Here is a 252,522-nt window from a genome sequence, read left to right as displayed (position 1 = left end):
GTCTGTGTCATGAGTAGGGAAGGGATAGGGAATGAACCGGGCGAAGTGCACGCTTTAAGCAGTGGCACGCTTCGGCAGGGGAGAGAGAAAAAGAGAGAAAGAGAAAGAGATAAAGGATGAAATGTACGGGGGTGAGCGCGCGGCCGGACGTCGCGACGCCTGCGTCAATCTGCGATTCATTGCCCTGGCAACGGCCGACGCTTACAGCTATTCTCCCTACAGGGTGTCCAAATCCTAATATACGAACCCTTTAAACAGTGATATTAAAAGAATGATGATTATTTCAAAATCAAAACAATAATAGTTTATAAATTATAAAAAGTTAAAACTTTTATATATGTATATATATATATATATATGTGCATGTATAATTATCAAAATTGTTTATAACTTTATATGTACACAATGATTTAAACAATTTAAACTTTAAAAATATAAATAAATAAATAAGATCTTATTTTAATTGTACTTAAAGAAATAATTTTGTAACAGAAGTGATTTACAATATTTTATTTAATATTGAAATTTAAAAATTATAAATAATTATAGTTAATTTAATTTTTATTTAAAAAAATGGTGTAAATTTTACTTTCGAGAAAAACAATTCTGATATTTGATGCGATCGTTCCGTACATATAATATACACCTTATATATCTCGCCTACTCGCTCGTTCTCAATCACTGCTTCGTTTATTTCTTTCGCCACTCGGAAATCTCCTTTTCCTTTTCACTAATATCTCTTTTCCCTTTCTTCCTTCCTTCCTTCCTGCTTGCCCTTTTTTTCTCTAATATGGTTACATTACAGAAATAACTTCAAGCAAATCAACAATGTAACAAGTGGATTTTGTCATTTTCCTTATAACATGTCTCTTTTAATTCAAACAATTGTCATAACTATTTTATAATCAGAATGATTTTTTGTTTGATTTATTATACATGAAACAAAAATAATTATCTAAATTATGAAGAATTACTTACTATTTACTGAATATCATTTTGGATTCTACTTTAATGTAACTATTTTAATAAATACTCACTATTAATATAACACAATAAATTAAGTTTTAAAGAATTTTCTCTTATTATTATATACGTATATACATCTTTTCTTACTATTGTATACGTAGATATGGTGCATTCCATTTAACCAATTACAAAAGTCCATGCCTCTGTCAGTTTGACCTATCCAAACGACATGCTATCGCTTAATCAAATCACTAAGTTTATAGATCACCAAGTTTAACTTCTAAAAGCATTGACCTAATACCCTAGTCCTACTAGTAAAATGTAACAACGTACTAAAATTGATTTTGTAAGAAGTGAAAGAAAATTTTCCTTTAAAAAAGAAATCTTCTTCTAAATAAAACTTAAAAAATGTATTAGTGATTTTTCTTGAATTAAAATTGTTATGAAATAACTTTCTTTCTCCCTCTCTTCTATCATTTTTAAATATTAATATTTACGTAATTATTATTTTTTAATAAATAGTCAATAAAATCTTGATTATTATACATGGACATTACTGTTACTAAATTCTCATTAATTGTAGAAGATATTAATATTTGCCATACAATACTAATTATTGATTAAAAAATTGTTCAAAATACTGATCTAATAAAGATAAATCACGTTTTACGTTTTAACGTTACCTCCATATTTTTATATCACATTTAATATATCTCTTTGATAAAAAGACAATAAGTATAAATGTTTGTCATATTATTTGTAAAAGTGCTTTCGTTTTGATTTCCTTCAGGCTACATCCGGTCTCATCATCCCGTTATCGATAAAGGAAGCTGGTTCTCTTTAGTCGTAGATAAAGTTCTCAGTGTCATAATAAAGTTTTGACCCCCCCCCCCCCAAAATGGCACGTATATATCCGTAATAAATTGTTCTTGCAAAGTTTCTGAAAGGCGAGCTACATAAATAGTCACGCGGACGGATTTTACCCTGCGCCCGCGCGTAAGACCCCCATCTTTCGCCGACGTCCACATTCACCCTCTATTATAGACTCTGCTATACTACTCTTAAAGATGCCTTTCATTGCGCTTCCACGTCGCACAGAATTCGATCGATGCGACTATCTTGCTCGCACGGCCACCGAAAAGTCAACCTCCCTCCATCGCATTTTCTCCTTCACAAACGGGACCTTCCAGTGGACCATAGTCATTCTCCCATCACTCGCCCTTCCCGCTACCCAGATCTTTTTATCCTGCTCTTTCTTAACTTCTTATTCTCGTTCTACGATAACGCCAACACCTTCACATTCTACACGAGCGACGTCGTTTCGAACTTTGTCTCACTTTCTTTCCGTCACGAAGAAACTCACAAAGCTATAACCTTTCCTTTATGAAAAACCAAACCATTCTTTTTCTTTCTGTATAACATATACGTAGCCACCTCTTTTGGAACACAATCCACATGTCTCAGCGCTTTTATCTCGATCCATTTAGTTTTGATCAAGATTTCTTTTAAAAACAATTTACTATTATTAATCTATGTTAAATTACATGATTAATTTTTTATGTACTAAAATTTGTTAATTGTTCTACATGCATCTTTTTAAAACTTGCATTTTAATTTTAAAATTTTTATGTAACTGACTATTGATTAACACTTCCGATATTTTCGATACTAAGTTTTAAATTCGTCAAAAATTTTACTACTGACGACAGAAATGAGTTATTCTGTTAAGTGAGTAATTCTCCATTATTCCAATAACCAGATCGAGCTATATACGAAGAAATAATGCATTCTATCTTTGATTTGCAAATTGTTTAGTTAAAGCTGCGATCGATACTAATAAATCTAGCGAAACACCTGGTACGCGAAGAGACAGATACACTTTCGTGCACCAAGTTCATGAGAGCTGCTTATTCATTTCCGGCTCGAGAGGCTTTATACCTCTTTTATCAAGGAAAGTTTTGCATGCAAACCGAACTTTCCGCCGGCAATTACTCGAGTATTTGAACCGAACAAATAGTTATAAGGCTTCTCACATTTACGTTCCACCCAGCGTGCGTGCGAACTTATAAAAAGAAGGAAACAATCCTCATGCCACAATTCGTGTTGACGCAAAATTACATCGCAGCTACGTTAAAAATTACTCGAAAAAATAATACGATTAATTCTAATTAAATTTTCCTACTCGACATACTAAAAAAGTTTTTTTCACTAAAAAAATTTTTTCACTAAATCTTTTAACAATATTTATTATACTTTATAGTATTGTTATATCATGTATCTCTCTCTTAGAATTATTAACATATGTACATATATAATAAAGAATATAATTCTCTCCCCTTTTTTAATTAGTATTGCATTATTATAATGTAATATCAATTAATTTATTATATTAGAAATTTATTACATTTTATTAAATTATTAATTAATTCGGACTTACATCTCTCTTTGATACATATATCAAAATTTATGTGTTATTAAAGAAAAAAATAATTTGCCAATAAAGTTTGTATTATAATTAATATATTTATATATTACAAATGAGAGAATGAAAAAAAATAAAAGATTACTTTGTATTACTAAAATTTTATATATCTATATGTGTGTGTGTGTGTGTGTGTGTGTGTGTGTGTGTGTGTGTGTGTGTGTGTGTGTAATACACCATACACACACATACACACATACACACACACATACATACATTATTTTTAACAGAAAATGTTAAGATTAGGTTTATATATTTTATGCACGTGATATATTATATGCTTTTAACTTTTTTGTATTATATACCGTTAATAATTCATATTTATTACGAGATATTTCATTTTAAATAATCCATAAAAATATCCATCAAAATTATTAATGACATTAAAAAATGCTTGAATCTTTTAACTTGTACCTAAAATTTTTTTATATTAATTATTACAAGAACAATTCATTAACATATTCATAATTTTATTTATCTCTTCAACTGCGTTCAATCCAATGTAACATCACTTATTCATATACGACTTTCATATCTGAAGAACACTCAATCGTGAGACTAAACATGTAATATATATATATATATATATATATATATATATATATATATATAGGTATCTGGAAATAATCGCCAAATATTTCATGGGCAGGTAGAGAGGACTAAACTGAGTCGAAAAATCCTCTACCATTTCGCAATAGTTAACAAGATATTAATTACTAAAAATTGCCAAATATATCTTGAATAATTTTTTACTCAAATACTATCAACTTTATAGAAAAGCTGCAAGAGACAAAAATAATTTATTTTCTTCTCATAAAATTCTAAGAATTTTTTCAGAGGTTTTTATCAACTTTTTAGTACTGCATTTTCTTTTTTTTTTTTTTATCAACATGAGAAAATACGGTACAAAGGACATCACATAGTGGGAATAATTATTTTATGGACTGATACGCTGAGGACATTTCAAGGTGAACTTCAATTTTTTTAATGGAACATCCTACTTTTGATTCCAGAATTTAATAGTCGATGTCGAGAGCTTTTTAAAACACTATAATAAAGTTATTTTTCATTGAGTACTTTTCGAGTTATAAGGCTAATATTATAAGGCTTGAAAGTTATAATACCGCAGGCATTATCATTACACAAGATGTCCGATCGACTACTAAAACCTCTTGAATGTTGTTCAGGACCATGTCTTAGATAGATATATTTGTCAAAATCAAAGTATAAAAAAATATTAGAGGTTGCATCTCTTATTTTCATTTTTACGTAAAAATGAATTTTTAGTGCAAAAATGAAAATAAGAGGAATAATCTTCAATGGCCTTGATCTTGACAAATGTTATTCAGGACATAATCCTCAACAACATTCAAGAGGTTTTAGCCGTCGATCGGACATCTTGCGTAATGCTAATGTCTGCAGTATTGTAACTTTTGAGCCCTATAACTCGAAAAGCACTCAATAAAAAATAACTTTATTATAATGTTTTAAAAAACTCTCGACATCGGCTATTAAATTCTGAAATTAAAAGTAGGGTGTTCCATTTAAATAAATGAAGTTCTCCTTGAAATGTTCCCAACGCATCCGTCCATAAAATAATTACTTCCACTGTGATGTTTCTCTTTATACTGAAAATATTGGTATAAACCATTTTTGCAATGTCTTCAAATTTCGCTAATAATTAAATCGATCACTTTATACGAATCACCCTATATACAAGGTGATTTTAACATATTTCGTCATCCATCATGAGCAGGTAGAATGAATCGAACTGAATCAAAAAGTCTCCTCTATCATTTTACAATTTTCGCAATAAGATATTAATTACTAAAAATTGCCAAATATTGGTCTTGAATAATTTTTTATTCAAATACTCTCAACTTTATAGAAAAGCTGCAAGAGACAAAAATCATTAATCAATTTATTTTTTTCTCGTAAAGTTCTGAGAATTTTTTCAGAATTTTTTAATACCGTATATTCTCATGTTAGTAAAAATAAGAAAATACAGTAATAAAAAGTTGATAAAAAATTCTGAAAAAATTTTTAGAATTCTATGAAAAGAAAATAAGTGATTTTTGTCTCTTGTAATTTTTCTATAAAGTTGATAGTATTTGAGTAAAAAAATTAAAGATCCATATTTGGCAATTTTTAGTAATTAATATCTCGTTAACTATTGCATAAACTGCAAAATGGTAGATGACTTTTCGACTCAGTTCGATTCATTCTACCTGCTTATGATGAATGACGAAATATGTTAAAATCACCTTGTATATATATATATATATATATATATATAAAACTTTTAATTAATTATAGAATATTATACATCTCTATTATACATCCTCTCGTTTAAGTTTTTATGTTTTAAAAAATTTTTTGTTATATTTGACTCTTAAGTGCCCTGTATACTCTTGATATTGTTTTTTATATTACTAATAATTCTGTTCAAAATTTGAATTCATTAAATTAAAGTAACGTACAAAATTTTTGAAATATTGACAATTTTAAAATTATTTAAAATTACTTTTAGACTTCAACTAAATATCCGAATCTAATAAAAATGCAGGAAACAATTTCGCAACAAAAGAAATTAAAATAATTTCTGTAAGTAATTTATTCTATATTCATTCTCTAGGAGCCTATAAATCGAGATAGTTGCGTGATTGTCTGTTTAAAACTCATGAAAGCAGCCGCTCACGAATCAGAAGAGCATAAACATTGCGGGCAATCGACGTTCGAGTTACCTCGCTAGATTTATCCCTACACTCTTACTCACCCCTTCTTTCTCCGCAGTCCTCTTCATCCCTTTCATTCCTCCCCACTTCGTACGGATTTGATTCTCTCCCGCGGCGTCAACCCGGGATTACCTCGACTCTGTCGGAGAAATTCGAGATGCTGTAGAAGGGAGATGGCAATATCGATAAGAATGACTCGTTTCACAATATTCACCGTGTAAACGCACGCTTCTCGACACGAAGTTGCGCGGTAAAATCTTTAATCACTTAAATATTCTCTCTCTTAAATATACTTATTCTCTTTAATCACTTAAAACTTTAATCATTCGATATGTTAAATTGTTAAATGTGGAGCACAGACTCTTGCATCAGGCATAAGAAAATCAATCAATTGGAGTCCTTTATTTTAATGAAAGGAAGAAAATGGAGGACTTTAATTCATTTTCTTATATATTATATGTATGTATTATGCGTTATATAAAAGTTTGTATCGCGACCTTCATCGTTGTGCGTTACCGGTAACGCGATGAAAAGTTTAAAATATAATTGAAATAGCGGCTAAGCTTTGTGTAATTAATACAGCTAATTATACAAAGAATATTGATATGATCTGAAAATTATCATACGTCAATTACACTTCTTGCGACATTTCGGCAAAAAAAAAATATATAATAGCGTGTTATATTGATTTCGATCAATTCCAAATACAGATTAGCAGACGTCGAAATCATCGTGATATTGCATAATATAACGAATTTATGTATACACGATGTTAAGACGAACATTATTACGATAATATTGAGACACTTACAATAATTTTGTTTGCCACGCGGGATTTATTCTGTAATAAGCGCGAAAAATACGAACGATTCGAATTTGACTCCATCTGTCACAGCACGTTTAGTTTCTTTCGCGATGCGACCTATGAAGTTATCGACAATTGACAAAACGCAGTGCATGACGCAGTGTTTGAAACATTGGCTGCATTCAGCAGAAAAAGCAGCTTTGCAACTATTGAAAATTTCTTTAATATAATTGGTCTTGCCCTTAGTAGTCCTGCTCTTAGTTCATTGGATCTAAATATATAAACCAATCATATTAGAGAATTTTACAACAGTTGCACTTTGCTAATCTCGCTTTCTCTGCTAATAAATAAAAAATAAAAAATAAAATATATAAAATTTATGAGAGTTAGTAATCAAAAATACTTCACCCTTATAAAAATCTATTACTAGCCAATTTATTACTATTAAAAGACAATAATTAATTGCTTAAAGTATTAAAATTTAAAGTGTGAAAATTAAAAGACAGTAATCAATTACTCATTTTAAGTTTTAAGTTTTAAAAGCTATTGTTCAGTACTTTTAGAACAACAGCTTTTAATACTTAAAACTTAAAATGAGCTATTGATTACTTGGCTAGTATCTATATTAGATTTTTGTAAGAGTCGTTAAATATAAAATAATCTGATACTTTATCTGTTTAATTGCACACACATGAAACACAAGTATATTACACACACGCACGTACGCACACTGGCTGCTGAACATGAATCCGTTAATAAAATTTGATATTAGCACGTCACAATTTTAAAGAAAATAATGATTTTGAAAGTTTTTGTAACATTGTAATACCGCTATTAAATTTTTTTCTCATTAATGCCATACGGAAGTATCAATACATTTTAGTTTTGCTATAAAATGCACGCTTTGTCAATTATTCCAAACTTTTTGAACAAAACACACTGCTTGTGGATAGTAGATCCGACTAAATTGAGTCAAAAAGTTTTTTACCATTTTGTAATTTTTTGCAATAGTTAACAAGATATTAATTTCGAAAGATTGCTGAATGAGCCGGTAAAATCGATATATAAGACAACTTTAAGATATCTTTCAAAGTTCTTTATGAAATATCTTAAAAATGTTTCTTAAAAAGCTCTTAAAGAAACTTAAAATTCTTAAAATATCTTAAAGTTATTTTATACATCAATTTTAGATATTTTGCTTATTAAATAAATAAAAAAGATTGCGAAAATTGTAAAATGCAGAGAAGTTTTCGAATTCAGTTTAATTTGCTCTACCTGCCCACAAGCAATGTGTCAAAAAGTTTAGGATTCTCATATCGTTTAGGAAAACTCGTATTGAAACAAACTAAAATGCATTTTAAAGCTAAAAGTTGATACTTTCATATGGCATTAATAAAACATGAAAAAAAATATAATATCGGTACTATATCATAAAAACCTTCAAAGTCGCTATTTTGTACTCTTTGACATCGTGTTTCTCAAAATTGTGATATAGTCGAATTTTGTCAATTGATTCATGTTCAGCACACAAAAATACGTTGAAAATGACTATTCTCATTCGTGTTATAAAATGGTATTAGATAGTATAATTATTATATACAGATACAGGATGTCTCGCAATTTTTTGTCAAGCGCTTTTGTGTAAATATAGAGGATTTTTAAATTAATAAGTTTAAAAATCCTCTATCATTTTACAATTTTCATCATAGTTAACAAGATATTAATTACGAAAAATTGCTAAATATTGAATTCCAATAAATTTTTTGCTCAAACATTATTAATTTTAGAAAAACAGCAAGAGACAAAAATTGCTTATTTTTTTCTCATAAAGTTCTGAGAATTTTTTCAGAATTTTTTAATATCGTATTTTCTCATGTTGGTAAAAATAATTGCCAATACGAAAATACTAAAAAGTTAATAAAAAATTCTGAAAAAATTCTTAGAGCTTTATGGAAAGAAAATAAACAATTTTTGTCTCTTACTGTTTTTCTGTAAAGTTGATAGTATTTGAGTAAATAATTATTGAAGATCAATATTTAACAATTTTTAGTAATTAATATTTCATTAACCATTGCGAAAATTAAAATTAAAATGGTAGAGGACTTTCCGATGCAATTTAATATGCTCTACCTACATAAAAACGCTTGGCCAAAAATTGCGGGACACCCTTAATTTCGACAAACATTTAATAATTGTGAGGCACTCGCAATAATTCTGTTCACCATGCAAGATTTACTTTTAGATTATAATAATCGCGAAAAATTTAAAATCATTTGAATTCTACTCCGAATTGGATTACAAGCCTCGCGGCGCGTTCTGTAACTGACTACGATCCAAAGTTATCAGAATAAGTATATATAGTGCAGTAGATGCGTTCTCGAAATGTCAAAATAGCTGCGTTCAGTGCAAAAATCAGCTTTGTAACTATTGTAAAATTCTTGAATATGATTAGTTTATACATTTAGATCCAGTGAGGAACTAAAGGCAAGACCAATCATATTAAAGAATTTTACAACAGTAGCAAAGCTGCTTTTTTTGCTGAACGCAGCCATTGGCATACCAACCAGGCTCGCTAAATACAAAGTAACATTAATGACATAATTTATAATTTTCTACTCAATAATGTCACATATAGCATGTGTTATATATTACAATTACATTTATTGTTATTAAGTTATTATGTTATTAAGTGGAAAATTAATAATATTGATATAATGTGTTACTGTTTTACTTTGTATTTAACGGAAAATCAACGGGATTTTTAATTTCATTTAATATGAAATATAAATATAATTTTAAGTTTTATAACTTAGAAAAAGTAGGAGGAGATAAGAGGGAATAGTAAGAGATAATAGTAATAGTAGATAAGTGAAAGAGATAAAAATACAGAAAGTACGTTGTACAACATTGAAACAAATGAAAAATTGTTGATTAATGTAGAAATAATTTAAAATTTGAAATGTTTCGATATAGATATTAGAATTAGTCAAAGCTGGTGAATCATTTAATTAAAATATATTATATATACATATATTGTATATATAATATATATACACTGTTCAAAAAAATTATGGCATAGTAAAAATTGGCCAATTTTAATTGACGATAACTTTGCAAAAAATTATTGTAGGATGTTTTTTTTAAATTAAAGTTTAAAATCTCTATTTTCAGACGCTATGGCCAGATTTTAAGATTAATGCATCCGTACCACTGTAACTCTCAAAATATGAGGATGTCATATGTGTAAAAATTGTAAAATTTGACAGAATGCACGGACTTTATAAATTTTTTGGGAGGAATACTGTTTGCAGCGGCATAACTTTTCCCTTTAATTAAAAAAAAAATCAGTTGCTGCGATTTTTTTCACAAAGTTACAACATTTTAAAAAAGCCCTCGCTTTTTTGACATATACTATCTACCGACTATCGACATTACCTGCATTATCGGATATGCACCACGGCGGGATTGCATATCGAATGTCAATTCAAATAACAAATAATTAAATAATTGAAATATAATCATCAGAAGTACTATTACGTACACGTCTAATGATTATTGTGCAGCATTTTTGTTGTATTTAAAAAAAAAGTTTTATAAAATATGCAAAAAAATTTCGATCAAATTTATGATGAACGACTCGGTCTGGCGTATAACAACGATTACATACGACGCTTTAATATCTTTTTCACATTCGCAGTAATCTTTCACGCGCAAGAATCACTTAACCAATAACAATAGATAAATGACGGAGCAACTTGAACGCGACTTTGCGATTTACCACGACATGCCACGTAATTGACTACGACGTGAAGTTTATACAGGATCAACATGAAAGAGTATATCGAAACTGTTGACACAAACTATAAATCGCAAATATTTTATATTATACAAACAACATGCCAGATGTTTTATGATTAAATATTAATAAAAAACATTCTGGAAACTGACAGAAAAATGTTTGATATTTGTGACTATAATTACATAATAAAATAATTATATAATTAAGAGCTGCATTTTTTACTGCTAATTAATGTTAATAATAATCATATTTACAATTCTATTAAATATTTATATATTATACATATGTATATATTTGGTTTAAAAATGATTATAAATTATAGTTAAATTATATGATTAAATTGTAATCATTTTTTTTTTCAATGTACTTACTACGCAGATATTCAAAACAGTAAAATGACGGCAATAATTTATGTAAAATATGTGAATTTTTTTATGTAAATATGTACGTATATTTATTCTATAAACATGCATATTATTATACATATTACACAGAATTTATCCCGATATAGAGCCGGTTGTTCTACCTTTCGGTAAATTTTACCAGTGAAATAAATCTAGTAATTCGCGCGTGTGATTGAGTAATGTTGCTACTTACCCAACAGGTAAAATTTAAAAAATGGAACAACCAGTCCATAGAGACTGAAACTTAAATTCAAAATTATATAAATATGTAAAGTGTAAGTGTAGATGCGAAAACAATGTCGAAAAACACTTATATATTATAATATATAATATATATTCTCTTATTAGACGTCGCGTGATTTATTTGCGTACGGTCGCTTCAACTACAAGACAAATTCCAACATAATGATTTAGGGCATTTAGGCCGTGCGCTGCCAGTTGCGCAGGTTGCGCTGCGCGCTGCATGCGCTCGTTTCTGAAAGTAGAGGCTGGAGGCTGCAGAGCGCGGACACGCCGACATGACACGACAGTGTTGCATCGAATGTCGTTGATTGTGATGTGCTGAGATAAATTGTCGTTTGTTGATGATACACGTTTAACGATTCGAAGTTATTACTTTCCACGAGACATTTCAGACAATATGTCTTATCAATTGTATAGAAACACAACGTTAGGAAACACACTGCAAGAGAGCCTTGACGAGCTGATACAGGTGAATACATATCGATGTAAAACATAGGTTAGATTTAGCATTTTAGGCGGTATAGAAAGAAAAAATAATTTGTTTCAAGTAAATGATAACATAACTAGCTAAGTTTATCATTTATATATGAGATGCAGACTTTCGAAATGCGTTTTATTCAAAATTTGTAATTTTCAGAAAATGAGAAAGAAATAAGCCACGAGGAAAACCATGCGTTTTATAGAAAATAACAATTTGCCAATCAGTAATATGTAAAATGTTAAACAAAATTGCTAAACTATTTTTAATAATGTTAAGCAAACGCATTTTGTTTGTCTCTAATTAAAGGACATAGGTAATACACTTTGAATGTTTAGACTTTTCAACACATAAATTGATGATGAAAAAAATACTTCCAGAACATTATAGAGTAGTTTAAAATATGAGTCTTTCAATACTAAACACTATACTATCTCTAACTTACAAAATGAAATTTTGGACAAAATGTATTTTAGAAGTCTGTTTCTCGTATAATAAATTTCATTTATATTATAGATCAAAAAGGTAATAAATAACTCTTGCAATAGATTCTGATGCATATATTCTTTATACAACTGAAATAACATCTGTATTATGTTTAATACTGAGGTGATATATATATATTCTAGTATGGACAAATAACGCCACAGCTTGCAATAAAAGTATTGTTACAATTTGACAAAGCTATTAATCAAGCTCTTGCAACGAGAGTTAAGTCAAGACTTACATTTAAGGTAAATTTCTTCAGTATTTGTATAATTTTCTTTATTTGACTTTATTATTACATTCAAAAATCTGATTTAAATGAATTAACTTATTACAGGCTGGCAAATTGAACACATATAGATTTTGTGATAATGTATGGACTTTTATGCTAAATGATGTTGAATTCCGTGAAGTTCAGGAAGTAGCAATAGTAGATAAAGTAAAAATTGTTGCTTGCGATGGAAAAAGTAAGTATTGATGCTAAAATATAACCTAATATATTATGTATCTTTGCCTGCACTTTAACTTTGTGAGTGCTTCAAGTAATTCAAATTAATTATTAAACAGACAATAATTTATAGTTTTCTATCACATTGTTTACTAATTTTTATTACTGTTCAGAATAAATTTTATAATATAAATATTTTTTTTTTAGCATTGGATGCAGATGGAGCAGCAAAACGATAACAAATTTAACATCTTATAAATGCATGGGAAATCTTTTTTTATATTATCAAAACAAACTTTTTCATGATAAATAACAAGGCAAATAAGTCAAAATAATATATACTTTTAAAAATAGATACATATTTTTTCCCAGTAAACATTTAACTATCGGCAGCTATATAGTAATCTTAAAAATATAATTTTTGTAACTGGATAAAACCAATACTTAACTTGCATAATAACAATACTTTTACTTATCTATTTTCGATTTATGTATACAAAAGAATTTAATATCAAAATATTTTAATTAATATTAAAATATAAAAGATATGTCTTGTTAGAAGTTTCTGTATAAATTTGAACATAAATTTAAAAAGGGCATTATTATTATTATTATTATTATTATTATTATTATTATTAATATGGACAGGTGTTAAGTAAGATTATTTCATAATTAAATGATTTCATGAAAAATGAGGGAGAAGAATGTATGATTAACTTACAATAATTTATTAATAAGCAAATACATTAAGTTTGTTATAAAAAGTAATGTACCTATACTTGTTATAGTAAGTACTGTGCTTTCTCTGATATTTCTATTATGTGGCATGGAGTTCAATAAATAAAGTACAATTATATTCAGAATATATTGACCATCTAGAAAGAAGCAAGGCACAATATTAATGATTGCTAACCCTGCTGAAAATACTGTAATATATTTGCAAAGTAGCGCAAAAGACTCGGGTAATTCAGGATACAGGAAAGAATATTTTGGCACCCAATCCGATACATCAACAGTTCTGTAAATGTCTGCTGGATGACCAAAGAATAAAACATCCTTGCCCATTTTTCTTTTTATTTGTATAATCTGCAGTTTTTAAATTGTTTTAGAAAAAAATTTGTAACGATTTTGAAGATTTATTTAATATAGAGAATAAGTTATATTTTCTGTTTCTACTCACCTTTGTAACATTGTCTAAAGAAGGTTTCATACAATGAGTATCGTGAGATAAACACTCGTGACTAGCTTGACAGAAATTCTGTGACTGGTTAAGCATCGTCCTTACTGGAAGGCAAGAATGCGGAGGTAAGTGAAGAGGAGCAGTTTGCGGTCCTTCAATATATTCAAAACACAGATTGCCATTTATTTCACTGTCAGTTGTACAACAATTTACAGCACCATTTGTTTTCTGCTTAGCTGGTACTGACTCGTCATAATCCTAAAAAATGACACAGATGTAACAAAGTTGTAAGAATTGAAACTGACAATAATACAAATACTAGTAGACGCTAAACAATGAAATCATAAACATATGTGAATAAGGAAATTACCTGAACAAATGATTGCTTAACACAATAGCCAGGAGCAGAATGCTGTACTGCTTGCAACATACAATCGTACCAATCCTCGCTATGCTTTACAGGACAATTATTTAATTTGTATATTACATCATATTCCAAAAGGCCAGTTGGTCCTAATATGGGTGAATTCTACAACGAAAAAATATATAATAAAATAGAAATATATTTTAATAAAATATTTCTTCGTCACTTACAGGTAAAATAGTTTTTACATAAACTCCAGAGCTAATATTATAAAGTGGTGCCCATAGCCATGTAGAAAAAACAAGAATTGCTGCAGCTATTGTAGCAAGAATAATATTATGCCAAATTCCTGCGCACGCAATACGTAGCTGATTTCTTAATGGCAATGCAACTAATTGTTCATTGCTTATATGTACGTAAGCTATTGGAATGGTGAAAACAATCACAATTCCCAAACCAAACAACTGTACATCCTCTCTCGCTGCAGCAAGAGCATGCCCTAGTTCATGAAATATACTACATATTGCTAATGTTGTTACATAATAGCCAATTTCATTGAAAGGAATATCCACGCCTGGTAACTAAAACATAAAATTATGAAATTAAATTGCACAAAAAGTAGAGAAATTAATAAAAGATTTTAAAAATCTATATTATACTAGAATTAAGTAATTGTATTAATACCATATTCTAATGTATTATTGTAATAAAATGTATGAAGCGTGTAAACTAGTTCTTAGTTAAATATCAGTTATTTTACATCTATCAAATCTCTTATATAATAAAGATTATTTAAAAATATCTGATCTCCTTAAATATTATTTCTATAATCCTACCATGGGTTCTAATATAGCTCCTGAGCTGGTATCGCTCGAGGATCCAGCTAGCCACATGTTAAATGTCATCTTCAAAATAATGATAACAGCTATCGGCAAGAGTATAATGCTTATAATGACACCAGCATTGAACCAAGCGATCCAGAATCTGGAGCAATCCAATCCCAATTTTATTATTTTGCGATTGAAAGCAGTTGTAAACCATTTCACTCTCAATATCTGTATCTCCAGACCAGTATTTTCTAGGAAGTAGAGGTATGGAAAATGTGAACAGGACTGAAAAACATATCACAAGTTATCCTTACTGTGATAAACTTACAATTTATATTATAAAATTGAGATTAATGACAAGAATTTTTCTAACAAAACATAATATATATTAATGACAATTAATAATTTCTTGAATTCAAAGAAATTTTGCTGATGTATTAAAACGTTATTTCATTCTAAAGGGTCTTTTGCATCCAGCATGAAGTAAGAGTCAAAACGTCATAAAATAATTATATGATTTACCTTAAAAAGCGTATCAAAAAAAAATAATGAGCAATGTATCAGGGCTATCGCAATTAACACGCTCAAGGCATCCATTTTTCAGTTTATTTCAGTTTGGATCTCGGATGCCGGCCTCTCATAATTACATCGCTGCGTTTCGCTAATATGTTGTTGAAAGTCACGCACACAAGCACCGATTTTCATACAAACATTCTTTCTTTCACATTCCCCTAGATGCTAATGCGTGGTCTACTGGTCTACAATGTACAAAGTAATGGATGAGCCTGCAAGAGCAAGAAATTGGCCAATCATAGTCCAATATGAGAAGAATAATCGTCTGTGATTGGTCAATTTCTTACTTTAGAGCTCATCTGTACTGTTACTGCTATTGTAGACTACGCATTTTATGCATGGTCTACAATGGACAGTAATAGTAGTTGATTAAGGAGTAGGCGTAGGAATCGACCAATTATAATTGATTATTTTTCTCACATTCAACTATATATTGATCGATTTCTACGGCTACTCCTTAATCCACTACTGCTATTGCCCATTGTAGACCATGCATTACATATTCGATAATTACATCCCTAGATACTACGTTATGGGATCTGACGCTTTTCTCAAAATAATAAACAATTAGATCCCCATCGAATAGCGTTTATCGGTCATTGCAAATTCTGTGCCTATTTTTAGCAAACCTTATGTTAACAAAATTTGTTAATTGGCTAATTTAGCCAAAACACGTTTACAAAGTGGCATCCGCAAAGGAGATTGATTAATTATCATTTCTGCGCCTTTTGAAGTTGGAGTTCAAAATTGCGAAGAACTTCACAATTTTATATATATATTCCATTTTACATATAGATTTAGATTCCTCGCATACAGAAATAAGCAGCCTGTCAAATTATAGAGTAAATTAAAACTGCGTAAATGTCAACTACAATGCCAGATCAATATTACGATTAATTACAACTTATAACCCATAAATACAATATATGATCAACATGAGATATATTATATTAATTTTGCTATTTATGCTTGCAAAATGCTCTTAATATCTTTTATCTTTTATTATGTAATCAAAAATACTTCTGGATCTTTTTTTATTCATTTTTTTCCTCCGCACACATGATTTATTTCTGCGTCCAGAGCATCTCGCCATCTCTACAACATAATGATGGCGCATGTAAGAATATAACGCCCGTATTGTAGATTGCTGACATAGCTCATGCTATGTCACACATGAATACTTTTTGAGAATGTTAATGACATTCTTTAGCTTTGATAGCTCTGATGATGAGCAACCGGTCGAATAGAGTGATATCTTTAAAATACCAAAATAAATGTTTTTTGCAGAAGTTTGAGGATTTAAAAGAGTATTTTAATTTTTAATACTTTTATTATTATCTACAAAATGAAATACAATTGATAAATGTAAGTGAGAACTTTGCCAAAATGGGCAAAGTTCTTTTTCAAATTTTGCATTTTTGCAACAACTCATAATCAAACATAGGGAATTTGGTACATGAATGTATACCCAGCTCCAGACGTTCCAGTGCCTCCAGTGCCTTCAGTAATAGATACGGCACTGAACCGAACATTGACATATCTTGATGCGTCTTTCCATGCGTTTACTGGTGGCTGATAGCTATCACTTTTACACTAATTGTGTTAAATTGCAACTTAACATATATTTGCAATTAAATATTGTTCTGTACGCGACGTGACACTATTTTCAGTGTATGTGTATATACATATACATATTTTATATATATATATATAAAACATGTCAGATCTTGTAGAAAATAAAGTTCAATTGTTGCTTGCCGGACAAGCATTAGAAAATGACATATGCAATGTACATACTCTCGCAAGTGACACAACAGGTATGTCTGACACTTTCGCATTGCAATCGCTTTTATAATGTTTTTGTAAGATGTCGTAACTTTTTCTTTCTTTCTTTCGGAAAGAGAAAATTTTGATATAACTAATGTACATTGCAGGTACAAAATCAGGTCAACTAACAGCACATATTCCCATTTGCTCGAAAACAGTAACATACATAGTTGCCGCCGTTGTCATAAATGACCAAGGCGAAGTGTTAATGATACAAGAAGCAAAAGCTTCTTGTACTGGAAAATGGTACTTACCAGCCGGTAGAGTGGAAAAGAATGAAAATCTTATAAGTGCTGTGAAGAGAGAAGTCTTGGAAGAGACAGGTCTGGTGATAGCGCCAACAACTCTGATACTAGTAGAATGCGCGAATGGTACATGGTTTCGTTTTGTTTTTACCGGGGATATAGTCGGCGGTACTCTAAAGACACCCGATCAGGCAAATGAGGAATCGCTACAAGCATGCTGGACACGAAACATAAATGACTTACCATTAAGGTCTAATGATATAATATATCTCTTAGACCGGGGTAAAAGTTATGTTTCAAATAAAACTATTCCCCAACATCCTCATTTAATGCCTATGATCAAATCACATACAAAATTATTGTTAAGATTAATAATTACGTCTAAAAAGAGAGCAACGTAAGCATTATACGTTTGTATTAATATTTAACAGAACAATTATATTGTTAAACTATATATAGTATATCTATAATGTAATTATTTTTATATTAATATTTATATAAATTTTGTTAATAGGAACAGATTACATATGCTATTTGATACTGAACAATACAATCCACCAATTTGTGAACTTAATCCAAATCGTAGTTTATTGTCTATTCTGCATAGCTTTATGACTGTGAGTATATTAGGAAAGCATTAAATATTTTATGAAATACATAAATATTAATGAACTATTATTAAGTATCAAATATATATATATATTGCAAATATATTGCATATATTTTGCAATGAAATTTGTTTTTAAAACCAAAAAAAAATCTAATCTTGTTGAAAAAAAATTTTTTTTACATTAATAACAATAAATTGCATATAAATTATTATTCACAATATACAATATATATATGTATATATATATATATATATATATATATATATACTATTTACTGTATATTTGAGAAAAACATAATTGAAAGATTTCATTACGAATGTATATATTCAGGTATTTTTTTTTTTAGGAAATATTTGGAAACGATGTACCACAGCATAAACCACATGGTTTATTGTCTGTAGAATTTAGCGGTGAACAAGAAGGTGATGGTCTGTGCTTAATACTATTGGTATCCTTCAAGTTACCATTGGAAGATTTGCCTGTAATTGAAAAATATATTTGGTACGAACTTTCTGAAAATGTAGCAGAATCTCTTGCAGCCCGTCTACCACGGAACATGACTGTCCCTTTGAAGGTCGTACGTTAATATACAAATGTTTTATTAAGTAATTATTTTGTTTGATGAAAATGAATGCTACAAGATACAAAGGAGAATATAATATACATAATTTTTTTACTAAAATCAAGTTTATAATGTTAACATCCTAGTCTACACCAATGACTTTATAACAGATATTAATACAGATAACATTCTATATTCTTAACTAATATAAATAAGCTATATATAATGTTATTATATTTAGCTTTTATATATATATTTTATGAAAAGAAACTAAAGTATTAACCATAAAATAATATAATAACACATTAGAATCAAATTTTTTTTCTTAAAAGTTTAATTTATTCCCAGTATAAATTATAAATTGTAATGTATTAAGCAATATAATAATAGTATAAAAATTTCACATAGTATATTCATTATATGTATATTTGAAATTTAAATTTGATAATTTAAATTGTAGATCATTGTGTATATATGTATAATTGTAACTATAAAAAGAAATTATTAAAAATCAAGTTTATAAGTTTGTTTAAAAATTTATTATTGAACATTGCATAAAAATAATTAGAATCATTAAATAGATTTGAAATTTTATATATTTGCCTATATGCGATTAAAAGTTACAGTCTTTTACATATCTTCTTTGCATATCTTTTATGCAAATTATACTACTCAATCAATATCTGCTACAAACAATGTAAAAAATTGAAAGTAAAGATAATTTATTGAAATAAAGTTTAGTAAGAATTAAATATAAAAATAAGGCTAATAAAGATTTTAACGAACAATTTATCACTTATTAAATATCTCAAATTGCACATTATGAGCTCAAAATAAGATAGAAATTATATTTTTATTATTTTTATACATGTTATGCTTTGCATACTCAGAATATATAATAATAATTATAATAACTTATTTAATTCAAGGATTATTTAAGTCTGATATTATTGATTATAACATACTTGTATAAACACAAATAATTAAACAAGAAATATAGAACATGTTATTTACATAAATAAATGGTAGACATTTTTTTAAATAAAAGTATTGTTTCTACTGTCCTCATATCCTATTTTAGTAACTCAAAACATCACAGATCATGATAATCATATACCACTTAAATAAATCTACATAAAACACGCAAGTTTATAATTTTATATACATATAATAATGATATTTAGGAAGATCATATAATTACACAAAAAAAATGAAAGCTATTGCTGCCTTTGTCAGTAAAAAATTGCTTGTTTGCAAGTAGAGCATTGAATGAAAAAATACCAGGGAAAAAAAAATCCTTAATGTGCAGGTATTATATGTAATTTATTACAAATCAATATCATCAAATCAGAAAATTTTTTGATAACAATTCAAAAAGATCTCTTAAAATCGAAAAAATTAATTTTATATTTTGGAAAAGTTATGTAACAGATACATACTTTTTTATCATTAAGGCATCAAGAATTTGTTTTCAATTTTTTATCTAATTATTGAGAGTATCAATTTGTAACAAATTATATATTTTCATCCTGCATAATAATAATAGTGTATACCTTCAACTAGAAGTAGATGTTAATCTTCCCATCGTATTTAATACAGTGTCTTCTGTACTTTCATTCTTTATAGGAACCACATTACTAGTATTATGCATTAATTTAATGTCATCATTGAGCGTTAAAGATACATTATTTAAATAATTTGAAGAAGCGGTAATATTAACATCTGCAGTACTAGTATGCAATACATGCTTTTGATTGTTTTCACAATCAGTTGGATTTGTGTCTGTATTTACAGGATGTTTTTTCATATGAGTTGTTAAATTACCACTGTGATGGAACTCCTTCCCACAAATTTTACATTGAAATGGTTTAATTCCGGAATGTATCCTCTCGTGTATCGACAAGTTACCACTGTGCCTAAATTCTTTACCACACACATTACATTTGTAAGGCTTTACACCTGAATGAGTTCTTAAGTGAGTGGAAAGATTTCCACTATGGCTAAACATTTTTCCACATATCTGACAACCATATGGACGTTCACCAGAATGCGTTCTCATGTGTATAGCCAAGTTTCCACTGTGTGTAAAACACTTTTCACATTGGCTGCATTTATATGGCCTGTCTCCATTATGCGTTCTCATATGAATAAATAAATTGCTTTTGTGTCCAAATTCCTTGAAGCAAATCTCACATTGACATTTTAATTTTTTTCCTGTACTAGATTCCGTGGAACTTTTGGATGGTCTTCCAAGACGATTGTTTCTTACAGTCAGCGATTGTGCTGTTAATGTTTGACTAATATTTCCTATATTCTGCAAATCCTGCACAGCTTGTGACTGTTTGTTTTCTTGAACTACGACAACATTACTCGTATTCAGAGAATCACACTGATTATTTGTCTGTATCTGATTGTTGCCATCTTCTTGATCAACTGAAAGGAATATGCCATTTTGCATATATGATAAACTACCAGCTTCCTAGAACAAAAATGTATAAAACTGAATATAAAAAAACTGAGTAAAATTACTTGCTCAGTTGTTAAATGCAAGTTGTTCACAATACTGTAAATATTTACTTCTGCTCGGAACATAGCCTGTTGATCATGAATTTCATTTTTCGCAGGTACCTCGTTTGACAACTGCGTTTGTTCCCAAAATTGAGACAACTGACGGTGCTTATACCCAATATCTTGATTGATAAAAGGATACAAAGAACTATCTGAGCTGTTAATTCTATTACTTGCGTTTACATCCTCTATGGTTGTACATTCGTGCTTTATTTGTATAGGACTAAACATCTGTAAAATACAGAAAATGAACAGAATGTTATACATTCATATCAGCGCACTACAGAAATGCCATATAAGTATCTCCATTTGTCCCTATACAATTACAAGTGATATTCAAAACATTAAAGTCATAATTGTCATTCACTAACACTTTCATTTGAAGAATTGTCAATAAGGGCCTCGGCCTGGAAAATATCAGTTGCTAAATTTCGTAATTCTAATAAATTTGCGTGTCATAATTATTACACATTTCTTACTTAATAAACGGGATAGTATATACATACAACGAGACTTTTTGTAAGCTCACATTGCTAACAAGAATCCTTAATCCCTTTGTCCCAAAGCCATTTTTTTATTAGATATCTAAACGCCATCTACATGATTCAAATGGAAGGCAAAGCCTCAGACACAAGGTTCCGAGTTAAGGGCTGCGCACAATGAAAGGAATAGGGAACAAGAGAATAAGAATTTCAACTTATCAGAAATATCATGTATTGTGAAATACACAGTAGCATTGTTTGTTTTGTCTCTCGGGATCTACTCGGGGTCGCTCCGAATGAACCCAGCGTAGAGTAGGTATAAAGAAAGTAAAGACTTAAACACAATAGGCACAGGCAACAGGCACATGGAACAAGGAATAACGATTATCGCCAAAACATATGTATATAAGAAATATTCACCTGGAAGATAAAATATTAAACAGATTTGCAGTATTATGTGAGGTATTCTATTTATTATAATAATTTCCATATTTAATTTTATATTTTACTTTTAAATATTTGCAAAACTTATATATGAGTCATCTAAAAAGTATCCGCGGTACTTTGTCACTAGATATATGACCATCAACACACATCTAGTGACAAAAAACCGCGGATACTTTTTAGATGACCCAATATTTTACATTTACAAACTTATATATTTTAATTTTAAATGTGCACAATTTTACATTTATTATATTTTTAATTTATTATATTTTTGTGTTACATTATTATTACATTTTTTCTTGAAGTAGTAAAATCCCAGCAAACAAGAATGGATTAAAATGGATTAAAATTTGTTTAATGTGTACTTTAAATTCATGAAAATGGATTGAAATGGATTGGATCCGAACTGACACTAATTTAATATTCGAAAAAAAAGAACATTCATCTTCAAAGGTTACAAATTTTACTCCTAAGACATTTATGATAATTATACTGAAATTAACTACTTCAAATTGGTATTAAAAACGCATCTTAATGGGATTCGAACTTCCCAGCAAACAAGAATGGATTGAAATGAATTGAAATGAATTCAGATTTTCAGAAATATTGATTCGTGAATGTTAAAATGAATGCTTTTCAATCCTGAATACATTTTTATTCATTTATAAGAATTGCATGGAGCACTCTATGCCTTTCAATCTAAAAATAATATTAGCTTTTTCTGTACACACACAAAACACATTGTGAATACTGTTCAAGTCAAAATTTTGAATAGGAAACGCAGTTTTTCAATTCAATTGAATCCAATTAAATAAAAAAAGTTCATTCACTATTTAAAATACGCATTCGGAAAAAATTTTTAATCCATTCTCGTTTGCTAAGATGATAATTAAAGAGAAAAAAATTGTAATTTTTCTGCTATAGGATATTACAGCTTTACAAGTATGCATATTTATTTGTGGAACATTTATATAATAAAAAATCATGAATTTAATAAAGTATGAGCCAAATATTTATGTTAATAATAAAAAATTTATATCAATTGTTAATAATGTCGTTCTTCAATTATCTACGGATCTTTGAGATCTTTTTATCCAAACGCCGAAAATTTTCCCAAGATTGACGATCTTTAATAGTATTTCGTCGGTGATTGTTCTTCCTGATAAAAATAAAACGTAAAGTGAGTGTCAATAAAGCGTTAATTAGAGTGTAAAAGAAGTGTAAGAAGGAAATAACAGAAACATAAATGAAACCCGTAAGAAGTGAAAATTGGTGCATGGAACATAAAAAAAGCGTCAAAACGTTAAAGAAACATAAATAAAAGTATAGATAAGTTCTTCGGCAAGCACGAGCAGAATGTTCGTTGAATGTAAACGAAGCGATTAAGCAGTTTAGAGAACGTAAACGAAATATCGTCGAGTTCTTAGACGTGAATGAAATGTAATCGAGGTCCTTGGTAAGCAAATGATATTTTAAAATATATTTCATTTATTCGGTAAATATCTAAAAAAAAGCAGGACTGTTGGACTACTCGGTCCGCGATAACTCTCCAACAGCTTAGTCGATTAAGCAGATAGGCCTGCAGCCGGACGGGTTATTGTCCGGTTTGCCTTTCTTTCTCAAGAGAATAAGTTTTACTCTCTTCCATCTAACAGGAAATACTCCTCGCTTCAGACATTCAATAAAGATCCGAATCAGACGGACCTTTATTGAATCCCTCGTTCTGCTATGGACCAAGCTCCGCTGGAGACTCCGCTAGGGCCTCTCCGAGGCGGCTTTTCGATCCGTCATTCTTTTAACGGCACGTGCTAGCTCTTCCTCCGTCGCTAGGAGTTCCTCCTTTCAAAAAGCCTAGCCCTCCTGTGGCAGTGGGAGCTCCTCCCAATGATATTACCTTCATCCCTGGCTCGGGAAAGAGAATTCCAAGGATCTCGCTTAAGAACCGCGGATCTAGGACTCCGTGAGTGGAGGCATTGCCTTAATTTGTTTAAAGATGGGCGCCCGCACGGATCCTTGTTCAATGAGAGAACCAATTCATCCCAACACTTAGCCTTGGCCCTACTTATAGCCGCTCGGAGACTCGCTTTTGCCTCCCTGTACTCGGTGAGTAGGGGCTCCAACTCCTCCGGATCCTGTGCGATCTTCGGGACCATTTGATAGCCCTTTTGGCCCTTAGCGAAAATTTCCTAAGCTCCGCGATTTTATCGCTTCACCAATATGCAGTCTTCCTAGGCCGCCTTGGGCATAGCCGCGTCACAGGCCCATGAGTACCTGCATAGAGTCGACTTCTACCGCCGAATCAACCGGCTCCTCGCCGATGGTTCACGCCAGCGAATATCACCACCTCTAGTGCATCCGCGCTCATCCATTCGCTCCAGCACCCACCTCTGCGAGCGCGTCATACCTCGTCTCTTGATCTGTGATTAAATGTCCCTTAGTTCTATGTAGAGGTCATCCAATAGCGTCTCATCAGTTCTATATAGAGGTGATCGAATAGCGACTCATCAGCGAGGACTCTCCATTCATCTACCTTAGAGACAATCGAGGGGATAGTCCACGTTAGGTCCACCGTGAATTCCCCTCACGTCCTGACATGCGTGTTGGAGACTCCGATGTTTAGACAGCAGAATCCCAGGGACATCGCCCATCCCTCTAGATGCCTGCCCGTGACAACGGATCTCCAGAGACTTCGCGTTGAAGTCGCCGACGAGAATAACCGGCCTCGACGCCAACAGCCTCGCGAGGCATTCCTTGATCAGTTCCAATCTCCTCTCGAATTGAGCGAAATCGATGTTAAAGGATATATATGTCTCTATCATCGCGATGCCCCCCCCCCCCTCTCCCTCCAATTCACGGCGACATAGCTCTCCATGGCCTCGAGGGGCGTACAGAGAAGTAGCTCCTTGGATCTTCTTCAAACTATCGCCGCGGTGCCAGTTCGGTCTGAAAACAAGTGCGAGTACTCTGGAGGGATCCTAAATAGTTCCGAGATCACTGCTGAGATCGTGTCGCGCTTCGCTATTGTCTGGAAGAGGAGATTCTGTGCATGGCGAGCGTGATTGAGATTTGTCTGTATAAGTCTATTAGGCATTATTCAATGTCCAGGCTCCTCTTCCGAAGATCTCGCCCCATGGGGAATAGTTCTCCGTTTCCTGTGCCACTTGTGATGTCCTCGCGGCCTCGATAGTATCCTTGGGCGGAGCAGTGGGACCACCTCACCCATCTCCATTGCCAATTCCACGTTGGTACTTGCTGGCTCCGGTAGTATTGAAATTGTCGAAACGTTGGCCCTCGCCTCCTCCTTTCCTTGGGCTTCTAGTGTTCTAGACACTAGATCCCCTAGAGATATTTTTTTTTTACCTTTCCCTTTGAAGGAGAGACGCTTCTAACTCAATTTCCATCGACTCCTCTCCCCGTCTATTTTGGGGGATCGTCTTGGTGGAGCTCTTCCCTCTCTTCTTAAGGGATTGCAAGATTTGCTCCCTGCTCCGAAGGTCTACACGCTGCAGCACATAAGGCGCATCTCACAGAGCAGTCTACCCTGTGTCCGCTATAATCACAGCGAAAACAACACGTGCTCCTGTCATTTTCATTGCGGCACTCCGCTCGTACGTATCCTTTTTCCAGACAACGATAACCCATTGAAGGAATCTGTCAGGCAGGATGTTTATCCTGGCAGACACCCAGCCCAACCTTATTTACCGAGTCCTTGTAATGTCTTATTGATAATACTGAATTTTATGTCGGCCGAGTCGCAGCCCCCTACTCGGGCAATAATAGAAGTTATTCTCTAATGAAGAGAAAGAGTTTACGTCTCTAATGTGGATTTCCGTCTTGATGGGTCTTGTAATTCTGACCCCTTCCTTGTCCGCCAGCGCCACTTGGAGTTTGTTCGCCAGTGAGTCTGTCAGCGCCATTCCCGCCGATCCCGGGATTTCCAATAGGAACGTCCTGGTGCGTGCTCTTCTTAGGCGTATCTCCTTAATACCTCGTCGACGATGATGCGCTCTCGTGCGATTCTTAACATTTCGGCAAAACTCAACTCGCCAGTATTTATAATTTAAACTGCATCGTGCGTGAAGGTCTTCTTAGTTTTGGGCCTCCGACTTCTGTGGTCTGACGGAAGTTTTCCCTTTGTTGCATGTCGGAGGCGGGTTTACCTGGAAAGCGGGCGCTTTTTTTTCTTCTTCTCAGCACTTTCGACCAAGTTTCCTGGATCTTCAGTGCGAACATCGTTGTCTCCGCGTTTTGAGAAACAGGGGTTTCTCTCGATTTTTCTCGGAGAGAGAGACAATGGGCTTCTTCGTTTCGTCTTTCCTGTCTATAGCACTCGGGAGATATCCCATAAATTTCTTCTTGCTGTGTACGAGCCTCGCGATATTCGTAGTTTTCTTGCGTAATCGAGGGGGAAGGCTTGTCTTTCCCTGTTAGTTCACCAGCTCTTTGATGACTTTTACCACTGTTTCTCTGACAACAATGTTCGTCAGATATCCTGGCGCCAAGGTTTCGGGTCCGTCCTTCATAGATGCGGCTTGGTTCTTTTTTCTCTTCAATTGCGCATTTGACTGAATGATTGACTTGTTTATTTTGGAAACTAGGTTGATCTCCTAGCTCATCTTCTCCTCCAATATGCGCGCCTTCTTCTGAATTGCCAAGGGTCTTATGGCAGGAGGTCATTCTCTTAGAGAGAGAACGACCTTTTCCCTCGCTTTGCCGTCATTGTTCGCCATAACAATCTCCATAGGAGCCATGTTGGATTCCATATTCTTGCTATTGGATCTGAGGTTTATCCTTTCTATCCGATTCTTCCTCTTATCTTTCTTCATCTGAGGATCGATCTGGTGGAAGTCTTCCGAGATTTCCCTCTTCTTATTCCCTGTTTTTTTTTTAGGTCTTTAATCTCTTGGAAATATCTCTCCGCTTTTTCAGAGGTTTCCCTCAGTTTTATGAGGTCCTCTTCTCTTTTGATTCTCGATCTCTCTCACCCTCTTTGAGAGATCGTCGTTTGGTTAGTCTTCTATCTCCTCCTTAAACTTGTCTAAATCATTTGTCTAAATCAGTTTTCTTAAGTAGAGCACTGCCAGATAAGTTTTTGATCATCTCTTCTCTAGCGGTTTGCAGTCTTTTTCTTTCTCCTCGTTAGCCAACCTGATGGCTTCTCTTTGGCTTATATAAAAGTCAGTCACGCTAGGTGGTTTCTTCAACTGGGTCCGTGTACGGTCCACTTTCTTATTTCTTCTATTCACGGCGTCGTCATCGATCGAGGCGATTTTGTCCGGCGGCTGCCCGGATTCTTCACCGGTCTCCCTCGTATCTTCTTCTGTGCCCGACATATCGTCCTCGGAGGATGAGATTATTGCTGACCTCGTATTCCTCTTCTTATCTCCTTTGCCGACTGGGGGATTCGAATCGAGTTTCCTGAAAAAGAATGTCGATGTGTGTGTGTGTGTGTGTGTGTGTGTGTGTGTGTGTGTGTGTATGTCCTTTGTATGTCGAGTAACACTCCTCCTCTTTTCTGTTCCCCGCCTCCGTTTCTCTGATGAATTCCGTCTCGGTGTTTTGGTTTTGTTTCGTTAGATTGTATTCATTCATCACTGGTCTCATCCCTCTCCCCGCGGCAGCTCCGTCAGCCAGGATGTATCTTCATCTACCCGAAAACATACCAGACGGCATCCTGAGTTTCCCGGAGAACTAACTTATGGCGCAGGCATCCGGAAAGGATCATCGAGTGCATAGGTCTCCAAGCCTCCTACTTTCCGCGGGCGGGGTAAGCCCCGGACTCCCACGATTCTTGAAATTCCCTCATCTCCAACTTCGAGAGCACCGCCACGGGTGACGCCACCACGGACGGATTAGGTCATCGAAATGACCCCTTCCGGATTCTAGCCGCCGTGGCACGTCCACCGTGGAGGTTTCATGTCCCACGATAAACAACTCCTGCCAAGCGCTTCGGAAGGGATGCCGCGAGAACGCCAGGTTGCTATCTATCAACGCTCCCAGCCTCGGCCTCGGAATACGTCCGAGCGGTCCCTCCCCTACGGACAGTGTCCGCACCTAACCAGAGAGTCTCAGGTGTACTGAGAGTAACTTCTCATGAAGACCCTTCCTATTGATGGCATGAACCAGTCCATAGCCAGGAGCATCCAGCATACGAGCTGATTCCAGCTTGCGGAGCACCGCTCGACACTTCCAGGTGTGAGATTCCGAGGGAACCTTCCCCTCCTCCGAAGAAGGCGGGAAGAGCCTCACAGGAGCCCATCACCCAGTGAACTAGTAATTTTCTGAGATAACAAATGGAAAAATGTGAACATTAAAGCGTTAATCAATTCCAAGAATAAAAAAGTTGCAAAGTAATCGATTAACACGTCAGAAAGATTCATTACTGCGTACGAACGACACTGACTTTTATTCACAGTTTTTATATATGTTAGTTTGAGAGACAACATGTTTATGTTGTCTCTCCGGAAGGTTCAAAAGTGTGCCGAAACATGTAAGCGTGTTTTAGTGAATAAAGAAGTTTCACACTTCATAAGTATATTATTTGCGCGATGTCTTCTGTGCTTGACTTCTACTGTCCATATCCTTTCCAATAACGCAGTGTCACATCCCAGGGAGGTTCGGCCGGTTCCCCGGTTTCAAATTAATCCGGGACGCTAGGTTTAAAATTGTTTCGCGGTTCGCGCCTCGAGAAGGGTCTCGGCCATATTTGTCCGATCAATTGATTGGCTAGATACGCCGACTATGATGGATTCCTATTCTTGAGTACATATGAATAATTTTCGCATATGAAAATGACAGTTTCTCGATTGTGATTGGTCGATAGTATACGAAATTGCCATTTTTGTATGCGATATTTGTTCAAGAATAGGGCTTCAGATCGCTCCACGACTGCTTTCCCTAAATATGTTTGCGACGAATCTTTCGAGGATTTCAGGGCACTTAAAGCATTCGCTATCTCAGAGCATGCAGAGTGACTGTTAATATTGAACACGTTACAAAATTCAAAGCGGGACAATCCAAGTGGATGTAATGCTGCAAGATCCCTTGATAATTTCTCTTTTCGGTTCCTGATGCGGAGGTATAATATTCGGGACATATAATCATATCGCTTTCTCTATGTTGGAAAAATAGCGGTGATATGCAGCATGCACTGTTTAACCAGGAAATACGCGGGCTAATCGTCAAAATTCGAGCATCGATGGAAGGACGCGAAGATGGATGTGTGAGGCACATACTATCTGTAAATAGGTAACAGTTGATTAACGACGTGTTTAAAGGTTCACTTACCTGGCGCTCGATTGTATTTGATGATGCCCTCAAATATCGACGGGAATAAATGATCAGCGTCCCAAGCTTCTGCAACTTGGAGTGGATTAGGCTGTTGGTCCTATAGGTCTCACAGAAAAGCTCTTTCTCTCTCTCTCTCTCTCTCTCTCTCTCTCTCTCTCTCTCTCTCTCTCTCTCTCTTTTCCTAGTGTGGATGATTATATCGTGCGGAGTTATCGAAGAGATGGGGCATCCACAAAACATTGACTCGAGTTAACTTATTTAAATGTATATTTATAATTCACATCGATACATTACTTACTAATAGTTTATTTATTGCTAGATTTCTAAATTTAAACATTTGAATTGACGCTAATTAGAAGAAAAAAAATGAAGGCTAATATTTTTAGATCTTGGAATTAGAAGATTAAGATTTAGAAATTAAATTCTTCTAGATTTAGAAATTAGGCTTTGCACGCGGCACTTAAATTAAAACGACGTCGATTGGTCGATCAACGGGAGAAACCAACGATTCACGCGTCGACGTTCACGAACCACTCGGATCGATGCGCGTTGTTATGTTATTCTCCACTCTCTTAAGAGCTCCGCACAATTAAAGGACCAGGGTACAGAGAACAAAAATTTCAACCTATCAGAAACTATGTATTTCATAATACAATGATTTCTGATAGGTTGAAATTTTTATTCTTTGTTCTCTGTTCCTTGTGGAATTCCTAACTCCCCCTTCCGTTGATCGCACTGGGCAGAAGCGTCAAGTACGTCTCTAAAGGTTTACTGTCTACGCTACTCCAAGTCTGTTCAAAATTAGTACTGGACAAAATGAGATTGTTACGGACGTGACAGCAGAATAACGCTGATTGGTTGTTTCTATAACGCATTCTCTATTCCTCAGTCGTTTTCCACACCATGTGATTTCACCCTTAGGATAGCCTCTAGGCATGGCCTCTCTCAGGTTTCCCCATGATTTTTTTAATTGCACCAGCAGGCAGGAACCTAGTTCAACCACAGAAAACAGACCTATAAATAGACATAAACAGATACAAATCACTTTCAACAAGCATCTAACTTACAAAAAGGAAAGACGAAAGAAGTTGGTCTACATTTAATTAAATGCTAAAAGTGGCATGTTCTTGTATCGTGTTGCGTCCTCTTCGTGTCATTTGGTATTTTTATTTAGAATGACATAATCGATATGTGGAAAAAATAGCATTTGAAAAAAAGGTTGTATTTAATATAAAATATTGATATTTGCATCTCAAGAAGATACATAAAAATTGTCTGCGACGTGTGTTTGTTATGCTACGTGGAATATATCGTTGATTTGTTCAGCAATTTATTATTATGTCACAAAAATTATTGAGATAAGGAAACTTTATCTCTCGTATGAATTGGTATGAATGTATAAAACATGCCTGGAGGCAGACGAAACGCTGTCAGTCGAACTGGATCAACTGCCAGATCCGGTAATGGTAATATTAGTTCAGTCAATACTAATGGAAGAAGCAATAGCGGAGAAAGAGCAAGTGCCAATGGTGCAGATGACAAAAGGTTTGACGAAATTTATGGTGGAAGATCTCTAGCACCAAAGCACATTCCTATACCTGCAGTACCAGTCGATGGACAGTTAAGCTTTGAAGCATTATCCTTGGTCGTCTCGATTATTGCAGCTTGTCTGCAATTGCTTAATCTATATAGAACTGTATGGTGGCTACCAAATTCCTATAATGGTTATACTATGGTATGTTACATTTGTATTTATTACACATGGAAACTAGAAAGCTTATGCTATTATGTATGATTAAAAGAGAATAGTTATAATATATTTAGGAAACAGAAGAATTATACTCCTACTTGTATTCTTTGGTATGTTTCAGAATTTTTATTTGATAGATCCTTACCTACTTATATTTATTTTTACTATGGTGGCACATAGATTCCTATATATATTATTACGTCAGATCATTGATGTTTCATTGCCAGTTCAATCAGTACCCGCAAAATTAGCAATCCGAAATATTATAAGGTATTATTGTATGTGATTTATTAATAATTTGTCAGATTTAATAGTAATATTAGGATATATATTTTAGTATTTATGTAACTTAATTTCAGATCATCTCTGTCAGTTGCTGTAAAGAGTGTGTTGGGCTGGTGCCTGTATCATATGATTGAGAAGCACAATTCTATGAAAATTTTTTATTTATGTTATCCGTGAGTATCTATAAGAATGAATATAATATATAAATAATATTGTTGTATCGCTGAATTGATAGAAAAGTAACACTCTCACACAAAATTGGATCTTCTCAACAATTTTTTAAATTTTAAATTGAAACATTTCAATTGGGAATATGCAATTTTTATAACTTTACTTCTTTCCATATATTTCATTTCGATTATAATATATTCTTTAAAATTTGTCATGAATTATTTAAATTCAAACATTGTGTTTTTAAATTCAAATACTATACTCTAAAAAGATACAAGACAAAAACATTAACATTTTTGAGATAATAAAAGAAAATTGATCTTGAAGATTAATATATTTTTATGGAAATACAGATACACTGTACAGATACACTCTGTGTTTCATTTTTTGTTACAGACTTGTAACACTTTCATATAAGTAAATAAACCACAAATCTGTGTTTCCATAAAAATATATTAATCTTTAAGATAAATTTTCTTTTATTATCTCAAAAATGTTAATTTTGGTTTTGTATTTTTTTTTTCTATCAATATAGCGATATGTATGCATTATATTTATATTATGTAATTCAAAATTAAAAGTAAGTATGAATACCTTATGACATCTATTTGTTCCAGAAGTTTGTCAGTATATTTTGTTATGTTTGGAATACGAACAGCACCATTTTTTGATATGTCGTTCTCGAGTGGAAAAGAAGAACGAAAAACAAAGTATATATTAGGTATGTATCATCAAATGTATGTATTTTGATTGTATCCTATCTATTTATATTATTAATTTTTTAAGTGTTCTCTAGTATTGTAACATGACTTTTCATATACAGATAAACCTTTGCACAATTGCTCACTAAACGCATCGGCCATTAGAGCAGAAGTATCCACTTTGAGATCCGATTTTAATAGACGATTAAAACGAGCTTTATTTTCGTCTTCCGGTAGCGCATATGTTTGTGTAGTTGCGCCTATTATTTTTGTACCTCCACATTTACATTTTAATGTATTGTGGGTAGTACAGCATGTAATCTTGTTCTGGCTCGGAAGGATATGTGCTTATTTCGCTCAAGCTTATCCTTTCAGGTAAGTATACTTCGTAGTAAGAATTGTTTTATCACAACATAATAGTTAAAGTAATTAATTTTTAGATATTGTGATGAGTTACATAGGGCAGCGATGCACTTGGGCCGATGGATTAAAATAGAAAATCGCAATAATCACATATATGCCGAACCATGGAATGAAACAGTATTGTGGCCTCACGGGTCAATTGTAAGGCACAATCGAGAAATTTATCGTTCTGAAGGTTTGTGCACAGCAGCAGAACCGGGTAATCTAAGTCACTCTAGATTTTATGTATGTAATCTTATTCTATCAATGAGTAACAAAAAATATTAAATTCGATATTAATTATATATTGTTGTTTTGCAGGGTTTATTTAATAACAGAGTAACGCTTCTGAGTCCAATACTGGCATTGCAATTATTATTGGTGAACATTCAATTATTTATTTTATTAGGCGTAACCGAATGGTATCAAATACTATCGACGATATTATTATTAGTTATACATTATTATACTTTGTTCAAAATGGCTAGGGATTTTCTAGTATCTTGGAAAGTGTACCGTGCTGAACAAATAATTCAAGAAAAGTCTCAAACGGTTGTGAACCCAGTTGCTCAATAAAATACAAGTGTCACTTCTGCAACATTTTTTATATTATTTTTTATATATATTTTCTTGCGAAATAAAATGAAAAAAAATTAATTATTCACACAAGAAAATTTACGTCTATAATTTACACAAGTATTTAAAAATACGCATACATGTTTTATAAATTTTTATTGAATAAAATAATATAATATATTAAATGCACATTTATTTTAAAGAACAATGTGAAAGGATTTCAGAATTAGCTGATACGAAATCGAATATTTTAAAGATAATTAAGAATCGAGGATTGAATAATGTAATATTCGAAAATATATGTAAAGAATGTACTTGTTAGGAAAAACATTGCTTCTAACATAGAAATATATTCTTGATATATATTTTTTTTTCTATCAACTAATTAGCTTAGAAAATCTCAATTTTTATAAATGCTCTAAATGATGACTGTTATTAGAAATATTATAGATAATCAAGCACAGTATTTGAAGATCAAACATATAGTAGCCTTTATGCAATTATAATTTAATAAGCTTGAAAAAATATGCACATACGAATGCATAATTAATTCTGGAAAAGAGTGTGCGTAAATTCTATATAATCCAACGCAGCTGTTATCGGTCGTTCTGATTTGGGATCTACATAAGGTTTCATACGAGCAACGCAATAATCAGCCATCTCCTTCGTGAGGTTCTGAAAAAGAAGATTAATAAATATAAATTGTATTTTGATTACAAGAACATTGTAACATATTTTTTAACTAGATCTTAAGTGCTTATATAATTCTATGTGAATTTATATACTACATATGTAATCCTTTAAACTGCAAGTCAAAATGATTTTTCGGTTTGAAACGTAAACTCTATTAAATTATCGTAGTAATTTCACGAGTTAAATTGATTAGCATTTAACAATTTTTCATTCTAAGATGTGAAAAAACATCAAATTGTTAAATGTTAATCAATTTAACTCGTAAAATTATTATGATAATTTAATAGAGTTTATGTTTCAAATCGAAAAATCATTTTGGCTTGCAGTTCAAAGAACTATATACGTAGTATATAAATTCACACAGAATTATACAAGCACTTAAGATCCAATTAGACCGTTAAAAGGCATTCATTTCTATTGATTGTGTTCTCACATGTATAGTCAGATGAGATTTAATATTTAATATTATATTTTTTAATATTTTACAATATTTGCAATACTTACAGCATATAATTCCTCCTTTGTGACATATGGCCGATCTGCTGCTGTAATTGCTCGGAAAGCGTTCTCTATTTCCTCTGAACTCTGCACATTTTCCGTTTCCTTGCTGATCATAAACGCCATGTATTCTTGTAGGGATACGTAGCCGTCTCTATTAGGATCCACAATATCTGCAAATAATAACACGGTGTTAAAATGGGTGTTCAAAATGTACCACACTAAGAGCCACACTATGAATTGAAATCGACAATACCTAATATGTTCTCAAATTCTGGATCAGGTTGTCCTTCTTCTATCATAGGAAGATCGTAGCCCAAAGCTCTCAGGCACGATTTGAATTCTTGGTGATTCAGGCGGCCGCTCTTGTCCTTATCGAAGTGCTTGAACATCATAGAGAATTCTTTGAGTGCATCTTCAGATACACCTGACTGATTTCGCGCTTGAATCTGTTGTTCCAAATTGTGTTGCATACGCATTCCTAACTGATCCAATTGATCCCATTGCTGTGCCAATCCTACGGTACTGTGTTCTGTATAACGATTATCCAGAATTAGATGTTCCTCTAAAATAGCTCCTAGATCTTCGATTTTCTTCAGATCTTGACGACGTGCACGTACTTCTTGAGTTTTTCGCTATAAATTTGAATATAAATAATAATTACATAATGAATATATAAATCTTACAAATAAATTATCTTTTTGATAAATGTGTCTGTTTCAATTGAACAAACCTTGGTAGCTTCCAGTTGCTGTTCCAAAGATCCGGATCCTTCCATCATAGATGTTCTATAAAATAAAATAAATTATTTACATTTCTATTTCTAATTAAATAACTAAGTAAATAAATTTCTTTAAAATGCGAACCTTGTTTCTGCAAGCCATTGATGGAAGGCATTGGCATGCTTGGCGAATTCCTTACGTAATTTATCATTTTCCTCCTGTCGCTGTGCTTCTTTCGCAAGCTCAACATCGCGTTCCTTAATTATCTTCTGTAAGTTCCGCCAAGTATCTTCCAAGGCTTCCATCGTGAACCACGTGTATGGATTCGGTCCGACATTGAAGCTCTTAATTTGTCTATCAAGAGCAGCCAGGGCTTGGAAATCAGCTTCAGCCGAGGATAAGCTTGCTTGAAATTGTGCGTGTGCCTCGCGAAGAGCTCGAATCTCCTCGATACTATTACAACGTACAGGATCCGTTAAATCTTCCTCGGCATTCTCAAACCAAGAGTTGAAAGCGGATGCCTTCTTTGCAAATGTCAGATAGAGTTCTTCGATCTGCCTGAACTGATCCTGCATTCTTAATAAACGTTGTTTTCTCGAGTCAGAATCGGCCAAAAGTTTTTGCCAACGAGCAATGACATCAGCATGACGTTTTTGAATGCTGGGTGTTTGATCGTGACCAGAATCAACAAGCATTTCCTTCAATGAGGTGATATTCTGGATACCTTCGTGTTCGAAGGCATGAAGACCAGCATCAAAGGTCTCCTGTTTCGTGAGTAGAGTTTGCACGGTAGACAGATCCCGACCAAACTCCTCGGAACGCACATGAGTTTCCTTATCAGCGATCCATGACTCGACTACATCAGCCTTCCACATAAATTGCAAGTACGCGGAGTTGTCATTCAGCCGTGTCTTTCTACGGGCCGCAAGAGCTCCAAGTTGCTCCAATTTGTTGCGCAATTGTGCGCATCTTTGACTGATAGCATCTGCTCGATGATTGCCAGCTTTGATCAACGCTTCGCCGGCTTCGCAAATGTCCTTGCAGCGTTCACCGTGAGCTGCGAAGTCAGTTTCAAATGCATCGTGCTTCTTCAAAAGACCTTGTACGGCAGCCATTGTATCACCATAATCTTCAACGGAAAGTAATTGCTGTTTCTCTGTGATCCAGGCTTCTTCTTCTTCGACTTTGGCAAGGAACTGCTGGTACGTCAAAGATTCATCCAACTTCTGTCCTCTAGTGGCAGCTAATTGTTTCAGTTCAGCCCATGCCTGATTAAGAAGTTTCAAACGTTGCTCGATTTCGGGTACTCCCAGATTTGAAACGTCCATCAATTTTTCTCCTGCTTCCTGAACAGCTTGGATAGCAGGTTCATGACTACCAAGTTCAGCCTCCAATCTCTTGTGCTTCTTTTTCAAGTTCTGTACGCCCGTAAGGTCGCGACCATAGTCATCCGATCCGACAAGAAGTTTCTTCTCTTTGATCCAAGACTCTTCGTCAGCAATATCGCGGAAAAATTGATGCAAAGTGTTAGCTTCGTTGAGTCTCGCCTGTCTATGTGCTGCCAAGTTCCTGATTCGCTCATAACGTTCATTTATGCTCTGGCGTTTTTCTTGAATACCGGCAGCATCAAACTGACCGCTCTCGATCAATGAATCGGCTTGTGCGTTCATATCCTTAATTCTTTCCTCATGTGCCTGTATGTCTGCTTCAACAAGTTGATGTTTTTTCATGAGATTTTGCACGGAGGCTAAATCCTTGCCGGCGTCTTCGGATGTGAGCAAACTTTCGACTTCTCCAAGCCAAAAATCAAGATCCTTTACGGCAGCGATATAAGTACGCTGCTTATTGGCTTCCTTCAGCTTCATGGACTTCTCCGTGGTCTTTTGCGTAAGATATTCCCACTGATCAGCAATGGATGCCAGTCTTTTTTGAACCGCATCCTCCGACCCGGCACACTGATGCTTTTCGATTAAATTGCCTCCCATAGCAAGTACCGATTGAATTCGATCTGCATTGGCTGCCAATTCGGCTTCGAATGCCTGATGTTTCTGGTGCTTTGATTGTATGTTGGCGGGATCTTTGTAATTCTCCTCGGTCGCTAACTGAAGTTTCTCAGCAATCCAATTTTCCATCTCGTCAGCATCTCGAGAGAACTGTTGTAGAGTCTGAGATTCGCCTAGCTTCGAACGCTTTTCGATAAGAGCGTCCTTCAAATGTCGCCAGCGATCTAACACTTGGCATCGTCTTTCATCGATGGGTTTAGCGGCGTAATGCTCGGCAGCGATCAACTGATCGGCCAAAGTTTGTAAGGTAGCAATTTTCTCTTCGTGAGCGTTGATTGCCTTGTCAAAATCTTCATGTTTCTTGATGAGAGCTTCAACATTGTCACTACTGTCTACTGCGTCCGCACTGCTGAGGAAAGCCTCTCTCGCGCTCATCCAATTCTCCGCTTGCTCGCAATCTCTGCAGAACAATTGCAATTCGAGATTCTGATCGAGCTGCATACGTCGTTGAATCCAAGCTTTTTCTAATTCTTGTCTGGCTTCTGCCATAGATTCAAGTTTCTCTAGTATTTCCACGCTAGCATAATGGCTAGATTGCAATAGCTGTTGGCCGAACAATTCGAACGCCTGGAAAGTACCTGCTCTAGCATCTATCTCCATTCGGTGCTCCTATAAAAAAAAATATATATACATATACAAATAAAATTTACAAAGTGGTTTGTCATTCGGTTTTCGAGTGTTACACAACTTTGTTTGTTATGTGATATGATCAAATTCATTCGGCAATAGGCAATAATATTACAAGCAGAAAGGTAGTAATTACGCGATATATATACACTACTCAAAAAGAAAAAAAAAGGGAACATTTTCAAATACGCTCAAAATTGCGCAATATTTAGAACACCGATGAAAAATCATCGCAGGCAAAAAATCAAAAAAGCATTTAAAAACTTGAAATCTCTACTTTTGAAATCGGTAATTGATATTTTAATTTGACTCCTTTACGAAGCTATACGGACAAAAATGGATATCCGTCAAATCTGAAAATTTTTTACAAACTTTGTAAAGGTCTATGGCATGAAAAATTATACAAAAATGCAGTTTACAGCAGTCGAAAGAGTGAATTTTTACTTTTAATTTGTTTTTTTATTGATCATTGTATAATTTTTTTCACCGAGTTATTCGACATTGAAGCAAAAGTGATCATTTTTGCTTCAACGTTCAATAACTCGATGAAATAAAATCATACAACACTCAATAAAAAAGCAAATTTAAGGTAAAGATTCACTCTTTCAACTGCTGCAAATCACATTTTTGTATGATTTTTACTTTACGCCATAAATCCATTCTACAATTGTGTAAACGCAGTTGTAAGTGGTTGTAGTTGTGTAAGAATTGATTAATCACAATCAAATACTTTCTTCGAATTTTGACTGTGATTGGTTTATTCTTATAATTACAACCACTTATAACTACGCTTTTGCAACTATAGAATGGGCTTTATAGATCTTTGTAAAATTTGCACAAAATTTTCAGATTTAACGGGTATTCATTTATGTCCGTATAGCTCCATAAAGGATCAATCGGATTGAAACATCAATTACCGACTTTAAAAGTAGAGATTTCAACCGTTAAAATGCTTTTTTAAAAATCTCGTTACGACCATTTTTAAAAATTTTTTTTTATTTTTTGACGAAATTTTTTTATTCTACCTTGAAGTTAAAGGATCATTTAGAATTAGCGTTAAAAAAGCTAAAATCAAGATTTATTTTTGTGAAAAATGATTACAAATGATATTTGAAATAAACATTTTAAAGCTTAAAACTTTCGAATGCTTCAAATCATTTTGTATGTAAAAACTTTATTACAAGCAAAAATGATCATTTTTGCTTTAACATTCAATAACTCGGTGAAAAAAATACAATAAAAAAAGCTCAATAAAAAAGCAAATTGAAAGGAAAGATTCACTCTTTCGACTGCTGTAAATCATATTTTTGTGTGACTTTTACTTCACGCCATAAATCTTTATAAAGTTCATAAAAAATTTTCAGATTTGATGGGTATCCATTTGTGTTCATATAGCTCGGTAAAGGATCAGTCAGATTGGAATATCAATTATCGATTTCAAAAGTAAGATTTCAAGCTTTCGAATGTTTTAATTTTTTGTTTACGATAATTTTTCACCGAATTATGGTGTTTTGAATATGCGCAATTTTGAGCATATTCGAAAGTTTCCTATTTTTTGTTGAATAATGTATATATATATAAAAGCATTGAAAATACTCAAACTGTTAATAAGCAGTATTTTCATTGCAAAACATCGGCACAAGATGAATTAGCTTCTTTTCGTAATAAAAAAAAAAGTCATCAACGAGACGGATAACGCGAAATTAATTTTAGGCATTCGCGACTTCCTTGCATGCTCAAACGTTCTTATACCTCTGGAAGTAAGCCGTATCGCGCATCTATCTCTGCTCTGTGATTCTATAATTTAAATGATTTGATGAAGAATTTGTCAAAAAATGATTGTGATAATGACTGTGTTTGATCATACTACAATGGAGAATATTTTTACCTGATGACGTTCGAGCAATGCTTCGGCACCTGTGACGTCCGATGCAAGTTCTTCGGAAGCAACCAAGCCCATCATTGAGTTGATCCAAGCCATCAAGTCACGATAATCACTCAGAAAACGTTGCAAATCATATGAATCCAGAAGTTTCTCCTTTCTGCTATTAGCTTTGGCCGTCAATTGAGTCCATTCTTCATTGATCTCTTTCTGTTTAGCGTATGTTTGCTCGGCAGTTTCTGGATGTGACTGCATTAGGCGATTAGCTGTCTCATCAAGTTGCTTGATTTTGTCTCCCAAAGCCGCCAGATCTCTCTCCAGTCCTTCGTGTTTGCGCTGCAAAGCCTGAACGCTGCGCAAATCTTTGCCAAGGTCATCATTGTTTAATGCCGCGTCTTTCTCGCGAATCCAATCCTTCGTTTCGTCAACGTCGCGATGGAATCGTTGCACCTCGTGAGCAGAACCAAGCTGATTAGCTCGTTCTGCTGTGAGCGTTTGCAAGCTGGTCCATTTCTCGTTCAGATCCTGGATTTGCGTCTGAATCTTCAATGCCGCTTCAGTCTGCCCAAGACTCATCAGCTGCACGGCGATTTCATTCATCTCAGCCAAACGTACTTCGTTCGCCTTGAGATCAGCCTGAAAGTCATCAAACTTCTTCTGCATAACTTCCACTTGTTCCAAATCTTCGCCCACATCCTGTACTTGAGCGTGATTCTCCTTGTCCTTGATCCAAGTTGCTAATTCCGCGGCTTCTCTCACCAATACATAAGCCTTGGCTGTTTCGTTAAGCTTATTTTGACGTTCGCGTGCTAAACGCAAGAGATCATCGTATTGCGCCTCGATCTGCGCTTGTCGCGCGGCGATTGAGCTCTGCTCTCTAGCCAAGTTCTGTTGAGATGCACTAAGACCTGCCTCGGGTTCCACGCGCTTTACATATGCCGCTGGTACAAAACCTTGACGATCATTTACCTCAACTTTCCACCAATCCTTGTTGTTGGAGTTGAGCAGAGTCAGAGTATCTCCCTTTTTCATGGATACTTCTCTGGGAGATTTCTCAGTGTAGTCGTAGAGGGCTACGACACATTCCTTGCCGGTGATGTCGACCGTGGGTGTCTCTTGCTGTCTGCACGCCGCAGCTTGATCTCTCAGCGCTGCGATAGTGCTTGCAAATGCTTCCAGATCGCTGACTAAGGCCTCATGTTTCTTCAGAAGAGCCTCTGAACTATCCTCATCCTTGCCGTAATCACCATTCATCACTATAGGACGTTTCTCCTTCATCCATGATTCAGCTTCATTCGCGTCAGCGAAATATTGATGCGCCTGCAAAGAGTCGTCCAAGTCATTCTTACGTTGTCGAGCTTTATCTTTCAGCTGTCCCCAGTGTTCATCTAAAGCTGCCAGTCGCTGATTGATCTCCTCGGCTGCAAAATGTCCCTCTTGCAACATCGTCGAGCCTGCTTGGCAAACAGCGGCCACTCTTGGCTCATGGTTGTTGATTTCGGCTAGAACAGCTTGATGCTTCTTCTGAAGATTCTGCACGCCAATCAAATCACGACCGCGATTCGTGGACGCCGCAACTGGTTCTTTCTCGCGAATCCATGCTTCCTCATCCTCGATATCTCGGAACAGTTGCTGCACTTGGAGCGAGTCGAGGAGTCGTTGCTTTCTCACACTCATAGGACGTTGCAGGGCGGCATATCTAGTTTGTAATTGATCCTGCTTAGTTTTGATATTATCAGCATCAAAATGGCCCGACTTAACGAACTGTTCAGCCGCTTGAGCAATACTATCGATCCTATCCGCGTGAGAGCCCACGTCAGCCTCCAGAAGCGCGTGTTTCTTTTGCAAGTTCTGAACGCTGGTCAGATCTTTACCATAATCTTCCGACATGAGCTGTCCTTCCACCTCTGAGAGCCATAGTTCGATGTCCTCTACTGTTCGATTGAATTGTTGCTGCTGGGAGGCTTCCTGTAATTTCGCACCTTTCTTTTCTGTAGCTCGCGTTAAGCTGTCCCATAGTGTCACGATCTCATCCGAGCGGGTGCGTATGCGATCGCTAGCATAGTGATCATACTCAATTAACTCTTGGCCAGTAGCTACCATCTCCTCCATGCGCGTTTTATTCGCGTTTAGTTCCTGCTCGAAATTCTGATGTTTTTGGACTTTGCCGTTCAAATTAGTGGGATCCAAGTAACTGTCATCAGTAGCGAACTTAAGCTTTTCGTTAACCCAACCTTTTGTTTCGTCACAATCTCTTTCGAATTGTTGTAGTTTGTATGCATCTTCAAGACGACGACGTCTTTGAGCTGATTTCTCGAGGAGAATAGCTCGTCTTTCCAATAACAGTTGCCGTCGTTGCGCCACGTCATCTGCAGCATAATGCTCGCCCTCGATCAACTTTCCAGCAAAGTCATCAAGCACCTTAATCTTCTCTTCCTGAGCTGCCAGAGATTTATCGAAGTCTTCATGTTTCTTGATAAGTGCCTCCACACTATCAAGGGAATCTCCCAAGTCTTCATTAGCCAAAAAAGCTTCTTGTTTAGCCATCCACGCGTCTGCCTGCTCCGTGTCCCGATAGAATAGCTGCAAATCTACACATTGCTCATACAAGATACGCCTCTTCTCCCACAAACTTAAAAGAGATGACTTATCATCGGCGAGAGAATTTAATTTTCGTGCCACTTCTTCAGCAGCGTAATGCTTCTTTTCTAGCAGTTTATTACCAGCCAATGTGGTTGCATCAAAGCTATCGGCTCTGGCATCTATTTCTCCCTTATGTTCCTGATGTCGATCGACCAAGGCTTCAGCGCCGGCCACATCTTTAGCTAGCTCGTCTGCGGAAATGATAGCACGCATATCGTTCATCCAGGATACTAAGTCACGATAATCTGCCAAGAACCGATGCAAATAATAGGATTCATCAAGTTTGAGGCGTCGCTCTTTTGCTTTTGCAGTAAGACTCTCCCACGACTGCAAAATCTCGGCCCGTTTAGCTTGAATCTGTTTAGAATGATCAGCTTCGTGAATCGCAGCAAGACGATCGGCTTCCGCACCCAATGTATATACTTTGTCTTCCAAAGCAGCCAAGTCGCGCTCGATACCTTCGTGTTTTCGTTGCAACGTTTGCACACTGGCAAGATCACGTCCGAAATCATCGGACGATAAGACAACGTCCTTCTCTGCGATCCAAGCCATGGTCTCATCAGCATCACGATTGAATCTCTGGATCTCATGCGCTCCAAAGAGCTTCTCCTGTCGCAATGTGGCTAATTGTTTTAATCTCTGCCAGGACTCGTTAAGCTCTTCCTTTCTACGTAAAATGGTATCGCGTTCGGGATGTCCGTCTAATAACAATTTATCCGCCAGCTCGTTCACCTCTGTAACTCTGTATTCTTGACTTGCCATGTCTTTCTGGAATTCGTCAAATTTCCTTTGGAGCACCTCTACATGCTCCAAGTCGTGTCCAAATTCATCGGTCGTTACAAATGCTTCTTTGTCGTGAATCCAAAACATCACTTCATCACAGTGACGAATAAATTGTACAAGAACTAAAGCCTGTTGTAGCTTCAAGCCCTTGTCAGCTAATCGGGATAACAACAACTCCCACAGGCGGTGTAGCTCCTCTTTAAATAATTAAATATGTTTTATTAAAAGACAATGTTTGCTGTATACATATACAGTATGTTTTACAATTACATTCATACTTAATATAGTTGAAGCAAAATGAATTTAAAACTACATATTCTAAATTTATCTTACATAAGTAGTTTGATAAAAGAATACTTGAAATTATTGTTTATGAACATTAAAACATTCTATACATTCCAAATTACTTTATGTAGTTTAAGAAAATAATTCAAGTCACTATATTCATGAAACATTAAAACATTCTATATATATATATATATATATATATATATATATATATATATACTAAATTTATTTTATAAAATTTAAATAAGAGAATTCAAATCATGAAATCATTACTTATTTGTGAAATATGTTTTTAATTTTCGACTTGCTTAGAAAAAACTATTAATATTTTATGTAATATACTTTACACATATATAAAAGTTAATAGTATACTTTGACAATACTTTAACGATCTTGAAAATAAATAGTTATCTCTAGTGCTTGAATATACCTAGTCTCTTGCGAATTACATCGCTGGCAAAATGATGTTGCGCTATCATCTCAGAACCAGTATTATCGAGTAGCACGATGGCATTTGAATGAGCGGCGACTTCTGCTTCAAAAGCCTGGTGCTTCTGGATCTTTGCCTGTAGATTGGTTGGATCTTTATAACTCTCATCGGAGGCCGCTTGGAGCTTTTCGTAAATCCAACCTTCGAGTTCGTCCGCATCTCGCTTAAAGTACTGAAAGACATACGCAAGGTAAGTAACAAATTACATAATAACACTTGAGGAGAAAAGAAAAAATCACTCAGATACGTACTTGAAAGCGACGGGAGTCCTCGAGCTTGTCCCGCTTGTTGCGCGCCTCCGCCTTGAAGTTGGCATAGCGTCCCAATACCTGTTCTCGCCTCTCTTGAATGTCCTCCGGATTTTCGAGGATCTTCACCTCCTTAGGCGTAATTTGATCCATGGCTAGCCACGATCTTTAAAATAGCTCTCACTGACTATCGTCCAAAATGGCCTCGGTGGGGTGTGGCAGTATCACTTTATTGCCGGAATCGATAAATGACGTTTTCTTTAACGGACAGACACTGGCAAAATTGTCGAATGCGTGCGCAACAATATATCGTTGTGTCGTCGATAACGCGGAAACAATTGCCGGGAGATTCTCGAATTCGCTTACAAACTCGCAAGCTGTCGCAAGCTCGCTCAATTTCGTCTGCCACAATTGACGTTCCGATAATTTGACCTCACCATCGGATTCTTTCTGTTCTTGTTCTGCACTCGACCACACTCCGGCATAATCCTAAGGGACTGCGCACAATAAAAGGAACAGGAAATACAGAAAACAGAGAATAAGAATTTTAACCTATCAGAAACTGTGTATTCCACAGTACATGATTTCTGATAGGTCAAATTGTTATTCTCTGTTCTCTGTTCCTTTTATTGTGTGGAGCCCCTAATATTCCCACTATTCTCACTTCTGCACCGGTCAACGTTCCGATAGCACCTCTTGTTAACTGGACGCTTGCTCAAACATTAAACCAATCATAGCAAAGATCCAATCGACTAGCTTTATCGGTCAGGTTATATATAACCGTTACATCATTAAGGTACAATTTCAAGCAACGAAGCTTCGCTAGCGAAGACTCCCCACTCGATTCGTGCGAAAATGTAGCTAGCGAAGCTTCGCTCAGGGTGCTTACATGAGGATGATGTCCCACGCAGCGGATCGTGCGTAAACGGATTCGCGTATCGCCAATCTCAGAATCATTCTCTTATGGCTCCGGCATATCAGCGCGATGTTAATCGCGCGCGACACGTGATATCCAATGATGATGAGTACACCTTTAGAATGAGAATATCGGTAAAGCTATACATTCATTGGATATCGCGCGCGACGAACATCACGCTGGTGTGCCGGAGGCATTAGATCTTGCGAAATTTACAAACAGATCTAAGAGAATAATTCTGTGATTGACGATACGTGAATCAGTTTACGCACGATCCTCTGCATGAGACATTACCCTGAAGCGTAATCTGCGTAAGGCTCTACGCACAATGAAGGAAATATTAGAAACAGGAATAGATGTTAAGATTTTAACCTATTAGATATCAGTTACGTCGGAATACATGCTTTAAGCAGGGAGCACAGACTCTTGCATAACGCATAACACATAAAGCATAAGAAATTCAACCAATTAGAGTTCTTTATTTCATAGAAAGAAAGGAAAACTTTAAGGGTATGTCCACACAACTTGCATAATTGCATAAAGAAAATTATCCAATCATATTTTACGTGCGTCTTTATAGAAGAAATGCGATTGGATAACTTTCTTTATGCGACTATGCAAGTTTATGTAGATGTAGCCTAATTGGTTTATTTTCTTATGTGTTATGCATTATGCAAGAATCTGTGCTCCTCGCTTTATAAATGGAGAGCACAGATTTTTGCATAACTCATAACACATAAAGCATAAGAAATTCAACCAATCAACAATTTGTACTTATTGTTGCGTAAAAATTATAATAAAATGTTTTTTGAAAATTATAAGAATTCAAGATACCATTGCGAATCGCTAAAAGTTTCTTAGCGAAGTTATTTTATCGATTACGTAAATTTTACAAATAGAAATTTACTTATCGACAATGATAATTTCTTTGTTGACTACGATTATCGACAGAGATAATTGCAATCAACACCGACGACTCAATAATCAAGTGCGATATCCTACGATACCCGCACAAAATACTATTACTGTTACTGTAAGTCGGGCCGTAACATATGCATAAAGAAAATTATCCAATCGTATTTCTTCTATAAAGACACACGTAAAATGTGATTGGATAATTTTCTTTATGCATACGTTTATGTGATTATGCAAGTTTATGTGGATATACTCTTAAAGTTTTTCGTTTCCTTTCTTTCCATGAAATAAAGAACTCTGATTGGTTGAATTTCTTATGCTTTATGTGTTATGCGTTAACAATGACCTAGCGAATTGATACATTGCATATACGTGACAGATACGGTATCGGCACACATAGTATGCCTTACGCTCAGCATATCAATATCGTGGAAGTATTTTGCTATCTGGAGAGATATTATTAAAGATCGTCAACCCTGGGCAAATTTTCGGCGGTATAAAAAGGGCCCCAACGGTCCGGAGGTAATTGAAGAACACTGACATTATCGACAATTGATATAAATTTATTTTGCTATTATTAACATAAATATTTGGTTCATACATTATTAAATTTATGATTTTTTATTATATAAATATTCCATAAATAAATGTATACTTATAAAGCTCAACAAAATTCTACATATTGCAGAAAAATTACAATTTTTTCTCTGCAGTTATCATCTCTGTTGATAATCAAACTTTGACGATAATATTAAAATCACAATTTTAAGAAAAATTGAGTATTATTGAATCTAAATACGTCTATTAAACTAATAAATCATAAAAGTACAATATTCCAGTGAAAAAGCCCATCCAGAACCTACATCAGTTGTTCGGATGTACAGAAAATTCTTTTTATTTTGTGTGAATGTAACAAAACGAATAAAATATACGTTTCAACTCTTCAATTCGGATCCTTATCAATATAAAATATAGATCAAAATTATATAAATAACGCAAATTCAAAATTGATGATTCCCGACAATTTAGTTCGTTCTTCTTTATTCAAATTAGCTATGTAATGACTATGTAATAACTAGCCCCTATTTACCATCAAGAGAATTTCGAATTAATAATTAAAATTCTTTTAAACAATGATATCCACTGAAACTTTCATATTCTCTGAAATCAAAAATAAATTGTCAAAAAAATTTACAATGGAATGACACACCAAAACAGGATAACATATACCTACAGATAAGACAACGGACAATAATGAAGATAAAATTAATCACAAGTTTTTGAACAATCCCTTTTATACCACTTTTATCAGAAAAGATAAAAAAATTTTTTAAAAAAGACTCCTTAGTACACGTGGAATATAAAGGGATTAATAATCTTAAGGGGTTTATAAAGACATTCGTTCTAAGCTATCTCACACAGACGTTATATATAAAATTGATTGTCGAGATTATGAAGCATCATATGTGGGCCAAACAGGTAGATATTTGAAGACACGCAAATGAACATAGAAATCACATAAATTGGAACATTACGTACACAGCATTCCGTAATAATAGAATACAGAATTAGTCGTCAACATGATTTTGAGATTGGGAAAATGTCAAGATATTAGACGAGGAAAAGATACTTAATAAAAGACTGATTTCGAAAGCGATCCATATAAAGCAACAGAAATAGAGTTTGAATTTACAGAATGATACGTATTCTTTAGACACACCCACTATATATGAATTTGTTTACGGAATTGTGACGTTGGTTTTATCCTCTTTTGTTCTTATTTTTATTTTTATTTCAATACTAAACTACATAACTTTATTATTTTGACTCTCATTGTATTTCTGACCACAAGATCTTTACGTCGAATCGCGAGAAAACGCTTACATGAAAGTTGATATAATTAAAATTCAGACGAATGATTTTAATTCTCTAATTTTTAGTTTTCGTGTTTCTTTTGAATGAGAGAGAGAGAGAGAGAGAGAGAGAGAGAGACTACACAGCAAATCAGACAATCTGATGAGCGATGTGATTCTACTTAGTGACGCAATGTATATGACTTCAGTTTTATTTTATGTAAGTTTTTACATTATTATTATATAAGTTAATATTTTTGATAATCATTGAGCTATTCATTACATAACTAATTTAGCATTTGGATAAAGAAGAACGAACTAAATTATCGAGAATCATCAATTTGGAATTTACGTTATTTATGTAATTTCGATTTATATTTTATATTGATAAGGATCCGAATTGAAGGGTCGTATATTTTATTCGTTTTGTTACATTCACACGAAAATAAAGAATTTTCTGTGCATCCGGACAGCTGATGTAGGCTCTGATGGGCTTTTTCACTGATAGATTCTTTCGAGCCTCATTTTATATATTTGTAGTACAATATTATCAGTTTTTAACTCTTAATCACTTTTCAATTTTTAAAGGACTCAAACTTCCGTAAGAATGTCGGTCTTTAATAGTATTTAACGTAGTCAGTGGCCACGATTTCTTACCCCATCCAAAAAAAAAAAAAAAAATAAACAAAATTAAATAAAAATAAAGAAAAAAAGTGATATATAAAAATATAGCATTCTACATACAAAAAAAAGAAAAAAGTATACAAAAATAACAGCCATAATAACTAGCAACATATATTTTGTACTCATTTATGATCGCAAATCCTTAAGGGCAGGATAGTGCGTAGATTTTAAGATTACGTTTACACGAATTATTTACGTGAAATTTATGTAACATGGTCTTTTGTCACGTAAAGAATATAGACTATGTCCCTATAGATACATAATATTATTTAATATTAAGTAATACATTTAAGCATATTCTTAGAATATTAAATATAACATTTCAAATATTTTAAAAAATTATATAATATAAAATTATATAATATTTAAATAATTCCACAAAATATTACAAGATTATTATATGTCCATTCCTGATAATATTATTTATATTATTATTAAAAATAACATTATTTAATGTTACTGTAATAATGTTTAAACATTAAAAAGTATTATAATAGCATTTACTTTAATTTGTAAAACTGCTACATCTGTTCAAAATAAGTATTACACGTTTAAAGACTGAAAATGATTTTGGCGCGCAGTTGTAGTTCTGGATATGTATTTAAATATATTACCAGCGTAATGAAACATTTTTTTTAACACAAGATGCATCATAGACTGACAAAAATTTTTTGTTATTGAATTTAAATTGCACTAAATTAAAAATAGTACTTATAAATATTTTAATATGTCAAGGATAATGAAGGGATATTATATAAAAAAATACTATATCAAGCATATTATGTAAGTGGACATATAACCTCTATAGAATATTCTCGTAATATTAAAAATTATTATATAATATTCTCAAAATATTGTAATAACTTATTTTAATTTTTTTAATAATATCCATATAACATTCTGGGAATATTTTGCGCTTATAGGAATAAAAGAATTAAAAATTAAATTACAAAACAGTCTTTACGCACAGAATAGAATTGTCCAAAATACATTTAAGGATCCAATAGATTATTATGGTGGTCTCAACACTAGACTTACCATCCCTACTTTAAAGATCCCTACTTTATCATCACACATTCTCATACTTTTCTTTCATACACATGATAAATTCACTTTCTTAATTCACATGTTTTATTCGCAAATTTCCTGTAAAAATCGATCTTTGGATACCATTTCTTAGCAACACAGATTTTTATTTACATAATACATTTGTTCACTTCTTGTCTGTAACTCGTGCAGTCATCTTGTACAAAATCCTTGAATAAAGTTTCATATCTAAAAGCTGAATAGACCAGTCATTGATCTCTGTTACATGACACTTAATCGAGTTTAATAACATCCGTTATGAAATTGGCCAATCATAGCTGTTCCTCGGAAGGATAGAACAACTGTGATTGGCTAGTTTCAGAACTACGGAGATATATTAAACCCGATTGGGTGTCGTGTAAATGTAGTCATTGTGTAGCAAGTATCCACAAATTGGTGATTCTGACGTGATTTGGACGTTGATATTCGACGGAGATAAATATCACGACGTGATTTCTTCGGATTGAGAGCTTAATTTTCACGCTGAGGAAATTCAATGTTCACGGAATGCTATCAAAAGAAATAATAAAAAGAGATAAATCTTCTGCCATTTAGACAGTCGATTTCAGAAGTCACTAAAACTGACGCTGTGACGTCTAATTTAACAGACCTAGAACAAAGAATTTCAGCTCTTGAATTTAAATGTTCGCGAAGCAAATCATGGTCTAACTTTCACCGGAAAAAGAATTTTAAATATAAGTCAAGAGATAAAGCCGACGCATCTAACTCTGAAATTTGTTATTATCATAGAAAATTCGGTACAAAAGCTATTAAATGTACTGTACCTCGTTTTATGTCCGAAACTTTGACCATCACTGATAAACAGGAAAACTAACTTCGCCGTTGGATGTCGAGATATCAGACAATGGAATGGATGGGCTTGTTAATAATCGCCTCATTTTTACTAGCAAGTCTTCTGGATTACGCTTTTTCGTGGACACAGGAGCTGATATCTCTCTTATTCCAAGAAAGTTTTGCCCAAAGTTGTCGCCAGCCTCTATTAAACTTTTTGCTGCTAACGGCTCTGTAATAAATACTTACAGTTACAAGTTGTTAACTTTAAATCTTGATCTGCGAAGAGTTTTTAAATGGAAATTTTATATCGCAGATGTTTCGCATTCTATTTTAGGTGCAGATTTTCTTAGTCACTTCGGCTTACTTATTGATGTAAAAAATAAACATTTTATCGACAACATTATTGGTTTATCGTGTTATGAAAGAATTTCGGTGGTTAATCATTTTACTATTTGCATTACCGAATTCTACTTACCAAAGACTTTTAGCTGAATTTCTGAATCTTACAAGATTCACGGCGGTTTCTACCGTGTAACGATGGAGTTGAACATCATATTTTAACAGAGGGTCAATCGATATTTTTTACTTCTGTCTCCTGAAAAATTAAAATTTGCTAAAGCCGAATTTATGTTTATGATGGAGCAAGGCATTTGTCGACCTTCCAGCATCACTTACATCTTGCGCAGCCCCACTTCATATGATATCTAAACCGAACAAATCATGAAGATTATGCGGTGATTACTGTGCTTTGAATGCAGCTACTATCCCGAATAGATATCCCGGATAGATATCCTCTACCGCACATTCAGGATTTTATAGCTGGTCTTCATGATAAGAAGTTTTCCAAAATTCTCGTTAAGGCGTATTATCAAGTTCTGGTGGCAAAGGAAGATATTCATAAAACAGCCGTTATAACTCTATTTGGCCTATTTGAATTTTTGGTGATGCCTTTTGGTTTACAATGCTTAGACTTTCCAACGTCTAATGAATAACGTATTAAATGATTTAGATTTTTGTTTTTGCTACTTGGATGATATTCTAATTGCATCTTCTACTGAAGAAGAACATCTTAAACACTTACGCACTATCTTTGAGCGACTTCAACATTTTGGTCTACATTTTCAACATTTTTTTCGGATATCTAGTTCCTAGTCAGAGAATCAAACCGACTTCTGAAAAAGTTAAAATAATTATCAATTATAAAAAACCTACTACTCTTCTTGATTTGAAACGACTTTTAGGCATTATTAATTATTACAGAAGATGTTTTCAAAATGCAGCTAAAAATCAGGCAATACTTACAGAATTTCTCAAAGATAGCAGGATGATTAGAAGAGGTGAAGAGGTGATTAGAAGATTAGAAGATTCCATGGACTCCTAAAGCACGCGGAAAAAGCTTTCAAGAATTGTAAAAACTAATGCAGGTTACAACTTTAACTCATCCAGCATCAGTTCTTCTAATTTTAACTTGTGATGCTTTTGATTTGGCAGTTGGTGCATCACTTGAACAGATAATTGATGGAGTTATTAAGCTTGTTGCTTTCTTTTCAAGAAAATTAAATTCCTTTCAACGTTCTTATAATACCTATGATCGAGAACTTTTAGGAATTTATTTAACAATTAAACATTTTAAATACATTCTGGAACGACGCAGAACTATTATCAGAACGGATAAACAATTAATTTATACTATCCGCCAGAAACCAGATAAAGCCTCATCTCGATAGATGTATTGTATAATAGAGAATATTGTATAATATTTTTTAATGTTATGAAAGTTTTCTATATCCATTTATATAAATATCTTTGGTATATTTCCTTTAACATCCCTAAAATATTATTAATATTAATTATTTTTATATTAGTGCAGTTTAAATTCACAATCCAGTAACGAAAATGTCTTATCAGTCTATGCTGCGTCTTGTGCTTAAATAATGTTTCGATGTGATTTTACGTACATCCATTAATAATCATGTAATATTGTATTATCGGGAGAGGACATATAACCATCTATTAATATTTCAATAATATTATTTAATATATAATTTCAATAAAATATTCTTTAAGTGTTACGTTTAATATTCTGGAAGTATACCTAAAATATTATTTAATATTAAATAATATTATGCACCTATAGAGATGCTGCTTGCTTATATGTATACTCAGGCAGAATAGTATATAGCGTAATATCGCCGCGAGATGGACTCGTTTACCGTAAGGAGAAAATTACGCGAATCTCTATAAAGAGATGAATGAAGTTCGTCACTTACTCTTAACTTGATCAGAGTGTGCTCATAGAGCCTCTAAAAGTGCTTTTTTAAAATAGACTTATTCATAATTAGTTTAATTAGTAAAATAAAAAATTTTCATTAAAACAGTACTTATAATCGATAGAACCGATTTTATAAAATATATCAAAGACTCTTTTTGCTTTCTCAATTAATGAATAACGATATACTTATTTAAAAATAAATTATGTAAAACAAAGTAAGCTATAGCTGGAAATTACTATATCTGTCTGCAATTACTAACTGTCAAATTAATAACATATAAAAGTAAATATAATTAAATAATTTTTCTTGAAACAAAGGATAGTTTTCAGTATGTTTGTGTAGGATATTTATGTAAACATTAAAAAAATTAACAAAAAATTAAATTGCAAAGATATGTTGAAAAATACAATTTATCAATATAGCGATCAAAATTCTATCGGATTGAAATAGGACATCCTAGAGACTTTTTATATTACAAGTTTTATAGTACAATAATAATTACAAATGTCCTGAGATAATCATATGGACGATTTAATGTTTTAGATCAGAATAAGATCAATCTGATCAAATTAGGATATTCTAAGGAAATTGCTATGTGGATTAAAACATTATTTAAGACGGTTTTAAAATAAGAACAGACTATAAATACCGCCCCATGTTTCGCGTTTCACAATTGGTAACTCATGCACACTATAGATGACGCGGAGCAAAAGTAGGCGTGGTTTGGCGAACTGCACACACCATGTATGGGAGTGTTTATATTGGCCGTAACTGTATGCCGTATGCCGTAATCTGTAAAAATTGACCAATCACCTTCGAGTATTCCCTTCTTATCGAATGAGAAGGGAATACTCGACTGTGAGTCAATTCTTACAGATTACAACATACGGCATAAGGCCAATATAAACGCTCCCTAATATTTCCAACATGATCTAGACACGAGCAATTTTGGCAAAATCCTACAAGAGAGAAAGATATACATATATTTATATGTATATGTATATTTTTTTATTCAAGGGCAGCGCAGTTGGCAGCGTTAAAATATTAATATTAAGAATAAAATCATATTAATTAAATATTTATAATAAAAATGAGTAGTTACGCTCCATATTGTAATAATTCAACAGCTAAAGGATATATATTATATAATGAAAAGATTTTCTAAAAATCCTGAACGACAAGTTGTATGGGTAAAAAAACTGAGAAGATTGAATACCAACAAATAATTCACTTCTTTGCGAAGTTAGTATGTCTGAATTTTATACCATAAAATGAATGAAATATTTAATATAATTAAAATAAATATTTTTATTATGAATATCATTAATATTATTAGTATTTACAGACAGTATGTAATTGTTATCATCAATATTTATAGATTTTCAAATATTTCAGTTATTCTAATAAATTTGTAATAAGAAATATTCTAAAAAGTTTATGTATTCATTTCTCCTATTTGAATTTATAAGGTTATCTAAGTTTGAATTGAAGCGGGAATTGCCACAAACGACGGACCAATCAAAAGTTATCTCTCTCGTGTCCAGACTCTGGTATAGGGTTTCTACAATGAACATATTAGGAGCTGTAAGCTTATTGGTTACTATATCACATTTTGCCGCGCGACAAGTGTTTCCGCGTCCAGTGTGTGCTAAGCCATAAGATAAACTTATTAGGGCTTCACAGACAAGCGACTTTGTAGCGCCACAGCGAGTTTGTAGCGCCTACGAAAAAGTGAACGTATTCGCGACACTTTTCTGTAACGCCACAGAATAATTCCTTATGAACAGGTGTTTTCGATTTTGGCGCTACAAAGTTGCTCATCTTAGAGTTCTTCTAGTAAGAGTTAAGACATAAGACCGGAAGAATGCGAAAGATGCGGTTGGGTGCCCGGAAACGACACAATTCCACCATGGTTGATAGTTGATAGTCCGATTTCGCGTTCGCGCCTTCTACACCATAAAATAGTTGCTCATACCAATTCGCAGATTCACTACCCATTGAAAGTATCTGCAAATAGCGGCGTTTAAAGGGACTCGAAATCTGACCAATCAGAGATCGATACTCCTTGTGACTTGACTCCTTACTAGAGGGACTCTAGCTCGTCTGGGAGGAATATATATTCTACCTTATATATCCTACATGTAATCATATTAATTATATTGTTAAAATTTCGTGTTTTATTCTGTATTTTATCTTATATGTTTTTATTCTTTAATTTTTTAATTTTTTATATAAAAATTTATATTAAAATTAAAATCCAAAAGAATTTAAGAAAATTATTATAACTGTAGGAATAAAAAATAAAATCGCATGAATGTATATATTATGATACAATAATCTTTTATTAAATTTCACCTACAAACAACGAATCACAGAACGTTACATTAGAGTTCCTTACGTCAATCCATCGTGTTTTCATATATTTTACAGGTAAATAATTATGTATTTATCTCTATTATAATAAAGTCTTATTTGTTAAAATATCTCGTAGTGTAGTGGATTGTTATGTATATGTAAATTTAATTTACCTAAAAATAGGATTTCTGTTGTAGTGTCCATTCATTGTTTATAAGTGTCCGTTATCATGTATAGAAGTGGTATACTATAGGTACTTTTGTCCATTGTACTCTGATATATTTTCTTTTTTTATCATTATTAATATTATCATTAATAATATTATTACTATTTCCCGCCGATACATTGTATTCGAAGTACGATAAAAGTCACCACGTACCAAAGAACTTTTCGCTGATAAAATTACAAAATTCAATTCGTCACAAAAACGATGTTAGGACTTTATATATATGTAAAGGGTTTTTAAGTACCTGGACAAAGTGACGGCATTTACGATTACAAATCGCTAGAACTTTTATATGCATCTTTTTTTTTTGTTAGAAGGCAACACGTCTTTGTTAATACGAGAAGGCAATTTGCTTTGTATCATCGGTATATCTGGTGTCCCAAAAACATCGGATTGATCTGACAGCACCATGGCGTGGCTCGATTCGAGCGACAAGTGCAAAGGGACCATTTACAGGCATTATTGGCAGCACTGGATCACTGTTCAAATATACTGTTATATTTCGTTTCTCCGATATATCCCGAGGCTGTAATGCGACAAATCGGCCTGTGTACGCGCGATCAGCCATATTAGTCGTCGCGCGTGATCTAGATAGACGCTCCTCATCCGCTCTTTTTTTTTTCCACCGTCATTTCATTTTCTCCCATGGATAATTATCACGGGGATAACCAGCGTTACATTCATCCGAAACGTAAATAATATTTTTGACGATTTCCTCTTTATGTACAAAACTTAGAGCTATATAGGATACACTTGCACTCGCGCGCGTCACGCGTCCCGGGGCGCCAATAAGTTAAATTTTACTCTAGAGTTATGCATTTTTATTATTACGTTTCCCGTGCGTCGGGCGGGACTTCTCTCTGTATTGTATGCGCGACGTCTCTGATCAGTCTGAGCATGCGAGACCAGCAATATACGTGTGTATATGTATGTGCGTTATGACTGCGACTTTAGAAGGCTCGAGCGCGAAATCGGCGCTCCTCCGAAGGTATAAAATTCGTTCCCGATATAATGTATATAAGAACAAACTAGATAAGTATACAAAGTTTCAAAAGAGAGACGTCGCGCGAGATGGTTAAAAGCGCCCAACGCATGTCGCCGTGACGCCAAAATCTCATAGAGATACATCAAATCGCTCCATTTTTACTATATAACATACAATAGATATATTTATATAATATATATAATATTCAATAATATATATATATTTTTATTAAAGGTATTCTTTATATTTATATACAGAGATATATAATTGTCCGCATCGATAATCTTTACGAATTAATAACACTAGGTTGCTAAATAATAATTTTCTTGGACCTCGGTGTGCGTGTGTGTGTGTGTGTGTGTGTGTGTGCGCGTGTGCGTGTGTGTGTATACGTGTATGCATGTTTATTAGCCAGCACCTTGCGTTGTTGAACCTTCAGCTCACGAATCGGAAGGGTCAAACCCTTCCGCTTATACTTAAAAAAATATAATGTGTACCCTCCCTGAGCTCGCTCCGTGAAACTTTAAGAGACGCTTCTCATCCTTTCCCGTTCCACTACACATCTCATCTCATCTCATCTCGTCTCGTCTCGTCTCGTCTCGTCTCGTCTCGTCTCGTCTCATCTCGTCTCGTCTCCTCTCCTCTTTTCTTCTCTTCTCTCCTCTCCGTATCGTAATCCTTTTCACAGCCCTCATTTCGTTTCATTTTTTTTTATAACTTTCATCCGTTTCCATACATTTTCCATTTGCGCAGATCACGCGCGTAACAATTTTCTTAGGTAACATATATAAATGTCTAATATACAATAAATAATTTGTCGCTCTTTCGAATATACAATTTTTCGCTTTCCGGTGCTTCGCGGCTTAAGTAATTTGTCCATAGTGTCCCTCCCGCAAGGTACACCAGATAAAATCTTTAGTTTTTCCCATTCTCGACACGTTAAGAACTAAATTTTGTACAAATTTCAACGAGTCGGGCACCGTCCTGTCCCGATCCTATACGGTATTCGGATACGCGAGAAAGAAACGGGCCGCAGGAGAAGGACGAAGTACTGGGTCGGGATCACCTCTGACGACATCGTCAGAGTCTTAATATACATTTACATAGGTATAATACAAGGAACAAACGAAGCCAAAGAGAAAGATGGAAATAGAGAGAGATAGAAAAGGACAGAGAAGCGGGTAGGGAGAGACAGACAGCGAAAGAGAGGGGAAAAAAAAAAGAAAAGGAGAAAAAGAGGACGCGCTTTACAACATCTGAGGGATGTGCCAGGTCGGCGCGTCTCGATAAAGAGAACCGCTGAACGGCGACCTTTCGCGCGGATAGGACCCCACGACGGGTCCGCGACGTCGCATCAGCGACAGCGACAGCGACAGCGACGACAATGACAACGATAACGACAACGGCGGTGGTCGACGTTCGCGCGAGGCCCGCGCCGAGACGCTGTGCTGCTCTACTTCCTTCTTTTCTCTCTTCTCCCTCTCATGCCCCGCGGGACGGGCCGACTCCCTGTCTCATGCGCCCGTACAATCGATCTCAACGATGTCCTTCGGCACATCGACGAACTGGTAGACTAACCGTTGACCGTCCACCTTCGCCAAGATGCCGCGCTGATAGTAATAGCGCAGTGCTCTGCCCATCGTCTCGTAATTCATGTCCGGCTTGTTCTTGTGTATGCCCCAAAGTCGCGAGACCGCCTTGCTGTCGACCAGCTTGAAGATGCCCCGTTCGCGATTCGTCCATTTAATGTAGCGTGGACAATATTCGTGATCCTGCAGCAGCTTGAGCAGAAATTCCCACAGGTACGTGGTCGAACCCTCGCGCGACTTCCGCTTCACTGCGGCTCCACCCTCGCCACCCTGTCGTGGTTTCTTCAGCTTGTTCTTCTTCGAGCGCGACGGGAAGCCGAGCTCGAGAAGGTAGAGATCGTCCGAGACCGAACTGGTAGCCGCCTGGATCACGCTGGTGGGTACACCGCCGGGTCCCCGCGGCGGGCTCGGGGTACAGGGGGTTGCAAACTGTCCACCTCCGCCATACATGTTTATATAACTGTTGTAGCTGTCGGACACTGAAAAAAGAGGTGCGATTAAAAAAAGTCTTGCAAATCATTTCTGCATTATTATTTACTATATACATACGAATCTTTATCTATATATAATATACAGCTATATCTATATATAATATACAGAAAGTACAGTTTTTTTAATGTCTAAAAATTTAGCTAGATATAAATCTGAAAATGATTTTGTTGAATTATTCAAATAATTGTTGTAAAACACTCAAACTGACTAGAACACCAAAACTTTTTGTAGCGTTATCATTAATATTTAAGCGTTCCGTTTATCTACATAATATTGTTATTATGACAATTATTTTGATGATATTATTTTGACAATTCAACAAAATTATTCATACGCTAAAAGAACGATTTTTTATAATATCTAAAAATTTAATTAAATACAGATCTGAAAATAAATTTATTGGACCATCCAAATAATTATGTAGAACGCTCAAATTGTTAGAATATCAAAACTTTTTACAGCATTATCATCAATATTTAAGCGTTTTATATAATTATTATTAAAACTTAAAATTATGATAATATTATTCTGACAATTCAACAAAATTATTCAGATCTATTATTAAGCTGAATTTTTAAATACTTTAGCAAAACTATTCTTTTCGCGATAATGATTTATGACTTTTTCTAGCAGGTTCTTGTATAATTATATATAATAAGTTAAACATAATGGTCATATAATAATGTGCATCTTGATCTGCCTTTTTTTGCTCATTACGCAACAAGCGTATATTTTCTCGAAGCATGAAGGACAATAACATATGGAAGCCACTTTATCATAAGAGAATCAATATCGTTACAGAAACAATATCGTACAGAAACAACTTGGCCATTTTGCGATAAAAGAAGGAGCCTGTCCTTGGAAAGGCACGTTCTAATCGCATCCCAAAAGAATCCTAGACAAAGAGTAGCGTTATTATCTCGATTCGCGGCGGAGGGTCGGTAGTCGGTGTCAGCGTTTATCGCGTTAGTTTTCGCACCGAGTGGCTTAAAGGTATATGTCGCAGTTGATCGGTGCAATCAAGTATTAATAGCCGTCGTTCGCGAAGCGGCAAAGAGGGAAAACGTCGTTATCGCCTATCATCATTGTCGCGTCGTTATCGATGCCTTTGTCATTTCCATCACTTGATTCATCGAACAAGAGAGTAGCTGTTTTCAATATTCTATCACTCGCTTCCTTCATCCACGTCTCGTTTCATCATCTATCTATCGTTCATATTTGTGCTAGATATTTCTCTGGTCTTATACGAAAAAAAAACAGAAGAAACAGCCCGGACAACAAAAGTTCAAAATTAGGATACAAAATGTCTCATAAGATGTCTTAACTCTACATAACTCGCGTGGTTTTTTTTAACGTAATCACTCGTGTAGTATAATTTCTGGTACTCCACTACCTCCTTGTTTTCATTGTTTAATGATTTACAATTCAATAATATCTATAATATTTTTAACACCTTTAGATAAAGATAAATGTAAAAATCTTATTTAAATCGTAAAACAATTTGTGCTATAATAAATATAATATGTACAAACAACATTCAGCAAATTTAGATTTAGAAGCAGATGTCCTGGACACCCAAACAAGTAAAAAAGGGTTAAAGACTTTGCGAGAACCATCAAAAAGACGTATCATATGCCCATTTCTACCAATGTAACTTTCATTTCAATTTAACTTACTTTTTATCTTTTTCTCTAGTTCTAAGAATTAGAAAAGAATAAAAAGAAAAACGAGATTAAGGTTAATTTACATTAGAAATGGGCATTAATAAGATGTCCCAATTTTGAACTTTGTATTGACTGAAAGGAATTTGAGATCTACCGAAACGTTGAGGTCTACGCGATATGTGATTTAGCCAGGAATGGATGCCACGCAATATCGATTGTGTCGGTACGATCGTACAAACACGAGTGGCGAATGCACACGATGACGATCCGAGTTTGTGCCGCGAGCATAGGACTGATCACGGTCCATGGGCGTAGGAAAACATGCAGGACGTACGCGAGAATCGCCACACAGTTCTCCCTTCCTAAACGGAGGATTCTTTTCTCGCGAATTTCACATTGAAACGCAGCCCGCTGCCGGCGATCTCTCAGGGAATCGTCAAGTTTCAACACTTTTGTGGAAATTCAATAAGAAACCGCCTTTAAAACATCGAATTCGGCCCAGAAAGTTTTACAACTTTAACGCCATTGTCTATTTCGATCTTGACAAAATTCGTTGGGAATCGTGTCGGCTGTGTGAAACAAAAACATAAGTTTAATATTTGGAGGCATTTATCGCGAAGAGATATTGGAAGGAAATTGAAGTTTCGAAATTCGGTAAACATTATCTCGGCAGAGAATCATTTTCTCTCGTGAGAGAATCATTTTGAGAGGAAACAAACATTTGAATATACCCGAGAAAAGATTCCGCGTTCGCCACAGCAAAAAGCAAGATTTTCGAAACTATAAAACCTCTTTCACATCACAGGTAAATGAGCGACAGTCAAGTGCGGCTTTTATATGAAAAGAAAAACAAATTTTCAGCCGTGACACACGTACGCGCAAACATGCGCTGCGTTATGTCGAAAGAAAGCGAAAGTTTCAAAGTTGCCTCGAGATCAATCTCGCGTTCTTTATACCGGAGATGAGTAACCAATGTCGCCATGCGGCTCCTATATAGGAAAAAGAAAAAAAGAAGAAATTCTCAGCATTTCGCACCTACGTGCACGCGACGATGGACGCGAGAATGATGAGAGAAAGCAAAAGTTTCGAAGCATTGCAACGAGGCGGTGAGAAGCTCTTTTCCCCTTTACGCCACTGGATCGAGAGGAAGAGGAGACGGACCGAGATAAAGAGACGAGAAGAGGGAGCGAGAGAGAGGGAGAGAGGGTTAAAGCGGAGAGTCGAGCGCGCGGCGAGCGGAGTGCTTAGAGTGAGCGAGAGGGAGATGAGACCAGGGGGGGGGAGGGAATCGGGGAACTCTGCCTGCAGTATGATAGAGGACTGACCCGAGCCAAGGTTGCACGGGTGACGCCATCAAGCTACTAGTGCATAATAGCGCCGCTCGTTCTGAGGCCGCCGCGACTGCGCTAAAATCGGAACTCGTTCTCCAGCCCCTCGCGCTCCCTCCCGCCCCCTACCCTCCCCTCTCCCCTCCCCCCTCCCTTCGCCGCCTCTCGTGCTTAGCCTTCCTCGTTGTCGCGTCAACCTCCCCCCCTGCTCCCTTCTCTCTCTCTCTCTCTCTCTCTCTCTCTCTCTCTCTCTCTCTCTCTCTCTCTCTCTCTCTCTCACCATCTTCCTTTCCCGTCCTCTGTCGCTCTCTCCTCGTTCTTCCTCTGACGCCTGCATCCTTCTAGCGCGTCGCGCGTTGCAGTTTCGTGGAGTCCCGCGTGGTTGAACGATTCTTCGGGCGATTATTCGAGATTTTCTGGTTTGCGAACCGAGATGGGACGAGAGGAAGCCGGAGCGAGCGAGGGAAAATATTTATTTGGCAGTATTATTTCCTCCTCAGAATGATGGAGTAGCAAAATGCAAATCATTCGAAATAACGGCGTTTATGTACAACACGTTTATATGTCAAAACAGTTTAATGCGAAGCTATTAACAAATTATGCAAAATTATCTCGAGCCAAGAAGGAAGAAGTAAATAGATAGAAATCCGCTTTATTATGCCACGAGCGAAAGCCTCTAATAAGATTACAAGATTGAACTACTAATGTAGAAAATAATTGTAAATCAGTTCAAGTCAAGAACACCAAGCGAAAGTAGCGAGTAGATACTAAATTCACGATATTTACATAATAAAAGATAAAAACAGAGAGGAATTTATTCTCGATTTCTCGATAACATGCGATAACACGTAAATCCACTGAAACATTTCTGACTGGTGGTGATAAACCGACGTAATGCGACAAGGTTTCAATAACTGTAAAGGCTGCGGTATAAATAGCGCGAGAGAAATGAAGCAATATTTGAGGATGAAGAGAGAAAGAGAGGAATGGAGAAGGAGAGAAAAGGGGAAAAAGATGGGAACGAAAAACAGGAGAACGGTAGGGGAGCAGAAGATTTTCGAGGTGGCTCTAAAAATACGGAGAACACGCCGTTGTTCTCGAGCAGTACGCTATATGTGTTCGGATAGAACACGCGGGAACGCACGAGGAAACGTGGAGCGCACTCAAGAGGCGAGAGGGGGAGAGAGAGAGGGAGGGAGAGAGAGAGAGAGAGAGCAAGAAAGTGAGAGGAAGGCGGTGTGTAGTAGCTGAGTAGCAAGAGGCCCCGAGAGCGCGCGAGAACAGCTGGAGCGGATCGTGTTTACGCGCGGTATGACTGGCTAGATGAGTCAATCGTAGACCCGTTGTCTAGGAGCTGGCGCGGTGGGGGAACTGCTCCTACTTCACTGACCTATACCACGAGCGTTGTATAGCGCAGGAAAGCACCGCTAGAGACGACGCACCACCAGCCGATGAGTCTGGTGCGCCGACCGCGCCGCGCCGTGCCTTCCTAGAAGTCTCGGAAGTCTAGGATCGATCAGGAAGCATGAATGGAATAAGTTCGATGGTCTCAAAATCGATTTTCAGCTTTCTTTTTTCCAAAGCGGATTCAAGCTCGAGCGTAAGAAATCTAGGATACTGAATTTGCCGTGTCGGAAAATGCACCTAGAAATTCATTGGGGTTTGAAAGATTATGATTATTGCTTTGTATTTGGTGACACAAGTCGATACGAGCATCATTCTATCTTTCTTGATACGAACGAATAATAAAGTTAGAACGATACCTCTGTCGACTTGTGTCACTAAATGGAAAGCATCATATGATACCAACGATAGAAAACGATGGAATACAAGGAAACGATGCACTAATGATGAGTTTTGAATATCCTAGAATCAATAAAATTGGAAAATCTGTAGAGAAATTTAAATATTCTACAACCTCTAGAAAATCTTGATAAATGGGCGATTCAACATTTAAGGATTTAATAGCAATGGCATTTATTCGCGACTGTAAAATCCATATGAGTTACGAGTAGAATTATCATACTTTTTTTTTTGAGATCGTAAAATGTCTGATTATTAATTAAAATTTTGCTTTTATAAAAATTATATTATTAAGGATCGTTGTATTATATATTAATTAAAAAATTATTTTTTTTTGTTGTAGAAATTTTATTTTATTAAATACTTATATTTAATGGATGACAAAATTATATCACCTTCTTTCGGCTCCAAAATCATCATTGTTTTTTTAAAAGTGTATACATATGTACCTCATTTCTTTTGATTCAGATATGGCAACTTTAATTGCGAAAGATTCTCGAACAAATATAACATATATTTACAATTTTATAGCAAGAACAGTCGCAATTCAATTGCAAATGCGATTCTAGTTGCTTCTACATGTAGTCATAATAATTAATAAATGTTTAATTGTTTTTCAGAATTAAAAATATTGACGAATAGATAAAAAATCAAGAAATTAAATTCATTATTATTTTTCTCTTTCTTTCTCCACGTATCTTATAGAATTACCATTACTACTACATCGATGGCATCACAAAACGTAGCCGGAGGTCGACCTAAGACGATCATTGGTCGAATTTAAATTCAAGTTTCGCTCGACGAGATCATGTTCTGCGACAATGAAACGACAGTCTAATGCGTCCCCGAGGCCGTATTAATCTTCTACTTAAGCGACATTCTTCGGCTGTTGTAACTAACTCGCAAACAAGGTAAAGGACGAAAGAGTGATTACAGGTTTAAAGAATTTTTACAAAATCTTATTATACTTAATAGAATTCTCGCAACGTTTGAATAAAATATTAAAAAGCTACCTAACTTGTAACATAAAAAAAGGATCTTTATGCATACACCTTTCTTGAGATTTCTCTCTCTTTTTCTTTAGTATTATCCGCATTTGTTTTATCTGCGCATTTTCTGCGCATATATGCGCGTACTTTACTACGTTTCTTTTACGAGTTATAAAAGAGACTTGCTATTCTCACAAATCGATTTATATACAAATCTCTGCAGAATCAGTTACATCCATAAGCAATAATATTTGCAAATTAAATTAAAGCGTTGTACGTCATATGAAGTTTGAAAGGAAGTTTTAAAAGAAGATCACATTTAATTCTAAATAATATATCTATCTCACACATACATATATATTTCTGGAAAATGATCGCAAAGCAGTTGATCATCGTTTCATATCCAAGTGCTCGTCTGAGCTCTGAGCGGTGAAAATTACGCTTGGTCGACTCTGTTGGACGATTACGCGTCAGAGTACGTTGTTAATTTCTATATTTAACGAGGGTTTCGCAACCCCTTGCGCGCGCGCGACGAAGATCGAGAAAAAGGAAGCGGATCCGGGGGGATTCTCGAGCCGCGTTTCCTCGTGCACTCTCAAGCCGCGTTCCTTCCTGACAGTACCGGCAGGAAGTTTAGTCGAGGGACTCGGTAACGAGTCGATAGTTAAAAATACACGGAAGGGTAAGCGCTGCGGCGCGACGCGGCGCGGCGCGGCGCTCGTTTATTTTGCGGAGGATTTCGCGCTAGCCGCGCTCTCTTTCTCTCTTTCTCTCGCGGGCCGGAAGTACAAGTATAGCGAGAAGGGTAGGAGATAGGGGGAGAGAGAGAGAGAGAGAGAAGGAAGAGAGAAAAAGAGAAAAAAGCGCGATGAGCCGAGAAGCAGCGGAAGGCAGCGGCCGACGTAACGAACAGTGGGGATATCCAGGGACGTACGATTCGACGGAACAAGCGGTAAAAAAAGCAGTTGCGCTAAAAGCGAGCTCGGGAGAAGAGTGATGCTGCAGGGGAGAGAAGGAGAGAGAGAGAGGGAGAGGAAGAGATCTAGACAGAGCGCGCATTCTCACGTAGTGACGGTCCCGGATAATTGGCTGGGAAGTCGCGAGCGCGCGCGCGCGCGCGCGCGATGTTCCCTTGCTTTCGTTTTCGATGACTTGTGGATACTTGTCTAGAGATGTTATCTTAAGGAGCATCGATACCGAGTGTTTTCGGTGATGCCTATCTTCATTTCTCATAATTTACAATTAGTCTACATACAAAGACCACCGAGACTAGTACTATAATTCTGCGACTCTTAATGCGACAGTTTATCGTTCGTTATGTTGTTTCGTGCGAAGCTTTGTTATCGTACATATAATATCTGCGCAACGTAACGATGTCGAACTGTCGTTAAGAGTTAGAGAATTGGGACACTGGAGAGGAGCGAACACCAATTAGCAGTTTCGATCTCGTTTTATTTTGTTTGTTGACAATTATTGTTATATCGACAAAATGTTTCGGCAAACTTGAAATATCACACATCACACATCACATATCGCTAAAATATCCGTAGACATAATTAAGTTAACTAGATACCGGCAGCTGTTCCTTGGAATCGGAGAAACTATCGCATACAATGACGACACCATTCCGATTATCCGAAGAAAGAAATCTACAATCGAACAGAATCCTTTGAAATGCAAACTCTTATCTTCGCTAATTTATATTTTACAGGTTGCTTTACGTACACAAAACGTCCTACATGTAAGATTTCAATTGATTATTTAATTAAAGTATAATTATAAAATTCCCAGTCACGGTAATAATACAAGTAATAGAATTACAGTTTATCTCATTGTTAGCAAAAATATAAAATGTTCCTTCGGTACCTCCGCGAAGTTCGAGATCTCGGCGAGATACGCTCGCGTGACGCGTGTTCTCACGTACCAGGATTTCGAGAGGCGGAATTCCGCGTGCATCAAAGTGCTGAAGTGCATGAGTTACACCCTTAGCGGGGGACTTCGAAGCGGGAAAGGGGGGGGGGGAGGATCGTCGGGAGTCCGGGAGTCGGCCGCACTCGGGGCCACCGAAAGTACTCGTCCGGCATAAACAAAGCGATCGTGGATTATGGTTCCGACATAGCTCCGGAGCTCTGGCGCGCGGAAGAGGGAGAGTCGGGAGAGACGGGAAGGGGGTCAGAGGGATGGCGGAAGGGTAGGGTGAAGATGGGTCGGGCAGTGTCGGTGATAGCGAAGCGACGCCGATGATAGTGGTGGTCGTCGATGTCGGTGGAATGGGTAGGAGGAAGAAGAAGGCAAACGCGGAGGAGGAAGAGGCGGAGAAGGATGATGAGATCGAGAGAAGGGGAGAGTTGACCTTCAGCTGCGCCGGGAAAGTCAGGCAGTCACTGACCGACAGACTAACTTAACCGCTCTATCCTTCTCCTCCTTCTCTCTCCTCCGCCTCCATTCGCGACCGGCTAGTCCGATGCACCGCATTGCACACATATACGTCGGGCCGGGCCGGGCTGGGCCGAGCCGGGCGTCCCCTGGCCTCTACCCGTCCTGCGAACCTCCCTTTCACTCTCTATCCCGTCCATCTCTTTCTCCCTCTCTTTTTCTCCTCCTCTCGCGCTCCTTCCTATCCTTGCGCTTCCTTCAGCATCTCCCTGCTCGACGAACGCCAACGTTTCTTGACGTCGTGACGTTCTTCCCTCGCTCCCTCCCTCAGTCCCTCCCCCCGGAGTCTTTCTCTCTTTCCTCTCGTTAGACCAAGTCCCTGCCTATTATGTTACCCTACTGCCTCGGGCTACTTTATCTTTAACCCCGAAACCCGTTCAAATTGCAATCTCTCGGCGTACACGTGTATGTACGTGTGTATGTACGTGCAAACGTGCACCATCCATGTTCCTTTTGCCTCCTTTTCGCCTTACTCTCTGTCTTCCTGTCTTTCTCGGCACTCGGAAAAGGATAAAGAACGATCGGAAAGGATGCAGGGAGATTGATAACTCAGGAAACATTCCGCTTTTTTAACTCCTCGACGATGTACTATGAAAGACGTGTCTCCTGTCGTTCGCAGTCTACATTTGCCGTCTGACAATTAACGTCAAAAATTATTTAATAGGATACACGGATGGAACTTTTATTTTAGAACACATTCTTTTAAATTACATACTCGTGACAATTACTTTTTATTCGTAAGTAACACACTTGAAAAAATTATGTTAAAGACATTTCAAAATTTTGAAATTATCACTTGAGAAAATTTCGAGAAGTGCGATCTCTATATTATTCATCAGTAATAGAGTTTAAATACAATTTTTCTCATACTTTTATTGAAAAATGCGAGGCAATTGTTTTGATCGATGTTTGACCAAGTATTTTTTAAAATCTGTCATTTACCTTTTAAGGTGAATCAATTATAATACTTAGTTATTTCATTCCGTTTCAAGGTGATTTAACGAGCGTACGAGATTTTTCGTCGCGGACGAAGACGTTCTTCCTGGTCTAACGTTACGTAAATGCATTTCGACGTCGAGGAACGGAACTTGGATCTGAGGATTAGGTTTGCATGGCGATGAGCAACGCTGTTTTCATCGTTGAGGGCGTGGGCGGTACCTCTCGCGCGGTTTCTGTGTTTTCCACGAAGTGTTGGCCGCCTCTCTTCCCAGCTTGCACTCAGAGCGAAAGACAACCAGTGGAACAGACACGCGAGAGAGAGAGAGAGAGAAGGAAGAGATTTACGTCCCGGACGCCTTTTTCCTCACGACCACCTTGACTGCCTATAAAATGTTGACGAAACATTTATATGTGCGTGTTTCGCGAACTCGCCGACCGCGTCGATTTCTCGACAAGCAATAACATGATCCGCTCGACGCGAGAGATGACGTTAACGAGGAAAAAGACGCGACGATGACGAGAGCGAAATCCCGAGGAAATATCAGCGATTCCCGCTAATCGTTTTAACGGAGATATCAATGGTCGTGATATTGGAGAAATGTTCATTTTCCTATCCTTCGCATCGTCAATTTTTTACATCTATTTTTACGAGCAAATTTTTTGCCCGCGCGACAGAAAGTTCCGAGACACTGGCTGTGTTCAGCAGACAAAGCTAAACAGCTTTGCAACTGTTGTAAACTTCTTTAATATGATCGGTCTTGCTTTTAGTTTCTCTTATTGAATTTAAATGTATATAAACCAATCGATCATATTGAAAAATTTTACAACAGTTGCAAAGCTTCTTTCTCTGTTGAATGCAGCCGCTGGTTCATAAAAGCGTACACTATTCGATATTTCGCTATTCCTTCGCAACGAGAGCAAGATTTTTTTTGAGATCATTGCCAAATTTAATGTGTATCTAATAATCTTGACCTTTGCGACATTTGTGAGTGTTGCTATCGGGAACATTTCGATAAAAGCTGAACATTGCAGAACTAAAACATCTGCCAAGAATTACAAGAAGTAGCGTTGTTGTCGACCAGATAAGGAAGCAAGTCGATTAAAATTATCGGCGAGAGTACATAATTCTGAGAGTAAATCTTTTTATGAAAAATTCGGCACGTCGATTGCAGGAAAAAATCTCGCTTTCGTAAAAATTGACAAATATAAAGGCTCTTAGCAACAGAGTTACTCTGCACTGAAAAAACTTTACTAAATCTTAATTGAATAGTGCTAAGTACACATTTACTTACAGTAAATAAATATTTGCTCAATAAAAAAGTGATAAATAAAATTAATGATTCTTATAATGATTCTTATATCAAATAAAATATGTTTACATTTAGTAATATTTACTCATGTTAGAACTATTCAAACATATATTTATTAAAATTCAATATTTCTTTCACTCTGTTCATTCCATAATGACAATATTGCTTTTTCACCTGTCTTATTTATCTTCACTTGTTTATATTTTCAGGAAACTGTCGGTAATTACTTTCACTATTCTAAATAAAGAACGGCAATTCCCATACCGATGTGTGTTACGTAGAGCGGAATTACTCACTCCAAGCACGCAAGTATACAGGATGCCTAAATTAAAGTACGAAACCCGCGTCACAATGTTTCTCGGAAATTTAAAAAATTTCTGAGAAAATTTTGAATCGACACGGTGACTCGGAAACAATTTCGCGTTGGACAATTAAAGTACGTTTTCAAAACGTTAGAAACGAGGGAAGATTCATGATTCTGGATGTTCTCGGATATTCTCAAGCGCAGATCAAGAGAGGAGAAGCGAAATCGTCGTCGATCGCTATTAAAAATACACGCGTTTCGTTTTCGTTCGCGCGCTAGCGAAATAAATGTTTCACGCGATTTATAACCCGTACCGAAGCGGAGCGGAGCGCGGCATATCGCCGGCGTGCATCGTTTGCGGAATACGTTTCCTCGGCGCGGCGGCCGGCGCAGCGCGGCGGGTTCGTCGATCGTTCGATGGGATTCTTATTGTCGGTTTCCTGCCGCACGCGTATCACGCCGGGCAGCTCTTTGTGAGCACTCTCTCCCTCTCGTCCTCTCGGTATCCGGAAGTCTCGACGCCGCGCTCGAAGATCAACTTGCGCGCGCGATACCGGCTGAAACGCTCTCTGTAAACGTGAAAATTAATTCGCACCACGCCTTTTTTTCTCACTCAGGGGGGCTTGTCGTTTATGGAAAATTCGGTCGTTATATGCGTAAATCGCATATTCAATTAGTTGAAGTCTCTTTTATAAATGCAATGGCACAATCAAAGCTTTGACAATAAAATATAACATATATATTATATATATATATATAGTGTCAAAAATGTAACAGCACAATTATTGCAGAGTATTTCATTATTTAAAATATTTGTATGCTTTTATGTTTAATCAAGTAAGAAAAGCGCCAATTACAGTCAAAGTGTTAGACGTTGGAATAATATTTCTCTGCATGTATTTTAAACATATTTATCTCAGATATATACAAGATTTTACTTCAAGTGTGGAGTAACGGGCTGAGATGAACTTCAATAGCACAGGAGCAACCAAAAAAAAATTCATTAGTCGGATCCGAAAGTTAGATGTGTATACACAACATGATTACGTTTAAATATTACTTTCATTTTTGCGACACTTTAATTACACACACATTCTGATATATACATGTATGTGTATATATATATATATATATGTATATAATATATTAGACTTCATATATGCATGTCACTGAATACTGTTGTAAACAAAAATGTTTAAGAGTAGCTAAAAGAAATTAATGAATATATGTATATATTCATTATCATCTACGAACTGAAAAAGATTTTTCCGCAGTACAGGATGTTATCGGAATTGTATTCTGACACAATTTTTCTCACGGTTACATCTTCTTTAAGAAAATTAACGGCATCTTCCAAATTACAGATCTCTATTTTCCTGGCCTCCACTGAATTAAAAAACATCGTTCGATATAGTTTTACTTTGCTCCTGTCAAAATCGGTTTGATATATAATAATAATGCGATCAATGTCACTTTCGTTTCAAAGCGCTACATTTGAGTGATCACTAGTGAAATACCGGTCGATAGTCGTGAAAAAGATAACCGCCAATCGAATTATAAACGCGCAACTTTTCATATATAATTTAAACAAATTTTATTTTAAAATATTAAATAATAAGCTATTATTTCATCAAAAAATAATTTATATATTCTTCGAATTTCCAAGTGTGGAAAACTTCACACATGGAAAAATTTCAAGTATGGAATACTCCACATCAACCACACTATAGTCGATCCCCTGGATAAAAATGTATGAAGCGGCATAATATATACATTTGCATGTCAACTTATAAGTGGTCCTGTTCTAAAATTGTTAATATTGCTTTTACATTTAACTGCAAATTTCATGTATATAATATTATAGTTAATATTCAATTTAATGTAGTGCAAGTAATCGAATTAGCTAATAGATGAATATAATTTTGGAAATTATAGTAATCCATATAACACAAATCATTCCAGTAATATTACAATAACATTGGAAACATTGCAACAATATTGCTGCAAATTCTCTACTACAATATATAGGAAAATAACTAGAAATTGCACACATTTCTCTCATGCACTCTGTTTAGAAATGGAAATTTATGCGCATCGAAATTTGTTTCAAGCTCTGCGATATTACCTTACTTTTGTATCCTCTATATCCTATTATCTTATATCTTACCTTGTATCGACGAATGCATGAAATAATGTGTAACGTGAAAATATTCCCGCCCGCAAAATGTACAGTTTTACTGTTTTACGCTCGCTAGAGTCGCGAAGTTGCAACGCTATCCACGTCGGAGCCATCGTTCCTTTTGGAAGGCGATGAGGGAGCCCGAGACGACAACGACGATGCGAATGGAAAGAACGACAGGTGTAGGCATAATGCGTCGGCACTGCCTACACCTTGATGACTTATGCACAAACGATGCGTGTCCTCGGTGATGTCCTCGCAAAATGCGAGACGCGGCGAACCGACGCGACGTTGCGGAAGTGCGAGTCCTTTACCGGATCCCTCTAAAGTCTAAATTAAGGCGCGTTACGAAGCAGTTCCTAGAAATTCGCGCTGTCAGAAATCGGAGGTAGTGAAACGCGAAAAATATCCGGAAGAAAAATTATCGGATAGACTTGATTCAATCAAGCGAGAGTTACTGTCAAGTAATAAAGCGGTACCTATATGATTGATAGTTAAAGGGACGGACGTATCTTAAAAAAGTACGATGATTAGTAAACTACTGGGATGCTTTTTTACTTCAAAAGTGACGTAACTAAAAAAATTAAACGATATTGAGTGAAAATGCATTAAGAAATGTTTAATAAAAACAAATGGGTTATTAGTGGGTTAAGGCAGATCTTATTGTTAGTGCCTAATGTTTTTGTGTGAATTTTTATGCTTTTCACTTTAACTGGAAATTAGAAAAATTCACACAAAAATATTATTAGGTTAAAAATATTAAGATCCGCCTTGGCTCATTTCTGTTCAAAAAAATTCAATTTCAGAGAAAACCTATTTTTCAACTCTTTCTTGACAGAAAATTATTGACTAATCAATTAATATCGGCAAAAAGAATATGTATTTTTAACAGGATCAAATATCATGTTGTAATTTTTGTTTTACAATAAAAAAAATCATCTTTTTTTTAATTGTGATGATTTTCAACTCTCCGTCTGCAATTTATATTTTTATTTCTTCCGTCCAGCTCAAGTTTTTTTTTTACTGTTCTAATTCTATCAAAAAATGTGGAAAAACTTATGCAGGATTACTTTCAACATCTCTCTTACATTACCAAATAATTTTTTAAGAAGATATTTTAGGAGATATTTTGAATCAGACTCTATCCTTCCTTATTTCGGAGAAATTTGAGAGTGACACTTCGCTTATGCCAAAAATGACTCAAATTGCAGAGATGCAGGATAAAGATGGTTCAATTTTGATGATTGATAGGATGTTTAATTCATTTATGGCAATATACCTCGAAAATAAGTTTTTGTTGTGTCACTTTTGAAGTAAGAGAGTGATATCCAAAGTAGTAAAGAACGTGCAGTTGCATTTTCCAGAATTACCTTATCGCTCCCACTTCCCTTATCGCCGATCCGATTCGCTATATGTTAGTATAGCGACAGTCACAAGAGGACAGGAATAAGGAAAGAAGGAAGAGAGAGGAGTACACATCGGAAGACGAGAAGAGCAAATGGTAAGAATGCACATCTCTTCTCTCTTCCGTCGTCGCGTAGACGACGCGCAATGTGTGCGAGGTCAGTGACCATGGCGCAGCACTCTCGTCGTTGCTCGCACTTCTTGCAACCGTAGAAGCGGAGGATGAAGAGGAGGAAGAAGAGCAAGCGAGCGGCAATGCAAGGGGACAGCGTAGTTTCGCGCGGTGCAAAATACGGCGCGGTGCGCCGACCAGTGTTTAACGGTCGAATGATACTGAATTTAGAGGCCGGAGGTGCAGGCATCTCCTTCACCGCCAAAGAGCAGCGGATCCACTATTAATTGACGGGGAAAGAACAAGAGAAAGAGAGAGAGAGAGAGAGAGAGAGGGGGGGCGACATTTGAGAATTCGCGGCTGGTTGAAATACGACCTTGAGGGGATCCGCGGAGAAGCGATCCTCCGCAACTATATTTACGAAACCGTTCATTTCTGGCCAATAAGAGAGCGAATTATTCGTCGGATCTCTCCTCGGGCAAATATTTCTTGCGCAACTCGCATATAATTTTGCCGGTAAGACAAAGTGGGGGCGATAGTGGGATTTATGTTGCACGACTAACAGGAAGAACCCGATGACGGTCGCGTCGAGGTGGTTACTTAAATATTCGCCGCTTACGAAGAGGGAGATATTTCCCACGTTGCTTGCGTGGGCGCAACACCTGCGCGAAACTCTCGAGCTGATCCTACGCTTGTTGTATATAAAATTATTTAAAAAAAACGTAGCAGCAAGTTCTCGCAGCTTTCGAGCTTGTTTCTTAACGTATTATCTCGCGTGATGACGCGGAAGGTTTCCAACTAAAGTTAATATAAATATATGATGAAATCTACGATCTTTCGGGTTTTATTACTAAATTACAAGTTCAAACTTTTAATCGATTTGCTTTTTTTCTCTTCTTTCTACGAAATTTTTAAAAATAAAGTTTCGTTTCTATCGCACAATTTCTTTAACCTGGGTATAGTTACGTGGAATATTTTTATATTTAATATGAATTGTTGCAAAATACTATTTTGTATAAATATTGTTTACAAAAATTCTCTTTCTTTTTTAATATTTTATGAATCTTTAAATACGCAATTCCATTGAAAACTCACAATAAAAAAGTGTTACATTAAAATCTTAATTTTTTTAGAAATAATATCATGATAAATTACTTTACCATTGTATATATTTCATTTAATATTTATTTGGTTTTTAATTACTTTTTTCAAAAAGTTGTGATTAAATTCAAATCACATGATGTTCTCAAATACTATAATAAATCGGAAAACAATCAATAATATATTGTTAATAATAGTCACTTTAATTGGAGCATAAAAACAATTCATGTGATCGTTTACATAAAAAAAAATTACATACATATGTAATTATATACTACTCTCGGGTTATTTGTTCTATAATTATCGATTAATAATTTGGATAAGTCTGATTATCGAAAAAAAAGAAACAATTCCATCGAAACAATTCTAAAAAATTTTCAAAACTTAACTACAGAACGTATAGAGCGCCTTTCGCCCCTCTCTCTCTCTCTCTCTCTCTCTCTCTCTCTCTCTCTCTCTCTCTCTCTCTCGAAATAATTCCGTCGAAGGAAGATCAGGATCATTACATGCATCCGCGAGAGAGAGAGAGAGAGAGAGAGAGAGAGAGAGCATGTCGTCAGCCGTATTACACACAAAAAATTTGTATGATAAGCTGTTCTGGTAAGTAGGCGACGATCGTCGAATCAAGCGAAATTCTTGTGCATTCATGATACTCGCTAGAGACCCGACCGCGGCTATCGCGGCGATAACCTCCTCCGGCAATTGCCATTATTGCCAAAAACGTAGGTCTTAGTTGAGATAAGGGGTCAACGCGAACCGATTTGGGTCAGCGTCAGTCGGCTGATCGTCCCGCAGAACAGGAAAGAGTGGAGGGGTGGGGGGGGGGGGAGAAGGCGTTCTTATCTTGCTCCACAATCCGCTACCGACGATTATAATAATAAGATATTGCAATGAATGTAAATAAGTCATTAATCCCTTGCTATGGGGATCTGGCCCGGAGAATCGATACTCGCGGACCACTCGCGTCTATCGCGCCGTTACGTAACACGAGAACCGAGTCGGCTGAAACGAAAATCATTTCTGACGGCTAGCGATAAGAGCGAGCCTTCCGTCTTTTCGCGGGGCAATCACGTTATTACTTTCTACAACGAGCGATAAACGTATGCGCCATCGAGGAGTCTTTGAAGGAAAAAGAGTACATATACATGTACAAAATTTAAAAATAATTAATAAAAGGTTTCACAGAGCGAAAGTAGGCCACGTTCGTATCGAATAATTTTACAGAAAAATGCCAATAAAATCTGTGGAAATTTGCTTCTTCGCAATAATAATATCATTTTATCAGTTTTAAATTAAGAGCGAATATAATGGAGAATGATAATTAGTATTTATTTCTACCGATATAGATTAACATTATCTTTGTTTAACTTATTTTTTATCCTTTTCTAGTTTTAAGAATCAGAAAAAGATAAAGAGTGAATTAAGCCGAGATTAAAATTAAATTACATTGATAGAAATGGACATGAGTCATACTTTTGCAATATAAAATACTTCAATCACAGAAAGTTTTTATGATGCGATCAAATCAAATAATATTTACAGCATTTGTTCTGCGATTACTTGGAAAATATCTCTAACTATATAGGACATAGACTTCCAAGAACTTCTCGTAACTTCTTCCGGCAGAAATTACATGGAAATGTACTTCTGGGAAGTGCTGCCGAAGGGTTGCGACGATCAGAGAGATGGGATTATCCGAGGGATGCATTCGTTTGACAGGGATAACACGTCGGGCTCGCAAGGTCGTGCGATCCTCGTCGCAATAATGCTGTGACGAGAAACGGCGCAGCGATACTCTGGCCAGCGAGCTGTCCAACGTCGGTTTATGCATACCGAGGGCCGAGAGAATCGCGTTCACGTGTACCTACGAATGTGGGTCGAGAGTTTAATACGGTAACTTTGAATATAAAAAGGTTGCGGCATCGAGAGCTGTGTGCAAGAGTGTGGCTTTGTCACACATACAGATGATGTAACGCATTATTGAACGGTGTCGGTGAGTATGCTAAATTCGATTGTGCGGATGTCGTATGCGATGTAAATTTAACATTACGAAAATACGCTCGTGTATATAATTTGCATGTAAAATAAATAGGAAGAATAAATACTTTGGTTCTTATAAATGGTTAATGTTTAATCTTATTTCGTTAGAAACTTTAAAGGAAAGACTGAGCGAGCGAGCGAGCAAGAGAGAGAGAGAGAGAGAAAGAGAGAGAGAGAGAGAGAGAACAAAATTACTCTGTGAAAAATTGTTCGGCCAATCCAAGTATATATTATACATATAAAATTCAAAAGTATACATTCAAAATTCAATTAGGGTAACTATTACGTGTTCCTATTACGTGTCTGTCTCTATTAGTGTACTTTGATATTTAAATAATCCATAAAGAAAACACGCTAGTAATGTATAAAATGTTGCTCCAAGCGTACCCAAATTGGGAGATCAAAAAATCCACAAAAATCATCAAAAAACCCACAAAAATCATCAAAAAACCCACAAAAATCATTAAAAAACTCATAAAAGGACTAGAAAAAATGAATTCTTATTCAATTTTCAAGACTTTTTTAAACGAATTTCAAATCTCCCACAATACTCAAACCATCATGAAAGTTTCCAAGCGCCAATTCTTGTGGAGAGACACCATTTTTGCAGAAAAAAAAAGTAAAAATTAGATAAAAACCTTTAAATTCTCTTCATTTAAGGCAAAAAACATATTTTTTATTTGTATCAAAAACATTATAAAGTATTAACATTTTTTAGATTAAAGAAATATCATAAAAGAAATAGTTGAAAAATCGATATTAATTTCAAGCAAATAAAATTAAAGCTATAATATTTAATAATTAATTCAGTGATAAGCAAATTGGCTTAAATGCACACTAATAAGAACAATTACCCTATTCCGAACTTCTAATGCGTACAAATATAAATAATTAAATAAAAAAATATTTAAACATAAGAATATATTTAAATATAAGAAAAAAAACAAATGAACCAAGTTAAGTGTAAATGTAAATGTAAAGTTAAGATTAAATATATTTTACTCATATAAAAAGAATAAAAATCGACTTTAAACGTTTCGACGTTTAAAGTCGAGTCTCACATTAAGTCATCCTCAGTGAACCACTAACGCAATACAATAGCCCGGAAATTAAAAATTACAGTAAGTCGCTTTCAACATGTAAAATGGAATGTTAATCGCTCGGAACTTCTTGAATGCATTAATGTGGAACTTAGCCTGTGTAGTCGTTGCGCGTGTTATGATAAAATTTATTTTATACTGTTCGTAACGTGCTCTTGAATATCAATCGGAAACGGTTGATAAGTGTGTCGAAATAAATAAAATAAAACAAAAAAAAATATATATATATAATATATATATGTATGTATAAAATATACACTTTTTTTATGAGTATATATATATATATATATATATATATGCATATATTTGTACATGGTACGATAGCACAAAGCACACAAACTTGGTTAAAAAACTTTTTATTATCCAAAGGTTAGCGGATAGCGATAACTTTTTTTGCGTAACAGCTCGCTCGCGGTAGAGACAGAAGGGGAATCATTTATTCATTATATTAGGGTGAACGACGGCTGGGAACTCGTACGTCGGCGCGTCAATACGCGTATACGCACACGCATACACACATATGTACATAGTACGCGCAATGTATGGAGCGTGTCAAGTAGATAATATAATAGAAATCGAACACGAAGGAAAGGAAGGTCCGTATCGTGCACGTCAGGAAGAGTTTTGCGTGTGGAGCCACCACTGCCGCCGCCACCGCCACCGCCACCGCCACCGCCACCGCCGCGCGCCGTCGCCACGCCCGTTCACTTTCTCCGATAGTACTAGAAACAGCTCAGTCCGTCCGTACTTCGTCCCCGGTCTCCCTTCCTCGTCTCCGAGTCCGTCCTGTCCCAGCTCTCCCTCCGCATCCCACTCGCGGGCGCATATGCCCGCGTATCTAGGCTAGCTCAGTGGGTCTAGGTCTAGGCTGGTCGCGACGTCGTGCGCGCGTGTAGTATGCACTATGCACCGGCGCGGCGCGGCCGTTCGGCGATGCAGCCGCGTGCGCACGTCTCAGGAGCACGTCACAGTGCACGGACGCAAAGTGCGTACGTGTAGCGAGTCGCGTTATATTTAGATCGTGATGCGCGAATGCAAGCGTGAATTCGCATTTGGGCGAACCTCTTCGTCCTTCTTTCTCTCTCTCTCTCTCTCTCTCTCTTTTTCCTTCTCTCTTGTCACGATGATAATAATGAAGTAAAGATACAGATTAGGAAGGGAATCGCTTCCCGGAGACGAGCACGCGGAAATGAATCATTTGAGTTGTCAACTTTCGACTTTGTGCGTGCAACTCCCAAGTAATATCACAGAGAGAAATATTGAGGAAATTGTCCGTCGCATTCTGTAGATTTCTGCAGATCGCCTTCAGATCGATTTCAGAGATGGTCCAGATTATGTAACAAATCATTGCCTTAACGCCCTGTCTTAACGCAAGTTTGCGTTAAAAGTTACAGGCCTGCAGGTTTATGCACGTCCGGAATGTAAAGTTGAACGATTACATGCACACAAAAATATCAACTTCCGCGCAATTAAATTAATTAAAACTTAATTAAATTAATCAAAACTTAAGAAATGATGGAGATGTGTACAATGACAAATGATTTTCGAAAATTCCTTTTTTTTGCTATACGAATCAGTTTCGAAAGTTTTGCTCTTTGAAAGGGATTCTTTTTATAATATAATAATCGTGGGCTGATCTCGACTTCGAAGTTTAGCAGACATATGATCGAATACGAACGGATATGTGGGACAGTAGTATATAATTTACGAAACAGGAAGTACAAACAGACATACATAGTAGATAATGAATATCGGTGAAAGAGAGAGAGAGAGAGAGAGAGAAAGAGAGAGAGAGAGAGGACGAAAGGAAGCATCGAAGCAACGTACATGCATATGTCTCCCAATAAATTTAATTCCGTTTTTTTCTTAACGGAAAAATTAATTATAATTTCAATTATTTCAATAATTTTAACAATAAGTGTCCCATAAATCGTAAATTAAATTAGTATCAATGGGTAAATCCGATTTACATTAAGTCGAGAAAAAAATAAAATTGTGGGAATTTTTAAACCTGAATATCCCATACTTTTAGTGACTTCGATCGTTTTTATTTGAACTTTTAAGTATGAGAATAAGCTGTATGTAACTACTTTATTTTCAAAAGATAATTTTTACAAATTTCTCTCCTCACACAAAAGATTATAGAAAAGAATTAATAAAAAAAAATAGAAGAACATATTTACGTACACTTCGAAACAAAAATGTCGCAAAATATTATAAAGACATATTGTGAAATGATTATAAGGATTGTCATTTTTTATTATTCATTCGTTATCCACGGTATCCATGTTGTATACATATATGTATATATGGGATATTCTCTGTCAAATCGGACATCCCTTCTGTCCAAAATTTAGTTCATCCAAAAAATTTCTTATATATATATATAGAAGTAAGTACTAGTAAACATGTGAAACAAGAGATGCTCCAATCATTGTGAAGCTGACTGTACGCGAACGAAAGTGAACGAGCAGATAGGAAGAAACCTACGCACGCTCTCTTCCTCTTTCCGCGATCTTTCTATCCTCGCAATGAACGAGCAGAAAATGTACATCTTAGCAAAAAGGAGGGATCTTTAACTCTGACGAACGGGAGCAAGTTGAAACGATAAAGAACAGGTATTTTCGCAAATGTGCCGTTATCGCAAATATACAATATTCGCTGCACCAAAAAAAAAGATGAGATTCGAACAATTTATTTCTATTTTTTTCTTTTCTTCCACTCGGAATTAAAAAATCCATATTTTCCAATGTGTAAAAATTATATCCTTGGGACTTGTCAAAAGTAACAGCTCGAAATAATTACTGCCTGGTTTATTAATTTTATTTAAATTACGGATTTCATTTCATCATGACTATTTTTAACATCTTGACTACTCAAATCTAATATCAATGGACTTAACGTCGATTCTCGTCGTTTATCGAATATTTTGTTACACAAGATTTTGTACATCTTGGCTATGGTTATTATAGACACGATGTATTTTTGCGGATGATCCAGAGTTGTTAATCATATTTTTACACGCCAGAATGAAAGATTTAATTTTTACGATTAGTATATTGATGAATACTGTGAGTCGAATTATATTATATTTTCAATATACATATTAAATAATTTATAATTCAAATTGTGCTCGTTTATTAGTCATTACTAATATATATTGTTTTGCAATGCAAATATTCGAGCGATATTATATTTATTTATTTAGTAAAAATTACAAACTCGTCATAGTTTCTATATATCTATTCTTTGAAAATATAGCAGTTTAGAAGAATAGCCATCGTGCGACTGCAAGTACAAGTAGAAAAAGAAATGTGATTTCTGAGACTGGACCACAAGAAAGAAAGAGAAAGAGAGAAAAGGAGGAAACCAGAGATAATTGGGAGACGCAGGTTATATATCTAGTAGTGTCCTCCATGATCTTCCATCCTCCACACAAAGACAAAGAGGCGCAAGACAAGAGTTAGTTAGGCTTTCGTCATAAAGGAAACGGAGCGAAGGGCACAACGCGGACGCACTTTCGAGCAACAGAAGAAGAAAGAAGTGCGAGATAGGTGAGGAAGAGAGACAGGGAGAATGTGAGACGTGAGTCTAGGGCAAGTGAAAGATAGAGAGGGAATGAAGTTCGCGCGCGAAGTGCACGCGATATACAAGCGAAGCGCGAAAACGAAGAAAGAGAGAAACAGGGAAGGAAGACAAAGCGAGCGAGCGAGAGTGGAAGTTTGAGAGAGACGTGGTTACGTCTCTTTCGACGAGTGCGACGAGAACGGAAAACGTTGGACGTGTCGGTTCACGCGCGTTCAGAGGGGACGGGAGAGGGTGTAGTAGTTGTTGGGCAGGGTGGTGTAGGGAACGATCACACCACCACCCTGGAGGAACTGACGGAAGAGCGGAGAAGGGAAGGACACGACGATGCGCGATGTTGGAAGGTGACGAGGAAGAGTGGGACAGAGAATCGAGTACCGACGAAGAGGCGAACGAAGAGGAGGTGAAGGAGGAGAAGGAAAAGAAGAAGGAAAGGGTACCGCGCCGTCAGGATGGAGGGGAGGAGAAAGAGAGGGGGGTCAGACGGGGTGAATTGCCGACGACAAGGTCATCGTCTATACCTCGCTGGAACCGCCGATACATGCCTTCGACGTTATACCCGCACGGTATACTCTAGCTGCATCGTTTCTCTCTCTCTCTCTCTCTCTCTCTCCCATTTGGCTGCCCTCTCTCTTCCGCACTCACGGCGAGTTGCGTGTATGAACGTGCAACAACCACGATGCGCGCGTGCACACACGCGCGTATGTGAGACTATACGTGAGCTAGCATAATAGGAATAAAGAAAGTGACGCTCATCACGTAGGCGAGTCGGGCTCGTTGGTCAGAATTTCGAGACTAAAGAATGGGCAAATATTAATGAAAGAGGAAACGTATGTCTATGTATATACTGCAGACGATCTAATTAATCCAAGAATGATCACCTGATTTTTTTTTTTTTTTTTTTACTAAACGATCACTTGGATTATTTTACATTCCAATTAAAATCATACATTATTAATATTTTATATTGATTGTTTTCCAATTTATTTGTATTCAAGAACTTTACGATATATGCATGGAAAGAATGCTTCTGCTGAAGTATCTAAAAAATTTAGGTAGATACGGATTTGAAAATAATTTTGTTTGACCATCAAAATAATTTTGTTAAGAGAAAAACTGATTATAAAAACGTTAAAACTTTTTGCAACATAGTTCATATTTGAAATTCCTATTATTTTGATGATTCAACAAAATTATGTTTAAATTTTATATTTAGCTAAATTTTTATAGGATACATATTTCAGCAAAACTGTTCCGTTCATGGATTGAATTACAATCTTCTAAAAAAAAAAGTAAGTAAAAACCAAATAAATGGAATAAGCAAATAAATGGAATAAATAGCTTATATTATGACAGTATTTCTTGAAAAAAAAAAAATAATAAAGTTTATAATTATACAATGCTTTTATCGTGATGATGAAATTGCGTACTTAAAGATTTGTCAAGAATAATTATTAAAAAAGAGAAGAAAAAAATTTGTTAAACAATATTCAAAACAATATTTTACAATTCATATTTTTTCACCGCTGGGATATAAAACAGATGATTATTTCCGGATTAAACGCGTTCTTCTACGGAATGTCATTTCGTTGCTTCCGGCAATGCAGTATGTAGAAATTGTTATTAAATTCTACCAGCGTAAAATTAAAAAATCGTTTTATAAAACCGTCTAAATGCGTTCAAAACAATTAACTAGTTCCCATTTTATATTTAGATGTAGTTGTACATTAATCTCTTAGTCCTTAAAGTAACGTTAATTGTTCTATTTACAAGGCATCGAATGCAATGCCACGTCCACCTTCCTCGATGTTATTTCACGTAGAATTTAGCGTTTAAATTCTGTTTATTTAGCGTCAGTTTCGGAGAACGTTGTCGGTGCACCGCGCAGAGAAACCGCCGCGTCGGCCGGTCGAAATTGAAAGTCGAAAGCGCGAAGAAATTTATTTCGGGCTCATGCGCTTCCTCCTCCGCCACCGAAAGCCACGTTTAAATGTCCGAAGGAATCTATTTTCAGCGGCAGGAAACGCACCGTGAGATACGGACACGGAGTGTCAACATATCGTATCAAAACGTAGTGATTGTTCGAATTTTTTTATCAACCAACCCCCAACGATAAAAAGAAAAAAGAATTTCGGACAGAGTACAATGGGAAGAATCGACGATTTTGACGACGATCTCACTGGAAAAATTGCGTGACGCAAATATGTCGTTTACGTTGATTATGCGATAATTAACTTTCCTCGGTAAATTGTTTACTTTAATAGCCGCAGGATATGTGATGGTTCATAAATCGATGCAATAAAGAGACACGTTTACACAACTGTACGTGTTTACATAATCAACGGAGTGATTACAACAGTGCGGTAAACGTCATGTGGCAGTAACTCTCAATATGATAACGTTGTTATATAGTTATTACTAAAATAAATAATCGCAACTTTCTTTAATAACTTTATTGCGTCTAATCACATCATTAGATATTGCGGTATCATATTTATTACGCGTAATTATTTCTAATCGACTTTGAACTATAGGAAACGCAAATAGATTTGTAGGTTCTCAGAACTAATTAAATTCTGAATACATTTGAGAAACACTTGAGAAACATTTAAGGGTATATCAGATGTATAGATTCTGCAAAAAGTAACTGAAATTTATATGTTTCCATTTAAACATTCCGTATAAAAAAATGAATAAATTTCTATTTATTTTAACGATACAGAATTTTATAGTTTACATGAAAATTTTCTCATTTTATCTAAATTACTTTTTCAAAACATGTCTATTTCTTATAATAATTTTTAGATGTCTCGTGAAATAATTTTTTATCTAGAGTCTAAACTGCGATCGATCCGCCGTTTTATATTACTTTCAAAGATAAAATAGAAAAAAATCTGTAACTTTCCCATTTTGTTAAAAAATACGTGTAATACATCTATAAAGAAAGATACAACCGCAAAAGCGTATATCTATTATTGATGTTATTATTAGTTTCATACATATATCAAAATAAAGATAGAACTTTGGTATGCGATAATTTCGAAATATCTTGCTTTTCGGGAATTCCTGCGACATTTGGAATAGTGTGGCCTCGTCTGGTTCTTGCACCCGAGTTCCGATTATTGTCATCGTATACGATGACGTCGATAAATTTCGAAAATATCCGCAATCACCACGAGCCAAGTCGCAGCACGCGATCCGACGTGTTCCAATAGCTGTCGGCAAATGGAGGGAAACCTTGAAGAAGGCATTTACTCGGCTTACGAACACTCTCTCCCACTTCCTCTCTCGGCACTATCCTTCAGTTGCCGATTATCTCTATCGCCGTTGAACTGAATCTATCGAACGTCGCCACATATCTCTGCTCCAAGAATAATTCCGTGCGAAAACGAGACTCTTCTTATTTAAGCGAATTCACAATTCGTAGTGTACAGAGTTGGAACTTTATTCTCTATAATCATCGATATTTTCGCCAAATATAATAAGCTTGTTCGCGCGTTATTTGAAATTTCTATACTTAAAACGAGATAAACATATATTTGGATGTTGAAAAGAGAGAAAGCAAAGATTCTAAGTGCGAAAAGTGCAGGTGAATAGAATGTGAATAGACCTAATGTAATTTTTAAACAATTGAACTACATAAATATATATTCAAGATATATATTATTGTAAATTTTGTTCATGTTCAATGTTTAAATGATCGCACGATGTACAGATTTGAATTACATGTATGCAAAAAAAAGTAGCTGCATTAATTATAATTCTAGTGAAAATGCGGACAAATTGGAATTTTATAGTAATAAACGTATTAGGTGTTGGAATTAATTCGTAGCGTTTTTTAATGAAAGAATGTTATTTATTTCACATGAGCATTAAAAAATACATTAATGAAAGTACTTCCCATCACTTGTAAAACGCTACGAATTAATTCCAACACCTAATATTATAAATTCTAATCGAGGTAACCAGATGTCCAATCATGATGACCAAAATTCTGGTTAATACAATCACAGAGTCTACTGATTCGCCATTTTCAATCCCAGAAATTTTTTTCAACGTATATTCACAGTTATAGACGCTAATCATTCATAGAAAGTTCGATTCGTATTCTCAGTGTGCCGAATATTTCGAAATAGCAAAAGAATTTTCACAGAATATTAATGAAATAAAACATTGTATAAACATTTCTTGTATATATTACGAAATCATTCATTCAAGCAGTACGTATCTCCGTCGACAGAGGGCCGCGGTGGAGATATATTAACTCGTAAATAAAAATCATCTGGAAAAGAATAGGAGCGCAGCATTTTGCTCGTGAAGTGAGTTTTCAAAATTGGGGAATTCTGAATTTTACTGTTAAAGACATTTCTTTTACTTTCATCGGCCAAGGTGGTTTTGACAGTACAATTTTATTTAAAATGTATTCAGGAATCTGGAATTTCTGCGAAAATTATAATTTTGCGGTACATTCATATATATGGAACATTCTCAAAAATATATAACGATATATATATATATTAAATGGAACAGTTAACGATTATTTGAATATTGCTCTTACATTTTGAAGACATTCCGCGGAATACCCTTGGAATATTATTTTGAGATTTTGAGAACATTTTTATGAATATTTTAGGAACATATAGGATTACAATTGGGATAATCTCGTGTGTGCCTCAAACAAACGAACGCAACGGATAAACATTATTATCGGGAAGACTAGAGATGCGATTTCTGCGGCGCTCTTTTTTTTTTTTTTTGAAAGAAGGAAATAAGTGCGCCTCGTTACGCGATGGATTGGTCGTAAACAAAAGCTGTGTGAACGGAGGACCGTGCTAAATACGTCGCGCGAGTGGTTGAGAACCATCTGGTGCAACAGTGCTATGCATTTTTGCTGGCGGCGGTGGCGGCGGCGGCGGTGGCAGCGCGTGTGCGTATATACGCGTATGTACGTACATGGGCACACGCACGCACACACGGACGCGAGACGCGGACGCGGCAGGCACGGCAAGTGCGCGCACACAGAGAAGCACGCTCTGATAATATGTACACTGGAAATATACAATACTACAATATACACGTCGGTGCAGGGGCAGAGACCCAGGAAGGACGCGCTTCTCTGTCAGCCAGCTCAGAGCCTGCCAGCCTATGCGCGCCTATCTGTAAAACCGTCCTCCTTCTTTCCTCCTCCCGTCTACAGGGTGATCCGAAAGACGGTGCGCGTGCACGGAAGACGCCACGCACGCGAATTTTATCCTTTACGGTTCTTCGCACGTGCGAATCAACGGATTCTATTCTCCTCCTTTTTTTTTTCTGTCACGATTTTCACGCGAATTCGACGTCCCGCAATTTCGACGTTCCAATTAGGCTCCTCTTAATGTTTTAGGTTGACTTAATGTAACGCAATCCGGAACTGGAAGACGGCCGGTATAAAGTGCGATTTTACTTTGCGTCTTTCGTATTGCATGCGTATTAATGGTTTCTTGGTAATTGTTTCGCAGATAAATGCGGTGCTCTAATTAAAATTTCTGCTTCGTGTACTGGATGATCCTAAGAACGATGCGCGAATGATGTAGCCTTGAATTAAGTCTTTTAATGGGGTTTTTGTAAATAATAGACTCTTGAGTAAGTGAACGCAACGTTCTAATTAAAATTTCCCTCCTACAAGGTTATTTTTCACATATTTTGCTCGCTTATATTAATAAATTCTTATCAGATAAGTGTTTTCTCCCTAAGTAAGCGCAATATCCTAATTAACATTTTTTTCTTTATCTACGAGACTGAATAGACTCTGGAGCAAAAAATGCAATCTAACATTACTTACAATTATAAGTTAGCATGCAATAATCCATTATTCTATACTGATCACTGTAAAAAAAATTAAATTTTACCTTTATTTTAATTTGCTTAACAAAATTTATTGTAAACATGTCAACGTAATAATAATTGATACAATATATGCTGAATGTATAATAGACATCCGCATAAATTTCATTTCACGCGATGCAGAAATAATTTTTGCAAATGATAGTCTCAATTTATACGAGCGGCGCAAATGCAAAGCGAATTCACGCCGAACTATTTAATTCCGTAACCTTCCTTGCACGGTATCGTAACGAATTCCACACGGAGGTTTAACTTTCTTATGAATATTCAACGGACGCTAGCGGCGCTATTTAAAGGAACTTTGCACTTATTATTGGATCGCGCGATATCAGTGCGAAATGGTCGTAGCGTCGCGCGAAACTTCGCCAACGAGAAGTGGAGATTCGGCGAGTCGTAAACTCTGAAATTCTAAACTTTGGCGAAATAAAGAAATTGAATTTGAAACGAAGATAACTTGAATAAAAAGGGTTAACGAGCCGACGAAATATCGAAATTATGATTACGTTACAAAACAAATACACACACTGAGTAATTATAATAAGAAATTAGAGAAAACAATTCAATCGTAAATAAGAGATTATGAATGTAAGTAACGAAGAGTAGGAGAATCTGTCTTGCAAAATGGATTATTAAATTCAAGTTTAAGTGTAACATCACGCGGTATCTGCTTGGTCAGGAAAAAAAAAGGAGAACAAGAGCTCACACGCGCGCGAATCGAGAAGCTCGCCCGCCACGAAATCGACGTAGCGTTTATGGCGACCCGTTATTTTCTGCCTCGCGTGCAATTTGCGAAACGTGCCGTGGCCTACAATAAAAAATCCGATACCGCTTGTACTTCCGGAGTCCGTGAACGCCATTAATCAGCAAGTCACGAGAAATGTCACGTGTTGCCGGTGTGAATGCACCGGACAACTTTCGATTTTCATGCTAAAATCACGACCGGCTCGGCTTAACGATGATTTTTACGAGCCAAGTATACTCAGCTTTTATCGACAAAACGTTACAGACAAAAAGAGAAGATATACTGTATCGAAGATGTATCTCGGAATTAATTTTATTATCAATCAAATTATGTAATAAACTTGAAAAATACTGAAACGAAAGTACGAAATATAAATCAATTGTAAATCATTACCGATTACCTAAGACAAGCAAAATTCTCATCGAAACATATTACTTGTGAGAAATTTTTCACAACGCACTTTTCCTTCGACGAATCAAATAATCAAGTAACCGAAATAATAATGGAAACTAGCGCACTAACACGGTTCTATTGTTCTGCAGCGCGCGTTTCGCCCGAATGATCGACGTTCCTTTCGCGCGCGAGTATTTCCGAGAGAAAAGCCGGATTGTCGTCCTCGGGTAGGAAGTAGACCGCCGCGCCCCTTCCTAGTCGACCTAGACCTACACCTAGACCTAGACTCGGCCGCGAAACGTCTCGTTTCTCGCCTGCGCTTTTCCTCTCCTCGCGCGGTGAAACCGTGCACCTGTTTCGGGAAACGCGAATTCGCCTGCACTTTCACGAGCACTTTTACGAGCGAATATATACAGTAGCGTAGTAATTCGTACAGTACACTAGCATCAGAATCGAAAAAGAAACTGCGAAGAAATAGTCTACAAATATCATTTTGCTATTAAAAGGAACACATTTTTCTTTTTACATATAATAAAATAATGCAATTTTACAGGAAGTTTTAAGTAAGCATAAAATCTTTCTTTCTTGTTGCGCTCGAGACACGAATTTGATTAACCTTTAATTTCCGACTTTCTTTTTCCAATAAAGTATAATACATACAGTACTGAGTGCAAAAAGTATTCGTACAGAGAAAATATTAAAAAAAAACCTTATTTTTGAAAAATAAATATTATCCAGCGAGAAACGAATCATCGAATTGATGTCGAAACGAAATCGATACAATTATTTCGACACCAATTCGATATCGATTCAACTAATCTAATAAGAGATCATTTCTTGCTGAATAATTAACAATTTATTCATAAAAAATAAAATAGATTGTATGTTTCTCATAATTATCTATGCTAAAAAGATTTTAAAAATAAGCGAAAATTAAAAATTGTATTGTTTGAACGCTCAAAAAGTATTCATACAATCGAGAAATTTAACTCCTAAAATCAGGAATACACGCAAAGTTCGTTTATTTATGTTAAAACAAAATGTGTTCGTTAAAATAAAATTGCCAATTAATGTTTATTTTCTACAAATAAAGCTTTTTAGTAAAAAATTTCCTTATACAAATACTTTTTGCACTCACTGTACTGTTTGTTTGGCCGTTACATGTTCCTTAATAACTAATAAAGTACTGTCTAATATTTTGAAAATAAAAAAATTGTTTACATTATTTTTATTTTTATAAAATACGAAAGGAACAGTTTTGCTGAAATATATAAAAATTTAAGTTTTTTATGATCCAACAAAATTAATTTCAGATCTGTATCTGTACTGAAAAAAAAATATATTAAATTTTAATAGATATTTATTTGAATAAATAATGCCTACTAAACATAATTTACTTATAGTAAATAAAGATTAGCCAATAAAAAGAAATGATAGTCAAATCAAATTAAAAATGATTCTTATATCAAATAAATATATCTTTATATTTATTAAAGTAAATATTTAGTTGGCACTATTTAAACAAATAATTTATTAACTAAAATTTAATATACTTTTTTTTAGTGTAGTTAAATTTTAAGTACTTTAATAAAATCGTTCTTTCCGTGAAGTTATAAGTAACCGAATTGGATATGCCAAGGATGTTGTTCTCGTAATGTGATATTTATGGATGGATTAAACATCAAACAAAAAGTCGATCAGAATCAAACGCGTTTGATGTACATCAGATGTTTTCAAGGAAGTCTGCGCTATCTCTCAATCAGGAAGTGGACTCTATCGAGGTAACAACACGTACAATAAGCCGCGTACAGTAAGCCGCGCCTAGTCGACCTAGACCTAGACCCGCTCTAGCCTTAGAATCCACTTTGCATCACTCGTTTCGTTCCTTTATTTTTACTTGCCGCGGCCTCGCGAGTGCGTGTTACATAACACTATGACGCTCGACCCTTCCACGGTGCTGTTAACGCGTTTTCGCATAGCTTCATGAAGTTCTTTCCTCTTCATTCGGACTGACAATTTTTCTAAACATTGAAAAAATAATATGCTCTTGCGCGTTTATTTCTCGAGATAAAAAGGGTTGAATCATAAACATTTCAACTCGAACCAAGTGATCTGAATTCATCGTCATCGATATATACTTACGTTCTGTGTAAAGAACATAAAAAAATATGTATATATATATATTTTTGTTCTTTACACAGAACGTAATATATATATAACATATATGTAACATATATATAAAATTTTCAATTATTTTTGCGCCTTATTCCACGTTTATTTTTTCGCTCTGAGATATAAATCATTAAATTAAATGTAAAAGAGGAAAAGAGAATAGAAAACGTTGCTATGAAACAGTGATATGAAACAGTGATGATAAGAATCTCTATTTCCTTCAGAAAATTTAATGCATCACTAGAAGTACTGAAGTACAAAAGCGCTAAAAATAAAACGAGAAACGTTCTAAATAATAAAAGGATCGGTATACATATATTGACTAACACTTTATGTGAACTCGCGTTGCGTCTCAGATTCACTTTCGTCGCTTAAAAAGACACTTGTTCTCAGATATCGGAGTTGTAAAAGTAATCGATCTCACTCGTGGTAACGGCAATGTGCTTTTCCTGGTATTATCTTATTATCGGCCATCGATTGCACGTACCAAACAAGATTTTAATCGTGAAGGTAAACCGCGGCAGAAAAATACTTTGGTGTAAGCTATTGCATCTCACGGTGACTGATAAGTTGTATCAATGATTCTCTCTCTCTCTCTCTCTCTCTCTCTCTCTCTCTCTCTCTCTCTCTCTCTCTCTCTTCCTTTTCCCTTCTTTTGATTTACATTGAATAATTGTGAAAATTATTTCCGTATGACAATTTTACACGATGAGGAATGTAACATCCGATACAAGTAATATACTTTTTAGAATTTAATTACTTCCCTTTTAGTTAACTAAGATAAACTTAAGCCTATCATATGATTGTATATCACATGACGGACGCGTCACGTGAATCTCCATGTGATACTAATATCTGATATAACACGCTTTTCTAAACGTAAACATCGCAATACGGAAGATAATTTCGCGAAGATTACGTAAATCATGTTATTAAATCACCATTTGATAAGCATACGCGTAAATAGGAAGATAGAGTTGTATTTAGCGTATCAATATTATCGTAAACTTTTGATAACTTTGTTATCAAAGATATTAATATACACGGTTAGCAATTATTGGAAAGTATCAGTGCGATAAATTATGCACATTTTAAACAGAAATTCTGTCAGAAACGCAGAAATTACATACTTTATACTGATCGATCGAAACAAGTATTAGCAAAACATACATAAACATATTGCTTTCAAACAAATATTTTAATATTTCGACAAAGTAATCTCAGGAGAGCTACAAACTTGGTGTTTGGATAAATATCAAATTATTTAAGCAGAAAAACATGCAAAATATAAAATAATCGATATATCTCTGCAATGTATCTCGTAGGTGCTTTTTACTTTGTGATTTCTCGTGTGGTGGCGAAGAACTGCAGGCGGAAATTTTTTTTACGAGCTCTTTGCCCGACACCCGGCTCTTTCGTAAGCTGTTATTCGTCGGCAAATTCGCGCCGTTCTATTTTTTCCGTCGATTTCCCGCAGCAAAAAGCCAGTTCCCCTTTTTTCCTTGTCCCCTCCAAAACCGTCCCCTTCCCACGCCTTTGAAATTACGTTGGTGCGTCTGGCGATCTTTTAAAAATATCTCAGGAGTACTTGATCTAGGACAACCAGGACATTCCTGATTCCCCTCGATGATGCGATTCCCAAATAAACTCATTTTCGTCCCCTTTCTCGGATTCGGTCGCGAAAAAAAATTCACGTTCAAAGTCGAATTTCTTCATGTGTTAATACTCGTATTATTACTTGTAGTCTCTTCTAATACTAAGATTTAGGACTTGACATTATTATTCTTTTTTGATATAATACTATAAGATTTTGAATTAGACTTACTTATATTGATACTAAAACTGCTTTAAGCGACATTATATTTTCAGTAACAGTTACGAAGTTGTCGAATGTATGACGGAATAAAAAAAAAAAGTCTCGCGTGCCTGAATAATTTGTCATTGTTCCCAAAAAAGACTAAAATATTTTGATGGAATCTATTTCTTCAGATAATCAAGATAGTATCCTTGTATTGCGCAGGTTACTTTGACGTCAATCGTTAACTTTCAAAATGTAATTGATATTCGCATGAAAATCAGGTTTACCCTTGACACATATGATGAATGATGAATCAAAGGAAGAAAGAAAATAAAGCGATATTGTAATAAACCTTTTAAATATTTATATATATAATTTATTACGTAACTTATATTTTTTTCTGATTAAATAGAAGATAAAATAGAAATTGTATTATTCTTCCGACTATTTTTAATTCGTATTTTTTCAGCAGCTGTATGTGTATATAATTTATACATAAAAAATTAGTAAAATCCATATACATCCTCTCACGAGGATTTTAACAAATTTGGAAATTTATATTTTTCGCAATAAAATTTGAATGGGCACGAAGGAAGTTGGGCAACTTAACATGGAAAATCAAATCGGTTTCGAATTCAACATTGTACGTATCGCTATTCGGAACCTTGTAACACTTTCGCCTTGACAAGCCGTCAGCGTCAAAATTTGTGCCACGCTGGTTTGCCAACCCGCACCACCTCGCGCGCATCACTTTCGTTCCCGGCATGCCTAAAGGGTCTTTCACACGTTCCTCGAGGCGCTAATGGACGACGAATCGCGGCTCGATGATGATCCGGCCGAAAATAGCGGCGTGCTATTCTATTCTTTCCCCGAGTCGCTATTCCGGTAGTGTACATACCTGGCGCCCGGCGTGTAAAAGGTCTATAATATCCGCGGTCGACCGCGGATAGGCAAACAGTTCACTCGATAAACACATCCCTGATTATTTTCTACTTTGCGAACGAAGCGTTTATCGATCAGCTAGCCGAATAATCCGACTTTAACAAGCACGCCATCGATTTAACGGATCAATAATTTGCGAATAATTACAGAAAGCAATTTGCTTTTTCCTTGACAGGCGCAAAAATCTGAAACTGAACAAAAAAGAGAGGAAGCTGAAAGTGGCTCCGTGTACGACACCCTATAGACAAAGTTATGTATATGCGGTCACTCTTACTGCGAGTTGCGCAATGTTTGCGCGGTACAGTGATCTAGATAAAAGAGGCCGATGGCCAATTGGCTCCGGCGAAATCGCGGAAAATCGCTCGTTGTAGTTTTGGCAGCGAATTCTCGCAGATGTACTCGCAACAAAGTTGCATAAATCGAGAGAGATTCAATAGTCTAACCAGAATTTCATGAAACTACAGTTTATTGAACCACAATATCGCTAGTTATACAATATTGAATATATAGATATTTCATCTCGAGAATAAAATGTATAAACTTTTCAAAGTACCTATTATTGTATTTCTGCACAGATGCAACTCGGTGAGTAACGATCATAACATTATAATTGATTAAATATCAATCAATTTGCTAGAACGTAAATTAAGTCAAACTAAGTCTAACTAGAAATTAAAAGATAAATCTACATCTCTTAATATCTTTTAAAAAATTCCTCATCAAATATTTCGATAATTATCAAACTGAAAAATTAACTTGCCAGTCAGAGAGTCGTTTCAGCTTGTACGAGGAGACAATTGACAAAATTCTCTTATAGGAAATACCGCTTTACTGTTGTTACCGGATGTAATTCGGTATACGTATATCCGGTATCGAAATGTCGCATGACCCTTAACAGGTTGAATTTTTTCTCGTCCGCAACTACCTATGCCCGCGCAGATCGTTGTGCCTACCGCAATGAGAACACGGCCGTGCCTTTCGGACGAGGTAAGAGGAAGGGGGGCCCGACGACGTTACCAAATCGCTATGGCGTAACATTTTGCTTATTCACGTTCGATTATACAATCTGGCACACTTTTACTCGGAGCGCGCCGCGACAGCTCGTCGAGCGCGCCTCGATATAACGCAGTGTCGTCACACCATTTTTATCCCTTGCTCTCCAAATTTTTCACACATAATAGCGTTCACTTTTTATTTAAAAAAAAAAAAAAATAAAAACAAAAAAAGAGAAAAAAAAACATTTTCATGCGCTTGCGTATCTATTTTTTTTATTTATCTTAAATAAGTATTTAATGTTTTATCTAACAAGCCGTTCGGTTTTGCTAAAGTATCTAAAAATTTAGCTACAATATTAGAAATTTAAAATGCCCATTACGGTCGAAGCTGGATCTTCATCGCTTTAAATAATTTAATCTTGTATTACTAATATACATTATATATGTATTTGCATAAAACTACTCTATTAATCGTGAATTAAATTGACAAGGAATTTTAATAATTTGATGCTATCATCAAGTGTCATATTAAGATGTTAATATGTTAAAAAATGTTAATAAATTTATTGCGAAAAATTTAACTAGATAATTCATATCTAGCAAAAGATAGAATTGATAATAATTTTGTTGAACCATAAAAATAATTGTTGAATATTTAAGCGAATATTTAGTAGAATATTTAAGCGTTACTGCGAAAAATTTTAACATTCTAGTAATCAGCAAATCTATAATATGTAGTTTAAGCATCCTGCGTAATTATTTTGGTGGTACAAACAAAATTGTTTTCAGATCTGTAGCTAGATTTTTAAATATTTCAATGAAATTGTTCTTTCTGTGATGAAGTTAAATTTTTTATTTTCGGAAATATTTGATTTTCATCTCAATATATACCTAATAATTCAATCGAGAAAGCAAAATAACGCTAAATTTCACTATTATAATCTTAGAATAAAATTATGACCAACTGCTTTGCTCGCGTTTTCGCGACACTCCTCGCAAAATTCTACGGGCTAACCATAAAGTTATTATCGACGACATACGCAAATGGCAGGCTCATTCCGAGCCACGGAAATTTTCATTAAGGCGTTGTCTTATTAGCATATTTCGAGTGGCCGCAATTTACGGTCCGGTAAACGGCGATCATTCGTACCTCCACGAACGACGCTTTAAATGCGTTAAAGATACACACACACACACGCAGCAATTTTTCCCTCCGAGAAAATGATCGGGCACGTTGTAAAAATGAGGTTAAAGAAATGTAGTTTCGCTCGCAGGATATATTCAATTAAGGAAAGTTCGATCTCATTGTCGACAATGTCGCGGTGGGAATTGCGGCCTGCGATAATAATAAAACGCAACGAGCGTTGCAGCTTCCGCTATATACCTTGCGTTAGCCTTTCTTCTGTTTTCTTTTCGCTGCGATAATTGATACTCTATGCTCGCACGCAGAGAATTTCACCGCGATTGTATACGCGCTTTTCACCTCGAACTGTGGCTCGTCAAGAAATGAACCTTGGCGCGGGCTGTTTTCGCGACGCCAGGTGCGCTCGTTGATAATCAGCTGCCGATCCCGCTTAGTACTCGCTTTTTAATGGCTTTTAATGGCTTTTAATAAAGAGAATATCCATGCCGCAAGATCGCAGTCGAGAAATTACCTAACTTGTCGATCGCGCCCTGATTAATTTATACTTTGCGCGCACCGATCCAAACCAACGCGACTGACCCACATCGTCTACGTTTAATTAATTCCTGCGATACTTGGATTCGCCCTGCGGGCGAAGATGGCCGCGCAAAATACACCTGACGTAGGTGAATCAGTAAAAATCTAACGCCACAAGTGTCCGCAATGTTCGCGAAATGTTTATTCCGCGACGTCCTCAATTTGAGGATCGCTGACATGCTTAATCTTAGCGCGCAACCTCCTTCAGAACCTCATTACAGTGCTAAATTTTTATGTTTAGAATTGAGTCTCGAGGATTACGCTTACTTTTTACGTTGAAAATTTACTTTTACATTGCGAAAGCAATTATGCAGACGTATGTATGTGATTTTTGTACTTTTTGCCTCAGACTTGTCGAATTTGAATGAGCTAAATTTGAAAGCTTTAATCCCTATACCAGGAAAAAAATATTCGGTATTTATAAGTATAATTACATGATAAAATATAAAATATTTTTATTACAGTAAAAAACTCGATTTTTATAATTACTATAATGTTAGTGATAATAACTGATAATACTAATTATATACTTACATTTCTATTTATTAGACAATTATATTTATAGTTTCACTAAAAAAAGTATATATCATATTTTATACAATATATTATGTAGTTGGCACAAAAATAACTATAAGTTACAGTTAAATTATGGGAAGTGTTGCTTTTGCTAAAATGACTAAAATTTAGCTAGATACAGATCTAAAAATAATTTTATTGGCCCAAAATAATTATGCAGAACGCTTAAACGTTGATGAAACATTGCCATGAATAGTTTAACACATTTTAACATTCTAACAACTAGTTTAAGCGTCCTATACATATAATTATTATAATGATCCAAAATTATTTTTAGATCTGTATCTAGCTAAATTTTTAGATACTTTGTAGCAAAATCGTTCTTCTGTGTATTCATTGGAACCATTTTTTTTAGTTTAATGTATAAGTAAATATAAACCATTAGAGACCTTAGCCAATTTTGAGTTGGCTTTTGGCTTTACCTTGATAAAATTTTAATTAGAAAAGTTCAGAAATAGTCGATAACTAACAAGAGAATGTTTACATCATCTAGAAGTTTATGAAAAAAAAATCTGTTATTTCTCAACGGAGATTGTAAGTATCGAAGGAGAAAACTGCGTGTCTGTCTGTCTGTGGAGATGCGAGAGCGTAGACGGAAATGCTTCGGTGGCAGGAAACGAATCTGGGCCGTCGAATCAGAGAACGGCAAGTAGGTCACGAGAACGGGACGAATCGCGCTCCGGAGATGTCGACGTCGACGTCGTCGTCGTTGACAGCGACAGCGACAGCGACGACGACGACGACGACGCTCATGAGATCGCTCCACCGCGACGACAAGGCGAATCCTTTCACTTGGCATCTTGGCCGCGGAGGAAGTCCTTCTCTAGTATTAGACGAACTAGACACTTCCTGCCTTCACACGCTCAACGCTCGACGAGAAATTCGACCCAACTTCTTCTATCCCGCAACAGCATCGTCTTTGAAATCGCGGATTTACGTTCTAATTCCTTTATCACTTTCTCTACTAGATCAACATTGTAAAGTATTTATATTAGTCGTATTTATGTGTATTTAAAACGTTGTATTTAAACGTTACATTTAATAAATACAACGTTTATTGTTGTCATTTCATATATACGATTATTATGCTATACAATGTGAAAAAACAATATAAAATCTCTCTTTATTATTCTATTATGGCGGAAAGTGAAATAAAAATGTCAGCGATTTAATATCTCCTAAATAGCGCCATTGGTACGTGGAAATTTATCCACTTGTTTTAAAAATAAGAAATAAAAATATTTAAGTCATCTCAGCGAAGTAAACGTATTGTCAATATTTATCTATATCATACTCGTGATAATTTTATTTCGAATTACAGCATTCTATGAGGTCACAGATGTAAAAAGCGATAAAAATGTCGCTCATTTCATCTACATCTTTAGATTTCACAACTTGCTTCATTATATTTATCAAAGATACATATACATGCATATTTCTCATCAATTTTGGCAATGTAAAAAAAATAGCGATTATGAATCTATCTTACTAGTCGAAAAGTGATAAGAAAACACGATAATTATAATGTGTGTGTATATATATAGATATAGGTATCATTAAATCATAAAGTCTATCGGTATTATTTGCCACTTCTTACACTCAGAATCTTAACTTTCTCTCTTTCCAATACTTGAATATATAATATATTTATCTCGTTAAAAATGCAAAAACTTTAAGCAATTTTAAGCAGCACGAATAAATCTATAGACTCGTAGAGGATCGATCGCGTGCGTGGTTATTTGTCGGTTCAAAGGCGAAAATATTCCGCGTTTGGTTGGTCGACAGCAATCGAATCGATATCTACGAAGGCGAAATAAACTCTACGGGTTACCGCGTCGTTACGTCACGACGATCCAGTCTTCAGATACGACCGCGAGATATCGAAATCACTGTTTCGTCGAGTATTCATCTTCCTCCATTCCCCGCACTTTCCTATCTCTTCCTCCTTCTGATCGTCACGCCAATCGATCGTGATGAGAACGGAGATACATCTACTATCGTCGAAATTGCCGATAAGTAAACGAGGTCAAAGAAAAGGCCCTCATTGCAAGTCTAGCATGAAATCCGAGTCGGTAGATTGCTATCCAATGCCTCTGAAGTAAAGGGTAAAATTTCGAAATCTCAGTTTGCTACTCTCTCGGTCAATTTTTTTCTTTAATTTTCACGTCGTCATTGACATCGAAATTTTAATCAGGCACCACGTCCAACACATCGATCTTGCATGATCTGTTATTACCTATTATCGCTTATTGTTCGAATTCATCGAGGATTCTCGGGGAGTTTCCCAGCGGGGTTCGCTAATTCCGCCAATTACGTCGTTGTAATAAATTAGAGTTTGAGAACTTACGTGAGGATGGCTGACGGTAATGCAAGTGATGCTGGAGACCCTGCGCTTGATGATGATGGTGGTGGTGGGGCGGTCCCATCGTCGGGCCCATAGTATGGTTGCTGTGCTGATGGTGTGGCGAACTCCCTCGATGTGGATGATACTGGGAGGTGATAGGATGCTGATGAGGATGATAGGTGGGCGACAGGAAGCTTGCCGTTGATCCCGGATACACACCGGGGCTGTGGCAGGCCGATCTGCCGAGTGCTGCTGTCAAGCAATCAATAAGATGCGTTCAATAAGAAAGTATATTTTGAAAATATATCTTTTCAAGATATATCTTCTTTTTGGAACTTCCGTTTAACGAAGTTTACGTTAAAAATCCCAAACCATCAATCTTACTCTTAAAACAACCATATTCTATCGTACAAAAGTATTTTAATGATAAATAATCTTAACTCTTTAAAATATTTAATAATTACATTGAGAAATATAAAAATTATAAGTAAAAAGTGCAATTAAAAGTGAAAATTTATAAATCTATATAAGTATTATTAAGTTACTTCGACCAAGATCCTTCGATCGAAAATTCTTTGTCTTTTATACGATTCGGAATTTAGATTACAATTACGTTTAAGTTTTCCGTATAGATAAATAAAGATGTCGAAATGAAAATATTAAAAAATTAAAATTTTTTTGCAATTAAATTTATAACGGATTATCTTGAAAAATAATTAAGATTTATACGGCGTTAGAAAAATTATACAAATTTAATATTCCTTATTATTAAAGCTGGGAATTATATGCACGTAAGAACAAGAATATATGCACATATTATATGCAAAATTTGGTAAAAATATGCAAAAATATTAGGAAATAATGTGAAAATATGCAAAAATATGCAATATATACGTTAAATGAAAAGCGTAAAAAGAAATATTTGTAAAAATGTAGTAAAATAAACAAATAACAAATTTAACTTGAAGCAAAAATACAACATTGTATTGACACAAACGAAATTATTATTTGAATACAAAACTAAATCAAGAATATTTAATTTCTTACAGAACACTGTAAATACTTACAATGAGATATTTGCATAAGATGCAAAATATGCAATATATTTATTAAATAAAAAGTACAGAAAAAAATAATTGTAAAAATATAATAAAATAAACAAATTAACTTTGAGCAAAAAATATATGAAACAGTATTAACACAAAATGACATAATTTGAATACAAAATTAGGTCTTTAAAAAAATATTTAATTTCTCAAAGAATTGTAAATATTAATGAGCAAATTTGCAACTTTACAAGAAATATGCTCAAAAAGATACGTATGCAAAATAAAAGCAACGCTTTGCTTTTACGTAATTCGTGTAGATATACAAGCCGGTTCAAATTCATACGTATTAATAATATAAAATATGCACTTTCATATAATCCCAGCTTTACTTATTATAATCTAAATTTCTTAAAAAAGAATTGCTCAATTAACATAATTGATTTGCAAGAATCAAAAGTGAGTATTAATTCTTTAATTCTCAGATTGATAAATTTCTTAATAACGATTCCTATTATCAATCTCTCAAATTTGTAAATTTTTTGCAAAAGAAAATAAATAAAGAATTACTCTAATTCGAAAGAATTATTATTAATTGTTATTAAAATATTTTTTGTTCAACATTTAAGACTTAAAAAAAAATTTTTTGTCCACATATTATGTTAAACGCGTCAATGATGCGCAAAATGTATAAAGATCGAGCTCACCCGACGACAGATGGGAGTGATGAGATGCCAGACTCGGCTGGAGGGACGAATTAGGATTGAGCCTTGCTTTCAGTAAGAGATTCGCGTCCTCGTTGCCGCCGGAGGACGTGCTGGACTCGACGTCGCTGACTCCGCTGTCCGCTGGGCTCGCTGGCAGTGATCCGCTTCCTGCTTCCAGCCATGAAACAAAGGGAGGAGACGCGTCCTCTGTGATAAATAGCCGGCGGAGTTTACGGCTAGCGATAAGACGCGACACCGTCAATTAATCTCGCGCGATTCCGTTTCGCACGGAGAACAGCGCGATAAATAAAATAGAAGGCACTCGAGAGGATTGTACAGAGAAAGAATTGCGTCAGCCTCTGCGAAAATTATTATTTCGTTGAAAAAGAAGCTACACGCCAAGAACAATAACTTTACGTAGAGTTACAAGAGTCAAACGTGAATGACGTGTCCTTTTCACATTTTATTTCAAATATAATAATATAAAAAATATTTAAATAACCGCTAAACACTTTTATTTTTATCATTCTTATATAAAATGACGGTATTTCTTGATATATTTGAAATAATATCTTTTTATTATCTATTTTTGTTAACCTAACTTCTTCAACAAAACGGGAAAGTCAGCGATGCTGAAACATTATCAACCGTATCACATTTTGAGGTGAAAAGAATACAATGAAATAATGAATTATAATAAATTTTACTTAAAGAAAAATTATAAGACTAAAAGTGGACTTCGTTCTCTAAAGGTTAATGAAATAAAATTATGAATAAAATTACAATAATTATAATTTCATTTTTACGATGTTTTCTATCGACCACAGTCATTCGGCATTTCATTATGTGACTTGTATATTAAAGTTGTTCTCCATTACCTTGTATATTCTTGAACCACAAGTTTTATTTTTAATCTCTCTTTCAAAAAGTCATGTCTTTTAAGAGAGCATAATTTGTGACCGATATAATTCCTCGCTTCTGACGTCACCGGCATATACATATAGCCAAAGCAACCACCGTATCGCATTGGTTTAAACATCCGATGAATACTTTATACCAAGTATACGTCGCAATTATCGAATCGCCGCGCCGTTTTGCTTTCCACTACATATTACGCGGACGTGATAAATTAGCCATCGACCGATTCGGCTCTTTGCCAGGCCCTAAATTAAAGCCACGTACACGTCGCTTTCGTCTACCGCTTTAAACAAATTAGGTGTCCCATCGAGGTGGTCCAGCGGCTCTCGTTCTTCCGTTCATTCGGCTTTATCGAGCGTCGCCGAGCCATGCCGTGCCGAACGTGTTTTCGCGCGCGCCGTCAATTAAAGGCATCTTTATGCAACGAGCGAAGGTCATCCGGTCATTGGGTATGCATATCGCTCGCTCTTCCCACGGTACCTCTCCCCTTCTCTCTCTCTCTCTCTCTCTCTCTCTCTCTCTCTTTCTCTCTCATAACGCGACTGTCTCAAACGAATCCCAAAGGGTTCTGCACGAGTCATTGCTCTCTTTCTCTCCTGTCCTATCTCCCCTTTTCTCTCTTTCTTTTTATCGTCATCGTCATCATCGTCATCATCGTCCACCTCGTCGTCATATTACGCAAGGCAATCATGCAAAACTGTCGCAAGCTGCCGCGAATCTCACCGATCGACCGGCGCTGCTTTATGCAACGATCGAGTCCAAGTATTTTAAGAACCGTCTTACGCCCGAATTCCTATCGAATATGCAACGCAACGATTGGTTCGTTACCGGCGCGATTTTTACCGTTGCGTAATGCAACTTTGTGAAATCGACATTGATCCACAATTGCAACTTACGGATTGCGAACGCGGAAATTTGGTTTACGTCGTTATTATTACGCGATTCCTGCGTCATATTACACTGTAGATCATTCTTGAGAAATCGACCGGAAAAAATTTTTTTACTTTCTCTTCTTATTATAATTGCTATAGCGATTGATTATTGTTCAATTAGCAGTAGTAACACCGCGATGCAATTATACTCGACAAAAGTCCAAGTGCATCAAACTGCAGTTGTCATTGTCACTTCGATAACGAACAATGTATACTATAAAAGCCACTGTGATCCAATTAACGGAAATTGATATCTTATTTTATCCGGCAAATGTCAACCCGCAAAATGTCAATCTCATTCGTGGACAAGACGTCTTTGTTGATATCTCATAATACAACATAACTATGAAATTTTTAGAATATCACGTATTTTCGAAAGAGAATCTCTAATAAAAGTCTACAAACGATTGAATTAATGGAGTCAGATAAAGAAACATAAATTTGATTTTGACGTATGTAGTCCTCGTAGTTATTATAAAAGTTAATTTTTTAAAATAACTCATTCTAATCGAAGAAACAGTATCGATATACGATACATTCTAAATAATGAAAAAATGTCAAGAAACTTTCTAAAACTTTTTTACGTTATATTAATTTTATTTTCTTTCGTTTTATTGTACTTTAATATTTCATATTTTAATATTATTATTTTAATGTTATATTTTTCTAACATATATTTTTATTATTGTATTTTATCATTTTATATATACATATATATATTAAAAATTCCTATTGACATCAAATATTTATTTATCCTTCTACTTTATTTGTATTTGATTTTACTTCTTTCTTCATTATACGTGGATATTAAATTCCACTAAAAATATATTAATACATTTTTTTTTCAAGTTTCCTCATTTTTCTTTATACTATCTACTGTATATACCTGTACATCATCATATTGTTCTCTTACTTCAAAATTGACATAACTACAAAAAATTAAGTTTTTCAAAAAAGGAAAAAAATATTTTGTAATTACATTATATTGATTAATCAAATAATATTGGTAAAAAGAATATATTCTTAGAAACATGATCGAATATCATTTTTATTTTCGTTTCGCAACCCTTTTAAGTTGTGACAATTTTGATATCTTATAAAATTATATCAAATATTAAATAATTCATTAAAAGTGATATAACTGGAAATATCGCAACAGTTTATACTTACTTTAATCAGTTAAACTGACTAAATTCTCGAAATAAATCAATTTCTTCTTAAAACTTTGATTAATAAAACTAACTCTAAATAGCGTTTTCGAGTGCAAGAGGTTTGAATTCCCAACTCAGATCGATTAACATAAAAGTACCACGATCTCAACGAATCAAAAACCAAGTAAAGTATGTGACATTATTATTAAAGTAAAATATGTGACATTATTAATCCGACTGAAGAAAAAATATGCTATAAATGTTTTTTGTAAAAGACTCTTTTTTATTTACAAAAATAACAGCACGCAAAATGTGTCATTTTTATATAAGAGATATTATGATTTCTTTGAAAATCTCCAGTACGAGTACAAGTATCCGTCTAGTCAATAAATTGAAGTTAAAGTTATTGCTTCATACTTTTAATGACTGATAGAGGAATCGTTGCCTAACTCATTCAAGGTAAAATAACTCAAAAACATTTTTTTTAGTTATTTAGTTAGTTGTGTTATTTTTCAAGTAAAAGAACAATATGTTATTCTAAATCTCATATTGCAAAATTTAAAAAAAAATCAATCAAAATTCTTATCGAAATGTTACGCTGGCTAATCTATTATCGAAAGCGATCATTGGTGAAAATTATAAAAGACTATGACCCTCAACAATGAAGTCTCAACAGCAGCTTATAAGCAGTATTCTAAAGCCTCGTTGATATGTCTTCGGGGTCTTACCTGGCGTATTTGTCGTGGCGATAGCGGCAGTGGTATAAGGCGGTTGACCCATCTGTGCGTGACCGGCTAAGTGTCGGCCGTATCCGTTTTGCAGTCCCAGGCCATGCTGCTGGGGATGCTGGGAGAGGATACCGTGGAGCAGACGAGTCCCTGTGCTACTGGTAGTCGTCGCGCTGGTGGATCCTGGCTCCACTTTTACACTTGCGAGGCCTAGCTGTTCTTTCTCGCTCGGGTCGTGCGGTTGGACTTCCCTGGTATCCACTGTAACAGAGATAACAGGAAGCGTCGTTTAGATAAATAGATATTAATCCTGCTTGATATTGTACATTAAAACATTAGAATTATTGTGAGTAAACGATAAAATAAATGAAATGTCGAAAATTGTAACAGAATAGATAGAAATAAAATATATAAATATATAAAGGAAAATTATATGTGTGTGTGTGTTTGTATGTGTGTGTTTATTGTATTAGAAAATAAAAAAAAAAATAGAATATTAGAAATTAGAACAAATATAAGAACAAAGTTTCCATGTGTATTTTAAAATTGAAAATTGTTTTTTAAATTTACACTAAAATTGCAAATGAATTTATTAAATAAAGCTTTTGTTTTTAGATTTTTAAATTTTCTACTCGTCCTATAGTTTACTCTGTTTATAAAATATCGTTTTACGTTACAGAGAATTCCACACTGAAAATGTTTGGTATTTGTAACTATAATTATATATTACTGCTATAATAATAATAACAGTAACTATGCGTACAGTTTTAACAACAAATGTATACAGTTGGCAATCTAAAATGACTAAAATTAGTTATTACAATCATAAAATAGTTGAAATTACCATAAAAATGATTCAAGCGACTATAATTTTACATTTTATATTTTGGGACAACCATATTTTTTTTTATAGTGAAACATGTCATATTAATCCCGTAAACACACATAAAAAAATAATGCTAACAACAAATGGTTATTTTAGAAATTAAAGTACAGCATAGTTTTCATTCGCTATGTCACCAGAGTATTCGTGCAAGCGTGAATTGTGCAGACTCTGTCATAGAGTGAAACACCGATTTCTCATTAATGAAAAATAACGTTCCGCGAGAGAAATAAGTTACTTGTTGTAATTCGTATTGCACCGCGCGTTGCTCAATCCAGATTAATTGCTGAATACAGTTCATCTGTTGGAAGACAAACATATCTTCTCCACGGTATAATTAAGTATAGTCATAGACGGATAAACATTCTCACGGGGAGAAGAACGACAGAAGGAGAAGGGAAAAAAAGTCGTGGCTCGGGAGGCGTTCTCGAGGAACTCGCGCTGGCTGCCGAGAGGAAGTGAAAGCCGGCGTCTCTCCTTGACCCACTGCAACGTTTCTACCTTCCTTTCAGGCAGTGCCGAGCCGCGGCGGCTTCATTAAGCAATTTCTCGCGGCAGCGGGCCCGAAAAATCCGCCATGGAAAAATGACGAGCGACCAATGCGATTCGACTGACAATGAGACACTCCTCTTGCGAATTCTCTCGATCTTCCGATCGCGAGGAGAGCGCGAGAATTCTTTCTTCTCCTCACTTTCGAAAGATCGATGAAAATTGGGCAACATAAATCTCTCAAGTGGTGCACGTATCTCGCATCGGAGTTACTATGAAGAAATATTACGGAGATATTCGTCCACTGAAACTTGACCAATCCAAATAAACCCGTTTTTGTATAACCAATATTTATGGAAAGCATCCAATCGATACCGTTTCTACATCGTTGTGATTAAATATTTGTATGAATTTATGAGTCCTCGCAAATCTAATTAGTATTCTCTAATAATTCGACAAAAATCATTTATTTTCTTCTCATAAAGTTCTAAGAATTTTTTCAGAATTTTTTATCAACTTTTTAGTACTTTATTTTCTTTTTTTTTACCAACATGAGAAAATACAGTATTAAAAAATTCTGAAAAAATTCTCAGAACTTTATGAGAAGAAAATTAATGATTTTTGTCTCTTGCAGTTTTTTTGTAAAGTTGATAGTGTTTGAGTTAAAAATTATTCAAGACCAATATTTGGCAATTTTTAGTAATTAATATCTTGTTAACTCTATTGCAAAATGGTAGAGGACTTTTCGACTCAGTTTAGTCTTCTCTACCCATGAAATATTTGGCGATTATTTCCAAACACTCTGTTTATATATATAAAACTGCGTAACATTTCATTTTTATTATTGCTTATCATAATAATACTTCTTGCTAAAACGGATCAAATTTGCAAGATAAAAATTTTCACAATGATTGGAAATATTCATCAAAATAGGTAATAATATGATGCATAAATCGAAGTGATCGCTTGAAGATCAACAAAATCGATACTTGATACGCCATGGCAGCACAGTTAATTACAAGTTAGCATTTCTATGAATAATTTTCGCCTCCGCTATTGAAATTGCGTATCTCCGTAACTTCGTAAGAGTCGCAACATCGTAATAATTACGGATGCGTTACTAGCCACGGAAACAAAGAATGCAACATTCTCGCATAGATCCTTCCAATTGTTACTATACAGTTATTACTATATTCACAATGAAAAAAAAAACTATTTTGTGTAATAAAGAACAAATGAATAATTGTATAATAATTAAAATTGTATAATAATTAAAAAAAATTATAATTGTCAATTTTATTACTTAACTCGGAAGTAGTCATTTTATTTTTCTTACGTAAACGATCACCCGCAGCACTTTACACGCTTTACTAATTAAAATCACTATTAACATATTGTATATTATATTGATTATTTTCCGATTTAATAGTATTTGACATTACGGATTTATTTATAATTTTTTGAAAAAAGTAAATAAAAACCAAATAAATATTACAAATAAGCATGTTAAGCTTATTATGATAATATTTCTAGAAAATAAAAATGTTAATAAATAAAACATTTTTTTATTGATTTTCGATGGAATTGCGTATTTAAAGATTTGTTAGAAATAGTTATTTAAAAAAGAAAGAAAATATTGTATATTAAACAATATTTATTTTATATTCAAACAATTCACATTTTTTTACCTATGGTATAAAAACATCACACTGAGAGAAATAAATTTGTTATTTATATAGAAATAAAAAAAGAGATAACAAATATAATGGTTTGGTAGAAAAATGAATCAATTACTATTACGAATAATTTCTCATTATTTGTTAATGTACATACAACAAATGATACACGATTTAAAATACAAATTAAAATAATCAATATTGCTAATAAATAAAAGTCTATGAAAAAATAGGTTACATTTTACATAAATTCCTTTAATTACTAAAAATTGATTGAAATAGGAGACTAATATCAATCACAATAAATTGTCACTATAGAATAAATCATTTATTAAAGATATTGGTGGTTTGTTAAATTAACAAAATCCTTTCTCTCAATACACTCTTCTGGAAACTATTCTTTGTTTAAACATTGGGTTATATTATGTTTGGTCAATTACTATAATTTTATTATAGATAAAATAAAAATTGCATTGATCATAATGCATTTATACGTATAAAACTCAGGCGCATATTTATATTGAATATGAAACTACAGCGCAAATCAATTATTATATTGACGTCATTGCGGAACATCGATTCGTGTATTGACTCGGTAATTACACGATCGTGCACATAAAAAAAAATTAAATTTAACGCCAGGCAACAAATTAATTAGAAATTATGTCTCTTATGTGACGTTTGTGTAAGTTTACCATTACTAAATTATGTTTCCTCTCATTTTAAATCCCTTTTTTTCCTTTCCCAATAAAATAGCGTGCCATCGATTGATACTAAACGCGAGTTACATTCTTTTCAATTGAAAAGTATATTCGTAATATTTATTTTTAGAGATCCGCAAACAAATAGGATGTACGTCTTCCAAACACTTCAAGGCTCCCGGAAATAAACGATGCTTCAGCATTGTTTAAAACTATCGTCGCTCACCTCTCGCACACCTTTGCAGGCACAATCAGGCCCGACCCAAGAGTGTCGTTTAGCATTTTTATTACGCTCGTAATCCACCATGAAGATTTAATCGACTCTTGAGATTTAACGAACGTACATCTTCATTGCTCGCTGTCTATTCCGGGAAAACAAGGAAGGGATTGAGAACAAAAATACCTGTCTATCATCGCGTATCAAAATTAGTCGTTATTTCTCTTTAATACAAAAAAGACCCGAGATAAACAGTTTCGAAAATAATTTTGTTGGATTATCAAAATAATTTATGTGAAACGCTGATTGCTAAAATGTCAAAACTTTTTGCAGTCTTGCTTATCATGCTTGAAATTTCTACGTAATTATTATTTTGGTAGTCAAATGAAATTATTTCGAATTTAACAACCTGTTAGTAATTCAACTTTTAGTAAATTCGATTGGACGCATTAGTGCATATTAAAGCTATTGTATACTGATTTAATCTGTATAAAAATAAAATGCAATTTCGAATTATAAAATATTTTACTTAACAACACAATAAAATGTATTGCACAATAAATGCATTTCATGGCTTAATCCGTTTTTATATTTATATTAAATACACATTTTTTACGTCAATTTGTATATAATGGATTTAATGTGTCAGTGCGCACTGCGTGTATCCAATCGAATTCGTTATTTGACGGATTTAAGGATGAATTTTTGAAAGTTTTTAATTGATTGCTGAAACGTTCTGACATCATGATTTTTCAACAAATCGGTAAAGAAATTTTTTTTAACTGCACCATACTCTCGTTTGCCTTAATTGATTCTTATCGTTCTTTGTAATTTTGACAGTCCATCAAATTTACATTTTTGAGGAGATAAAATTGTTTTCAAATCTACCTGTATCTTGCTAAATTTTTAAAACTGTTATTTAAAATCATACTTAAAAATCGTTCTTTTTCTCTCTGTTCAGTTTTAATCGCCGTGTTTCTCAAAATCAAGAATATTATTTCCAGAGACGTAACGAGGGGGGTTGGCGAAACTGGCCTAATGTACTAATGTTTAAATGTATAGATTAGAAGAGAATTTTTTTATCTTGCATCTCTGTACGACACTGCAGTAAAGTTATGATTATTGCAGAAAAGATTTTTCTCGGGGAGGGGGGCGCCAATATATTGTACTTCCTTGCCAAGGGCACAACAAACCCTCGCTACGCCTCTGATTATTTCCATAGATCTTGTATGAAAATACCATTCCATTTCTTCAATATTCAGCTTTATCTTGATATATATAGATAACCGAGATGAAGCAAAATGTTTGCGATATTCTCGGCACAATTGCGAGTGGGAGATAAATCTCGCTCGCCTACCGGAAATTTGTAAGGGTGGTGCGACCTTGTTTAGCCTTGACTCGCCCTCGAATGCCACGAAGGCAGGATGATCGTCTAGCCGCATCGACCGCGCGCGTTTCGAATCGTCGCGCCGCGTCGCAGCTCGAGTTTTCACAGCGTTTTCACCTTCTGCGCGATGTTTCCTGCCCGTTTCTCCCGTACCAGAAGCCAACTTCCGGTGTATCGACATGTCGGCAAGGTTTCACCATAATCACCATTACCACGTCCTGGTTTTCATAGTTTCTAAAAGGCCAAGACTCGTTTCGCTCGCCCGTCAAGTATCATTCTGATCTGATGGTTAAATTATATGTATCGCGCGCAACTTTAATTATCATAACGAGACTATCAAAATTAAACATGAAATTATCATTAAAACGAAGGTAGAAAGTGTTGCACAGAAAAATCTAACGCATCGATTTAAATACGTGCATACAATCTATAGAGGTGACCTTTTTTTATATTTATATATCGAAATAAAATATATATAATTGGTTATCATTAATAAACCATTTATTCTAAGAATAAAATTAATTACTCATATATTTATATGTATTTCCCACAGATTTTTATAATATTGTATATTACATACGATTAGGTACTATTCTGTAAGACCATAAAATATTTATTTCGTAATATTTGTTATATATTTATATAATTATTTCATTATACCATTTGTTATTAATATGGAAAATAGAAAAAAAGCCTTCCAGGTATATACACGGAAAGAATTTTTTCTTAGAATTTACCCCGAAAATGTGACAGTCGTGGGACAACATTTTATTTCGAAGTATCTCAATGTAAATCTCTCTCATTTATTAATAAAACTACAATAAAGAAAAAAAGTAAGTTTGATCAATTTTACTCAAATGCATGGTCGAAATCTTTAAAATATTATATTATATTATAACTATCATATTTTCAAAGTAAATTTTAAAAGAAAATTCTCTCGTGTATTTGCGAGTTATTTTATTTGAAAAGCTAAAAAAAAAATGTTACAATCAAGAGCAATCAAAAATAAAAAATTTATTGCTAATAATAATTTCCTAACATCAACAAAAATTTGTTAAGCCTACATCGAATAATGACGAAACGGGTTTATATCGGGCACGCATGCACATATGACTGTATACGTTTCTTAAGTGCGTGTATGCATACGCACATGTTTGGAGCGTAAGCAGCAAGCAGTACGTAAGGTAAGGTCAGCGTTTGGCCGGGCCACGCAACTTTCTCGCGCACGCACACGCGCACGCACATGCACACGCACACGCACGTCCCGGTGCGGCGTGGCCGGCATTGCGTAACGGTAACCACTCTCTCTTTCTAAGTGACATCACGTGCGTCCGACACGCGGCAGAAGTGATGGCTCTTTTACATGTGAGAAGCACGTAGGTGCGTATGAACGTGTATTGTACCTACACACGCGACGCGAGCGAGGAGTGAAGATATACACGTCCACATTGCGTCCACGTTGCGTCGCGTCGAAAAAGGAGATAAGCCACGTTATCTCGCGCGTCCTCTTGAAATCCGGATTCGCCAGTCTTTCGCCATCGGCAATCACGCAAAAAGATCTGAAGACGACGGACCCCGAAGTACGATATAGTATGATCGATTCTTTCGATCTCAGTCTTTCGAGCGACACGCGATTATTAATTAGACCACCGGGACGGAAAACGCATGTGTTTTCGCTCACGTTTAACCCGGAAAGAGTTACCTGACTATTTTTTACGTTATCTGGGCTATTTTTACAAATTAAAAGTTATTCTATTAAATATCATATTATTAATTACATATTATTGATTGTTCTATAACGAGTTCAAATATTAGTATTTAAAATCGTTATGTATACATCTAGATTTATTTGATATTTCCTTAAAAAAAGATTAAAGAGACGTAAAAAAGTGTGGATATGGATTCCTGCCAATAACTGGTCAATAAAGAAAAATACTACGACTGATAACGTTTTCAATCTCAGCGAATTTGCATCGATCTAGATTTGATTAATGATGTATGTTCTACTATTAATAATCCAACCTAGGTCAGTGTAAATTCGCTCGGGCAAAAAAACGCCAAGTCATTTTCTTGTTTTTGTGTATTGAAGTGTATTAAATTAAATATTAAAAATCACTATTCCTAAATTAAACGATGTTCCGTAGATGGATATGTTTAAAAAACAACAATTGTATCAAAAGCTACATATAAAATCATCTGTAAATATAGTTGATAATATCGATTCTTTGCCGGAAACAACTATCATTGGTGTTAACAGAGCATAACCGTCATAGTTTCGCAGTGCGTGTGAAACGCATACAACGACACGCAGGAGCACAGCAGGTGCTTATATGGTATCATGCTCACCTGTGGTGTTTTCTTTTGCAAGAAAATGAAAAATATATTGAGCCTAAAAATTATAATTTCCCTTTTACGTAGAATCTTAGAGAAAGATCATTCATCTTTCTTTCTATAAAACTTTCTTTCTAAAAAATCGTAAATCATATCGTTCGAGTTACATCGACTTCTATAACATATTCTTATTTATTTCGTCACGTGTGTGTTTATCTTTTTAAAAAATTTACTAAAACGTTGTTAAAATTTACTTCTCAAAAAATACGATTTTAATTCAATTCCAGATTATAATAAAATATTCTGCATCGTGAAATCAGTATGACCCATTGAAAATTATATTATATATTTATTAGCATTGAATGCTGTCTAGCATTATTAATTCCATGCTATTTTTATTATCTTTTTTTTTTACTTATTTCGTGTCTCTTATCAGTTTTATAAAAATATAATTAATAGTATGTCTGCCTCTCAGTCTTTTATTAATAATGTAGCATTTCATAAAGCAATGATACAAAACATTATTTCCCTCACCGATTATGCGTATCTATGATTAAAATGTGCATGTAAATGCATGTAGTGCAAACCGCAATTAAAGCGGGATCGATCATCTCACGTTTCCGCATGCTATCGTCGGCGCGCATTTAATCACATAATTATCGGACGACGGCATATATCATTACGTAATTTAGCGATCGTTTATCGCTTTGTATATTGATGAAGCAACTTCTTTATTATATCCGGAAGATTCGCTCAATTCTTTTCGTGCGTAATCGAATGAATCATTCTACAAGAGTGTATAAGATAAATCTCTCGTTTTAAGAAATGAATTTTTTTTGAAAATACTCAACACAAAATTTAGCTTCTTTACATATTATAGTATTTTTGTACGCATTATAAAAAAAAAGAATTAGTATATGGATGGGGGGGGGGAAAGGGGGGGGGAGATGTAATATTTAGAATATGGAAGCTTAAATCCCTAGCAAAAATATATACAATTTTTCTAAACACCTATCCAGTTTCTGCCTAATATTACGGCATTCTCATTGGTTGTAACAATACTATGAAATGAATAACTTGACAGAGTTGTTTAATGATTCTGAAGCAGTTTTTTTGGGAAAAAATATGTGCTATTTGAGTAAATACCTGCTCAATTATTGACTAGTAATTAATAGATTATTATTAGTCAAAATACTGCATAATCCATTTATTGCAAATGTCTTTTTTGTTCAATAAATGAGTTTTTGCACACATATTTTGTGCGCAGTAACTGCAGGCAAAGCGTTACAACTTGTATGAGGTTCTAAATAGTTTTACTTTTCAGTTATTAAGAAAAATTAATATAACTGTCGAGTAATTGTTTAAAAAAATACATGATTTCTATCAGGGATTTAGAATTATTAAATATTTATTTAAACTCTTTATTTTCCTACTCAAATTTCACTTATTTATTCATCGGAAGAACATAAGAGTTGATACGCGATGAAGTTATCTATCGAAAATTAAATAACGTGACATTACAGAGTTGAAAGAATTTAAATCGATCGTGTGACTTCTACGAACGTATTTCGATAAAAGCAGATAAGGAAAAAACGTAAATGCGTTAAGTGATATTATAATGGCCGGAAAGAAGCGCGATCGTTATGACGATGGCGCAAGAACAAAAGTGAGCCATTCCATTGCAACGGCTCGCGATCGATATCGACGAATACAATCCGACACTAATCGAGGTCATTAAAGCATTACAAGCGTGTTGATTTACAAGCAGTGTCAATTTAATGTTTACCAGAATTTTGTTAGAGTTGGAAAGAGATATTACATTAAATTGAGAGATAGATAGAGAGAGAGAGAGAGAGAGAGAGAGAGAGAGAGAGAGAGGAGTGTCACGTAATAAAACAAATATTCAATTTCACGAATAAAATCGATAAACATAAAATAATACATACAAAAAATCTCGTACGTCGCTTATGACGAACATGTAAATTCTTTAATTTAATCACGTGTGATAATAAAATCCTTCATTAGTATACAAATTGTAAATAAATTGTAAACAAATTTTTTATTACTAATCGTAAAATACGAATATTTTTCTAATTGGTATTTTATGATTAGTAATAAAAAATTTGGATTAATTGTAAAAAGTATTAAAAATAAAAATTGGAAATTTTAATTTATATTCCTTTAGTTACATTACATATCAAAGTTTCCACTTTCAATTTATATAAATTCAATTATACAATATGATATAATTTATATGTGTAAATACATCATATAGTAAATATAAAAAAAAAAGCAGAATGCCGGTAAATATTTTTCCTCTTGTCTTAATTAATGTTAAAGTGCAAGTGATGAATAAAATTAAAGAAAGAAAGCTCTGAAAAAAAAACAGGAAATAAAAATAGCGACACAATAGCAGTAATCGAATGATGGCATTTTGATACATCGAAACAATGGCAAATTGGCTGATCGATAAATCCGACGTCAATTAACGATATTAATTCATCTGACACGCTGGCACAATTTACCGATGTGAAGGAGCCATTATAGTGGCGCTAGTTCAACGTCTCTCACATTAACGGATTGCCAAAGCCGGAAGTTTCGATAGCGGAAACGGCAACCGGCGCGTGGCTGTGTGAGCGACCCACTTCGTCCACCTCCGACGAAACCGAGAGTGCCTCGGGAACATGCGTGTGTTTTACGTATATACGTATATACGTGTATACGTGTGATTGCATACAATATGTGTAAGTGAGCGTTTCGCACGAAAGAAGCTCGGTTATCGCGCACGAAGAGCTATCGAGTTGTGTCGGTACTCTTCTCTCTCTTTCTCCCTATAATTCTACCCTCGCTTCACGCTTAGTCTGCTAAGTACATTTAAATTTTCAATTAACTTCCTGGCGTCGTTTAATTCATAGTAATTAACTCATAGTAATTAACTCATTTTATCTCCAGTAACATTCAATTTACTTTGTTCTGTGCCTCTGTTACGCATTTACTTGAGAGAAGTAGAGGAGACGTGCAATTACATTTGTGTTAAATTTCACTGAGAATCTGTTATCGATGTATGAACAAGATATTAACAAAATAAAATTATCAATATCAATATAAAAATTAGAAATTCTTTCCCCGTGTGAAAAATTCTTTATATATTTTGCATAGATATTTCCGTATTATTATATTACTTTGACACTTTGACAATTCTTGAAAAATTTATTAATGGATGAGTTACATTTTACTTTTGAATTGTTATCGTTCCGTGAAACTTTCTTTCTACATTCAAGGAGGAAATGACGGTGTGCCGGCAATGACCCATTTTCACAACTGAATAGCTGCTCTTGTCAAAGAGTAAGCATTCTCCATTGTCCTGAAGAACCGTCTACATGTATATTCGAACATATATTCGAACAAAGTGCGTATACGACCATTTCCCCCTCGTTGGGTGAAAAAGGAAACTGACACACAAACAAACCAGGCAATAAATAAATGATGGTACAATAAACAGTTTTTCCGCAACGGAAAAACGGAATGATACAAAAAAAATGCAAAGTGAAACCAGAAGTAGACACTTTTACCTTTTGCATCGATCTAACTTTCAATGTAAAATCATGTTACTCTCTCGGCAGCAATCTCATACAAATTTATTTGAAATTTAATTCCAGAGAAATATCGATAAATATCAACTTCATTTATATAGAAAATAAAACATTTTTTCAAATAATTAACTCTCCCGAGCTGAAAATCAGTAACACAGTTTGACTAAAGAGCATTAATTAATTTCAAATTGACAAAACTCTTATAAAAAAGAAATGTGTGTGTGTGTGTGTGTGTGACTATAAATACAAAATTTATTTTAATAACAGTAATTTAACATTTGCAAATGTAACAAAGAATATAATTAAATGAGTTCAACAGACGTATCGTTAATTCCGGAGAATTGATAAAAAAATATAATAAATATAAATTTGCATACCTGGCTCACTTCTATAACATTAAAAATAATAGCTCACATTTTTTAACTCTAGTAGAATAGAAAAATATAAATTAAAAATGGGGAGAAACTGTCAATCCCTGAGGTGTGTCTTTTAGAATTGACATCGTTGAACATTAAATATTCAAAAAAAGATCCAACCATCCATTTCGACGAAACCCATATTACCGCAACGTGTCTTGCGTAAAGGAAATAAAAGGTGAAAGGATCGAAGAAGAATGCGAGGGTGTAGGGATGAGGGCCAGGCGGCGAAAGCGAGGGAAAAGACGAGAGGGAAGATCTCGCAGTAGGTATATATTTTAAAGGGATTCACGATGGTCGGGTGAATTCTTTCTCACGGGGGTGGGCAACCCTTCCCCTCTCATTAGGGCGTAAAATCGGGATCCTGCACGCCGAGATGTACCGTTAAACGAACACATTGGATTGCAAGAAACTGGGTTATCCATTCCTACAAGATCGTGATGGCCCATTCTAACGGTACCGACTAGTAGAATTTCAAGCAGGTAAAAGGACGAAAGGAGCACGTAGTGCAATCCTTGAATCTGATCTCATTCTGTTTTTTTTCTTTTTTTTTTTAAGTAACGTTTTCTGACATTTATTTCTTTGAAAAAAGAGCTTTTCCCAATGGAAAACCCTTTTCTAAAACTTTCTCTGTAACGGAAGATAGTTTATGGCAAACTGCTGTTATTCAGCAATTAAAGATACATAAAACTTTTACTATAACTTTTTCACATTGTTTTTTTAGAAGCTTAAGCAAAAATGCTTAATTTAAGACATGTATTTATATTTACACTTATATTTTAGCGATAAAAGTTGCTCTTCATTAAGTGTAAATAGATAAGATATCTATAACTATCGAATCTATAATAATTACTTTTTCTCAAAGAAATATATTTTCACACGCATAATCTTTTCTCAATAAAAGGATGAATCATTAAAAAAATGATACATATCATCTCGTTTTCGAATTAAATAAATTTATGCAATTATATCCAATGTTTATAATAATATCAATATTTACTTGTTGAAAAGCAGAATAATTTTAATGAAAAGCAATCGCGTTGCTTATGCAAGACAAAATGATATCTGTTCGGAAAGGGTTAAATGTTACGTGCAATCATCGTTATCAGCATTGTTTCTCTTCCTGCGAGAAGTCGTTACTCTCTCAGGCACAAAAGAAATGTATCTTCGTTCGCTCGGACGGAAAATTTCGATTGATCGGCAAATTTAATTAATCGAGTAACACAACGTCTCCGAAGTCGTTGTTTCTCACAAAGGACTCGTGACGTAAAATAACGTAAGCGTAGGAATCTAACTTCTCAATTGCGTAACCTCGACCATGTGCGTTGCTCGGCGATATTTGATGAACTTTCTTTTTTCTCCGCCTCTCGCTTCTCCTCTCCCGTTTAACCGAGCTCCTATTTTTCTATCTCTGGGCATTCCGCGATCCCTGGTCAGTCTTGCGCCGTCCATTGGCGAACGAGAATTGCGACAATTCGCTGTAAAGGTCACTGGCCAGTTCACAAATTACCGGTCCGTTAATTCGCGCACAAACGAGGATTACCGGAGGAGGGAGTTAGAAGGATGTCAAGGACAGACATCGGGAACATGACGATCACGACGATAATCATGACAATCACGACGGCGACGGCGACGACGACGCAGCGTCTTTTTCTTGGTGAACACGGGAGAGTCTGAATGCTGGGATTTGTTGTCGTTTCCATTGGAAAATAGTATTCTCATTGCTATCGCAGACCAGAGAACCGTGCTACATTGTGCAACACGAGCCGCGCGTAACGGCCGCCCAGTATATAAAACGCGTGTATTACATAATGTTAATCGTGTCGCGGCACCGTAGTCGGCCTCCGCGCGATGATATAATAACGCGGGCACGAGCTCATCGTGGTATCATCAGCCGTTAGATTCTTTTTGCTCATCAAGCCATCCATCGTGCGTGCGTACGAATACGAAATGAGCAGGTCAGTCGTGACGTAGGAAGCAATTATGACAGTAGGCCATGGTTAAACATAATATTTTTCTGTGATAAAAATAATAGTCGTCACACACACACACACACACACACACACACACACACACACACACACACACACACACACACACACACACACACACACACACACACACAGAAATCGAGTATGAAACAGTAACCGAGTTAATGCCAGTTGTCATTTTTCGTAAACGCAAATAATCCTTCGAAATATTTTTGTACATGGTATTATTATTATTATCATTATTATTATTATTATTACTATTATTATTATTATACACGTTCTAGACATATTATAGACGTCAATAAAGTTATTACTGAAGAACCTGACCAAAACTGATCGATAAAGTTATTATTGAAGAACCTGACAAAATTGATCGTAAAAGCTCACAGAAATCTCTAAAATTTGAAAACGTTAATTATCCATTTATTCCTCCAAGCGCATTGAGGTTGCACGAAGAAAAGATATTTCACCACGGAAGAATATTTTAACGTCGCATTCACGCGATAATTACATTATTTAACAATGCCTTCATAATTAATACACGTTTTTATTCTTCCCATCTCTCCTTTTATAACGCGTCCCAAAAACTCGTCCCAAGTCATATCAGGCCGTAACGTGCGCAGCGCATCCGGTACCGGAATGCATCCGACGCGACGACCCTTTACACCCTCTCGTCATTCTCCCCCTCCCCCCTTCCTTCCTTCTCCCCCCCCCCCTCCCCCCTCTCATCGTACATCGCATCGGATCCTTCAGAAACCGAACAAAAAGGGAGAGCGCGATTACACGGTTTGCCCGTCACGCGCCTCTCCGAGAGGAAGGGGAGGACTACACCCTACGCCTCGTTGCTATAATAGTCTAGGCGGCTCTAGCGTAGGCTCGCCTAGCCCACAACACGCTCTACTATGTAGGTCAGGGCTGCTGCATTCAGCGACGCGCGCTGCTCAGTGCTCTTCCTCTATGCACCGTACTATGTCGCGTACCTACGACACACACACACACACAGACACACATACATACATACACACACAAGGCTCTCGTCTATCCGCGTTCTGTCTAACGGGTGTCGAAAGAATCAACCGATCGTTGTTATCGATTGCCGTTCCCCCTCCTCCCCCCCCCTCTCCCTTTTTTTTCAAGATCTCTCAATGTCGATTCACAATTCGTAAAATTATAATACTGTTAAACTTATGAGTCAAATTATAATTAATATCCAATTTGAGTTATTTTTAATCATTTATATTGTATATGCCGACACTGCTTCTATTCAATATGTCGTTAATTTAATTAAAACAATAAAGTTAAACGTTTAAATATATCAAGAAATAAAATAGGCTAATGGAAAGCAGCGATGTAATATGTGCGCATATATTGTAAAAAATAAATTTGGTCGTATTTAAAAACGATTACATTATAAAAATATATCAAATATAACCAAAAGTAGTCGTTTAAATGTGATAAAGTTTTTATAATATATGTTTTTTTTTATAATATATATACTTTTTATAATATATGCGCACATCAGATTACAATACTGATTCTCATTAGCCTGTCTATATTTATAATATTATATTTATTTCTCGGGAATTTGTTCTCTTTGTTATTATCGTTTAAATATTTAATTCAAGAAAATGTATTAAATTTGACTTTTTACTTTATTATTTATGGCACTAAGTACATATGTTGAAGTAAACTTTGAAACTAACCACAGAAATGGGCCGATTTACATTTTGACACATACGAAAGTTAAAATTAACATACGTATGATAGTAATGGCGCGCAATCATATTTCTGAAATAAATTCATTTGAAAAATATTAGATACGCAACTAAGTTCTCGCTGTTATTTTCATGGCATTTGCATCAAAATAACAGCGAGAACTTAGTTGCGCACCTAATACATATTAGTTCAACATCTAATTTTGACTGTCAAGTGGCGCTTCTCATATTTAGGTAATGCACTCTGTACATAAACGATCTTATTTCCAATCTTATTATTAAAAATAACAAAATGCTATAATTAAAAAGGGATTGATTTACCATTGTTCTTTTGACATCTAATAGTGTTGGTAAAATACCGCGAATTCTGATAAATACGGATTGAACGCGAGTCCTGATAAATACGGCATTCTTATACTGTTGTAGTGAGACCTTTCGGAGCGTTGTTAATTCTTGCTAATTTTCATACAAGCTTTCTCTCAGATAATTGCGGGACTACGTACAATTTGCGAGACTACGCGCGTTGCATTCCGTTTCTTGCGAATTACAAACGAAAGTTGAAACAATATTTGAATAAAATTGAGAGAGCAAGTCATAAATTTACAAATCATAAATTTACGATTTTACGTGCTATAAACATCGAGAAAAAAAAGCAATATGCTGACAATCTCAAAATCTACAATACTAAGTGTTCGAGAGAATTTTTAATTTATAATTTAATTAATAAAAAAATTTTTCTAAATATATACAACATATATAGATATGTTGTATATAATTAGAAAAAATTTTTTTATATGTATATATATATATATATATATATATATATATACATATACATAAAATATAAATGGTTGCGAAAAATATGACGATAGAAATTGGATTTTTCACGCAACACGAATCTCTTGTTAGCGAGGAAAATTTTCCAACATTTTGTATTTTCTGTCGATTCATCGGCACGTGAAATCTTATTTTGCAAAACGCTCGCAAAATCATGAGTATGCGTCCAATGAATTGCCACTTGTAATTTTCCAACAGTTGATTCACTAAAAAAATCCTTTCGTAACGAATTTGTGCCCCGCGGCATGTATCGAAACATTTGTGAAAAACAAAAGCGCGAATTCGTACAACTTGCTCGGAAACGGTTTGTTTCGTTCGTTTTATTCCGATGCATTATTACTTCTCTATCGATCACTCGACATATAAAATTTGATGCGCGTTGGAAATTAATTGCGCGTCCGTCGGCTGATTATTTTCCACTCGTGATTGCAGCCACTAGTTGGTAATTAATGCTTGTGGGAGATATCGATCGCTCTACAGGGTGTCCTTTCAAACGCAGATAGTACTGACTAGGGACTGTTAATTAGCCGCTCTGAGTACATGGCAAGAACAATCGATCTATCGGGGTGTTCGATCGTCGAGAACGATCCACAGTCGATATGAGAAAGATGTCTTACAGGCCCGCAATATCGATCGATGTAATCATTGAACGTTCACCTCGTGATTTGAGTGACCGAGTGGAATATTGCACGTTAATAAGAAAACCGTGAAGATATATTTCTTGTCTTTACGGCTATCGTCACCACGTACGTCACATGACAGTGATACATTCCTAAATACATTATACGGTCTCGTGCGTGATGAAAATCGCACGCATTTTGTGTCAAAATGAGCATAATAAAGCTTGTGCAGAGAGTACATTTGTCTCTTGCATTAAAAGATTTGTGAAAGAACCACATCCTTGGTTCTATTCTTTTGAACTTAAAACTGAAGAGGTCAAGTACACTTTGTATTCAGTGACGTCGCGAGATTTACAACTACTGACAATTTTTCTTTAGATTAGGAAAAGTGCTCAGACTTATTTTAAGAATGCAATAATCATATTATATATCTACATTCTTAAGAAAAGATTATATTCTCGCGGAAATTTAATTTGAGACCTCGACCTTTCGCGTCGATGATTCAGCTTCGGAAGATTTTAATTTGAATTAATGCGGATTAATGAAGAACAAGGTGCCGCTGCTTGGAATATTCTTAATAAAGTTTATATATGTATACATACAGCATATTTTGAATATCCCTACCCAAAAACATTCGTTTTTACAGTTTTCTCACTACATGATTCGAGAGGCGTAAATAAGAGAGTTCCGCTCGGTCGAAATGTAGGCGCACATCTCGCATCTCGAGGTACAAACATAAAGTTTACGTTTCAACGTTTCCCTTGTTTCTTTCAGAGGATTTTTTTTTTTTTTTACAGAAAGGGTGGAAACCAAAAGCTGCGAGACTTAAACTTAACCATAAATCTCTCCGACGCTAAACTGTGAATCTTAATCCTTAAATACGCGAATTTATTTCGATATTTATTTGGAGGTAAAATTGTTACAAACTCGGGGCAAGTACATAGAGAGAAACGACGAAAATTTAGTTATTGCCGGGAAATTAGCGCATACATTACTTTTGCACTGATACTGGAGATCCATTCGAGAATTAAAAATTCAAAACTTAGCTGTCACTTTAAAACTGCGTCTATGATATTATTTTTCGATCGAATAGTGTTTAGTCCCGAGGGATGCGACGGAAATCGCGTTGTCATCGGTAATTATCTAGTTTATTCCCCCGTGGAACTGCACATCGCGTTCTCATGGCTGATGGTGCGTGCCAAGATCGTAACCGGCTCATATATAAGCGGGACACCCGGTAGACGAAGGTAAGCGTCGTCGTGCCAACGTTCCAATAACCACCCGAGAGCGCAAGGACAGTCTACCCCAGTTTTCCTATTGCGACCGCCTACGGCAGGTCGTCCTTCAGCCCCTCTGGCCCCTCTGCGCCCTCTGCCCCTCTCTGTCCCCCGACTCCCCCCCGGCGCGACTCCCTCCATCTCGGTACCCGTTCCTATTCTCGTGGACGTGGACACACTCTCTTCCGGGCCGATCGGCGTGGAAAATGCCGCGGGAAATCGATCCATCCCGAGCGGACGGAGCGGAAATTCGTGAGGCGTGAGACCGTTACCCGTTACGGGGTAAAAGGGTGGACCGAGAAAAGGGCGAGCGAGGGTGATCATCGTCCCTCTTCTTGGTCAAAGACGCAGGAAGAAGTTCTTGGTTTCAAGGAGGAGAGAAAAAGAGCCAAGAGGCGTCGGAGCGCTCGACATTGCCTTTCCCTTGGAGATTATAAAAAAAGGAATCTTCGCGGAGGTTGTAAAGACAACGGTCGGTGGCGCTGCTTAGTGAAGTAAGAAGAGTGGAACAGAGGCGCAGCCAGGAGTTAGACTACGTATAGGTACGTATTGAGAAAAAGCAGCCGTGGAGAATCATGGGAGTCGACGAGCTTTTTTTTCGGTGAGCAGAGGAAAGAGATGACGCCCGGAAAAAGAGAGAAAGAGAGAGAGAGAGAGAGAGAGAGATCAAGTTCGAAGAGGGTAAGCTCCTCCTTCTCTTCGGCGCGACCGAGGGACGAGGGCGGCACGAGGGAAATTAAGCGTGCAGCGAAGAACGGCCGCGGGAGGGTCCGGATGTAGGTCAGTTTCGCGAACGCATTCGGGGATAATTTTAAATCGGTCGCGCACACCTGAGACCCGCGCGGCCTCCGATATTGACACCCTCTTGATCGCGTCTCTCACTTTCTCGTGACTCGAGAGCTGTATATTATTTTTTATAAATTGTGCGACGGTTATTGTAAATTACTTAATTACACTGCTATCTAGATTAAGATACTACTGACATAGATAAACACCAATGGATGATCGAATATAAATATCTACGCGAATTTTAACCTCTAGGTTTATTGTAGGCTGGGTCAATGTAATGGCGCTGAAACAGTGTCGTGTTTTGAGGGGCAAGAAATACAATAAATTATTGTATAATAAATTTCACTCAACTGTAAAATTTTTTAAATAGGGCTCCGTCCTCTTAAAAAATTAATTAACAGATAAAATAATATATTCAATGTTGCAAATTTGTGAATGAAACTTCCTACATATGCACCACCAATTATAAATCACCAACTTTCAATTTTCAACTTTCCACATTCGCCTCCATGCAGCTCTTAGTTTTACGCTGCCAACTTTCATCTCGCAAGTCACAACCAATTGACTTTCAAATCTCAATCTCGTTGTTTGTATCTTCCATTATCATTAAAAACAATCTAGAAACGAGTGTATCGCGGGGAAACATCTTGGATCACTCTTTTATATTTAATTATTTGTAAGGGAACATTGTGAATTAAGTGTCAAATTTTGATTTTAATGAAATAAATCGGCCATAATATTAAATATATATAGGTTACGTAAATAGATATATTACATATACTCATATATTACACATATATATATGTAAATAAATGAATTTAGAAAATATCAGTTGCGGCCCAAAAACGGTTTTAAAAAATAAAGTCTCCTCATATATATGTAAAGCAGTTTTCAGCTTTTTTTTCGTTATATCTAAAAACCTATTCAAAATATTTAAAAACATTTTATACACACACAAGATTTTCCAATAAAATTACCTGTATTGATTCACGTCAATAAAATAATTATTAAAAAAAATTTTTGTACAAATAATAATTTTATTGTAAAACTTTTCTATAAAGCCCACTTTAGACAATTTATTATATAATTCGCAACTAAATTCAAGATAAAATTCTACTTATCATATCTACATAATTTTGTCACATATCTTAAATGTGTATTCTGATATATATTTTGTATAGGTGTAAATTTTATTTTTCCGAATGTTTTCTGTTACACGACACGCAAAATTATAAACAGAATTCTGTTCCAAATTTAGTCGCGAATTATATATCGTCTAAAGTGGATTTAAGACATTTTTTGATAGCTTGAAATTTTTGAAATATAAAACAAAACTGAAAAAACTTTACACATGAGAGATGATTTCAACCTTTAAAACTAAATTCAGCTATTTAATAACCTATATATACACACAAAATTCATTAAAATAAAAGAATTTGACACTTTGCGATATTCCTTATTAATATATGTAAAGAATACTTAGTGTATGTGATATCAAGTATTAAAAAAAATTGTTAATATTATTAAATAACAAAATGCTAAATAAGTAGTAAATATAATTCGCCGTGTGTCAAACTAGTATTAATTTCTTAATACTAGTTCTCTTCAGGAAGTGAATTTAATACCGGCGAGAGTACGTCATTTGCGGCACGAACGGAGGAAAGTTTCGCAATGCTCGAATATAGGACACATTTATCCTTTCTAGAAACGGCAAAGCGACGCGACGCGTTGTTTTGTAGAGGCAGCGATACTTGAATCGCACCGAAACTGACAGTCGATTCGCCGAAGGAGACCGAAGAGAAATCGCGTATTCTTCTTGGCGATACGAGTGATACGACGCGCGGTACACCATCATCGCGTCTGGAATTCGTAGACGCGAGTAGACAAAAAGGAGAAGGAGAGAGCGAGCAAGCTGCGGTATACGCAGGAGGGTGCATACAGACAGGAAGCGAGTCCTTCCTTCCTTCCTTGGCGGGCCAATATCCTGAATCACAATGAGCTCGCGCGCTTCCTCGAACCATTAGCTATTTAAATACAAACGCCGACGGCCATTCCGTCAGGTCTTCGCCGTAGTTGTCGGTAGCGAACAGTGCGGATGTTCTCCAATAATAATATTCCCGATATGGTCGTAACGAGTATTGGATATTGTTTCAGTATTACGTTTGGTTTGGGTAATGTTCTATAAATGATTATTATAGCGCAGAAGCATCAATTTTATCATATTAATCTTCTCAAGATGATGATAAACTCACTCGATGGTCAATAAATTTCTTTGTCAAAAATGTCAAACGATTCAATTTTTTTTATGTTATAATGAAAATTAAACTGACATTTTTAACTAAGATTTATAATTGAGTAGGTCCATATGTAGAACAAATTTGGAAAATCTTATTAAAACTTAGTCCTTCCTTTTTTTTTATACGAGACATACCGTTTTGGTTCCTTCAAATTAACTAGTATCTTTTAATTAACATAAATTAATGGATCTTACAGATACCCAACGACGACGGAGTAACTCTATTACAAACTTTAGCTCCGAAGACTTAAATAAATGATATTCATGTATCACCCGCAAAATGTTACACGATGTAATCATTTTTTTTAATACAAACTCTGTCTAGAATGAATGGATCACAGTAGTGAAGGGATTATATTAAAGAAGCAAAAAAAATGTCGATTATCAGAAAGGCTGCGTTAATTATGTAAAAAAGAGAGAGACAATATATCCTCATCACGTTTTACAAAATGAGGCGACAAACGAACGGCGTCTATCATCAGAGCATTCTCGAGACTATATCAGGTTAACGACATCATCCGGCGATCTTCAGGGCGTGTCCGGACTCGTTTTCTTTTTTTTTTCTCCTGCCATAGACTGCTAAGAGAAAAAGGGGATGAGGGAGAGAGAGAGATAGAGCTAAATCCCGTGCAGTCGCTGATTAACCCTACGGTCGACAGACGCTGCTTTTCCCCTGGGAGGCGATCGAAGCGTCTTCATTTCCTGATTAACTCGCCGAGCCGCTCTCGCAGCTTGTACGTTCCGAGAGAGGAGCGCAGCCGGAAGTAATCCGTCTTTCTCTCCGTGCACTCTCGCGATCGAGAGGAAGAGAGAAAAGCGCGACGGGAGGGGAAGAGACGCGCCGAAAGATGGAGAGGGGGAGAGAGAGAGAGAGAGAGAGAGAGAGAGAGAGAGAGAGAATGACTGACTCGAATTCACTTCGAGTGATTTAAAAGCTAGAATTGTCTTTTCCTCTTGTTCTATTCCTTACCTTTCCCGCTTCCTCGTTTGCCATTACGCGTCCTCATCCTCTTTTATCTTCTATATCGAATTCCTCGCGTCGCAGGGACTTACTGTCCGTGATTTCAATCATATCTTAACAGTATGACAATCGATTCTACCAGATTTCTGGCAATATTAGTAAAGATATATAAAGATATAAACACAAAGTCAATCAGTATATTAAGATAATCTCTTAAGAACTTTGCAAGTTGATATTAACGTGCATCCATATCCGATAAGTTGATATTAAAATGCAAAAAATAGTAACAAGCAAAAGTTATTACGCCTGTATCTTGAAAAAAATTTAAAGATTTATTTTAAAAAGGTAATTTTCAAGAAAAATTTGTTAAACCGATACAATTCTTAATAATCTTCCCAATTATTAATGTCACGTGACATTATTCGCAATACTGTTAATCCTATAAATTAATCATAATATATTATCCATTTTAAAATTGCATATGACATCTTTAAAAGTCCAATAATAAGTAACGACGATTAATTACGTTATTGAAATAATTTTTTAGAAATATTCATAAAATAGATTAAATAGAAGCTATAATAAAGTAACCATAGACATACTGGAATTAAAATATAAGCAACACCTTAACCGTTCGAAATCGAAGCAGTCATACCAATGTTATGCCGAGCACTTTCGTAACTCGCACCGGGTGGTAATCCGTAATTTCACTTTATCTGATTACGTGGCCGACTTATCGCTCGAGTACCCCGCGCTGAAGCGCGATAAAATAATTTCTACAACCGTTCTTCTCCCCTTGTGCGTTTTCTTCCTCTACGCACACTTTTTACGCGCGCGATAACGATTTTATCTGATAACACCATTACATTTCGGCGAATCGAGGGGACGCTCGTTCACCCGGATTCGTTAACCGGAGCAGGAAGTACATGATGACTTTCGCGGAAACTGTCGAGACGACCTCGACTAACGTGCGATTAATTTGCATTCTCTGTGAAGGTCAAATTCTCTTGCAAAAAAAAACTGTTGAATGTATCATCATCCAATTAGATATGATTTCAAATAGCGCTCCCTGAGAAATTAATTTTATTTTTCTTGCTTCCACTTTTTGTTATTGTTGGGAGCGTTGTAACATGATCAGAAGTCAATGTGAGCATCGATAATGTAATGCCAATGATTTTAGTAAAAAATATGTAACATAGATTAATAGAAGCTGATATGTACAAAGAATAGTATAAACAAGTAATCTGCCATTTATTTCGTTTGACGCGCGTTACACGAAACAGTACTTTGGTTGCGTGATTCAAAGATACATATATTTTGGACGTGCAAAATGCGTCGATGCTTTAATTACAATAATCGAAGGATATATCTTCGAGAGGCAAGACTATACTTGAGCGAGACGCATTTAAAGATAACCATAACTTTGTATCATAATAACGATCGAATATGCAACTGATTATTCGAACGACGCGGCGCGAAGAGTATTTTAAGTCCGATTTTTTTTTTCAAATATTCCGGGCCGCTAGAAATGTCGAGTGATGGTATTATTTCAAAATAATAGGGAGCATACGGCCATAACACTAGATGTTTTAAGGGAAAGTCACACATTTCATTTGTGCATTTTTGTCCACGTACAAAAAGTGCGAACAGGACTCCTATTCTTGAAAAGTACAGTAAGTCATGTAAGAGCGTGGTCGACTAGCGTGATGTTGCACCATTTCATGTTATTAGCCTTAAGATAGGTTTGAATAGTTTCGTACGATATGTCTAAACCTTTCTGCTTCAATTTTGCTTGTCCTTAACGCAGTGTTAAGTCAGGATTCTGCGAAAACAGACTCACTATTTTTCAGACTATTTTTTTATCGTCTTTTTTGTCCACTTTGCATATCGAGCCATGTTCCGGTATATCATCGACATTTTTTGTCACATTATATCGCTATATCCACTTCTGTATGAATAATTTCGACTTTTTTATATATTTAGCAGCCGCTAATTGTGACATTTTTGGTTGAGTGCAGAGGAACACAGCTTCATAGCGTGATGCGTATTTGATACTCATGGCGCTTAATGTGATTCTCTTAAGAAAGTTCAACGACAACTGAATCTTCCTTGATAGTGCATCAAGGACAAAGGTATCCTCTATGGATTTATGATAGATTTAGGACGATATCTTTTATTAGCTTTGATTAAGACCGATCACGATCTTACTTGACTTACTGTATATCGTATACGAAAATCTAGGGAAATCCTATAGTATGCGTTACATATACTGTAGCATTTCTCTAATTTTTCGTATACTTTTCAAGAAATAGAATAGGGCCCCAAGGCAGAGAAAACTTTTTATCCTATAACTTTATAGCCAATCAACAAGTTTGAAAAATGTGTTGTACGATAAAAACGAACAAAAATGAAATAATGGTCTAACAGCAACAAAATCGAGTTTTGCTATTATATTTACAAATAACAAACGAGAAATGTCGTACATTTTAACTATTATTTCCTTTGCTCTTCGTGTTTACAAAATATGTTTTCAAAACTAAGAAAGACACTACAGTATAAAAATTATCGCAAATTCGAAATACATTATAACGATAGAAATGGAAAATGTGTATATGTGTATTTAATTATGATTTCAAACAAATATGTTAGATATGTTTAAAATATTAAAACTTAATTAAGATTCGAAATTACGTGTAAAAAATTTCTGTAGAAATAAAGCATTTTAGGGAAAAAAGTTAATATAAAAAGTGTGCGATATATAAAAAGATATGGATAAAAACATCCGTTAAATAGAAATGCAATGAATTGTATCGAAGAGCACATTAAATTACGGCATACGATAGCAATTGTGTGCTGAGTATTATCGGATTAATTAAATACAAAAATTTATTTAAATCAAGATTACCTGATTTATGAAAGTTCCGAAATATTCAGTGTTTATTGGTATGTGTGTGTTTGTTTGGGAAGGAAACGAAAGTCTAAAACTAGCGGAAAACTAGCGGAAAACTAGCGGAAAATTGAATTGTTAAACGACTTCATGCCGTTATTTTCATTGAATTTAACCCTTTCTCAGGAAAAGGATTAAAAAAGGTCTAGAAAAGGTAAAGAACACAGTATTTATTCTATAAAACTTTCATTTTTATACAAAAGAGCAAAACTGTACCTGAAATATTTTATAAATTTAAATAATTGCTTTTTCTCTTTTTACGTGCTGAGCAATATATTAGCATGTTAAGACTTCTTTTTCATTATTCTTGAAAACTCGATTATCGCTATTGTAAAATACAAATAAAGCGTTAGAATCTTAATGATTAATGATTAAAAACAAGCTGTATTCTTCTTTTTATTTTCTTCCTTTTCCTCAAAGAATATGTAACATTTTTGGGCTTCCCAAAATAACAAATCCCATTGAGAGAACATTCACCATTTAAATTAGAGATGTAGACAGGACTTTGAAAAATAAACTTAAAAAGTATATATCCTCTTAGATATTTTTATTTTAAAAACATCTACGACAAAACTATTATTTTATGTGTATTATCTTCCAAAAATTAATAATGAATCGAGATGAAATAAGAATATAATACGAGGTAGAAAAAAATAAAACATAACATTAATATTATAGCATAATATAACAATTTCAAAATGTAAGCAATCAGAAATTAGATTGAAAAATCTCTCAATATGGCATACTCAAACTTTCTTTTACTTTAAATGCCATCTCACTTTTTTATCAATAAAGATATATACATTTGCTCGTTACTGTTACATTCCTTACTATCTGACATTTCGAAACATGATGAAACGTGACGAAAAGCGCGGGATTTATTGTTATAAAAAACCTAAAGAAAGTCTTAAAAAATTCAGAAACAACAGATTGAGGTTTTTCCGAAATTGCTTATACAGCTATATCCGGTGGAGCCGAAAAGTAATAAATCTCAAAGGAAGAACTCATCAAATGTGAGTCGAGATGTGTTATAACATAAGCGATACGTGAGGCTTCAATTTCGTTGGGGTTGGGGCAGGTCATAAGGTATTATCTAGGCGCGGGAGAATGAGAGAGAGAGAGAGAGAGAGAGAGAGAATTAGAGGAAAAATGAAAAGAGAGGGAAAGAGCAGCCTCGCGGAATGATAACGATTGCGGAGCAGATTACGCGAAACGGGTCGACGATATCTCGTCGCTGCTACAGTCGTCGTCGCCGCTTCACGGAACGACCTTCGGCTTGTGTAATATTTTTATCGGCCGAAATTACGCACTGGCCCGACGAATGCGTGCGCACCTCGAATCATACGCTCGCATGAGCACGTCGATCGAAAAGCCGCCAATAAAATACGCGAGCGACACAATAATTCTTTTCACATTGATCAAATTCGCTATTGGAGATACGATAAGAGGAAGAGAGAGAAAGAGAGGCAACTATTTCATAGGATACAGAACGCGTTTAATAAGCAAATAGCCATTTTTATTGGAAACAGCTTCGCTTTTTGTTTAATTTAAAGTGAACAAATAAAAAATACGTCAAGTTGCCATCATTAGTTACCTTATCGCGGAAATGACACATTGTAATAATCACGAGTTGCGAATGAGTTGCTCTTATATGATAACGTGAGAAAATTGTTTCCGTTAGATAGGTGTCGAAATAGTCTCTCTGGTTAATGCATAATGAAAAATGTCCAATCTAAAAATGTAAAAGTATCATTGTAGGTAATAATTGCACAATAGTCTTGACTATTAAATCAATTCGCTGAGTAAGCCAAAGCAGCTGATTTGCCTAAGTATATTACACTTTGCGGAAAATTAGAAGGAGGAAAGCTAGAAACTGTTTTAGATTTCGAGAACAATAGTCCTACTCTCATTCTTTCTCCCTTTTCCTTCTCCGGAAAAAATAAACAATATATTATATATTTGGTCCAAATCCTAAAATAACACGCTTAGCATCGAGACACATGAGAAAAACTTTTATTGGATAAATGATAAGAGAGAGAGAGGGAAAAGTCTATCGACCAAGTCTAGATCGATCGAGATCATCATAACTGACTCACGGTATCGTCTCATGAGGTTCTTCTTGTAGGGTTTGGTGCCGGGCGGCCTGGACCGCGACCTCGTGCCGCCGCTACCGCCGTCCTTTGTTTGTTGATTGTTATCGGAGCAAGAGTCGTCGGAGTCTTCGGAGCAAGTCCGATCCTCTCGCTCCTGGCTGTACTCGGACGCGGTGGCGAAGCATCCCCGCAGCCTAAGTGCGGCCGCCTCGTTCCCATAGTCGTCGACGGGCAAATCCTTACGCTCGCGCTCCCGCTGTTCCTGCTCGTCCTTGTCCTCCCTGCTGAGCTCCGCGTAATCACCGACGCGTACGCTCAAATCCAACGGTTGATCCTCGAGCATGGTTACCCTGGCTCTCTTTCAGTCTCGCTCGGCGCGAACAAGCGCGTTCTCTCTCTCTCTCTCTCTCTCTTCTCTCACCCTCTTCTTCTCGCTTTCCGAGAGATCCCTTCGGCGATCGACGGATCCTCCACCACCTCCACCCTTCGCACTACCAGGACACTCGATGCGGCATTCCTTATCCTTGCTCGGTAATCCCGAACGGCGCACTTGTCTCGAATTTTATAAAAAATTCGACATTGCACTTGGCGGGAGTTCCCCGCCCGCCCGCCCGCCCGCCCGCTTGCCAGCGCAGGCGCGCACAACAAATGTCCTTCGAAACGGGCCTCGAACCTTCTCCTTTCTCAGGAGGTGTTTGTCCTCTACTCCTCTCACTCCCGGAAAATCGGAAAATCGGAAAACCGGAAAACCGGAAAACGGGCGTGATAATGACCGGCGCGGGGCGCGTTTACTTTTCGCGCGTTACACTTCCGCTTACCGTTCGGATTATCTTGATCGCGTCGCGGTGGTGACGGCGAAACCAGAAGCTCCGAGCCGGGGAACGGAGAACCGAGATAGAGACGGACGACAGAGATAAACGGACGTGGAAACGAATCTAGGATCTTAATCGGTTTAATATCTGACACAAAAGTTTTTGCTTCACAAAAATGCCCAAAGTGCCAATCAATAAAGCGGCCTGGTGCTAGTGATTCTTGAAAGAAGAATGTGAACTTGAAGATCGCGCGAAGGAAATAGGACGGAGATCTAGATGTTCGCGGTGGGAAAGAGATCCGAATTCCACGGTCTTTTCCGTGTATCAAAATATCAAGAGAGGCACGTTTCCAACGGGCTCAACCCGTTCGCTGTCAAAGCACTCTCACCTCTCTCGCGGAACGTTCAGCGTGAGCCGACGGAGCTGATGCCAGCTCGACGGTCGACTGGCTGGAGGAGGAAAAAAAAAAAAAGAAAGATTGTTTCACGGTCGCGCGCGAAAGAGGAGATCGTTCACTCTCGTTCACTCGGCGATAATTCGTCGGCTTGATCCACGTATTTCACTACTATCCGCAAACGATACTTGTGCTACTACTATCACGCGGTATCAGCATCGGTATCACTCTGTCTCCGACTCTGTCGTTGACGTATCCGTTATCGTTGCTCTCCCCCTCCCCCGAAAAAGGGGAGAAGATGATACGAAGAAAGAAGAAAGGGAAAGAGATTGACCTGCCGTGGAACGTAACCGCGTTCGCCTGCACCGTGGCTGGCTACGGTCGCCGGTGGCACACTGACTGACTCGGAACCGGGGTAGCCCGCTAGTCCAGAGTCTCGTTCACTCTCCAGACTCTCACACTCCGACAGCCGACTCCACTCCACTCTACCGCCGAACTCGGGCTCTCGGCCTCTCGGCCTCTCGCTAGTCTCGCTCGCGTACCGCGCACGTCACTCGCGCCTAAACGTACCGCCGTTCGGTCGTCTTCGCCGTTTAGCTTCGGAGCCGCTCGGTTCGTCCGTTCGACGCTCACGAAGAAGAGGCACCAGTCGGCTGCAGTCGGCGATGAGGCGCGACGACGTTCGCATGTATATACGCCGGCGCGATGGTATATTATACCATTATACGTCTGACGTCTGCCGCGCGCGACACATTGCGCGGGATATGCGTGGATGCGTAGCCTACCGCAATGTCAGATCCCGTGACGCCCTCCCTGCGCAACGCCCGCGTTGTCCGTTGTCGACGCCGACGCCGACGCTGACGCCGACGTCGACGCCGACAGCGCGGTTCGACCTCTAATAATAAATGCCTCTCTCTCTCTCTGTCTCCCCCTCCCCTTTTTTCCTCGTTTACTCTTTCGGTTCTCTATCGTCATCGCAAGGGAAAGCTATTTTTCCGTCTATTGGGATAGGACGCACAAACTCGGCTGGGTGCTGACGCACCCGTGCCTTGCGTGACATTAACCTTCGATCGTCGACGTCGGAAAATACGAGTAGTTTTGTATCTCGAAATAAGCTCGAATAAAACAAGTGAGACTAATAACGGAGACGCTTATGTTCTACGAGGTAAAACATCTGGCGCGTAAAATATTAGAATAAAATAAGAGATTGTAATGACATGTACAAATGTAATCATATGGAAAAATATATCTATATTATTTTGTATTGAAATATGTACATGTTACAAATTTTGAAAACTTTCTTTTTGTATTAGAATATAATTGATAACAATTAGCAGTAAAAATTAAGTATTGTATCAACAATTTTAAAAGGTTCATAAAAGTCTATTTATCATGAAAAGTTATATTCCTACAATAAAATGCTCTAAATAATATTATTATATCGTTTATAAGCTAATAATTCCATTTGGAGCAATATTGTAGGAGTATGAATTCATTATAGATATATTATATAATTCTGATCGGAAAATAAATCATAAAATAAATATCTAGTTAGTTAATTTCTACTAGTAAGCGCGTACATCTACTTTATTAAAAATATTACGCACCCTACGCATAAATTATCTTAAAAACCTGGAAAAGAAATACAAAAAATATTATTCAAAAGTCTTAAAGTTCATTATTTATATTTTCCTTTATAATAAAGGCATAAATGTAAATTTAAATATATATATATGTAACATACATACACTATTAAAAATTACAACTATAAAGACGAAGAATTTGAGAAATTCTGTACATTTTCTACTCCTATCTATACTTAAAGGTTAATTACTAAAGTCCTAGTTTAAGTTACTAAGATTTTTTAAATTAAAAAATTGTAAAGATGTAGTCCGATTAAATTCGCCGACTTCAAGTTGGTCGAGAAACTCTGCAAGGAGCTCTGTACGTCACGAGTGTCACGCTTTATACAAAAAAATTGATCTTGGCGCATAAATCCTCCAAAATGTGATCGAGCGCAGTCTATTTTCGCGCAAAGCATCTCCATGGAGGCAGCGCGTAGCCCGCGAACGATACGTTGCGTTGCATTGCGTTGCGTAGTCGCCGTAGTCGTTCGCAGAGGCAGAAAGTCCGCAACAGTCCGGCTCGCACTTCGAAGTTCGCAGTCGCGCGCGAGCCCCTGACATTGTTTCCGCCTATCGCGGAGAGTGAGAGCGCGAGCGCGGCCCGTCGCAGCTCGCAGTTCGCAGCTCGCAGCTCGTAGCGTCGCGGCTACTCCTCGGCAGGAAGAGGAGAGCACGGGAATGCGAGTGCGAGCGCTGCGAGCGCGGTATGGGTGAACGTGCGTGGCGAGGTCGCCGCGCCGCGCCGGGAGAAGGAACTCTTCCAATCCGACCGGCCGCGGCCGCAATAAACACAGGTGCTGCGCTGTAACTGCGCCGCGTGTAAACTGCACGGCGCGGTGCAACGGAGATATGCCAGTCGAATTTCGACGCGGTGACGTTTCGTAATGCCGCGCCCCGGTCGATCGGTCGATCGGACTCCCGTAGTCCCGTCCATGTCACGGCGACTCGCTTTCGTTCGCCGGAAAAAAGCGGCCGAGCGTAGGCGCGAAGCATTGCAGAAAATAATCCTTTCCCCGTTGACAGACGCGTGCGCCTCGAATTGAGTTTAATTAGGTCCGATGTCGGGGTATCGATAGCTTCCGCGAATGCCTTTGTCACGTCATTGTACATCACTCTGTTTCAGCGTTTTCAAATCCTTTTCAATTTGCCGCACATTAAATAGGCGAAATTTGTCGAGATATATCATTAGGTGATTACGCTTCCGTATATATCTTTTATCAGGTATACTACTAACACGACATTCAAAAGTCATGCAGTCGAGGCACAAGCAATTCTAAAGGTTTTATTTTATTGCTTTAAAAGTGATTTTTAATTACTATAATATCACTGTGTAGCTAAAATGAGAATAAACACAACAAATTAATATAATATTAATTTTCACATTTTTAAAAATATCTTTTACTATCACTTACTTACGTTTTTATTTATTTTTAAATTTTTTCTTTATCGCTTCTTTAAAATTTCTTGCGACTCACCATTGTACATCGTCATAGTACATCGATTGAAAATTCTGCTCTGTAATATTCACGTTTCATGTGAATTCGCAATGTCAATAAATTCTTCGAATATTAAACAAATACATATTGAGATGAAACCCTAATATGAATATACAACAAGTAGGAAATAAAGGCTCTAAACGGTGAAGCTGCAAATTACGCCCCGAATTTAATTTTCAATCTTAAAATGCAATCTTAACGAAACTCGAGTAGTAATATCAAGTAGTAAAACAAATTAACAAGCAATAATAATATTGACCCATAGATATCTTGGAATGATCTTAACAATCTACTGATGCTGACAAGCATCTTGAAACCTGTAAGTAATTTTACTGCGAAAAATATCGCCTCGGCGAAGATTCTTGGAATAATTTTTACGTGCAATATAATTGTACTTGGAAAGATATAAATCTTGAAATTTATACTTTTCATAAGAAAATATTTCTTGGAGTAAACATTTGATCAATAAAATTATAAGAACGTTCTGTAGAGTAGTAGTCTATCGAATGCACGTATAAATCAGCTGCGTGGTTTCTCGCGGGGCGAACTTTTGCGCATCGCCGATAGTGTAATATAAATCGCTCGGATTATCGGCGGTCGCTTATCAGTCGATCATCTCTCGCTCTCCAGCGACACCAAGGTCTCGTATATTTACGTGCGTGCGCAGGTTCCTATCCAGGGAAGACAGCGGGCCTAGATCCTGCAGTGCAGTGCGCGAGGAAGAGCGCACGGCGGTGTTCGATAGATCGCGATAGACCGCGAATTATTGGCCTGACGGAGCCAGCGAGGCTCCATTGCCGGAGGCGCAGCCAGAGGACAACGAAGCTAGCGCCCGATTCTCAGAACGCGTCGCGTCATTCTCAAAAGGATTTCCTTGACGAGAACGCTGCTCTTTGTCACGATGCCGTCTATGACGTCGCACGGCATCTAAACGAGTTCTTGTCAGAGTGGCAATCTAGCTCTTGTGAAAGAACAAAAAGAAAAAAGGATAACAGACAAGACGAATGAATGACATTAAAATTTAGATGCCTCGGTCGAAGACTGAATATTAAAGAAATCGCACTCAGCGATTAAATGAAAGTAAGTGAATTCAAAATAGAAAGAATAGATAATAATACAATCAATGTGTCGGAACTTAAGATGGAGAATAGAAAATCGATATAATTCTGTAACAGATTCAGATTTGAATATTGCGGAAATAATTGAGATATTTAATTGTGTGTGCAATGAAAATGCAGCAAGGATCATATTTTTCCATATATGTAATTTAATTTTTTTCAATTATACTTAATTTGATTTTACTTTTAAGTAATTTTTCGATATAATTTTATAATATATCTCATCTTTTCTGTAACATTATAATTCGTTCAGAATTTAAGAAAAATTTTGTATCCTGGGAAAAATTTAGCGATTGATAAGAGTAAGTGTCCGTAGCAACAAAAAGCAGAACGATCAATTTTTTTTCTGAAATAAAAATTTTTAATTGCATATACTAAAATAAATTTAAAAAAGAAAAGTTGATTTTAAAATATTATAATGGATATACGATTGTTATATTAATTTAACATTGAAGTATAAAACAAAAAAGTTTGTTAATCCAATCAACTGCATGTTGAAATATAGGAATTCCTTTTTTTTTATAAAAGTTTTTAGAAAAAATTTAATTTAATACTTGAAACTGTGATTGGCATTTTCACAGAGGGACTGCAGCTTTTGTGCGTCAGGCTCTATATTGTAACATGTTAAAAATAGCTAAAAATATAGCCAAAACGTCTACAAAATTATACATCTTATTAAATTATATACTTATTGCCATAATAATTCTTACTGTAATTGTTTTTTCATTTCAAGTTTCGGAAGTTTTATTTCATTATTAATTTTTATTTGATCGAATAATACTTAATTCAAAATAAATACATATTGTAATAAATCTTTTTTAAATAAATATTTATGCACCGATTCCAAATCTTATATCGCGGTATATAAACACATCTACTTACATATAAATACGTATTACTTTCTCTGAATGTTTAATATCAATTGACGTAAGAAAGTTAGATGTGTTTGATTATGTTCAACCTGAAACACTGTATCGTACCGAGAAGTAGAAATTCTGTTCCACAATGGAGAGAAAGAGAGGGAGAAAGAGCAAGTGATATTTTCCGATATGCGTGTTGACGATCGTGCCGTCACGGCGTTTTCCTTAGAGGATGAACTCATCGATCGAGCCATGTCGTACCGGACACGACAAATAGCCTGAAAGTTTTATCGCGGCTTGCACAACGTGGCGCGATGTAGCGAGTGTGTTAAATGCCATATTTATGCGAAAGCCTGTGACGAATCGCTTTTAAGGATCGATCGATCGAATGCTAGTTCCAAGTGCGTTGTCGAAATCCTTTCGACGTTTTTGATTCGCTACGATTGTAAATATCTTATAATTCGTGATATGTCATCTTTCTATTAGCCGTATAACATTTACAATTTTTACAACATTTTAAAAGTAAGTAAATTATAAAACTTTATAAATTTCATTTTGCGCAATCATTGACAACGGAGATTCAAAATAGTAAAATATTTGCGACGACTTATCGTGATGCAAAGCAAAAGATGGAGATCTCGCACTAAGATGGAGACATCTGCATTAAAAGGTTCCATATGCATGTAGAAACTATCCTCCTGATGTTACTATCCTCGATTTGTCGTTCCATCGCAAGGGGGCAGCCGGCAGAGCCACACCACGTCGACGGGGGACCGGCACCGAGTTATTTTAGCGCAAAAACGGCCTACGTTGTCGACCCGGGAGAGAAAATCTCGTAACTCTCGCCGATCTCGAAACAACGTCCGATCCAGGAAAACCGCGATTTCTAATCCGTCATTAGATCCGTTACGACGTATTCATCAAATGCGACTCATTTAATAATAAATCATGATTCTCTTATTTATAGTTTCAACTAACTTTTTATACTCTGTAATTGTATTTTGTGTGTGTGTGTGTGTGTGTGTGTGTGTGTGTGAAAATAATTAAAAAAATACAAGATAAAAATGGAAAAGGTGAATAATTTAAAATAATAAATAAAAGCTATATATTATTTTGCTATTTATATGTTTGCAATTTTATATTTCTTTCATTTTTTATTGTATAAACAGTTGTATATACAGTTTATTGTTCCACAAATAATAAAAATGACTAATCGAAAGAAAGTGTTCGATTAGATATGTATTTGATTAGAAGAAAAGAGGATATATAATTTTTTATAAAAAAAAGAAATATTAAAAATATTTTATTAACATTTATCTCCACATTTCCATGAATATATGTATATAAGTAATTATTTCAAATCCTCCAAAAATATCTGATGCTATTAAATTTTGAAGATTATTTTGAAAAGTAATATACAAGATGTAATGTAATGATAATTTGAAACAATTTTTTTTAATAGTAGGTCAATTATAATATAACTTTTTCTGTTTACGACGTTTACAATAAGAAGATTTCCATTTGTCCAATAGACATATCGAAACAGAATTACATAATGTTGCTTAAAAATATTGATAATAAAATTTAAAACTATTTCTCCGAATGATATTTCTCTTCGCTATGAAACATCTGTCATACATTCGCCGATAGTAAGCTCGGCTTTAATAAAACGCCACGGAAGAATGGTCACATTTATTTTTCGCCAGCTAATTCGGTAATATATGACCGAGTGACCTAAAAACTTTACGACGGTATCTTCATCAGTCTCAAAAAGCGTCCAACGAGAAGCGATAACGCCATACCATAATTACGACAAAGGATATGACGGTCTGCGTGTTAAAAGGCTTTGTGGCGTGCTGGTCCAACTGGTTTAATTCTTTCCGGTCAATTGGCACATAAGAGAATATCTCTCCACGAAGTTAACTAGTGCAACAGGTGTACTATCTGTTCGTAAATGTGTTTCTGTCTGGAATCTCTTCACGAACGAACTAACGTATAATTACGTATAATTCGCGCTGCTCATTTATCTAAATTAATAAACATTTTTATATATAAATTACAAGATCTAATAGAATTAACAATATGTAATTGCTTCTCAAAATATAACTCGCACGCATCGACTTTTCTATTCATTTTTTTTTTTCAAAGATGGAAAAGTCATAACCATTAAATAGATGTAAATTCAGATTCCACTTCACTTTTAATTTCTTCATTTATATCTTTATTATCTTCATGCTCTCTTCTATACTATGACTTTAATTTATTTATTCATTTATTTATTTAATTATTTATATTATATAATTAGTGATCTATTTGCTTATCAATAATCTCTTGGCGATCAACTAAGGATAATTATATATGGATTACATACGGAGACGCATATACATACATGGTAACGCATCCACTAATTATTTATCGCAATCGTGGTAGTAAATGGTAATCACTTGCCGTTCAATTTTCTGCATGTAAGCGTCACGTTCTCTTTCTTCGACTTTCTACGTCGAGCGCCGTCAACCTTTCCAATTGTCATCTCAATCTTCTTGTCTCGCTTGCCGATATCGAAGATGAGCTTCCTCATAATATAATACTGTTTTCGAATCGCAGAAAACTTTCGTTTATTTACTATTTATCCTCGTATCGTAATAGTATCGTATCGATTGAGTGACGTATTAATGATGACGTAAAATAGAAAAAAAAATATAATTAATAGTTCAAAGTTCTCTTAAAATTAAAATTTCTTCCTTGTATTTTTTCGTAACTTTAACTTCTCTACATTTCGTTAAAGTCCTCTTTTATTTCACATGTAAAAAATTGTTAGTTATAGAATATTGATATACAAAAATGTTAAAATTCCGCAAGACGTCGCGCGAAATTTTTCAGAAAATCTGTACAGACTTTCATGGACATGAGATGGTAAATTGCACATGGCGATGGAGAAAGATACTTTGTTACATTATAGTTAACGATGCCGCGAAATAGTGCGCGTGCACCGCCGAAGAAAGTGCATCCCGTCTCGTTCTTTTCTCGTCCGTCAACCCGCACCTCCTCCGCAGCCCCGTTAATTAATATCTGGCGTGGCGATTCGATTAAACGGCTTATTACCAGAAAGAATTAACACAAAACGTGCACGCGCCTCTCGATAATTGCAGCTACTCTCGCCACACACGAGAGGATGTAATTTGAAAAAAAAAAAAAAAAAAATCTCACTACTGCGATACAAATTGGTTGCGTACCTTTCAAAACGAATCTCGCAATATTAACCATCGATTACGCAAAATAATCAGTGAATTATTCATCGATAAATATTAGGAAAATTGAAAAAAATAATTGCAATTTCCACAACTTAAATTACTTTAAAACAACAATTTACTTGTAGTTTCTCATTGTTATTAAGTATATTTAGAAAAGTTTAAAATGTTTTTTTTTTTAATTTTAAATTCTAAATAAAATCTAATTATTCATTCGAGCATTAATCATTGCAATAATATGAATTAAAAATTCAAATGTCACAATTTCGATTAGATTAGGTTAGATACACAAACAATAATGCAATTTCATTGATTATTGATTATTTAATTAATACTAGAGACACAAAAAAATATTAATATTAACTAAAAGTGTTTATATTGGATAAATCGGTTAGGACAATCGTTATCTCTGAGATTAAAAACTAACAGGCGTCGAAAACGACGCACTGAGAGTTTAGTTTCTCTAAATATTGCGTGATTCGTTAGCCTCGTCGGCATGGAAGCGCCTTTAATTTTTCGCCATTCTTGCGGGAAGGTGAAAAGAGAGGAGGAAGAGATATTAACTGGTGATTCAGGCCGAGACTAACGCGCACTTTTCCTCGACACGTTTCTCCCCGACGCGGATGATTTCCTCTTCTACAAGTCCTTTTTCTGCCTCTCGTCATTTGATGATGCAGAGCAAAAGGGTAAGTTAAAGATTTCTCTATAGATCATTAAAGATTTGAAGCACTTCCATGACTATTTCATCCGTGAGTGATATCGGCACCGAGAAAACACTATTGAAAGATCAATTTATAATTTTCTCTACAACGATTTTATACTAATTTATACCATCCACACAGATTTTCATATGCACATTAATTGCTTTAACCTTGTTTAAAAACTTTTTTCTTATATTTGACTTTGTCTCATTGTTAACATAAAGTCTTCTTTCCGTGATGATCTTTTTATTTTTTATCGCTCAAAGCTTTTTAATATTGATCCAAACAATAGTAACTATAGTAATTGTATAATAAATTTGAACAGACTAACGGGTTAAACATTTCGATTTGTATTAATCGTCGTAAAAATCTTTCTACCTTGACTACTAACTAGAATTTATTTATTATGAATCGATTTAAAAGAAATATCGACGCCTTGTTAAGTTTAAACATCCCGAGATTAACATCGGAAGTAGTAGTGAGAGTGAGCCCGGAGGTGCCAGAAACTTGCGAAGAAATCTCCTCTCGCGATCGAGACTTGTCAAGGACACGAGGGTGCGCACATCCAAGGCGCGCACTTGCGCGCGTCGCTCGTCTTCCTTTTCGCTGCGAAAATTGCCCGGAGTACCCCGAGCGAGAAAAAGAAAAGTTATGGCGAAATCGCTCACTGTGTTCTACATACCAATAACCAGAAAATTTTCCTACCGCAGCTATCTTTTTATATAAAGAAAAAACATCGTAGGGTTGCAAGTGTCATTTATGACAACAGTTATCTCTTCCCTTTCTTCGTAAACATAAAGATTATTCATTTTCTTCTCAGATTTTTGTGCAAACGGATTTTGTCAAGTTATTTTGAGACACTTTAATCGAATACGCGAAAAGGACGGGGTTGCTCAAGTATCTAAAAATTTAGCTAAATATAGAAATAATCTGAAAATAATTTTATTGTACCGTCAAAATAGCTATGCGAGACACTCGACTGATTATTACAATAGAAACGCTAAAACTTTTCACAGCATCTCATCATGCTTGAGTTTCTTTTAAACACTTTGATGATCCAACAAACTTCTTTTCAGATCTCTAGCTAAATTTTCTAGCTAAATTACTTGAGCAATCTCGTTCTTTCCGTGTCATATCAATACGTGATCACAGTCACATAGTAATCCTAAAGCTAGATACATTGCAAAATCTAGTTTTCGCTGACAAGAGCGTACTCTCTTTATAAGTGAATTGTCACAATTTAGATGTAATTGAAGCAGTCACGTCCATCATCATCGTCCTTGGTCAACGCGCGATGATTGTCACAGGAATCCGTGAATTCTCGGTGGTGGTTGCATGGATAAGACTTGCGAAGCGTGGCGCGTGTTCGACGAACAGTCACGAGGAGGTGCCAGAAACCGTGAAGTAGTCCCAATGAATGCGACTTTCCAAGGACATACGTCGAAGAAGGAGAAGAAGAAGAAGAAGAAGAAGGAGAAGAAGAAGAAGAGGAAGAAGAGGAAGAAGAAGAAGTAGAAGAGGGAGAAGCGACAATGGAGGAGGAAGAGGGACGATTCAGAAGAAGGAGGAAGGGTAGAAGAGCGAAGTAAGAGTTAGTAAGAGAAGAAGAAGAAGAAGAAGAATCCCCTCGCGCAGCTCACGTCCGCGAGAACCGGAAAGATTCTCTCGATCCGCTACGAACGGCTTCCAAGGTCCGCGATCCGTATTCTAGCGAGACCAACACATACGAGAGAGAGCATTCACGCAGGCAGGCAGGCAGGCAGGCAGGCAGGCAAGCAGGCAGGCACGCACGCCTCGGACGCACGTCCGGCCGCGAGGTTATTGTTTAAAACGTTCCCCTTTATTGTGTCTACAATGTGCTCGGTCGCACGCGGCCGGAACGACCGGAGGGCCTCCTCCTCCTTCACCTTCTTGGTGCATGTTGCTAAATATGCCTTTTGCAATTCTTTCGCTCGGTTACGCTGTACTCTTGCATTCTCGTCTTCGGTCGGTTGATTAGCGGTCGGGATTGACCGTGTCATCGCGCGAGATCCATCTCGGTTAGAAAGCCCCCTAGGGATACCTCAGAGAAGGATACCTTGAAGACACATGTTATTTTAACAGTGAATTTTCTGAAATCAAACTAAACTCGAAGCTTTTCTTGTCGACCAAAGCTGCAAATTTTAATATTACTTTTGATTTCGATCGAAATAATCTTGCAGAAATCGATATTGTTGCGTTATCATCGTTATCTCGTATTCAATTTGTATCGAATTGTTATATGTAATAGTTATGCAATATTATATACCATCTATGCTATTTCATAGTTTAATAATTTCTTTAATGTCTAAAAGAAACATATATATGCTTTAAAAGAGAGAGAATTTTTAATACCGATACCGAACAATTATTTATACTTTATTTAAAATCGATCATTATACTAAATGCAAGTAAAACGATAAATCGATCGCATCGAAAGTTAAAGCGTTCCAAAATATATATTCCAAATGGGAGCTATTATCCGAAAATATCCTTCAATTAAATTAATTTGTTCAAAGATTAATTAGAGTCTAATAGATTTTTCCTTAAATTATAATTCCATTTCAAGAATTTAATTTCCAACATTCACAATGAAATCCTAAAACTTACATTCCATTTTTCATATAATGACTTCTCTATGAAATATAATTATATACGTATCCCTCCATTTATAAGTTACACATATATAAAATTACATTTTCATTTGCTTTCTATTCATGTGATTTTAATTTATTAATAAAGACGGGAAATTTCGGCCACTTTCATTTCCTTCCCAAATATAATTCTTAATCGACATTAATTGGCGTAGAAGCGAAGAGGGTATTTCCCGATTGAATTTTTATTGCGCGTGTCGACGCGTTCACGTATCGAAGTCATCGATCTCGCTCGACTAGTTCACTTTGCCGAATTACTCTTTTTCGGCGTCCGCTCTGTTTCTATCGAATGCGGGATCGATCGGGTCGGTATCGATCGCAAGCGCGAAACGCAACGTGGATACCGTCGAAACACGTTTATTGTGTCTACCGGAGAGAGTTAGCCGCGTTGACTTGACTGTACACCCCCGGCTTGGCTTGGCACAGAGCTCCATCGACATGCACAGCCGCAACGCAACCCGGTACGCAGTGCAACATGGTTGCACTTTAGTTCTCCCTATTCGTCGAATCTCGCCTTTCGATTCGAGGTTACTACCTACTGGAGGATTATCGAATCGCACGGATAAGCAAACAGTGAAGCAAAACGGCTCTTCGCTTCGAAAACATCGACGCGAAGACTCGCACTGGCAATTTAGAATATTTAGATGCCAGTGGAAAGTTGTCAGCATTCTTTCGTCTTCGAGGAGGTTGCACGATATTTAATTGTTCAAATCTGTTTCAGCGGTTCTGTCTCTCAATCCCGCGTTTCTTATTCTCCCCCTGAATTTCATATAAACGATCGCGCATTATTTTTCACCACAAAGTTTCGTGTCTAAAAGTTAAATCTTACATGCGCGCTTGTCCTTGAACGCGACCGCGCGTATCATCGATGTAGGTCCAGTCATTGCTTTATTATAGTTACAAATTGTAACAAAACCGCAGCAACGTACGATTCGAGATTTCCAAAGGAAGCTGCCAGCCAACGCCAGTAACGATTACGCTAATTCTACATTCCCGACAAGGAATTCATCGTCTCTTCGAGAGTCGCACTGCCCAAAGATCGTGTCGTATCTCCTTTTTCTCCAAGAGGGACAGGAGGAGACGCGCGAGGCGAGGAGACACGGACGTGCACACACAGTTTCGCGTGCGGCACTCATACACGGATATGCACATACTCGCGGCCACGTGTGTCGGTGTGTCTATGTGCTAAGTTAGCAGCGGCTTGCATGTAGCGCGTCTCGGTTGGCGACTTGGAAAGGGGAAGTAGTCGTCGTCGACGAGCGCGAGGATGAGGAGAAAGGAAGGAGGTGGAGGAGGAGGAGGAGGAGGAGAGGGAGGAGGGGGAGGAGGAAGAAAGAAGGTGGACAGAGACGGGAGAAGGGAAGAGGCAGGACGCGGACAGAACAGACGGACGGACGGGAGGTGCAGCGAACTCTCCCAAGGCCTGCGTACCCCCACCGAGCGTGCAACTGCAACTGCAACTCTCGCGAACGCGCCGCGCCGCGCCGCGCCGCGCCGCGAGTCAAGCCGGGAGAGATAGCTCTAGACCTGGTGCAACACGCGAGTAAGGATACACGGCAAAAGCGGACAAAGAAAGGCGAGCCCGGAAAGGATTGGCGCGGCAAAGAGGAAACCGACTGGAGCAGAGTAGAGCAGGGCGAAGTTTATTAGCACGCTCTGTGCGCTGGCGCTTTAGCTTTAGCTACGAAAAGGAAAGTATAAAGAGAAGAGAGGCGAAAATTCATCGCGCCGCGCCGGAGAGATCTCACTGGAGATTTCTCGTCTTCTCGAATTGCAAAATAAAATAATACACGCGGATAATACATGGCGAGAAGTTTATTTTACTCTCCAGTATCGCATCGTGACGTGAAAAATATTGTAATCCTTATTATCCTTTGCTGGTACACCATAGGAGGATGAGGAACGCCCACAGGCAACGTGATCATTGCAGCTTTAGCTGTGTACGACGATTTCTATCGATTTTTAAAAACAAAGGAAACGCAAGAATGTTAATACTTATGGGGTTTACAATAGAAATCGTAGAAATCAATTGGGTCGTACGATCTTAAGTCGTAGAAAATTGACCAATCGTAGTAGATTAGTCTTCTCATATTGGACTGTCATTGGTTAATTTTCTACGATTTATAACTAACGATCTACGATCTATCGTAGACCCTGCGTAAGAAGAAATTGCTTCACGAAACTTTGCCGCGTAACTGTATAATCTTTAGAATGGCCGAAAAAGCAGTATAATTTTATTCTAAAAAGTCTATCTCGCATACTTTTGTGACTTATGCGAATCAATTGCAAACTTACGTATGATCGAAAGAAAATTGTATCGTCGCGTTGTTCGTTCGTGTTATTCGAACGATACGAAGCTGATTTCGAAGTATTTGCGTTTTTGTTCAAAATTCGTACGTCGCTGACCTACCGCACTTGTGTTCGCCACCGCCATTATTTCTGTCTGAGATTGTCTTTTAACTTACATTTGCGTCATTCGCGTTCAAAGTCCAAGGCGTCCGAAAACAGGCGCTCGTCAGGAAAACGCAAGCGCTGACGCGATTCAACAGACTTAAGATGAATGACATTTTCCGTCGCGAGCGAGAATGAGAACAGAGAGTAAAGATAAAATTTATTACACCGTCTTACTTTCATCCATCTGATAAGATAGATTCTTTCGGAATAACGATTGCGAAGCAATTGATAATATTCGATAAAATAAAGTTAAATATAATTGGAAATAAAAACGAAGAATATAATTTATCTACACGGAGTCACAATGATGCAACGCGGAAAGAACGATTTTGTTCAAGTAAAGATCTATCTAAAGATTTAGCTAGATACAAATCTAAATAAATAATTATTTTGTTGGATCATCAAAGTAATTACATGGAAATCTAATTAAATGCAAGTATGCAGATGAGCAATAATGCAAAAAGCATTATTTTTAACACTCTAGCAATCAATTTGTCCGTTCTACATAATTATTTTAATGGTCCAACAAAATCATTTTCAGATCTGTATCTAGTTAAACTTTTAAATAAGTACTTGAACAAAACTGTTCTTTGTAAGTAAAGTTAAGCTATGGGAAATTTGAAATTTTTCACTCGTCGCAAAGAAGAAAAAGCAAAGAGGGACGCTCGAGAGGAAAAAACACTAAACAGAAAACAAAAGTAAGAAAAGAAGGTTCTCAAACCTTCTCCTCTGCTCGTTTAAAAGCTAAGGTACGCTTCATTTATGTCACACCGGTCATACCCACGAGCACACGGGGGCGATTAAAAGTGAATCAGGTTTTATTTCCTGCTCCGAGCTCCCATTACCTCGGCTCGGCGACCGATCGACTCGCGATTATTATTATTTATATTTACTTGAGGAGAGGTGTAGGTACGGTCATACGGCGCGGCGACAGGAGAGGCTTGCCGCGCCGCCTCGTCCGTAAGCGAAACCGATTATCTGCACCGTGTTCTGGCTTGATTGTTGATTGAACCGCGAATACGAGTCGCGCGCGCAAGCGATACCACGTACTTGTCACGCGATATTAGCAAGTTCTCTTGCAATATGTCGTTCAGCCACGAGAGATTTGCTAAATAACTAATTTGTTTTTACATGCATACAGGGCTTGTATGCATTGTCGTTTATTATACGCGAATTAATCAATTATCCAAAACGATACTGTACGTCCCTTGTCTCTCAAGAAGTCTCTTTGTGTCTTCCCCTTTTTCTTCTTCGAAACCGTTAAATTTGTACAGTTGTCTCCTAATAATAAAATTTTCAAAATTTTCGTTGAAAGGCTCTCATGATTTTTTTTTGACCTTGTGGATCATCATTTTAATCATCAGTTTAACTTTTTCCTTTTGCAGAACAGGTTGAAGTTATACGAGTAAACGCAAAAATTATTCGTCGGACGTAATTTTGCTAAAAGGAAAAAATTGTTTGTTTTAGCATAAAGCTCTGTACTCCGAATGCGCGAATTTCGGGACACCCAGTATATACATACACATGTACATTGTACACACGTCATTTAATGATATTCTCAATAAATCTTAATTAATTATCCAAAGCTAAATGTAACGAGTGAATTTTCACATTTCTCATCGTTCCTCGGCTACGTAAAGTAGCGCATCGGCTATCGCGAGGTGGCGGCGCGGCGGATCTGTACGATCGCGCGGATCGAAAGTGAGATCGAAATCGCGCTCGTCGCGTGCGTGTATCGGTCCGCGCCGATTCTCGCGTGCGTCGCGCCGCGTGCACGCGTGTGCGTTTCCTCCGTTTAAGGAGATAGTGCCAAGTAGATATCGGTCCAGTCGCGCGAGACTAACCTCCTTCGTCGCACCTCAGTCAACGTTTCGGAGTTTGCGAGTCGCGGTACACCGCAGTTACACGCATACATACGCAGCAGTTGCTGCTGCAACTGCATACGTGCAGGCGCGCGCTTCGCGCACGAGCGAGCGAGCGAGCGAGCTCGTTTGCCACGCTAGCCCTGGCCTAGATAGGCCGACGCGAGTCGGGTTTGCATCGTTGCATCGCCTTAAGCCCGTCTCACGCACCGATCTATCGTCGTCTACCTTCGTTCCCTCTCCTCCCAACGTTTCCGCACGTACTCGGTTATTGATCGGCGCGCTCGAGCGTAAAAATCTTTTACGGGCGGAATCAATTTTCTAATTCCAATGAAATCTTAAGCTACCGAATGCTTCGTTTATTTAATTGCTCACACGAACCCTTTTATTCGTAAATGCTCGTGAGGACAGATCTCTCTCTGTCGATGATCTTTCTTGTCGATGATCGCCTTATACATATGTATGTTATTCAACTATAAAAGGTTCGTCTTTTGCAACTTTTCTTACAACGTTTCTTCTCATCTCTTGGCGTATATTTTGCGTTACAGTAGCACATGTTTAGAGCAAATGCACTTCCCTTAGGGAAAAACTCTTATTTCTTACTTTGGTAATGTCAGGCAATCGGATTTGCATTCTATCACTGTTTTCAATTCACGCACCGACCTATCATCGAGACGTCATCTTCTTGCTGGATTCGAAAAGACACGAAGATAATCGCCCATGATTGATATTTTCAGCGAAAGGTGCAATTTCAAGTGTTCGGTCGGTGATGCTCGAAACGTGTAAAAGACGCAATTCGAAGGGCGGAAATCCTGAACAAGAATACAGCGACGAAGGCATTATTTCGGTTTAGTGGGAACACAGTTTACAATTTTGCTGCGATCGTTTCTTTTTAGTTCCATTTTTTCCCCCCTCTCCTTCGATAACGAACACGAATGTCTGTCTTCTTTCGCGATTCGCAGCGTCTGCTTTTATACGACGAAATCCGTGAAGAATAAACATTCCAGTAAAACGACTTGATGTCACTAATTAGCAAGTTGGATAATCTTTTCGATACGGAAGATTTTTTAAATAAATCTGAAAGCAATTTTATCAGAACCTTTAGAAGATATTTATCGTTATATTTATTATAATGAAGTTACAAAAAAGTTAAAATTTATGTTTTGAAAACAGCTTTTATAATTAATCGAAGAGAAGATTTTATTATCTAGCTATATTTTGAAATCTGCGTTGGCAAGTTCATTTATATCAAGTTTGCAAATATCAAATTCGCAGCTATATATATCTCAATTTGGGACGCTTTTATAAATAAGTTTTATAAAATTCTTTCATTTCTTCTAATCTATCTTATATTGGTAGTATTATTATTACAGATAAAAAAAAACGATATGAATTATTATATGCATGTAATTATAATTCCATTGTTGCATATGTCAGATTGCTCTTTCACTTATCTGCCGGAATCATCTGATATTCAGAATACAACTATATACATGTACATACATGTACATACATGTATACCTATGTTGCAGTGTGAGCGATCAGTCTTGAAGTAATAAAACAACGAATACGGCATTCCTTTCATTTCACTCCGTCAGCTTTTTAAGATTGTTGGATATGTAAATGTGGAAAATGAGCCTGAAAGATGATAACAGTTTTACACCACGGGCAGAAACAATTACATTTGTAATCTTAGAGTACGGCAAATTTCTGGCACACACGCCAACTTCCTTCCCTAAGGCGCTCCGCGCTGGATATATACATATATACATATATTATATACAGCAACGTATAATATCCGTCAACGTATGTCGAACAAACAAGAAGACGGATAGGTCGGGACAGAGCGATACACGCTTCAGGTGTGCGTTATGCCGTAACCCCGATTCTCCAACGCTGGTTCAACAAGGTGACGTTACGCCATTTTACCGCAGAATCATCACGGGTCCATTTTCCCGTACGTACATTTTTTATCGTCACGAGCCGCACGACATTACGGCCGAAAGTGCAGTGGCCGAATTTATGACGTTACGTCGCATAATGGCATCGCCGGCGCGATGTAACATTTATCTGCGAGCGAACGTCGGACGTATTTCGACGTTATTTTAAACTGCGAGCGCGAATTGGGTCGCACGGCGCGGTCATCGAATCGTAATCGCCATTTTCCTCGCAATATCCCGCATATTTTACGAAGGAATCACGATTTACCTGCAGTTCGTGCAGCTTCGAGATAGACTCTATCATGTCTCGGTAAAAAGAACAACACGCAGACACCGCGCGACTTTCGCCATTGCACGCACCGGGAATTTAATTAATGAGATTTATTATTAAATCACACACACACACACACACACACATCGTGACGTATTGCTTCTAATTACCCCGGCAAAAGCAAAGCGCAATCAATTGTATGAATAAAAAATATTCTCGGTTTATAGCCGTTCTAAAAATATATATATATATTTTTCATTTTTATAAGAAACCTTTATGGAAGTGTGCTGAAACGTACAGTGACGTTTCTTTTTATAAAAAGATATATCGACGTCGATATATTCGCCATCGAAAGTATTCGGTCGAATAATTCTTTTTTCTATATAACTATTTCAAAACGATATAAAACATTATTTTTGTTCTATTTTTATGAGACTTACTTGCCACATTTTCCTTAATACAAACGTGTAATGATGCTACTTTTATATAAGAGAGTGATAAATTAGAAATTTTAGTTACGAAATCCGATAATCTCCGGTTCCTTTTATAAATATGACGAAATAGAAATTCGATAATTTCCATCATTTTATATATAAATATGATAAAATGCAAATTTTAGTTGCGAAAATTCCGATAATTCCTAACTAACCTAATTAATCGATTAAAAGGTTACGTAACGTGATTATACTGTGACATGTTTTTTTTCTGCGCATTTCCACGGAACATTTTAACGAAAATCGGAATCGAGGATGAACAATCTGAAATCTCGCGGCAAGTGGAAGTTTCGGACATAGTCACGGGGGGGGGGGGGGGTATGCGATTTCGGCGATTTCGCGCCAAGCAATCGTTCTCGGGACGTCACGGTGCGATGACGGGTGACGGGTGACGGGTGACGGGTGTGAGGCGGTGAGGCGGTGAGAAGAGCGCAGTGCAGGCAGCCACGAGAAGAGAACGGTGCATCGCGCATCGCGCATCGGCGCTCCAGCCCGGCTCGGCCCGGCCCGGCCCGGCGCGACGCAACGCATGCGCCGCTCGGCCGATGCACGTGGTTAAGTGCAAGTATGTCAAGGCGCGACCTGAATTTTCCTACTCTCAGTGCCCTCCCCCCCGCGCACCCCTTTCCCTCTTCTGTCCATTGCATCGCGTTTACTCGGTGCGGTGCAACTACTTCCCTCTCCGCGCTTCTCTTCTCTCTCCCGCATCTTTCTCCCTACCCTACCCGCGTCTACCAGCTGCGTTGCGTGTGCGTGTGCGTCTACCTGCGCCCTCGAGAGCGGCACTGGCACGCGCACACGCATATACATATGCATGCGGACGGACAGGTACACGCGTGAGAGTAGTCAGTGTGTGTGACACGTTCTCTCTAGGAACGCAAAAATAGCGAGAGCTCGTATCGAAAGCGATTCCTTATCCTCGTCAAGACGCATCGAGAGGATTTTTCTCCGTCGCTCGGCTTTTATAGCGCGCGGAAAAGAAAAACGTGCGCCCCATCGATCGATTTCGACTGATCGGCGCGGACGCGTGGAAAAGGCAACGAAATCGAGAAAGCTGTTTCCCTTCTCGAGAAATGGAAGGAATGTCACACTTCTTTTCCTGACACATCGACCGAAGCCTTCCTCAATTTTTATTTTCCTTTATTTCTCGTCAACGTTGTTTCTTTGACGTCTCAAGTAAATGAAGGTCTAGAATCGACCAAGAACCAATTGTATTCGGTTATCCGTTAGTCGTTACCTACATTATTGTTATCGGAGTTGACCAGCGCAACACTTTAATGAGATCAATTTGCCAATATCTATGTGAATTTAATCATGAGTCTTATATTTTATGGATTCACAATGACAGTATCAAACAAATTTGTACAAATATCACGAGATTTATGCTAAATTTAGAAAATGCTATCGCTCCGTTGATTGATACAATATTTCTATCGATACATAAATTTTATTATATATATGAGAAAATAAGTCACTTTTCGTTAATCGCAAGTTTTTCATACATTTCATTCTTTTTTATGATAAAATATTTATAATTTAGACTTTTATTAATGCAAATAACTAATTGTTAATTATTAAATCTCGTCGGACCGTACATGCGAAAACACAATCGATAGAAATAAATGCCTTTAATAGTCTTGATTGGATCTTAAGTGCTTATATAAATCTGTGTGAATTTATATACTACACATTTAGTCCTTTAAATGGCGCGCCGAAATAATTTTTTAGTCTTGAAACGCAAACTTTACTGAAATATCACGAGTTAAATTGACTAGCAATTTCGACGCATCTTAGAACAATCTTAATAATGTTGAATGACATATTAAAATCTGTAAATAATTAACAATTCTTACGAATTTATCTTGCAAAAAATATTATCTCGGCCGGGAGTTGAACCCGGATCTCTAGCATTCCATACGAGCGTCCTAAGCTTTCCTTTAGACCAGGTTGTGAGTGACGCTTATCAACATTTTACTCACTGAAATGTTACTCACATTGAATTTTTTGCGTCGATAGCTTTGCGTTTTAGCTCTGGAGCTCAAATTAGATAGTCCTTTAGACTAATATTAAATATTAAATCTCATCGGACCGTATATGTGAGAAAACAACTCAATTATTAAGTTGGGAAAAAAGAAAAGAAAGAATAAACACAAACGTATTATCAAATTCAGATGATATGGAGTACGTAGTCCAATTTTATATGTGTCTTCTCATGATGCTTAAATAATATCTATACACATATAATAACATAAAATTTAAAAAGTAACTTGAACTTATTACATTCTCTACTGTAATACCGATTACCTTACCAGGAGATCTAAACTGATATAAAAAGAATTTTTAAAAGTTTATCTTTGCTTATCTTAGCTTTTAGCATGGCAGAGTGGACTTCCTAATGACCATTGAAGGTCATAGCTTAGCGCTCAATGACCTCGCTCACTTGTACTATGTAAAATTTACATATCGATAGCATTCAATTATATTCATGATAATTTTTGTCCCTGAAACCAGACATTAAAAACTATTATAACTGTTATAACCTCCTCTATTATCGTGTACTCACATAGATTTTTACACACTTTTGTAACGAGACTAAAATTTATCTCAGGAGCTTGATAATGTTAAGGAGGCCGCGCGAAAAAAGTATCCAGAGATAGTATCTGCGCGCGATACGCGGATATAAAAATAGTCGAGATTACATCATTCTTCTATATATTATTTTTACATACTTCCTGATTGTCCGTAATACCTCGGGTACCATATTTAAAACGCGCGACGTCACTCCGTCCTCTTGATTGATGCACCTCGAGGCGACTCCTATGCTTCCGCGCACGTGCACATGTGTACGTGAATGACTTCAAGTGCGTGTGCGCGTCGCCATGCATTGCATGTGGGTGGCCCTTACGTATGTATACGAAAGTGTTTCTTACGTGCGTGTACTTGTTTTGCGTACGCGGCTGACGCCTTTACGAGCGCGGCTGACGCTTTTACGACCGTACCGTCGCGGTGCAACGTACGATTAGGAGTTAATTGAACGACGCCTCGTGTGATTCCGCCCCCCCTCCCCCCCCCTCCCCTCTCCTTCCCACTACCCTAAGTCGTTTACTCTCTCCCTCGTCCGACCGAGTCCGTCGTGGATTTCGACATAGTTGAAAGAAAACGAGAAATACATCACACCTGGAGATAAGACGTTATCATCCATCCAGTGTATCGATGCGCTCGTATTATATATAAAGCATCCAGGCGCGAATATTATGTCAACATTTGCCACGTCGCGCGTACAACTGTCGAAATGTGGGCGCAAATTATTATCGCGAGATGGAGATCGAGATGGAGTTCAACAGCGCACACCTCAAATTAAGTTAACTTATAACAAAATGCTTATAAGTGAAATTGCACTGTTCTTTCTTCATCATTTTGCATACTTCAGTTATCAGCGATTTATAGGATGCGTCGCAGTGCTGCATTTACACACGCCGTATATTTCTATATGTTATTAAAAACGAATAAGTTGATTGCGCTATTCATAATTTACAAACAGATAGACAGAAGCTACAGAGAGATATAAAAAGAAAAGAAAAGAAAAGAAAAGAAAAGAAGCTTTTTCTTCAATTTGTAATAAAACTTGCAAGATAATTATATCCGTTCATGTATCGTTATTCGACACCGATTTAAGCTACGACGATTTAAGCTATGACAAGTGTGTCTCTTTATATTGTTGATTTCACGATTATTGGTTTGCTAGTGATACGAACAATTGCGTTTTCCCGGTCGCGTAATTACATAATACGTGGCATGGTCACTAAATTACGCCATCATACAATTCATACATTGGATACATACAGAATTACGACTACTGAAAACAAATTAATGAGATGAATTGTATATATGTGACGGCTATCACTTGTCTCGCTTTCTTCAATTCGGCTATGTTCCTTCTAGCGGAATTTCTAGGGGAATTTCTCGAGGATTACAGTATCTTTTCTTAGGCAAATTTAAAGCTTAACTTTGAATATTTTTTCTGATCAGATTTGTGATCTGAAAAATATAATGTCTAACAAAGAAATTCATGAAAGTGTCCTTATCTGAGCTTTTAATGAGCTTCGAATATATTATTTTCTAGACAAAAATAAAAAACCTATTCATAAGGATATTTTTTTTTGTAAGGGCCCAGTTGCACTTTTAGAGAGTGCAACACTCCTTTCAAGAAAATCAGTTATTGTCTTTCGAAACGAAAATTGTTGAAACTGTAAGGAATAGAAAAAATATTTAAAATAAAAGTTGAATAGTTTTAAGAGGAGATACTTAATAATTATAATTTAAAAAATATTTAGAATAAGAATCTTAAAAAAATATTATATTTTCTTAATTTTTATTTTTTGTAAATAAACATTTTTTTTATTTAAACAAAATTTTTTAAATTATTATTATTAAGTATTTTTCAAACCATTCAATTTTTTTTTATTCAAAACATTTCTTTCTATCTCTTACAGTTTTGATAATATTCGTTTTGAAAGAAAAAAAAAACGATTTTCTTCAAAGGAGTGTTATACTGTGAAATACATGAAAAAAATATATGTCCCTTATTGTAGAGAAAAAAATACGTGTCCTTTATTTTTTTATAGAAAACAACATATTCAAAGCTCATCAAAATCGGAAGAGAACACTCCCATAGGTTTCCTTAGCATAATCAGATAAAAAAGGAACTCATACGATGAATATAAATCAATTTAATTTTAAAAAGATAATATTATAATGTTACAAAAATATAATTTTGATATAATTTTGTAATGTTACAAAAATATGTTAAAATTAAATAAAAATTAAAAAATAAATTGTAAAAATTAAATATGTTAAATAATATTTTTATACAATTAATTTATGTATTACTATTATCTATACTAAGCAGTTTTGTATTAAAGTATTTAATATATACAAAAATATTATCGCGTACTCAATTAGATGCAAATAAAAGAAATTTACTATTCGATTTCCTCGGTCCTCTTTCGAATCTAGCCTTGCATTTCGTATTTCCAGCCAATGAGCAACCATTTATAATAAAATTTAGGAAGGTGATGACGTTTTTCCCACGTCATCTCTCTGTTGCAAACAGCCAAGGTTTTTCACTTGTCAACTCCCGAGTCACTCTTGCATTCTATCGAACGATGAGACTAAGCCTTCGAGTTTTGTCCAGGAAAAGTGCGTGATACTTTTTTTCTCCATTACGCGTGGTTACAAGTTCGACAGGCGCAGGAAGCTTTCGTTCCAGAATAATGTTGCCGAAGATTGAAGAATATATCGATTTAGAGATGCGTAGGTGGGCGCTGACCTACCCCTACCCCTATCTCCCATCTTCATCCCCAGGACATCCTTCCAAGCGTGTCCTACCTCAACCCAGATATCCGTCAACCGACAAGCAGCCTCCTCCTCCTCCTCCTCGACATGGAGCGACTCGAGAGTCCTCACAAGGATCTCATTCTCTCTTTCTCTCAGTCTTTCTTTTTCTTTCCACTCCGTCTCTCCTCGCTCTTCGTGGACGGCCCGAAGTGTATCCTTTTGCCAGAGCAACACGCGAACCCTCGTCAGGAGCAGTGTCCTATCGAGGCCAACCCTACAAAAAATGGAAGCCGACACATCGTCCTCCTTGCCTTTTTCTGTCCGCTCTTCCGCCACTATCAGCCTCCTTACTCACCCCTGTTTCTAAAACTTAGAGGCGATGGAAAAAGACAAAGTGGAAGAGACGCGATCCGGACAAGAGTCCGACCCGACACCTGCAGCTAAGAGAAGTCCTTGCACGTTTCTCATGTCGTAATCCTTCCATCTCCATCATCACTACTAATATCACTAATCGATGGAGGGACAGTGAAAAGTGCATTATCTATAAGAAGTCGTATAAGACTCGCGTATCGTGAATAAATCAAGCTTTTTTTACTTCATTAAGTAAAGTTTCTAAATATTGTTTACTTTCGATTAGTTTTAATAGTATCTGCGTTCTGTACACATTTATGTTTATACGTTCTACTTCATTTAAAAATTCATCAAATCATGTATTATGTTAAAATGTGGAAGAATTGATGATAAATATAACTTTAAGCATTATAATTATATTTAGATTCGATTACGTTAGATTCAATTATTGTTCTAAGCTAAATGTAGCGCAATAGGTAATTTTGTTGAAATCTACTTTTATGAAATCAAAATTTTGAAAAGAAAATTTATCCGAGTTGTGCATAAAATGTTGATCCATTATAGAAAATTATCTCAAAATTAAAAAAAATTTCGATTGAAGTTATACCTGATTTCGCAACACAATAAATTAATTTTCCAACCTTTTCCTCTCGCGGAGAATGGAAGAACAAAGTATTCCAAGAATCGGAGATTTATTTTCATTAAAACGAAATGCGCCTCACGCGACCAAGATCTCAACTGTCGAGCATTCGGAAACATTTTATCGATCGTTCCGGGAAGCACACCTACATTGATTCGTCGGAGATACTGTTGCACAAGTTAATTAATGAATGAAGCGCGGCAAAAAGCGTGATCTTCCGGAAAAAGCATTTCGCGAGAATCAATTTGTCGAAGGCCGATGGGGTAACAATAGGACGAGTGTGACGTCGCAATAGTTTCCAATAATAAAATCAACAGGCGTCCATCTTTTAAAAATTTTAATTCTAATTCATTAATTTAATCTGACGCAACTTGCCGGTTCGCGTAAAGAAGGCACGTCCGTGTTTCGTGCCATAGCTTAACGTCGAGACACTATCAGATATTAACTTTTTTTACAAAAAAAAAATGACGTTTGAAAAGTTAATAAATGATAAATGAAATGCATCAACACGCATTTAATTAAACTGTGAGTATTTCATTACAATTATCAATAAACATATATTAACAGACAGGCAATTGAGAGCAAAAATTAAGACGCAGTAATTAAAGCGTTATACGTTAACAATGTATTTCAAAGAAATCGATTTCATCATATTTGTTATAAGGCCGGAATCAGACTATGCATTGAAGATTGAAATTGAAGATTAAAGATTGAAATTTCACCAATGAGGACAAAGAAATTTTGGCCCCTTTTGTCCTGATTGATCAAACTTCAATCTTTCAATCTTCAATCTCATTTTTCAATGCGTAGTCTGATTCCGACTTAAGATCTTTGAAATACATTGTTAACGTACAACACTTTAATTACTGCGTCTTAATTTTTGCTCTCAATTGCCTGTCCGTTAATGTTTATTGTTTAATCTCGAGAGCTCAATCTTATTCCGAAACTTATTTAATTATCAATAACATTGTTAACTAATATTTGGTCGAAGAAAAAGCATAGTGATCTATATCTACATGTTTTATATGTAGAATTTATATGCATAGTTGAATAAAGTGTTCTATAATTATTATTACACTACAAAACAATAATTCATTCAATTGTGCGCGCGCGCTTTTGTGTGTGTGTGTGTGTGTGTGTGCGTGTGTGCGAATTCTATATATAAATTGTATAATTTATTCACTTTTATGCTTGTCACTACGTTTTTCTATGAGTGGGAGGTAAGTCAAAGTAAGTAATAGTCATCCATGATGTTGTAAACTCATGCCCTTTTTGCTGAAAAAAAGGTCTACCTCGATGGTGCCCATAACTCGCCCGGTCCACCATTATGACACGCACCCCTTGAAGTTTTCCGAGATTTCTCTAGCGCATCAGTGAACCCTCTCGATGCACGAGGGCCGTGTTCGACTAATTGGCACGGAGCTCTGACGCAATTCCATGGAAGAGGGGCCGAGGACGGACGCGTAGGGGCGGATTGTCGAGGGTCAGGGTCCCGGCCCCGCGCCCTCTCTCACTCTCTCGCCGTACGGGAACCGGACGGAGCCTCCTTCTCTCTTCCTCTCTCTTCAGTTCTCGCTCATTCTCTTCCATTTTCTCCTCCTCTCTCCTTCGTCGCCGTTTAGCGCTGCGCGCATATATACTCGCGAATGTGCAAGACTCCTATCTATGTATAGGTATGCCTACATCGCGAGCTTCGCAAGCAGGCGCTGTGCCACTGTAATTTCGCCGGAGGATTCACGAAGATCCGGATCGACGCCGTAGACCGACCTATTCCGAGTTATCCTTCTACCGAGTGCACGCAGCCAGTTAAACAACACTTGGCGGAACCAACAAGTTTGCCGGCGTGAGACCAGCTACTCGTTGCATCTCTGTCGTCACATATCGAATACTTGCGAATCTCCTAGGTTTCATTTTAACATTTTCAACTTTTTTGCACGAAATGTAAATAAAATTGTATAAATAAAAATCACTATCCTCAAATTGTTTTCGTGCCTTCGCGAAAAAAATTTCGTGCCTTCGCGGTTTTGCTATAAAGTATTAAAAGATTTAATTAGACACACGCACAGATTTGAAAAAATTTTTGAATCATCAAAATAATTATGTAGGACTCAAACTAATTAGATATCGAAATTTTTTGTAGGATACTCATCATGTTTGAGTGTCACAAATAATTATTTTGATGATTTAAAAATATTATTTTCACAAATTTATATCTATATAAAATTAATAAATATTAAGGCTCTGTATAAAACAATATATAGTATATAAGAAGGGCAAAGAGCCAGTAATGTATAAAAGAATGAACGATCTTATAATATTATTATAATTCTTTAATATCAAATTTTTCATTCCGTGTAGTACGCTGCGAGTCATTTTTATCAAGAATCAAAGTAGTTATAAGAAAATTCTGGAAAAGTAGCCATGAACAAAAAGAATAATATTAACTGTATAAAAATTAGTAATATAATAATGTACCTTGTCAGTGATATCAGTAAATGTGTTAAGAGTCCATCAATAAAAAGATTATTCTTTTTGTTACTTTTCCAGAATTTTCTTAATAATATTGTAAAATATTTTGCATATTTTTGATTTAGAACGATATTAATATATTAAGACTACATTGAAAATGACTCGATTGGAGTTGAAACGTTTGTTGTTAATTGTAATTGTTTTGTATGAATTTTTAATGCTAATTTAAATTAAAATTCTTTTATACATTACTGGCTCTTTGCCCTTCTTGTGTACTACATTGTTTTATATCTATATAACTAAATTTTTAGATACTTCAGTAAAACTGATTTCATGTTGGGATCTAGAAAAATCAGTTATATATCCCAAAAATCTTGAAAAAGATTCTACTTAAGCAAAAAAACTCAGAATATATCTCGTATTTTCACATAGCAAATAGAAGAAAAAAACGATTTTCCTAAAATACCTAAAATTTAGATAGATACTGAAAATAATTTTGTTGGACCATCAAATGATTATGAAGGACGCTTGTACGTTGATAACAATGTTGTACAAAGTTTTAACATTCTAGAAACTTATTTGAGCATAATTATTTTTATGATTCAAATAAAATTATTTTCAAATCTGTATCTATAGCTAAATTTTTAGGTATTTCAGCAAAATTATTATTTCTGTACTAAGGCAGAATAGTAGAAATATTCCATCAATTACTAAACATAGCGTTACACTCATAGCCTCAATAACGAGCGGCCCTTATCTGACATTATCCGCTCGGATTTTTTTTTTCCAAGTTATTTGGACCGCGTTTTTTTTTAATCATTCTGCCAACTTCACGCACCCGTCCGTCTCTTTCCTCGTACTTTCTGTGAGCGATAATAACCCTGGCACCTATCTGCAGGTCGAAGGTCAATCCTCGCGAAGCGCGATGCACTTTATATGTTCACAGAGATATACGGACGAGACTATATCAATAATGGAAAACGTCCTGACGATCGAAATCGACACTAGGAAAGTGAACGCACACCATTTTCTCAATAAAATAGTGAGAAAACAGGGAATATAACATCCGGAAACGTTTACTTAAATTGTGGAATCGTTGCCGTTGTCGTTGCCGTTGCGCGAAATGCCGTGGGCGTGGCAAAAAATGAAAATAAACCTCCGCAAGATAACGGGCGATAAAGCCCATCATCTCGAAGTAGATAACGGGCGCAAACAGGAAGTATGACAGAATAAGAATCTTCCGAAAAACAAGCAACCCGCCCCGAAGTTTATCTCTGATTACTGCAATACGCAATAATGTCGCAATTTAGGCCTCGATATAAAATGCCAAAAACGTGCAGAAAGGAAAAAAATCTTTTTCGAACGTATCCAAGTAAATATTTCTTTATTCGCGTGTCGCTTGCATATTTGTCGACGAATTCCCATTTATACGCTATAATTTTATTTCAAATCAATATTTTAAAATGTGTCAAATTTGCATACGAAAAAAACAATTTTGTACAAGTATTTAAAAATTTAGCTGGATACAGATCTAAAAATAATTTTGTCGTCAAAATAATTATGTAGAAAATTCAAGAATAATGATAAGTGATGCTACAAAAAGTTTTGATATTCTAGCAATTAGCTTGAATGTCCTACATAATTATTTTGATAATCCAACAAAAAATCATCAGATTTGTATTTAGCTAAATTTTTAAATATTTCAGCAAAATCGTCCTTTATGTGCGAGATTTTTTCTTTTTTTATTAAACTGAAATTTCAGTGAAAGAAAATATTGGATTTTTAATTTATTATGTAAGCTTTAACTACATGCCTATTTATATACCGGGTGTTTAAAATAAATTATAAATTTTATAAATTTTTATTTTGGAAACACAGCATTATTGAGAAAAATTGTACAGACAAAAGTTGTACGGTTCAAAAAGACCTATGTGCTGATCTTATCAGTTTCACTTTGGATGACGTCGTAAAGGTCAGATCAAGCTTATGTCGATTTTTTAAAAAATGGGACACCCTACTTTTGATTTCAGAATCTAATAGTCGATATCGAACTGATGTAAACAATTTTTTTCAATAATGTCGCGTTTCCGAGATAAAAATTTGTAACGTTTTATTTTGAATACCTGGCGCACATACACACACACACACACACACACACATACGCACGCACGCACGCACCACGTCATTCCAGCAATGGCTCATATAATAAGGTAAAACCGTTTAAAGATTGTCTCGCGGCGATTAATTTAGTATGACATATTCACACATAATTATATAAGTATAACAGATTATAATGATATTTTTAATAATTTTGATCTACCATTTAGAAGTATTTTCTTACTCTTTTTTTCTTAATTAAATAAAGAAAAGTGAATCTCAATCTTATTTCCTAATCTTTTAAACGTTAAGCTTAAATAATAATGTTTGATAAAAATTTTACATATTTTATATGTATATGTAAAGTGAATGTAGTAAAATTAGAACAGAATTTAGGCATATCAAAAAAGATACAAAAATCGAAATGGGCAATATTTTTGATCGATACATACAGGGATACAAATGTTTATCTCAAGTTACACGCGTATCGAAGAAGAAATGAGCTACAAGGCAAAATGAGGTATGAAAAAAGGCATGAAAAAGTATTTGATCTTTGTGTATATGTATATATATATATATATATATATATATATATATATATATATATATATATATATATATATATATATATGTGACATAATCGATCCAAAAATATAGACTTAATATCTGCACACGAATTTGTTGGTCATGGTGGGACTTTTTTTCGGTGTAAAACAACAGAATTAAGATCTAAACATAACATAAAGATCTAACATAAACTTTGAAATAACACAGATAAATGCGCAGAATATGATAAATAAATAGAACTGAAATATTTTGAAAATTCTACAGATCGAGCGTATTTCTTATGTGAATGAAAATTTGAGATACACTTACCAAATATGTGCCCGCTTTCGTATGAGACATCAGACTTCGGTCATGTCGCAATTGTATCTGATACATCGCAGCTTTTATTATTAACTTGACGTGTAATAAGTGCGCTACATTCATCATCGCCAATAATCTCAATAAAATATTTTCTTCGCAAAATGATATGCACAGGAAGCTCATTTTATTCATGAGCGAACGAGCAGAACGAGACAAGTGTACCGTAAAAGAGTCATCAACGTTCGCTTCCTAGCCGACGCGATTTCGTTTATGAATATTCAAATAATCGAAAGTAAATCGTTAAATGAATCTTTTCGAATGTCACAAAAGCGTGAAAAAACAGGTGAAATATTGGTTCTCGTATCGAAGCCTGCAAACAACTCTCACACGATGTCAATTTAATAGACAATAATTTAATAGACAATATCCTATTGATCATTATAAAATATTAGTTATGAAGGAAAAAGAATTATTATTGTATGAGTTATCAGGAAATTAATTTTTTTATTTTAATTTCTAAGGAAATATTGTTATTTCGCAAAGGAGATTATTAAATACGTACGCGATATCATTCCATTCGCAATCATATCTTCTAATGTATAATATATAACGTGAATTTTCTATCTAATAGACTATCTAAATGGAATTTTCTATCTAATAGATGTGAGCATGTAAGATGCAGCTCGTCTCCTCGGTTTTTTTTTTATAATGCTAAGATCAATTGATTAATTTTTCCGTAAGTGTGACAATTGCGAAAATTGAGTTTATCGAACCCGAGTTTATATCGACCACTTACGAGCGCGCGATATTGTTACACTTTCAGATATGAGACGGCGATAAGCTACTTGCAAGTTTGCGATCGCACATGTATTGATGCATATGAATACCAACGTCCATGCCGCGAACGTGACGTGAAGAATCCGCGGAAGTTGCCAACAGAAATGCAACGTCCTGTTACCCCCGACACAAATACATAATCTCAAAATAATTTTCTTCAATTGCCTCAGTCGTATTCAATTCTAATTCTTAATTGCAGAATACGATAATTAAAGATTTATAATGATTCAGAATTATAATGCTACCAATATAAAAAATATGCGAAAAAAGATTTTCACAAACTATTTCTTTACTTAAATTATGATAATTAATAAGGAAGACAGACATGTTTAATTTATAATTAAATTAATTAACAAAATTATTAGGTAAATATTCAGAAGTGATTTTTGATGGAAACAATTTTATTTCAAAAACGCACAAACGAACAATCCATCACACACAATTGCTCAAACTTTGCAAACGCTACAAAATATTTCATAATCGGATTGCTGTGATTCAGGAAGAAGCTGCATTTGGAAAATACTATGATCGAACGCACTTTCCTGAATCATTTGTAGAAAGTTCATACTTAATCGCGATGGAAAGTCGACAAAAAATGTAGAACAACGCACTGACGTGAAAGTCAATCTCCGTTGCTCGCATTAGGTGCGTTTTGACGAACGACGGAAAAAGTGCATAAAACGAAACTGTAAATAGCATTATTGATAACTAATTGAAATATCGATAAGTTTCAATGTCGATGCTTATTGTTCTTTGCCCTTTGAAACATCCACATTATACCAATAAATCTGTTACTTTAATACGCCACTTAATTATGATTTAAAATTTGATTCTTGAGAATTGCGACACGTTTCTTGAGCAAATTTTCGACGAAAAACATTGTGTTCATCATTTCTCGAAAAATACACGCATGATTTCTGACACACCTTTTTTACGAACATATGGCCGGGATCTGTTCGTTTACGTGCGAATTGCCCAGTAAACGAGGAGGTCCTTTCGTCAGCCGAAGGACGCAGCCCTGAAATTTAGGGGTTGTTTCCAGGCAGTTTGCGAACCGCGTGGTGTTCCCATCAGTCGGAGGGAGTTGGTTAGTTCGGAGGGTAGTGTGGTGTGTGGTAGACAGGGCGTGGTCGTCCTTGAACCTACCTATAGAGCTACGAAGTGACCCTCTGCTTCCCTCTTTTTCTTTCTCTCTTTCGCGCTATATTCTTTCCTCTTCATCCCTTCGACCTTCCAGATCCGCCGATCTTTTTCTCCCTTACTTTCCTCATCGCTCTCGCACCCTCCTCCCTGTTCTATCTACTTCCCACCCTTCGTTTGCTTTGCACACAGGCCATGGAAACGAAGTTACCTCGCGATGTCCTTTTGATAGATTCATTGAGACAGCCACGCATTCGGCGTATCATTTGCATGAATTATTTTTTATTGCCTCCAACGATTATCAGCCAAGAGTGAATAAATGAATAAATAGAGACTATACCATTTAATATTTTGTCGAGTAAATAATTACAACTACGTAAAGATAATAAATACAAACAAGTCCATAATTCGTAAATCTTGCTATAAACGTAATTAAATTTTTCACTGAAATATTATATACAAGACTGCAAGTTAAACTTAATGCACAAAGAAAAATATAAAATCGAGTTTAAGTTGAAGCTTATAAATTACAGAGTTTCCACGATACACGTTTGTACCCCGAACCCTTCGTGCGTCGGGAGAGATATGTACTACAGAAACTTGATGAAGCGAAGTAATGGCGAGACACTGTCGTTTCGACCCTTCCACGAAATTTTAATTTTTCACTCGGCAATTACTCGTGTCGTTTTCGTGCAGCACGATACAAAGACTTGACCAAGTATTGGTATAATTTCGTACGGTAACTAAAATAGAAATTATTTATCGTGCATGTGTGAGTTTATATGTCATATCCTACATTCATCTGTTTATATTCTGCATTTATGTCTAAATCATAAATTACAATATACTCATTTTACATTTCATTTTTATATTTCATATTTATTTCGAAAAATTTAAAGAGAACGAATTAGAAATAATATAGATATCTTTGAAATTTATGAGAATCAATAGATAATTGAAAGTTCTTTTAAACATTATTATTTTACAGACGTATGTAGTTTAGTTTTTAATTCTCATTAAGCTTATCGCGATTGTATTATGAGACATCAATTTCATTATCTCTTCTATGTCCTCGACGAGTGTTTAAGCGACAACAAACGTATTATTTCAGCCCTCGCTAGTGTTTCTCCCCCTCATTTCCTACATCAATGTCCTAGGCTGTTAAGGTAGGTTAGGCAGGGTGTCTTCCACGACGTTGCTTTTTGTCGTAGCCGGGACGCTTCAATTTAATAGAACACAGACAATTATTCGGTTTCAAACTTTACAAGCATCAATGCCGATCGATACTTTCCAGCTATACACATTTTATATACGAAGCTCAGATAATGAGATAATCGAAAAAGCTCCTGAAGCAATAAATTAATGAGAATCAATACAAATAATTAATATATATTGTTTCCAATAATACACATTGGCTAATATATATCATTAAAATGCACTTGATAGTCCAAAATTGATCTCAAAAGAACCATTCGTTTGTATATAATGTTATTCGATATCTGGCTAATTTGATGTCTAACAGCATTAGAAAAGACATGAATGTCCGAATTTTAGTACTATTGTTATATCAATGTATTAATAATATATATCGATACTATTAACGTATCACAATTTGAGCAATGTGCTTTACTGTCATTGATGCACCGTAAACCGGCATCAGCGCAAGTCGGGATATTTTAGTACTTCATTATCATAACATATTTATCGAACAATCGAATTTCTCGCACTTCAGCGGCCTTCGGCTTTGAATTTTACATCAAGTTATGTCCGTTCGGTCGAACATCGCTTGATTTGTCGCAAGTCGACACTCTCAGTTAGGCGAGTCGCGTCCAATTAATTGATCGATCGAGCGAATAAACGCGCGTTAGGAGGAAAGAGAGAATCGCAGAAAATATTTTTTGCATAATAACTCCGTACTTATATAGTTCTATAATTACAGAAAAATCTACCGGCGAAGTTAAAAATATTGAAATTTTTTTTCAGAATGTTATTTTTTAAAAATGTCGATATATTTTATTGTTCTTCAAATGCACAGGTATTTATAATTTACGCACACGAAACGAAAAGCGAAAAGTATACTTCACAGTAAATAAACAACGTACATAATGACAATAACTATGATATATGAATACATATTTTCATGTGAAATGATAACTGATATAAAACAAGTATTTCCAACGTTCGCAGATTAAAGTAGCGATACGAAATATTGCACCAATATTGATCGTTTAAAATCTATATTAAAGACTGCATCAATATACCATAAAAATTAAATGAAATCACAATTCTACTTTGGCTTGCGAATATGAGATGTGGAGAATTAGTTTAGCTTCGCTTTTATCAACGGAAAAAGATCTGTGCAAAATCACAAAACAACGCTTTCCTATACCTTCGAATAATATTGCTTCACCAAAGATATTGGTTTACTAAAGCGCAAATGTTTTAACATATTTTCCTGCTGTTTGCCACTCGTTCAACCATCATCCTTTGCACTTTTTGTTTCTCTTTTTTTTTGTCAAATATTTATAGTTACAACTAGTCAACTGAACTCGACTGCATCAGACACGTTTACTTTTATACTATTTTGCAAAAAAAAAAAAACTGCCTATAAGAGACAAACATGATACAATAACATAGAGTCGTTCGAGAGATACGTATCTATTATTGACATAGCACATTGCGTCAGCAGATTGCATCAATGATATTAATACGTATAGTGTATGGGTCGCTTTAGGAAGGCAACAAGTGATAGAAAAGCAGCTAAATACAAACAAGCAAAAATAAAGATGTAAGAAATACGACAACGGCTACGCCAATGATTCGCGCATCGCAAGACACAACCCGCGGAATTCGCCTGGAATTTTCGCGAAACGGAGAGATGGCAGAACAGGAGTCTTCGTAGTCATGGCGACTCGGTAGTCGCCCGGCGGTTTCACTGGTTGATCGATCCACACGGTCAAGGTCATCCACGAAACCACAAAGCGGTCGTTCTGCTGGCGGACACACCCCCGCAGACGGTGATTCTTCACCAATTCTCGTTTACGCGATTAGACATCGGACCGAAGTAAAAGACGGAGATCTTCTCGGACTTTTTTTTCACTGAAAAATATGTCGTGAAAGGATTCGGATAATTGTCTTTCTCTTCCTGTATATAAGACTCATTATCTATATCTCTTAAAAAAGTGAACTTTATTTTAGACATAATTTTCGTTAAAAAAAAAATCATTATTTTATCGCAATGCTCTTGGTACATTTAAACATCAAGCGATACTTTTAGTCCCCCAAAAAGATAAAAATAACGTTCTCTAAACTAAAATAGGTAATCCTAAACCAGAATAATTTAATTTTGTAACTATTATTGAAAATAACTCTAGTCCCATTTTATTAATATCTACCTCGCATAATTGAATACATATCTCGGATAGTAAAAGAATAATGCGTTAATTAAACTTTTGAACTTTTGAATTGTTTGGCAAAAAGTAAATATCATGTAAGTTAAATATCATGTAAGTGAAATAAAAATATCTTTTATATTTTTTTTATCGTTTTCTTTTTAGGATAGTATATAGATTAAAGCGTACAATTAATATCTGAGACTTTTATTGAATCGATTCGAGAATTTAACACATAAAGATATTGTCATATTTAACGGAAAAATGCACGTTGAGAAAAAATTGCATTTCGTTATTTCTGCGATAACGTTGACTTATTATATTCTCCGACATTTTTCATAGCGATGATAATTTTATCGAACGGTTCATTTTTTTCGTTCATAAAGAAGATTAGTTTCAAAATCATAAAATACGATCAGTACATGCCTCGATAAAAAATATTTGAAGAAAAAAATAACATTTCTATTTAAATAAGACGATATTTTTATTAAAATATCGTATCACTAAATGAATAATAGAATGTCACGCATAATAATCAACTTTATCAAAATAATAGATCAATATGCATAAAAGATCACTTTTATATTACATCATAATATCATCACAGTAAAGCGAAATATTTTTAGTTTTTAAAACTACCTGAGGAAAATTTATTCTCCTCACGATACTGCTCATATTAAGCTAAGCTTCTCCAGAAGCTTCGATAGAATAACAAGCTAAGCTTCTTCAGAAGCTTCAATAAAATTTCGATATGTCTTCCATATACACATCCGTCCTGTTTGCTGATCGTGCTGTCACTTCTTGTCGTCTATCACGACATAATACGTAGAAACCGTAAACGAGCGGTATATTTACGATTCGCTCACGTCCAGCGTGAGAATATAAACGTCACTTTCGCGTCGCCGTCGATATTAGCCCATCTTCAACGATGCGATGACGTAAATGAAGTATATGCGAAGAGCGTGAGTATGTCAAGTATGCAATGCCAGTACGCGGAGGATAACGTCGTCGTTATCGTCGATTTGCCGGAAAAATCCGTCGTTGATCCGTCTCTCGCGCCTTTCGCGCGAATTCCAATCGATTTATTGGACGTTACGTCAAACTCGAACGAAACGCGACTTACTGATTACATCACACGTGCGCGAAGAGCGTATCAGAAGAGGAAGCGATTACAGGAAGCGATCATAGAAACTTGTCGGATGTTTCGTCTAGTGCAACTTGGAATTTTTTACGTCGACGGCTGTATCTTGCTGACAGCATTGAGATATCCCATTGCGCGTTGCCTTGTTAGTATCCATGTATTGTCTTCGAAACATCGACAAATCTTGATCGATTGTACCCAATAACGAGAATGACAAACGACCTATATTTCGCTTATTATCATATTTCTTATTAAATTTGATCACACTTTTATCAGATTACTTACTTCTTTTTTTTTATAAAAATCTTATTAAATTTTCAACGTCATGTTTGGGAAATGTTTGTTCTACTTACAATCATTTTTTTCTATGCCAAAAAATTATTGCTCGTGAACATACAAAGATAAATAACCTAAAAAAATATAAGAGAAATATAAATATAATAATAATAATAATCAAATTAAAATTCGCAAGGAATGTACAAGCAAAAATATTTAATTATCAAAAAAATTGATTATTTTCAAAATAATATAAAGCACAAAATATGTTTTAAAAAGGTAAAATAAGTATTTATAATTAATTATAAAAAAATAATTGTACAAAGTGTATGAAGCCATAAAGAAAACTCGGAGAAAATTTAAAGAAAAGAATTATCTAAAATAGAATAATTAAATAATATTTCATATATAAATTGTTAACTAATAGAGATATAACTTTAAAATTAATTAGAACAATTATATTCAATAACAAATGGTTAAAAATAAAATATTCAGATCGAATTCATAATTAATGTCAAAAGTGTCGTTCTCGTCGAGGAAAAAAAGGAGCTGAGGAAAAAAAGAAATTGCGTGCGCGAATTCAATAGAAAGATCAAGGACCTCGCGACGAATGACGCGTGGCATTCGCGAAACGACAACGCGACCTTCATGGAATATTCTTTCTGGCGACCTTTGACCCCGCCGGCCATGGGGTGAAAACTTAAAGGCGCGTCTCGCGCCCCCCTCCCCCTCCCCCCCTCCTCTCGTCGCTCGCCCGCGCCGCGGCAGTCAGACGCCGGCGATTCCGTATCGTTGTGATAATCGTTCGACGGCCCCCGAGAGGCGGCGAGACGGTGTCGCGGGGGTGGAGGCCGCGGCCATGACCTTGGCGCGGGTTAGCGGGGTGACGGTTATCGAGCGTAAGCCAGGACTTTCACTCTTCCCCACCCCCATTCCCTGATCTCCCTTTCGCCTTCGGGCGCCGCCAACGCCACCGTCGCCGCCGCCGCCACTGCCACCCCCGCAGTCCCGTCGCACCCCATTCACGCAACTTTCTCTCCAATTCGAGTATAACGTCGAGCTTCCATCCCGCCCCTTTTTCCGGCTTACACACTCTCTCTCTCTCTCTCTCTTTCTCTGCTTCTGGCCGACTATTTGAAGGTGAATCGTCTAGACGGTTTCCTTGCTATTTCCTTCTACTACTAACGACTACGATAGAGGAGAAAGAGAGAGAGAAAGAGAGAGAGAGAAAGAGAAAGAGATATGGAAGCTTCAAATCCTCTTTCAATGGTGATTGTTCTGGTATAAATGAGGCAAGCTCAATGCTTCTTCAATTTTAAATTGCACAATTGCAAAGATAAAATATACTAAATGAATCTTTTGAAAAATACATTGAGAAAACGGTTTTATTGAAATCAAAAATTTAGCTAGGTACAAATTTGAAAATAATCATTGTTAGATCATCAAAATAATTATGTTAAGATAATTAGTATTATAGAATGTCAACATTTTTTATAACATTGATCCTCATGCTTGAAATTCCCATGTAATTATTTTAGTCTAACACAGATAACTATTTTCAGATCTGTATCTATACTAAAATTTTTTTATGCTCCAGTAAAATTGTTCTCTTCGTGATAGTTTCAAATTGAACTTTAGTTTAAAAAAAAAAAGGTAAAATATCATGTAGATCTTTCTTTCCTTTTAATTTTACAAAAAAAGTCGAAAAATTCCACATCAGTCCTTTAGGAGACAAAGAATTAAAACACTTATATGATATAAATAAAATATGTGAGCACACACAACACACACATACTATCATTATTCATTTACTACCCTTCACACTCGGACTATGTTATTTGATATTAAAAACTTGAGTTTAATTTATAATCATATATTTGTGTGTGTGTGTGTGTGTGTGTGTATTTAGAAGTGAGGGTAATAAATGAATAATGGTAGTAAGAGCAAAGTAAATTTCTCGAAAGCAATATTCTCCGACCCATTTTTCGAAGCACATTTTAGAATTGCAAAAGTCGCACGAAACTTGATGTTTTCGCAACGTAATAGTACGTGTATCAATTATTCAAAGCAAAGTAGGAGCGGAGCGAACTGCGGGACTTGGTGCTAACCTCAAACGGAAGTGTGCTTGCGGATCCGAACGATCCGTTCGCTTGTCGAGTAGGGAAGTCTATCCCCCGTAAAAGAGATGGTAGGTACCGTTTCATGTCGAACGTTGCGTATAATTTTTTCGATTAATACGTAAAGCGTCTCGTAAGGATACACGAGGTGTGCGCGTGTGTATGGGTTTGTGTGTGCACGCTATTTCCCCGATAAGACTCTTTCCCTCATTTTACGATAATGGGGATCGGGGTGAGAGGAACTGAAAAGTCTAGACGAACTTGTCCCTCTCTCCTTCTTGCGCTCCCCAAGTCCCCGTACCGCGATGAAAGTAAAACCCGGGCTCTGAAATAATGTCGTCTCGACGATCCGAAGATCCTCCGTCAACCTTCGAGGTCACCTTGCCCGAATCCCAGCAAGATCGATCTACGCCGAAGAATACCTACCCCGAGCATTGCCCGAACGACATCCTCTCTCTTGCGTAGCGACGGCGACTTTTTCCAACTTTCGATTTATCGCCCTCGTGGCGAGGATAAAACGGAAGTCATCACGGCGGAGTTGATCGATTTCGAAAGGGGCGGAACTTTTTCCACAATCAAATGTCGAGAGACGTAACAAAGATCTAAAGCGATAAAAGAGACTCTCCTTTTCGTGGTTTGATACATTTTACAGTACAAAACATTTCTTCTTGAAGGTATCAAATGGCTCAACCTTTGCTTTTTCGACAAAGCAATCTAGGAAGTAGCGAGGTAGTGGCACGATCGATCTGCCACATGCTCGACCTGGGCCAACATCGATATTCCCCCTGTCCCCAAATCGACAAATAATTACAGCCTCAACCAGGCATCGACAGTTCTTGCGAAACTAAAAAGAAACATTGTTTTTCAAAAAATAGTCCGATATTTGCACTTTTAGTGGTAAATTTTATAAATAGCGAGCAAGCAATAGGATAATCTCATATGTGACTCAATTTAATTGCATCGCATTTGTCGAAATTCCAACGTTATTATAGCAATACGAGAATCGTCTGAAAAGTTTTGAGTCTAAATATGAAAATGGCTTTGTTATTTTTTAACAATTACTCGTTAAAACCCATGTTTTGAAAGATATCTGTGAAAATTGTAGCAATTTTAGATGTTCAGTTGTTATTTGTCAATGTTCTGCCAGTCGATGTCAATGTTTTTGTTTAATGAAAATATCTGTCTTCCGAGCCAAACTTTGAGTCTAGGAAAAACGGGAAGAAATCGTTGAAGGCTAGATCTGAATATGGTGGGTCAATTCATTTGAACTACAATTCGTAAATTTTTGTCATGGCGGTCGCTAATATTCGATTTTTTCCATTTTTACAAAAATGGAAACACTGACGTCGATCGGCACAAATGACTGACAGTCAAACAACAATTGAGCGTTCAAAGTAGTTACAATTTTCACAGTTATCTTTCAAAGTACGATTGTAGTACCAAAATGATTTTGACGAGTAATGCCATCTTGATGTTGAGGCTCAAAACTTTTCATACGATCTACGTATTCTTTTTTATTTAATAATGTATTTAATATAACTTTGGCCAAAAGTATAAAAAACTCCTACAAATTGACATAAATGTTCTATATTTAACAAAAAAATAAATTAAAAAAGAATTTTATTGAAAAATCATTTATTTTCATAAGAATTTAACATTTTTCCTTTGGATTTTATTATCGCCTTTTCTTTAAAAAATGCAATAAAATGAAGATATTTTACATCTACTTATGGCCAAGGTACAATACTTAAATAACAATTTAATTTCTATAAATTTTTTTAAGCATTCTCTGTCAAAACTGCATTTTCCGTCAAAGCTGAAGTTTTTATGAATTCAAGAAAAATACGTTCCTATAATTGTAATCTCATTTCCAAGATAAATAACTGTCTAAAAAAAATATTCTTGAAAGACATGTACTTTCACTTTATTTTAATAAGATTTTCTTTCTTAATAAGATTTTTTACCTTTATGAAATTATTTCTAAATTGCTAATAGCATGATTAGCAGCGGACTTTAATCGAGACATTATAAAATGATATTAAAAATAACTATATGCCTCAAGCTCATATTCCATTTTCTTTTGATTTCCAAAAAGTTGGGAGGCACGGGAGATAATCTCGGCAGGTGATTGTTCGATATCCTCGTTATCCTCGACTCGATTTCGATAGGCTTACGATGTTTGACGAGTAATCCGTGTATAAAAATCGATCCCGGGGGTTATTTCTCGGCTTTGAAGGTCGCGTTCTCCCTTAATCGATTTTTCGGTCACTCAACCTTGTCAACCCACACGACGAACGACCGAGTTTCAAATTGTTTTCCGGCAGTTCCCTGCTCCAGCATTATTTTATTCTTTCCCACGGGACGTAACCCAACAACTCTTACGATCGTCGACCCCGAGGAATACTCCGTTATACGTGCCCACGTAAAAATGCAATAAAGCCGTCTGACTTTGTCGATCTATTTCTCTTCTTCACGTTTCCTTTTTTTTTACAAGTGTTTGCTTTATCTTAAGATTTATTTAATCAATTTCATTGGAGTCGCATTAGCGTCACGGGGCAAAAAGTCTTTACAAAGACATCTAGATAAGACATCGCTATCAGAGTCTATCGTGCCTGATCTGGAAATTTCTAGAAAATGTTATTTCTTACGTCTTATTGTCGTCATTCGAGCAACATTTCTCGAGAGGATTAATTACTTTATAATGTAGAACTTCTATCTTCAAGTATAAAATCAAAGTCTTTCTTTTAATTTTAAAATCTTCTTCTTAAGTTATTCATAAATAAAAGAAATCCTTATCAAATCATATATTTTACAAATTAAACTCTAGCTAATAAAATTTGTAGGACGAGTATTGATTTAGATGAAATGTTGTCGCTGATGCAGATATAGCATCAAATTATAACAATTAGAGTAGTAAAGCTTATTACAGTCATATTTTCGAGAGTGAATATACAAATTTATTGCCAGCAGATATGCCCTTTCCTCTTTCCCTCTAAAGATTACGCTTGCACCCAAATTCATCTCTTGAACTTCAAAATCTATTTAAATCTTCAAACTCGATTATGACGCACCGATAGAAGTCGATCAAATGAAAGCCAAAGGGTCGTCAGAAAATTTGTTATAATCATTATAGGAACCAGGAGAAAAAAATTAAAGATTGAGAGAAATGAGAGATAATATGGAAGTACGATGATGATATGATTGTACTCGTAATATGTTAGGCGACAATAATTTCCGAGATAGACATAAATGTTAAATAAAGCACTTCAAAAATTTCAAAATTATAAACGAATAATATAATAAAATCTAATTTTTTAATCAACTTATGATTGATTTTGATTCAATGCTGTTGCAAACTCAATGTATAATATTCGAAAAGTTGCATTTGATTATAACTATTTCGCTTTTCACTGAAACTAAATCACACACACGCGCGCGCGCGCGCGGATTTTTTATTAAATCGTAAAATATTTCCTTCCAAAATTGAGTACATGTATCCGTAATTATGAAAGTGATCACTGTCAAGTTAGCAGTAAAAAAATAAATTTACGCCATATTTTGTATAATTATAGATAAATTCATTATGTTTCAATTTTTTTATTTAGATTACTTTTATAATTACCATCACATATGTGCGTTATATTATAAAAAAAATATAATCTCAAAATATAATCGTATTATTATTATTTTTGCACAGATTTATTCTTGCATAAAATTGTATAAATATCATTTTAATAAATTCTCGCTTTCTTTCATTTCGTTACTTATCTGTATAACGTCTGTTTTGTAAGCTATTTTGTATTGCTATCGCAATTAATCTATTTTTAATTCGCTGTATATTTATAGTTTACCATACGTAAATGTCTAGATACAGAAAAAGATATAAAACTTGGTCATTTCAGTAGACGTAAATTTACACACTGCTTAATATGTATAATGTATCGGATAATGAATTGGAGCAAGCTGACTATCCGTCTCTCAGTTCTATCCACATTAATTCCAATCTCGGGATACGCAATTGCTTTCATCATTCGTGCTGCGGGATGTCAGCTCACCCCTAATCGAGGACCATATTCATGAAGCAAATTAGGGAGGATAGGGAGGCAGAAACTGCCAGAAATCGATAGCAGAGCAAATGAGGATGTTACAAGCGACATGTAAAATTTCTTCTATTTTCTATAAATTGTAAGTACATCATAAACATATCTCAACGCTAAAAAATATTCATACAAAACGAATTCGAAATTTACGGTATACAATTGAGGAGCAGACTTTCAAAATGCGTTTTGTCCAAAATTTATAATTTTCAGAAAACAAGAAAGAAAGTTACAAGAAAACTATGTACTTTATAGAAAATTACAATAAGCCAATCAATAAGATGTGAAATGTTGAATAAAATTGCTAAACAATTACTAAAAATGTTAAACAAATGCATTTTTGCATTTTTTTTTACATTTAGATTTTTTACCGTATATAAATCGACGATGAAAAAAATCTTTTTGAAACAGATCCGAGAGTAACTTATAATATGAGCCTTTCAACACTGAACAATATGCCATCTCTAACTTAAAAAATAAAATTTTGAACAAAACTCATTTTGAAAGTCTGCTCTTTAATTGCTAAGAAAATTTCGTTAAATTTTTGAATTGTAAATCTTATAGTACTTAAACTGACAATAAAAATTAATACAATATAAACACATATAAAAAATAAGAGCATAAAAAACCACAGCACAAGTTATAGTTTGTGATATTTAATTATTATTACATTAATTAAAACATTAAACGTTTCGGCCACAATCTGGCCATCTTCAGTAATTCAATAATATTCTTAAACAGTCGAGAGTTGTAATTAAATAAACATGTTCTTTTATATGTGAAGATGCTTCATACAGTAATGTTACACCGTCAATTGTCATATCAAGAAAAGTGTAGAACAAGAATTTCCAGATTCTGTATTTGTCACAAATAACACATAATGTCACGACAAAATTCTAACTGTGTAAAAGAAATACTCGAGATTCATCGTTTGGTTTTTTTGCTGTAAAACAGAATCTGGAAATTCTTGTTCTACACTTTTCTTGATATGACAATTGACGGTGTAACATTACTGTATGAAGCATCTTCACATATAAAAGAACATGTTTATTTAATTACAACTCTCGACTGTTGAATTTAATGTCAACTAGATGTAACTCTGCGTTTTAAGAATATTATTGAATTACTGAAGATGGCCAGATTGTGGCCGAAACGTTTAATGTTTTAATTAATGTAATAATAATTAAATATCACAAACTATAACTTGTGCTGTGGTTTTTTATGCTCTTATTTTTTATATGTGTTTATATTAGAACCACGTTAGTTTCAAGATATTATTTAATACAATATAATATATTATAGAACTGCGTTGATATAATAACGCAAACTATAGAAATCAATGCCTTAAACTCTAGCTAAATCTTAAATGATTCTGTGTGAATTTATACACTACATATGTAGTCCTTTGAAACGCTAACTCTACTAACTAGAAAATTAATATAGTGGAATTAATTAAAGAAGAATGTCGCCTTGAGTAAGGTATTACACATTTTGAGAATAGACTATCGATAAATGTTTTTTTATAAAATCATAACAATAATATTGGACAATAGACATCGAATGACGATTATAATGAATATAAAATATTAAAACATTACAATAATATTATATCTTTCGGTTTATAACTCTTTTCAACGGTCTAGTTTACTTGCCAATCATCGTAAGGCAAATCTCTTCAAATTTTGAAATTTTTAATCAGACGTTGTGACTCTCCCTCTCTCTTCCTCTTAGCGAAAAAGATAGAGGAACTCGTTCATAAGGGATTATATTAGCAAACCGCATTCAAACCCTGAAGTAAATCGAGGTCCGGTGGTTGGTAAGGTACGAGGTGTCGGAGCAAATCAATAGGACGACCCAGACGACCTTCGAGAATCTACCCTGACAAGGGGAAGGAAAGGTAGAGTGATGGAAAGTATACAACCTCTGAAACTTAAGTAAAGTGGACCATCATCAGACAACGATCATCCTGCTTCCTACCAACTGTGGACGCTTATAAAAAATCCATGATCTCTAATGGCAACTTGGATCAGCTATATCTCGCGGAAAGAAAGGAAGAAAAGTCGAAATGTGACGACGCTGCGTGTGAAGTGAAATTACGAAATAATCGCAAGTACTGCGTGTGTGGGAGACGAGAGATAAATACACATTCACCTTGCACAAGTTAATTTCTTTCTCCTATTTTTCTTTCTCTTTTTCCTACCTTGTTTTTTTTTTTATTAAAGTGAATGCAGACGCCCGCTTTTCTTTGTCCAGAAAGTAGGTCACGAATTTTTTCTGCGCCATTACCTCTCGGCCAAAGCCTACCCTTGCTTCCCCATCATGGCCTACCTCACACACCAACCCCCTGCTCTACCTCTTTTTCTCATCACCCTCTCTCTTCTCTCTTTCTCTCTTGAGTCTGCCTACTGGCCATCGATCTCCCCAATCTCCCCGTATAACAACGCAAGCTAACTTTGACAGTCAAAATATAAACTTGATAACACACATGGGAACCCTTCGTTGTTCTTTCGCTTGGATTCACGCATTGCAATGAAAAAGCTGTTAAAATTAAATTTTCTTTAAAAAATATGAAAATATTTCATAAATGATAAAATCAAAGAGATGTAAATTAAACCAAAAAGACATGTGAATTACAGAATATCGCAAATTGTGACATGTACAGAACTGTTTATCATCTTTATTATAGAAAGATTTGATCCTAAATATTAAAAGATACTTCTATCACGGTTCGTGTCTTTGAGTCAAAATTATTAATAAGGATAAAATCAAACTGACAACCTTGAGAAAGAGACTAAACTATTATATATATATATATATACAAGGGGATAAACTATTAAAATATAGAGAAGCTATTATAATAGAGGTTGTTTATGTGCAGCATATTCTCATAAGTATATTCGTTAATTTACATACTTGTGCATAAATATATACACATCTATGTAAAAACCTGCTTTTCTATATGTCAGCAATTTGTAGATTTGCTCATGTATAAAGAAGGTTTACGTTACCATTGGAAACAACATGGAACAATAACATTCAGAGGCGCTACAAAATAACGATTTCTATCGTCGAGCAACCACGGCTTGAAATCGCATCATTATCCGGAGCCTAGCACTCTTGCGAGGGGAAGAAAAAAAAAGGACACGTTATAACTGCTTCTGCGTAATGCGCGAGTTCCTCCTGTAGACCGGCACAAGTTCTCGTTATTAACTAGAAACGTATCGTCGTCGTCGATGACAACGACGACAACGACGACAACAGCCAGCCATGTTGGCGCTCCCGCTGGAAACTTTCCACCGTCTCGGTTTCGCGTGTGCATCTCATCATTTTTTTTCCTCTTTTTTGTTTTTTTTAAATGATCCCTGCGACCGTGGGGCGGACACGGACGTGTCGTACGAGAAGCGCGCGCGCGCGCGCACGCACACACACACACACACACACACACACACACACACACACACACACACACACGTGTGGGCGGCGCGGACTTGGCCGCCGGATAATTTCGCCAAGTTCTGCCCGCGATGAAAGTTGCACGAGAAACAACTTCTCTGCCGGGGGAATGAGAAACAAACCGGGGATGCCGGGGTGCGGGAGGGAGGAACCGAGAACGGGGGGTTGCTGTTGCACTTGTTCTCGAACCGAATTAGCATGTCTGAGTGAGTCTCGATCGTGTCGCATCGGGCGAGCACGTCCGCCGATGCGTACCCGAGCGTGCCGCGTTTACTCGCGGCGAGATCATTCGGAGCGAACGCAAAGTCTGACCCTAGGTCGAAGGGGTCGAAGGGGTCGAAGGGGTCGAAGGGGTCGAAGGGGTTGCCCCGCCGCGCTGCGATCTCTCATTGTCGTTGTTCGATGCGCGCGCGCGAGAATCGGAGTGTGAATTGTGGCGAGTGGCAGCGCGACCCTTCGGCCTTCGATGCACCATCCAATTTTCTGGCCACGTGAAGGGGCAGACGTTCTGCAAAGGGATAGATGTGTCAGCAAATGTGCAACTACTTTTCTTTCCTGTTTTCCCAATATCACATTAAATAAAACAATACCTGTATTGTATTTTTTATATAGGCTATTATTTCGCAATTTTCATATAAAGACTCGTCCCTGCTAAAGCTGATTGTGCCGACACTGGCATACTTGAATTCTTTTTATACTTTTATATTAAAGAAAAAAAAAAGAAACCGATTGGCACAATCAGTGAAAACGAGCCTTTAAAATTCCAAAACGGTAGCTTATACTTATATATAAAAATGTGTCGTTTGTATCTCGTTGGAGTAAGAAAGAAAAATACATTGCTCATCGCTGGCGCATCTAATACCCTTTCACGTGATCTTAAAATCATATCAAAGCTATCATTTAATTTATAGCATTCAATAATCATTTTCATTGAATTATTATAATAATATCATTATGTGATGTTTTATATCTTTTTCATTTTCGAAAAATGTTCATCTTCGATAACAATATATTATTGACATAAAATGGATTCGTAAATTTAAATCTTATGCGCAATATTCATACAGATATTAAATCTTCCTTTAACTATTAATAAATTTTCGAGGAAATATTATCATCATTATATCATAATAAAAGAAATAATTTTATACATCCTCTCTGTACCGTATTCTTTCATAATGAGGAAATTTCTTAATGTATTCGTCGTAACACTCTCCTTTTAGAATAGTTAGAAAATTGGAATCTCAAAAAGGAAATTTCGGGACGGTAGTCGAATTGTTTAATCTTTAATCGTAAAAATCGCAGTCCAAGTTCTCCACGCTTGGACTTGCGATTGACGTTTCGCAAGCCGGAATGCGCAGAATGAAGTAATAGCGAGTGCTGCCCGAGCGAGACTTTGCGAAAGTGACTTCTGCGCCGTTATCGTCGTCGGCAAATCTGACCCCCTGTTGGAACCTTCCCCTCCTCCCCCGCACCGGTTCGCGATGGCGTAACGCAGAATTCCGTTTCCTCGTCCAATCCGCGAGGTACGCGAAAAAGGTCGCGAACGTTTATACTGCCATCGAGCCGTAACGAGCCGTAACTTGCTCGCGCGCAATTTTATAGTTCTAGTATCTACCATCTTGTATCTACTATTATGTCAATCTTTTCAAGAGGCAAAGACGCGACTTCCAAATTCTTTGAAAATTTTCTAATCGCGTTGATATTTTGTTTATCAGCAACAAATTCCGCGTCGATACTTAACCATCGTAAAATTAATTCGTCACTGATTCCACGAATAACGTTTCGCGCTTCCAACGGCAGATGTGAAATATCTCGAGAGCGCGTAAGTTTCTACGTATGTTAACTTTTAATCTACAACTCTCACTTCTCAATTCTCTTCGTTTACCCGAGGCTCTCTAAACTTCCAAGCTTTAATACTTTCGTCTCTCAGTTGTTTAACCCTTCATTCTCAGCTCTTAACTCTTAACCTTAAAGTTCCAACTCTCGACCTATCTCAAGATGAACATAATTATCAAAAATATATTAACGTAATTAAATTTGTTCAACCCTCCAGTTGATGGTGGATCTGTTAAACTCATTCAATTATAAATCTCTTTGTACAAAATATCAAACAATTCAATTTTCTTTGTGTTACATCTGCAAATTTGAATTATTTTTACTAAAACAATTATTTACATTAGTATTCATTTAATATAATATTTAGTAATATAATATTTACATATCATATTGATATTTATTTTTATATAACTTTGATTCCTATAATACTTGAAAGTAATTTATGCCATCTAATTAACAAATATTAAATGAGTCTAACAGAGACCCAGTCAGGAACACAGATTTTAACGTCAGCTGCGAAGGGTTAAAAAAATTTTAGCAAAAAATCAATCTTAAGTAATTCTTTAAATATTCAAGTTCTTATTTTTCAGATGAGTTTAACATATCAATATATTTTTTCTCGGCTTGCTGAGCTGTGTATTTCCGCTATTTACTTCGGATGTGTTACATTAAAAGAGCAATTAATATTAATGCTACACGTTCAGCATAGGTGATCATATGCACAAACATTTCACGTTTACATAAGCACTTCGAAGAAAAAGAATTAAAAAAAGAAAAAATTCTCCTTATCTCTTTTTAATTTTTTTACGCGATAAGAAGCGCCAATCGATAGTCTAATCACGACCGCTCATTTCGTATATACATAGACATGTCATCCGCCGGATAATCGGTGCGCCGCGTAATAAAATTATATGCTCGTTCCAGATGCGTCGTCTGGGACGCTAATTCGGAATGATTATTGGAAAGCGTCAGATGTGTTAAATAGGTCGTCGCTTTATCGAGAAGACACGTTGAAAAACGCGTTAAACTGATATCTAGCCGGTTAAATCGCAAGATCCGGCTATTTTGCGGCTGAATTTGAAAATAACGTCGCGTCTCCCTGTCTGATTCTATATTATATAGGTCAGACACATCGCGTCGTCTTCGGCGAGAGATTCGACCACGATGAGTCGGGTCACGTTGGGTCCTTAATATTCTTATCGAACCGTACGATATCCCCTCCTCATTTTCCCCTTCTTCATTTCCCTTTCCCGAGAACAAGAAACTAGGTCGAAACCTCCTCTCCCTTCCCCTTCGCGTCCTCCAGGATTTCCCGGTGGTGGTCCACAGCGCCGTATTTTACAATACATATCACGCGTGACTTACGCATCGTCGCGTCGTCCTTGACTCGTCCGAAATGACGTGAAATTACCGTGCCGGAAATATGCATGCCCCATACGATTCTCGCTTTTAAATCTCGCTGCAATTCTTCTTAGAGTCCGTCATTCAGGTTATATAATCGTTAACGTTTTAAATAAAAATTAATAATATTTTGGATGATATTAAATCTTATTTTATTTTACCGACATTCGACGAGATTTTGACACATGCTTTTTTATTTTCTTTTATTAATTTATATTTATATTTATAAAATATAAAATAGTAATCGTTTCAACTGAGTCTTTAGCTATGTTAAACAAATTCGAAGATATTAATGGATTAAGACAAAGTAAGAGAATATAATTTTAAAAGTAATTGCATAATAATTTTTGATATCCGGAAAAAATGTGTCCTATAAAAATAACATAAATTTAAAAGAATATAATGATTGATGATTTGAAGCATACAAGACGATAAAATGATTTCTACGCATCATATTTATATTTATTTTTAATTATTCTAATATCTATATCAAAAGATGAACGATCAAGCAGGGCTGTACAAAGTACATCATCAAAGTATTTGAAATACAAAATATAAGATATTGGCAATCTTAGTATTTGAATTACAAAATATTTCAATTTTTCAATTTTGAAGTACAAAATACAAAATATTTCAAAATTTTTTGTTTTAAATACAAAATACTTTTTTTTAGTATTTCAAATACAAAATACGTCTAAAATTTGTAATTCAAAATATTTTTTTAAATACAAAATACAAAATATTTTCAAATTTTTATTTTAAATGCAAAATATTTTTTAATACAATGACCTTCCAAATTTTTTTGCCTGGCACTTTTGCCTTGCCCGACTAGTCACGATTGCAACATGAACGTTCTTAACTCTGCCTTAAGCCTATTCTACAATTGCGTAAGCGTAGTTGTAAGTGATTGTAATTGAAAGAATTGACCAACCACAGTTAAGTATTCTTCTCATATTCGGTTGTGATTGGTGAATTTTTACAACTATGACTATTTACAATTACGCTTACGCAATTGTAGAATAGACTTTATCCTATGTCACGACTACAATTACATCTTGTTACATCTCGTTCTGTTATAACCCTAACGTTTCCGAACGCAGCCAGTAGGTCTGTCCACGTTGTTTCAAGGATTATTATCAAGGATTTTTTTGGCATTTCAAATACAAAATATTGAAATTGTATTTGAAATAGAAAATATATCGAATGACTTTCTTGATATACAAAATACAAAATACATTTTGTATTGTATTTGAAATATGATATTTGAAATATAATTTGTACTTTACCTAGCAAATTAATTAATATAATGAGTCTTTATTACTCTCTTAATTAAAGCTAAGAAATAATAACCAATTGAGTTCCATTATACTTGTGTGTGTGTGTGTCGCGTGTGAGATAAAAATGATTGAAATTATCATAAAAAATGATTTAAATAATTATAATTACATAGTTTTGGGAGAGACATCCATATTAATATGTATTTTTAATCTCTTTTATTAATTTCATCATAAATTAAATATAAATTTAAACCCTATGATAAAAATTATACATATAGTTTAAAATAAATGATAAAATATAATAATTTTCTAACACAAACGTATCAAATTGATGACTCATCATATCATACGTATAATAATAGATATCGCTTTTAAATATATTATATATTAAATATATCAATTAAATACATTACAAATCACAAAGCAATTCCTTTATCAGAAGTCATCTTTGTTACCGTGCGTATATTGTCCAAACTTAAGGAGGTTGTAAGGATGTAAAATACATATGTATCTAAATATTTACGTTTTGCATAAATTACATATGAAAGTTGTGTTCATAGCATTTTGCTTTTATTAAGCAACACATTGTTATAGATTATTTATTTTATTATTTTTATTGTTATGAACAAACATTTCAAAAATAATAACAAAAATTAATTAATTTTTTTGTATAAGTATTTCCAAACATTAAAAATAACTTATGCAAAGTTTTCATTGAGATTCACCGATTAGTTTATAATAAATATTTTATTTATTTATTGGACATCTCAATGTAACTTTACATAAATATTTCTCGAATTCATAAAATATTTATATAAAAAAATTTAGATTTTCAACATTATTTTATAATATATTTCCAAATATTTTTATTAGAATACAAATTAAAAAAATATTAGTTTTTATTTAAATAATTTGTGATCCAAATGATAAATTGTTCCTAATATATTTTGTTGCATTATTTTTAAATAAAATCGAATAATTTGTAATCTTTTCAAGTAATTCGTAACATATTGCATTTGCCTTACAATATCCTTATCGAGAGTTTATCTTAATTCTAGCGAAGAACGAAAAAGGAATTTTTTTTCTCATCCGCTAAACCTAAGAAAAACCTAGAAACATAGGGTATCTCGTCACATCCCCTTCGCTACGCACGTACACACATTAATTACGAACTTGCCCCTAGCTGGCCGATAATTCAGCTTCAAAACGTGACCTTGCGTTATCATCAGCGAGACCATCGGCGTCTCTGTCGCGATCAAAATGGAAAATTACAAAATACATCGCACGATTCACAATAATAAATCTAATGTGTCGTCTACAATATATGAAGTAAGCTTGGTGTAAGAAGTAAGAGTAAGAAAATTGACTAATCACTAGTCGAATGTGAGAAGAGCAATTGACTGGGCAATTTCTTATTTTTCTCACACCAAGCTTACTCCGCATTGTAGACAACGCATGACGTACGTGGCCGTGCAACGAATTACGCAACGACTGAAAATTATATTATCCGATCTTTCGGGAGAGCGCCGCGCCATAATCCCGGCGCCGCGCCATCGTAAACGTCGTCTATTGAATTATATGCTTAAATTTCCACGAAATATGTAAATTTCCCCTGCGACATGCAGATTTCTAGTTATTCATTAATACGGTACTATCGTATGAAATAACTGAAAAATGGCGGATAATAAATTATTAGTACCTTGAGATATCTTTTTATATTGAAATTTCAATGGAGATGTCATGAATCATATCTCACTGTAAGATTATATTCTGGCGGCGTATCTAGTATGAGAATCGTCAGTAAAATTTTGATTAACTTACGAGTTAGAGATAGTCAGATGTGATTTCACACATCGCAAGATTCTTAAATTTCGTATTCGTTAGAAAAGGCTTAATTATTGTCGATATCTACGTCACTGTATTACTAATGCATGAATCGTTAATAAAACAAATATCAAATGTCAAAATAGTGTAGAAATCTCGACGGGATTGTATAATAAATGTCCAAATGTTTAATACGTAACAAATATGTATTTGATCAAATGTACATCATTCGTCATTGATCATGGAGCTGATGGTGTTATCGGTTACGTAATATGCCCTGACGGAACACATAGCTTTGTATTCGTATTCTACAATGAATGATAAGGATATCAATTTGAGGGTTACGCTGATAACAAGACTCTCATAGACAAGATATAATTTTGTATTTCACTTTGAAATGTATTCACTCGCAAGTTCATATTGTTCTATTTGAAAAAAAAAAACAATGTAAATAATTGTTTTCAATAGTATTCTAGTTATAACATATCCGATTGTGATCTTATCTGTATATGTGACGGTGTTTGTATTTTTCTAGAAATTATAATATTGAAATAACGTAAAATAATGGTTGGATTTTATTCTTTTGGTTTTTGCTTGTTTTTAAAGTGCGAATCTATGTATATCACGTTAACATCTCCGTTCTAATAAGAAGAATCATAAAATCGTCACACGTGTACATACATGAAACATTCGCGAAGGACTTGGTCGAGTTAAAAGTCACTGTTACAGGTTACTGTTGCCTAAGGAAAATGGTGTCTAAACCAGAAACGTGAGGAATTAATGGATCTGCGCAAATTCGACCTCCTTTCGCAAGTGGTTTCCCAACGCGGAATCAAAGCCGCATACTTGCGGTATGACGTTAATCGACACGATTAAGCGATAAAGACGAGATTATGTCAAGAGAGAATTTTCGTTGAATTTCGTATCATTTGAATAAAGATGTACCGAGAAAAATGTCTGGTTGGATTAATTGAGATTCTATAGTTGAAAAAACGGACAAATCAGAATTTCCTAGATAAATTTATTAGAATTCTAGTTGCAATCAGCACAGAATTGCGGTACGATCTCAACTAAAATTTGATACTATAATTAAAATCATCTAATTCGTCTATTTTCAATTAGAATTTCTCAGTGTACAAGATGACTCTATATTCGAGCTTATGCTTTGCATTGAGAATTCCTTAAAATTTAAAATAGATTTCTTATACTTTTAGCTATTTTATATTTTAACGCTTTCCGAAATAGAAATGATGTAGTTAAAAAACGGATGCGATATTTTCGGAAAAAGTCTCAACTGAAAAGCATTAAAATTAGAGATACGTATAAAAATAGACAGAAAATATCTAAATATTTGCATATTCGCTTATATTTAAATATTTTTCATGCATAGATATACAAATAATGACAAATCGTTAAAAACAATAATTTTTTCATATGTTTTCGGCGCGAAAATTTACGAATTGATGAAAAATAAGTTTTTGCAACTATCGCGAGCGAAGGGAAAAATTCGAGGAAAAATCGTACCTACAACGAGAGATGTGCGAAATAATTTTCACTTTAGACTAAAAGCCCTTCATATTCAGAACGTGCTCATAATGCTTATGATATTAGTGCGTATTTAATATATAGTTTACATTACATGTAGCTATATTATATAATAGAAGTTTTCCAAATAAAAAATGCGCGATAAAAGTTATCGATAAAAGTTCTTAAATACGGATCGATGTATGTGCATGTTGCCTCTCATATCTACACCCCGAAATGCGGTATCACGAAAACTCTCGGACTAATATCTTGAGACGCGGTAGGCTCATATACAAAATCACCTCGATAAACCTCGATAAATAGATTGCGCTTTCCGCTATCGCCATGCAACGTAATGTCCGACACGACACGCACTGTGTCAAGGCCCTACCAGCTGTGCGCGCCCGATGCTAATAGACTCATAGAATAGAACGATCGAGAGAGGGAGAGGGAGAGGAAGAGAAAGAGAAAGAGAGGAAGAGGGGAGCAAGCAAGAAAGGAAGAAAGACGGAGGGAGTGAGAGGAAGGGAAATCAATTCCTAGCTAGCTTGGGCTAGCTTACCAAGTATCGCCTTCTGATCAGGTTTACCTAGATTCTTGTTTATAGAATTTTCTCTAGATATATTCTCGCTTTAGTCGTTCACTTTAATATCTAAAAGAACAACTTGTGCTTCATCTTTCTAAACGTATAATACGTTTATACGAGAAAAATAAAAATAATACGCGTATGGTATGTACACGTCTTCGTAATTAATGAAACGGGAGTATTAATTGTCGTTACGAAAATCGATTTTACATGCCATGGTTACGGATAAAAATATAACGATTCTGGGACAGCAGCCTCCTGCACGTAGTAGTGGTGACCACTTATCGACTATACATATATTATTCACTTTCGTTTTACGGAGAGTCGGCTGTGACGATTCAGCATCTGGGTCTAGGCGAACTCCCTCTGGCACGAGCGACTGCGAACCTTTTAGCGATCTGACTCTCTCTCTCTCTCTCCTGAGAGAGTCAGACTCGAGTCAGATGCAAGTCGGAACAAATGCGCAAGGAAAAGAGACAGGCGTAAATAGATAGGCGACAAAAGAGGAAGAAAGCCGTCACTGTTGCAGAAGCTGGTGTAACGAAGAGCTGTGTAATCTACGACGTGTCTCCGAAGCGACCCAATTTACCAAGTTCCTTCCTACACATCGAATCGCAGTAATCCTTTCTCTCTTTCTTCATAATGTCGTAAATAGTAGCATGTTGAACCAAACTTGTAAACTTAAATCTTGTATTAAAACGTGTAAACTTAAATCTTGTATTAAAAAATAGGAATATGTAATAATATACATACAATAAAATATATATAATATGTAAAAAATATAATGAATAATATATCGACACGTAACATAAAAATAATATAACGTGTAATGTATAATATATATATTTGAATTTATTTCAATGATTGAGGAATAAAACATTTGTCTCATTTCATTTTTTGCTATCCCATACTCTTTCAGCTCTAACCACATATGTAATTAGCTAATTATTGTAATTTGGGTAAAAAATGGGAAATTTACTTATTTCATGCAATATGACCGCAATTCCTATTTTTTAGAACAACTGTTTTAGAGATTTCTTCGCGTGGAATAAACTTAACACTGTTTCACTCTTCTCTCTCGATATCAAATCGGAGAAGTCGACTTCATATCGTCTGAACGGAAATAGTTCATTATGTCTTTTCCGCTTTTGCTTTTCGCAACGCGCTTTCTCTTGGAAAATTTTCTTTCACCAGTCAATCTATCATCTATTACGCGCGGCATTGATCGACTCGTCTCTCCGCTTCTATGAAAAACGAAACGAGAGATTTTCGCCATAGATTTTATCAATGGCATAGATTAACTTAGACATATATTATAGATTTTCGTTAAAAATAAACATGTGCGCAAAATAAACAACGTTCAGTTAAGCAATGTTCAATAATTGAGACTCTGATGTAGTATACTAGAAATTTCATTAAACAAATCTCTTCCTACTTTGTCCTTATAAAACTCAAAACTTTAAATATACACTAGGTATCCAACTATCAAATAAAACCAATAATATAATTATCAATTTAGCGCTAAACAGGACTAAATTTATCGATGCTACGTATATTTCTATGCTGTACTCAATAAAAACGAATGTATATATATTTTTATATCAGCTCAATCATGTATTCTTTAATCTGACACAAAAATTCTTAAGCTAATTTATCGAAAATTTATATCAATAATTATTGATGCATGAGCGATTGAAAATAAAAGAACTTTCGCAAATTAAACTTTAAAGAATCAATCAAATGACAGATTCATTCTTCATTTAATACGACTTTTTAAAATCTGTCGAGAGAAATGCGCGATTAACGATTATATAATCAATAGAATTAGATTACCCTACATACCTGACCAGAACGTAAAATATCTCAATCCATTTTTGAATTTGCCGCAGGCAATGTCCTTAATTTTGCAGACTGGTCTCTGATGAATTTCATCGACTTTTTTTCTAATAGCTGTTTTATTATATAAATACCGGGACGTATTCGTTCACCGCGAATTCTATACTGGATGACGAGCTTTTTGCCCGCGGCTACAGCAAACTCCTGTTGCACTTTTCATGAGCGTGGCTGTCGTGAATTCGCCAAACACGGTGAACCACGTTTTCGCGACGTCCTCGAAACGATTCTCCATCCATGCCGGTTGTTGTCGAGGGATAACCGATGACAGCCATAATAGAATTTTGTGGAATACGAAACGTGCGCGAGCATTTGAACTGCTGATATAGCTAAGCAATATTCGACTAAACGACACTCTCGTGTCGCAAGAACTAACACAAGTGGAGACACGATAAAAACGTTGTTTGTTTATTGATGTTTGTTTATAATGTTCATAATTAAACGATCATTCCTTAGAAAAAAAACTACTACATTATGTATATTTCACGAAAAAAAAGTTCTCAAACAGGACAACAAATCACGATAATCAAAATGAATCGTGACTGATCAAAAAGTGATTAATGATGATTTTGGAATCATCTTGATTTTGATGTCGTTATGATTTTTTGTACTGCTTCGACTTATCTCGAACGATCTATAGTTGATGATCTATAGATCTAAATAAAATTTTATTTATACTTTTAAATGCCATATATTTTAATATATGCTTTAAAACGGATATGTTTGATGTATAGATACGCATAAATTATGATTCTCCAAATATTTTTCATATTACATAAAACACAATTAAATAAAATTATGAATGGAATTTTCACCCAAACTAATATGAATACGGATTCCTTAAAAAGAGCTTGATATAAAAAAAGATATACATTTAATCATTTCTTTTTTCATCAAATGATAAGTACATTAATAGTACATTATTCGACAGAAAAAAATATCATTCCTTTTTTATTCGACAAAAGTTTCAAGAAATAATAATAGTACGAACGATTCAAATCTTCTAATCGAGACCTTAATCTATCAATAATCCTTGAACAAGCAGGATATTTTGAAATTTTATAGTCATTGGAGCAAGTCGCGCTTGTCACTTCGATAAAAAGCATTTAAATGCCTATATTATTTAGATAGCGACATGCCACTTACTGGCGCGTATTTATGCTAATTCTATCTGTTTCTAGGTGAAGGACACGTTGCGTCTCGCCGATGAATTGATTTCGCTACCGTGTTATTAATTGTGATTGTGCGTAGAACGTTGGTGTTTCGATATACTTGCGTTTCTTAGAACTTGCCCACTCGCGATTGGGATTACATGGTCATTTTACTCGATCGACAGCGACTTCGCCAGAAGACTCTTTGGTGAACCTACATAAGGCTCTCAAAGTTGGCAATAATTCCGAGACTTGTTTCCCGCATATTGCGTTAATCGGAGCCGTGCTGTAACCTTTCGCACTGTTGCTTCATTGTAGGTCGTAGGTTTATGTTATGTTGCAATGATAATGTCATAAAAACAATTCTTTACGTATGTATTATATTAAGTGATAAATTTCTCACGTTTCGAGAGGTTTCTCACGAAAGACGAAATCATCCTGCTTTGTACTATCATTAAAGATTATGATCCGTATTCATACCTCGCTTTTATCGATAATACGCGCGTTTATTTCTAAAATTCTGCAATATGTAACTTATGTATAAATTATATGTATAAGCTACATTTGCGGATTTATCGATAAAAGTAATGTGCCTTACGTCGACACATAATGTTGCAGCTTTATAAAAGTTTCCCGAACAAGCGCCCGTCCGCAGATTTATCTTTTTCCACGGATCGTTCAAAGATAACGTGAAATATCTTTTATGACTTTATCATCACGACTTAATGTAAACTTCGTTAGCGGGTTTGTGGCGCGAAAGGTTACAGAAATATGCAATGCATTCGTTAATAAGTAATAGAATAAACTGGTAGAGAAGAGGCGAAGCAAAAACAAGTCGAGTATGCGGGATAATCGAGCGTCGCGTTCCTTCAGCGGATTCAAATAAATTTTTGTGACCCCGTCGATTCCCAGCAGAACGACCGCGGTTGACGATATTCGCGGTTTTCACATTGGTTTTCGCTATTTGCGGATCGCGGTCCGTTCGGTAAATACGTTATAGATTTTCTCACGGTGGAAACTCGGCGACGCGCGGTGCAGACGATTCGGAATTATCGATGCCTGGAAATAAGCGCGATCGTTGCAAAGATATTTAGCACTGACGACGACGACGACGACGACGACGAAAGTATCAGATACGCGCGAGAGCAGATTACATCTTTTCAGATAATTATCGGATTTCGGGCGGCGTCGTCTGATGACCCAATTTGCGACACGAATACCACTACACGTGTTCGTCACCACGGATCAGAAATAATTTCTACGAGCTTACGCGAATCGTCGTCGTCGTGAAGTCGGATCGATCGCGGAAGAAGAGACATCTTCTGTCTGCACGTTCGTCCATAATGCACACGAGAACGTTGAAATAGCAGTGATGGAAATTATTCACGCGGGTCCACAAACAGGTGACGATGCTTCCTCCGTCGCGTATCAGAGCGTAAAGATGTGTAAACAGCATAATAAGGGAGAATTGTGCGTTTGCATTATCGAGAATCGAAGAAATGCTTTTGCTGAATTATTTAAAAATATAACTATATAGATACAGATTTAAAAGTAATTTTTAGACCGTCAAAATAATTATGTGTAAAACGTTCAAGTTGATTACTAAAAAATGTCGAAACTTTTTGTAGCATTGTCATCAACGTCAAACGTTCCATATATCTTGATGATCCAACAAAATTATTTTCAAATCTGTATCTAGATAATATTTTAGCGAAATACCATTGTTTCTGTGTATATGAAGTGACTGAATAAGCGATAACGAACTGTCGAATAAATGAACGTTCTTTACAGAAATTTAATAGAAGAGAGTGATTAACTACCTATTATGAGTATTAGAGATATTAAACTAAAGTATTAGAGACATTTAAAAATTTATTATGTTGTTATTCAGTGCTTTTAATACTTAAAGTAACTAATTAATCATTACACGAAAAGAACGATTTTGCGTTGAAGTATCTAAAAATTTTAATAGATACGCAGACTTAGAAATAATTTTATTGAACCATCAAAATAATTACGTTAGAAAAATCAAATATGTTGAAAAAAGCTACGAAAAGTTTTGACATTTTAGTAACCAGCTACAGCGTCCTATATAATTATTTTCATAATTCCAACAAAATTATAATATTTTCAGATCCGCATCTAGCTACATTTTCAAACACTTGAGCAAACCTCTCTTTGTACCTTTTAAATTAGATTTCTACGAGAAATGTCACACGAAGTGTGTCTACTTCCTCTTTACTAAGCTTATTAAAAAATATTGTCCAGCTTCTGCCAATTTTCCTTTATCTACGTTGCACGACTCTGAATAATGCAATCGTTGGGCGCTCGTGGCTCCTATGGAAAATTCATCCGATTAACTTTCCACATTTCCCTCAACGCGTAACAGAGCGGCCTCGATGTTTAACTTGCGTTTTAATTCGCGCGTATCGTCTGTACGGAGCCCGACTTATAATCACGTGGGAATTATTTCATCGTGCCACCGGAGCGCCGACGCTGAGAACGATGCAGCGATAAAAATACATTTTCTGGAATCGAGATACGATCTTATAGCTTCTCTCTCTCTCTCTCTCTCTCTCTCGCTCGCGCCCTCGCACCAACATAGCTCTAGCGGTATGTGCCTCTCGTGATGTGCATTCGCAGCACGTGATACGCGATATTTCGCAGCAATCCCGAGAGAGTTTTTCGGTAATAAATTATTTTTCCCAATCGCACGGCGTGATTCCGCTACTTCGACAGCATCCATCGAATTGATTATTTCGTTCACGTCTTTCTACCGTTTCTCATCGCACCGCGCACATTAGCGATTAGTGACACAAGGAAAGAGACACAAGGGGGCTAACGTAACTCATTTCGATCACGAGTAAGAGATACTATCACATTCGCTGGTTTTTTCATCGTACGATAAATCAATTCCGAAATTAATTTTGATATGAATAATTTCTATTAAAATGTCTGCGACTTGTGCGCGTGATTCGATAATAATCTTATACGAGTACTATCTCTAGCTAGTAGCTAAATATGGGCCAATTGTCTCTCATGAAATCGATATCTGGCTTAGCTCACATCTCAATCCGGTCATGCTGTCTCGTCACGTTTTACTCGATGGAACAATGTTTCACGCGATGGAAAAATCGCGCAACCGAAACGCGAGCTTTCCGAAGCAGCTCCGGGGAAGTAACTATAATAATAATAACAACAATAATAATAATAATAATAATAATAATAATGATAAAAAGTAAAAATTCGCGGAAAGATGGTAACCGCGCGCTTCCGTCAATTATGGAAAGGGACTGGGAAAAATGGAAAATTCCCGAAAGCCCTGTGCGGTATCTAGATCGCGCGTGCAGCCTTCGAGTCGCGGACCTTTCAAGGGCGTGAGTTAGTTACATGGCAGACGATGGGGTCTACCATGACCATGACAGCTCCCGCGTATATACGCCACAGCCTGTTATTTCGTATCTCAACCTCTGCTTTCGCAGGGCACGGTAGCAACTCTCTCGCCGCTCGCGGTATAGACGATGCAGACGTTGCAGACGTACGTGGTGGATAAGGTGGATTCGTGACGACACGAAGCCGACTTCCTGCGCGTCGTCGTCCGCACGTCAGTTTCCCTCGTGTATTCTCTCATGTCCGTCCGGCTTTTCCTCTTCTCCTCGCGATACCGATCAGAACGAAACTCCCGCATTTAATTGAAGGCACTCGGCAGCCGCGCTTCGCGTCCGACTCCAGCACGCCGAAGAACAAACGGAAACGGGAAAACAAGAGATACGATTGCAATCGTTCCTGTAATGAACATCGAGACGCGTCGAACAGAACAAATATCTTCTTCATAGAAAATATGATTTTCCTCAAGTATCTATAACCCTACATTAATCATACGGAAAAAAATTATTTACTCAAATTGGTTGAAATTATGATATTTTGTAATTTACGAGGTATATAAAAGTCTCTGAGGTGTAAAAATCTGCTGATTAAAAGTCTCCGTAAGCACAACGATAAAAAATGGATAGATTTAGCTGTAGCATCATTTAAAAATTGTTATTTTGGGTCTAATCGAACTGAAAAGTAAGTGTCTTCATCTACACACGGGAAGAGAATGTTTTTGTTGAAGTAGCTAAACATTTAACTAGATACAGATCTAAAAATAATTTTGTTTTTGTTTTTAGATTAACAAAACAATTGTGTAGAACGTTCACGGTGGTTGTTAGAGAAACTATTTGTAGCGTTGCTCGTCATGCTTGAGCTTCCTACATAATTACTTTAATGGTTGAGCAAAATTATTTTCTGATCTGATCTTTTCAGACATTATCCACCTAAATTTTTCAGCAAAATCATTCTTTCCGTGTTGAAAGAACTAAGCATGAGATATTGGAGCATTCACTTGGACAAGAAACTGTTTACTTTCAGACGTAAGAAATAACAGAGCTTACTGTAAAGATATGAACCGCGTATCACTGCCAGCGGCAAAAAAAAGATATCAACGAGAAAAAAGGAGATAGTATATTGCGAACAAATACAACGTAAACAGGAAATTACAATTCCAAGTAATAAAATAATGAAGTGTGTCTTGCAGGATACATTGCTGAATCTTAAATAAATAACATACTCTCGTATCTCCAACAATCGCAATAATTTAAATAAACAAATCATCACGCAGACCGGGAAATAAATATGGCAATGAATCGTGATGTATGATTTATCGCACAGTTTGTTGTCATAATGAGAGAACGCGTTGAATTTCGATAGGGCAAAAAATCAACGACGAGAAAATTGCATCTGATACGTGGAGAAATTTCGCGAGACGAATCTGCATCTCGACGATGCGATGTCGTCAAAATATTGATCGAGTTCCGATCGAAGATGCTCTCTTTAGTCATTGCGAGCAAATTCGGACGCGATTGTCTATTAAAGACATAGTCGTGTAAACTTGATTTACTCGCGCAGACTGTCTTGAATAATATTTAGCTGTCGTCGCAAAATATCAGCGACACTCGAGACGACAAGATGAAATATTTTAGAAGACATCCAAATTATTGTCGTGACTTTGCGCGAATCTTATATAATTCAGTCCGTGAGGTAAACTTTTATCCTTTCTGCGCTTACATAATTTGGAAAACATTGTTACATTTTCAAAACTGAGATATACATATATTTGCGATTGATCGTGTAATGGTAATCATATTCAAGACTCATTATGAAATGATCGACACTATTTCTACTGATAGTTTTAAACTTTAATAACAAACAGTCTTACATTAATTCTAAAGTTTGCAATGTATCCTATGCATGCGATAGATCAATATTTTTTACCGGCTAGACATACAATTTTTCATTTACAGATAAAATACATTTTCCATAAACATTATATTTATATAGAGAGGAGAAAAGAGAAAAAGATAGATTACAATTTGTATTGATTTTCTTTACGAATATTCTCTATAGTTTTCATAATTTCTATTTAAACCATTTCTATAATCAGGTCGTAATTCTATTCGTTTTGTTTTAATAAGTCTCTCGCATTAGAATTATAATTACTTTTTTCAAGAAATAGTATTTATTGTCGACGGATAATATTATATAACTAAAAAATAATTAAAGATAATGGTTTGAAAATTAATTATACGCTTGTGCTCGAGGATATCGAATTATGTTTTTTTATGACCGACATTTAATATGCTTTCCAAACATTAGTGGATTTCTCTATCTGTGCAGACTTACAAGCGACGGTGATTTATAGATAATGCATTATGCAAGTTGACGTTATCACGGAATCTAAACTTACGGCAAAGAGGATACATTTGCGCGATGGACCACAGAGCACGCGGACAAATTTATTTAATTTCAACTTTCAATTCCTTACGATGATAAGTTTTATTTAACAATATGCTTGCAATAGAAATAGCACGCAATCATCAGAAAAATGGTATTAAATCACAAAGTAGATATCGTGACTAAGTTAAATAAAATATTCAGAAAATAAATAATTTAAGAGAGAGTTGTATTAGTTTTACTGCTTTTCAAATTTATATGCGATTCGAAGCCGATTAGAACTTATTATATTGTCACTACCCTGCAGAAAAAAAATTATATTTTTTTCAATATGAACATTTATTTACAGTAAATAAATATTTGCTCGATAAAAAAATAGTCAAATCAAATTAATATTTCTTATGTCAGATGGAATATTTGAGATACTCTAATTTTTGAGAAATAAAGATTTATATTATAAATAAAAATATGGATATATATATATTGTTTTTATATTTTATAATAAATTATTTTGCTTAAAAGCGATATCTTACAATTATCTAGATGCACTTATACCTATACAATATAACTATAAATAATATAATAGAATCTTTATTTTAGATCACATACGTGAAAACATAATCAATACTAGAAATTAAAAGGCCTATAAGGTCGAAGCTGGATCTTTTAATGCTCTAAATAATTCAATCTTGAATTGCTATAATATATCATATATATAAAATTGCATATACCACATTTATAGTCCTTCGAACTGTCCGCCGAATTGTTTTTCCGGACTATAAATGCAATTAAACTACTTTAGTAATCGCGTATTAAATTGACAAGCAATTTTAATAATTTAAAACTCAATCAAGCATCATATTATAAAGATGTTAATATGTTGAAAAAGTAGTTTAATTATGTTTATAGTCCGGAAAAACAATTCGGCGGGCAGTTCGAAGGACTACAAACATGGTATATGTATGCAAGTATATATGTAGTATATATTATATAATAATTCAAGATCGAATTATTTAAAGCTAAAGATCCAGCTTTAATCGTTATAAAAGCTTATAATTTCATTTTTTACCTAGATACATTTAAAATAAAATAAAATAATCTTTATCTTATTTAAAATATATTTACGTATAATTTGTTATTGTATGTTTACATAATTTTTTATTATCTATATAAAAATATTTTAATTCAAGATCGTAATGGGAAGAAATTTTTCAGATGTATGATTAGAAATCATCGAGGTAAATTCAATTTTAACGATTTGACAAATCAATTGTTTTTTTCCAAGAATATTTGCATAGAAAATTCGTTAAAACCTTGTCAGGCTTTATGAAAATTATCCGATGTGATATGTATCTTATGTTCTCTCACATGAAAATCGGGAAACATTTCGGAAGGTACATACCATGAATTCCGCAAGGAAAAATCGTATAATCAATCATTCTTAACAATATCGGTCCATGTTTAAAACAAAATACTCCAAAGAACTTTAATGAACGCATTTCTAGGTTGATGAAGAAAGGAATAGGCGTATCAAAACGGGAAAAACATGTAACATAAACACTATAACACTGTCGATAAGATGCGTGGTTTAATGTATCGATGTAATAAGATTAGACACCTGCATACATCAAATGATCAAATTGCATGCTTGCCTTTCTAATCGAACATTTACGGGACTCCGAATTTCTTCATCGTCGATTATTAACATTAAGATAAGCGATCATTATCTATCGTACATAAGATCTTGTTGAATTGTTAGATATCTCTTTCGCAAACGTTTAATGAGGCATTATTCACAAATTTGCGTTTAAAGTAATTCGTTTGAAATTATCCAAAGAAACATTCTGTCAACTGTTTATTCTTGAAGCTTGACTAAGAAAAATGTCTTAAATTTTTCATATCATCTACGATAATTTCGAAAAATATTTTTCCAATGATTTTATTGCTATAAATATCAAAAGAGCAATAAGAGATAACTCAATCCTTTGAAAAATAACATTTTGTTTAATTTCCATATCCATATTAAAATATGCATTTAATAAATAATGAATTTGAGTCTTGAATACATTTTCTTAAATTAATTGCACATATACTCTTCACGTCTGTCAAATTATTTAATTTCATTATTTCAGTTAAATTAACAACACTGAGTAGGAACAGTGATAATCTGTAGAAATGATTTAAAATAATTCAAATAAGGTATATCATTTATGACATTATGAATTTAACAGTGCAAAGAGATTCTAATAGTTGCGAAATTTCTGTCAACGAAGAAGAACAGGAACATTTGTTGAGGATCTGCATCCTGTTTCAATTGCATCGTGCAATCGATACGTCCCACGTACAAGGCAATTACATTCCATTATATCGCCGGGACCCGGCATACTCGAGAAAAGACGTCATCGGACGACCTAACAATACACGCGAATAATCAGTCTATGGGGAAAACAAATGTAATCTGTGGTGTCGTTACAAAGAGCACATCAACCCTGATTTTTTATCTTTATGAAATTTATAAAAAAGAAACCTTGCGTAAAACAGTATATGAAATTTACATTATAACTCATTACGTATATACCTGTCAAACTCACAATTTAACACGATTGTCTGTCAATAAGAGCAGAATCATGTAGAATCTTCGGTTATACGCTTGATCTGAAGCAATTGTAGACTTATCGTAAACAATTAAACCGCGTTAACCAATCCAAGTAATACGTAATTTATGAAAAAAAAAAATGTTTAATAAATCAAATATATTATTGTGTGAATGAAAACATATTATATTCTCTACGCCTTAATTATTAATTATTTGAATCCAACGCGGTCTACCGACGAAAATTATTGTGTCAAACTCTTCCTAGATTTCTTTTAGCAACTTATTTGAATTAAGCGAGACCTTTTTCAGGTACGTTGTAACACTCGGCATAACCAGGCATAAGAGAAGCCGAGGAATTTCCTCGAGCGCGAGACTTCCGGCGCGTGTTCCTATTCCGATCCAATCTCGATTATCGGTTGGGTCACGAGGGAGAGAGGGGTCGAGAGAAGTGGAGTGCGGAGCCGTCGATACGTACCTGCATATGTTACACAGACGGGAGTTTCGTGTACCCCACATGCACGAACACAAACGCGACGCACGTACGCGCGGAGACAGGGCTCCACAGGTTAGCCTCGGCCCACATTGGCATAACACTTTCACTGACGTAACACCTCACTCTAAACTGTTGCGTTGCTGCCGTACACGTATTTCTTCCCTTCCTCCCTTCCTCTCTCTCTCTCTCTCTCTCTCTCTCTTCCCATGATCGCCCCCGGCGAGTGTGATACCGCGTGACACACGCGTGTCTGTAATCGCGACGCACGTTGGCGTCTTCTCGGTATCATCTCGTCAAATTCGTACGCAAGATTTTTCTTTGTTTTCTTTTTATCCCTCTTACTCTCTCATTCTTGTTGCATCTAAGGGGATGTTAGCTCAAGGCGCTGTTAATGAATATACGCTCTCTCTCTCTCTCTCTCTCTCTCTCTCTCTCCCCCCTTTCCATTTCTGCGAAAAAATACAAGAGCTTTATAAAATTTCATGATTTCATACAGGATGTGCATTCCCAAGGGTGAAAGGGAGATATCCGTATGAGATGCATCCGAGAATGGAAATTTTTTTCTCCGTTGCGCTACGCGAGACGCGCATCTCACGTGTACTGTTTGTTAGAAATTTTCAATTTTTAACTTTGTCTAATATCGCTATTAAACCTCTATATTGCGTTTCCCGTGAAGAAAACAAGCGCGTCGAAGAGTAGATATCGTCGTAATGATGCAGCAAAACATTGCGCAAATATTTGAACAAGATCAGCGCAGAATAGAGTAATTACTATAACTGGCTCTTTAAATTGTATAGATGTCTTCTTTTTTGTTCTAATCGCTAATAATAATCTGAAAAGCCGTTTATATTATGTATATTCATCGTATGTTTATATTACATTATGTATTCAGTGTATGTTTATCTATATTATACAGAATAGGAATTATGTACTCTACTTTAGTAACTAATTTTGAGCTTTAAATTATTAACTGGAATATATAAGGCGTAAGATTTTTCTTGATTTTTCTTGATTTTTAAATAGTAATAATTTCGAATAATTTTGTTTCGCGATCTTATTTTTAACAGTTTCGAACTTGAAAAATTCTTTAAAAAATGCAACTAATAATAAAAACTTTGGTAAATCCTAACCTTGGCATAAAAAAATATGTATTTCTGTTATTAAAAACAATTAGATGGTATCGTATTGTGCGAGCTTGATTTTACGGTGAATATCGTCAATTGTAAGTAGCAGCTCGCCAGAACAGCCTGTAGATTGAAGATTCGTAATGATACAAGCGCAAAAGGATGCATTAAATGCGTAGTGCATGTTGACACGTGGCACTCGAAGATGAGACGTGCACCTGCCGACGGAAAATCCTGATCATTAGCATACTGCGGTCGAGGGGAGAATCGGAAAAAAGCGACATATCATTTGTCAGTACATAAAAGATCGGCAGGATTTTCCAACTATCGGGTCATCGGGTGCATGTTTTTCTTCCCCCTTCATCATCCAAAATCATGACACTTTGTTTCCGATCCCCGCAGATTAATACCGACGATGCTTATTGACTGTTAGACTCACGACTGTTAGACCCGCGCGAACCGCACATTAAATCGAGAGAGGAGGAAAGATAATTCGCGGCGGTCGTACACACCTGACCTACATTCCGCGACGGAGTCAATAATCGGTGAGGCCATTATACGGGGTGTAGCTTACGTAAAGCCGCGTACCTCACATCCAAAACGAATGTTGAAGGGCGAAGTTCGAGAAGAGGAGCTTCGGGAGCTTCGTTTCGAGTTGTGAAAATTTAATTTGGATCTCACCAAAACCGAACTGCGAAACGCGATACAAATAAATAATAAATGCCGAGTCTTTCTTCTTTCTTTTTATCTTCTTTTTATCTAACCGCTGGACTTGGCTGTGACAGAAATTTTGTCTCTAGAGAATGAATTATACAGACAGATATATGAATCCGCAAATGTTCAAGTATCCAGCGTTTCTTAGGAGCCTGTAAGATTCTCGTTTTATCAAGAAATCTTTGATCGAGAAGAGACTCAGCTTACTTTTTGTAGCGCATACTAAATTTACAAATAATTTTTTACCTCATACGGGCATACAAGTCGCGTTAATATATATTAATCAAGGTAAACGTAGGACGAATAATCGCGATACAGAGCGAATAATTGCAGTTACGATGGCGGAAGCGCACTTATAAAGGCACCTGCTACCGTCTCAGATCGCGATCTACCAATCTATATTGTGAATCGATCGATAGCTCGCTCGCTCGCTCGCTCGCACTAACTGTATAACCATAACCCAATTCCAAAGCATAGCCGAGTATGCATATATGCACCTTTTCTACGCGGTGAGTAGTGTATAAGGAAATTCTCGATCTCGCGCCGCGCAACTCTTGCGAAACTGTTTACCTGCCGGCGTATAGGAAACCTCCAAGAATAAAGGAGGCTCTTAAAGCACTATCCGTGCGATAAATTTTATTTTACTGCGACTATTTAATTTTCAATTAAATAAATAAATAAATGTAGGATTTATACCTGTTTCCACTGATGTAGATTAACTTTCATCTCGGTTCGACTTGCTCTTCATCTTTTTTTTATTATCAAAAATTAGAAAAAGAAGAGCAAGCTAAAGTGAGATTAAAGTTAATCTACATTGGAGAAAAAGGACATTAGCAAGACTAGACTAGACACAGTTGCTCTCTAAAACTTTTAGAGTGAATTGTCAATCTGAAGAGTGAAATTTCACTCTTGAAGTTTGAAAATTGAGCAAATCTTTTTCAAGGTTAGCTCAATTTTTACTCTTTAAAGTGAGATTTCACTCGAAGAATTTAGAGGCCAAGTTTCGAAGTAATCTTAATATTTATATTTTTTTTCTATCGACTTTATCTATTGCAATTCTCGAGATTGTCATATTCATTACTCCTTTTCTACGGACTTTTTCTTCTTCATATAAATACTGGAATATTTATCAAAGCTAAAAACTTGATTTGAAATCGATCACGCTCGCACATGCCGAGATTAAAGTCAGATTTGTATATCTGTTCGCATCGCAATTCGGAAATCATCCTGTGTCTTTGAAATGCCTCTAAGAAGAGCGCCGAGAAATTAGTCCTTGGGCATAACAAATTTCCTTCTGCCTCTTCCCCGCGTTCCGTTTCCTGCTTTTGCGTACCACGCATGGTCTCTCTCCCCTGTGAAAAGCAAGCGAGTAACCACGAGAGACTGGTGAGACCGCCTCGCGGAAATGCATTTTTACTGAGAAAACACCAGCCAGAAGTCGAGAAATGACTACGAGTACGACGACGACGACGACGACGACGACGACGACGACGACGACGACGACGACGACGACAACGACGACGACGACGACGACGACGAGTGCGATGCGCGCCGCTCGTGGGAATTAAGGTTACCGGCCCGCGCGTCCTTCGAGACTTAATTATTACCGAGGCGCACCGGCACGCATTGTCGACTGCTTCTCTGCGAGTTTTATTTTTAAACGAAACAGAGGGAAGGAAGTCGGGTATCGACACAATGGACGAGCCTTGGAGACTTCCGCGAGAGTCCCGATCTTCATTATGACTTGGTGCGATAAATGCAACTCTGATAAATGCAACTCACAATTCACAATCTCCAGTACCCGGAGGTGCTTTCCTATTTGTATAATCAGTAAATAATACGTGGAAGATAAAATCGAACAAATATAAAGAATACAAGAAATTCTTTTGTTTTCGTATAAATTATTAAAGGTCTGAGCGAAAGAATTGATAGCAAATTCGATTGGATTTGCAGTGCGTTATATATAATGGTGCATATTACGTCATACACTGATTTGATCTGAGTGTAAAAGTGAAATGTGAATATATTTCAAATTATAAAATATGTATTTTACTTAAGCACAAAAAGTATATTAAGTACGAGGGTCGTTTGAAAAATTTTGAGCCTCAACATGAAAATGGTATTACTCATCAAAACCCATTCTGGTACTGCAATCGTAGATACACGTTTTGCAAGATACCTGCGAAAATTGTAGCCATTATGGACGCTCAGTTATTGTTTGACAGTAATTTGTGTCAGTCGATATCAGTGATTTTGTAAAAATGAAAAAAATCGAATATCGATCGCCATAACAAAAATTTACAAATTAATTGATGATTCGAATTAATTAACTACTCATCGCATTTACCAGATTTGATCCCCAATGACTTTTTTCTGTTTCCTAGGCTCAAAGTTAGACTCGGAGAACACAGATTTTTATCAATCGAAAACACTGACATAGACTGGCACAAATGACTGTCAAACAATAACTAAGCGTCCAAAATAGTTACAATTTTGACAAGTATCTTGCGAAATATGTACGATTGTAGTACCAGAATGGGTTTTAATGAGTAATGCCATATTGAAGTTCAAAATTCATTAAACGATTCTCGTATTTCACGATTTAACTTGTTTTTATAATTATAAACACACATTTTTGCGTCAATTTGTGTATGATTTATTGTACGCTTTAATGTGCGCATTGAATGCATCTAGTCGAATTCGCCCTTTTCTGACAGTTCATTCGTTTGATATTATTTATTAATAATAATGAAAAATTTATTTTAAATTTAACATATTTTAAGTGTTAAATAATCTATTCAAATTTTTGGGTCAACTTAATACAAGATAAATATGTTAGAAAAGAATATAAACATTATATAAAAATTAACACAAAAAAATGTAACACTTTGGCACAATTTGAGAACAAATTATGAAAGTAAATTTCTTTGGTAAAGTTAACATTTATATTATAATATGTTATGTTAACGCATACATTTATCTTTAAATTCATGTATCCTAGAATATAAGTTTTAAAATTATATTTTTGTTATTTATTGACTTATTGATAAATTGTGATATTTTAACACTAAGAAATCAATTGAATATATGTATCAAGCATTTAGCACAAAATATTCATATAACATTGTCACACTATGTGAGATGACACTCGAATGTATTAAAAATTGAATACAAAAATTTTAACGCAAGTACGAAATGGTTTTTTGACCGTGTAAGAGACTATAATAAATGTTATTGTTCATGTTGGCCAATCAACTGTTCTCGTGGACAGACGTTCTTTCCGTGAAAAGTGAAGCCATTTTGTACATGTCTTAATTATTGCACGCTGTTATTACTTACTTGTAATTTGGCGCTCATTTCCTTGCTGAACGAAGATAAGATTCGCGGAGCTTTTTATTTGCGTAATAAATAGAACAGTCGTTGTTGCGACATGACACGAGATGGAAATATTGTTCTTATCGGTCGACTAATATTTCTTCCGATTATGCGCGACTACATGCGAAAAGCGCAAGTCCAATAAAATTTCACGACACATCTTTTACGAGCCGTGGACGCGCAAACTAATTACGATTCTGTTTCTTTCTTTATATTTGCACGATAAATAGAATATAAGCACACAGAATAGACTTACATATCTCGATAATAATATGTATGTCTGGTCGGATTAACATTTCTCACGAATTTCCAACGAAATTGTTTTTACACTCGAGCTCCGATTCCGCGTTGAAAGGAGAGAGAGATTCCGGTTACGCCGATTTTAAGAATTTCCCAAAAGAGACGCCGGAGGAGGGTAACGGCCTTTGACAGCCGCCGAAAAAAGGGGACTCTGTCGAGGAAATTCCATAGTATAAACAACCTCGGCTTCTAAAAACCGAGACGCATACGACTCCCTAAAAAACGATACATTACGATATGAGAGAGTCGGCGGGCTGCACGTGTTTCTGTTAACGCGTCTTAACTGCAGACACTGCAGTCAGGATCGCTCCCCTAGAATTTTTTGTTAACCCTCTCTCGTACAAAGTTGCACTCATCAACATCAACGAGACCTAAACACCACGATATCTTTGTATCGAATAATCGGCTTCCACTCCGTGTCGTTAATTTCAGAGCGGATTAACAAGATAGAAGCATGAAAATGCCTCTACATTTAATCTATCCAGAGCTAATATGGATCTACTAGATTCTAGCCTACTTAATTATATTTTTTATGTTACATCTACAAATTTGAATTATTGTTATTATGTATTGTATAATAAATTTAATATTCATTCCATTGGCGAATTCATTGGGGAGATTATAAGGACCATAACTTCTTCTTTTTTAAGACGATGTTTATAGCAAAAAAAATGTTATATATATATTTTTAATATTTCTAACTACTTAACCAATTTTGATATTCCAAAAAATATTATTTTTAATTTAAGAAACTCCTAGATACAAAAAAAAACATAGATTTCATTGTACATTACACTGAGATAAAAATGCTGTTAATTCAATTAAAGTCTATATTACGGGTTGTCACTAACATAAGTGATTACTTCATGTATATTTTTATTGATAATATAAATATAATTGACATAAAGGTATAAATTATTATTTCAACAATAAAGTCTTCATGTCAATAAAAATATACATGAATTAATTATTTAGTGGCAGCCCATAATATAGGCTTTAATTGAATTAACAGCATTTCTTTTTCAGTGTTACTTAACAAAATTGAAGAATCACCTATAAATCTAGGTAAATTAGGAATCCACCTTACAAAAATAGGCAAATTTCAAGATAGAATAACTTTGTAAAAATCATCGTATCAAGATATTTGAAAAAGCATTTTACAACTTGAAATCTTTACTTTTCAGATCGATACTTCAGTAAAAAAATCGGTCTTACTGATATTTGATGAAGTTACACAAATGAATGCATCAGATCTCAAAGTTTTTTTTACGAAATTTGCGAATTTCCACGGGGCGAATTAAAAATTATACACAAATACGATTTACATCATTCAAAAGAGTGAATCTTTACTTTTAATTATGCTTTTTTTTATGAAGCTTTGTACGATTTTTTTCTCCGAGTTATTCAACGTTGAAGCAAAAATAATTCTTTTTGCTTTCATGTTGCACAACTTGATGAAAAAAAATCGTATATAGAGATCAATAAAAAAATAAATTTAAGCTAAATATTCATTCTTCCGAAAGCTGTAAACCGTATTTGCAATTTTTAATTCGCGCCGTAAAATTTCGCAAATTTTGTGAAAAATTTGATGCACCTTCATTTATGTTTATGTAACTCCATAAAATATCAGTAAAATCATTTTCTAAAGTATCGATTTGAACAGTAGAGATTTCAGTAGAGATTTCTGTAAAAAACATCTTGATGTGAAGATTTCTTACAAAGTTATTCTACCTTAAAATTTACCTATTTTTGAAAGGTAGAACAAGTGATCCTTTAATTTTGTTGAGTAATGTATTATTGTTTCCTTTGCGTTAATATAATTTTAAATAAAATTTTCTGTGAATTATATATACAAATATAACTTATTCAATGTAATAACTTAAATATTAAATTAGAATTCTATCTTTTCATATTTGATCTTAAAAGAATTTCGCTTGCGACACAATGGTCTTCCTCCTTAACAAATTTACATCTATTAAGCTGGCGCAGCCACTTCAGCACAATCAAATGCAACCTATATCAGATTTTTTTGCTCTATTTTCGATTTTTTTGCTCTAGCTTAAAATCTATGGTTGTGCTAGCTTAAGTTAGTTAAAGTTAGCACAGCCACAAAGAAAAAAGCAGCAAATAAAAAATCAACTACGTATTCTTGTAGGACTATTTTTTTACTCTATTTTCGATTTTTTTGCTCATTGTTTAAAAAAGTCAAAAAATTCTATCAACAGTGTGGCTGTGCTATCTCGCGTACAAGAGTAAAGTAAAGAAAAGCTAGCTTTTCTAATGACACTCTTAAAATAAAAAAAAATTCGTCCGCATGCCATAATTAAGTGCTAATTTATTGCTCTATTCTATTTAAATTTTTTGTTCTGTTACATTCGTAGGAAATTAATTTGAAAAGCTGACTTACGCTAGCACCCCCATTTCCGTAAAACAAATATACTGTACTGTAAACAAAAATACATATACCACAGTTTTTTGCTACTTCTTTGCTCTAAGATAATATAAACAAACATCAAAAATCTTAAATAATTACATCAATATCGATCACTATACGTGCGCCACTTCTGGTGGGTTTTTTAACTGAAACAAGCGAGCAATAAATTGAGAATCGGAATATTTTTAGAGCAATTAATTCTAGAAACATTTTAAGACCAAAATTAGCCCAGCAGTTAATTGCTTTACTCTTATATGCGAGATAGCACAATCATACATTGTTGGTCTTTTTACTTAAACAATGAGCAAAAAAATAGCCCTCCAAAAATATATACTTGATTTTTCATTTGCTGCTTTTTTCTATGTGGCTGTGCTAACTTTAGTCTTAAGCTAGCACAGGTTTTAGCGAATCGGCTAGAGCAAAAACCGGGAATAGATAGAAAAATTAGCAAAAAAATAGCAAAAAAATATGATATAGATCGCATTTGATTGTGCTGAAATGGCTATGCCAGCTTAAGAGATGTAACAATTTCTGAAAATCCGCCAATAATTCATTTTTCTCTTAAACCAATGATCCATTTTTCTCTTGAACCAATAATCACTGAACACTTTATCCAAGGAACTTATCCTAGAAATGTCTTTAAGACTTATAAACGTCTTCTGAATGTCTTTAGGAGAGATCCCTTAGAAGTCTGTGCTATCTGCTTTTAACGAGTTATATCATTTTAGTTCCTTAAAATTAATTAGTATCTTTTAATCAACGCACGTTAAATAGATTTTATGGATCCAATCTTACTAAATGTGTTATAGATTTTGGCGTCAATTCCGAAGTCTTAAAACTACATTCTTCGTAACTTAAATTCTTTATCAAATCGTATACGCATATATATTTTACTTTTTTATCACGTAAAATTGCGTATCGAGTTTAAGAGTCAAAAACATGGATGTTTTATGCGATGATAGTTTGAATGTTATTTGTCCATCTAAATGGGCTTTAATACGGCTCATCAATATTACCGCGATTCACTGGTAACATCCGCCAACTCTCCTATTATATTTTACGTAATCCCTGTTTGATCAACACGACGATTAACCAAAATTGCCGGTGTAGACAGCATTAGACAGAAACGTTATCTGTCGCAACACGCCCGTGCCGGCAGACGCCGGGTAGAATTATTACAGCATGAAAAATCATCTCTCGAAATAAACTACCGCGCGTTCCAGTTTCTATAGCGACAGAGAGATGTGTATTTGCGCAGAAAGCGGCCAATTTTCAACAGGTGGTTTCTCGAGTTTGTTCGCTTGCATGGCCTGTTAAGTGGATGACCTTCGAGTTTCGTCAAAGTTACAAAGATTCTATTCCCAATCCAGCAATCTATCAGCTTATCTTTTATCCTGGCACATTTTTACGCTCAGCTGGAGAAGTGGTTACTTCAAACTGTCACTGTGATGTCACTTTATGTAAACAAGCAACACGAGAGCTATGGAATATTATCTTTTCTTATTTGTATTTTTTTATTTATATCTTGATGAGATATAATAAAACGAGATGTTACTCCTGAAAAAAATGTCTGGTGCTAAATGTATTATGTTTGACATATTTAATACATATTACTGAACACAATAGTAACCAAAATAGCAATCAACAACTTGGTATATAATTAAAAAGTAAAATATCATCTGTATAGAATAGTAAAATTACACAGTAAAAAAATTGTGTTAAATTTAACACATTTCATGTTCCAAACAGTCTACTCAAATTTTTGTGTTAATTTAACATAAGATAAATATGTTAGAAAGTAACACAAATATTATGTAAAAAATTAACACAAGAAGCGTAACACTTTGACACAATTTAAAAACAAATTTTATGTTAAATTGATTCATTTATAATATTAAATTTAACTGGAATTAGATGCTATTTTTAGCACACAAAATATCTGTATCTTTTTTACATATAAAATATGTAAAATAACTAGTTGTTACAGAATATATTTCTTCAGTAAAATTAACATTTATAATATATTAAATCAACACATTCTATTCATTTATTCTTAGAATTTATGTTTGTTTTAAAACTACATTATTTTTATTTTATGTTATTTTTTGTTATTTGTTTACTTACCTATAAATTGTGTTATTTTTAACACTGAAAAATGTTAAATTTTAATTTAACACAAAATATTCAAATAACACAATCATATTATGTTAAATTAAAACTCGGATGTTAAAAATTCAACACAAAATTTTAACAAGGATTTGAGTGGACCATTTCTAACACAAATACAAAATGTTTTTTACTGTGTATAAGTAAAATACAATAGTAAGATTAGAGCGTTTGCTCAATTTTAATTATATATATTTTAATTAAAATTATTTAAATGAAATTATATTTTGCCACAAAGCTTTATTAACTAACATCTGGACTTAATTATTATTATACTTAATTATTATATCAGATTTATTCAGTTCATAATACGAATGTACGCTATATAAAATTCAGATTTTGACGAAAAGTAAGTTTTTAAAAAAAGAATTTCACAAAAGAATAAGTCTATTCATATCCTAAATCATGAAACATTTATTTGTATTAATTCGACGTTTCCAAAGATGCCAATTAAAAACCAAGGAGAAATTAAGACGAGAAAAAGAAGAGCTAGAGCGAAGAAGAGGATCAGTTTTTGCTGCAGAACATTGTTTACATCCGCATGCGAATTCGTTTTAAAGGAGGGCTACAGGTAATACCATCGGACTCTGCGAAGGGGCCCTGACCTGATTGTAGAAAATGTCAACACTCTCGTTACGCGGCTGTGCACTATCACTGCGCACGCACGCACGCACGCACGCACGCACGCACGCATGCACGCACATACGTATGCGCGCGAATGCGAATGAGTAAGCGCCGCGGCTTCACTACGCCGCCGCGCCGCGCCGGCTCTTAAAGTGGCCATCTTGAATTCACTTTCAAACGATACGAGAGAAAGAAAGACAAAGAGGAGGGAGAGATAGAGAGAAGAGAAGGAGAGATACACAAGTGCGCCTTGTGGCACCGTCGCGGCGTGTGGCAATACGAGGAAGCCGATTACCCAACCGGCCCCGGGATCCCTCCAAGTCCTACTAGTTACACGCGATTCCGTGTAACGCGCCGCTCCGTTGCGTGTCGTTTGAATTTAAAACCGCGTTTCTTTTTTCTCCCCTTGAAGAAGAAAAGTTACGAGTTTGAATATAATTGAGGAAAATGCAAACTGCTCCCTACAATGCTAAGCTTCATTTAAATCTAAAATTCATCGAGACTTTTGTTTGTTTGAAACTTCAGCTCTCTATCTCTCTCTCTCTCTCTCTCTCTCTCTCTCTCTCTCAAGAATTCTCAATTATTATAAACATACTTTTCAAAAATATTAAAAAAAAAAATGGAATTGATACTATGAGAAAAAAATATTGACACTGTTCGCAATAGCGTATCTGATGATCAAGGGAGGAAAAAAGATCTCTTATTAATTCACTTACTGATACACGACAGTTTAAACAAGTTCATTTCATGTCCATTTCTACCAACATAAATTAATTTTAATCTCAGTTTAATTTATTCTTTTTCTAATTCTTAGCTAAAAAAGGATAAAAAGTAAGTTAAACTAAAAGTTTTTTAAGTTAACGTACATCGATTAAACTTAATCTACCATTAGTAGAAATGGACATCAGTAAATGTGTCGATGATCCAAGATTATTAACCTAAGAATCGTTAATTATTTAATATATTTATTATTTCGCGTATCGATTTTATATATTGCTGGGGTGAATCGGTGAAAAGAATATTCGGCATCGAAATAAATCGCAACATTCCTGCGAACGTCTTCGTTCGCGAGATAAGAGATCTATCGAAATGTTAGTAAAAGTTCGCAAGAAAGTTACAGTTGCATCGCGAATTCCAGAAAAAGTGTGGCAAGTGCAACGTCGCGTGGGATTTGTTGGCTGCACGCAAGCAACTGCAGGCGAGCGGCAGCTGTGTAAAACAACAAATCGCGAGCGAAACCCAGAAAAGCGTAAAAGGTCCAACACAGCAAGGAGTGGAATCGCTTGAAAACAAGTTATCGACTCGGATCAGGAGAGGCCGTTTAAAGTGTGGCTTGCTGCAAAACGCAGAGAAGGGCGAGTAATTAACATAGAATTACTTAGATCCACTCTACACAGTATACTCTCCCTCAGATTTGCAATTTATCCTCGCCCCGTCCGTTCCCACGCGATTACCTAACGCGTGATACTTGGGAAGTATAATATCGAACAATTCCAGCTGAACGTCTGATAACATCGATGAAGGGGAAAACATATTTCTTAGCACTCATTAATGGAAATGCGTATTATGATTGTAAACGTGTTGAGTCTTTAGCTAATAATTGATTTATGAGTGAGTAACACGGTTAATATCGGATATCAGCGCTATTAATTTTTCAAATATGGTCCGCATATTTTTCTCGACAGATCGTCGAATAAAAAAACAAGCGAAAGACGAGCTAACGTTCATCAATGCTGTCAAATGTAAATTTGCGCACTGAGAGAAATGTTTAGATTACACCAACAAAAGGCTTAATAAAAATGACATTTTGATGAAATAAAATTTCTGATTATCATAATTACACGAAAAAAAAACTATTTCGCTCAAGTGTCTTAAAATTTAGCTAGATACAAATCTAAAAATAATTTTGTTGAACTATTGAAATAAATACTATCTCAAGTATTCACTGACAGGAAAAAGTATTTAGTATTTATAAACGATAATTAAATGTTACTATAATTATGATATTATTATTGCTATAATGATAATAATAATATAACATATAACTATATGTATAAATGTATATATAGTTTAATCAACAAATATATATAATTGGCAAGCTCTTGAAAATGAGTAATGTAACGGAAAAAGATAACTTTTCCTATGACTTTTGAAATTAACTATAATATTAAAATTAAGAATGAGTGCAGATATTATAGCGCAATTAAATTATACTGTCTTTTAGTGCAGTATTTACTTATACATATATACATATTTCTCGGACGTTTCGACTCTTTTTGGAGTCAGCGATACAATGTTCTCGAAAATGACTATAATTATAATTATATTACCATAAAAGTGATTGCAATTACTATCAATTATAGTTAAATATTTTGTGGGACATCCATATATAATTATATAGTTACAAATATCAAACATTTTTCCTTGTACTGAAAATGTTACAAAGTTTTGACGTTCTAAGACCAACTTAAGTGTTCAGCATAATTATTTTAATGCTTCAATAAAATTATTTTTAGATCTGTATCTATAGCTTAATTTTTAGCTATTTCAGCAAAATCATCCTTTCTGTGCAGACATTCTGTTTTGTCCTCACTAAAATGTCTTCTTTTTTTAATCGTTTTATTAGTTTATTTAAAACACATTTTTCTTAGTATGTTATCTAGCAAAAAAGGCGCTACGAATATATCAATTATTATCAGCAACGTCAATTAAAATACTAGTAAAAAAAACCAATAAGTAGCAATAAGTATCTTAAATATTAATATCATATGAATTATACCGTGTTAATTAAAGGTCATGCGAAAGATTTTCTCCGTGCGAAAGATTAATCAGTCATGTGACAATTGTATCTGAAACGACTGTTAACAGTGGTACATCAGTGTAATATGTTTGCGATGCACCTGCTCTTCTCGCTTAGGCGAAGAAGCAGAGAAAGTCGGCGCATGGATCTCGGATCTATTTCTGTGGGGCCCCCGACCGAGTAGTGACAGACGGAAGGAGGGGACGTGGGCAAACGGGGAGAATTTATGTGTTTAGGGAGGGTCAAGGGAACGAGGGTAGCGCGACAAGTGCAGCGAACGGGCCGGGCGGAGGACAGCTGCGGATGCAGCGAGCAGAAGACGAGGCGCAAGGGGGAACGGATGCACTTGCGCGTCGCGCGCGTTATCGAGACGAATTCCATTCTCCGGATCGTTTCCGACGGCGAGGGCGCGACGCGGAGGGCCGTTTTCGGGACCGAGAATCCGCGGCATCCCAGATCCGAGAAGGCTACTATCGGTGAAACCCGGAATCCGTCAATCCGTAGATCCGGAGATCCCCTTACCGGGGCCGGGATGTAGAATCTTGTAGGCGATAGAATCTGGGGGATCTCCGATTCACTTCTGCTACACTTTCGTCCGCAAAGAGAGAGATCTAAGATCCTATCTACGATAGTAGTAAATTTTTTATGTTCAGATCAAAGCTCTAAATTATAATATTTTTGTCAATAAAAACATTTCTGGCGAAATCTGAAACTGTAATCTCTAAGCCAATTGATTAAATTCTAATTATAAAATTGAGAACTTGAAGAATATTAACTCAGAGCAACTCAGAGCTTAGAGCAAAAGACTTATTGCAGTTACTATAGATCGGGACTAATATCTGTAGAAATTAGAAAAACAAGTTTTCTTTTCTTTTAGTGGAATTTGAAATCAATATTAAATCTACGAATTTAGTATACGTAAGTGCAGAATCAAGAATTCGATAGAACTTGAAATAAAAAATCGTAGATCGGAAGTGTAAATAGCGAAATTATCTCCAGGGCTTTTTAGAATTTAGAATCGATGATTAATGAGATCTATAAAATTCAACAATCGTATAAAGGAGTTAAAGTTGAGAAATTGAAGATTTACAAAATTAAGAACGCAAAGTTTAGAACGCAGAATTAGAATTTGACGAAACGGAATCGTACACAGGAAAAACCGATTTTGATAAAATACCTAAAAATTTTGCTAGATCACAAACCTAAAAATAATTTTGTTCGACTATTAAAATAATTATGTATAATAGAACGCTCAAATATAACGGATAATTAAAATAAAACAGTTTTTGTGGCTCCAAGAATAATAATGGAAGCGCCTTTGGCGTATTCCACATGTTAAAAGGCAATCTAAAAATGAACTGTTTCAAATTTTTTAAGTGATCATAAAAAAAAGATCGAAAAAATAAAGATATAAGCTTTGCGTTTAAGATATTGGAGATTGTCGTTTTAAAAAGTTTTCTTTTTTTTCTTTGACATGTATAACTATGTATATTATGTATAAAATTATAAAATATACAAAATTTTTATAGACAGGAATCTTTCATAATTTTTATCATATTCTTAGATAAAAACATTAACTTTTAAAAGGAAAATTTTTTAACGCTAATTTCTAAATGTTAAATTTTTACAACTGTTTATAAATAAATGAGCATAAATACATTGAAAAAGTAATGTGTGTAAAAAAAGAATCTTTAAAATCATTTTATAGTACTTAGAAAATTCTAATTTAGTTTTTGTAAAAAATATTTGTTTATGAGTGAATTCCATTGCGATCCCGAAATTTACTTTACACCATATTCAACATATGAGAAGCAGACTTTCAAAATACTTTTTATCCAAAATTTCATTTTTTTAGTTAGAAATAACGTAATATTCAGTGTTGAAAAACTCATATTATAAATTACTCTGAGATATTCAAAAGGCATTTTTTCATCGTTAATTTATATGCTGCAAAAGACATTTCGTAATGCATTATATTTATTAACTATAGATAAACAAAATGCATTTTTAGCATTATGTTTATTAATTAGAGACAAACAAAATAACATTTTTAGCAATTGTTTAGCAATTTTGTCTAATATTTCACATTAGCATGTTGTTATTTTCTGTAAAAGGCGTAATTTTTTTATGTGCGGAGTTTCTTTCTTTCTCGTTTTCCGAAAATTACAAATTTTGGACAAAACGTATTTTGAAAATCATATTAGAGTATTTTAGCGAATCTTTTTAGATTTTCGAAAGAAGATATCATTTTTCATTTATTTGTTTAAAAGTAAAAAACAAATTTATTTATATTATTAAATTTTCTCACTAAAATAAATATTGTTATTTGAAAGTACAGGAAAAATCCTTAAAAAAAGTCTATACACTGAAAAAAGAAGTGTTTAATTTGAAGATATTAAAATGTTTTAGTTCTTGTCTCCATTTTTTAAACACTTAAGCCTATTCTATAATGTGCTTTTTGTTTCCTATTTCTTGCTTTTTATTATTTTTTATATCTTATCTTCTTTTCCGGTTTTTTGTTTTATGTTGCCCAAAATAAAAGTTAACGAACTTCGAAAGAAACAAGAGACACGTAGCAAGAAATACAATTATCGATAAAACGATTGCAAAGAAGAAAAAAGCAAAAGGTAAAAAGCAAGAAATAGGAAACAAAGAGCGCATTGTAGAATAGGTTTAAAAGATGTGTGTTATAGTTTCAAATTCTTTCCATAAACAAAACACTATGTGTTTAGATTTAAAATACATAGTGTTTTCAATCCGAACGCGTAGTGTTTTGTTTATTGAAAAAGTTTAAAACAAAAATATCTTTAAGTGTTTAAAAAATGGAGACCAAAATAAAACATTTAATATCTTAAAATTAAATACTTCTTTTTCAGTGTAAAAATTTTATATCTTTTATAATTTTAGTTACAAGTGTCAAAAAGGACAAATTACATAAAACTACCTCCAATATCTAGAATGCTTTTTAACCACCTTCGAGACTTCCCTATCTCTTTCACAGATGGTTCGATATCTTTTTCTTTTCTAAATGCTATTGTCCAAAAATATATTCATGATTAGATTGTGCACTACAAATATACACACTATAAATATATGATTAACTATAAATTCCAAATGATTCTCCGCGTGACGTAAATATGATTAAGAATAAGCAGATAAGATCCGTATATAGATATTTTAATTAGACTATCGGCCGTTTGGAAACTATCATGTTACATTGTATATTATTTTAGAAATTAATAGGGTAAAACCACCAGATGTGGATTAGGCACTAATTTCAGATCATTTTTTATATTTACATAATTCTAGTATTTTATTCATGAAGGAGGTTCAACTATTACTTTGGAGTAAAAAATGTAACTAAAATAAATTATCATTACAGCGATTCCAAATCATATGTAATAATAGTGCAATGAATTGTGGATACTATTTATTTTTAGTGCTATATTTTCAGTGAATTATTAGTACATAGAATATAATAAATATATGTATGAGATTGTCAACGATTCGAGAGATTGAGTGTATACTTGGCAACGTTGCGATGTGACGGGCAGTGACCGGCTAATTCGGCTATGGCGAATGATAAGGGAGAGATTCAGAATCGGCATAAACATCGATTTTATATTATTTTCATATCTATTTCTTTACATCGAGATGGATTCTAGGTTATATGACGTTTACTTCGTATTAGTGCGACGTTGCCAACTCTGTTACTATACTAATGCAATCCATGAAATAAAAGTAAATTTTGTGATAATAAAGCTTTAAATCCATACGATAAAATCTGATTTTTCTTTTTTGTACATAATTGTTAATATTTCATCTGTCAAATCTTAGTTTTTCAAAACTTAAGTTGGCTGAGTGTGTATTAAATTGGTGATTATCTATTTCGGAACGACCGCTTCCCATAAGGCGATATGCTTGAAATAATCAATTTCAGAATAATATTCAAGAAAACAATATTGCTCAAATTGTGAGATTATTTGTGTACAGTATTTATTTACGTCATATAAAAAAATTAAGTCTCTAAATTGGTTTTTGACTAACAATTGAACCACCTTAAATGGTACATATCACCAAATTTTTTAGAATTTGTTTTATCTCTTTCAAGTATCAATTAAATTTAATTTATTAGGATTTATTAGGACGCTACACATTTTATTGATGTCGTTAACTAATTAAACATGTATCTTTAAAAATTCATTCAAAATATAATATCATACAAATTGGCTTTTATAATAGGTATTAAATAGCATTAAATTTCATAGAAGAAAAAAATCAATTCATGATCCAAAGATTTTTCATTATAATTTTCTAGCTAAGTTATTAACAAATACCATCGTATAACCAGCATACATAACGTTTCGGTTATTATGCATCGCTAGCTTGTTGCATCAATACGCTAAACAAACTTTCGCGCCAAAATGTCCAACATTCTGACTGGACAACTAACACACTCTCGTGCCAAAATACGCAACAGTACATTTGGCTGATCGAATGGTCGACGATATAATGAACATGATTGAGCTGTTCGACTTGCTTATACTTTTTTACACTTTTTACACTTAAAATGAAATAAATATATATTTGGTGCTGAAGAGAGAGAGAGAGAGAGAGAGAGAGAGAGAGAGAGAGAGAGAGAGAGAGCGAGAGAGCGAGCGAGCGATGTTGAGTATAAAAAGTGTAAGCAAGTCGAACGTAATAACGATGACATATCTTAAAAGTTTCACATCGGGACTTCGCGTCACAATATCTCCGCTGCTAAGGGCAGGGTAGAAAAAAAATAAAAGCACTTTTATTACACAATTTGAATGGACGCTATCGATTGAGCGTATGTAGAACTTCTTGATCGGTTCAGCCGTTTAGGTTCATCATATTTCCAATAATTTCAATCCCTCACAACTCGCGGTTTCGCGTAAAGGAACCACAGTAGTGTCGTTGCCAAAATACTACCGTGTTTGCTAATATATCACAAACTGTTATTTCCATCCCATGAGGGATCTGACAGTCTGCTACTAGTCAGGGAAGCAGTTTATCTGAAGTTTGTGCTTCAACATCTTGCGGATTGGGATTAACCCAAATATTATCACGGATAGTTGAATAATGAGATTGATGATGCTCCAACAATTTAATAATAATTTCGCTCAATCTTCCCATCCACCATTTTAAAAGTTTGTGATCTTTTAAAAGTTCTTGATATCTTCCCATGGATTAAGTATCAAGACTATATTGATTCTTGTAGCATCCGTACACATGGAGCTGCAATATTGTTCCTATACGGTACAGAACATTGAAAGAATGTTGCTGAGATGTTGCAATGTTAAATATTGAAGCGTCAATATTTTATTAATGTTGGATCTATATTGATTTTTCCGCATTCATTGTTAATATTGCTGCAATGTTGAAACAATACTGAATAAATTATATATCGAAATCTATTTTAATTTGTAAAAACTGAACAAAAATAAAATGTCATGTAAATAGAAAATTTAAATCACTTCAATTGATCTTTTAACGAAACTCATTTCTAAATGATATACATTTACGCGGAAATCGGCCACGCGTACAGAATGCTCGCGCGTGTGATACTGTTTGTGTTTGATCAGTCCAACATCGACTCATTGTCTTTCCACATATCTATATGTCATATCCTCTAACATTCAATGTTCTTGGATCATTGAAGCAGTTCCCGTACGATTGCAGAGGTTCAGCACTGTTGGATGGGGTAGATTGGATGACCGCTTAGAAAAATAAGGAAATTAATTCTCAAATCAGGAAAAAAGTGTTTTTTTTTTTCAATTATAATGTTATCGTGTATGTTTTGGAATATAATATTTATCAATATTTATTTTAATAATAAAACTGAATTAATTAATACACAAAAAATTTTTTGTCTCACAGATAATTGCAATTTAATGAACATTAAACGTTTTTGCAACGTTTCTTCAACATTGGATCTACATTTTGCGATGTTGCTAGAATGTTCGCAATTTAACGTTTCTGAGATATTGATTTAACGTTAGTGTGCTGTATAAGATTGGATAATTTACTAATAAATAGAATTATATGCTGCACTACATATACATAGTGTAACAATAGCACCATCTCTAGCATAGATATAATAAATGGCTTGGAGAGATTGAAGCTCATTGTGCTCACTGAATCAGTAATGCCGACTACTTTTTTGCATAAAATATAATTATAAATAATATTAATCAGGATAATTTGACAAAATTTTTAATGCACAAAACTTTATTTTAATTGGTCACATTTCTCTCGTATTGCTTAGAAATGTAGTAGATATAGAATTTTAGAATTAAATAGTTTTATAATCTGTATTATTCTGGAGTATTATAATTCTTTTCTTTTTTTAATTTTAAATTTAATTTTCTTTTTAAATTTAAAGGTACGTCTTAAAATTTTTTAGAATTGTTAACATTAATAGGCTTCAAATATTTATTATTAGAAATATGTTTTACTGTATCAAAATAATGTATTAATAGAATTGCTTCCATAACCATTCGCATATTAGTGATAGAGAAAAAGAAATGATTATCATTAAATGTGTGTAGCTAGGAAACAGAACAATAAGTTATATTAATAATATTAAATATTCAAACATCAATTTTCATTAAATGATACTTTTAAAGGTTTTAAGATTTAAATACAGCATGAAAAAAGGACTATGCCCAGTTTGGCTCTCTCTGAACAGTATTGAGATCTAGTTAGAATTGTAGAACATAAAAAAAAGAATTAAAAAATTCCATATGTACAATTTTATAAAATGAGTTCCTTGAGTGCTACAGATGTTCAAAGTTCGCTATGATGACGATGTATTGTATACCATGTAGGACTGGTTTTATTCGATTTCTCGAATCTAATATCTGGAATATGTCCAATCTTGACAAAAGCAACTAAAACCTTTTTTGGATCCCAAATGAATAGTTATAAGTGATATATATTAATCGATGAAGAGGGGAGAGACACTTAAAGTATGAAAACAAAAGGTTTTAATTGATTTGACAAAAATGTTTAGTATTTTTAACTGTAACGTTTCCATCTCTCGTTTTCTTTTATAATGACACCAACATATATATATTTAAATGTGTTGAGTGGGACTCTTAAGGAACTACTAAGCTCTTGTTCCAAGAAATCTAGCACTTCCTCAGCTAATAAATGTTTACGCGACTGGTTTTTTAAATATTTTCCACATTACTCACAATGGATCGCGATCAATAGCTGCTTCGGGGTGATCCCATACCAAAAGCTGGTTTATTCCGATTGGTATATTCATCGCTTGTCCATCTTACCCCCGAGGGCGAACTCCAGGGACATCGCCGTCATTACAAGCAAATTCAAATTTCTGTGACATGACGGCATGAATCGCGACCAGGGATTTAGTCGGATTAATGAACTGTACCAAATACATTTTAGGTATTACTTCATGTCTTTGGTACAATCCGTTATCGCCGTCACCGCGGGGAGATGTCCTGGACGCAGAGAAATTGGATGAGACTAGTGGTCATAATAGCGAACTTTGGATAGTTCTAATACTCAGAAAACCTCTCCTCTAAAGTTGGGCTTATGGAATTTTTGATTCTTTTTTGATACTTTAAAATTTTAGGCATCAAAGGGCATCAAAAATTTTAGGTTTCAAAGTTGTTCACCCAAATTCCCCTATAAAACTGGGCAAGTTTCCTTTTTCCTATTAAAAATTCTTGCAGAAGATTGAAGATTGTTTGAAAGGCTGTAAAGTAAAATAAATACAAATTCTTTTATGTCCTTTTTTCCTGCATTACAAGAGTCAACCCTTAATTATAACGATTTTGTAAAGATTCATGGTTATATCACACTGAATCAAATAGGCTGAATAAATTGATGTTACATTGTAAGACTATCCGACTAATTTGAACAAAAAAAATGGAATATATTTTCAACATTATAGAATGTGTTTCATTAATAATAATGTTACAAACCAAACAACAATATGTAAAAAAATTCTTGAAGACGTACATGTAAAAAAATGAATTTTAATATATAAAATAATAACTCTTTCATTTTTTTTTAATTTTGGAGTGATACATCTAAAATGTAGTATATTTAAAAAATATTTAATACATATTATTAATATATATATGTAGAGGAAAGGTCCTTATTATGAGATACCGAATTCATTTTGGGTAAATGCTAGAAGTTTATGGGCAGAAAAGACTAAAAAGATAATAAGTCATTTGAAAGGGAATTTAATAAGCTGTAAGATAATGTTATATAAAATTTAATTCAAGTTTCATATTTTTTTTTTGAAAATTAAAGAAATGTAAAAAGTGAGCAAATCGTAAAGTTAAAAAATTGTGCTCCTAATATGAAATGCCCCGAGAAATTGATAATAGAACATAAAGTAAAATCATCAATATATCAAAATTGCAATTAAAAACTTTATTAACTTTATTAACTTAATTAATTTTAAATGCATTAATTTTCAACTTAATTTGGTTACTTTTAAACTTTAATTTATTAATGTTTTTTAAATTAAAAATTTTTCTACCTCCCTTAATGCTAATATTTTTTTTCTATAAAGTCTTAATCGTTAGAGAATTAATTTAGAAGAGAGGAGAAGTTCAATGATTTTATGATGAAAGACTCTATAATAAAATGTCATATGGTAGTTAGTTTTAATTGACTCGTTTTATCAATTTCTGCTTATATTTGAATCACACTAATTGTAGATATCATAAATGTTATATTTCAGCAACATAAATATGAAATGAGCCTTAGATGAAGATTGTTGTAGAACAGCATTGCGCATCCACCCAATCTAAATTTTTATATTTATCTTTGTAACAAATATCTAGTCGATGTAGTCGTAAACATGCATGAGCAGTCGTTTTAGAAGTTAAAGAAAGTTAGATAAAGGTTAAAGAAAGAGAAATAATGCAAAAACATATACTTTCTCTTTTGCAAGATTTTACAAAAACGCCTTATAGTATATATCTTATTATATATAAGTAACTTACATGTGAATATAAAATTAAATTTATCTAATAATCTATGTAAGTGTATCTTTGTAAATGTTATTTAAAGTTATCTCATTACAAGAAAAATTAGAATATTCTGATATTAAAAAAAATTTTTTTTTAATTAACATTTTTTTAAACTTAAATTAATTCAATCTTAACTTAACTTTTACTTAACTACTTTTTTTATTCCTTCAACTTTTAACTTAATTTTATTAATTTTATAAGCCATTAACTTCAACTTAATTTAGTTTAAAAACGTTAGTTAAAAAAAAACGTTAACTTACCCAACCCTAATCTTTAATAATGTGTATTGCTTTCTCTCGCATTTATCAATTCGTGTATTCGTCAAGGGCATACTGTCAATTAAATGTTCTTATTTCTTCTTGTTCTTTCTTTAAAACGATATAAATTTCTAAAAAAATCATAGAAAAATGTTTAAAATATGGATTAGTTTGAAAGTCAATAAGACTCATACACTTTTGTGCCATGCATCCGATTCCTCTGAGCAGTGCAACAGTTTAAAGAAAAAAATTTTTAAACTATTTTTCGATGTCCATCTTCAACGTCCGCCATTTTGTATTACATTTTGTGTAATTTAAATTTGATCTCCATGATCATCAAGGAGATGTTCAAGCTTAATTTGAGGTTCATTTCGATACGATGATTTTGTGGTTCATCTCGATATGATGATTTTTCATTGAGTTATCTCTATTTAAAAATATAAAAAATTTGTGTTAAAATTTAATGACTCGTTTTTTTTGCCGATGTACATATATGTATATATATACTTAAGAAACGCAACAAAAAACGTATTACCAACAAATGATGTAGTAAAATATGAATAAAATGTAAATGTTATTTCTATTGATATATCTTTATAGAACAATAATAAAACAAAGTTAGGAGATAAATTAATCACAATTCGTAAAAGTATATCGGTCTATTCATATACATTCTTTATTTATTTAACATATAATTTAATTAGAAAAACTCATTTTCTCTTCTTTTAGTGAAACTTGAAATCAATATTGTACCTACGAAGTAAGAATACATGTATGCAAAATTCAAAATTCGATAGAAGTCGGAATAAATATCGTAGATCTGAGGTTTTTTGTATAAATACGAAATCATCTCCAGAGTTCTTACGAATTTAGAATTAAAGAGATCTAAAAGAAAACTCAACGGTCGTAAAGGAATTGGAATTGAGACATTAAAGATATATAGAACTAACGGAAAGGTTAGAACATAGAATTAGAATTTGATAAATCGAAATTGTATAACGGAAAGAAACGATTTTGATAGAATTTTGCTAAATAGAAACCAAAAATAATTTTGTTAGACTATTAAGATATTGATTGTGTAGAACATTCAAGCATAATGAGTAATTAAAACAAAAATAATTTTTGTAGTTCCAAGAATAATATCAAATAATAAAATGCCTATGCTTTCCGTATATCAGAAGGCAATCAAAAAATGAACTGCTTCAGATATTTAAAGTGATCATGAAAATATGTCGGTACATATAGAAAATTGAAGGTCGAAAAAATAAGTATTATACGCCTTACCTCTAAGATATGGAATATTGATCTAAGATTGGAAATAGTCGTTTTAAAATGTTTTCCATTTTTGATACACATTTGTAGCTATTTATAAAATCATAAAATATACAAAATTTTTATACAAAGAAATCTTTTAGAATTTTTCCCGTACTTGCAAATAAAAACGTTTAAACATTAAAAAAAAATTTTTACAATCGCCAACAAATAATTGAACAAAAATATATTGAAAAATTAAAGGTACAAGGAAGTATCTTAAAAAAATCAATTCATTTCATAGTAATTAGACCAAAATTCAAATTTTGTTTTGGAAAAAGTATTTGTTTATGGATGAATCCCATTGTGATCGCAAATTTTTTTTTATAATATCACATTCTACATATATTAGAATATGTTGGGGAATTTTTTCAGATTTTTCAAAAGAAGATACAATTTTGCATTTACTTGCTTAAAACTAAAAAATTTTTTTATATTATTAAAGGACCTTCAACACACACTGTACATTTTGGATATATTGTACTCTCGCTCTGAACAAATATCTCCAACCAACCTCCTCATATAGTTACTTTTTGCACATAATCTTGATTCATTCAAGCTATTCTTTAAAAATTCCGTGTATTATTGATATTATATTATTATTGACAGATATAAATAAGTATTTACGCGCGGGCGGACGTTTATATGTATTTATGTATATACCGATGTGCCATTTTAAAGTAACGATGTATCATTCATACTGCAGAACTATGTTTCGGAGGACTAGAACAACTCAGAAAAAAAAGTTCTCGACACGAAAGGAAGTGCACGTTTACTGATGATAGTGGATGTAAAAAATGGATTTTTTTCGTTTTTTAGAAGACTAATAGCGATTTACTCTTATTGTAGTTAATGAGATCAATTTTTTCAATTTTTGGAAGAACCGATAGCGGTGGCTAAATTCACACTGCAGAATTATCTTTCATAGGACTAGAACGACTGAAAATATAAAATTCTGTGTTGGAATAAGGAGAGTGTACCTTTAACTTTTGGTCGGAGCGTTCGTTTGTTGAAAAACGTTTTTTTTATTTTCCTCGATTTCCGTTCGACTTTCGGAATTGTCCTTTTGGAACAATGTTTGGAACAACTAGAATAATCTGGCGACAATGAATTGTTCAATTATTGAAAAAAGAGGTGCCGGATAAGAAAATGTTTTTTTGATTTTTGCTATTTCCGTTCGTCATACGAAATTGTCCTTTTGGAACAATGTTTGGAACAACTAGAATAATCTGGCGACAATGAATTGTTCGATTATTGAAAAAAGAGGTGCCGGATAAGAAAATGTTTTTTTGATTTTTGCTATTTCCGTTCGTCATACGAAATTGTCCTTTCGGAACAATGTTTGGAACAACTAGAATAATCTGGCGACAATGAATTGTTCGATTATTGAAAAAAGAGGTGCCGGATAAGAAAATGTTTTTTTGATTTTTGCTATTTCCGTTCGTCATACGAAATTGTCCTTTTGGAACAATGTTTGGAACAACTAGAATAATCTGGCGACAATGAATTGTTCGATTATTGAAAAAAGAGGTGCCGGATAAGAAAATGTTTTTTTGATTTTTGCTATTTCCGTTCGTCATACGAAATTGTCCTTTCGGAACAATGTTTGGAACAACTAGAATAATCTGGCGACAATGAATTGTTCGATTATTGAAAAAAGAGGTGCCGGATAAGAAAATGTTTTTTTGATTTTTGCTATTTCCGTTCGTCATACGAAATTGTCCTTTTGGAACAATGTTTGGAACAACTAGAATCTGCAAGAAGAAATTGTTTAATTTTTCAAAAAAGGGGAGTCAGCAAAAAAAATCCATTTTATTGGAAAAAAATTTGAAATAAGATAATATCGCTTTGGAATAGTATAGAAAAAACTCAGAATAATCTGAAACAATTGTTAAAATTTTAATTTTTAAAAAAAGGAGGGCTAACTTCACATACATTATGTATTTGCTTGTTGTTGTAACCTCCAATCTTACACAATAATAATTAATAATTATCTTACAATAATATGTGCACTAACATGTTTTCGTGATGAATTTAAAAAATTCCAAATAATTCATTTTTATGACCCTAAACACGATGTAGAATGCGACTTATATGACTCTCCGTAGTTTTAGTAAATAATATTAATACATACATATATTGACATATCTTATTCTTCCGCAGTGAGAAGGATTAGATCTACAGTCGAAATGTTTGTAATTAACTTCGTTTTCGATACACTCTAATTAATTTTTTTTTTTTAATTATATATTGTAAACTTATAAATACAATTATTTACGCATAACAATCATGGAGCTCATATCACAGGCATTTTACTTGTATTTAGACAATGCTACAAAAAGTTTTAATGTTCTAACAATCAGCTTGAGCGTCCTACATAATTATTTTAATAGTCTAACAAAGTTATTTTCATATCTGTATCTACATATATTATAGTTAAATTTTTCAATACTTTAGCAGAGCAGAACTTTTTTTTGTTACGAAAGTCATGATTAAACAAGTTCGACGGACATCAGACTTTGATCGTTTCGTCTCTATGCAGTCTAATAAATCGGGAAAGTCGTCTGAAGAAATGTGCATGTTGCACCGAGCCGATAGACGCTCCCGTAACGGGGACCGAACCGAAAGTGAATTATATAGTTATTCACGTTCCGACGTTTAATGCGAGATTACTTTCATCTGCCCTACTTTTGTTTTCACGAGCTGGCGCTCGGCGGCGCGGCGCAGGCGGTTTCTTCGCCGCCACCTCGGACGTTCGAGACGAGAAAAGGTGACGCATAGAGACGAAAATGACGAAAACGACGAAAACGACGAAAACGACGAAAACGACGAAAACGTTAATAAATCGCACGCACGCGCTCGCAAATAATAATTCGACCGATTCCACGCGCGCGCGGCCGTTCGATCGAGCGTGTAACGGCAGCGTATCGGTGCGAAAAACCGCTTTTTGCGTCGCGTTACGCATCGAGTGCTCGGTGAAAGTGATGCTTGTGCCGAAGACGCACGTCAGAAAACTAGCGTACTCATACACGCCATGCGCTCGCTTTCCTTCTGCTTGTCTAACGAGTTCATCAGGTATCGCGATCGAAATCTGTCGGATAACACGGGATATCCTTAATAAACTAAATCCGATTAATCGCCACTTTCGCGTCCCAATTAGAAACATAGTTTCAAATGAGACTTAAAGTGAGCTAATTCGCGAATAAATGTAAATCGTGAATACTTTAATAAAAGCAAAAATGTAAATTTTTTTTTAAAGTGCACCGTATTCGATTCTACTTGTCATAACGGAGATTTTTTTAGAGGATTCTTTAACCAATGCGTTCTGCCAATGCATATCCGAATACTTATATCGAATTTTAAACAGTAAAAATTTTTATATTTTTATGTGAATTTTCCTGTAACGCCTCAAATCCTTCGAACTATACTCCAGCCTTCGGACAATAAAAAACAACTTTGCGTAGACTTTATCTAACCGTTTCACATTTTTTGCAGGAACCTCTTTTTTTGTGAAACACAATAGTACTAAAATTCTGCATTGACAAGAGTTAACTTGTTTTTTTTTAATTTCGCGTAATATATACACATATAATATATGTATCAATATTTCGTTTAAACTGTTATAAGAAAAATTTATCTGTGAACAATGTAATTTTCACGAAATATATATAAGAATCAATATGTGTGTGTGTTTTATTCTTTTTATTTATAAAAATTATTATGAATACATGTAAGCATTTCTCATCAATGTAATTAAGCAACTTTATATATATATGTATACCGAAATAAAATTTAAAATAATAAAAAGAAAAATTTATTTCTTTCATTATTAGTATCATAACTAGTATAATTCTATTTTAATGGATATAAAATTTAATTGTATGTATTCGAAAAATAAAAAAATGTTTTATTTCTCTCTTTAATTTCTTCCTATGAAAAAAACTTAAATAATCAAATATTCAACTTCGGTTTTCATGGAGAAAATTATTACTGCCGTGAAAAGCAACAGTGTTGCCGCTTTCGTGGATTTTAGCTTTATCACAATTTGATTTGAATTTGAACATAATATTAGGGCGCGCAAGTGGATTTCGAATTGTATTTGTAATAGTTTTGTTAGAAAGTTTCGTTTCTCACTTTCCAACCGCTTTCTAAAAATGTGAAAAGAACAACGATGAGCACCCATTTCAATTCGTGTTCTAACGGCTCGTAATTACTCGTCGCGGCCTGCGGTCAGGACGAAATTGCAAGGCTCCGCCTCGTCAAAAGTTCGACATAACCCGCGCGTCGAAATTTACTTGCAAAAAATCTGAATAGCCAATCTGTGAATCAAGTTCCGCGTGTAAAAAGATAAAAATTCCTAAAGAAAAAAAACTGTAAATATTTAACATTAGATTTGTTGTATTAAGCTTTATTAACAAGATATCTTACAGCGTTATTATTCTATTTATACGTGCTTTTAAGCTTTAATAAAATCTATGGATTGCAAAATCTGTATAATTTTAAGGATCTATTCACCTCTCGAGATCTCTATAATTTAACATTAAGAAAATTTAACATTAAATTAATTTAACATATAAGAAAATTAAAAATTGCAAAAATTATGCTCTCCGTGGAATTAAAAATTTATAGAATTTAGTGTTTGTTTTTTAATTTCCGAATTCATATACATTTATTTATTTATTTACAAATCGAATTGTTATGAATATACATTCTGCGAATTAATATTTATGAAATTTATTAAAATGAACAAAAATATGTAGATACAGTTTTTGAGATACAAGTTGTATCATCGAAAGCTAAAATTCTTAATTTTTAAATTTTTAAAAAATATTTAAAAAAAGCAATAATTTTAAATTGTTATTATTTTTTAAATTATTGTATTCTTCAAATTATTATTATATGCATGAAATTGTAAACAAATTATATGTTCAAGTTGTCATGTTCGAACGAATGTAAATGATGTACGACATAAATAACATTAATATCAGATTCGTATTCAACAGCTGAAGGATTAAAAAATATATATAAATGTGTATTTCGAAATTTCTGACAAAATTATTGTACAGAAATATCATTTCTATCGGTAATCATTCGTTTTTTTTTTAATCATTCTTTTTATTTGATATAGCTGATTAAGGCCCGATTGTATCAACATTACTTTAATTTTAAGCGAGGTTTAAAACTTTCTTTGTCTCTGTCTCTTTTTGGTTTTAAAACGAGATAGAGAGAGTTTTAAGAGTTTCGCTTAAAATCAAAGTAACGTTGGTGCAACCGGTTCTTAGCTGAATGATCGTTATCACTTAAAAATAAAGTCACTTTACATACTTGCATGTATACACAAGTGTGAACAATTCGCCGAAAATATTTTCATTAGTTACGCACACTGTTAGATAACAATGTCATTTTTGCGGATATGTCCATGTTTGTCAGATTAAAATCGCGAAACGAGCGTGAAACTGCATTCGCGCGCGCGCCATATTACAACATGACTGTAAATTATAAGAATTGGGCCACCGTACGCACACGCATACGTGTCATGTTCTTTTTTCTCGAGTCACTCACACACGCGCAATTATCGCTAACGCGGATGTCTGCTCGCGATTCACGGGACCTTGGCCGGTTTTCCTTTCAACGATGCGCGATTTAAATTCTCGACACGCATGAAAAGCAATTTAACCGATCGAGATGATCTGATCGTTTGTAAATAAAGAAGATTGTACGCAAAGCTCATCGCACTCGCGGTACAAAAGTATCCACGAAATATACATTATCAACAGCGGATTTAATACGTCGATAAAGAAGAAAACACACCATCGGCAGATAATATGTTTTCCTGCCATATCGACATATGTTAAGACAGGACGGATGAAATTCAACATTAATCACTTACCTTTACTCGTCTCAGGTTGAATATTTTCCGTCTTGATTTCCGCCCTTGAGGCGTAAGGGATGGAAGTTAGAGACGCTTGCGTTGAAGGCGCTGCTAATTTTTCTAAACACATAATGTAAAAAAGCAATTAGTTTACTTAAAGTTAAATAATAAGTACTTATTAGTTTTATTTAAAGTAAAATAAATGAAAATAAAAATATTTGTGGCTCCAAAAATAAATCCAATACAAGTAAAATATATATGTAAATTTTCGCGATTATTAATGCGTAAATTCTATATTCATAAGCGATAAAATCATAATTGTCCAAAGCAATTATGATGTACTTACGAAATAAAGTTAAATATAAACCCATAGATGGGCTCAGCTTGTACTCGACTTTAATAATTATTACGCTACAGAAGATTAAAATGCAGAATCTAAATATTTGCAAATTTACATTTTACTTTTAACTTCATTTATATAGAACTATATCCTTATAAATTATACATATATTAAACATATGTATATATGTATATACACTACTCAAAAAAATTATGGCATAGAAAAATTGGAGGCAAAAATTGGCCAATTTTGACTAACGATAACTTTGCGAAAAATTATTATAGAATAACATTTTTTTTTTTAATTAAAGCTTGAAATCTCTACTTTAAGACGCTATATAGCCAGATTTTAAGTTTGATGCACTTCTGCCACTGTAACTCTCAAAAATATGAGGGTGTATTTGTTATATCGAAAATTGCAAAGTTTGATGAAATGCACTTTGTAAACTTTTTTTCAGAAATACCGTTTACAGTAGCATAAAATTCGAACTTTCCCCTTTAATTAAAAAAAAGAATCGAGTCGTTGCGATTTTTTTTGTAAAGTTACAACACTTTAAAGTTACCCTTACATTTTTTACATACGACTGATATTACCAGATATGCATCATGACGAAGTTGCTGGATGGATTTTGCATGTTTCTGCGTATAAATTTCAATAACGCGTATTGCCTCCACGTTGTTCGATTACTGTTTGCAGTCGATTCCTCATAATGCGGATCCTAATTTCTTTCTGCGGAATATCGTTCCATTTGTACTAGATTTGTACTAGATAATGGGTCATAGATTAAGAGATTTGGTAAGACAACCTGTCAATATCAGAGACTTATCACAAGCCCTAGTATAAATCTGGAATAATATTCCGCAGGAAGAAATTAGGGTCTGCATTAATATGAGGAATCGACTGCAAGCAACAATCAAGCAACGCGGAGGTAATATGCGTTATTAAAATTTACACACAGGAACATGCAAAATTCATCCTGCAACCTCGTTATGGTGCATATCTGGTAATGTCGTACACTGAAAAAAAAGATTGGTTGCTGCAGTAAATTATTTTTTTCAGTGTATATGTCAAAAATGCAAGGGGGACTTTAAAGTGCTGTAACTTTATGAAAAAAAATCGCAACGATTCGTTTTGTTTTTAAATTAAAGAGGAAAGTATATGTTAAACTTTGCAATTTTCAATATGACAAACACACCCTCATATTTTTGAGACAGTGGCAGGGATGCATGAAACTTAAAATCTGGGCATAGCGTCTTAAAGAGATTTCAAGCTTTAATTAAAAAAAAAAAAAAATGTTATCCTACGATAATTTTTCGTAAAGTTATCGTTAGTCAAAGTTGGCCAACTTTTACCAACAATTTTTCTATGATATATAATTTTTTTGAACAATGTATATATATACATTATACCGGGTATAACAGAGCGACCATACCAGGATAATTTCTTGAAAAATATGCACTTTCTTGAAAAATATTTAAAAGTTTTTCGATTTCAAAGGACACATAATATGACATCATTAGTTAAACCTTAAATGGCATTGTCAAGGTCTGGGCAAGGTCATGTTGAATTTTTTAAATGGAACTCTCCATTTTTCATTACATATTCTTGTAATTTATCTCAAGAGCTTTCCAAAACACTGTAATTAAGTTCATTTTCATTAAGTACTTTTCGAATTATAAAGCTTGAAGATTACAGCATCGCCGGCATTAGCATTACCCAAGATGTCTAACTGACGGCTAAAACCTCTTGAATGTTGTTCAAAATCATGACCTGGATAACATTTGTCAAAATCGAGGGCATTGAACTTGTATCTCTTATTTTCATTTTTACGTAGAAATGAATTTTTAGTACAAAACCATATTATATTCCCCTTGAAGTCGAAAAACTTTTTTGTCTGAAACATTTTTCAAGAAAATGTATATTTTTCAAGAAATTAGCTTGGTACGCTTTGGTCGCTACGGTCGCTTTGTTATCCTGTATATTGTACATTATATATTGTACATATATATGTATAATTATACAGTATACACAGGATTGGGAAAGTTACTTTACAAATTACTTATAAGTATTATTTTTTATTGTAGAAATTGAGTACAATAAGTTCGGATATTTTATTATTTTATATTATACTGTATCATTACACCAATTTTATATTACTTCTTGTACTCAAACATATATTCTATTACAAACACATACACACACGCACACGCACATACACACGCACACGCACATACACACGCACACGCACATACACACGCACACGCACATACACACGCACACGCACATACACACGCACACGCACATACACACGCACACGCACATACACACGCACACGCACACGCACACGCACACACACACACACACAAAATGTATAAGGTAACTAAAAACTACTTTATAGATAACATATAAAGTAACTTTTCCAAACTTGATTACACATATATGTAGATGTGTGTTCTGCATATGTATGAGTATACATATATCCTAATTGCTTGCGAGAATTGTATTTTTTCTTGCTTATAAATATAGAATTTATGCACTAAACGGAGAGCATTTTATTTGTATTGCAATTCATCTACATGTAAAAAGGTTTATTGCTGTTATATGAATAAAGAACAATATACAATTCACCTGCTAATAAAGGATTCGCAGCAGCGATATTGTGCCTCTGTCTTTTGTAGGAAGAAGGCGTTGTGGTGGAGGTGGGTTGGCTGGCCTCTGCTTCGAGCTCCCGTAGGAAATCTAGGGGATCAAAAAGTTCCTCCCCTGTAACAACGGACATACCCGCACCTTCCTCCACCGGCACATTCGATGCCGTTGGAGTTCCTACCAGAGCACTTAGCTCCATCGTAGAAAACTCTACCGATTGGCCCGTGTTGCTCTGCTGAAAACACGAAAAATTTGAAGATAAAGATAGAGATAAAGATATTTGATCAATTCTCTTATCTTATGATTACATAGATAGATACTTATTTCGCTACTATATAACACACACATTTGTAAAATTATAATAAATTATAATAGATTGAGTATCTCGGATATTTTATGTAACTTAGATCTCATATTTTCATTCACAAATCAATAAATTCTAAATCTAGATTCATATAACTCTCCTCGGATTTCAAATTCTACGAAATTTTTAAATTAAATTTACATCTATAAATTCCAGGCGTTACCAAATTTCATGAGTATTACAGAAATCTCTTCGAGAATCTCAAATTCTAAATCTACTACTGATTACTCACCTGAAGGCACTGGGTTAAATCCATCTTTCCGTCATTGTCAGAGTACCAGAATAGCTCGTCGTCTATGAAGGGCATGTTTGATTCCTCCTTGGGTACAAGGGTGGAGGTTAATGTGGGCGTTTGCGATACGGGGACCGGCATCGGGACCCGTACCCAGCGGCGGGGCCACTTTAGCCACCCCCGCGCCTTCTAACATCTAACCACCTCCAAGACTTCCCTACCTCTTTCGCCTCCCTCGTATGTCGCACTCAGATGGTTCAATTCTTCTTTCTTTTCTACACGCTATTGTTCACCTAAAAGCATAATTCACGATTAGATTGTGTGTACACTATAAAAATACAGGTGATTAACTCTAAACTCCAAATGGTTTTTCGTGATGCAAACATAAATATGATTAAGGATAAATAGAGATATAAGATCCGTAGATATAATCTAAACATTTTAATTAAGCTATCGGTCGGTTATCATGTTACGCTGTATATATTTTAAAAAGTAATAATTACAAAAAAGTTATATATTATAAATATATTATTTTCAGATTTATATATATATCTAAACTTTTTTCTTTCTTAAGAGCTTTAAAACGTTCATTTTGTGTTATTTATTGATGGTAAGAATTCATTATTAAGTTTAACAGCACTAATTTCCGGAACATGAAATTAAGAATGAGTGTATCGCTTCTCGCATTTATATTCATTGAGCCTTAGTTATAAGGATATTTCGCAGATTTGTTATTTCGTTATTTCGGATCCCTTGAGGGATCTGATAATCTAATACTGGTCAGGAAAGCCATTATCTAGGATTCGCGCCTCTTCAACATCTTGCGGATTGGGATTAACCCGAATGCCATCACGGATAGTTAGGTAGTGAAAGTTGATGGTGACCCAAAGATTTAATCACATTTCGCTCAATCTTTCTATAAGAAAGAAACAACAATTCGTGATGATACTGCAAGTCGTAAAAATGACTTACTCAATTTGAATCAAAGTTCCTCTTTAGATATGTAGATTAATTCAAAGTCAAATTGTATCAGTATTTGTAGCATTCGTATATTTGAAGCTGCAGTATCGTTAGTTTGATGTTTGCTAGACAATCAAAACAAAGCAATACATTACATTGTGACTAATAATAAACCCATTCACAAAAATAATCGCATGTAGAATAGTTATGATAAATTCTTTAATCTTTGGAGAGATAGGACTTATTTCCAATTTAGCAGCTTGAAGCTCATAGTGCTCAATTAACGTTAATTATCTTTTTGCAAGAGTTGTAAAATAAAATTATAAATAATTTTATTTTTCTAATATTAAACAGTTTGACAAAATTTTAAATGCACAATATACTTTAATTTAGAATACGTTCCATTTGGTGCTCGCAATGTTCATGAGTATTTTCGTTCTTATTTAGTATTTGATAAATAACATGAATGAAATGATTCCATGATCGTTGCAAGCGTCACAAGGAATGCACCATCACTCTTCTTTTACATTTTTGATTTTTAATAGATATAGAGTTTTAGAATTACATATAGTTTTTCAAAATCTACACCATCCTTATAATAGGAGAGGATTATAATAATTATTCATTCTTTACACTTTTTGTGTATTTAAAGGTAGATCTTAAAATCTTTCGAAATTGTTAACGTTGGTAGGCCTCAAATATTTATTATTAGAAATACCTTACTGTACTATATTAAAGAATGTATTACCAATGGAATTGTGTTCATAAGAGTTCGCATAAAAGGAAAGAAATATTTATCATTAAATGTGTATAGCTAAAGAACAGAACTTATATTAAAAATTGAAAAATCAATCTTTATTGAATGTAATTTTTGAAGATTTTTAACTTAAATACGAAAAAATTTTTTCTATTAAAAATTCTTGCACTATTAAGATTTGAAAAGTTATAAATTAGATACACATTGAAAAGTTGTAAAATAGATACACCTTTACATTTTTTTTCCTGCATTTTTATAAAAATTTGATATAATGTTTAGTTTTATTTATCTATATTTAAAAAACTTATTATGAATAAATGATACAGCAAAATATGAATAAAATATTTTATATAATAATATTTTATATCTTCATAATAGAACAAAGTTAGGAGATAGGTTAATCACAATTTGTAAAATTGCTCGGTCTGTACATGCTTTATATATTTAATATGTTTTTCGACGCACGTTTAACATTATGTTGATGATTTTATTGTCTGATATCACATTTTTATTTTATTGTCAACTACGATAAAATTAAAAGTTATTGTTAATCTTCATATTTATTAACACGATAAATAATACTAGTGATCCCACATCTGTTATACGAGACTTCCTTTTATTTTTGCCAAATTTCAAACATGTATCTATTTCACTTTAAGTGCAAAAAGTATACTTTTGTTCATGTTTAAAAAAATAGATCAGTTATATTTCTTCATTTATGATAAATTGAAGCAAAATATACACATATGATGAATATGCAATATCGACAGTTCTGTAAAAGCTTCTAATTTCTCTGTTAATAAGTTAAGATAAGCAACGAAACCGTTAATTAAGCGCGAAACGAGATTTCTTTATCTCGCAACAACTTCCGGTGCATCGCACCGCGTTTACACTTTCGTTTGAATTCTAATTTGAACGCGGTTAAAATGTAGATTGATAATATTGTTAACTTTCTCTCGTCCGTGTATAATGTAACCCGCATAAGCTTAAATACGATATAATATTAAGCATACACGGAAAAATATAAAAAATAGCTCTCTCTCTCTCTCTCTCTTTCTCTCTCTCTCTCTCTCTGATTTCTTTATCAACTTAGAGCACGAAAGTAAATGCAGAAGCCCTTTTTCTTGGTTGTCCGTTCCAATCACAATCACTTGGTTGTTAGAGAGTTGAATGAGAACGGCAAGTATTTCACTGTCTAGGGAAACCGTAATTCGGCCCTTATGAAACACAAATTTGACGTACGATCTAAGGATGATAATCCACAAACGGTTCTATACACGCTTTCGCGAGATTATTTTGAATAATGATAGCTCCTACTCCAACTTAACTTATAATGAACAATTTTTATACACTATTCAAAATTATAAAAAAGAATATTGATTATTAAGTTGATTTCTAAAAATATACTACTCTAAAGGGAACAATTTGAGTATTTTGCATACGCATCACTACCTATATATTACTTGAAAGGGTTAATTGTACACATTTCTATGCATTCATTTTTTGTTTGAGAGAGTATTTAAATACAAATGAAAGCCTCTAGAGTATGAAATATTGTAGCAATATTGTAGTAATATTTCAATAGTGCGCAATATTATAAAAATTGCAGCAATATTTCTGCAATATTGAAATTATAATATTTTATTGGAAATATTGCAACAATATTACAAAATATTGTAATTTTAATATTTTGTAGAAAATATTGCATTATATTATTGCAATATATTATTACAATTCAGTAAATAAATACGTGGTCCCGCCATTAGAGGGATATGCTTCTCATAAGAAGAAAACGTCCTATATGAAAGAGTAGGCAAATCGAGTTAGCGAGTCTCCCTGAAGATTCTTTTTTGAGGCGTGTTCGGACCATCCGGATGTTCTCTGGATGTCACGTCATCCTTGGTTAGTAACAAGGAAATGATACATTGCCTGGGTGGCACTCGGGAACATAACCTTGGATGTGTTTTCTAGACTCCCGATTATTTTTTGATCATAACTTTATCGTATGTATTTTGGAGTGTGGTAACAATAATATGTTAGCAATTGATAGAAATAGAATAAATATTGAAATATTGCATAACATTGTTATAACAATATTTTATTTTTGTGGACAGAGGAATATTGCTATAATATTGCAGCAATGTTTTATAAAATATTACAACCTTTCAAAATAATATTGCTGCAATATTACTGTAATATTTCGTGCTGTAGGAGAGACGAGCTATCATGATTTCGCAAAATCAAAAATTCAATAGAGAAATACATCTGTAAACTTATTAGCATATAAAGTTTTCGCATTTAAAATATTAGGGGGATCGGAAAGGTCGTTTGTCGCATGTCGATATTCATTTGTCATTTATCAGCTCATTGTATTACTTCAAAGTAATGCCAAAGACATTTAAAAAAAAACGACATTATTTTCCGGTCCCTCTAATGTATGAATTAGGAGTTTAGGAAATAAAACGGAAATATTTACAGAAACAAAGGAATTAAAAAAATTTCCCCCTCACTCTACCCCCGCTCTCTTTCTCTCTCTAAAGAAGAAGTTGAACGATGGCTTACAAGGCTGCTTGTCCGCGCGCAACGAGCAACGCTGATGATTCGTGACTAATTCGCGTAATGCTATCGCGGAGAGAAAGAGGGGCGCGGGCAATTTCCATGAAAGTGAAAACACCGAGCGAGAACTTTCTTTCTGGCTTCGCATAGCGCTATTTCACTTCCTGTGCGCGTAACCTCGCGCTCTCCCGCCGTTTCTATGCAGCTTCTACTCGACGTGGCGCGGCGGTGTTTTTACGTAACTCGTAGTCGCGAAAGAAAGTTTCCACGAGTAGAGGTGAACATCCTCCTCTCCCGTCTAAGAACTAATACCGTCGCGACTGATTACCGAACCGTAATGAACGTTTCCAATCGAGGACGCCACGTAAATGTCCGTCTCGTGCAAATTTTCACGAATTTTTATTTATTAACTCTCCCGAGTTGATGCCAAACAGAGTTGACGTTGAGGCTTTGTAAAATCGGTTTAATTTGTGTTATTTAAAATTAATTCCAAGGAACCAAAATAGCATAATTTGTATTTTAAAGAAATGAATACTTAGTATGTTTTAATAAAAATAATCCAAATTTGCAAATGTAACATTTAAAAAAATTGAATTGTTTGACATTTTCGATAAAAAGATTTATATATTGAGTGGGTTCAATGAACATCTCTAGAGAACTTAAGCTATCTCCGTATTATAATAATTAAATAATAAAAAAAAAGCATAGTAAGTCATCACAAGATCTTTATGCAAAAAATTTATTCAACAATTCGTTCAACATATTTTGAATATATACATAAATTGTTGATCGGATTTTATTCATAAAGACCTTGTGGTAGTTTACATGCTTCTTTTTCTTTTTATTTTTTATTATTATTTACTTTGTAAAAAAGACCTTACCTTTTATGTTTATACAAAATTTAATAACTTTGTAATTTCACACCGAAGAATAAAAATCATATGTAAAATATACACAGAGAAAACACAGAGTATTATAAATTATAAATTATAAAGTTATAAATAGAATGCTATTCAAAAGTCAGATGTGAATTATAGATCGTCTAAAGTTAGCTTCGCTTTGAACTTTTCCCGCTTTTTTCGGTTGCCTTGCGCTCTTTGCTGCTCTCCGAAGTGCTGAAAGTGTGACTATGGCTACACTTTAAGGCTTACTGCTACCGCGGGCGCACACGTGGTCGCATTTATAATCAATAGTGGGGACTTGTTCTTTATAGCTGCATTGAATTTACATCGATTGTTCGTTCTTTTTCTTTCTAAAGCACAATTGTACGACTATTTTATTTTAAGTGCATAAATTCGGACAGTTTAGCTAAAGAAAAACAAGTTAAATAATAGTATGAATTAATGTATGCTTAGTGCAAGAGGTGCATGTGAAAGGAACAGACTTGTCAATGGCAGATGAAGGCAGTGATACATCGGATGAGAGTTTGGACGTGAGAAGCGAGAAATTTGATCCGTTGAAGGCATTATATTCGTCCAAAGTGCGACTGGCATCCTCCGTACCATTATATGACAATATTTCGAAATTCGAGTCCGTTCTGAAAGGCATCAACGTGTCGACAAAAGTGCGTATTGCTCATTGCTTTGTGCTTTTGTTAAGCGCTGATTTCTTCTAATACAAATCCATCAGAGCAAAATTGTCGAAAAGGATCCATCGAAAGTATCATACAAATTAGAGATCATGAAAATTGTTAGACTCGTAGACATAAAAAATCTATACCAAATATCACAACCTAACCTAATTTGTTGTCTGATTTCTGTTCCTGCACTAGATTGCACTAGAACTCTTTCTCGTTTTCGACAAATGTCATATGTATATCTATCTCATCTTAAGTTCCAAAAGTATACACTACTTCAGCTATAGAAAACAGACCTTTGATTTAATTTTTTGATTTCTCAAAGTTGAAATCTAGAATCTAGGTTTAATTGAAGCTTAAATTTCTAAGCTAATGCCAAAATCTGTAAAACAATTATTGACACTGGAATCGTGAAACTTTCTCATTTAATATAAATTAATTAATTTCAAGATATCAAATGACATAACTTGTATAAAAAAGACTACATACATATTAAGTTTATTTTAATATAAGAATAATCTAAATTTACAGATGTAACAAAAGTAAGGAAATTGAATTGCTTGACATTTTTGACAAAAGATTTATAATTCAGTGAGTCTAACAGATCCGTATTAGCTCTAAAGAATCTTATTATGAATTTTAAAATCTGTAATACCTAAAATTTACAAACACTGCAGTTGAACCATTCGTCCAAATTTAATATATACAGAAATATCTAAAGTATTTCTAAACATTTTAAGACAGTAAAATTATAGTTACCTCTAAGAGACTAATATCATACAAAATGTGTAAATAATTTATTCTATACAAATATTAATAAAAGTATTAATAATGGTATTTGCGTGATAACTTTCATTAGATCTATAGCATGTAAGCTATTAATATTTTCAATATGTTCTACATAAAATTTTTATGTAAGTTGACTGTAATAATTCTCTTTAAGAAAGTTGTAAGACAAATGCAATACATTAAGAATGAAACTTGACAAAATTAGATTATTTTAAATTGCATTTAAAAATAATACAAAAAAAATTAGAGACAGTTTACCTGGATTTATCTAGATCAAAAGTTATTATTATTTCAATAAAAAGTAATATCTTTTTAATTTGTACACTAAAAGAAATATATGAAAATGTTAAAATAATGATAAAAATCTTTTTTTTACGTAAGTATTTTATTAATTCAAGAATATTTATGTAAAATTATATTGGGATGCATGCAGATATTAGTTATTCAATAAATAAATAAAATATTTATTTATTATAAATTAATTGGTGATGAATCTCAATGAAACTTTGCATAAGTCATTTTTAATACTTATACAAAAAAATTTTAATGGTTATTATTTTTTAAATTTTTGTTTATAACAATAAAAATATAATAAATGATAAATATTGGGTTGGGGAAAAATTTCTTCATATGTTTTAATTTAAAATTGTAAATACAACATCTTCATCAAAAATGAACGAAATTTAAATTTAAAAAAAGGGTTTTAAAGCTTGATATCTCTACTTTCGATAAGTTATTATATTTTTTGAGTTTCTGTGAGTTTAATAATTTTTGCATTTAAAAAATTACGAGCTGAAAAAGATGAAAAATTTTTTTTTATCTTAGGGTTCTCTCACGTGCCCAAAAGAAATTTACAAAAATTTTAAACTACCTATCGTGGAAGCTTGAAGCTTTCCCTACAAATTTATTTTTTAAAAATGTTCTTATGATTTTTTTGTTCCTGAGTTATTCACGAGTTAAGTAAAAGAGAGGATTTTGACTTCGATTGCTCATAACTCCGATAAAAATCATCATATCGTGTAAAAACAGATTCTTAAAGCTGAAACTTTAGTGAATGATATGTAACGAAAATTTCGTAACGAATGAAAAACTTTTGCAAAAAAAATTTTTTAAATACAAAAAAACTTTTTCCCCGACCTAATATATTGATAAATTAATTCAGGCGATTGAGAGCAGAATTGTGACGCCGTTAATTAAACGTTATATATAAATTATATTTTATAAATTTTACATGTATATTAGTATAATATCAAACGTTTCGGCTCAGTTTGAATCATCATCAACGATGTTCAAGTGTTAATTTCAACTTTACGCAATTATTCTATCGTGTTCGAATCCAAGAATGTAGCATAGTGAACCTCTTCAATTTGACCATTGAGAAGCCTCTTTGTCAATTAGTTGTAGTTAAATGATCACCACTGCAATCTTCATACATTAAATAAATTAACCAAAAATTATGGATTGTGATGAATCTTTAAGAGAACTTTCGCTTACAGAATATAACTTTGAAATCGAAACGTTCGATATTATAATATACATGTAAGATCTATGAAATATAATTTATATATAACGCTTAAATAACGGCATTATAATTCTGCTCTCAATTGCTCTCAATTGGATTAATTTATCAATATATTTATTTGTTATCTCGAGAATTCAATTTTATTTTATTTTAATTATTTGAAAGTAAATAATTTATAAAAATGTATTGTTCAATAAAAACAGAATGTTATGAACCCAATTTTCATATGTACGTAGTTTGTTTAAAACGTAAATATTAATATATGTTTTATGCCCTTACAATCTCCTTAATCTATAATTAATATTATAATATTCAATGTTTAATAAATTCGGCAATTCAATGCGTTAATGTAAATGGACGAATTACATATGAGGAGATATATGCAATAACAACACACTAATACTCAGTTCAACATTGCCACAAAAATAATTTCGATTTGAAAAAAATTTTTGTAAGATTAATTAAAAATTGACTATGTTCATACATTATCAATATTAAATTGTATATTTCACTCAACTATGTATTGAAGAAGAGTTAAACCAGTGATCGAAATGTGTATTCTTATTAATATTTATGTAGAATAAATTATTTATACTCTGATATCCTATGTGACTTTTAAAGGCATTACAATTTTACTGATTATTATTATTATTTTGCCAGAGTCTTATTAATTTATTTGTTACATTTTAAGACTTGGGATTCCAGAAAAAAATTGAAATCAGGAATCATAATTATTAGAATTGATATGTTGATATAAAAATGTATATATAATAAAAATAAATTAATGCAATTTAAAACGGGATTCCTGAATCGAGTATGAGATACGCGGAACTAAAATCTCGTGAAATTTCATTGTAACGGGAGACTAGAGTAATCAGCATTCCAGATCTCGGTGAGAGTGCAGTAGAACTAAGATTCGCGATTCGTGTATATATTTCAGAATGATAAATCAGCCGTACCAGAATCCACGAGGGAGAGATTTTTATCGCATCAAGGTAAGGAGAGAGAAAGGAACAACACAATCCTCCTCAATGTTTACGCGCAGCTTTCGCACGCCTCGCGAGAGATGGCGATCGCATGCAGTTTCGCAGCCCACGTGGTGAAACTTCATTCATGAGTGATGTAGTATCGAATTTCAACACGAATTACAATTGTCGGTGCTTAGTGAGGGACAATGACACATCTGGAAGTCTCTCCTCTCTGCCTCTATAAATCTTTAATTAATCAATTCGCAATAGTTCTTTGCATCGGAAAAACCATTATAGAAATAAGATTATTTCTAATCGAATTTTATTTAATTTTATCTAATCGAATTTTATTTCAGACTTAATCAGGAATAGTTACCTAGAGCGATTTTTTACAACGAGAAAATGAAGTTCAGTCGTTTTCTTCACTGATTGAGAATCCGTATCTATTTTTTAAATTTTTCCTTTTTTAAAGATAGCCAATAAATCTGTATATATGATGATCTCAAATATTAAATAAATTATACATCAATAATATACAATATATAGGAAAGACTGGCTAATAGACTCATTTTTCAGTTTCGAATTTTTACAGACAAAATTAAGAGACTTATCAAAAAAATGAATTCTACACCAGTTACTACATACATTTGACTATCTAATAAATTTTAATTTTAATAATAAGGGGAAACTGATAACTGATATGAAAAAAAATGCATTTTTCTAATGCATTCCATCTGACTCTCAACTAGCCCCGGGATCGAGCTAATTCGACTAAGATTATTAAAATAAAGACTAATGTATTTTAAGCTACATTTTTGGCTATATATTAATAAAACTTTTATAAAAATATATTTTAAACACAAACATTCGCTGCGCAGGGCAAACAATACTTCTTTTTACAAAATTTGTTCATTTCGTGCAAAAACACGTCTAATAAGCTTAGTTTTCGAGATTGGACATGAGGAAACTAAACTTATAACATTTACCACTGAGGAAAATTTCTTTAAAGGAATAAAATTTTGAGTAAGTATTATAAGAGTCGTCACTAAATGAGTCATACAGTTCCATGCTGTGGTTAGTCTACTATCCCCATCCGTTCATTTTTTAAAACCATTAACAATATATGATAACAGAAACAAAAAAAATCTGTTGGACTTATTAAGTAAGAACTACACTTACTATCTAAGTAGAAATCAAATATCTCAGACAATCATATACGATAGTAAAACAAAAACTTTAAGAATAAAAATATTTACTTAGGTGTATGATTTTTTAAAATTGTGGCATAATTTCTATCATAGATATGTTCGCAACAAGATGTTACAGCAGACTTAGCGGCAGACTCGCTGCTGCGTGCTCAGACACGTTTACGCATGTTTTGTTTTTAATGTACCCTCGATTATTCTACTTACCCTTATATTTAACTGACCGGTCTTCCCTAATTAATAAATAACAATATCTGTAAGTATCAGGCAGGAGTATCAGGCTGCTCCTCGCCCTGATGAAGTGGACTGTAAGGTTCATGAAACGTTGGCATTCCAAGAATGGATCTGGACACGGAAGAAATCCGCGAAACGCATAATCTTTATACAGAAAGCACCCGTGGAAATCTCAAGAATATTAATAAATAAAGAGAAATAGATTAAAATAGATTAAAATAAATTGAAATTTTATCTATCCAAACGTATTTTAAATAGCAAAAACTTTTTTTTGAATTCAATTGGATTCAATTCGAATTCAATTGAATTCAATTGGATTCAATTAGATTCAATTGGATGCAAGTGGATTGAAAAACTGCATTTCATATTCAGAATTTTGAATTGAGCAGTGTTCACGATGCACAGAAAAAAGCTGATGATATTTTTAGATTAAAAGGATTAGATGGAAATATGTTTCATGCAATTTCTATAAATAAATGAAAATGCATTCCGGATTGAAAAGGATTTATTTTAATGTTCGCGCGAATTTCTGAAAATATGAATCCATTTTCAACCATTTTAATCCATTCTCTGCGATTATAGATTTCTTACTAAAAGAACCAAGCGAATAAATTATTTTGAAAATGAAGAAATTAGAAAGTAACAAAAAAGCAAATATTTTATCACTATTTATAAAGAATATAATTATTAAGAAAGTTAAATAATTTCATATCCGATCTGTTCTATAAGAAATTTAATATTAATGTTTAAAAAATAAAAACAGTCAATAATGCTTGGTATTTCAAATATAATATTAATTTAAGAGTGTCAAAAAACTCTATATATATAGATAATCATTTACGTAAAAAAAAAACTAACTATTATAAATGACTTCCTGGGTTAATATAAATGAAATTTAAACGAATGATAATCTAAATTCCCTGATATAAAAATATAATTATAATAAATTTGGCAAATAAGGAATTAGCTGTAATACGTGGCAAATAAGGAATTATTGTAATACGTGCGCAATTAATTTCAATATCATTGAATTGTATATATTCTATTTAATTATTGATTTGTATATATGTTTCGGCTAACTTTTTAGTCTTCCTCGTACGTATAGATGATTCCATGTGATAAAGTAAGTGTTGAGATGTATGAAATTAGGCTATTCGCATGTTTTTCCTTATTTTTAGTATCCACAATATTTCCATGAGAGATGGTCAGTTTTCACTTCTTTGAAAAAACGCAACTAGTTGACTAGCTGGATGGTGCAACCATGATTAAGCGCCTTCAATTGATTTACAAAGTTTATTAATAAATTTTAAGTATATTCGTTAGAATAATGATATTATCTCACCTTCATCAAACCACTGCCGATACATGTCAATGATATAAATAATCAATCAATTAGTAATTAAAAAAGCTTCGCAATAAATTATTGTTCGTATTAGAGTATCGTTCCAATCAAATTCGTTATTCTAACGATGGAAACATTGCGGATACTATAAATAAGGAAAAATATGCGAGTATCGTAGCCTGATTTCATACAACGCTTAATTTATTACATGGAATCATCTGTACGTTCTGAGGACTAAAAAGTTAGCCGAAACATGTATACAGGGTGTCCCATTTTAATCGATCATCTCAAATATCTCTTGAACAGTGCATTTTAAGGAAAAATGTTTCAGACAAGTTTTGAGACTTTGAGGGGGACATAAGATAGTGCCATTGGTTTGATTTTGAATGGCGTCGTCAAGGTCAAGGCAAGGTTACTTTGAATTTTTTTAACGGAACTTCCCATTTTTCATTACGTATTCTTGTAACTTACCTCGAGAGCTTTCCAAAACATTGTAATTAAGTTCATTTTCATTAAGTAATTTTCCAGTTATAAAGCTACAAGTTACACCACAGGCATTAGCATTACGCAGTAATGCCCGACCGACGGTGAAAATCTCTTAAATGTTGTTCAGGATCATGTTCTGAATAACATTTGTCAAGTTCAAAATCATTCATCAAGGTTGTACCTCTTATTTTCATTTTTATGTAGAAATGAATTTTTAGTGCAAAAATAAAAATAAGAGGAATAATGACCTGCAATGACCTTGATCTTGATAAATGTTATCCAGGTCGTGATCCTGAACAACATTCAAGAGATTTTAGCCGTCGATCGGACACCTTGGGTAATGTTAATGCTGTAACTTGCAAGCCTTATAACTCGAAAAGTATTTAATGTAAATGAACTTAATTATGTGTTTTGGAAAGCTCTCGAATCATTACACTATGAATCATTACGATATTTCGTAAATGTGACGTTATCAGATTGTGCTGTTATCATGTAGCGACTCGCATTTGAACCCCTCCTCAGCTTCCCAATCGACTGATAGATCGCGCCACGGATGGCTATGTAATATCACATTTTAAGAATTTTGGGTTGCAAAGTAAGTTTTTTTCGTAAATTTTATGCATTTTTTAATGTTTTTATTGTTACACTTATAATTTTTTTCATTGTGCAATAGTTTTGTGTGCACATTTGGCTTTATTATTCTGTAAACAACTTTTTCTCTTATATTATTTTACTACATTATTTAGAAGATTATCGTGGAAAAGGTTAGATGGTCTACAATGAATCATTTTGACGTAGTGAATAATGAACCATGGTATATTGTAGACCACACATAACTTTTTTATGATAACCTTCAAAATAATAATTATTTAGAATACGATCCTTCCCCCCCCCCCCCCACCTAAAATTTCAATAAAAATACTCATTTGATGCGTTTTCACACAAAACGAAAGTTAAACGTGATAGTCGATCTTGTGAATCCTTACCATCTTATAATTATCTATTTTTAAAATAAACATTTTAAAATATAGTAAAACTAAAATAAAATAATCCTAACAATTCGCAGTATAAAAAAACATGTGGTTCACACATTGTATAACACCCCTTATACACAATGAACCATTTCCCGTTTTTTAAAACAATCGAAATTGTGACTAAACTTCAGGGATAACTTAAAAATTATTATTTACAGTATGTAGTCAACTAAATTCATAAACTATATGCAAAAATTCAGATCTTCAATTCCATAATTGAGAGAAATACGAGCCTCTGAAATTTACATGGTTTATTGTTGGATCACTTACCTTATATACAATTCAATAATATTGAAATTAATCGCGCACGTATTACAGCGCTAATTCTCTATTTCCCGAATTTATTATAATTATATTAGGTGTTGGAATTAATTCGTAGCGTTTTTTAATGAAAGAATGTTATTTATTTCACATGAGCATTAAAAAATACATTAATGAAAGTACTTCCCATCACTTGTAAAACGCTACGAATTAATTCCAACACCTAATATGTTTAATAGTGAAATATTTCAATTGTCCTTTGTTATTTTCACATCAAGGAGAGAATTGATTTCATATTGAGAATATTTTCAAATTAAGTAAGAGTTGAGCAAGTTATGAAGCATCCGCGACACCCTCCGTACAAAAATTCGAATAATGATGATTGAGAGACTCGCGCGAGTTCGATGTTAGATTTCATAGGATGATCTATCGAGCGTCATCTCGCGCGCCGCTCTTGTATTCCAGATACCAATGCACTTTATTTACGGCCTGACAAATACCACGAAGGTCGCCGCAATTGCAGCTCGCGACCGGCATTAGCTATGCGTGGAATTTGACCTCCGTGAAAGTGTGCGCCAACTGTTCCTGCGTGGTGAGACCACGATCGTCTCACTCCCTATTGTTTCCTATTCCACGGTTATCTTTTTCCTTGCGCAAGAATTACGTACACACATATACAATATTTACAATGTCGCGAGTACATTCTCTTTATTTCATTCGGAGGAGAGAGAGAGAGAGAGAGAGAGATCTTCTCTCTTACAATTATATTATAGCGCGATATACGAGTACTGTGCGAAATCGTTGCGATAATCTTCCAAAAATCTCGTCTTGCAAGTTAATGCAAGATCATAATGATTAATAACAAAGTTGTAGGTTAATATTTCATGTGTCATACGATAAATTTTTTAAGTGTATCGATTGGCTATAAGTTGAAAGATTTCTATAGAAACTTAAAAATTTTTCTATTTTGCGCAGCCAATCAACTGCTTCAACACTCAAAAAAATTTGTCGTATGATAAATAAAATATTATCTTTATTTGTCGAGAAAAACGTAATGTTTGTGAATTCTTTTTACGTAAGAAATTCTTTCAAAAGATTCAGGATGATAAAAAATTTTCCAAAGAGAAAATTTCTAAACAGATTTTAAGACAACTCACAATCTCGATAAAAATCAAATTTTTGCTCGTTTTACTTTGCTAAAGACTAGATTTCTATCATAATTGTTAATACTTTGAGAAAAAAGGAAGCTAAACATTAGATTCTCATAATCAACAGCGTCCAGTACAAAATTTCGAGGCGCCATGTACAGCGATACTTAGAAAATCGGAAAAAATGAAAGAAAGAAAAAGCAGAAAACGCGATGTTCGTGAATCATTTTTTTACATAGGAAATTTTTTCAGAAAATTTTAAGAGAATACTTTAGAAGAAATCTAAAATTCACATTTTTGGAATTCGTCCAGTAAAAATCAAATTTTTTACTCATCTTCGCAAAAAAATTAGAGACTTATTCTTTTTAATGAACTTCTTGATACGATTTATCTTTTCTCTTTTTTTCTTGAACTTGGAGAAAAATGGAGGAAAGATGAACCATGCAAAAGTTCAGCTAAAAAGAATCTCTTAGAGACCTCAGATTTTTATTGTAATTTTTAATGCGTTGAGAAAGAAAGAAGCTAAACAAAGTTTTTTTTTTTCGCTTTTCAGTTGTCAACGGCGTGCATTTGCAAAATCTCAAGACAGCGCAGCGCGATCGCACGAGTATTTAAAAAATTGGAGAAATGAAAGAAAGAAAACACGATTTATTCTTAATTACTGTGAACTTGCCTCATAAATTATTACCGCGTATGCGGCACGTTCTTCAATCTACACGCAAAGTAAGGCAACTTCCCTCGTCGTTGGAATTCTAAACAAGTCAGACCCGATTCCAGATGAAAGAATCTAATCAGTGATCGAGTTCATCGCGTAGGAATAGGTAGCCGCGTGTTCGAAGGGGGTGGAGAGGAAGAGGCGAGTGTGGTAGACACGAGTGGTGCGTTCCCCCGTTTCTGCTCTCTCGTAAGTCGTAACGTAGCCAGGAGGGATATATATCTATTGGCCGGCGGCCAATTACACGAGGCAGCCGATAAATCACGGATCCCTGACCCAGTGCAGTTTTATATTTACCGACGACGATGCGTGGTGGAGCACGGTCACGCATTTCCCTTCGTCTCCCTTCCTCTAAAAGCGCGCCCTCGTCCCTCCCGTTTCTCTTCCTTCCTCCTGAGGCCGAGGTGGCGCAAAGAGAAGCAAAGGAAGCGAACGATGGGGCGGGGTAGGGAGGAGAGGACGGTGACGGGGGGATACCTCTCTGAAGGAGGTACGCGCGGAGAGGCAAATCGCCGCGCCGTGGTGGTCGTGCGGTCGTACGAGTGCGGACTGCGGAGTGAGCGAGGCGGAGAGCCGCCTGTGTAAGTGCGCGTCGCGTCCGTAAGGAGGGGATAGGTGGTAGCGATCTGTGTACGTGTACGTGTACGTAGTGCGGCACTTGTTGCGCGCCCGGACGTCGACCTCTTGCGCTCAACTCGAGGCTCCGCGACGCGTTTAAGGGACGCGTCCACGTCGTCATAATATAACTTGATATTGCCCGAATATTGACATCTCTCTACTTTCGACGTCTCATCTTCAAATTTATCATCTTGAATTCTTTCGTCGGAACTTGTTATTTTTAATTCTTTTTGAAAACGAAAATCTTTTGTGTGTGTGTGTGTGTGTGTGTGTGTGTTAGAGATACGCAACTCTTCATTTTTCAAGAATGTGAATTTAAAGATACAGTATGCACAGAGAAATACTTCTTCGAAATTAGCAGATATCGGAATATTACTTTAATCATGGAACACACAAATACACGCGCACATACATAACATACATATATGTTTGAATAATAAGTTAAAATATACATTTCGTGTATTTTTCTATGTATAATAATATCTATTGATTTTTCAAAGAGCAATTAGTCAAAGGTTCAAAGAATGATGATTATAACATTTTTAATATCTGATACTTTATACAAATCTGTTCAATATTTCAATTTGAAATATCTTTAGATCTCTTCGAAGAGGAGGCTGAAAAATTGTAATTTTAAGAGACTTGCACGATTGTTTAATTCTATTAATTTACATATATGTCTTAGCAGAAAACGTACAATTATTATTGCCTCTTTTAATTACAATTGTTTTTTTTTTATTAATGCAAGGATTGCCTAAAAATTTAATGAAAAAACGAAGCAATTGTACTATTTACTGACACGTAAAAGATCGATACTTGATCACACTTGAGCATTACTACGTATCGTGTCAGATTGCTAGCTTCTCTTTCTCTCTCATTCTCTCTGGAGCGAAAACTTGGCGCGCCGTACGGCGCAACCTCAAAAAGGTCGTTTGGCTTCCGGCGCTCTCGTTACGGCCGTCTCTAAATCCGTGCACGAGCGAGCGTGCGAGCGAGTAAGAGCGCCGCGCGGCGAGGCGAGGCAAGACGAGGCGAGACGAGGCGCGTGTCTCGGGCGTATTTCGGAGGTCGACGCTTCGCGATCGGCGAACGAGAGCTGGACGGCGCGCGGCGGCTACCGCTGCTTCTCACCGTCGAAAGTCGCGCGGCGTTATCGAAGCTGATCGCGAACGCGTCCAGAAAGAGAAAGACAGGAGCGAGAGCGAGAGCGAGAGAGAGAGAGCGAGAGAGAGAGAGTCTCGAGCGCACTTGTTGCGCCCGGACATCGACCTCGCTGCAGCAAACTTCTCCAGGCCGGCTTCGGCCCTCGAACACGTTCCGACGGAACCGCGATTTTTCCCAATTGTGGACATGCGCTGGCGAACAAGAAGGCGACATGAAACCGGCCGATGCGAGCAATGCGCGTATGCGCGTGGCGTATGTGATCAGAGATGTTCCTCGATTCATTATAAGGTCTAATTTCGATACTGTGTAATGTGTAATAATTTCAGTCGTGGTAATCGATTTTTTTTTTTAAATACTATATTGCTTTCTATACTTTCAACATTCAAGAATTTTATCTTCAAATTTATCATCTTAAATTCTTTCGCCCGCAACTCATTATTTTAAATTCTTTTGAAAAATAAAGCTCTTGTATAGTAACACTATAAATATAAATGTTTCTTGCTTAAAAGGATCAAACGACTAAATTAAAGACAAATATTTAAAAAATAATGAACTATGTTATATTTTATTCTACAAAGAAATGCTGAAAAACCAAATATTTCATCAGTATAAAAGACATAATTATTGAAAAGTCAAAAAATTTCAGAATTCTATTTTTTACAAGAAATATATTAATTAAAAAAAATGGAAACAATAATGACCACTCAGTATAGTATTAAATCCCGCAGATCTGAATACTCTTCGTTTCTAAATACACCAAATATATCACACATCAATGATTGATGATGAATTCATGGAATCCAGAATTCGCAGCTGCTCAAAAAAATAAAATTATCGCGAATTTCTTCTTTTTTTTCCAAAAGTAAATACTAGAAGAAAGAAAAAAGGTGAGAAATGAAGAAAGGTAAAAGAAAAGAAAAGAAAAATATGGGATTTTAGGATTCATAGAATAGCAACTCTATGAAACATCTTTAATCCGCGGAACCAAGTTTCGCGGAAATCAGCATCCCAGTCCTCGCAAGTGTATTCGCGTCGATCCGCGAAATTCTGAAAGAGAATCTCTCAAATAGATCATTCCCTACTTATATATATTTCGTTCGCGCTCGACCTCCCGACCTATCACAATGTGACACACATATACTCGCGACACGGCCGAGGCGAAACGTCAGAACGACGAGAAAATGACAACGATGACGCTAAAGAGAAAAGCAGACGCTTCTAGGTATCTCTGCAGCTCCGGAAGCGAATTTCGCTCTCTAACGGCAGCCCCGGCCGCGAAGAACGTATAGATATAGGTACATGTAGGTATACGTACTACATACAAGCAATACGCGCGTACACATGTATGCATGCCACATACTCTCGCTCGTGGCACAAACACGACGCAAAGCCGCGCCACGCCATTCGCCTCGAGTAACGGAATTCTCGTCGATGTTTTCTCCGCGATTCTCTCTCGCGCGGCATTGCGCAACATTTACGCGCGTCGCGGCGCTCGAGCGCACGCGTTTTTCCTACACGTTACTGACGTTACTCTTCATGCGCATTCCCCTTCCGCTCTCCCTACTCTCTTTTTTTTCATTTCCTCGCAAGTTCCTACGAACTCAACTCCTGCGGCGTGAACGCGCGCGGTCTCGGCTCATCAAGCTTCGGGGAGTCCGCTTCAATCCTTCCGGTTTCCGCATTCGCGCGATACCATC

The 252,522-nt window shown here is 34.8% G+C and overlaps 8 protein-coding genes and 1 pseudogene across 19 annotated transcripts; 4 read left to right on the top strand and 5 right to left on the bottom strand.

The window, feature by feature from the left end:
- Positions 1–11,647: 11,647 nt before the first annotated feature.
- TfIIA-S (general transcription factor IIA subunit 2) lies at positions 11,648–13,709 on the top strand. Its single transcript, XM_011060415.2, has 4 exons — positions 11,648–11,903; positions 12,542–12,646; positions 12,736–12,865; positions 13,054–13,709. The coding sequence occupies exons 1-4, from the start codon at positions 11,832–11,834 to the stop codon at positions 13,083–13,085; spliced, it is 339 nt and encodes a 112-aa protein (XP_011058717.1). The 5' UTR covers positions 11,648–11,831; the 3' UTR covers positions 13,086–13,709.
- Positions 13,556–15,979, bottom strand: S2P (membrane-bound transcription factor site-2 protease). 2 transcript variants are annotated; one of them, XM_011060417.2, is made up of 6 exons: positions 15,740–15,979; positions 15,227–15,502; positions 14,621–14,971; positions 14,397–14,555; positions 14,027–14,284; positions 13,556–13,932 (listed from the first exon to the last, which is right to left on the bottom strand). In XM_011060417.2, exons 1-6 carry the CDS (start codon positions 15,812–15,814, stop codon positions 13,564–13,566), a joined length of 1,488 nt encoding a protein of 495 aa, XP_011058719.1. In that variant the 5' UTR covers positions 15,815–15,979; the 3' UTR covers positions 13,556–13,563. The 2 variants fall into 2 exon arrangements, with proteins under 2 accessions (XP_011058719.1, XP_087258900.1); XM_087402774.1 differs by having other exon boundaries at positions 15,227–15,468; positions 15,740–15,978.
- A 1,290-nt stretch (positions 15,980–17,269) lies between these two features.
- Positions 17,270–20,082, top strand: LOC105148604 (8-oxo-dGDP phosphatase NUDT18). Its single transcript, XM_011060418.2, has 4 exons — positions 17,270–17,607; positions 17,725–18,259; positions 18,377–18,479; positions 18,820–20,082. The coding sequence occupies exons 1-4, from the start codon at positions 17,508–17,510 to the stop codon at positions 19,057–19,059; spliced, it is 978 nt and encodes a 325-aa protein (XP_011058720.1). The 5' UTR covers positions 17,270–17,507; the 3' UTR covers positions 19,060–20,082.
- On the bottom strand, positions 19,352–22,246 carry LOC105148605 (uncharacterized). 5 transcript variants are annotated; one of them, XM_011060419.2, is made up of 4 exons: positions 22,110–22,230; positions 21,975–22,010; positions 21,613–21,834; positions 19,352–21,514 (listed from the first exon to the last, which is right to left on the bottom strand). In XM_011060419.2, exons 3-4 carry the CDS (start codon positions 21,832–21,834, stop codon positions 20,591–20,593), a joined length of 1,146 nt encoding a protein of 381 aa, XP_011058721.1. In that variant the 5' UTR covers positions 21,975–22,010; positions 22,110–22,230; the 3' UTR covers positions 19,352–20,590. The 5 variants fall into 5 exon arrangements, with proteins under 5 accessions (XP_011058721.1, XP_011058722.1, XP_011058723.1 ...); XM_011060420.2 differs by having other exon boundaries at positions 22,083–22,212; XM_011060421.2 differs by lacking the exon at positions 21,975–22,010 and having other exon boundaries at positions 22,110–22,246.
- An 8,472-nt stretch (positions 22,247–30,718) lies between these two features.
- Positions 30,719–33,729, top strand: LOC105148607 (transmembrane protein 39A). 2 transcript variants are annotated; one of them, XM_011060423.2, is made up of 7 exons: positions 30,719–31,557; positions 31,694–31,842; positions 31,932–32,030; positions 32,646–32,749; positions 32,852–33,104; positions 33,170–33,377; positions 33,453–33,729. In XM_011060423.2, the coding sequence occupies exons 1-7, from the start codon at positions 31,228–31,230 to the stop codon at positions 33,705–33,707; spliced, it is 1,398 nt and encodes a 465-aa protein (XP_011058725.1). In that variant the 5' UTR covers positions 30,719–31,227; the 3' UTR covers positions 33,708–33,729. The 2 variants fall into 2 exon arrangements, with proteins under 2 accessions (XP_011058725.1, XP_011058726.1); XM_011060424.2 differs by having other exon boundaries at positions 30,720–31,557; positions 32,649–32,749.
- A 117-nt stretch (positions 33,730–33,846) lies between these two features.
- Positions 33,847–45,160, bottom strand: alpha-Spec (alpha spectrin). Its single transcript, XM_011060426.2, has 8 exons — positions 44,648–45,160; positions 44,337–44,568; positions 40,199–43,815; positions 35,765–38,292; positions 35,632–35,686; positions 35,155–35,533; positions 34,905–35,071; positions 33,847–34,382 (listed from the first exon to the last, which is right to left on the bottom strand). Exons 1-8 carry the CDS (start codon positions 44,795–44,797, stop codon positions 34,254–34,256), a joined length of 7,257 nt encoding a protein of 2,418 aa, XP_011058728.2. The 5' UTR covers positions 44,798–45,160; the 3' UTR covers positions 33,847–34,253.
- Positions 45,161–55,485: 10,325 nt separating this feature from the next.
- On the bottom strand, positions 55,486–233,802 carry Eip74EF (Ecdysone-induced protein E74). Of its 4 annotated transcripts, none has more exons than XM_087403294.1 (7): positions 233,491–233,802; positions 232,877–233,129; positions 229,927–230,028; positions 104,155–104,415; positions 100,426–100,593; positions 98,676–98,924; positions 55,486–58,800 (listed from the first exon to the last, which is right to left on the bottom strand). In XM_087403294.1, the coding sequence occupies exons 1-7, from the start codon at positions 233,629–233,631 to the stop codon at positions 58,247–58,249; spliced, it is 1,728 nt and encodes a 575-aa protein (XP_087259420.1). In that variant the 5' UTR covers positions 233,632–233,802; the 3' UTR covers positions 55,486–58,246. The 4 variants fall into 4 exon arrangements, with proteins under 4 accessions (XP_087259420.1, XP_087259421.1, XP_087259422.1 ...); XM_087403295.1 differs by having other exon boundaries at positions 98,676–98,921; XM_087403296.1 differs by having other exon boundaries at positions 232,877–233,126.
- Positions 215,296–215,368, bottom strand: LOC147910378 (small nucleolar RNA SNORD36; annotated as a pseudogene).
- Positions 233,803–238,649: 4,847 nt separating the features above from the next.
- LOC147910377 (uncharacterized) lies at positions 238,650–251,751 on the top strand. 3 transcript variants are annotated; one of them, XM_087402588.1, is made up of 3 exons: positions 238,650–239,028; positions 239,119–239,327; positions 242,591–242,906. In XM_087402588.1, the coding sequence occupies exons 2-3, from the start codon at positions 239,154–239,156 to the stop codon at positions 242,765–242,767; spliced, it is 351 nt and encodes a 116-aa protein (XP_087258714.1). In that variant the 5' UTR covers positions 238,650–239,028; positions 239,119–239,153; the 3' UTR covers positions 242,768–242,906. The 3 variants fall into 3 exon arrangements, with proteins under 3 accessions (XP_087258714.1, XP_087258715.1, XP_087258716.1); XM_087402589.1 differs by adding an exon at positions 248,882–251,751 and having other exon boundaries at positions 238,658–239,327; positions 242,591–242,645; XM_087402590.1 differs by adding an exon at positions 242,975–248,503 and having other exon boundaries at positions 238,659–239,327; positions 242,591–242,645.
- The last annotated feature ends 771 nt before the right edge of the window (positions 251,752–252,522 follow it).

This window comes from Acromyrmex echinatior, chromosome 2 (genome assembly GCF_024713525.1).
Source record: "Acromyrmex echinatior isolate Ae372 chromosome 2, ASM2471352v2, whole genome shotgun sequence".
NCBI classification, from domain to species: Eukaryota; Metazoa; Arthropoda; class Insecta; order Hymenoptera; family Formicidae; genus Acromyrmex; species Acromyrmex echinatior.
Note: the sequence above shows the minus strand (reverse complement) of the source record. Positions and strands in the feature narration are given on the sequence as shown.

What these genes read in the sequence shown, in the direction of transcription:
- LOC147910377 (XM_087402588.1), top strand. Translation starts at nt 239,154, where the DNA reads ATGGCAGATGAAGGCAGTGATACATCGGATGAGAGTTTGGACGTGAGA. An exon ending in GCATCAACGTGTCGACAAAA is followed by an intron (nt 239,328 to 242,590) that starts GTGCGTATTGCT and finishes TATATATTTCAG; the next exon opens with AATGATAAATCAGCCGTACC.
- LOC105148607 (XM_011060423.2), top strand. Translation starts at nt 31,228, where the DNA reads ATGCCTGGAGGCAGACGAAACGCTGTCAGTCGAACTGGATCAACTGCC. An exon ending in CCTATAATGGTTATACTATG is followed by an intron (nt 31,558 to 31,693) that starts GTATGTTACATT and finishes GGTATGTTTCAG; the next exon opens with AATTTTTATTTGATAGATCC. An exon ending in GCAATCCGAAATATTATAAG is followed by an intron (nt 31,843 to 31,931) that starts GTATTATTGTAT and finishes ACTTAATTTCAG; the next exon opens with ATCATCTCTGTCAGTTGCTG.
- TfIIA-S (XM_011060415.2), top strand. Translation starts at nt 11,832, where the DNA reads ATGTCTTATCAATTGTATAGAAACACAACGTTAGGAAACACACTGCAA. An exon ending in GCCTTGACGAGCTGATACAG is followed by an intron (nt 11,904 to 12,541) that starts GTGAATACATAT and finishes TATATATTCTAG; the next exon opens with TATGGACAAATAACGCCACA. An exon ending in TGTTGCTTGCGATGGAAAAA is followed by an intron (nt 12,866 to 13,053) that starts GTAAGTATTGAT and finishes TTTTTTTTTTAG; the next exon opens with CATTGGATGCAGATGGAGCA.
- alpha-Spec (XM_011060426.2), bottom strand. Translation starts at nt 44,797, where the DNA reads ATGGATCAAATTACGCCTAAGGAGGTGAAGATCCTCGAAAATCCGGAG. An exon ending in TGTAATTCGCAAGAGACTAG is followed by an intron (nt 43,816 to 44,336) that starts GTATATTCAAGC and finishes AATTATTTAAAG; the next exon opens with AGGAGCTACACCGCCTGTGG. An exon ending in CAATGGCTTGCAGAAACAAG is followed by an intron (nt 35,687 to 35,764) that starts GTTCGCATTTTA and finishes TTTATTTTATAG; the next exon opens with AACATCTATGATGGAAGGAT.
- LOC105148604 (XM_011060418.2), top strand. Translation starts at nt 17,508, where the DNA reads ATGTCAGATCTTGTAGAAAATAAAGTTCAATTGTTGCTTGCCGGACAA. An exon ending in TCTCGCAAGTGACACAACAG is followed by an intron (nt 17,608 to 17,724) that starts GTATGTCTGACA and finishes TGTACATTGCAG; the next exon opens with GTACAAAATCAGGTCAACTA. An exon ending in TTCTGCATAGCTTTATGACT is followed by an intron (nt 18,480 to 18,819) that starts GTGAGTATATTA and finishes TTTTTTTTTTAG; the next exon opens with GAAATATTTGGAAACGATGT.
- LOC105148605 (XM_011060421.2), bottom strand. Translation starts at nt 21,834, where the DNA reads ATGTTTAGTCCTATACAAATAAAGCACGAATGTACAACCATAGAGGAT. An exon ending in AGGCTATGTTCCGAGCAGAA is followed by an intron (nt 21,515 to 21,612) that starts GTAAATATTTAC and finishes TTTTTGTTCTAG; the next exon opens with GAAGCTGGTAGTTTATCATA.
- S2P (XM_011060417.2), bottom strand. Translation starts at nt 15,814, where the DNA reads ATGGATGCCTTGAGCGTGTTAATTGCGATAGCCCTGATACATTGCTCA. An exon ending in TTTTTGATACGCTTTTTAAG is followed by an intron (nt 15,503 to 15,739) that starts GTAAATCATATA and finishes TATGTTTTTCAG; the next exon opens with TCCTGTTCACATTTTCCATA. An exon ending in CTTTAGACAATGTTACAAAG is followed by an intron (nt 13,933 to 14,026) that starts GTGAGTAGAAAC and finishes TAAAAACTGCAG; the next exon opens with ATTATACAAATAAAAAGAAA.
- Eip74EF (XM_087403294.1), bottom strand. Translation starts at nt 233,631, where the DNA reads ATGCCGGTCCCCGTATCGCAAACGCCCACATTAACCTCCACCCTTGTA. An exon ending in ATTTAACCCAGTGCCTTCAG is followed by an intron (nt 233,130 to 233,490) that starts GTGAGTAATCAG and finishes TCGTGTTTTCAG; the next exon opens with CAGAGCAACACGGGCCAATC. An exon ending in CGCCACGACAAATACGCCAG is followed by an intron (nt 100,594 to 104,154) that starts GTAAGACCCCGA and finishes GGCTGGAAGCAG; the next exon opens with GAAGCGGATCACTGCCAGCG.